The sequence below is a fragment of the Rhineura floridana genome, chromosome 4 (assembly GCF_030035675.1).
Source record: "Rhineura floridana isolate rRhiFlo1 chromosome 4, rRhiFlo1.hap2, whole genome shotgun sequence".
Taxonomy (NCBI): domain Eukaryota; kingdom Metazoa; phylum Chordata; class Lepidosauria; order Squamata; family Rhineuridae; genus Rhineura; species Rhineura floridana.
In genome coordinates this window covers 180884781-181095317 of record NC_084483.1, presented here as the reverse complement: position 1 = coordinate 181095317, position 210537 = coordinate 180884781, and the positions used below count along the sequence as shown (strand labels likewise).

Here is a 210537-nt window from a genome sequence, read left to right as displayed (position 1 = left end):
TCAGTTTCTCCTTAGCAAAGCAAACAGCAGGCTGATCAGTTTCACATTACCAAAGCAAAGAGCATGTTAGTTTCACGTTAGCAAAGCAGGCTAACTTTAGCAAAGCAAAGAGCAGGTTCATCAGTTTCATGATAGCAAAGCAAGAGCAGGCTAGTCCGTTTTACCTTAACAAAGCAAAGACCATGTTGGTCAGTTTCATGTTAGCAAAGCAAAGAGCAGGCTAAACTTAGTAAAGCAAAGAGCAGGATAGTCAGTTTCACATTAACAAAACAAAGGTGCAAAAATCCGGTGTGAGGAAAAGCTGCAGTAGGTTGCAGCATTCAGGATTGGTCCACAAAGACAGGAAACATGTGAACTGTAAGGCAGCCTGGTGCCAACTTCAATTTTAGCAAAATTCTCGCCCACCCCTAGAGATTACTTCAGGAGATCAACAACAAATGTCCCTAAACAAGTATCAGCGCCTTAGTTGCCATTTTGATAACCTGTCTTTCCTCTTTTTCCATTAGCTACTGGGCTAAGTTCAAGGTTCTGGTTTTGGTGTACAAAGCTCTATATAGCTTGGGACCAGAATACCTGAAAGATCATTTTACCCCTTATTTACCTAGTAGGATCATTCAGAACATGGTATTTCCGATCTCTATGTATGGATGTGAAAGTTGGACAGTGAGAAAAGTGGATAAGAGAAAAATAAACTCATTTGAAATGTGATGTTGGAGGAGAGCTTTGTGGATACCATGGACTGCAAAAAAGACAAATAATTGGGTGTTAGAACAAATTAAACCAGAACTATCACTAGAAGCTAAAATGATGAAACTGAGGTTATCATACTTTGGACACATAATGAGAAGACATGATTCATTAGAAAAGATAGTAATACTGGGGAAAACAGAAGGGAGTAGAAAAAGAGGAAGGCCAAACAAGAGATGGATTGATTCCATAAAGGAAGCCACAGACCTGAACTTACAAGATCTGAACAGGGTGGTTCATGACAGATGCTCTTGGAGGTCGCTGATTCATAGGATCGCCATAAGTCATGGTCGACTTGGAGGCACGTAACAACAAAATGCTCTGCAGGTGAGGGCCTCCTGCAGATGCCATCTTATCAGGAGGTCCGTTCCGCACAACAATTGAAACAGATCTGGAGTGTAGTGGCACCTACCCTTTGGAATTCCATCTCCTTAAATATTAGACAAGTGCCACCTGTTATCTTTTCAGAGCCTACTGAAGACCTTCCTTTTTCAACAAGCCTTTCAATTAAAGACCTTATCTCAGTCTGCGACTGTTGGATAATTGCTTTTAAATATGTTTTTAAAGATTTTTTAAAAAGATGTTTTTAAAAAAATTTTAAAGATGTTTTTAAAGATGTCTTGTTTTAATATATTTTAATGTCTGTTTTTATGTTTTATAGTGTTTTTGTTAGCCGCCCTGGGCTCCTACTGGGAAGAAGGGTGGGATATAAATTTAAATAATAATAATAATAATTAATAAATTGTGCTACTTTCTGAGGCAAGTATCTTTCTTTAAATAAACCTTCTTTATTCCATCTTTATTTTTTGGGGAAAAAATATTGCTACATTTACAGCCCACCTTTCTTCCAAAGAGCTGAAGGCAGCACAGATGGTTTTCCCATCTTAGTTATCTTCACAGCATTCCTGTGAGGTAGGTTAGGCTGAAAGAGATGGCCCAGGGTCATCTAGTGAGCTTCATGGCTGTATGGATTCCAGGTCCTGGTTGAACATTCTAACCACTACGCTACACTGTAGTACGCAGTTCTCTAGACAGGAGGGGGTCTAAATTTTAATAAGCAATTGGAAGCTAATCGTTTACATGTCAACTCAGAAGTAAGTCCCATTCAGTTAAGTTCAGTTCTTACTTTCAGGTAAGTGGGTATAGGCATGTAGTGTCAATGAATGACAATGTGTTGTGAAACTGAAAAGCTAGCTTAGCTGCAGGTAGGATTGATCATTGTTTGACAGTGGCACCTACACTGGCTGTACACCATGTGTTCCATTCCAGGTCACACGTGCAGAAAAAAATCTATAGGCCACAAATGACTATCTATGAGAAAGACTAACGAACATTTCAAAATGAATAAAGAGGAAGCTGAAAGACTTTGTTTGCAATGGAAGAACTGAGCAATGGGAGTGAAAGTTATTTTTGAAATTACCAAGTTCTTCATTTGTTACCTTATGTTAGCTGTAGTTATTGGTATGGGAATCAAGTCCAAAAGTGAAGTTCCACCACCTAGTTCCCAAAAATTAGCAATGTCTTTGGGCTGAAAAAAAGTTTCTTCGCATTAGTAATTTGCACAAGATTTTGATGCACAACCAATAGACATTGCAGTACACATATTACTAACAACATGCCTTATATAGTTTATCTGGTGTTAGAAATCCACCAGAGAAGCTGGGGAGTTTTATCAGTAGATTACAAGAATACTAGCAGTAGATTAGAGTAATACAGGATTTTCACATGAAACTTGAGGAGGTCTTCTCAGAGTCACTTCATGCTTTATGTCAGGGATAGGGAAATCTTTTTATCGCAGGAGTTGCATTCTCTTCTGGGCAATCTTCCAGCGGCCCCATGCTAGGTGTGGACAGGGCTAGAGACAAAAGTATGCAGAGCAACGAATATAAAATTTACCTCTGCAGAGTAGGCTAGTTTCTAAACACACTCACATACCCCTCTCTATCCTCTGTTTGGGAAAGCAGAGGGTATTATCAGAGGTCAAGGATGCATTCAACAATGGCAAGAACACTGAAGGAGGATGGGAGGCAAGATCAGTGAGAGGCTTGGCCTGAGGAAAGAGGGTATGGCTGAGTAAAGGATGTGGCCTGGGGAGAGTCCACAGGGCCAGATAGAGAGGTCAGGAGGACCACATTTGTACCTCAGACCTGAAGTTCTCTATCTCTGCTTTAAGTGGTACTCTGGGTATACTACTGTTCATGGCAAGAAAAAAAATCATGTAAAATATTAATGGGACACATAAGCCCCTAAACACCCGTTAGATAAGTTGTAGGGACATACCAGAAAGCCAAAATTAGCCACAACTCTCTGGTGCATGTTTTGTCTGCAACTCCGCTTGCTGGAACCTACATGTTGCTTCTGCACTTATAGCCAGTGCCAGGATCAGAAGAGGAGAGCTAATTCATCAGTCAGTTGGCCAACCCCTAGGGATAAGTAAGAACAACTGGCTGTGGTATTGTCAGGGTCACAACTGCTTCTTGAGGGAGATTTTTTTTAAATCATAGGTGGTGATGGTGACCTTGAAGGGGGCACAAATCCCAGATAACTCTGAAATGAATGTAGAATTATCATCTAAGCTTAGGCCTTCACAGACAAGTAATAATAATAATAATAAACTTTATTTCTACCCCGCCCTTTTTCCAATAGGACTCAGAGCGGCTTACAACTAAAAACAACACCATTAAAACATACAGAGTATATTATTAAAAAAGAATTAAACTATGAGAAAAATTAAAACCATAAAATATAGGTTAAAAACAGCAGACAATTTAAAATAATAAAATCATATAATGTAATCACCAAACCTATGACACTTAATCCTGGTCGTTCTCTATCCCAAATGCCCGTTGAAATAAAACAGTCTTTACTTGTCGCCGGAAAGACGGCAAGGAGGGAGCTGATCGCACCTCACTCGGAAGGGAGTTCCACAGCCTAGGGGCAGCCACCGAAAAGGCCCTATCTCGTGTCTGCGTCATATGTGCTTGCGAAGGTGTGGGGAACACAAGAAGGGCCTCACCTGAAGATCTCAAATCCCGGACAGGTTCATGTAGGGAGATACGATCTGTCAAATAGTCTGGACCTGAGCCGTATAGGGCTTTGTAGGTCAAAACCAGCACTTTGAATTGTGACCGGAAACAAATTGGCAGCCAGTGGAGCTGTTGTAACAGGGGAGTTGTATGGTCCCTGTAACCAGCCCTGGTTAGCACTCTGGCTGCAGCTCTTTGTACCAATTTAAGTTTCTGAACAGTCTTCAAAGGCAGCACCACATAGAGCGCGTTACAGTAGTCTAAGCGGGATGTAACCAAGGCATGCATCACCCTAGTCAGATCAGGTAGCTCCAGGAACGGGCGCAGCTGGCGCACCAGTTTTAACCGGGCAAATGCGCTCCTGGATACAGCAGCAATCTGGGCCTCCAAATTCAAAGCTGAGTCCAGGAGTACACCCAAACTGCGAACCTGAGACTTCAGGGGGAGTGCGACCCCATCCAGCACCGGTTGAATCCCTATTCCCTGATCTGCCCTCCGACTGACCAGGAGTACCTCTGTTTTGTCAGGATTTAATCTCAACTTGTTTGCCCTCATCCAGTCCATCACTGATGCCAGACACTGGTTTATCATCTTCTTTTACAGCAAATGCATAGTATCAGTTCTCAGTACTCAAACTACAATGCAGATTTGTGTTTTAAGATGATTTGTTATTTTTATCTGCTGTTGATTTTTGTATTTGTAAACAAAACTTGTATCCTGGTCTGAGATCATTTGATATAGGACAGGTTCTAAATATTTCAATCAATAAATAAAAATGTTTGGAATATGCAAGTGTTTCCCCTGCTATCAAGGTCATTGCACACTGGAGTGCTCTCTGCAACGTGGTTGCGAGTGTCAAGGGCACCTATGACATGTCTGATAACCAAAAGGAGAAGACTATATAATATAGCTTGTTAACATACTTACTGTGTTATGCCCTTTTGCTCTTCTTCCAAATGTATACTCCAAAGCTAACGTTGGTTTTGGAATTTCATCCCTAAAAAAAATTAAGATCCCCCCCCAATAATTTGTCAAGTTGAATAAAAGTAATTTTGCCCAATTATCAAAACAATTTATTTACACACACCAAAAATCATAAACAACAAGGAAAAATAAGACAGTGAAAATGGTTCTTAAATCTCTTTGGCTGACTTTGCATGGGATGGCAAAATTGAAAAGGACTCAGCTTCCTCAATTTAGTGGATTACTTCTGAGAATCAAGGTGTAAAAACTAGAATCGTGCAAGACAGAATAGGAACCCAAAATAAAAGAGTGAGTCACCTATATTTAAGTGCAACTACCCATTTTATCTGGGTATTCAAAGAATGAGACATTTTGCACAATGAGAGTAGAGACAGCGAAAAGTATTTGCTTGCAAATAATAGAGAGACTGGAAATTACTACTTACTGGATATAACCCTGCATATTTACTATTATTTATTTATTTATTTATTTATTTATTTATTTATTTATTTATTTATTTATTTATTTATTTATTTTCATTTCTAAACCGCCCATAGCTAGTAGCTCTCTGGGCGGTGTACAAAACAAGATTAAAATACAATATTAGAATAAAATCAGTAATAAAGAGCAACAAAATTAAACTAAAACATTAAACATAAAAACATTGAACATTAAAATGCCTGGGAGTATAACCAGGTCTTAACCTGGCGCCTAAAAGAAAGAACCGTAGGTGCCAGGCGTATCTCCTCCGGTAAGCTGTTCCACAGTTCGGGGGCCACCACAGAAAAGGCCCTAGATCTAGTAACAATCCTCCGGGCATCCTGGTGAGTTGGTACCCGGAGGAGGGCCTTAGATACTGAACGAAGTGAGCGGGTAGGTTCATAGCGGGAGAGGCGTTCCACAAGGTATTGCGGTCCCACACCGTGTAAGGCTTTATAGGTCAAAACCAGCACCTTGAATCTGGCTCGGAAACAATAGGTAGCCAGTGCAAGCGAGCCAGGACAGGTGTTATATGCGCGGACCGATTGGTCCTCGTCAGCAACCTGGCTGCCGCATTTTGCACTAGCTGAAGTTTCCGAACATCCCAGTAGGATCCCAGGGTGGCAAACGTTTTACTAAGAAATGTTGGTGGGTTTTTAATACTTAAGTATTTTATCTTTATTTTTAGCTGGCACCTTAAGGGTGCAATCCTATACTCACTTACCTGGCTGAAGGAACGCAGCAATCCTTATCCCACCCCAATCCGTGATGCTGGAGGGGATTAGAATGTGGCAGAGGTTTCCTTTGTGCTGAGTTCTGCCAGCAGGGGGTTCTGCTGCCATGGAGGCCTTCAATGTGCCTGCCAAAAACATGGCACAATGCATGCTTCTGGTGGCAGTGTTCCTGCCAGTGGTAGCCATTGCAAGGCTCCAAAATGGGGTGTTATGGGACAAAGCAAGGTTGGTGATGAATCCACTGGATCTAAAGCCAGCCTGTTTCCTGATGAGGAACCCAATATGGGCCCCTCTGCTGTGCCAGTCTGGAGATGCTTCAGGAAAAAGAGGGAAAATTACTACCCTTCTGCCCTGGCTGGCAGAAAGATGGCAGAGCTGCAGATGCACCCAGATAGGATTGTACTCTAAGTCTCATCTGTGGAGCTTACTTCTGAGAAGACTTGTACAGGATTGCATTGTAAGGATATAGGTCACATGTCAATACTTTAAATACTATATATATATAAAGTGTCATGCTAAACCATACCTCATCAGTTTACCTCCACTCACTGGAATCTTGTACAAATAACAAGGGCTATTCCATATCACAAGATGTTGGGGAAAGAAATTTCATAATTTAGGCACCATAAACTCCACACTTTCTATGTGGACAGTGTTTTTGGTTATAATACAAATTATTACAAACATGGAGAAAAGAAAATCTGTGAACCATGGAAGATCATAGCCACCCTGATCACATCATGTAATGATGTGAATGGGAGGAAAATCTACTTCGCATGGCAGATTCCGGAGGGTGCAATTTTCCCATCTCCCTCTCTTGTGTATCATTAGAAAATATGAGGTGAAGAGCAGCTAGGGAAGGAGAACATTCTGGGTAATATCCAACTAAGCCACATTCAGAGTAGGCCCCTGAGATCAATGGACTTAAGTAACTTAAATGCATTCATTTCCATGGGACTGCTCTGCATATAATCACCCTCCGAAATTTTGCTTCAGGTGTGAAAATGTGAGGACTAGAGGCCCAAACCAGCACGTTATTATGCTCTGCAAGGACTCTGGGTCACAGGTCCGACGCATCATTCCAGTCAGGATGTACTGGAAGCCGCAGTAGTGGCCCATGTGATGGGGCACAGTCATGGAACCATCCTACCAACACTGGTGTCAGTGCTGCTTATCTCAATGAAGCTGGACATGGCAGCAGTGAGGTCATGGCTCTGTGTGCACTAGCAGAAGTGCTGAATTGGATCTGCTGTGCATCCACACAATCCTGACCCCACCACTTCTCTGTCCTAACTAGGTAAGCTGAAGTGATGTCGAGGTCAGGAGGATTTCTCTGCCCTACCACATGGGTTACTACTGGGTATTCTTCGTAATTCAGAAGAAATCATGTAGCAGGTATATAATTGCCTAAAATAGCCCAAGACATTTCGTTATCTTAGGCGGAGCAGCAAATTGTGCCCCTTACCTCCAGTCAAGGTGAATAGTATCCAAAGTCTGCCAGGTTATTTTGCTACCAGAAGCATAAAATCCCACAGGTACCTCTCCTCCTTCTGAGCAGTAACAATATAACAATAAACAAAATGGCAAGCAATTTGCTATCCTTTCATGCCTCAGGTTCTACCTAATGGTAGGGCTGGTCCTGTGACCTCTATCATAGTGTTGCCAATAACATATCATACGTGTTTTTACACAAGTGTTTTGAGGACCATATTTCCACTGTTTGAAGGCACTCTGTTAAGTTAGATTTCAACAATGATAATGTTGATGATATTTAGAATTTTGAGTACTCGGAAAATATGAAATACTTCTCAAAACTTAAACACATACCTGTCAAGGCATCTCAATATAATAGTAGTCTTTCCCTAGAAATTAAAAACAACAAAGAATGCTATTGTAATGTCATTAAAGCATAAATATTATATCATTCTATGTACTGTAATGCATTCTTCTAATCATTTCTAATAAAATATCAGAAAATTATAAATGTAGGCAATTATATGTCATCTTTTTACTGGAAAGTTAGCTGCCAACTTCTATCAGAGTGTATCTACACTGCTATTATTACCATTATCAGATATGATTGGAAATGACAAATTCAGTAATTGGCAACTGGAAACTTAAACATACAGACATCACAGTAGCAATCAGTTTAGCCATTTGTATCCACCACTGGTAGTTGTAAATAACAGGTTAATCATATTATTTCCTTCTACTGGAATTGCTTAAGTAATGAGATGGAAATAAAATGCATGAAATATACATAAACACAATATATAATTTAATACCTTCATGGTATTAAGGTGTTGGGCAAAGCAGCTTACTGTGAAAACTGTCCTTAATGATTACAATTTCTACAAATAAATTAAGCAATTGCTTAAGTCTTTTAGCACCTACTTTTATAAAGCTGGTTACCAACATTTCTAGCACTCTCATCCTGGATAAACTTACTTATCTACCAAGTTCCTTTGAATCAGTGGCACTTATACAAGTAGGTGTGCCCAGAATTGCTCTGTCAATCAGAGTTTTGCAAATTGACAATATCTGCCCACATTTAGGTACAGCTGAATAAGTCAATTCCTGTCACCAGTCATAAGAATGCAGTCCTTTTGGCCTCCCCATCTGGCTAGCAGTGCCCCCTCCTCAGCCTACCCCTCCCAGGCTGCAGTTAGGCTTTCTGGGAGGAAGGGTGGGATATATATTTAACACATACATACATGCATGCATGCATATTAAAGTTAACACTCCTCTCCCCAACTGTGACCCCTTCGCTGAAAACATCTTGCCCTACACTCCGGTTAGGCTTAAAAAAGGCCTTCTATTTTCTAGTGACATGTCAATTTCTGAAGCTAGAGCATGCAAGATTTAAGATTAGACTAGTTTTAACAATACTATGAATATTAGGCATATAAATGTCATGCTACCCTTTCAAGGCACGAAAAGGTCTTGCTGTAACAGAATTTCAATTACAAACTTTAACAAAATTTATTTGAGTCCATAATAATAGTATAAAATGAAACACTGATTATTACCCCATTTTTATTTCCTATAAAGAATAATGATCTTTCCCAGCATTCCAGTCCATCTCTGTCGCCTTCATTATTTTCTCTTTTCTCAACTTCCGCTTTAGCAATATCCCACAAGGTGTCACTAGCAGAGAAAACAAAATAAAAATGTCCTCATGCAAAATAATATCCCAGTATTTCCAGTAAAGACATTCCTCCACCACACACCCTCTTTCATTCTTCCCTCATTGAAACTAATTGTGCTTTGAGATTATAAATCAGGGAAGACGCATCGGGTATAGTGGGCAAGCTAGTGAATTCTAGATGCTTGCAAGGACTTCTTCACCAAGATTTTCCCGCCACCAACTATAAGAATAATACTTGTCTGGATGCTTTACTCCTGCTTGATTACAAATATGTTCATTATGTAAAATGATAACAGCAGTGCAGCTAGAGAATGAGAACAGAAAGATGCTTACATCTGGAAACCTTGAATGTTAAAGTCTGTCTAGGCTAGCACTTCCTTTTGTTTCTTTCTCATGTTAACAGTTTTTTCAGCACTCTTAACCGCATGAAGCTTGATCCTGTTTTTCTTTTATGCTCACAACAACCCTGTGAGGTTAATTAAATTGACAGATGTGACTTGTTTACCCTGTCGGCGTCATGCTAAGCAGGGACTTAAGACTCAAGATCCTTCAGTGCCCCACACAGTCTATGTCCGGCACACCACATTGGTTCTGTTTGCACCTCTTTCACATACGCAACCTCCTCCTGGGACTTGCGTTTTCCCTCTTAAGAAAGTGTGGAACTCGCACAGTTCACCTTACAGGATGTATTTGCATACTTCATCTTATAAAATGCACTGTCACAGCGCATATTATTTCTTCCTCCTCCCCAAAATTAGATGCATGGTGTCAAAAAGTATTCCAAAGGAGAGGCTTGAGACAGGCTTGTGAAATATCCAGTTTAGCTCCTATTAAATAAATTAGAAAGGTTGGGAGGTAGGCATAGGAATGTTTATGGTGAATGGATGCAACTTCGCAAATTTGCAAGGGGGGAGGGAGGGGAGTGGCAAAGTTCTCAGTAATGGAAGAGGAGGGGCAGGAAAAAAGGCTTCTGCCAGGACCAGTTGTGGAGTAGTTTGCATCTCTTTACTGAAGTACGATTTGTGCAAACTGCCCCAAATTGTAGCTATCCTAGCTCCTGTACATTTGAAGTATTTCACACATGCTAAATTTCTGTTTGTCAAGCTGCTCTTAAGGACACAGGATCAGCACTGGTAAAATGGTGGTAGCCATATTTACTGCACTAAACAGGAGCAATGCACGGCAAATTAGGGGATGTAGTGCAAGTTGCATCATTTCCTCACACATTTGTCAGTGGATTGAGAGGAGGATGAGGAATGCCAGCTTGGTTTCATCCCAGTTGTCATCTCTTGCTGTGGACTCACTGGCTCAGTTGAGATATAATGCCAAACCATAGTCAATTCCAACAAGGAAAAAAGGGGGGAAACAGCAGAAGAAGCCTATGTGGCTTCACAAAAAGCTTAGAGATGATGACCTGAAAACAAAAAAGGACACATACAGGAAGTGGAAAGAAGGCCAGGCCACAAAGGAAGAGTACAGACAGGTTTCACAGAATTGCAGGGATGGTGTCAGGAAGGCTAAAGCTGAGAATGAGCTGAGGTTAGCGAGGGATGCTAAAAGCAACAAAAAAGCTTTCTTTAGGTACGTCCATAGTAAAAGACAAGAGAAAGGAAATGGTGGCACAGCTACTCAGTGAGGATGGCAAAATGATAACAGACAACAAAGAAAAAACAGAAGTGCTTAATTCCTACTTTGGCTCAGTCTTCTCCCAAAAAAGGGTCTATGATCCTCCCGGGAAACATGAAGTAGAAGGGACAGGATTGGAGTGTGAGCTTGACAGACAAACGGTCAAGGAATACCTAGTCACTTTGAATGAGTTCAAATCGGCGGGGCCCAATAAACTGCATCCTAGAGTATTGAAGGAACTGGCTGAGAACTCTCAGAACAGCTGTCTATTATCTTTGTGAAATCGTGGAGGACTGGTGAAGTGCCGGATGACTGGAGGAGAGCTAATGTCCCTATCTTCAAAAAGGGCAAAAAGGTGGAACCGGGGAACTACAGACCTGTCAGCCTAACATCAATCCCTGGAAAAACTCTGGAGCAGATTATAAAGCAGTCAATCCGTAAGCACCTTGAAAACAATGCAATGATTACTAGGAGCCAATACGGATTTATGAAGAATAAATCCTGCCAAACCAATCTTATCTCATTTTTTGATTGGGTAACCTCCCTTGCAGACTGTGGGAATGCTGTGGATATAGTATATCTCGACTTCAGCAAAGCTTTTGACAAAGTGCCCCATGATATTCTGATTAGCAAGCTAGCTAAATCTGGGCTGGATGGAACAACTATCAGGTGGATCCACAGTTGGCTCCAGAATCGTACTCAAAGAGTGCTTATCAATGGTTCCTTCTCAAACTGGGCGGAAGTAATGAGTGGGGTACCACAGGGTTCGGTCCTGGGCCCAGTGCTCTTCAACATTTTTATTAACGACTTGGATGAGGAGGTACAGAGCATGCTTATCAAATTTGCAGATGACACAAATTTGGGGGACATAGCTAATACCGTGGAAGACAGAAACAAAATTCAAAGGGGCCTTGATAGGCTGGAGCATTGGGCTGAAAACAACAGAATGAAATTCAACAGGCATAAATGCAAAGTTCTACACTTAGGAAAAAGAAACCAAATGCACAGTTATAAGATGGGGGATACTTGGCTCAGAAATAAGACATGCAAAAAGGATCTTGGGATTGTCGTTGATCACAAGCTGAATATGAGCCAACAGTGCGATGTGGCTGCAAAAAAGGCAAATGCTATATTAGGCTGCATTAACTGAAACAGTTTCCAAATCACGTGAAGTATTCCCCTCTATTCAGCACTGGTTAGGCCTCATCCTGAATACTGTGTCCAGTTCTGGTCTCCGCACTTCAAGAAGGATGCAGACAAACTGGAACAGGTTCAGAGGAAGGCAACCAGGATGATCAGGGGACTGGAAACCAAGCCCTATGAGGAGACACTGAAAGAACTGGGCATGTTTAGTCTGGAGAAGAGAAAACTGAGGGGAGATATGATAGCACTCTTCAAGTACATGAAAAGTAGCCACACAGAGGAGGGCCAGGATATCTTCTCGATCGTCCCAGAGTGCAGGACATGGAATAATGGGCTGAAGTTGCAGGAAGCAAGATTTCGATAGGACATCAGGAAAAACTTCCTGTTAGAGCAGCCTTTCCCAACCAGTGTGCCTCCAGATGTTGTTGAACCACAACTCCCATCAGCCTCAGCCAGCATTTCCAATGGCTGAGGCTGATGGGAGTTGTGGTCCAACAACATCTGGAGGCACACCAGTTGGGAAAGGCTGTGTTAGAGCCATACAACAATGGAGCCATTACCTAGAGAGGTAGTGGGCTCTCTGACACTGGAGACATTCAAGAGACAGTTGGACAGCCATCTGTCAGGAATGCTTTGATTTGGATTCCAGCATTGAGCAGGGGACTGGACTTGATGGCCTTATAGGCCCCTTCCAACTCTACTATTCTTTGATTCTATGAAGCTTAACTGTGGCAACTTGGCAATTTGGCAACTATAGTTTGTGATAAGCAGGCAAACCATAATCTGAAGTAATGGCTTGAGACTAGTTTGTAAACCACAAACTGTGGTTTGCCCTTATGTTTAACATGACAAACTATGTTGCCTAAGGCAAGTCCCTGTATTTGGCTCAGTTTCCTATCTGTAGATTTGGAATAATAGTAATCAATCTCACAGGGCTGTTGTAAATCCAATATCCTTAAATATTAAATATTGAAAAATATTTTGCAAATCAAAAGTACAAGAGAACATTATTAAGTAGCAATAATAATTTCCTCTATTAGAGATTTCAGTGATGAGTGCCGAATCTTATGTTGTCAAAACAACACTGTCTACACACAAGAAGGGAATATCATAAGTCTTAGGGGAATCCCAAGATCTGAAGAAGTACAAAAATTCCTTGCAGCCAGTGGGGGAAGAGAAGCTTCAGGGGCAAAACAAAAACAAACAAAACCTCCAAACTGCCCAGTGAGGACTGAGTTTGCCCAGTGGCCATGAAAAGCTGATTAGCTGTTGCAGCAGGGAGTGGGGGTACTAAAAACTGAGAGGGTGAGGGAGTAAAAGAGAGCACTGCTGGCTGAAACACTGAACTGGAGTATTCTACACAGCAACATTTTCTTGCAGAGCTCATTTTTTAGTAATAATAGCAGCAGTTTCAAAAACTCTTATGCATTCTGGATAGCAGACAATCCTGAAAATTGAAACTAAGCTTTGTTCAAGTTTTCTAATTGCACCTATCTGAAAAAGGTTAAATGTTGGGACATGCCAGTTTTGCCTCCTTGTGGAGTCTTCCTTCAGAATGTTACTGCACATTGTGATTATATTTTCAGCTCTTTCACAGCACTTACTGCTTTCAAAGGTGAACAGTCTTAAAGGGATCCAAAACTCAAATTGTTTCATAAAATCAAGCAAATCAATTTGGATGACAAGAGATTTATTGCACGCTGTTTTTTCTTTTCTTTCTTTCTTTTAGCACACAGGTGAACAAAGTCAATGTATCTCTTTCAAATCATAGAAACACAGAAAGGTTGAAGGCATAAAATGTATATAACACCAATACACAACTCTATAGCACCAAGAATACTGTGTACAGCTCTGGTTGCTGGCCTCAAAAATAGCTTGAAAAGGCTCAGAAACAGAACCAAAATGATCAAGGAGGTAGAGCAACTCCCCTATGAGGAAAGGCTGCAACGTCTGGAGCTTTTTAGCTTAGAAAAAAGGTAAGGGGAGGCATGACAGAGGTGTATAAAATTATGTGCGGGGTGAAGAAAGAGAGGTGTTCTCCCTGTCATACTAGAACACAGGTCCATCCAAAGAAGCTGAATGTTGTAAGGTTCAGGATAGACAAACAGAGCTATTTCTTCACATTGTTGTTATGTGCCTTCAAGTCGATTTCGACTTATGGCGTCCCTATGAATCGGTGACCTCCAATAGCATCTGTTATAAACTACCCTGTTCAGATCTTGCAAGTTCAGGTCTGTGGCTTTCCTTATGGAATCAATCCATCTCTTGTTTGGTCTTCCTCTTTTTCTACTCCCTTCTGCTTTTCCTGTCTTTTCTACTGAATCATGTCTTCTCATTATGTGTCCAAAGTACAATAACCTCAGTTTCATCATTTTAGCTTCTAGTGATAGTTTATTTATTTATTTATTATTTTATTTATACCCCGCCCTTCCTTCCAGCAGGAGCCCAGGGCGGGAAACAGAAACACTAAACACACTTTAAAACATCATAAAGAGACCTTAAAATACATTAAAACAAAACAATGTTAAAAACATTAAAAAAAACTTTAAAAACATCTTTAAAAAAGGGTTAAAGATATTAAAAGACATATTAAAAGCAATTCTAACGCAAATGCAGACTGGGATAGGTCTTACCTTAAAAGGCTTGTTGGAAGACGAAAGTCTTCGAAAGGCGCTGAAAAGATAGCAGAGATGGCGCCTGCCTAATATTTAAGGGAGGGAATTCCACAGGGTAGGTGCCGCCACACTAAAGGTCCGTTTCCTATATTGTACAGAACAAACCTCCTGATAAGATGGTATCTGCAGGAGGCCCTCACCTGCAGAGTGCAGTGATCGACTGGGTATATAAGGGGTAAGACGGTCTTTCAGGTATCCTGGTCCCGAGCTGTATAGGGCTTTGTACACCAAAACTAGAACCTTGAACTTGCCCCAGTAGCAAATGGGCAGCCAATGCAGTTCTTTCAGCAGTGGGGTGACATGTTGGCGATACCGTGCCCCAGTGAGCAGTCTCGCCGCTGCATTTTGCACTAGCTGCAGCTTCCGGACCAACCTCAAGGGCAGCCCCACAGAGAGTGCATTACAGTAATCCAGCCTAGAGGTTACCAGTGCGTGGACAACAGTGATCAGGCTATCTCGGTCCAGAAACGGCCGCAGCTGTCTTACCAACCGAAGCTGGTAAAAGGCACTCCTAGCCACAGAGGTCACCTGGGCCTCTAGCGACAAAGATGGATCCGGGAGCACCCCCAGACTACAGACTTGCTCTTTCAGAGGGAGTACAACCCCATCCAAACCAGGCAACTGACAAATTATCCGAACTCGGGAACCACCAACCCACAGCGCCTCCGTCTTGCTAGGATTCAAACACAGTTTATTGGCCCTCATCCAGCCCACCACCGAGTCCAAGCATTGGTCCAGGGCTTGCACGGCCTCTCCCGATTCAGATGTTACAGAGAAATAGAGCTGTGTGTCATCAGCATACTGCTGACACCTCGCCCCAAATCTCCTGATGACTGCTCCCAAGGGCTTCATATAGATGTTAAACAGCATGGAGGACAAGATAGTGCCCTGCGGCACCACACAGCACAGCTGCCAGGGGGTGGAAAGACAGTTACCTAATGCTATTCTCTGAGAGCGAACTTGGAGATAGGATCGGAACCACTGTAAAACAGTTCCTCCAATACCCAGCTCACCAAGTCGGCCCAGAAGGATACCATGGTCAATGGTATCAAAAGCCACTGAGAGATAAGTAAGAATAACAGGGTCGCACTCCCCCTGTCTTTCTCCCAATAAAAGTCATCCATCAGGGCAACCAAAACCAATTCAGTCCCATAACCAGGCCTGAACCCAGACTGGGAGGGGTCAAGATAATCTGTTTCATCCAAGAGTACTTGCAATTGCTGCACCACAACCCTCTCAATCACCTTCCCTAAGAAGGGAGTATTTGCAACCGGTCGGTAGTTGTCATAAACCAATGGGTGCAGGGTGGGCTTTTTCAGGAGTGGTCGGATCACCGCCTCCTTCAAGGCGCCCGGAACCACTCCCTCCCACAATGATGCGTTGACCACACTCTGGATCCACTCGGTCAACCCCCCTCAGCAAGCTTTAATAAGCCAAGAAGGGCAAGGGTTGAGAGGACACATTGCTGGACGCATCATCGCAAGCACCTGGTTTAATTTCTTCACATAACACGTAGTTAAACTATGCAATTCACTTCCATAACATACTGTGATGGCCACTGACTTTATGGCTTTAAAAAGGGATTAGACAAATTCATAAAGGATAGGATTATCAATTGTATATTTGTTTTAATGTTTTTGGTTGCTGTAAACCGCCCAAAGAGCTTCGGCTATGGGGCGGTATACAAGTGCAATAAATAGTTAGTTAGCTAGTTAGTCATGGTGGCTATGCACTTTCTCCTGTGTCAGAGGAAGTATTCCTCTGAACACCAGTCGCTGGGAATCACCACAGGGAAGAATGCTGTTACGTTCAGGTCCTGCTTGTGGGTTAGACACAGGTCTCTGGTTAGACATTGTGAGAAGAGAATATTGGACTAGATGGGTCTTTAGCTTGATCCAGAAAGGATCTTCTTGTGTTCTTATAGTCGGAAGGTATTTATCACCACTGTTTATTTTTAAAAATATACTACTTTTCTGCATTAAAAGCATTCCAGATGGATTACAACAATATGAAAATGGAAATGGACTGACTTCAAGTTGGTCCCGACTTATGTTGACCCTCTGAATAGGGTTTTCATGGTAAGCAGTATTCAGAGGGGGTTTACCATTGCCTCCCTCTGAGGCTAGTCCTCCCAAGCTGGCTAGGGCCTGCTCAGCTTGCCACTGCTGCACAAGCCAGCCCCTTCCTTGTCCGCAACTGCCAGCTGGGGGGCAACTGGGCTCCTTGGGACTACGCAGCTTGCCCATGGCTGCACAGGTGGCAAGGCATGTAGCCCCTGAGCCACTCACTGTGGGGGTGATCTTTAGCTGGCCGTTGACACCCAGGAGATACGAGTGGGACTCTGGACTCCCAGCCAGGCTCACCTCCCCACTGTGCTAGACCAGGTGCTACAACAATATAATGACAATTAAATAAAAAACATCAGAAGCAACAAGGAACAAAAAACAGATCATCTGTTAAAAGCTTGAGAGAATAAGACACAATCTTCTCTTAGAAGAAAACACAATCTTTTCTGATAAGAAAATAAATATCATGTGAACATATCAAGGGAAGGAATTCCAAAGATGGGATGCCACCACCGTGCACGCACACACACAAAAGCACCAGCACTGGTCACCCCACTCCATCCCCGCCACAATCTCAGAAAGCAAGGCCTTTAAAGATGCCAAAGATCTGGTATATTTATACAGCAGCTAGAGTAGTTATAGAAAAATATAGAACTCTGCTAGAAAAATAGACATTCCGATGTGGCTTTCCAAAGCCCGACAAGCATATGTAAGATGGTGCACATACCATCTTTGGATTTTTTTTTTTCATTGGCTATTGGCATTTTCAATTTCAAGGAGCAGTGCCTTCCGGAAGGCTATCCCATGGAAATTTAGTTGGGACTAAAACCCATTGCACAGCTGCAATCTTTTGCATAAGCAGAAGAAAGCCTCACTAAATTCCAAGCAATGTACACAGACTTCAGTTGCATGCTTCTTTGTTATGCCCTGTCCTCATGACATAACCAAGGCACCAGAGCTAGCGGTTTACACATTTGAATGTCTGCATGCAGTCTAGTGCCATGCAACTGTACATTCAAAGGGCTGCCTTTGCATGACTGGGAACCCTCCATGCAGACATTCAACTGAATACACATAGGTTGGGTGCCAGGTGCTGCCACTGTGATTCTGCTCCACTCCCTACATACATTTACTCACCACAGTTATGTCCTAAGAATATATTTAGCACAGTCCTAAGTTCAATTTTGTACGTTTTTGGTCTGCAAAAATAAACATACATTAAAAGATGTTTTGATTTAAAGTCTTTTGTTTTTAAGATGTTTTAGAGTGTTTTTAGTGTTTTTGTTTGCCACCCTGGGCTCCTCCTGCGAGAAAGAGAGTGTTATAAATTTAATAAATAATAAATAAACAAACAGAAGTTTGTCTGTAAATTATTGTTTTCTCTGAAGTTCCTTTATATTTAACTCCTGCATAGAAGATTAAAACAAGAGTCTTCTTGGGACAAACACTTTAGGATGGTCAATCTGGGCTCAATCTCCACCAATAAGGGAGAGTGAAGGTGGACAGAGTTGGTTGCCTGCAAGGAACAGCTACCATATTCTGTCTTTTGATCAGCTGTGCACACTTTCTCTGGATAGGTCAGCAGCAGGGATGTGTTCCGGTGAGCCCAAGCTTCCCTAATGCTCCATCCAGACAAAGAGGAAGGAAGAGCCACCCCCTCCGTGGCTTATCACTCACCTGCTCACTCTGGGCAGCTCCACTGAACCCAATTATTCCACTGTACTGCCCAAAGCAGGTAAGTGGAGCCTCAGAGACACACAGGGAAAATTTGTGGATTGTAAGCAGCAGCAGCAGCAGCAGCACCAGCCACTACACTGCCTCCTCCTCTAACTTGTCTGTGTTGCTCTCCTTCTTTTCAGCACAGCAGAGAGAATTGGGCCCAGTCCCCAATGCTGTGCCACTTACAGGAAGAGCACAGGACAGCAGCTCTGCCCTCCTCTTGTTTTAATTTTTTTAATTATTTATTTTTATATTTATTTTATTATTTCAATTTATATACCGCCCTTAGCGAAATAGCTCTCAGGGCAGTGAACAAACAAAATAAAATACAATATATCATAATAAAAATACAAAAACATATACAAACAAACGAAAAGCACAGCAAAAACAAAATAAATACTACAAAAATTAAAATACAGATTAAAAGATTAAAAAAGTTAAGAAGATTAAAATGCCTGGGAGCATAAAAAGGTCTTTACCTGGCGCCGAAAAGATGGAAGTGTAGGCGCCAGGCGTACCTCTTCGGGGAGGCTGTTCCACAACTCAGGGGCCACCACAGAAAAGGCCCTAGATCTCGTAACCACCCTCCGGGCTTCCCGATGGGTTGGTACCCGGAGGAGGGCCTTAGATTCTGAACGAAGTGAACGGGTAGGTTCATAGCGAGAGAGGCGTTCCACAAGGTATTGAGGTCCCACGCCGTGTAAGGCTTTATAGGTCAAAACCAGCACCTTGAATCTCGCCCGGAAGCAAATAGAAAGCCAGTGCAGACGCGCCAGGACAGGTGTTATATGCGAAGACCGACTGGTCCTCGTCAATAATCTGGCAGCTGCGTTCTGCACCAGCTGAAGCTTCCGAACTGTCTTCAAGGGCAGCCCTACGTAGAGCGCATTACAGTAATCCAATCTTGAAGTTACCAGAGCATGGACAATGGAGGCGAGGTCATCCCTGTCCAGATAGGGGCATAGTTGGGCTACCAGAAGAAGATGGTAAAACGCATTCCATGCCACCGAGGCCACTTGGGCCTCGAGAGACAAGGAAGAGTTGAGAAGAACCCCCAAACTACATACCTGTTCTTTCAGGGGGAGTGTAACCCCATCCAGAACAGGGTAAGCATCCACCATCTGAGCAGGGAAGGCGTTCACCAACAATGTCTCGGTCTTGTCTGGATTGAGTCTCAGTTTATTAGCTCTCATCCAGTCCATTATCGCGGTCAGGCAACGATTCAGCACATCAACAGACTCACCTGAGGAAGATGAAAAGGAGATATAGAGCTGCATGTCATCAGCGTACTGATGGCAACGCACTCCAAAGCTCCTGATGACCGCACCCAGCGGCTGCATGTAGATGTTGAAAAGCATGGGGGACAAGACCGATCCCTGGGGGACTCCACAATGGAGAGTCCATGGTGTCGAGTTAATGTTCTGCCTTCAAGTCGATTCCAACTTATGGAGACCCTATGAATAGGGTTTTCATGAGGCTGAGAGGCAGTGACTGGCCCAAGATCACCTAGTGAACTTCATGGTTATGTGGGGATTCAAACCCTGGTCTCCCAGGTTGTAGTCCAGCACCTTAACGGCTCAACCACTACACCACGTCTTTATTTCTGGGTAGTGCAGCTCGCTTGCCCTCTTTGGGAGGCACGTCAAAGAAGACTGGGCCTCTGCTTGCTCGCCAGGCATCTTTCTCCGGGAAGGGCAAGTAGGGTTGGTGAGTTTTGCTGGATCCTATGGCCAGCAGTGCACCAGCCAGAGGAGCAAGAGGATGTGGGGGGATGCTCCTTGCATTTATTTATTTATTGAATTTTTATACCGCCCCACTAGCATAGCTCTCTGGGCGGTGTACAACAAATACAAAAAAATCACACAGAACAACTGTAAATTCATTTCCAGATTTACAGTATTCAAAGCCAGCAAGAGAAGTCAGGAAAACACCAACTGCCCACTTGCACTCTCCTCCCTGAGCGCTGCAGAGGTAAAATGAAATCTGAACTACAGTACACAGCTAACAAAATCTTTTACTACCCAGTTGCAAAAAAATGGACCCAATCCTCCACTGCCGACACGGAAAAGGAAATGGCAGATTTGGCAGGCAACATGTGTGGTCTTGGTCTCTCTCTCTTTGGGCGCTTCCATATGACCTGTTTATTGAGGATTCATCCCGATTCGTTTGCGGGGAAAACACTGAGTATGTTTCCCCCTGAAGAAAGCATTATCTCATACTTCCCAGTGCATTTCCCCATCCATTCTTTTGGGTTAGTGGGTTTATTGCACAGTCCTTCCCAATTAACTCTAATTGTGCAACCTGAATTTAATCCCGTAATCTGAATTTGCTGGCAAGAGTTTGAATCCCACCTGAAAAGCCGGAGCCGGAGCCCATTAGCGACTAAAGGGTCAGAAGAATGTCCTCGTCCTCAAGGAAAATTGCTAAGGGATCCCTATAATTTGGAACCGACCCTTCCAATCACAAACTGGGAAGCTGACTGAATCAAAGCTAAGAACTTGGTGGGGGAAGCAAGTTTGGCCGAGCGAATATTCCTGCAGGAATATTCTCCTTCCTTCCTGATGGAAATCGCTCCCATTCAACACCAAGCAGCCGAGCGTACCAGCAAAGGCGGGAACAATCGTGGATGAATCCCACCGCATCAACACCCCCACCCCCGCTCTTTACCTGGCACCAGGCATTGCTTCCCACGGTCTGCAAAACGACGCCGTGGTGCTTAGGCCTTGGTCGACTCCCGGTCTCCATAGAAACGCCTTGGAGCATCATGGGACTTGTAGTTCTTTGGCAACTGCTGCGACGTTCGGGGCGGAATGGCATTTTCAAGATCGATATGCGCAAACTTGTCCGTGTGTAGGTGTGTGCGAAGTGAAAAGTGCTTTGTTACTTGTAGCCCAGATCAGAAATCCAGACTTTATGTACGGAAAAGTTCTCAATTTTAAGACTTCTTAAATTTTGCACATACTGTATTCGGATATTTACCTCTGCTTTATTGTGGCTGAACTTTTTTTTCCTATTCGAGTTGAAAACATTTAACTAGGGTAACTGGTCATCTGAGAAGTGACACCCGCTCACCCTCGCAGGCTTGTCGGACCTGGTTTTTTTTCTGGTTGCCCTTTTATTTTGTGTTTTTCCAGGGTTTTAGTGATTTTATTGTACACTGTCATGATTTTTAAAATAAGTTGCGTTTTATAAGCATCAGGTAAAATTCTGCACCAAACTATATGGAGAATTTAACCCCTATTGAACACAATGAGCCTTTCTTCCGAGAAGATATGGATAGGATCATGCAGTTAGAGTTGACTCAGTTGCATGATGCTTCTATGCTGCTGTTTTGGTGTCTGACTAAAGAGTAGCTGACTTTATAAGCAGGAGGAAAGGTGGAGTTTAAGAACAATCCACCCATGTGTATTGGGTACAAAATACTGAGACTAAAGTCTGAGGTATCTTCAAATTAACTGAATTTTATATGATAAAACATTACAGACTTCTTTGATAATGCCTTTATTTGTTAGGTGGTTTACAGTCATATACAAATACCTTATACAAAAAAGCAACTAAATATAACAAATAAATACAAATATTACACATAAATTAATGTCCTATAATTATTTTTTTAGTACCAGTTCTATTAAAGTATTTCTTTACTAAACGTAAATCAACAAACTGCAGTTATTTTTCAGCAATTCATTATTATTATTTATTAGGTTTATATCCCGCCATTTCTCCCAGTAGGAGCCCACCATTTGTGGATTACAAACGTGGACCCATACAATTTAATATCTTTACATAAATGGTTTTCCTGTAACATTGCTGTTAAAGATCCCTCAAACCAACTCTAGTTACTTGTGAAAAATGTTGTGTATGTGAGACTAATTCCATGAGAATGTAGATGGGGATGTGTGCATATCCCACTGAAATCAATGCAGTAGGGATAGGCACATCGTGTAGATGATTGACTGTACTGTGCACCCAGCTGACATTAGTGATTCCTAATTCAGTAAGTGATACACACACAGAAGCCTGCTTATGCATTTAGATCCCCTTTGCTGGATCAGAGTGATTGATCTCAGCTTACTCTTAATTTAAAACTACTGTAAATGAAATCTTACATCCTGTTTTGCAGTCTAAAAGTTGTACTAAGGAATCACTATGAACATACATTGAGACAAGCAGCAAACACGATGACTAATGCAGATTTTTTTATGTATGCTGCAAACCTTGAATACATACAGATATTTTAAAATTAAATATTTCTCTATATTTTCATTTTCCAGCATTAAAAGAATTATACACAGGCCTGCCAGCAATGAGCAGCTACGCCTGAAGATGCTGATCTAACCTTTCTACTGCTTTAGCAACTTAGGTTGTACCTCGTTGTTTGCAGTTACTAAACAGTTAAATTAAAAACATTTCTCAAACTTTCCCTGGCATCTACATACTTATTTCAGAGGTGGAAAAGCCTGCATATGGAGAGATCTACCTCATTTTAACTTCAAACAGTCCTTGCATGCAAAACTACAAAAAGTGTTAGTTGTAAAGTTATGTATTGTTTCTTCTAATATGGTAACTGAAGTTTTTAACAGTGGGGGTTATTTTGCACAAGTGGCTCAACATGTGCTGGTAAAATCTCCACATGCAGGTTATCACCATCTCAGAAGTACCTCCTTCACTGTACATCTGAGAATCTCCTTTAGCTTATTATTTACAACACTAGCAAACAAATGATTTAAGTGGGTTAACACTGCAAACCTATGCATATCTACTCAATTGTTGTGTGTATAGGATAACAGCCTGGATCTGCAATTACAGGATGGTAGTAGACTACCTACAGAGGTACAGTTGCTAGGTCTGGCTCTGGTGTTTTTTTTTTTTTACAGTTAATTAACCTACATTATTTGCTCCTATCCATATGTGTAAACTTCTCCTCTGGCTCATTAAAAGGCAGAGGCCTCATATTAAATTTAATAAAAACATCATGTTTATAAGTGGAGGGGAGTGAGAGACTTTGATAACTAGTATTAGCGGAAAATTGATAGATCTGTAGATTACACCTGACAATATAAATTAGTGATTTAAACCACTGGTGATTATAACTTTTCTATTTTAACCTAAATACTCCAACCTGGCCAGAGAGATTTGTCTTTTGTTTAAATGAAAGGTTGAATTCACATACACATACCATCACTTAATGACTGCAGCATCAAGTTATAATTTGCATGTGTATAATAATCTTAACACCTTCCATCAGCTTGAACACAATATTTGTATTTTACAGTGACTACGGGAACTGTACATAAATCAGAAGCTGAACCCTTGCTTCCAATCTAAGAGACTAGATGCACAAAGTAAAGAGAGTTAATGGAAAAGTTAGAGGGAGATCTATTTGGGGATAAAGTTAAATTTTATCAGGACTTTAAACACTCAGTAAGTTTTCAATAAGGCAGTTAAGACAAGTTATATGTCACCTAGTCCTGATTCATGCATGAAAGAACATCACCAGCAGTAGTGTAGCTGCAAATTCAGAAATGCAGGGTCCCTTCATTATAGTCACAGGCACACCCCTCCCCCCTTTTTGCTGCTGGGTTGAGAATGGGATCCATGGAGACATCCCTAGGAGTCAATCAGTATAAAAGGGTAAAGTGTTAGCTACTACGAAGAGTCTTCTCAGTGGCTGACTCACCTCCTTGCACTCCAATCAGCATGAAAGGATAAGGAAGCATGTTAGAAGGCTCCTCTCACTGGCTAATATACTCCCTGTTCATGCTGATTGGCTTGTAGGATGCTGGAGACATTGGGACGGTGCTCCCAAAAAAGTAAGCGGTCTAAGACCCCCCCTGAAACCCTGGACAACTACACTCCTGATCACCAGATATGACAGTTGATTACTTATTATTCAATGACTTTCAGCTGATGTGGGGAGTGTAGAATCTGCTTTTAGTCACATGTACTGGAGTTAACTATGCATTTTTGAAACAATATCAAAGAATCAGCCTTGCACCAAGCAGAGTCTATGAATTCTCCTTTGTCCACTTTGTACTTGGTTACATCCTGGTCCTAAAGCACATTGTTTAGATTCAACATGCTACCTTCATTGGTAACTAGCAAATTGGAAATCCTGCTCCCTCTGAAACTCACAATTGGGTAGCATTGGGAAGACGAAAGTCTTCGAAAGGCGCCGAAAAGATAGCAGAGATGGCGCCTGCCTAATATTTAAGGGAGGGAATTCCACAGGGTAGGTGCCGCCACACTAAAGGTCCGTTTCCTATATTGTACAGAACAAACCTCCTGATAAGATGGTATCTGCAGGAGGCCCTCACCTGCAGAGTGCAGTGATCGACTGGGTATATAAGGGGTAAGACGGTCTTTCAGGTATCCTGGTCCCGAGCTGTATAGGGCTTTGTACACCAAAACTAGAACCTTGAACTTGCCCTGGTAGCAAATGGGCAGCCAATGCAGTTCTTTCAGCAGTGGGGTGACATGTTGGCGATACCGTGCCCCAGTGAGCAGTCTCGCCGCTGCATTTTGCACTAGCTGCAGCTTCCGGACCAACCTCAAGGGCAGCCCCACAGAGAGTGCATTACAGTAATCCAGCCTAGAGGTTACCAGTGCGTGGACAACAGTGATCAGGCTATCTCGGTCCAGAAACGGCCGCAGCTGTCTTACCAGCCGAAGCTGGTAAAAGGCACTCCTAGCCACAGAGGTCACCTGGGCCTCTAGCGACAAAGATGGATCCTGGAGCACCCCCAGACTACAGACTTGCTCTTTCAGAGGGAGTACAACCCCATCCAAACCAGGCAACTGACAAATTATCCGAACTCGGGAACCACCAACCCACAGCGCCTCCGTCTTGCTAGGATTCAAACACAGTTTATTGGCCCTCATCCAGCCCACCACCGAGTCCAAGCATTGGTCCAGGGCTTGCACGGCCTCTCCCGATTCAGATGTTACAGAGAAATAGAGCTGTGTGTCATCAGCATACTGCTGACACCTCGCCCCAAATCTCCTGATGACTGCTCCCAAGGGCTTCATATAGATGTTAAACAGTATGGAGGACAAGATGGTGCCCTGCAGCACCACACAGCACAGCTGCCAGGGGGCGGAAAGACAGTTACCTAATGCTATTCTCTGAGAGCTAACTTGGAGATAGGATCGGAACCACTGTAAAACAGTTCCTCCAATACCCAGCTCACCAAGTCGGCCCAGAAGGATACCATGGTCAATGGTATCAAAAGCCACTGAGAGATAAGTAAGAATAACAGGGTCGCACTCCCCCTGTCTTTCTCCCAATAAAAGTCATCCATCAGGGCAACCAAAACCAATTCAGTCCCATAACCAGGCCTGAACCCAGACTGGGAGGGGTCAAGATAATCTGTTTCATCCAAGAGTACTTGCAATTGCTGCACCACAACCCTCTCAATCACCTTCCCTATGAAGGGAGTATTTGCAACCGGTCGGTAGTTGTCATAAACCAATGGGTGCAGGGTGGGCTTTTTCAGGAGTGGTCGGATCACCGCCTCCTTCAAGGCGCCCGGAACCACTCCCTCCCACAATGATGCGTTGACCACACTCTGGATCCACTCGGTCAACCCCCCTCAGCAAGCTTTAATAAGCCAAGAAGGGCAAGGGTTGAGAGGACACATTGCTGGACGCATCATCGCAAGCACCTGGTTTAATTTCTTCACATAACACGTAGTTAAACTATGCAATTCACTTCCATAACATACTGTGATGGCCACTGACTTTATGGCTTTAAAAAGGGATTAGACAAATTCATAAAGGATAGGATTATCAATTGTATATTTGTTTTAATGTTTTTGGTTGCTGTAAACCGCCCAAAGAGCTTCGGCTATGGGGCGGTATACAAGTGCAATAAATAGTTAGTTAGCTAGTTAGTCATGGTGGCTATGCACTTTCTCCTGTGTCAGAGGAAGTATTCCTCTGAACACCAGTCGCTGGGAATCACCACAGGGAAGAATGCTGTTACGTTCAGGTCCTGCTTGTGGGTTAGACACAGGTCTCTGGTTAGACATTGTGAGAAGAGAATATTGGACTAGATGGGTCTTTAGCTTGATCCAGAAAGGATCTTCTTGTGTTCTTATAGTCGGAAGGTATTTATCACCACTGTTTATTTTTAAAAATATACTACTTTTCTGCATTAAAAGCATTCCAGATGGATTACAACAATATGAAAATGGAAATGGACTGACTTCAAGTTGGTCCCGACTTATGTTGACCCTCTGAATAGGGTTTTCATGGTAAGCAGTATTCAGAGGGGGTTTACCATTGCCTCCCTCTGAGGCTAGTCCTCCCAAGCTGGCTAGGGCCTGCTCAGCTTGCCACTGCTGCACAAGCCAGCCCCTTCCTTGTCCGCAACTGCCAGCTGGGGGGCAACTGGGCTCCTTGGGACTACGCAGCTTGCCCATGGCTGCACAGGTGGCAAGGCATGTAGCCCCTGAGCCACTCACTGTGGGGGTGATCTTTAGCTGGCCGTTGACACCCAGGAGATACGAGTGGGACTCTGGACTCCCAGCCAGGCTCACCTCCCCACTGTGCTAGACCAGGTGCTACAACAATATAATGACAATTAAATAAAAAACATCAGAAGCAACAAGGAACAAAAAACAGATCATCTGTTAAAAGCTTGAGAGAATAAGACACAATCTTCTCTTAGAAGAAAACACAATCTTTTCTGATAAGAAAATAAATATCATGTGAACATATCAAGGGAAGGAATTCCAAAGATGGGATGCCACCACCGTGCACGCACACACACAAAAGCACCAGCACTGGTCACCCCACTCCATCCCCGCCACAATCTCAGAAAGCAAGGCCTTTAAAGATGCCAAAGATCTGGTATATTTATACAGCAGCTAGAGTAGTTATAGAAAAATATAGAACTCTGCTAGAAAAATAGACATTCCGATGTGGCTTTCCAAAGCCCGACAAGCATATGTAAGATGGTGCACATACCATCTTTGGATTTTTTTTTTCATTGGCTATTGGCATTTTCAATTTCAAGGAGCAGTGCCTTCCGGAAGGCTATCCCATGGAAATTTAGTTGGGACTAAAACCCATTGCACAGCTGCAATCTTTTGCATAAGCAGAAGAAAGCCTCACTAAATTCCAAGCAATGTACACAGACTTCAGTTGCATGCTTCTTTGTTATGCCCTGTCCTCATGACATAACCAAGGCACCAGAGCTAGCGGTTTACACATTTGAATGTCTGCATGCAGTCTAGTGCCATGCAACTGTACATTCAAAGGGCTGCCTTTGCATGACTGGGAACCCTCCATGCAGACATTCAACTGAATACACATAGGTTGGGTGCCAGGTGCTGCCACTGTGATTCTGCTCCACTCCCTACATACATTTACTCACCACAGTTATGTCCTAAGAATATATTTAGCACAGTCCTAAGTTCAATTTTGTACGTTTTTGGTCTGCAAAAATAAACATACATTAAAAGATGTTTTGATTTAAAGTCTTTTGTTTTTAAGATGTTTTAGAGTGTTTTTAGTGTTTTTGTTTGCCACCCTGGGCTCCTCCTGCGAGAAAGAGAGTGTTATAAATTTAATAAATAATAAATAAACAAACAGAAGTTTGTCTGTAAATTATTGTTTTCTCTGAAGTTCCTTTATATTTAACTCCTGCATAGAAGATTAAAACAAGAGTCTTCTTGGGACAAACACTTTAGGATGGTCAATCTGGGCTCAATCTCCACCAATAAGGGAGAGTGAAGGTGGACAGAGTTGGTTGCCTGCAAGGAACAGCTACCATATTCTGTCTTTTGATCAGCTGTGCACACTTTCTCTGGATAGGTCAGCAGCAGGGATGTGTTCCGGTGAGCCCAAGCTTCCCTAATGCTCCATCCAGACAAAGAGGAAGGAAGAGCCACCCCCTCCGTGGCTTATCACTCACCTGCTCACTCTGGGCAGCTCCACTGAACCCAATTATTCCACTGTACTGCCCAAAGCAGGTAAGTGGAGCCTCAGAGACACACAGGGAAAATTTGTGGATTGTAAGCAGCAGCAGCAGCAGCAGCAGCAGCCACTACACTGCCTCCTCCTCTAACTTGTCTGTGTTGCTCTCCTTCTTTTCAGCACAGTAGAGAGAATTGGGCCCAGTCCCCAATGCTGTGCCACTTACAGGAAGAGCACAGGACAGCAGCTCTGCCCTCCTCTTGTTTTAATTTTTTTAATGTTCTGCCTTCAAGTCGATTCCGACTTATGGAGACCCTGTGAATAGGGTTTTCATGAGGCCGAGAGGCAGTGACTGGCCCAAGATCACCTAGTGAACTTCAAGGTTATGTGGGGATTCAAACCCTGGTCTCCCAGGTTGTAGTCCAGCACCTTAACGGCTCAACCACTACACCACGTCTTTATTTCTGGGTAGTGCAGCTCGCTTGCCCTCTTTGGGAGGCACGTCAAAGAAGACTGGGCCTCTGCTTGCTCGCCAGGCATCTTTCTCCGGGAAGGGCAAGTAGGGTTGGTGAGTTTTGCTGGATCCTATGGCCAGCACTGCACCAGCCAGAGGAGCAAGAGGATGTGGGGGGATGCTCCTTGCATTTATTTATTTATTGAATTTTTATACCGCCCCACTAGCATAGCTCTCTGGGCGGTGTACAACAAATACAATAAAATCACACAGAACAACTGTAAATTCATTTCCAGATTTACAGTATCCAAAGCCAGCAAGAGAAGTCAGGAAAACACCAACTGCCCACTTATTTATTATTTATTTATTTTGTTAAATTTTTATACCGCCCCACTAGCATTAGCTCTCTGGGCGGTGAACAAGAAGAATACAATAAGAACTGTCAGTAAACCAAGACATGGACAGTTTGGTAGTTGGGTTTGTTGACTTTTAGGGTTTTCCCCTGTCCTTCATTCTCCCTTTGTGGCTGTATGTAGTGTGGTGGTTATGGTTTCAGACTGTTGAGGTGCTTTGCCCCAAAAATAGGCTGTCTGAACTCCACACTTCTGACTCCGTGTGTACCTCCAGTGGGGAATCTCGTGCCCCTGAAAAGGGCGTTTCCTGTTGAGAGTTCTGCTGCTGCTCCCCTAAACTGTGCCTGTTCTCTGATTGTTGCTGCTGCTGCCTTCGCAATAAGGAATGATCCTCCAGCGAGCTCTCGGTGTCAGACTTCAGCTCCTCCAGAAAGATGGGTGGAAACTGGTTCTGGGTCATGTAGTTATACCATTGCGTTTTTCCGGAGTGCCCACCCACCGTTGAGCTGGTGTCCAAGTGCAGAGAGGAGAGAAATTTGCTGTGCAATAGGTCGGAACCCACCGAGGAGCCTTCGGACGAAACGGAGCTGTGGAAGTATCGTGGTGCGCCAGGTCTCCCTAAATCCCAGGAGGAGCGCGCTGGCTCTACTCGGGCCGGGGACACACAGCTAAAGCCGGTAGCGGTGGACGCCAAGGTGCAGGCCAGGAAGGCCAGGAAAAGGCTCTGCCCGGGGCTTGTAGATAAGTCGCTCAGTTCCGGATCCGCCCGGATCCGTCCACGGACCAGTGCTAAGAGGCAAGAGCCAAGCGCCGCGGTACAGGCGATCAGCACAGCGGTGAGGCCGTGCATCAGCGGGGTCAGTGATCGGTACCGCCGCCGTCCGAAGAAATCCAGCGTCAAAGCCAGCGAGCCAGCCGGCACGCTGAAGAGACAGCAGAACGCGATGGCCAGCATGAGCTGGCCCCCCGTCGGGCCCAGCAGTGGCGTGCCGGGAGCTGGGTCATTTTGGATTATTGCCCAAGCCGCCCCCAACACAATCTGTGTCTCTGCGTTTTGTACCAGCACCCAGCTGGGGTAGGCACCCGCCGTGCCGATGATCGCCAGGGCCATGCTTTGGGCCAGCGCTGCTGCCAAACTTCCCTCACGCCGGTGTCTGCTTCTCCTCAGTTGACTAAGCCGGAATATCTTTGCGAGATTGTCTGCCTTCTTCATGATTGACTAGGTACCACACGGGCGGCGGCGGCTACATTGGCAGTTTCTCTCCTCCCTGAGCGCTGCAGAGGTAAAATGAAATCTGAACTACAGTACACAGCTAACAAAATCTTTTACTACCCAGTTGCAAAAAAATGGACCCAATCCTCCACTGCCGACACGGAAAAGGAAATGGCAGATTTGGCAGGCAACATGTGTGGTCTTGGTCTCTCTCTCTTTGGGCGCTTCCATATGACCTGCTTATTGAGGATTCATCCCGATTCGTTTGCGGGGAAAACACTGAGTATGTTTCCCTCTGAAGAAAGCATTATCTCACACTTCCCAGTGCATTTCCCCATCCATTCTTTTGGGTTAGTGGGTTTATTGCACAGTCCTTCCCAATTAACTCTAATTGTGCAACCTGAATTTAATCCCGTAATCTGAATTTGCTGGCAAGAGTTTGAATCCCACCTGAAAAGCCGGAGCCGGAGCCCATTAGCGACTAAAGGGTCAGAAGAATGTCCTCGTCCTCAAGGAAAATTGCTAAGGGACCCCTATAATTTGGAACCGACCCTTCCAATCACAAACTGGGAAGCTGACTGAATCAAAGCTAAGAACTTGGTGGGGGAAGCAAGTTTGGCCGAGCGAATATTCCTGCAGGAATATTCTCCTTCCTTCCTGATGGAAATCGCTCCCATTCAACACCAAGCAGCCGAGCGTACCAGCAAAGGCGGGAACAATCGTGGGTGAATCCCACCGCATCAACACCCCCACCCCCGCTCTTTACCGGGCCCCAGACATTGCTTCCCACGGCCTGCAAAACGACGCCGTGGTGCTTAGGCCTTGGTCGACTCCCGGTCTCCATAGAAACGCCTTGGAGCATCATGGGACTTGTAGTTCTTTGGCAACTGCTGCGACGTTCGGGGCGGAATGGCATTTTCAAGATCGATATGCGCAAACTTGTCCGTGTGTAGGTGTGTGCGAAGTGAAAAGTGCTTTGTTACTTGTAGCCCAGATCAGAAATCCAGACTTTATGTACGGAAAAGTTCTCAATTTTAAGACTTCTTAAATTTTGCACATACTGTATTCGGATATTTACCTCTGCTTTATTGTGGCTGAACTTTTTTTTCCTATTCGAGTTGAAAACATTTAACTAGGGTAAGTGGTCATCTGAGAAGTGACACCCGCTCACCCTCGCAGGCTTGTCGGACCTGGTTTTTTTTCTGGTTGCCCTTTTATTTTGTGTTTTTCCAGGGTTTTAGTGATTTCATTGTACACTGTCATGATTTTTAAAATAAGTTGCGTTTTATAAGCATCAGGTAAAATTCTGCACCAAACTATATGGAGAATTTAACCCCTATTGAACACAATGAGCCTTTCTTCCGAGAAGATATGGATAGGATCATGCAGTTAGAGTTGACTCAGTTGCATGATGCTTCTATGCTGCTGTTTTGGTGTCTGACTAAAGATTAGCTGACTTTATAGCAGGAGGAAAGGTAGAGTTTAAGAACAATCCACCCATGTGTATTGGGTACAAAATACTGAGACTAAAGTCTGAGGTATCTTCAAATTAACTGAATTTTATATGATAAAACATTACAGACTTCTTTGATAATGCCTTTATTTGTTAGGTGGTTTACAGTCATATACAAATACCTTATACAAAAAAGCAACTAAATATAAAAAATAAATACAAATATTACACATAAATTAATGTCCTATAATTATTTTTTTAGTACCAGTTCTATTAAAGTATTTCTTTACTAAACGTAATTCAACAAACGCAGTTATTTTTCAGCAATTCATTATTATTATTTATTAGGTTTATATCCCGCCATTTCTCCCAGTAGGAGCCCACCATTTGTGGATTACAAACGTGGACCCATACAATTTAATATCTTTACATAAATGGTTTTCCTGTAACATTGCTGTTAAAGATCCCTCAAACCAACTCTAGTTACTTGTGAAAAATGTTGTGTATGTGAGACTAATTCCATGAGAATGTAGATGGGGATGTGTGCATATCCCACTGAAATCAATGCAGTAGGGATAGGCACATCGTGTAGATGATTGACTGTACTGTGCACCCAGCTGACATTAGTGATTCCTAATTCAGTAAGTGATACACACACAGAAGCCTGCTTATGCATTTAGATCCCCTTTGCTGGATCAGAGTGATTGATCTCAGCTTACTCTTAATTTAAAACTACTGTAAATGAAATCTTACATCCTGTTTTGCAGTCTAAAAGTTGTACTAAGGAATCACTATGAACATACATTGAGACAAGCAGCAAACACGATGACTAATGCAGATTTTTTTATGTATGCTGCAAACCTTGAATACATACAGATATTTTAAAATTAAATATTTCTCTATATTTTCATTTTCCAGCATTAAAAGAATTATACACAGGCCTGCCAGCAATGAGCAGCTACGCCTGAAGATGCTGATCTAACCTTTCTACTGCTTTAGCAACTTAGGTTGTACCTCGTTGTTTGCAGTTACTAAACAGTTAAATTAAAAACATTTCTCAAACTTTCCCTGGCATCTACATACTTATTTCAGAGGTGGAAAAGCCTGCATATGGAGAGATCTACCTCATTTTAACTTCAAACAGTCCTTGCATGCAAAACTACAAAAAGTGTTAGTTGTAAAGTTATGTATTGTTTCTTCTAATATGGTAACTGAAGTTTTTAACAGTGGGGGTTATTTTGCACAAGTGGCTCAACATGTGCTGGTAAAATCTCCACATGCAGGTTATCACCATCTCAGAAGTACCTCCTTCACTGTACATCTGAGAATCTCCTTTAGCTTATTATTTACAACACTAGCAAACAAATGATTTAAGTGGGTTAACACTGCAAACCTATGCATATCTACTCAATTGTTGTGTGTATAGGATAACAGCCTGGATCTGCAATTACAGGATGGTAGTAGACTACCTACAGAGGTACAGTTGCTAGGTCTGGCTCTGGTGTTTTTTTTTTTTACAGTTAATTAACCTACATTATTTGCTCCTATCCATATGTGTAAACTTCTCCTCTGGCTCATTAAAAGGCAGAGGCCTCATATTAAATTTAATAAAAACATCATGTTTATAAGTGGAGGGGAGTGAGAGACTTTGATAACTAGTATTAGCGGAAAATTGATAGATCTGTAGATTACACCTGACAATATAAATTAGTGATTTAAACCACTGGTGATTATAACTTTTCTATTTTAACCTAAATACTCCAACCTGGCCAGAGAGATTTGTCTTTTGTTTAAATGAAAGGTTGAATTCACATACACATACCATCACTTAATGACTGCAGCATCAAGTTATAATTTGCATGTGTATAATAATCTTAACACCTTCCATCAGCTTGAACACAATATTTGTATTTTACAGTGACTACGGGAACTGTACATAAATCAGAAGCTGAACCCTTGCTTCCAATCTAAGAGACTAGATGCACAAAGTAAAGAGAGTTAATGGAAAAGTTAGAGGGAGATCTATTTGGGGATAAAGTTAAATTTTATCAGGACTTTAAACACTCAGTAAGTTTTCAATAAGGCAGTTAAGACAAGTTATATGTCACCTAGTCCTGATTCATGCATGAAAGAACATCACCAGCAGTAGTGTAGCTACAAATTCAGAAATGCAGGGTCCCTTCATTATAGTCACAGGCACACCCCTCCCCCCGTTTTGCTGCTGGGTTGAGAATGGGATCCATGGAGACATCCCTAGGAGTCAATCAGCATAAAAGGGTAAAGTGTTAGCTACTACGAAGAGTCTTCTCAGTGGCTGACTCACCTCCTTGCACTCCAATCAGCATGAAAGGATAAGGAAGCATGTTAGAAGGCTCCTCTCACTGGCTAATATACTCCCTGTTAATGCTGATTGGCTTGTAGGATGCTGGAGACATTGGGACGGTGCTCCCAAAAAAGTAAGCGGTCTAAGACCCCCCCTGAAACCCTGGACAACTACACTCCTGATCACCAGATATGACAGTTGATTACTTATTATTCAATGACTTTCAGCTGATGTGGGGAGTGTAGAATCTGCTTTTAGTCACATGTACTGGAGTTAACTATGCATTTTTGAAACAATATCAAAGAATCAGCCTTGCACCAAGCAGAGTCTATGAATTCTCCTTTGTCCACTTTGTACTTGGTTACATCCTGGTCCTAAAGCACATTGTTTAGATTCAACATGCTACCTTCATTGGTAACTAGCAAATTGGAAATCCTGCTCCCTCTGAAACTCACAATTGGGTAGCATTGGGAAGACGAAAGTCTTCGAAAGGCGCCGAAAAGATAGCAGAGATGGCGCCTGCCTAATATTTAAGGGAGGGAATTCCACAGGGTAGGTGCCGCCACACTAAAGGTCTGTTTCCGATATTGTACAGAACAAACCTCCTGATAAGATGGTATCTGCAGGAGGCCCTCACCTGCAGAGTGCAGTGATCGACTGGGTATATAAGGGGTAAGACGGTCTTTCAGGTATCCTGGTCCCGAGCTGTATAGGGCTTTGTACACCAAAACTAGAACCTTGAACTTGCCCTGGTAGCAAATGGGCAGCCAATGCAGTTCTTTCAGCAGTGGGGTGACATGTTGGCGATACCGTGCCCCAGTGAGCAGTCTCGCCGCTGCATTTTGCACTAGCTGCAGCTTCCGGACCAACCTCAAGGGCAGCCCCACAGAGAGTGCATTACAGTAATCCAGCCTAGAGGTTACCAGTGCGTGGACAACAGTGATCAGGCTATCCCGGTCCAGAAACGGCCGCAGCTGTCTTACCAGCCGAAGCTGGTAAAAGGCACTCCTAGCCACAGAGGTCACCTGGGCCTCTAGCGACAAAGATGGATCCGGGAGCACCCCCAGACTACAGACTTGCTCTTTCAGAGTACAACCCCATCCAAACCAGGCAACTGACAAATTATCCGAACTCGGGAACCACCAACCCACAGCGCCTCCGTCTTGCTAGGATTCAAACACAGTTTATTGGCCCTCATCCAGCCCACCACCGAGTCCAAGCATTGGTCCAGGGCTTGCACGGCCTCTCCCGATTCAGATGTTACAGAGAAATAGAGCTGTGTGTCATCAGCATACTGCTGACACCTCGCCCCAAATCTCCTGATGACTGCTCCCAAGGGCTTCATATAGATGTTAAACAGCATGGAGGACAAGATGGTGCCCTGCGGCACCACACAGCACAGCTGCCAGGGGGCGGAAAGACAGTTACCTAATGCTATTCTCTGAGAGCGAACTTGGAGATAGGATCGGAACCACTGTAAAACAGTTCCTCCAATACCCAGCTCACCAAGTCGGCCCAGAAGGATACCATGGTCAATGGTATCAAAAGCCACTGAGAGATAAGTAAGAATAACAGGGTCGCACTCCCCCTGTCTTTCTCCCAATAAAAGTCATCCATCAGGGCAACCAAAACCAATTCAGTCCCATAACCAGGCCTGAACCCAGACTGGGAGGGGTCAAGATAATCTGTTTCATCCAAGAGTACTTGCAATTGCTGCACCACAACCCTCTCAATCACCTTCCCTAAGAAGGGAGTATTTGCAACCGGTCGGTAGTTGTCATAAACCAATGGGTGCAGGGCAGGCTTTTTCAGGAGTGGTCGGATCACCGCCTCCTTCAAGGCGCCCGGAACCACTCCCTCCCACAATGATGCGTTGACCACACTCTGGATCCACTCGGTCAACCCCCCTCAGCAAGCTTTAATAAGCCAAGAAGGGCAAGGGTTGAGAGGACACATTGCTGGACGCATCATCGCAAGCACCTGGTTTAATTTCTTCACATAACACGTAGTTAAACTATGCAATTCACTTCCATAACATACTGTGATGGCCACTGACTTTATGGCTTTAAAAAGGGATTAGACAAATTCATAAAGGATAGGATTATCAATTGTATATTTGTTTTAATGTTTTTGGTTGCTGTAAACCGCCCAGAGAGCTTCGGCTATGGGGCGGTATACAAGTGCAATAAATAGTTAGTTAGCTAGTTAGTCATGGTGGCTATGCACTTTCTCCTGTGTCAGAGGAAGTATTCCAGCAATATGCTGATGATACGCAGCTCTACTTCTCCTTTTCATCTTCTTCAGGTGAGGCTGTTAACGTACTAAACCGCTGCCTGGCCGCGATAATGGACTGGATGAGAGCTAATAAACTGAGACTCAATCCTGACAAGACTGAGATGCTGTTGGTGGAGGGGCTCTCTGCCCGGATGGTTGATGTCCGACCTGCCCTAGATGGGGTTACACTCCCCCTAAAGGAGCAGGTCCGTAGTTTGGGGGTCTTATTAGATCCGCTCCTGTCACTGGAGGCGCAAGTAGCCTCGGTGGCACGGAATGCGTTCTACCAGCTTCGGCTGGTAGCCCAACTACGACCCTATCTGGACCGGGAGAACCTCGCCACAGTTATTCATGCTCTGGTAACCTCTAGATTGGACTACTGTAATGCACTCTACGTAGGGCTACCTTTGAAGACGGTTCGGAAACTTCAGCTGGTGCAGAATGCTGCGGCCAGAGTTCTTACTTGGTCTAAAAAATCTGACCATATAACACCTGTCCTGGCCCAGCTGCACTGGCAACCAATATGTTTCTGGGCCAGATTCAAAGTGTTGGTTCTTACCTATAAAGCCCTTAACGGCATCGGACCGCAATACCTGACGGAACGCCTCTCCCGCTATGTACCTACCCGGTCGCTGCACTCGACGTTGAAGGCCCTTCTCCAGGTTCCAACGCATAGGGAGGCCCGGAGAGCAATAACTAGAGCTAGGGCCTTCTCAGTGGTGGCCCCCGAATTATGGAACGCCCTCCCTGACGAGATACGCCTGGCGCCTTCCTTATTATCTTTTCGGCGCCAGGTAAAGACCTACCTCTTTGCCCAGGCATTTTAAATGTTAAATTTTAAATTTAATCTATTTTAATTTTAATTTTTTGACTTAATTTTGTTTTTAAATATGTTTTCATATTGTATTGTACGCACACCTGTATTTTAATCTGTTTTTATCTTGTTGTACACTGCCCTGAGAGCTTGTCGCTAAAGGGCGGTCTAAAAGTGCAATAAATAAATAAATAATAAATAAATAAATAAACACCAGTCGCTGGGAATCACCACAGGGAAGAATGCTGTTACGTTCAGGTCCTGCTTGTGGGTTAGACACAGGTCTCTGGTTAGACATTGTGAGAAGAGAATATTGGACTAGATGGGTCTTTAGCTTGATCCAGAAAGGATCTTCTTGTGTTCTTATAGTCGGAAGGTATTTATCACCACTGTTTATTTTTAAAAATATACTACTTTTCTGCATTAAAAGCATTCCAGATGGATTACAACAATATGAAAATGGAAATGGACTGACTTCAAGTTGGTCCCGACTTATGTTGACCCTCTGAATAGGGTTTTCATGGTAAGCAGTATTCAGAGGGGGTTTACCATTGCCTCCCTCTGAGGCTAGTCCTCCCAAGCTGGCTAGGGCCTGCTCAGCTTGCCACTGCTGCACAAGCCAGCCCCTTCCTTGTCCGCAACTGCCAGCTGGGGGGCAACTGGGCTCCTTGGGACTACGCAGCTTGCCCATGGCTGCACAGGTGGCAAGGCATGTAGCCCCTGAGCCACTCACTGTGGGGGTGATCTTTAGCTGGCCGTTGACACCCAGGAGATACGAGTGGGACTCTGGACTCCCAGCCAGGCTCACCTCCCCACTGTGCTAGACCAGGTGCTACAACAATATAATGACAATTAAATAAAAAACATCAGAAGCAACAAGGAACAAAAAACAGATCATCTGTTAAAAGCTTGAGAGAATAAGACACAATCTTCTCTTAGAAGAAAACACAATCTTTTCTGATAAGAAAATAAATATCATGTGAACATATCAAGGGAAGGAATTCCAAAGATGGGATGCCACCACCGTGCACGCACACACACAAAAGCACCAGCACTGGTCACCCCACTCCATCCCCGCCACAATCTCCCGCCACAATCTCAGAAAGCAAGGCCTTTAAAGATGCCAAAGATCTGGTATATTTATACAGCAGCTAGAGTAGTTATAGAAAAATATAGAACTCTGCTAGAAAAATAGACATTCCGATGTGGCTTTCCAAAGCCCGACAAGCATATGTAAGATGGTGCACATACCATCTTTGGATTTTTTTTTTTCATTGGCTATTGGCATTTTCAATTTCAAGGAGCAGTGCCTTCCGGAAGGCTATCCCATGGAAATTTAGTTGGGACTAAAACCCATTGCACAGCTGCAATCTTTTGCATAAGCAGAAGAAAGCCTCACTAAATTCCAAGCAATGTACACAGACTTCAGTTGCATGCTTCTTTGTTATGCCCTGTCCTCATGACATAACCAAGGCACCAGAGCTAGCGGTTTACACATTTGAATGTCTGCATGCAGTCTAGTGCCATGCAACTGTACATTCAAAGGGCTGCCTTTGCATGACTGGGAACCCTCCATGCAGACATTCAACTGAATACACATAGGTTGGGTGCCAGGTGCTGCCACTGTGATTCTGCTCCACTCCCTACATACATTTACTCACCACAGTTATGTCCTAAGAATATATTTAGCACAGTCCTAAGTTCAATTTTGTACGTTTTTGGTCTGCAAAAATAAACATACATTAAAAGATGTTTTGATTTAAAGTCTTTTGTTTTTAAGATGTTTTAGAGTGTTTTTAGTGTTTTTGTTTGCCACCCTGGGCTCCTCCTGCGAGAAAGAGAGTGATATAAATTTAATAAATAATAAATAAACAAACAGAAGTTTGTCTGTAAATTATTGTTTTCTCTGAAGTTCCTTTATATTTAACTCCTGCATAGAAGATTAAAACAAGAGACTTCTTGGGACAAACACTTTAGGATGGTCAATCTGGGCTCAATCTCCACCAATAAGGGAGAGTGAAGGTGGACAGAGTTGGTTGCCTGCAAGGAACAGCTACCATATTCTGTCTTTTGATCAGCTGTGCACACTTTCTCTGGATAGGTCAGCAGCAGGGATGTGTTCCGGTGAGCCCAAGCTTCCCTAATGCTCCATCCAGACAAAGAGGAAGGAAGAGCCACCCCCTCCGTGGCTTATCACTCACCTGCTCACTCTGGGCAGCTCCACTGAACCCAATTATTCCACTGTACTGCCCAAAGCAGGTAAGTGGAGCCTCAGAGACACACAGGGAAAATTTGTGGATTGTAAGCAGCAGCAGCAGCAGCAGCCACTACACTGCCTCCTCCTCTAACTTGTCTGTGTTGCTCTCCTTCTTTTCAGCACAGTAGAGGGAATTGGGCCCAGTCCCCAATGCTGTGCCACTTACAGGAAGAGCACAGGACAGCAGCTCTGCCCTCCTCTTGTTTTAATTTTTTTAATGTTCTGCCTTCAAGTCGATTCCGACTTATGGAGACCCTATGAATAGGGTTTTCATGAGGCTGAGAGGCAGTGACTGGCCCAAGATCACCTAGTGAACTTCAAGGTTATGTGGGGATTCAAACCCTGGTCTCCCAGGTTGTAGTCCAGCACCTTAACGGCTCAACCACTACACCACGTCTTTATTTCTGGGTAGTGCAGCTCGCTTGCCCTCTTTGGGAGGCACGTCAAAGAAGACTGGGCCTCTGCTTGCTCGCCAGGCATCTTTCTCCGGGAAGGGCAAGTAGGGTTGGTGAGTTTTGCTGGATCCTATGGCCAGCACTGCACCAGCCAGAGGAGCAAGAGGATGTGGGGGGATGCTCCTTGCATTTATTTATTTATTGAATTTTTATACCGCCCCACTAGCATAGCTCTCTGGGCGGTGTACAACAAATACAATAAAATCACACAGAACAACTGTAAATTCATTTCCAGATTTACAGTATCCAAAGCCAGCAAGAGAAGTCAGGAAAACACCAACTGCCCACTTATTTATTATTTATTTATTTTGTTAAATTTTTATACCGCCCCACTAGCATTAGCTCTCTGGGCGGTGAACAAGAAGAATACAATAAGAACTGTCAGTAAACCAAGACATGGACAGTTTGGTAGTTGGGTTTGTTGACTTTTAGGGTTTTCCCCTGTCCTTCATTCTCCCTTTGTGGCTGTATGTAGTGTGGTGGTTATGGTTTCAGACTGTTGAGGTGCTTTGCCCCAAAAATAGGCTGTCTGAACTCCACACTTCTGACTCCGTGTGTACCTCCAGTGGGGAATCTCGTGCCCCTGAAAAGGGCGTTTCCTGTTGAGAGTTCTGCTGCTGCTCCCCTAAACTGTGCCTGTTCTCTGATTGTTGCTGCTGCTGCCTTCGCAATAAGGAATGATCCTCCAGCGAGCTCTCGGTGTCAGACTTCAGCTCCTCCAGAAAGATGGGTGGAAACTGGTTCTGGGTCATGTAGTTATACCATTGCGTTTTTCCGGAGTGCCCACCCACCGTTGAGCTGGTGTCCAAGTGCAGAGAGGAGAGAAATTTGCTGTGCAATAGGTCGGAACCCACCGAGGAGCCTTCGGACGAAACGGAGCTGTGGAAGTATCGTGGTGCGCCAGGTCTCCCTAAATCCCAGGAGGAGCGCGCTGGCTCTACTCGGGCCGGGGACACACAGCTAAAGCCGGTAGCGGTGGACGCCAAGGTGCAGGCCAGGAAGGCCAGGAAAAGGCTCTGCCCGGGGCTTGTAGATAAGTCGCTCAGTTCCGGATCCGCCCGGATCCGTCCACGGACCAGTGCTAAGAGGCAAGAGCCAAGCGCCGCGGTACAGGCGATCAGCACAGCGGTGAGGCCGTGCATCAGCGGGGTCAGTGATCGGTACCGCCGCCGTCCGAAGAAATCCAGCGTCAAAGCCAGCGAGCCAGCCGGCACGCTGAAGAGACAGCAGAACGCGATGGCCAGCATGAGCTGGCCCCCCGTCGGGCCCAGCAGTGGCGTGCCGGGAGCTGGGTCATTTTGGATTATTGCCCAAGCCGCCCCCAACACAATCTGTGTCTCTGCGTTTTGTACCAGCACCCAGCTGGGGTAGGCACCCGCCGTGCCGATGATCGCCAGGGCCATGCTTTGGGCCAGCGCTGCTGCCAAACTTCCCTCACGCCGGTGTCTGCTTCTCCTCAGTTGACTAAGCCGGAATATCTTTGCGAGATTGTCTGCCTTCTTCATGATTGACTAGGTACCACACGGGCGGCGGCGGCTACATTGGCAGTTTCTCTCCTCCCTGAGCGCTGCAGAGGTAAAATGAAATCTGAACTACAGTACACAGCTAACAAAATCTTTTACTACCCAGTTGCAAAAAAATGGACCCAATCCTCCACTGCCGACACGGAAAAGGAAATGGCAGATTTGGCAGGCAACATGTGTGGTCTTGGTCTCTCTCTCTTTGGGCGCTTCCATATGACCTGCTTATTGAGGATTCATCCCGATTCGTTTGCGGGGAAAACACTGAGTATGTTTCCCTCTGAAGAAAGCATTATCTCACACTTCCCAGTGCATTTCCCCATCCATTCTTTTGGGTTAGTGGGTTTATTGCACAGTCCTTCCCAATTAACTCTAATTGTGCAACCTGAATTTAATCCCGTAATCTGAATTTGCTGGCAAGAGTTTGAATCCCACCTGAAAAGCCGGAGCCGGAGCCCATTAGCGACTAAAGGGTCAGAAGAATGTCCTCGTCCTCAAGGAAAATTGCTAAGGGACCCCTATAATTTGGAACCGACCCTTCCAATCACAAACTGGGAAGCTGACTGAATCAAAGCTAAGAACTTGGTGGGGGAAGCAAGTTTGGCCGAGCGAATATTCCTGCAGGAATATTCTCCTTCCTTCCTGATGGAAATCGCTCCCATTCAACACCAAGCAGCCGAGCGTACCAGCAAAGGCGGGAACAATCGTGGGTGAATCCCACCGCATCAACACCCCCACCCCCGCTCTTTACCGGGCCCCAGACATTGCTTCCCACGGCCTGCAAAACGACGCCGTGGTGCTTAGGCCTTGGTCGACTCCCGGTCTCCATAGAAACGCCTTGGAGCATCATGGGACTTGTAGTTCTTTGGCAACTGCTGCGACGTTCGGGGCGGAATGGCATTTTCAAGATCGATATGCGCAAACTTGTCCGTGTGTAGGTGTGTGCGAAGTGAAAAGTGCTTTGTTACTTGTAGCCCAGATCAGAAATCCAGACTTTATGTACGGAAAAGTTCTCAATTTTAAGACTTCTTAAATTTTGCACATACTGTATTCGGATATTTACCTCTGCTTTATTGTGGCTGAACTTTTTTTTCCTATTCGAGTTGAAAACATTTAACTAGGGTAAGTGGTCATCTGAGAAGTGACACCCGCTCACCCTCGCAGGCTTGTCGGACCTGGTTTTTTTTCTGGTTGCCCTTTTATTTTGTGTTTTTCCAGGGTTTTAGTGATTTCATTGTACACTGTCATGATTTTTAAAATAAGTTGCGTTTTATAAGCATCAGGTAAAATTCTGCACCAAACTATATGGAGAATTTAACCCCTATTGAACACAATGAGCCTTTCTTCCGAGAAGATATGGATAGGATCATGCAGTTAGAGTTGACTCAGTTGCATGATGCTTCTATGCTGCTGTTTTGGTGTCTGACTAAAGATTAGCTGACTTTATAGCAGGAGGAAAGGTAGAGTTTAAGAACAATCCACCCATGTGTATTGGGTACAAAATACTGAGACTAAAGTCTGAGGTATCTTCAAATTAACTGAATTTTATATGATAAAACATTACAGACTTCTTTGATAATGCCTTTATTTGTTAGGTGGTTTACAGTCATATACAAATACCTTATACAAAAAAGCAACTAAATATAAAAAATAAATACAAATATTACACATAAATTAATGTCCTATAATTATTTTTTTAGTACCAGTTCTATTAAAGTATTTCTTTACTAAACGTAATTCAACAAACGCAGTTATTTTTCAGCAATTCATTATTATTATTTATTAGGTTTATATCCCGCCATTTCTCCCAGTAGGAGCCCACCATTTGTGGATTACAAACGTGGACCCATACAATTTAATATCTTTACATAAATGGTTTTCCTGTAACATTGCTGTTAAAGATCCCTCAAACCAACTCTAGTTACTTGTGAAAAATGTTGTGTATGTGAGACTAATTCCATGAGAATGTAGATGGGGATGTGTGCATATCCCACTGAAATCAATGCAGTAGGGATAGGCACATCGTGTAGATGATTGACTGTACTGTGCACCCAGCTGACATTAGTGATTCCTAATTCAGTAAGTGATACACACACAGAAGCCTGCTTATGCATTTAGATCCCCTTTGCTGGATCAGAGTGATTGATCTCAGCTTACTCTTAATTTAAAACTACTGTAAATGAAATCTTACATCCTGTTTTGCAGTCTAAAAGTTGTACTAAGGAATCACTATGAACATACATTGAGACAAGCAGCAAACACGATGACTAATGCAGATTTTTTTATGTATGCTGCAAACCTTGAATACATACAGATATTTTAAAATTAAATATTTCTCTATATTTTCATTTTCCAGCATTAAAAGAATTATACACAGGCCTGCCAGCAATGAGCAGCTACGCCTGAAGATGCTGATCTAACCTTTCTACTGCTTTAGCAACTTAGGTTGTACCTCGTTGTTTGCAGTTACTAAACAGTTAAATTAAAAACATTTCTCAAACTTTCCCTGGCATCTACATACTTATTTCAGAGGTGGAAAAGCCTGCATATGGAGAGATCTACCTCATTTTAACTTCAAACAGTCCTTGCATGCAAAACTACAAAAAGTGTTAGTTGTAAAGTTATGTATTGTTTCTTCTAATATGGTAACTGAAGTTTTTAACAGTGGGGGTTATTTTGCACAAGTGGCTCAACATGTGCTGGTAAAATCTCCACATGCAGGTTATCACCATCTCAGAAGTACCTCCTTCACTGTACATCTGAGAATCTCCTTTAGCTTATTATTTACAACACTAGCAAACAAATGATTTAAGTGGGTTAACACTGCAAACCTATGCATATCTACTCAATTGTTGTGTGTATAGGATAACAGCCTGGATCTGCAATTACAGGATGGTAGTAGACTACCTACAGAGGTACAGTTGCTAGGTCTGGCTCTGGTGTTTTTTTTTTTTACAGTTAATTAACCTACATTATTTGCTCCTATCCATATGTGTAAACTTCTCCTCTGGCTCATTAAAAGGCAGAGGCCTCATATTAAATTTAATAAAAACATCATGTTTATAAGTGGAGGGGAGTGAGAGACTTTGATAACTAGTATTAGCGGAAAATTGATAGATCTGTAGATTACACCTGACAATATAAATTAGTGATTTAAACCACTGGTGATTATAACTTTTCTATTTTAACCTAAATACTCCAACCTGGCCAGAGAGATTTGTCTTTTGTTTAAATGAAAGGTTGAATTCACATACACATACCATCACTTAATGACTGCAGCATCAAGTTATAATTTGCATGTGTATAATAATCTTAACACCTTCCATCAGCTTGAACACAATATTTGTATTTTACAGTGACTACGGGAACTGTACATAAATCAGAAGCTGAACCCTTGCTTCCAATCTAAGAGACTAGATGCACAAAGTAAAGAGAGTTAATGGAAAAGTTAGAGGGAGATCTATTTGGGGATAAAGTTAAATTTTATCAGGACTTTAAACACTCAGTAAGTTTTCAATAAGGCAGTTAAGACAAGTTATATGTCACCTAGTCCTGATTCATGCATGAAAGAACATCACCAGCAGTAGTGTAGCTACAAATTCAGAAATGCAGGGTCCCTTCATTATAGTCACAGGCACACCCCTCCCCCCGTTTTGCTGCTGGGTTGAGAATGGGATCCATGGAGACATCCCTAGGAGTCAATCAGCATAAAAGGGTAAAGTGTTAGCTACTACGAAGAGTCTTCTCAGTGGCTGACTCACCTCCTTGCACTCCAATCAGCATGAAAGGATAAGGAAGCATGTTAGAAGGCTCCTCTCACTGGCTAATATACTCCCTGTTCATGCTGATTGGCTTGTAGGATGCTGGAGACATTGGGACGGTGCTCCCAAAAAAGTAAGCGGTCTAAGACCCCCCCTGAAACCCTGGACAACTACACTCCTGATCACCAGATATGACAGTTGATTACTTATTATTCAATGACTTTCAGCTGATGTGGGGAGTGTAGAATCTGCTTTTAGTCACATGTACTGGAGTTAACTATGCATTTTTGAAACAATATCAAAGAATCAGCCTTGCACCAAGCAGAGTCTATGAATTCTCCTTTGTCCACTTTGTACTTGGTTACATCCTGGTCCTAAAGCACATTGTTTAGATTCAACATGCTACCTTCATTGGTAACTAGCAAATTGGAAATCCTGCTCCCTCTGAAACTCACAATTGGGTAGCAGAGATCCAACAACGTTATTATTATTATTATTCTGATTTTTTTACCTGCCCTTCACTATAAGATCCCAGGCAAGTAAAGAGCGTAAAAATAGCTACCTCAAGAGCAAATGTCATATACATACATGCCTTGCACAAATTTAATGGGATATTGAATGTCTTCCTGGAATGCTTTGATTGCGGCAATTTTGCCCCCAAACAGAGCTGTTGTCATCTTGCAGGGTTTTATATTTTTTCCAGTTTGCTACTAGATAGGTATATATTTTTTGCCATTAGATAGATATGGGACATAAGGCTTAGCATGTTAGCGTATGTAGTAGGAGCCCTAGGGATCCTAGAATGGTTAATAGCTTAATACAAGTTAGCCTGATCAGCAGAACACAAGGCCTCATGTAAGATTTCTAAAGAGCCAGGGGACACCTAGTACACATTATTGCCAATCCTACACCTGCATGGAGACAGTGCTGGGTAGCGGTGTTTAGCGTACTTCCTCCAGGGTTCCTGAGGACCACCAAAATTCAGTGTTGTGAAATTCTCCAACAATCTGATTTGCTATCTGACTCATTGCAAAACTGACACAGCTTAATTAAAAGTTTTCTTTAGATGTTCTCATTCCAGGAACAAGTTAGGAAAGCTAAAAAGGATAACAAAGGAAGTGGAGAATGGGGAGGGTATGTTTGAAACTATTGGCATCCAATGCATTATATCTTTTACTACTAATTACTTATTTACCAGATTCACAGTGTTTCTTCTGCCTAGCCAGACAGGTGCATACAGAGAACATATCCATATGTTTGGTTTTCCTGGTACTTTGGGTGCCCCAGGAGTCATTCAGAAAAAGGAGGTCACTTGACAGCAGAAATGGCTCATTGGAGGTACCGCTAGTATTTCATTTAAGTGAAATTAGACTATTTCTTTTTCTAATGTAGCCACCCAACATACACAAACATGCAGCTAGTATGCCTTTTCACAGGTATATGATATTTTCATAACAAAGTAGGTCCTTTGGTTGGTCTGTTTTTCAACAAAAATGGATGACATCCTACGTCTTTAGTTTTTTGTCTTTCAGCCTGTGAAGACAGCGTTGCTGCAGCAGAAAGGTGGTGAGCAGCTCCCTTTTGCTGATGGAAATTGTTAATATAACTGGCAATCAGCAGAGTAATCTCAAGAATCTGAAACAAATAAACATGCTGTTAATAGGAATTAGAGATGTAGACCATCTGCACATCTTAAATGCTTACGTCTCAGCAAACAGGGCTATGACCTACAGCATATTGAGAGGCTGAACTTACACATATTTAATTGGAAGTCCCACCAAATTCAGTGGTACTGATTTATTTAAAGCACTTGTAACTCTGCTCTTTAGGCACAACAGGCTCCCAGTGCATCTTACAAAAATCAGTAAATGCAGTTCCTATTGTGCTAGCAAGCACAATCCCAAGCACAAAAGTTTCAACATTTTTTGTTCTTCCTGTTAATTTATTATTTGCACACCAGGCTCAATTCAAGGTGTGTTTTAAATATAAAGCCCTTAATAGCTTGTGACCTGTATATCTTGGAAGGCTTGTCTCCTCCTTCCTGAACCTGTCTGTCAATCATATCCATCATCGGAGGCCCAGCTCTGTGTTCCACCACCAAGGGAGGCATGGCTAATGGCTACACAATTTAACAGCTTTCCGATGAAAGCATCTAACATGAAAATTAGACTGGGATCCAAACTCTGTTCAAGTATTGCTGTTTGTATTTGTCTTTATTTCTATCACATCTTTATATGAACAGGAACTAAAAGAAGCTTACAAATCAAGAAATATACACAATATCAATAATAAAACCAAGAAGAGCAGAGCTTTAAAAAACAGTTGGAAAATCTTTCTCTCTCTTTCTCACACACACAAACTCACCACCCACTAAAAATAGGGAAACGGAAGGCAGCTTTCCCCCCCCTTCATAGAAAAGGTTAGTAGGTGGGTCTTCTTCCTGGCCAAAGTAGGCCCTTACGAAGAAGAAGATCCTTCCACCTACAAACCTCTTCTAAGGGTGAAAAGTAACAAAACTATTGCATATTGTGCTTTTATGCGTGCTGCAAAATCTTATATGCTATACGATGTTTGAAACTGAAGCTGATGCATATGCAAGATGACAAAAATCATTTAAGTTAACATACTAACCTTTGGTTTGTCCATAGCAAACAACAACTTTTCAGTTGGCTTTTCTTGTGTGTACACATTGTTAACCACCAGCATAAAGTCATCTTGAAAGCCTCCAAAGGTCATTAGATTTTTGTATAAATATGTCACTATTAACCTCTTGAAAAACAGAAGACAAAAAATTCAAGCAGAAAAAAGGGCAAAATGTAATTTAAACATGATTTCTTCAACACATTTGTCAGATTTTGTAGTTACCTAAGAACTATTTCTAAAAAAAGTTCTAATATATGACACCATATTTAGGCAAGTCAGGAATTAAAGTGCAATCCTATGCATTTCTACTCAGAAGCAAGTCCTGCCATGTTCAATGAGCTTACTGTTAGCTAAGTGTGCACAGGATTGCAGCCTAAATCTTTTTATTATGTGACCAATATCATATATGTTTCAATGAATAATTTTGTGGTAGACATACTGCATACTATGTCTACAGCAAAGGCTGCCAATGTGCCCATCAAGCCCATTCTTGGTGCTCCCTTCTACATTGCGATTTGGCCTGAAAGACGCTAAGACCCAATAGTAGACTTCTTTCAAGGCTAACTGCGGTGTGGGAGCAATTTTGGGGTGGGGGGTGGGAAGAGGGTCACAGCTAGAAGGGTAGTCTCCTCAACTATGACCACCACCACCCACCCAAAACAAGCCTCTCCCCGTGCAGCAATCAGGCTTGAAAGATGCCTTCTATTTTTTCAACCCTAACTGCAATGGGGGACAGGGTCAGTTAGGGAAAGGAAAGCTAACCCATAATCAAAATTGCTCCACTGCAGTTAAGGCTTCAGAAAAACCTTCTGTTAGTTCAGATATAAGGCTTTTTCAAGCCTAATTGTTGCAGGAGTAGGAGGGTGGTATGATATTCCTGGTGACTGCAGCTAATTTAACATTTCCTCCCCAGCTAAAACCTTTTTAAAAGGCTAATTTGGGGGGGAGGATATGTACATGAATTTGTAATAAGTGCATGGTTGTGAGGGTGAGTGGTGCCAATAAGAGTTTCTGTGGTCTCCAAATGAGCCCCTAAAGACTGATGACTCTGGCCTACATCTTGTTTGTTTGTTTAAATTTGCTACCTACCCTTCACTGCTGTGTCCCAGGTGGGGTGCATTATGTTCAAGAAAACATTAAATAAAGTTAAAACATCACTTAAAACCGCAATTAAAACACAAAGATTGCTACAGTGAACAAGTGTGTCCGCTCACACAACCTGATCTAAAATAACTCATCTGCTCTGAAAAGCTTGGGTGAAGAAGTATATCTTGGTTAACCAACAAAAAAGTACAACAACAACAACAACAATAATAATAATAGGTAATAATAATAATAATAATCAAGGTGCCAGACACACCTCCTAAGGGAATGGAAAATGGAAATGGACTGCCTTCAAGTCAATCCTGACTTATGGCGGCCCTACGAATAGGGTTTTCATGGTAAGCGGTATTCAGTGGTGGTTTACCATTGCCTTCCTCTGAGACTGAGAGGCAGTGACTGGCCCAAGGTCACACAGTGAGCTTCAGGAGGACATTCCATATCTGAGAGGCACCATAGACATAAAGGTGCTTCTACCTTTGGATGTTCAAGGGGTGGTGGTACATGGAAGGGCTTTCTCTATACAGTAGGGCCCCACTTACCGGTGCTTCGCATTCCGGCGTTCCGCTAATGCAGCGGCGGGAAATTCCCCATTTTAAAGCCGTTTTTGCAATTTTGCGGCATTTTTGTGCGAAGTGCCCGATTATAATCAATGGGGTTCTGCTTTACGGTGATTTCTGCTTTACGGCGGGGGCCTGGTCCCTAACCCGCCGTATAAGTGGGGCCCTACTGTAGTGCTGTTTAGGCAGGCCTTTGCAATTTGAATGTTCTCTTTTTAACCAGTCTGTATTTATTGATGTTTTTAATGTTTATATGGCTGTTTTTACTGATTTTATTATTTTATGTTGTAGCGTGCCTTAATAAATCCTTATGCAAGTGTGGATTATAAATAAGCAAGTAAAATTAATGAACTACAACTCCAATCAGCCTCAACAAGCATAACCAATTGTCAGGATGATGGGAGTTGTAGTTCAGCAACATCTGGAGGTTCTCCACACCTGATCTGAACCAATAGACTAAGCAGCTAAGTGTACAAGACACATGAAATCAATTGCTCAAGTTTGTTAAAGGTTACTGGAGAGAGACTGTATAGATTAACATAGCTAATTGATTTTGTATTATCCCTTTCTTTACACAACATTTAAACTATTTTTTCCTTACCATAGAGCTGTATTCAAGAATGTTTATGCCATCTTCATAAACAGCAAGCCATACCAAAGTACTCTCCAGTGCTGATATTATCACAGGCTAGAAAGAAGATATACTAAAGTTAGCAGCAATTATTAAACTGAATAAAATTTGAAATGTTTTTAATATGTAAGGTAGCAGACAATCGGAAACAAGAAAGAGAGAACTGATTAAAGCAAGCAATATAGGTATTTTGGAAGTTCCTGAGACAACTGAGAAAAATAACATCATTATTTATTTATTTATTTGATTGATTTATATCCTGCCCTTCCTACCAGTAGGAGCCCAGGGAGGCAACAGTTTACATGTTTGCATTATACAATTCTGTTTGCATGTAGTATTTCATTATGTTCAGATGTAAAACACTTTCAAGGCATTATCTGATTTTCAGAGGGTTCCTGACTTTCTAAGTTCCAGCTCAAATTTCCTTTCCAATGGTTTAGTGATGTAACTAAAATATGTTTAATAGACATAATGGCAGTTGTGCGATGCAGTCAATCAGGGATCTGCACCTATTTTTTATTTTTGTTGCTATCAACAGGTGTTTTCCTGTTCATTCAATGGTACACTGGTAAAGCTGAAAAGATACTTTATTTAGTGGGAGTATAGAAAATGGTAATCTTCCTTTGTGGTGAAGTGACCCCTGTCACTCCTGGCTTTTTAAATCTAGCAGAGGGGGCTTGACTAGTTGGGTCCAGAGTGTGGTTAATGCTTCATCATGTGAAGGGGTGATCCCTGCTACCTTGAAAGAGAAAGTCCTAGAGAAACTGGCTTGGACTCCTTGGATTGTAATAACTATCGACCAATTGTAAATATCCCTTCTTGGGGAAGGTGGTGGAGAGAGTAGTGGTGAGGCAGCTGCAATCATTCTTGAATGACATGGATTACTTAGATCCATTCCAATCTGGATTCAGGCCTGGCCATGGGACTGAGTTGTCCTCGGTTGCCCTGATGGATTATCTTTGCAGACAGCAGGACTAGGGAAGTGTGACCTTGCTCCTGCTTCTTGATCTCTTTGTGGCTTTCGATATCATTGAACACAGTATCCTCTTAGACTGTCTCTGTGGAATGGGAATTAGGAGCACCATGTTACTGTGGTTCCAGTCCTACCTATGGGACTGAGTCGACAGTAGTATTGGCAGAGTGCTTTTCAGCCCCTGGCAATTATGCTATAGAGCGCCACAGAGTACTGTTTTATCCCCAGTGCTATTTAATATCTGTATGAAGCCACTGGGAGTAATCATTAAGCACCTCCTTTCCACTTCACCCACCACTCTTCAGCTCCTGATCACACCCTTTGGATGCAGCTTTTCCTCTTCAAAAAGCTGTTGGCTACACTTGTGCGCCTGTCCTAAGGCTCTTATTAAGAAATAGGTTCTAAAATGGGCCACCATGGGAATTTATTTGAACGGCGGATATAAATTCCAAAAATAAATAATAAAGTCAAAGTGTTTCTTGCTTTCCTCAGCATTCTTCAGTCCACAGTACTAGTGTAGTTAAGCTACACCTGTCGTGAGCCCTACTGGAGGGGGGTGGACTGACGAGAATGAAGCGGAGGAGGACTTAGAATGAGATGTTCAAGCTGGTGAAGGGCCGACTGGGGAGTGGGACTCAGAAGGCGCCCCCAACTCTGGACTTTGACAGTTCAACCCCAGCAGCTCCAGATAACCCTGTGGAGAGTCAACCTGACTAGCCCGTTGTTTCCCAGCCTAAAGCTTCCCCTCTCCCTGTGCCCATGTTGCCAGCAGGCAGTCCTCCTCCCTCAGAGGGGGAAGTCAGGACAGTAACGGAGGCTCCTCCTTCGCCTTGTGCCAGGAGGTGAATGCAGCAGGAGATTCAACAGACACAGTTGGGGTGTAGTCTTTGCCTGCGCATGCGCTCCCAACAGTGACAGTTGGCACACGCAAGTAGGTTTCCCACCCAGCCTTAAGCCAAGGGGGGGGGAGTAGTTGCTGAGTCAACGTCTTAGTGCCATCAGATTGTGCCTAGTTGGTCTTAGAGAAATGCTGAGTTCTAAGTAAGCTGTATGTAGATTCATGAAGCGCGCTGAATTAAAACTGTCTCTTACTACAATGCAAGAAGAAACCACAGCTGTGTCTGAGTTCTTCAAGTTCAGGCAGGACAACACCAACCTTACATTTTTGTGAGGAAGTGATATGTTCAATCTAATTTCTTTCATTTCCCTAATTCAGAGATGTTACCCACTTTCCACAGAAAGAAGACATTAAGGTTAAGAACTAAGGATACATCAGTTGCGCAGCAATCATGCTGTGAGCATGATTGATCAAAATAAAATGAAGAAAAAGAAAAGTGAGAAAGTCTTACTTTTGCTGCAAATAATTTGGCACCAAAGAAAGGCCACTTTCGAGCAACAGCAAGGTAAATGCGCATGCAATCTGTAGCACTGTGACCACGGAGAGCCATCCATTTTGTCGAAAATCGCTGGTAAAGCTGTCTATTGACATTAAACATAAGGATATTTAACAGCAGAAAGTCATGGCAGGGGCGTGTGTGTAAAGAATCCAGAGAGCATATCAAAACAAAATGTAACATTTTATAACTATTTATCATCTCTCTTTCATAAGCAGTTCAAGTTTGTATCTCATCCTATGAAGTATAACTTGTCTCTTATGAAATGGAATAAGAAAACAGACCACCTGAGAACAATGCTTACTGTAAGTCTGCTGATGTAGTTTTAAGTTTCAGTGAAATTTATTATTTAGATCCGTTCCAGTTTGGGTTCAGACTAGCAATGAGCTCCGTTTCTGCAATAATCAGATTTGCCATCAGATTAATTATTATTTCTGATATTATCTTTGTGGAACTCCCTGTGCCTAGTTTCCAATTCATTCTTCTTCTTCTTCCCCCCCCGATTCTTTTTTTTTTAATTGCTTTGAAATCACTGATAGTGTGAGTGATACTTTTATTGATCTACTTTCTCTGTGACCTTTTCAAATGTGTATTCTCTTTCACTGATGTCAATGAAGTGTTCATTATAAGTGACAGACAGAAAACAGCAGGGGGGAATGAGGCGTTGATTGTAAGCAGCAGGGGGGAAGACATCTGCCTTAATCTGTCTGCTCTGCGGTGCACTTGAAAAGGAATGTAAACAGGCAATCATTAGAGTTCAGAACAAAGATCGATACCAGTGGAGATTTGTGAATAAATAGCGATTATAATATCAATTCTCTGCAAAGCAAAACAAAAACAAAAAAACCCCAGAAATTGGAAAAATGAAAAGATATCAGACGAAAAAGGAATTGGATTGTTAACAACCACCAGGGTTTGTGGACCAGGACAGCCTGACCGCAGTAGTTCAGGCATTGTTGAGTTCAAGACTGGATTACTGCAATGAACTCTATATGGGGCTTCCCTTGTGCTTGACCTGGGAACTGCAGTTAGTGCAACATTACTGATGGGAATGAGATCCTGTCAGCATATAACACCTTCACTCAGAGATCTGCACTGATTGCCAATTTGTTACCAGGTCGTGTTCAAGGTATTACTATTGGTATAGAAAACCCTTAATAGCTTAGGATCAGTTTACTTGCGTGACTGCCTTACAGCGTAAAAAAATCAATTACTTGTTTTTAACTGGTTTATCATTAATTTTAATGTTTTTTGTAAACCACTTAGAGACTTTTACAATCAAGCAGTATTTTATTTATTTTGTTAAATAAATAAAATTTCCACTTTTGTTTTGGCAAGGAGTGCTGTAGTGTAGGGGTGGGGAACCTCTGGCACATGGGCCAATCTTGGTCTGCCAGGCTTCCCCATTTGGCCCACCAGGCCATTTTGGGCAAACCACACCTACCCTCCTGATGTCATATACATAAGGGCAAGGCTTTCCCAAAGCCTGCTTTGTGCAATTCCCAAAGTGCTTGTCTACCAACTGGTTGTTGGGAGCCTTTGGAGTGCTGATTGCAGAGCTTAAAAGGAGGGGCCCGGAGCAGGTTTTGCAAGCACAAGGGATTTTGAAACCTGTCAATCATATCATAGTGATATTGTGATTGACAGGTGTATTGCCCCACCCACCTGTCAATGTTGGCCTGCAGGGTGGGTCCAGAAAAATATCTTGCTACCGCAGCCAAGAAAGGGTAACCCCCTCTGTTGTTGTGGTAGGATACAATTTCTATATAATCAGGCCATGGGTATGTGGCTGGGAAAAGTGCTTGGAGATCATGAGGCTAGGGCAGATCATCCTCTGCGGTATGTTTTGAACACATAACAGCATCATTTATTTTGAATGTTTTTATACTGCCCTTCATCCAGAGATCTCACGCTGGTTTACGATTAAGACAATAAAGTAAATCAAATAATTGCACTAAACATGAAAAATGCTAAGAACTACACTTTGTCCATTCAGTTTCTTTGTATGTGTATGTATGAAAAATCCTCCTGTTACAAAAAGACATTAAACGCTTCTAGTGAAGCATCAGATTGTTGTAATAATACATTTGGGTTAATAGCTGCATCCAGAATCTAATTGTTACCATATCAGTATTTGTGCCTTGTTTAAAAGGAAAAAAAAGGGGGGGAGTAAAGCATGTAGCAGCATACCTCAATTGTTCTTCTGAATAGCCTTCCCTATATCTTTTGGGGTAAAATTTTTCCACAGCTTGTTTTAATGTTTGATTAGATTTTGAATGGGAAGTGACTTGCCCTGTTGGAGTGGAGAAAGGTCGTTCAAAGTCCCCAATCTCCACCTAGTGGATAGGAAAGGAAATAGAAAGATAGCTGTTACAGAACTATTTCCTTACTTCAATATATTTCAGTACTTACAGTCTAACATGAAGTAATTCTCAAATATTTCTCAATCAAATCATATATTTATTCAGTAAATATAATCACAATAAGCTATCACTTCAAGAATCTGTGAACTATTCCATTTTTAGTAGCTGAAGTATAAGGATTAATTCAGCACATGCAAAAAGTATTGTATCAAAAAGTTTAACACGGCCTTTGCTAATCTGGTAACCATCTCCACATTTCTGAGACTATAGCTTCCATCATCCTCTGCCAGCACAGACTCCAGGTTTTCCACAGTCAAAAATCAATAGTGTATTTATGAACCATGGCTATTGCCAGTCTTTTTGGCTACAATGGGCTATAGTAAAATAAAATGGACCATTGGTCTCACCTGAAGGGTGATTTTCACAGGTAGACTGCCATAAAGCGGGATATCATAGCTCCACCTATTGTCTGAAGGCAAGAATGTTCTGAAGTCAAGACTAGGGGCCTCAGGCCCTTCCCACTCTCCAGTTCATTCTTGCCTTCATCTGAGGCGGTTGGACAGAATAGCGATAGCATGTAGCTAAGTTTTCTGTGTTTGTATTTTGTGTAAAGGAGTGTGTGGAGTTCAGTGTGGTTGTTTCCTCCCATTCCCTTCACTCTGTCATTGTTTGGAAGTGTGTGGGACTGATTGTTCATTCCATTCCTTTACTGCTTTTTAATTTTGTTTGGTATTTTTGGGGGGGTTGTTTCCTGTTTTTGTCTCTACCCCCCTGGTTCCCTTTGTTGGGGACTGCGCCAGCTGCTGCTCTTCCCTTAGCCGGGAGACCGCAGCTGCGGCTCTGCCTTCAGGCGGCGGCGGCTGGCTTTTTTCCATCAGGGGCCTGCAGCTGCGGCTTCCTATTCAGCGCCAATGCTGCTCTGCTCCGTTTCTCTTGTTCCCTGTTTTGGCGGCGGCCCGCCTTAGTTTCCCGGCTAGGTGCCTGGAGCTGTGGCTCCTTTTTTATCTAGCCTCAGTGGCAGCATTTGGTTTTTCCATTGGCTGCTGCCCCCCCTCGCTCCAGCTCGCTCTGCGGCCATTTTAAGAAGCCGCGACTGCGCTACTCGACTCACCTGCGGCTATAAGGAGCACGTGGAGGCCGTTCTGCTTCCAGACGGCAGCAGTTTTCCTGGTGGGCTCTTTTTTGGGTCCCGGTACCTTTCTGCGACCGCCATTGCTGCTTCTTTGTCCCAACTGCCATTTTGGTTTTGCTAATTTTCCTGCACCTTTTTTGTTTGCCCTCTCTTTCTCTTTCAGTTCATCCCTTAGAGATATTTAGACCTAGTCTTCATGTTTTTGTTTTAAACAAGAATTTCTGCAAAAGGCCCTTCAGTATAGTTGCTGTGCGTGTGCTGCAGGGTAAAGAGAATCCTGCACAAGGATTTCCACTATAGTGGCTTGGACGTTACTGACGCTGCTTGGTACTGTGCATTCTTCCCCATCCGTGGGCTTGCACTAAGGCTGTTTGGAACTATGCATTCTCCCCCATCCGTGGGCGTGCACTGAGGTTGCTTGGAACTGTGCATTCTCCCCCATCCGTGGGCGTGCAGAGGTTGTTTGGAACTGTGCATTCTCCCCCATCCGTGGGTGTGCACTGAGGTTGTTTGGAATTGTGCATTCTCCCCCATCCGTGGGCATGCACTAAGGCTGTTTGGAACTGTGCATTCTCCCCCATCCGTGGGCGTGCACTAAAGCTGTTTGGAACTGTGCATTCTCCCCCATCCGTGGGTGTGCACTGAGGTTGTTTGGAATTGTGCATTCTCCCCCATCCGTGGGTGTGCACTGAGGTTGTTTGGCATTGTGCATTCTCCCCCATCCGTGGGCGTGCACTGAGGCTGCTTGGAACTGTGCATTCTCCCCCATCCGTGGGCGTGCACTGAGGTTGTTTGGCATTGTGCATTCTCCCCCATCCGTGGGTGTGCACTGAGGTTGTTTGGCATTGTGCATTCTCCCCCATCCGTGGGTGTGCACTAAGGCTGTTTGGAACTGTGCATTCTCCCCCATCCGTGGGCGTGCACTAAAGCTGTTTGGAACTGTGCATTCTCCCCCATCCGTGGGTGTGCACTCAGGTTGTTTGGCATTGTGCATTCTCCCCCATCCGTGGGTGTGCACTAAGGCTGTTTGGAACTGTGCATTCTCCCCCATCCGTGGGCGTGCACTAAAGCTGTTTGGAACTGTGCATTCTCCCCCATCCGTGGGTGTGCACTGAGGCTGTTTGGAACTGTGCATTCTCCCCCATCCGTGGGTGTGCACTGAGGTTGTTTGGAATTGTGCATTCTCCCCCATCCGTGGGCGTGCACTAAAGCTGTTTGGAACTGTGCATTCTCCCCCATCCATGGGCATGCACTACAGCTTTGGGTCTGTACATTCTCCCCCATCCGTGGGTGTGTACTGAAACCACCTATCGGAGATATCTGATGGCGGATCAACAGCAACAGCCAGTAGCAGCTCAGACGTCAAAGGCAACACATTCATGTAAAGCTACTTCGCACCACAAGTCGGCTAAACACAAGCAACCTAGACCACACGCTAAGTCTGTTGCCAAAACTAAACATCTGTCCAGTCACAGCGCTTCCAAGCGAGCACGCTATGTATCTGTTCCAGTTCCCGAGGAGGGGGCCCAAGAACAATTGGCAGCCCTTTTTCATTCTCCTGCAGGGTTCTCTGAGGAGGAATTTGAAGGGTTCCCTGCCCAGCCAGCAGCCACCTGCCCACCTCCTCCCATATTTAATAAAAGGACTCGTAATTTAATAAAAGATTGCTAGATGACAATCAGTGGAATAGTAGAATTTTGAGGTTTGATTGGGTAGATTTGGATTCAAACACAATTAAATCAGGAAGTCATTGCGTAACCTTGGGCCAGTCATACAATTTTGGCCTAGCTTACCTGATAGGGTCATTGTGAAGAAAAAACAGAATAATCCCATGTATGCTTTCCGAAGTCCCAGGATAAAATGTGATAGATTTATCTACTACTTCACAACAGATGGTGTTTTGAGGTTATTTTTAAACATACAAATCTGGTCAATCATAAACACTATTTACCTGTGCCAGGAGTGCTGCCAGTTCTAGGGCCAGCTCTTTGTTTACAGGGAAAAGCCCATTTACAATCTGATCATTTGTCTGATACATTAACAGCAGCTTTTCCCGTTCTGTCTCTCCACGAATTTGAAGTGAAAAATAGAGTCTGCAAAAGGAAAGTGTGACAAAGTGAAATTTACAGATTGAAAATTGCAGTGAATATGCCCAAATTGTAAATGTACTGCCTTCAAGTTGATTCCAACTTATGGTGACCCTATGAATAGGGTTTTCATGAGGCTGAGAGGCAGTGACTGGCCCAAGGTCACCCAGTGAGCTTCATGGCTATGTGGGGATTCGAACCCTGGTCTCCCAGATCATAGTCCAACACCTTAACCACTACACCACACAGTAATAAGTAAAAAAGATACTAGTACAAAAGCAGTTTCAGTAAGGGCTTGAAACTGTGTTACTCAAGTACCAGTAACAGAAGTCTGATTTTTTAAAAAAACTGATGATGTGATAGCCAGTGATGGTATGTAGAAATACCTGAAGGAACAGCTAACCTTTAAACAGACTATCCATTTCTGTAGGCTAATGAAAGTAACATTCTATACTGACAATAACCCAGGTCAAGCATCAGTATCTTGATACTAGGGATGGGATCTGTATTTCAGTGCCAGTTCAATTTGCTCCGTTGAACCTTCTGGTACAGCTTTGTCAGGGATCAATGTTTGCTATTTGCTATAAATACCGATTCATCCCCCCCCCTGCAAAAATATTTTAATAGATTTTTTTAAAATTGATATTTTAAATGAAAATATCAATATTGATATTTGAATTAATATACTAATTATGAGCTTAATCTCCAAGTGTTGACTGTTACATAGCCACAATGGTACCATCTATGCACAAAAGGGAAGTATCAGAAGATTGGAGGAACCCCAAGGTTTGCAGAAATACAAAAAAAAATTAAGAAAGAAAAAACGCAACACACACACACAGCCAAATGAGCACTGCACATACTCAGTGGGCATGGAATGCTGACTGTCTATTAGGGAGAAAAACTGAAAACCAGGGAAGTTAGGGGAATGGAACTGAGTATCTTGGAAGAGGGAATGGCTGGCTGACATCCTGATCAAGAGTACTCCACACTGCAACATTTTGTTGCAGGTCCCACTTGTTTTCTAGATATTTCATCATGATTTCTTCATTTCTTTCTTTTTCAAATATTATTAGGGATTTAAAATGTCATACATTAAAGTGGCTGATGGAAAAGTGGTTAGGGCTCCTACACCTTTAATAGTTTTGTAGAACAGGGAATTTTACCAGGTGCAGGTTGCACTGTCATCTTTTGCATCTGGCCACCCTAACTGTATGCCTGAAAGTCAAATTAAAAGGCATGCAAGTCATACAAATCTCAGTGAATGGAATATCTGAAAAACATCCTCCACTGGGTAATAGGTGACCTGGGAAAAATAGGTAGTAAAGACAAAGCCACACAGACATTTAAATAGCTGAGAGAGAGAGAATAAATATAAACTAGACTAGGGACTCATGTACCTTCCTCCATATATCATAACATACAGTTTACGATGAGAGTGAGAGGCCCTTCTTGCAGTACCACTGCCATGGATGTCAAGGATGGTGCAAACATGACAGGCCATTCTCCATGGCAGCACCGTGCATCTAGAATGCCCTCTTAGGGAAGATCAGACAGTCCCCTTCCCTGGTCTTGTTCAAGCAGAATTTAAATACATTTTTATTTGTCCAGGCCTTTGGAAGGGGATAGGAACATTCAGGCATTATATATTTTAAATCTGGAATTTTAATTGTAATTTTTGTATATGGTCTTACTGGATTTTTGTTCTTAGCTGATTTTTGTTGTTTGCTGTTAGCTTTGGGAAGAATGGGATACAATTTTTTTTAAAAAAGTTAGAAAAGTGCCAGATTCATGCCTGCTTAGCTCCCTAACCTCAGATGTATAGTGGTTACTCAGTGGTGAGGAAAAGGCACTGGCACATGCTTAGATCCACTCTCTTCTTAACTATTAATTTACACGTTGGCTGCCTGAGCTCTGGCACTGAATACAATCATGAGAGCTGATCTCTGGCTGTAAATAGGCTATAAATTTATCCAAAAGAATGATCATTCCTAGGAATACATTAGTACTATATACCTGTTTTTGTAAGTAAGTCTCACTGTTCTTGTGCCTTCACATTTTCCAGGTTGCTGCTCTTTGGATGCCTGTTCCCATCTGGAAATAATGTCACAGATCTACAAGGAAGATCATGAAGCAGAACACATTTATGGCAAAACATATGCCACAACAGAATTGGTAAAAGTCTTAAGATGTAATCCTATGCAAACCTATTTGGGAGTGAACTCCACTGAACTTAGTAGGACATTAGTAAACATGGATAGGGTTGGATTGTTTAGCTAGCCTAGGAACATCTGCCTGGAGGTGTCACTGAAATCAATGCGACTTATGAACATTTTGTTATCAGAGTGGTTTGGCTGTAACTGAAAAATATTTTCATGGCAATTATACCACTCAGCTATTGCAGAGCTTACCCCAAGAATTTGCGCTGTTGCATGGAAAGTATTGACGACAGCACAGTATCCTCCTGTGGAGGTGTGGACAGTGGTGTGGAACTTCCCTACTTCCTGTTTAGCAACAGAGTGGAGAATCATATGGGAAGCTGTCCTAACACCATCACCATGAACCACAAGGCCACCAAAATATTCACATAAATACTTTTCAGGTTTCCACAGTCTTCCCATAGTTATCTTTAATGAGCTTTATTAAACTACCTTATATGCTAAAACATCCAGCATTTGTTTGGGTTTTCCCTTCAATGTGAGTCAAGAAAAATGAAACAAATTTAAATAAGGAAAGTTTTATTTCATAACTCAAATATGCTTTTAATAGTGAGCTTATTAAAGGTATTGTTTACCTTGATGTTCCCTTGAAGACAGTGTTCTACATCTTTGCCAGAAGGGTCATCAGTAAACAAAGCAAAACCTGACTGGGCTGGTTTCCTCATTCCTGTGTCTTGATTGAGCGTGTTTAGAAATTCTTCCACTGTGGTGGAAGCATCAAACCCAACTACCTAGAAAAAACAAGTGAAACAAAGTGAAATAAGTTCTCACAAAGCTTAGATTCTGAAAAAGCAATCATCATGCTAAAAATATTGGCGCATACAGAGGGTTGGATCCAAAAATGCTCTTCCATTCATAAAAGGTGTCCTCTGGAAGAGCAGTTTTTGATCAAAATCAGACTTGTTTAAATGCACAAATTATATGCAATGCCACCAATCATTTAAAAACAGGCATACAACACATAAGTCTAAGGAAAATAATGTGAGCATTTAAGAACAAAAGCATCATAGTGAAAGATTCATGCAGATTTAAAAACAAACAAACAAAAAACACGACACAATCAAAACCAGCAGGCATTATGCTCTGGAAGTGTATTCACCGTCTCACATACTTACTCTGTTCTACAGTATCCACTTTGAGGGAAACTGTACTTGGTACTGTTTGGGTAGTGACTGTGACATGATTTCTCCTCTGCCTCTCCAAAAATTTTACAACATAAAAAAGAGAGCCAATGTAGTGTAATGGTTAGACTGTTGAACTCTGCAGTAATGAAGCTCACTGAATGTCCTTGGCCCAGTCACTCTCTCTCAGCCTAACCTACCTCACTAGGTTGTTGTGAGGATAAAATGGAGAGGAGAGAACCATGTATACCACATTAAGCTCCTTGTTGGAAAGGTGGTATATAAATGTAAGAAATTGTTTTTTAAAAAATGGATTTGCCTTGTTAGTAATGACGGTTGTAAGTGCTTTACGCTAAAAGCATGGTGGGGTAGAAGCAAGAAAGTAAAGTAAAAATTACTTGGTATGTCTTTATTTAATAAAGTGAAGGTGGGAAGAAGCTGAGCATGCCCCATTAGCAAAAAAATAATAGTGTAGTTGCTATTTTTAACGAAGTTTGGATGCGCATATTAGGAGTGAGTGCTGCTGAGATATCAGTCTAGGAGAGAAAAATGACAAGTCTTGTTGCCACTACAAAGAAAGAACAGATGATCTTATTTTCAAAAACATCCACATGAAAACCCATGCTAAGCTTTCACTACACTGTTATTCATTGCATGCATTGCAAGTTGGAATGTACATTTGGTCTATATAGTGCAAACTTTTCTTCAGAGTGCCACCCATTCCAACTTACTTAGCTGATAAAAAGGGCAAATAACCATTTCTTTTTCTCTCATCTACTCTATTAAAACAATAGCCCAGTCATAAAAAATGAATTGCATGGAATTTTTGATGTTAAATGTATTTTAAGTAGTTTGGATCAAATTGTTTATTTGTTCTGAAAAACTGATCAAATCTGACAGTCTGTTTATTAGCAAGGAGAGAATTTGAGCCACAGTATCTTTAAATAGAGAGCCAGTGTGGTGTAGTGGTTAAGGTGCTGGACTACGACCTGGGAGACCAGGGTTTGAATCCCCACACAGCCATGAAGCTCACTGGGTGACCTTGGGCCAGTTACTGCCTCTCAGCCTCAGAGGAAGGTAATGGTAAACCCCCTCTGAATGTCGCTTACCATGAAAACCCTATTCATAGGGTCACCATAAGTCGGAATTGACTTGAAGACAGTCTATCTTTAATTACCTGGTATATGCCATTCATGAAATGCACTGGAATACTAAAGGGTAAGGAATGATGGTAGGGATTTCTTAGAAGCGTTGAAAGAATTTCCATTCTTGATGGTCTGGCTTCCCTGTCACCATTCTGTTGTGTCCTTTCTACACACCGTTGACAATAAATTGCATACTTGCCAAATTCAGTCCTATGAACACAAAACAAGACTTCGTAACATAAATTCTAAGAAAGTAGGGATTTCAACAAGTTATTTTAACATATAGTGGTCAAACATAATGTTCAAGAACATTTTTGACACATCACATTGCAATCTATCCTGCATTTTTCTTCCCAACCTGCCCTAAGATGGGTATGTAAGTCAAACTGGGATTCAAACTTGAAACTCAAAACAGTGTTGTGAATGAGACCTTTGGTCTTACTGTAAAACAGTCTTCTATGTGCATGTTAAGATGATCTCAGGTAGGACTTGAGCTTCGCCTTGTGGTTGAAGGCAGAATCGCACTGTTTTTAATTTTTCAGAAACTTCTCGTTTCCCCTTAGCCTCAGAGAACAGTTCTTTTACAACAAGCCAAAAAGCAAAACATAGACAGCACATATAGGAACAGTGAACATATATATAATGTGTAACAAAGCACAACACTGCATTATCTCCTGCTAAAAAGGAAAATGTGTGAAAGGTAAGAGTAGCCCCCACTCCCAGTAGCTGAACATAAGAAATAGAACAACAGACAGATCATAGTACATAGGGAGAAGTCTTGAGATCATCTTTACATGTACAGAGAAAACTGTTTTATGGTAAGACCAAAGGTCTCTTCTCTGTACATGTAAGATGATCTCAGGTGAGACATACCCGAGCTGACCCCTATAGGGTGGGGAAAACAACAGAAAATTGCAGGCTGCCTACTTACTTGGGAGAACATGTTGTAAGACCCTTCTCCCAAAGGCTGCCTTGGCCGGAATAAACATCTATTTTATAATGTTTAATGAATGTACTAGGGATAGCCCACGTGGCCACTCTATGTACTTCCTGAAGAGGTGCACTGAGAGAAAAGACAGCTGAGGTAGCCTCTGCCCTAGTGGAATGCACCATGCTCTTAGCAGGGGACTACAGATTCAGGCAGGTATAAGCTAGGGAAATGCAGGCCTTAAACCATCTGGACAGTGTGGAGCTGCTTACCTTTTTACCCAAAGAAGAGGGGTGAAAGGAAACAAACAGAGCATCCGTTTGATGGTTTTATTCTGGAATTGTGAACCTTTAAAGCTCTACACACATCTAAGGAATACTAGGCTTGTTTGGCCAGATGAACAGGAGATGGACAGAAGGTGGGTAACATAAGGTTTTGCTGATGGTGAAAAGATGAAAGAACCTTAGGGACAGGGTGCAGGATAACTCTGTCCTCATGGAAGGTACAAGAGCGCTTATCCACTGTGAAGATGTTGAGTTCTGACACTCTCCTGTGATGTGATGGCCATGAGAAAAAGCACCTTGAAGGAGAAGAGGTGAATAGAGACTGAGCTCGAATGGAGGCTTCTTAAGAGCAGTCAATACTTTGTGTCCCATGTAGGGAAATGGAGTTGAGTTGGTGGCGGACACAGTTGCACCCTGAAGAAAACCTTAAAGGGTGAGAACTAAGGGTTTACCCAGAGACTTTGACAGAATAGAAGAACTGAAGCTTGCCACCTTAGGGTGTTAGGCCTGAGACCCACAGAAAGACCATCCTGTAAAAACGACCACTGGGTTTTACTTTGAACTTTCAAGGAGCTGTCCAAGGTGCGAACGTTTCAGTTGTCCAAGGTGCACCTTGGGCAGCTCTTTGAAAATTCAGACTAAAACCTGGAGCAGATTCCACTGTTCACGCTGATAGTTAAAGTTGTATGTGAGACAGTTCTACATTTCATGTATAACAAATTTCATTACAATATTTCAATATTCAATGTCTTGTCTTATAAACATATAAATGGGAAAACCAAAAGCTTTGCATTGCTTGGGCGGTGAATTAACATGAAATATATAAATGAACAGCAATGCCAATGGAGGAATGTCAAGAGGCATTATGAATAAGAACATTTATATAAGCAACACTATGGCATGGAAGATGTCCAAAACTCTCAAACCTTTTGACCTCTACATTTCTAAAGCCATTAAATTCTACATAATAGAAGGCCTTAGTCTTAGATAGCCTGATATTCTTACAAGGTATACCTAGAATCTGCATTCTTCTTCAAGTGAAGTCTGATGAGCCAAAGGAATGGATGCTGTGGAAGGAATAGTCCAACGCAGAGTGCTAAAAGCTGCCAGGCCTGGTCGATGAAAAAGATCAGCATCATTATCTGAAGTTTCAGAAGCAAATTGTCTCCAAGCACAAGCAGGCTTATGAACACAGTCAACACTGAACAGCTAAGAATCCAGGACAAAGGAAATGAGAAGCGGCAAATCTTGTGTGTATGCCTGTGAGGTTGATAGTAAGGGCAAGAGAGGCCAGATCTAAGGTAAAACAGGACCCCTTGACCCAGAGTGAAGGACAAGAGAAGAATGGAGATGTAAACATCAAGGAATATAAACTTGGTCCTGAGCCCAAGGCCAGGGCTTTGCTCTGTATTTGCGTGTCATTTGAACGGGAAAGCCAGATCTGATTATATTATATACTAGGGAGGCTCTGCCCTCCTGCTCATTTTGCTCGCCAAGTCACCACCACTTTTGCCATGGTAACCCCTTAGACCTTTCCTTTTTCACTCCATGCAACTACTAAGCCTTCCCAACTCCATTTCTGAAGCCACTTCTATTCTGCAGCTCTGCTTTGCACCCCCATTATCACTTTCACCCCCTTTTCCACACCCCTTTCTCTCTCTGTTCTTTTCTGTCCTCCCACACACAGATCACCCCCATAATAACCTACTGGATCTTTTCCCTCCCACACACTGCATCTATGAAGCTGCTTTTTCACCTTCCCCTCAATTCTGAAATCACCCTTCCTATTCTGAAGCTCCTTTTGTACCTGTTTTTGCCTATCCCCATGCCAATGCCTCCTCCCTCCTTTTTTGCAATCCCCCCTTGCACACAACCCCCCATGAAACCCATTAGATCTTCCCACCCGATACGATTACTAACCCCCTTTTCACCCCATTTCTAAAGTTGCTTCTATTCTGCAGCCCCGCTTTGACCCCATTTTTACCTTCACTCCCTTTTCATACCTCCTCCAGCCTTTCTCTCTAGACTGTTGTTACGCTGTGGTTCGCAGGCAACATCCATAGGCGGCCATGCGAACAAAAGCATGACGACAGTTCAATGCACATATTATAGTGAGAGATATAAACATTATATTTCAGTTTAAAACATTCCAGTTTAGAACATTCTTCAAAAGAATTAGTATGTGTATGGTATGATTTCAGCCTCTACAAACAATTACTTATATCATGTGCCATAGTTCTTCATTTAAAATGGGGTTTGCAGAATGCTGTGATCTTAAATCAGAACATGCTCTGATTAACACTTACATGCAATTTTATTTAGGTATTTTAATGCTGGTTTTTAAATTTTACTATTATAAAGAGTTTCACCTACTGTCCTTCATGTGGGGGAGGGGGTGCTTCTTGAAAATCAGTATGAACCAAGTAACTGACTTCCTTTGCATTGCAATTAATGGCTATCCACGTTATTCTATGGACAACACAGTGTCTGCATTCTGTTCTTCCAATTTTTCATAATATATATTACTATGGTGTAAACGTAACCCTCAGTATAGGTGTAAAAATATTTAGTACCTGAACTGGTCCTATATGATTTGGGGGCTGCCTTCTTCTTGTCTGCTTAACCAACTGGCAACAGATTTCATTTTGAAGCTCTGGATGTGTGAGACAGACTTGTAAAGCACTTTGGGCCAAAGATACATGGTAATCAATGGCAGGGGAGTCCACTGCAGCATTTATAAACAACCGGCAAGTCTACAAAAAAGAAGAGTAAAACAAATTCAGTTTTGCATTTTTAATTTTAATAAATTTAATTTGGGGGGCCTGCACATCAACTTAAAAATAAATTACAAACATATTAAGAAACCAATCTTCACTTGCAATAACACAACTTTGTCATAATTGACATTGGGTGTCTGATGCACACATATAGTACTTTGGAAAAGTGCAGTCCGTTCTTTGGAACCAACTACCAGTTAGCTCCTCTCCTCCCAGAATTATCAGAACGTAGAAAGCTGCCAAGTACCAGATCAAACTATTTGTTCACTTAGCCCAGTAGTGTCTACTCTGACTGGCAGTGGTCCGCTAGGGTCTCAGATAAAGGTCTTTAATATGACTTGCTGTCTGATCTTTTAACAGGAGGTACTAGGGACCGTGCTTGGACCCTTCTACATGCAAAGCATATGCCCATGTTCCCTCCCATAAAGGATTCCTGCATAAACTGTCTCTGCAGTTCCATTATGTAATTTTATTATATAACATCATGAAAGAGCTCTATGATGTATTTGCATATCTTCCTCTTCCCTCCTCACTCTTAGCCATTATTTTAAATTGTAAAGTATCTTAGGCACTTTGATAGAAAGGTGGTATATAGGTGTAGAAAGAAAGTAAAATAAATAAATAAAACTGCTAAGCGAGAAAGCTTCCAGCATAGCTTTGGAGCACCTTCCCTTTGGAAAACTGTGAAAGCCAATGCCTGGCCATGTTTAGGAATTTCTGCAAGGCTGGTTTTTGAAAGGCAAGATTCAAATTCACAACACAATCCTATGTATCTTTATTCAGAAGTAAGTTCCACTGTGTCTAATCAGGCTTATTCCCTGATAAGTGTGCTTAGAATTGCAGTTTCAAGGAGATGTGATTTTATAATGACTCACTTATTAGATGTAAGTCCCAATGAACTAACAGGCCTTACTTTTTGAGTAGTCATACATAGGATTGCACTGCAATATTTTTTACCTTAAATAATTTTATAGCTTCTGTTTGCAATGCCTCAGATGGGAGGGTTGTAAGGGGAGACGTAATCCCATCTTTGCTGTGACAAACAGCAGGGTGCCTCCAGATCTGAGAAGCTGGAACATAAAAAAGAGTTACCTATTTCAAGTAATGTCATTATTTAGCACTAGTCTGGCACAGTTTATTAAGGAAGACCTTACTTGAAGTCCTAGATATGAAATACGAAATTGTTTCATATAAAATTATCATATGAAATTATCTTTGTCACGCCTGAGTATTAGTGTCATATGTTCCCTGGAAGGTTTGTATTGGCATGGAGATATCTCATGTGTAAAGTGTTCAAAGTGTGTTGCTGCAACAATGAAATTTATTTTGTAGAGGCACTTCTTCACAACAGGTATCATTAATGGGAACACTAAAATGGTGTCCTCAGTCTATCTAAGATGCTTTGATGGAATATTTTATTTATTTATTATTTGATTTATATCCCACCCTTCCTCCCAGCAGGAGCCTAGGGCGGCAACCAATATGAGGTTGGGGCTCTTTGTCTGTACTTTTAGAACATGATTTTTGCCCTGTGTCTTAACAGTATTATGGTGCTACTATATACTGTTAATATAGTTGTGCTGTTTTTTAAAATATTATTAATTCTTATATACAATTGGTGTACTTGTTATATGTTATTCATCATTCTAGGCTCTGCTGAGAGGAACAGAGGTACATAAATAAAATTAATCATCATCATCTTGGAAAACGAAATATTTCACATGAGGCAAGACATGTGTTTACAAAAATATTTGTACAAATAATAGATCATGATATCAGATATGTTCTTACTAAATCCACAATTATAGATCTCACATTTTCCCTTGTACTCTTTCCTCAAAGCACTGTGTAACAATTTTAAAAATGCTGTTTGAAGAAAGTAACAACAATGACTCCTAAATGTTATTTTATTTCTTGGAAGAGGCAAAAACCTAAACAAAGTACATGATGATTATTTGGAATCCTAAGTAGGAGGCTACCATATGTACTGCGTCAAACTTTTAAGGGCAGAAATATTGCTGTATTTTTGTAAAATGTTAATAGGCCCCTGCCATACCACCCGTCTAGTAAAACCAGAATACTACTGACAGTGTCAAGAGTTTAAAGCTTTGATGGATTAATTGAGACACAAATTTTCCATCAAGTCTAACTATGACAGGTAAGTTGAAGACATATTTTTAATAAGACCAAGTAGGTATATGTGCAAATCAAATTAAGGAACTAACAACATCCTGCATGTATCTGGTTTTCAGTTAGAAAAGCTAGTCCAATGCCCCTGATCTTCCCTTAACTGAGGATAGGGAAACTTTTTCTTTCAAGAGCAATGTTCCTCCAGGGGTAATCTGTTTGGGAGATCCATGCTGGTAGCGGTCAGGGCCACCCCTTTTCCCCCTTCCTTCTCTGTCTAGCATGCTGCTGGGTGAAAGACAGATTGCTTGCAGAGAGCTTTTAACCTTCATTTTCAACTCTCCTACTGTCCCTCTGGGTTCTCCCATCTGTATGAAATTATGCTGAGAGCCACAGAATGCCCACCTTACAGCTAAGATTTTCTCATGCAATAGGTAAAGACTGCTCAGTCAGCCTCTTATACGTAGGAGGGAAAGTCCTGTGTGAACATGTTAGTTTTTAAAACTATATTGAGCAGTTATAAATAAACAAAGTGATGCTGTATTTGTGCTTTTTTAAAAGGTATGTCCGGAATAATAGCTGATTTTCTTGTTTGCCAAGTTTAAGCACAATTATACATTCATATACACAGGAACTAATTTGCAATAAAAGAGATGGACTTACTAGGTTCCCCTTCAATATTTAACAATTTGCAGACGAGTTGTTCAAACTCTGTTCCCACATTTATATTTGTGCTTCCAGCAGCTACTGTCAGGTGATAGAGCCAAGTGCCCTAAGAAATAAAACATTTTATAAATTTATTTAAACTTTAGTTAATTAAACAATTATTAGAACAGTCTGGCTTAAGCAAAAAATACACAGTTGTAGATCAATGTACTTCTAATCAAAAGTTTTTTTTTTAAATCATTTATATAAAGAATAAAGACCCATTCTACAACCCTACTTAATTAAAATGTTTCTAAAATTCTTCCCTCTGCTTTACTTCCAGCAGGAACACCCACATGATGAATACCATTTGGCTGTATAGCAATTTATAGACCGTAGAATAAACACTTAAACTGAAGGATATTACTACATACGCAGGGATGGGGAACCTGTATGACTCCAGATGTTATCACAATGTGACTCATTAGCCTCAACCAGCATGGCCAATTGTCAGGGATGATTGGACTTGTAGTTTTATTTATTTATTTAGTTTTTTATTTATATTCTGCCCTTCCTCCTAGTAGGAGCCCAGGGCGGCAACAACTTTCAGCAACAATTTAGCAATAACTTTATCTGCAGGGCTGAAGGTTAGCCACCCCTGGTATGGAACAGAACGCCGTGTTAATTCCAAACTTTGGCTACTGTTCAACACACTTTCCGCACCCTATCCTTTCATTCAATGACTTTGCTCATTCCCCTTGTATACAAAAGATTGTCTGTATATTAAGATGACTTTCAGGCTGCAATCCTATACTCACTAACCTGAGTTTAGTATTAGGAGAACTAGCTTAGCCCCCACCTACCCCGGCTCCGCATTCCCCACTTCCCCTTTCCAGCCTAGCTGCTTTATAGATTAACCACAATTTTGCATGTCATCCAAACCTTCAATTGTGGTAACTATGGGTGAAATTTGGCTTGTTTGAACTAACCATAGTTAAAATTAACCACACTTTCTCTGAGGTCAAATGACACACTAAACAGGTTAATCTAAAATAGTATTATTATTAATTTTATTTATTACCCATCCTTCACCCCAAGATCTAGTTGGTGTGTGATGCGTGTATGTGCATGGCATACAGTAGCGAGTGTATGAGTGCCAAAGTGATTCAAAGACAACGTCCTGTCTTTTAGTTAAGATGAGTCTTTTTACTGGCAAAGCTCAACAAGATTCAAACAGACAGTAACAAACACCTTCCTTCCACGAACTTAACAACCCCCACACTGTGCAGTTTTATTTTCAAGGTTTTATGGCTTCTGTGCCAGCTGCTGTGTCCTTGAGCAGCTCTGCCTTTTAACCCCTTTTTGTCTTTCTGGAAAACCAGACTCTTTCCACCATTAGCTGTCTACAGCCCCCACCTTTTCCATAAAGACGTTTATTCTTTGTACAGACATTTTACAGACAGTTACTTGTTTATACTACACAGTTTTAACGTTTCGATTTGATACATTCAAGGTATAACGTTTCTTCATCAGTCCTTCTTTCTGCATATTGTGTGATTTCATTTGCTTCTTGTGCTTTTATAGTGCTAACCTGAAAGCGCTCAGGTGGTTTCCCTATATTAGCCCTTTCAGACCTTCTGGGTATTACCTGAGATTCAATCTCATCTGGTGTCACAAGAACTGACTCTATTTCCTCCTGTTTTATGCTGTGTTCCATCGTTTCATTATCCCTCTGTGTATTTTCCAAGTTTACTAAAACAGTTTTCTTCCAATCTTGTTCTTGGGCTTTTACGCTCCTACTAAGAATAACTGTTTCTGATGTGGCAGCCATACTCGATAGTATGCATTTTGAAAACCTAGCATATAACCTTTCTGTGCCCTGGGCGCTAGTTTGCCTTGCCTCCTCCCTTTTGGAATATGCACCCAGCACTTTGCACCGAATCGTATTATGTGCTGCAGTCGAGGCTTCTTTCCATGAAGCTTCTCGCATGGTGACATATTCAGCGCTCTGTGGAAGAGCCTGTTTTGGATGTATGTGGCATATAGCAAACTCTCTCCCCAAAAAACATGTGATAGATCAGAGTCCTTCAACATGGCTCTGGTTGCATCCTGAAGCGTCCTATTTTTCCTTTCCGCCAATCCATTCTGGAATGGTGAAAATGGGGCTGTTTTCGCATGTTCTATTCCCTTGTCCACCAAATACGGCTCTAAAGTGTGACTAGTGAATTCCCCACCCTGGTCCGAGCGTATTTGCTTCACATGTATGTCATGTTGCACCTCAACCTTTTTCAGGAATAGTTTCAGTTTCCCCTCTGCTTCATTCTTAGATTTCAACAGGTACACAGTGCAATATCTGGTATAATCATCTACGATTACAAGAAAATATCTAGCACCACCTTGCGACCTTTGGAATGGTCCTGCTAGGTCCACATGTATTGTTTGATACGGTTGACTAGTATTGCTCTTAGCTTCTTTGTTTATTGGAGCTACTGTTGCTTTGGTTTGATTACAAACCTCGCATTCCACATGCCTTGTGCAGTCTTGGTATGTCACATCCTCACAATGTTTGGGTGTTTCTCAATTGTTTCGAAGTTGGCATGCCCTAGTTTTCTATGCCATATGTGGACACAGTTATTATGCGGTTTTTCATTCGTTATCTTTGATGCCCTTCCTGTTAGACTGAGCCTTACATAGAATAATGAATTCTTGAGACTCCCTTTTACACATGCATCATTTCCCTGCTTAATTTCACATTTCCCTTTTTCAAATATGACTACATATCCCATGCTGTTTAGTTTCGTTACAGATAGGATGTTGCTATCTAAGTCAGGAACACACAATACATCCGTCATTATAGTATTGAGTACACTCAATTGCACAGTACCCCTCCCCACGACTTGCCTGAATGTACCATCAGCCAGTACTACAGTTTCCTTCGTGGGACGCATGGTTTTGAACAAGTCTTTATTCTTTATCATGCTGTGGGTGGCACCCGAGTCTACAACCCAGTCAGTGATTTCTTCATCCATCTTCTTGGAACTTCCCATTTTTATTATTTGCACATGTGACTGTTTATGTCCATACCTTTTGTTCATACAGTCCTTCCGTAAATGCTGTCTTGATCCACAACTATAACATGCCTTAAGTCCAAATGTCCTGGTTTCTGTTTCACTCCTTTCAGTTCTCCTTTCTTGTTTTCCGTTTGTTTCTGCACGCCTCTCCCACTCCTGGATCAGTTTACCTGACACGTACTGTACCGTCAAACCCTCGTCTGGCATTGCCTCTAGTGATGGTAATATTATATACACTTGTTGTAATTGAGAGTGCACAACCTCTCTCTCTTGTAACTCCACAAACAACTTTTTCATCTCCAACAAATGAGCAGACATTGACACACCTTCCGCCAGACTCATTTGATGTAGTTTAAGTCCTAAATAAATCTTGCTACTCGCTGTTTTTCTGACATGCACGTCTCTCAGAGTATTCCAAATATCTTTCGTGGTGGGTTTGTATTGAATGTGCAGCAGTTGAGAGTCATCCACTGCCAGGATTAAATACGATCTCGCCTTCTCTTCCATACGTTTCCATGGAGCCGGTGGTGTGTCAGCCGGTGGATCGTTCTCAATTACCTGCCATAAATCTTCTTTTGTTAAGAAAGCCTCCATTCATAACCTCCAACAGGTTCTGTTCAGTGAGGCGTTCCAAAGGCATTCCTGCTGATAAGGACACAGCCATTTCTGCAGACACTTCTCTCTTGTTTTGCCAGTCACTGTTCCTCGTCCGTCAGCTCTCCACAGCTGCCCTTTCCCAACGGTGAACAAGTCGTTCCTTACTTGTTTTCTAATATGCACTCTGTACGCGCTCCGTGCCACACTCTGGGCCCATAACCCTTGTTGCTGTGTGATGCATGTATGTGCGTGGCATACAGTGTTGGGCTGTCACTGATAGGCATTACTACCTTGTGTTGTTTTCCATGAAGCCTGCAAGTTTTGGAGAAGTGTGAGAAGCAGCCTTATCTAGTATGGTCTGGGAAGCAAGGCCAGACAGTGGTTGTCATGGTAACGTGATAACAGCTTGGGAAAAAGTGCTTTTACTATTGCTGCTGTCTGCTGAGCTGTCTCTAGTAGTTTTGTACTTTGAACGTAGTAGAACTTCTCTCCTGCGGGGGGGGATCTTAAAGCCGCTGGCCTTAATGTCTGAATAAAGACTCTTACATGATTTAATGCCTCTGGAACGGTTTCTTGAGCAACTTAACTACAACGTAATGTATGCTGTTTCACACAACAACGCAGACACAATCCAACAGTGGTAGCAGAGGATGGTTACGCTCCACAGCGCATTACACTGGAGTAAGTTGCTGGTCTGAAAGGCAGACGGAGTTCCAGAGAGGGCAGCTTGATTGAATGAACCAGACGGAGGTGAGCAACATGGCTGTAAACCTGTCTGGGGGAGGCTTGCTGATGGAACGACTTAATGAGAAGAATTTTGCCAGCTGGAAGCAGAGGATGAGAGCTTTGCTGATAACAGAGGATTTATAGGACGTGATTGAAGAAAACCCCCCCGGCGGTATTGACCGCGGCCTGGAAGCGTCGAGACCAGAGGGCGCAGGCGTTTATAATCTTGGCTCTATCGGATTCTCAACTGATGTGTGTGAGAGATGAGCCGTCGGCTAAACAGATCTGGGACGCGTTACAGGAAATGTCCCAGGAATGGCAGCGGAGGCAGGAGGCGCTGAGAGCCCAGCCGGTGGGAGCTGTCAGAAGCAAGGAGGAGAAATGTGCCAAACCGGAGCAGGCTGCCGAAAGCAGACAGGAAAACAAGCAGGAGCAGCAGCTGAAGTCTTGTTTTGCCTGTGGGGCCCGTAGGCATCTCCGTAAAGATTGTCCAGTCAAGCGAAACTCCAAGGACGGAGGCTTGAAGCAAGGCAGTGTGAACTTTGTTTGTAAACAGAACTCTCAAGATTTACGACCTGTGAACTGGTTGCTCGACAGCGGAGCAAGCCATATTCTAATTAAGGACAGGAGTCTGTTTTACACGTCTACTGATGAGCAGGATTTTGTTTTACTTGCTGATGGATCACGGAATTCCGTAAAAGCACGTGGTCTGATTAAATTTGACAAGCTTGGCATTATGACAGACTGTTTGTTCGTCCCGGACTTGGCTCATAATATTTTATCAGTTAGCAAACTGGTAAGTTGTAATTATTCAGTTTTGTTCCACAAAGACCAATGTTTTATAATGAGGGGGGCTGAAATGTGCATGCAGGGAAGCCTTAATGATGATTCACAGTTTGTAATAAAGAGCAGTCAAGCAGGGTGTGCTGTGTTAAACGCTGAGGCACAGGTACATCAGGGCTGCGTCCATGAATGGCATCAAAGGCTGGGGCATGCAAACCTTGACAAGATTAAGAAAACCCCTTTGCACAGTGAAGGCATGCGTTTGAAAGACTGTGGTCAGTTAATGGATTGTGATTCTTGTAATCAAGCTAAAATGACTATTGCACCAATAAACCGGGAGGCTGAGAGAACCACAACAGCTCCCTACCAGCTAGTTCATGTTGATTTAGCAGGGCCAATAAATGCTTCACGAGGAGGTGTGAAATTCTACATGGTATTGGTAGATGATTTTTCGAGATTTTGTCATGTTTTTCTGTTAAAGCATAAAAGTGAAGCTGAGCAGAAGCTGAAACTGTTCATTAAGAGAATCGAAACTCAACACGGTGTTACGGTGGGGGCTATACGCTCAGACCAAGGTGGGGAATTTACGAGTAAAGCATTGAGTGACTTTCTGGAGAGTAAGGGAATAAACCAGAATTTCACTGCTCCACACAGCCCGTTTTCCAATGGAACTGCTGAGAGAAAAAATAGGGTGCTTGGGGAAGCAATGAGAGCCATGCTGCTGGATTGCAGTTTAGGGAATTCTTTCTGGGGAGAGGCAATTCTTTATGCGAATTACATTCACAACAGGCTGTTACATAGTGCACTTGGAATGTCTCCTTATGAGAAACTGACTGGCAGAAAGCCTAAAATACAACACATTCAAAAATTCGGGGCAAGGTGCTGGATCCACATTCCACAGGGAAAAAGGAGGGGCAAGCTTGCGCCCAGAGCACAGCAAGGTTTTGTTTTGGGATTTCAGAATGCATATTTCAGAGTTTGGTGTCCAGAAACACAGCAGTTAATTCTGAGCAGAAGCATTAAAGTCTCAGAAAAGCCTTGGGATCAAAGAGAGACAGTGATTCTTACAGGGTCAAATGACACACAAACACGAACACAATCACAACAGACATTTAAGCCAGATTTTGACATTAAAGTGGAAGGTACACAAATTCCTCTCAGAGATGCTTTGAATGAGCTCATTTCTGGAAAACGCAGATCAAAGAAAGCTGAGGAAATGGATGATCCTGGGCAAGCGGTGCCAAGTACAAGCACAGGCTTAAGCACAAATGGGGGGGCAGAGAGAGCAGAAGCTCTGGTTCCTTTACGACGCTCCACGAGAGAGAATATAGGCAGACCGCCTGACAGATTTACAGTGGGATTGATTACAAGCCCAGGAATGCATAAACAGGTTGAAATGGATCCTGAGACACTTTATGTTACATGTGTTGAACCAAAGTTTGATTGAATAAAGTTCTAGCTGAATGTACAGAGATGTCCTGACATGTACTGTAATGTACTGAGATGTAATTCTGAACTGTACTGAACTGAAAAGGTATGATACAATGTATTGTAGAAATGTATTACTGTTTGACTATGTATTATGAAAATGTGTTTTATGTGTATATTGCAGTCTTAATGGAAAAGGGGGGACTGTTGGGCTGTCACTGATAGGCATTACTATCAGTTGTTTTCCATGAAGCCTGCAAGTTTTGGAGAAGTGTGAGAAGCAGCCTTATCTAGTATGGTCTGGGAAGCAAGGCCAGACAGTGGTTGTCATGGTAACGAGATAACAGCTTGGGAAAAAGTGCTTTTACTATTGCTGCTGTCTGCTGAGCTGTCTCTAGTAGTTTTGTACTTTGAACGTAGTAGAACTTCTCTCCTGCGGGGGGATCTTAAAGCCGCTGGCCTTAATGTCTGAATAAAGACTCTTACATGATTTAATGCCTCTGGAACGGTTTCTTGAGCAACTTAACTACAACGTAATGTATGCTGTTTCACACAACAACGCAGACACAATCCAACAGTGGCATACAGTAGCGAGTGTATGAGCGCCGAAGTGATTCAAAGACAACGTCCAGTCTTTTAGTTAAGATGAGTCTTTTTACTGGCAAAGCTCAACAAGATTCAAACAGACAGTAACAAACACCTTCCTTCCACGAACTTAACAACCCCCACACTGTGCAGTTTCATTTTCAAGGTTTTATGGCTTCTGTGCCAGCTGCTGCGTCCTTGAGCAGCTCTGCCTTTTAACCCCTTTTTGTCTTTCTGGAAAACCAGACTCTTTCCACCATTAGCTGTCTACAGATCTCAGGGTGGGTCACAACAATTTAAAATACAACATTAAAAACTGTTTAAAACAAATTACAATCACAAGAATACATCTCAAGTGTCATAGGCCAGGATAAAGTGGTGCATTTTCAGCATACACACACAAAAAGTACAGTGAAGGTGCCAGATGAACCTTGCAGTGAGGGAATTCTACAACTTAGGGCCTGCCACAGAGAATGCCCTCTCCTGGGCCACCACCCCCCAAGCCTCTGAGGACAGTGGAACAATCAAGAGGGCCGCCTCTGCTGATCTTAACACCAGAGAGGGTCTGTAGGGAAAGAGTCATTTTTCATATATTTGTTATCTAGTTTGTTAAGGGTTTTAAACACCAGAATGAGCACCTTGAACTGGGCCTAGAAACAAACTGGCAGCCAATGCAGCTGTTTTAAAACAGGGGTTACATGAATTCTAAATGGAACTCCAGCCATAATTTGGCCGCTCCAGGTTGGGCAGCCACACACACAGTGTGTTGCAATAATCCAGTCTGGGTTAGCAGAGGATGGAGTGCATTGGTCAAGTCATTTCTGTCCAAAAGCAGCCCTAGGTGGTGAACCAGGTGGAGCTGGAAAAAGGCACTTCAAGCCACCAAGGCCACCTGAGCCTCCAGTGACAGTGTTGAATCCAGGAACACCTGCAAGCCACGGAATTGTTGAACTGCTGACATGATAACTAGAAACCTGGAGAAAACTCTAGAAATATACATAAACAAGCACTAGAAAAATATCACCTTCCATATTAACCCATATATCTCCAGACTTGTCATATGCGCACAAAAATTCTATGGATAAGATAGATCAGCTCACGGTATTTATACAGAACAGTCCAATTATTTACCTCTGATGATAACACTGAGATTTGTACATTTATTGATCACTGAGGAGACCTGTTGTGGGTTGAAACGCACTTGGTTCTCACTATTATTGTTGTTCAGACATCACTTTACATTGTTGTGTTCCAAATGACTACGTTTTAGAAACTTCATTTCTATGTCTTATGTATGTTCGTATTATTTTAAAAATTAAGCTGAATTCTTTTTTTCTATATATATTTAGCAGCAATTTGCTTTTAAAATGTGCATACCCAATTTTGAGCCTTAGTCTACCAAAGAGTGGTCTCCCATATCTACTTTCTGGAAACCCACATCTTCCTGAGACGCTCCCGAAGGATACCATGGTCAATAGTATTGAAAGCCACAGAGAGATCAAGTAGAATGAGCAGGGTCACACTCTCCCCATTTCTCTCCCAACAAATGTCATCAACTAGGGTGACCAAGGCAGTTTCAGTGCCATGGCTGGGCCTGAAGTCAGACTGGAATGGATCCAAGTAATCAATTTCCTCCAAGCATTCCTGAAGCTGGACTGCCACCACCCTCTTGAGCACCTTGCCCAAAAAGGAGATATTTGCTACTGGGTCCAGGGAGGTTCTCTTATGGAGGGGACACACCACCGCTTCCTTCAAGGTGGATAGTACTTCCATTTCCAGTAAAGTATTAATCACTCCCCAGACTGACCCAGTCAACCCCCTACGGCTAGTTCTAAGAAGTCAAGATAGGCAGGGTTCAAGTGAGCAGGTGGTCAGCCACACTGCAGGCATCCTCAGGCTGCAATAATTGAACTGATCCAATACAGATTAAGTAGACAGTGCTCTGGACTTGCTCTAACTGTGGCATCCAACTCTCTCTGAATCTGAGTGATTTTGTCCCTAACGTGCCTTGCAAAATTGTTAGAGCAGGCCTCTGAGGGTATCAGAGCAACACTCTCTTGACCAGATGACAAAAGCCCATTCGCCACTCAGAAAAGCTCTGCTGGACAGCTACTTGGGGGCCCAATGATAGCAGAGAAGTAAACTTTCTTTGTTGACACCACCAACACATGTTAAGTGTAGTGGTGTAAAGTCACCTGCATTCATTGAGGTTCAGACTCAGATTTATGCTAGTTGTGCTTTAACCATCAACCCCCATGTCATCACATGTAGGACACCACTAGAGTATCAAGGTGACTTACATGCTCCATTCCTGAGCATTCAGGAATCCATCAGATTCCATAAGTCTCAAGAGTGGACCATCTCAATGGGCCCCCCACCCTGCAGAATGGAGTAGCTGTGTTCAGCCCAAATCTCACCTCCATGACAACGGATTCACAACAAGCTCCCCAATCAATGGAATATTACCAATCCGCTCTGTGGCAAAAAACAAGTTCAAAGTCTTGTCAGGCCATATGAGAAAGTAAAAGCTTCCAAAAACTTCCACATGGCCATACTAGAGCAGAAAAGGGAAAGAAGCCTGAAGCTCACTTCAGCTCCTTCTTGCAACACTAAACTATGGTTTAGCATTACACTTGAACCAACACAATGCCGTTTAGTTTTCTCTTCGATATGCATTCTTCTCTGTTTACTGTAAATAAGTGACTGCAGCCATATTCTAAAATAATGAAGACATGGTACATTTACTACCTTCTCATGTTTGGATCCTATAAGAAGGTAAGTGGGACCTTGTTCTTTAGGATGGATGACAATTGTATAATGTGTTGATAATAGGCTACGGCCACTGGCCTCATAATCTTCATCGGAATCACAGGACCGGTCAACTTCTTCAACTTTAGCCTCCCAAAGCTGTATCTGGCCCAAAGGAAACTAGAAGCAAAGACATTAGCTACGGTCAATAAAAAAAGATACATAATGATAGGCATGAAGAAAAACTGACAAATAAAAACATATTAGGTTTTGTTTGTGTATGTATGCACACATACACACACACACTAATTAGCACTCTTGTTGCCACTGTCCTAGCAATAGCATACACACATTTCCAACCTATGAACCAGAATTACAGGTTCAGGTTTTGTTTTCCCATAATAAATGCTGGATTTATAAAACAGACTGTTGGTCTCACCTGAAAGGTGGTTTTCCCAGGTATCATACCATCAGGTGGGTTGTAGCACCGCCTGGTATCCAAAGGCAGGAATGCATGAGAGTCAAGACTTCAGCTGCTCCTTCTGGCTTGACCCCAGTCCATTCCGGATGAACTGTACACCGGGTCCGTGCATCTCTCTTCAGAGAGAAAACTCTCAGACATAAAATAAGGAGTACTAATCATCATAATACACATCTTGACTCCAAACAGGAAATATGCACAAACAGTAAAAAAACCCATAATGAACAGTAAAGAACAGCCTTAGCAGTAACATGTCTCATGCAGATAATGTAATACAAGTAATGCAATTCAAACTGGATTGAGCAGAAACACAATAGAAAAAAAATATCTTCAGAAAAAGCTAGGCAGCTCCCCTCAACAGGAAGGGTCCTGATGGTATGATACCTGGGGAAACCAGGTCCGTTTTCCTCAGGTAGCATACCATCAGGTGGGATGTACCAAAGCAGTCCCAGTAGGGTGGGCCCAGGCTGCCTAAGAGGAAGACAGTACCTATAATAGAACTTGCCTACCAAATGAGGTGTGCACCAAAGCATAACAATCTACTTTATAGTGTCTAATAAAGGAATTCAGTGTGGACCACACAGCAGCCTTACAAATATCTGCAAGGGGTTCATTGGTTGTGAAGGCAGCCATGGTGACCACCGACCTTGTAGAATGGACTGTGACATTTGGAGGCACTGATATCTGAAAAAATTCATAGGCCAGAGTAATGCAAGCCCACAGCCAATGAGAGAGTGTTGAGCTGATGACCTTCTCCAAGCTCCTTGGATGAAATGAGACGAAAAGAGACTCAGACGAATGTCCCAGGTCCTAGCCAGGTAAACCTTTAGAGCTTGATGTACATCCAGGGAATGCCAGGCCTTCTCAAGGGGATGAGTTGGCTGAGGACAAAAGAATGGTAAGACAATATCCTGACTACAATGGAAAACAGAAAACACTTTAGGTTGAAAAGTAGGATTTGGACGTAACAGCACAGAGTCCTTGTGGAACACACAGAGGTGACGGGCAATGGACAAAACTGCCAGATCCAATACCCTCCGGGCTGAAGTAACCACTACGAGAAACAGGACTTTGTACGAGAGCAAACATAATGATGTCGTCTTGAGAGGCTCAAAAGGAGAACATTGCAGTGCCTTTGAACGTTGAAGGACTTTTGTAAGGCTCCAAGAGGAAAACCAATCGACTACAGGTGGTGAAAGGAGAAGAGCCCCTCTCAGGAATCGCTTGACCAAGGGGTGTGTTCCAAGGGAAGACTGGTACGATTGCACAGACAATATGGATGAAATGGCTGAGGGCTGCCTGAGAGTATTAGGCTTCAGACCCATCGAGAGACCCACATAGAGGAAATCGAGTAGGTGATTAACTGTAGCACTGGACGGACCGACCGACCTGCTGTTTAAAACACCATGCAGTAAAGGCTGACCACATGGCTTGATAAATACGGACTGTGGAAGGCCTTCTAGAGGCCAAAATGGTAGCTATAACGTCCTTAGAGAGCCCTGAATGCCTCAAGTAGCTCCTATCAACACCTAGGCGGTCAGACTCAGCCAGTTGGGATCTGGATGACAAACTGGACCCTGAGACAGCAGATCTGGCCAAAATGGTAGGTGTCATGGTTTCTGGATTGAGAGAGCAAGTAGATCCGAGAACCATGGCCTGCATGGCCAGTAAGGTGCCAGGAGAAAAATTTGAGCCCGTTCTTGACACATCTTCCTGATGATCTGCCCCAGCAGAAGAACTAGAGGGAAGGCATAGAGTAGCCGTCTTGGCCATGGAGTTGACAGCACATCGATTGCTTTAGCGCCCTGTTGATGATATTGTGCGAAGAACAGTGGAAGCTGAGTGTTCTAAGTGGAGGCAAAGAGATCTATTGTAAAGGGACCGAACCGACATTGCAATTGAGGAAACACCCTGGGATGCAGTTTCTACTCCCAAGGAAGAGCCTGTTGTCTGCTGAGCCAGTCTGCTGAAGTGTTCCGCCCTCAGGGAGTGTAGGTGATGTTCGGCCCAATTAAAGATGAGAGTCAATTCCGCTTGGAGGGCCCTCGACCGTGTGCCCCCGATGGTTCAAGTGCACTTTCACACTGACTTTGTCGGTTCGAATGAGAATGTCGGTCAGATGGAACTTCTGATAAAATGGATTAGAGCCAGATGGGCTGTGTGCAACTCCAGCAAGTTTATGCTGAGTTGTTGCTTAGCAGCCATCCACTGGCCTTGAACAAAGAGGGAATTGCAATGGGCACCCCACCCCAGGAGATTGGCATCGGTTGTAATCAGAGTCTTCTTGGGTTCTCTGAAGGGAGTTCCTTTCTGCTGATTCTCACGTCACCATCCACCAGCAAAATGAGGACCACGGGCAAGGTGGAAGGTGTACTCTCCTGTGACTGGAGTTGGTGATGTCCAGCTGAAAGGGCAGCAGAACCCACTGGAGTGGTAGGGTATGGTGATGAGCCCAGGGGACAATGTGAGTGGAAGATATTAACAGTCTCAGGGCCTTGGCTAGAAACATCACATGTTCCATCCTTCTGGCCATCAGGTGGTGAGCTATGTGGATGGTGGCTGCTATCTTCTCTGGGGACAGAAACATCATTACGCGAGCTGTGTCTAATATGGCCCCAAGGTGCTGAAGACACTGTGTCAGAACCAGGTGACTCTTCTCTAGGTTGAAGAGGAAGCCATAGGTCCTCAAAACTTCAAGGGTGAGATGCGTGTGGGTGGATGCCTGAGACATGGTTGTGCCTGAACAAGGAGACTGTCCAGGTAGAGACAGATGTGGATCCCCTGGAGCCAGAGGTGCACCACCAGAGCAACCATCAGCTTTGTGAACACCCTTGGAACTGATGAGAGACCAAACGGTAGTGCCCAGTACTGGAAGTGAGCCTTGTTGTAAGCAATTCTCAGGAACTTTCAATGGGTTGGCAGGATAGGAACATGCCGATAGGCTTCCTTCAGATCAATAGAAGCCAAAAAGTCCCCTTCCTGGAGTGCTTCCACAATTGACACCAGAGACTCCATCTTGAAGCGCCAATGCCTGACAAAGGAGTTGAAGAATTTGAGATCTAGGATTGCCCTCCACGAATGATCTTTTTTGGGTACTGTGAACAAAATGGAGTAGACATCTAAGTAAAATTTGGCTGGATTCACTGGCTCTATAGTGCCTATAGAAAGCAAGTGATCTATGGCCTCTGTCATCACTGCCCGCCTCTCAAAAGAGGCAGGCAGGGAGGACGGTAGAAACCTGTGTGGAGGGACCTCCCAGAATTCTATAGAATAAGCATGAATCACAGTATCTCGCACCCAAGCATCCATTGTTACATGCCTCCAAGCGCTGGCAAAGTGAAGAAGACTGCCACTTATTGGGATGGCGTCAGTACTAGTGCTGCTGATGTACCCCCACAACCAGAGGGTGGAGTATGCCTCTGATGTCCTGAGGACTGATTCTGGTTGTGGCCAAAGAAGCACTGTCTGTTCCAGCAGCCTCTTGAAGAGCAAATATCACGGCCCCTGTCGGCAGGTTGTGAGGGCCGAAAGGACTGTTTGTATGGATAAGATGAAGATCTGCGGGCAGCTCTGCGATTGTCTTGTTTAACTGTAGCTAGCACAGGTTTCCTCTTATCCTTGGGATTGACCAGCACTGCCTTGAGGGCCTCATCCCCAAACAACAGGGAGCCCAAATAGGAGGCTGTGGAAAGGTTGATACGAGCAGTGTGTCAGCATCCCAGTGGCATAGCCAAAGGGTCCAGCGAGCTACCACACCTGTGAACATAGTCCTAGCAGCAAACTGTTGAATCGAGCATTGCATCTGCCACAAATGCTGTGGCCTTGTGTAGCTTGACCAAGGTCTTGCGAAGTCTAGCCGGGTCCAGCTGAGGATTATCAAGTAACTCATCAAGCCACATCATGGAGACTCTGGTGATCAAGGAAGCAGCACAGGAAGCTCAAATGGCATATGCTGAGGTGTCATGGGTTCAAAGAGTGAAGTCCAGTCTCCACTCAGATGATTCTTTGAATTGAGAGTCACCTTCTTTAGGAAGGAGAGACCTGGAAACCAGACTCAAAATGGGCACGTCCACTGCAGGGACCTTTAGGAAATTCATGAATTCAGGATCTAGTGAATAAAACTTGTCATACGGCAAAGCTGTCATATGGCGTGCATGAAAAGGATGACCCCATTCCTCCTTCACCATTTTGTCAAGAGGGTTGGGAACTGGGAAGGAATGAACTGAAGACTTGGGAGCTTTCAGCACTTTAGCCCCCTTGACTGGGGCAGATGAGGGTTCAGGCAGCGGCCCGTCAAAACCCAATGTGGTTAAGGACTTGCGGAATAAGGCAAGATAGTCTGAAGACTGAAACAGACGGTGTGAGCAATACTCCTTCCGACTCCCTGCTCCACTCCAACTCGTCCCCCTCAGGAGTGATGAAAGGATTGAATGGATCAGCCTCAGCCTCTAATGCATGTTGAGCCCGTCTCCTAGAGATATCAAAGGGGTTGGGGGACGAGATCCATTGCTGCTCCTGACATTCTTCAGCTGAGGGTGAAGGTCAGGCCTGATGCATAGAGACAAGGGCGGGCCTTCAAAGCTCAAAGGAGATGGAACCCAACAGAACATCTCTGAATTGAGGGAGGAAGGTCTGGTTCAGAAGAAGGCCCTGCAAGGTGGTGAGACAGTTGTAAGAGGATCCAAAGGCAACTGAGGCTAGGGTGAAGCTGCAGACAGCCCGGGTTGCTCAGCTGAATGTAAAGGTGTAGGGGTCGGTGGTTGTGTGAGGGGAACCCCTGGTGAGGAGGTATCACTGCAGGCTGGTTTGGAAAACCTTGAAATTCCTCCTCAGAAGATTCAGCAGGCAAATGGAAAAGAGCTTCCAGCCTCTGCTGACCCTCAGCGGAAACGCCATGTGAAGAAGGGGACTGACATAGTAAGCTCACCTGTAAGCATTCTGCTTAGCCGAGAGGAGTGATTTCTTAGCACATTTGGAAGGGGAGGGGAGCAGTTTGACCTCAATGCAGCCAAGTCCTTTTTCCTTTTCCTACTTTAAAAAAAAATAAACTCATTACTTCTTCGCTTTCTTCTGTTTCCTCCTTTTCCATGCTTGTCCCTTTGTGTAAGGTAGAGAATAAGCAAGAGGAGACTAGAGACAGAGAGGCACTTGTGACAGAGAAGAAAAAGGGAGACAAGAAAGACAGGAAATCAGCAACACAAAATGGCGGCCAAAGAAGAAGGGCCTAGCAAATGAGGTGGAAAAATGGCGGTCAGAGTGCAGAGTCACTGACACTGCAGCCGCAACCTTCAGGGCAAGCCTCCAGGAACAATAATGGGAGAAGCTTAGAGAACCTAGCTGCACCACTGACTACCAGGGCCTCTCCTGAGTTGGAGGAAAAGGAACAGAGTGGGGCAGCAGCCACAAGCTCCGACAGGCAGGCAGGGTAAGAGACAGGGAAGTTGCCGCCATGAGCTCTGAAAGGTAAGCGGAACAGGAGGAGAGAGAGCCATTGCTGCCACCACGAGCTCCAAGGGATGATCAGAGCTGCAGCTTGAAGTTCCGAGAGATGGGCAGCGGGGACAGGCAGATGAGGCAAGGGCAGAGGAACGGAACTGTATCGGCGAGCTCCGAGAGCCAGGTGATGGGTAAGGCAGAGGAGGAGAGGGAAGAGGAACAGAGTCGCAGGCATGATCTCTGCAAGACAGATCTGAGAAGCTCCGAAGCAGAGCCAGAGCTAGGACTGGCTAAGGTCTGAACTGAAGATAGTCTGCAAAAGAAGCCGTGTGGCCAGGAGGCCTGGTGGGACTTCGTCCGCAGAAAAAAGCCACAGCCACCAAAGGAAGCAAGGCCAGGGAAAAAACAAAGAAGAAACCTCGGCACAAAAAGGTTTTTTAAAAAATATACAAACAAGAGAAGGAAAGGCAAACACTGAACAAAAGAGGGAAAAAATGATACAAGAAACAACAAGGAACAGACTCACTGAAAGAGAGCTAAGGCTGAAAGGATCCCCCTAGGACAAAGGCATGAATGGACAGGGGTCAAGCTGGAAGAAGCAGCTGAAGTTTTGACTCTCGTGCATTCCTGCCTTTGGACACCAGGCGGCGCTACAAGCCACCTAATGGTATGCTACTGGGGAAAATTACCCCTGTGCTCCCACTCACACTGAAATAAATTAGAGTACTGAAAAGTGTGTGTGGGGGAGGAGGAAGAGACAGTACTGTAAAGGATACAGGCTAACGCTAGTTAGTAGGTAGGCAGGTGGGCAGACAAAGGGAACTCAGGTAAAAATGGTGAAAGGGCATAGAGGAGCAAAAACAAACACCTAAACAAATAAACAAACCATGATTTGAAAAACAAAATACAGAAAAAAGTTCCAAAAATGAAAAGAGATGGAAGATGATCAGTATCAGTGTTCTGTCACGAATAACTATGGTCTATAATATACAAACAAAAAAGCCACAAGTGCAGTATTCAAGAGCAACATATCATGAAATAAGACATGGACTTGTTGATGTTCTGCAGCAGTCAGCTCCAGTCTTGGAAGTGTTCTTTTCTCTGGGTGAGGTGAACCTCCTTGCAAAGGATGGAGGTGTTGGTCTATTACCTGCCGACAGTTCCAACCCAAAACAGTTTGCTGCCTGAAGCACAGCCCAATTGGCATCCCACCCTCTGCTAGGGTCAACACTTTCAAAAGTCTTGCTAACCAAATCAGACAGCAATACCTACCTTCAATTCTTCCCCCATCCCATAATGGTGCTTCCTGGTACTTCACTCTGCTGCATAGCAAAGCCTGCCTAGCCACAGAGGATATGCCTGTCTGAACTAACAGAAGTAGTTAAGAGCTTTATGAGACACAGCTTGCAAGAAATTCTTGTGAGGTTACTAAAAGAGACCTGGGGCAAGTGTCCAGTGTATGTTTGCATCTGGAAGAATGTTCTTCATTAAATAGTTTACCAGAAATTTCCCATAGAGGAATACACATTCTGTATATTCTTAAATAGTTACAACATTATAGATGACTCCACGTCCTCTGTCTCAGAAGAACTGAGAAATGGCCTCAGAATTTCCCACCATGAAGTCGCAAGTAACTAGAAATAAATTCTAATTCCTTAATAGGTTAAAAAGACATACCTTATCTTCTTGGCTACGGAAATAGTACAAAGTTTTCCCAACCAACATACACCACACTCTCTTAGAATATCCATGTTTCACCTGCAAGTGAAGAAATTGAAGGATGCCTAGTATGTACTAAGCATGAATCAAGAGACTCCTTTAATTTATTGTATTTTAAAAACACAGGGGACCATTTTTGAAAATAGAAACGTTGGAATGGTGCCATTGAGAGATTTCCTCACAAAGCAAATACTGCAGTGGGGACTGCACTGGGGAGGAAATGATTAAATTCCCCTTCCACGCCTGCTCTGACCCCATTTGATCACTCTGGTCCCTTAGCTACTGCAATTTGCATTTTTTAAAACCTACAAGTTGAATCAAAGATGCATTTAATGTCACATCTAGTTTGGCCCTTAAAATTCTCAGATAAAACTAAGGACCATGCTAAGCTTTTCCAAGAAAGAATGCAAAAGTAACCTTGGGGAGTATGCTCTCAGCTGTCCCTAAGTACACTTAGCCTGGGTAACAGGTTTTGCATAAAAGTTGTCATTTCCTTTGGCTTCCAATTCATTGAATTGGGCCAGGAGACTTGTGAAATTAGAAGTCCCATGTATCTTGACAGGAAATGACACTTTCAAGCATGCTCAGGAGGTTCCAGGTATAAGGATAAATCTATGAGGCCTTTGCTGTCCACAGGAAACCCTTCCCCCACACCAGACCTCCTCCTCTTGCAAAAGTAAGGTTGTTTGGAGGGAACTGACTCGCAGACCTAAAGCCAGCCTAAAAGTGGCACAGGGGGAGGAAAGAAAAAATTGGTAATAATTTTTTTTTAAAAAAAAATAGGGGGCAGAAAAAATTAGGGGGAAGGACCCCCTAGGCACTCCACAACTATGAGCCTGTTGATTGGCAATGGTCAATCCATATGAAACATGCTCAAATTTAGAAAAGTTTTGGGCTCTGAATTGGGTAGTTCATATGTTTCAAAACTCCTGTTTCTGAAATTCACCAAAATCTCTAATTCTATCCACTAAGACAGAATGGCTAATTTACAAAAACAGTGCACATGATGGGAGAACAATACAGTACTGGAGAATAACGATTTCTACCTTGGTAAGTAAGCCTTTCATGACAGGTTTGACTTCTGGTTGAATGAAAAGTGGACTTGCAGCCTGTACTTTAAGAACATTCTGAAGTACTTTGATCCATTCTTCTAATATATTTGGGGAATCTGCAGTCAAGTAATAGGTTCGCTTTTCAGTAGTCAGCTGCAAAGTGATAGAAGAAATGTTGATTTGGGGTAATACAAATCCTCCTCCTACTGATACCTACATTTAAACATTTAGCATGTAATAAATAAGAGTCTGAACTTGCTAATTCTACTGGGGGAGAGGCTATTAAATATTTAATTGAACAAATACTTATTTACAAAAGCAAGCCATCAACAGATGTTTAAAATTCTCATAGTAAATTCCTAAAGGATCATTCAGTTTCCATTAGAAATGTATTAAAGTCTCCTGAAAAATGTTGTAAATCTTATCAGGAGTCATTTCAACTTCCTTCAAATTTTCAACTGACGCTTTACCCAAACAGGAGCCTCCTAATTCACATTTGGAGACAGTTGGAGCTGAGCATGCCTGCAAGTTTTCAGTGTCCACACAACTTTATCCTCATTAAGATGCCATCCCATATTATTTTCCCACTGGATTTACTCTTCCATTGGAAAATCTGATAATTAGAAAACTTGTAGAAATGGTAAATTTGGATTAAATAGGGAAGAGGGTATGGCATTTTGATCATGGAGATGTTGCTAAAAAATCTTGTATGTATGAGCAGCACCTAGTTTTTAATAAACTGCTGTGTGGAAGCACTCTGAGCTCTACTGAAAATCACTGAGTAAGACTAATAAAAAGTCATTATTCATGACAAGTACTTTTAAAATACAATTAAATAAGAAGGGGTTGTCTGTCCATGTGGACAGAGGACACTTTCTTTCAAATACATAAAGGAAGCACCTGAACTGTTTGCTTTCCATCACCCCTTACGATACGGCTGGATGCACTTAGTTCAATTTGACCTTGGGGTTTCCGTATTACATCACTCTGTAAAAGAAAAAAGTTACACAAAGTATTATTAAAATACGGTAACAAGTCATTAGTAGTTTTATACATCTAGGTTCTCATTGTTCAAGAACTGACAGCCACCTTGGAGTTTTTGATTAGCCTGTAGATAAGAGGTGTTGAAACTGATGAAACACCTTGGATGGCTCAGCATTTAGATATAGCTATATGTCTGATTGGTTATATTTATTTTTAAAAATGTTCTAGGTTTTTATTTTATTGCATTAATATACTATCCTTCCTACAAGATGTTCAGTGTGGTGTACATGGTCTTTCTCTCCCCACCCATTTTATCCAAACAGTTGTCATGTGAGATAGCTTAGGCTGAGAGACAGTGGTTGCATTTGGTTGATTATATCTTGGGTTAATAAGCTGAGATATCCATGAACCTTTAGCCTGTGCACACAGTTGGTTAAACCAATTTTAAATGATGATTTAGGATTCTAGCTCATTCCAAAACCGGTAACCATGATTTATCAGTTTGGGCAAAATAGGAAAGAGACTGTTAGTCTTACCTGAAAGGTATTTCTACATGTGTAAATATGTCTCCAGGTGGGATGTGAGCTCCTCCTAGTATTCAAAGGTAGGAATGCTGTTGCTTCAAAGGAAGTTGTACTCTCCGCCCCCTCTAAAGTCTCAGTTCACTTACAACCAAGCTAAGGACTAGAAGGCAAAAGGTACATAGAACAGAACAGTAACTTAATACATCTGAACCAACAGAAAACTAACTTTGGAGCTGTAGCCTTTGTTCTCAGGTGGAATGTCAAAAGGTGTCCAATTACAAGATGGGTACAAGGCTGCCCTAGTACCTCAGGAGAATGTGTTGGAGCATTCTTTCTTAAAAACCATCTTAGCTGAGGCATAGAAATCAATTTTATAATATTTAGTAAAGTATTGGGGCTCAACCAAATGGCAGCTTGACATACATCTTGAAGAGGAGCATTCAGTGAAAATGCTGCAGAAGTAACTGCCACCCAAATAGAATGAGCTGTGATTTTTGTTGGTGCCTGCAAGCATATGAATGTATAAGCTAGAGGTATGCAGGCCTTAAGCCAAGTGGCAAGACTGCTGCTGGAAATCTTTTTTTTCAACATACTGAGATGGAAGGAAATAAATTTTGATAGGGTGGAAAGGAAAGGGACAGAAAGTTGGAAGGATAGAATGAATTGGGATAAAAGATGGATCAGTCCATAGAACCACCACGTCCTGATAAAATATGCACATGTTTTTGGCCATGGACAAGGTATTCAATTCCGACACTTGTCTCACTGAGGTGATTTGATGACCAGCAGGAATGAAATTCAAGAGACAGCAGGTGCAAGGAGATTGACTTTAAAGGTTCAAATGGTAGTGTTTGCAAGATAGCTAGCACTGTATGTAGATTTCAAATAAGCAAGCAATGTTGCACTGGCTGATTAGTAAAGGCACTCAATGGAGGAATCTCTTCAGGAATGGATACACAGTGTGTCTGGATGATTAGATAGAACTGAAGACAGAGCCAAAGCTTGCTGTAGACTGCAGACTGATCTGCAAGAAGGATGGCAGTTCTTTGACCTTGGATCTCTGTGGGCTGAACATGATTATCCGCACACCATTGTAAGAAGATGGACCATGTAGATTGGTAAACTCTAATGGTGGATGGGTGTCAGGTGGAGAGAATAGTTTTCACTACTTCAGCTGGTTTCACCTTCAGCAGATGTTTCCATTCAGTTTCCAGGCAGATATGTTCAAACACACCGGGTTGTGATGCAGAAGAGGACCCTGCAATAAACATGGCAGGATGCACTGGAAGATGCCATAAAGGAGTCACTGCTAGCTGACCTATCTTGGAGAAACATGGACTTTACAGCCATAAAGGGGCAATCAGCACCACCATGGCTTTCTCTTCCTAAATCGTCTGGGAAAGCAGCAGCATGGGTGGGAAAGTGTACAGTTGACTCAGCGGCCATGGGGAATGCAGAGTATCCATCGCTCCACTGTCGGCATGTGTTGTGAGACAGTCAACTCAGAAGGAACAGGAAAGGGGGAGGCATGAGTTTCAAGCACCTCCGCAGTCAGAAGGAGCAGAGTTGGAGATTGTTGTGTCTGAGCAGGATAGAGGAGGGGAACAGCCTGCTTTTCAGCCAGTTCCCATGAGTAACGTTCTTGCAGAGGAGCAGAGCGCGCGGCCCCCAGTCGATGCACAGGATCAGTGGGAGGAAGCTTCAGAGTTAGAACCAGCTCCTCCTTTCCCAAGCAGTTCCCATGAGGAATCCAGTGTGGCGCCACCCGCTGACCTTGAGCCTGTTGCTCGAGAGCAATTGTCTTCCGATGAGCAGTTGGAGGCGCGCCCCCTCTCCCCCCGTTCCCGTGAGAAACGGACAGGGCAGAGACAGGAATTACGAAGGAGTCAGAGATTACGTTCAAAGACATTTCCTTTATAAGCCAGCCGTCGGCAGTGGGGGGTCGTTGCGTCAACTTCCTTCACACGTTGCAGAGCATGTCTAAAGTATAGTTAGGGACTTTAGTGAGTTAGTGTAGGTTTTCCTATGAAGCGCAATGCTTTTGATGTATCTATTACTCTAATAAAACGAGATTTACTCGCACACACGCACCCGCCTCATTCTTTCGGCTCTGGACGGGACAGCATGAAGAAGCAGAAGAAACACCTGATCTGGTGATTCTGCCAAGATGCAAAGAGTTTCACCTTCATCCAACCAAAATAATCCTGTGGTTGTTGAAACAGATCCTCTACCAGCTTCCACTCTCCCAATAGTAGTTGTTGATGACTGAACCAATCCACTTGTGCCTTTTCCTCCCTTCTGAGATGTTTTGCTCCTAAACTGCTTCTTGCTTCTCCCCAGTCAGCAGCAGCAATGCCTCCTTTTGAAGAACTAAGGACTGCCTTTCCCTCCCCCAGTGATTTATGTGTGCCTTCACAGTTGGATTGTCTGTTCTTAGTAGGAAGTGGTGAAGATCCATTAGAGTGGTATAGTGTTAAATGACAAGCTGCACTGCGTGTAGTTCCAAGCAGATGATCAACTGGTGGGCCTCTTTGGGGGACCAAGTACTCTGTACCATTTTTTTTTGCTGCAGTGAGCACTCCATCTGGACATACTTACACACAATGTTACAACTGTTTTCAGCAGATCCACCAGCAGAACTCACTTTTGTAAGTGACACTTCTGTAGCCACCAATGGAGAGTTGTCCTGACCTGAAGGGACAGTGCAATTTGAATGTAGCACCTGGACATGATGGAGACTTGGTGGGGTAGAAGTGCCCACTGTAAGGGAGAACGATAGTGAGCCCAAGGTGTGACCTGAATCACCAAGATAATCATGCCCAGCATGATTGAGCCACTTCATTACATCCCCTTATGTCTTGCCAATAGATCTTACTGCCTCCTAAATTTTCATTACACAAGCTGGAGCTAGGGCATGGTCCCCTGTAAAGTGCTGATCAGTGTTCCCAGATACTGGAAGCACCTCACTGGGGATAAATGGCTTTGGGGAATATTTTCTAAGAAACCATGACCATATATGTAGGCAAGGTTTATCTGGACATCCTCCTGAGCCTGAATCAGCAATGGAGACTGGTTCAACAAGTCATCCAGGTATGGATAAATATGTATTCCTTGCAGAGAGAGGCCACCAAGTTCACCACTATTCTTGTGAAGACCATGGGGGAGATGTTACTCTGAGGGCATTGCCCTGTACTGGTAATGTTTGTCTGCATGAGAGAATTGGGGATAGCAACGATAATCCCAGTGGATGGGAGCATGTAAATATGCCTCAATTAAGTTGATGGAGGCTAGACGGTGTATTTGCTGCAAGGCCTCCGTAATGGATGCCAGGGTCTCCATGTGGAGTTTCCAAGACACTATGAACCGAGTTAAATGTTTCAATTCCAGTACCACATTGATATTTGCAAGGCCAGCCCCCTTGCCACTGAATGCACAGGGTTGAGTGTTATTGCTTTCTCCCTTCCTCCGTGTCTACATAAAGTCCTTGTATGTTGAACATTAGTTCACTTAAGCTCACAGGTTATCAACAGCAATCATCTAGTGTAGGTGGAGAATAGAGGAGACCCCACTCAAGAATTCTTGAGTCTTGAGAGGTACCAGAAATTTTCTAGCTGGGAGTCAGACTTCAGACAGCAGAACAGTCTTTATAATATATGCTATTTATTCATATCTTGCAGACTACAACTAATAAAATGCATTCTAGGTGACCTTAGCAATTACTGCACAAACAGAAAAATAGAAATATATATCAGCATGAAATAAGTTGCTGGATATCCATTTAACATCAAAGTAAAAGACTCTGAAGACACATCTTAGTTAAAACAAGTTACAATAGATGAAGGACTGAGTTAAACTCTAAGTCATATTACAGAGCCAAAGTTACAAAGTACCTGGAAATACATGTCATAATACATCACCCTTCAGATGTCAAAGATGAAATAGATGCATGATTCTCCTGCATTCTTTGACCCCACTCCAGCAGAGCTGAGGGATCCTGAGTGCGATACAACCTGGCTTTTTATACACATTTTTATCTAAGGAAAGGTGTGTTCCTGTGGCCTTATCTTGCTACTGCCTGGTCATGCAGCTCTTTACTGTGCCTCTTTGCTGCATATCTTTATGCAACCTCATCAGGCTCTCCATCAGGTCGTTAGCCAGATGCTCCCAGTGAGTCTTTTATTTTCAACTCCCTGGAAAGTCTGCTTTGCTCTGTCTGCAAGTATCAGCCACACCATATAATAAGCTTCCTCTTACTTCATGTTGACAGTTAACATAACACATTGGCTGTCTGCCCACACATCTTATCTTACACTGTACTCCACTTTTGTAAGAAAACATTGCTTTGTTCAGAAGGGAGGGTTGAAAAAACCCATTTTCAAAAGAAAACATTTTTCCTCTATGCTACTTATGCAATACTAAGCTACTAGCTAAGCCATTATAATCTTATGTAAATGATTTCAGCACATTATATGCATATTTTAAGCCATTATCTGGGCTGGCCCATTACAACAGGACAAGTCTTGCTGTCCTTCAGCACCACAATGAAGTCTGAATAGATGCCAAATAAGACTTCTAACAGCCTCAGTGTGATGGTCTGCTATGTCCACGAGATGTTGAATCCCTATCTGCACAGTCCCTCCTTGTCCAGTTGGTTGACACTGGGGAGGGAAGAAAATGATGGGATGATTGACACACTGCAGTTCCAAATGAAGGCCCTAGCTAATTGTGCTGAGGATCCACTGGTCTATTGTGATGGACTGCCTTCTGCCTAAGAATTGGAGAAGACTCTCACTGGTGATGTTATGGTGTCAGAATTTTCACTTTCCTCCCCTGGGCTGCCAAAATGTACCAAATGCTGCTGCTGCCCCCTATGCTTGGAGTTTAGGCCTGGCCTATTCAAGAAAGGTCGGAAACACTGAATATGTCTCCCTCTTGCTGTTGATCTATTGGGATGAAAGGGCTGCTAGGGATGAAAGAAACATTGAAAGGACTGTCTTTCCTCTTTGTTTCCCAAAGCCATCATCTTCTTATCCCAGGACCCAACCAAATCATCATTCAATGCCTCTTCATCAAAATGTTTGCCTACAACAAACAGCTCAGAAGACAGATTAAGCCACGAAGTTGGGCCCGTCTCCCAATAGTGCAGCCACAGGGCACTTCTCATTATCACTCTTGGGCTAAGAATTGAGTTGTGTTCATGGTAGCATCAGCTATGAGTGCTGTTGCCCTGGAAATTTTCAGAAGTGTTTTGCATAGTCTGTCAGCATCTTGTTGGATATCATCTAGAAGATCCTCTAGTCACAACAAAGAAGCTCTAGTGAAAATAGCACACGGCGCTCTAATGGACAGTCGTCTCATGAACATGCTTTAGCCCTAGATCCAATTAGCATTGTGTGGGTGTCTCAAAATTGGGCATCCCTATCCTTGGGATGCAGACAGCTGAATACCAGTGCAGCCACAGGGCCATCTATAACTAGCAGCTTCAGTTGTTCCATAAAAGTTTGGTCTAAAACTCAAGAATGATTAGAATATGCCACTAAATGCTTTTTCTGCAATGGAATGTTCCACTCTGATTTGAAACTACTCTTAAGATGTTGGATGAAGAAGAACAGACACACCTCTATATGTGGATGGGGCACTAAAATTCAGTGCTGCCATAGCCTTACAAAGCGAAGGCAAGGTTGTATTATTACAAGAAGCAGCCACATTCTGAGTAGGCCATGCTCCTGGATTGGAGCTATTCTGTGCCAACTCTCTAGATAGGTCTGACAGGAGTGCAAATTTAATTTAAGCACATCAACATTCAAAAGGAATGAGCCCTTGGCCATTTCTCTGATCATTTGAGGCTGTGGGTCAGGAGTGTGTGTCTTGAAATTCCTCAGAATACCACAACAGAAGATGTTCCTGAAACACCAAACTGCTCTCTAAGCATTTGTAAGGTTACTTCCTTCTCCTCAAACATTTCGTCAGCCCTTTGATCTCTTAGTAAAGAGCAGGAAGCCTGCTGCAACCTCCAGATGTCTGCAATTTTTGAGGTGCCCCAAAGTCACTGCCACCTCCGTAGAAATCTTCTCACAAGTAGGGCCTTCCAGCACAGATCAGGGCTTCTCCTCTCCTGAACTGCAGCTGCTGCTGACCTGGAAGGACTCCCAAAATCTGGCTACTGCCAATATGACAGGGCCTGACATTTCTTCTATCAGCAGAAATCATCCCCATGCTGGCTGCTGCTATAGCTAGGCTCCTAATGAACTCCAGGGCTATCAGAAGCAAATAGACTTCTGTGTCCTTCCCATCACTTCTACAGCAGGCTTACTCACAGCACAAGGGGAAACAAAGAAGAAAAGCAGAGGAGGGAGATAACGACAAAATGGTGGGTTTTAAAAAAAATCTTTAGATGGGAACAAGAACCGACAAGAAGAACTGGACAAGAACTGAAAAAAATCCAGGAAGAGAATGAAATAGTCTCATGCTGAGGGGAGTAGTGACACTGAGGGAAATAAGATCACATAAAACAGCAGAGGCATATGATGGTGACATAGACAGTTAACCTCCGAGGGAAAGAAAAATTGACACCATAAGAAACAAATATATTTGAAAAATGAAATGGACTGCCTTCAAGTCAATTCTGAGTTATGGCGACACTATGAATAGGGTTTTCATGGTAAGTGGTATTCAGAGGTGGTTTACCACGGCCTTCCTCTGAGGCTGAGAGGCAGTGACTGGCCCAAGGTCACCCAATGAGCTTCATGACTGTGTGGGAATCTGAACCACAAGAAAACAAATAACCCAGCGAATAGCCAAGTAACAATCACAACAAGCCTGAGTAAGACTGGGTATTGCACTGCTCCAAAGGCATTGCACATCTGCTCCAAGCAACAGCAGGAATGAACTGACACTTCAGATGCAGAGAGAGAGAAAGAGAGACAATATACAACTTCCTTTGAGGCAACAGCACTCCTTCCTTTGAGCACCAGGGAAACCTTACATCCTGTCTAAGGACATCTTCCACTCAGGGAAGAACTATGGTTCACTGCATTTCATTAAGGCATGCCGTAAAAGAAGAAGGGGCTGCTTGAGTGAATGGCTTGTGCATAAGTAACCAAGGTATTTTAATCCCAGCACAGCCAGAAACATTCTAAGACAGCCTTTCCCAACTAGTGGGCCACCAGATGTTGTTGGACCACAACTCCCATCAGCCTCAGCCAGCATTACCAATGGTCAGGAAAGATGGGAATTGTGGTCCAACAACATCTGGTGGCCCACTAGTTGGGAAAGGTTGTTCTAAGGTCAGTTACTGAGAAGTCTTGGTTTAGTGGAGATTTGAAACTTGGTCTCCATAGTCCTAGTCCAGCATTCTAACCACTACCCCACACTGGTTCTCTTTAAGGTAAGGAGAAAAAAAATACACACAGAATATATATACATCAAAAATAGTTAGAAAAGTACAATAATGATCTGCTCCCTACTTCTTCAAAGGGCAAGAAGTCCAGGGACAACTATATAAGGACTGGCTCCCTTTGGATGAGACAGCACACAAGACAGGCATCACAAGAAGTGTTTTATTTAGAAATATTCTATCAGAGCTTGTTGGGAGCTAGCAGACGTCTAAAATTACAGCAAAATTGCTAATCCTGCATTAGATACCTTAATTCAGTTGCTTGGATATTTATAACTCTATCTATAGGCTACTTCTAGACCCCCTAAGCACTCTTGTTTCTCTCTGTGTTGATGTGTGTCCAAAATAAAACTTGATACATCCTGTTCCTCTGTCTTTTCCCTAGCTGAAGCGTGCCATCTTTTAAAGGAAGAGAGATTTGCAGTCATCAAAGGACATTGTTATACTTTGGGTAAGGTCCCAACCAACCGATTTTTGTCCAATGACAGGCTCATTTGCAACAATCAAGTTAGCCAAACTCATAATACCATACAGCATTTGCTTACCGGAGATTTGTAGTACAGTAATTCACCTCCTTTCAGTACAAACCACCGTCGTTTCCAAGTCTTTACTTTACCACCCATTTTTAACAAATATCCAGATTTTTCCAATGGCTCCTATAATTTAAAATGGATTTTTAATATGTTACAAAGTAATTATTTATTTTATTTCCTTAGTTATACAGCTAACTGCAATACAGAAGTGTAAAGCTAGATTGATCCACAAATCATACTGATCAGGAGGTGTGAATTAATAAGCCAAATCCATGGAAAAGCTCCATTGTCACGGAACGGAGCCTGTCATCATCTCAGTAATACAGTAGGGCTCCGCTTTTCGGCGGCTCATTTTTCGGTGTTCCGCTAACATGGCGGCTTTCAATTAGAGTAAGGCCCCACTCATATGGTGCTTGTTCCGCTTTTACGGCATTTTTCAGGCGTTGGGCACCATTTTATTGACGGAGTTCCACTTTTTGGTGGGTTTCGCGTTTAGGTGGGGGTCTGGAACGTAACCCACGGTATGAGTGGGGCCCTACTGTATAGCCTGCTAGCATAAACACAGCTGCATCTCCTTTCTGCTTTTTCACTGCTCCTCCTGTACTCCTCCTGATCAATCAGCTTCTTTTCATCTTGCTAAGAACTAACTTGTAAGAGCTTATTTTTTTGCTGGGGGGGCAGAATTTGAATTAAACATATATAACTCACATATAGCTCGCTTGTAGCTCTGCAGTGGAAAGTGAAAAGGTACCACTCTGGTTAATGTTTCAGATAATGCAAAAACTAGAAGAGATGTTAGAAGGCCATAGGGCATTTGCAAGGGTGTGTTTAATTATACAGTTGGGCTTGATTTACATTCACTGGACTACAAGGTATGTTTGTGTGAGAAAGTTGTTCCCTCCATCTTAGGCAATATGAACAACTTCACACCCACAGCCTTGTCATGACTGGGTCAGGTTTGTGGATGGCTGTACCTGCATATACAGTACATCTGACTCTATATTTTAGCCAACTGTTGTTATATGCCTTCAAGTTGATTACAACTTATGGCGACCCTATGAATCAGCAACCTCCAATAGCATCTGTTATAAACCATCCTCTGTTCAGATCCTGTAAGCTCAGGTCTGTGGCTTCCTTTATGGCATCAATCTATCTCTTGTTTGGCCTTCCTCATTTTCTACTCCCTTCTGGTTTTGCCAGCATTATTGTATTTTCTAGTGAATCATGTCTTCTCGTTATGTGTCCAAAGTATGATAACCTCAGTTTCATCATTTTAGGTTCTAGTGATAGTTCTGGTATAAATTGTTCTAACACCCAATTATTTGCCTTTTTCGCAGTCCGTGGTATGCACAAAGCTCTCCTCCAACACCACATTTCAAATGAGCTTATTTTTCTTTTATCCCCTTTTTTCACTGTCCAACTTTTGCATCCATACACAGAGATCAGGAACACCATGGTCTGAATGATCCTGACTTTGATGTTCAGTGATACATCTTTGCATTTGAGGACCTTTTCTAGTTCTCTCATAGCTGCCCTCCCCAGTTCTAGCCTTCTGATTTCTTGACTGTTGTCTCCATTTTGGCTGTGCCAAGGTACTGATAATCCTTGACAAGTTCAATGTCCTTGTTGTCAACTAAAGTTACATAAATCTTCTGTTGTCATTACTTTAGTCTTTTTGACATTCAACTGTAGTCCTGCTTTTCTGCTTTCTTCTTTAAATTTCATCTGCACTCATTTCAAATCATTGCTGGTTTCTGCTAAGAGTATGGTATTGTCTGCATATCTTAAATTATTGATATTTCTCGTTTCAATTTTCACATCTCCTTCATCTTGGTCCAATCCTGCTTTCCATATATGTTCTGCATATAGATTAAACAAGTAGGGTTATAAAATACACCCTTCTCTCACACCCTTTCTGATTGGGAATCAATTGGTTTCTCCATATTCTGTCCTTACAGTAGCCTCTTGTGCAGAGTATAGGTTGCGCATCAGGACAATCAGATGCTGTGGCACCCCCATTTCTTTTAAAGCATTCCATAGTTTTTCATGATCTACACAGTCAAAGACTTTGCTGTAATCTATAAACACAGGGTGATTTCCTTCTGAAATTCCTTGGTCCGATCCGCTATCCAACGTATGTTTGCAATATGATCTCTGGTGCCTCTTCCCTTTCTAAATCCAGCTTGGTCTGGCATTTCTCGCTCCATATATGGCAAGAGCCTTTGTTGTAGAATCTCGAGCATTATTTTACTTGCATGGGATATTAAGGCAATAGTTCGATAATTACTGCATTCCCTGGGATCCCCTTTCTTGGAATTGGGATGTATATTGAACGCTTCCAGTCTGTGGGCCATTGTTTAGTTTTCCATATTTCTTGACAATTTTTTGTCAAAGTTTGGACAGATTCAGTCTCAGTAGCTTGTAGCAACTCTATTGGTATGCCATCTGTTCCTGGTGATTTGTTTCTTCCAAGTATTTTAAGAGCAGCTTTCAGCTCACATTCTAAAATTTCTGGTTCTTCATCATAAGATTCCTCCGTGAATGAATCTGTCATCCTGGCATCTCTTTTATAGAGTTCTTCAGTGTATTGCTTCCATCTTCCTTTTATTTCTTCTCGGTCAGTCAGTGTGTTCCCCTGTTGATTATTCAGCATTCCTGTCCTTGGTTTAAATTTCCCTTTCAGTTCTCTAATCTTTTGCAATAGGGCTCTTGTTCTGCCCTTTTGTTGTCCTCTTCTATTTCTATACAATAATTATTATAATAGTTATCTTTCTCCCTACTGTAGTCAGACCATGTAGTCGCTGTATTGTTGCATTTAGGGTTCTAACCATGTTTATGTCTCCTTTTGCTTTTGCTTTCCTTCTCTCTTTAACCATTTTAAGAATTTGATCAGTCATCCATTGAGGTCTTTCTCTTTTTAATTAGAGGTATTGTCTTTTTGCATTCTTTCCTGATAATGTCTCTGACTTCACTCCATAGTTCTTCTGGGTCTCTGTCAACTAAGTTTAAAGCCTCAAATCTGTTCTTTATTTGATCTTTATATTATTCTGGGATGTTATTTAAATTGCATTTTGGTATTATGATCACTTTGTTGTTATTTAGCTTTACTCTGATTTTTTATATTACCAGTTCATGATCTGTACCGCAGTCTGCTCCTGGTCTTGTTTTTGCAGAAGGTATGGAACTTCATCTTCTCTTGCCAAACATTTAATCAATTTGATTCCTATATTGACCGTTTGGTGATGTCCAAGGTGGACTTTTTCAGGAGTGGTTCCAGCCACTCCCTTCCGCAATGATGCATTGACCACACCCTGGATCTGCTCGGTCAAACAAGGGTTGAGAGGACATGTTGCTGGCCACATTGTCGCAAGCACCTTGTCCATGTCATCAGGCCACATCAACTGAAACCATTCCCAAGATGTTGTAGCAGATATTGCACTGCATAGCTCATTGGGGACTACATTTAAATAGTGATTTATCAGGGGACTACTAATTTAACAGGGATAAGTGCAAAGTTTTATATCTAGGAAAAAGAAACCAAATTCACAGTTATAAGATGGGGGATAACCCTGGACTCATTGGTTTGCAACAACTATCGCCCAGTCACAAATACCCAGTTCTTATGGAAGGTGATTGAGAGGGTTGTGGCACAGCAATTGCAAGTATTCTTGGATGAAACAGATTATCTTGACCCATTCCAGTCTGGGTTCAGGCCTGGTTATGGGACTGAATGGTTGCCCTGATGGATGACCTTTATCGGGAGAAGGACAGGGGGAGTTCAACCGTTATTCTTACTTGATCTCTTGGCGGCTTTTGATACCATTCACCATGGTATCCTGGGTTGACTTGGTGAGATGGATATTGGAGGCACTGTTTTACACTGGCTCCGATCCTAACTCCAGGGTCGTTTTCAGAGAATAGCATTGGGCAATTGTCTTTTGGCCTCCTGGCAGTTGTGCTGTAGGGTGCCGCAGAATACTATCTTGTCCCCCATGCTGTTTAACATCTATATGAAGCCCTTGGAAGCAGTCATCAGGAGATCTGGGGTGAGATGTCAGCAGTATGCTGATGATACCCAGCTCTGTTTCATCTGAATCGGGAGAGGCCATGCAAGCACTGGACCACTGCCTGGACTTGGCAGTGGGCTAATAAACTGACTCTAAATCCTAGCAAGACAGAGACACTGTGGGTTGGTGGTTCCTGACTTTGGGTAATTGGTCAGCTGCCTGCCTTGGATGGGGTTGTACTCCCTTTGAAAGAGCAGGTCTGTAGTCTGGGGGTGCTCCTGGATCCATCTTTATTGCTAGAGGCATCCTCCATGATTTTGCAAAGAGAATAGACAGTGGTTTTGAGAGTTCTTCAGCCAGTTCCTTCAATACTCAGGATGCAATTCATCAGGCCTTGCAGATTTGAACTTGTTCAAAGTGAATAGGTATTCCTTTACCATTTGTCTATCAATTTCAAGCTGCAGTCCTGCCCCTTCAACTTCATTTTTGCCATTAGCGTCACAGACCCTCTTTTGGGAGAAGACGGAGACAAAGTAAGAATAGAACACTTCTGCCTTTTCTTTGTCATCTGTTATCATTTTTCCATCCTCACTGAGCACTTTTTCTTTTCTCTGTCTTTTACTATGGACGTTCCCGAAGAAAGCTTTTTTGTTGCTTTTAGCATCTCTCGCTAACCTCAGTTCATTCTCAGCTTTAGCCTTCCTGACACCATCCCTGCAATTCCGTGCTTCATGTCCGTACTCTTCCTTTATGGCCTGGCTTTCCTTCCACTTCATTTATGTGTCCTCCCCCCCTTTTTGTAGGTCATCTCTAAGTTTTTTGTGAAACCACATTGGCTTCTTCTGCTGTCTTCCACCTTTTTTTCTTGTTGGAATTAGTTGCAATTGTGCCTTTAGAATTTCCTTTTTTTAGAAACTCCCACCCATCTTGGACTCCTTTTCTCATTAGGGTTGTTTGCCATGGAACTTTACTTACCATTGTTCTGAGTTTTTTTAAAATTGGCTTTCCTGAAGTCCAGGGTATTCATAAGGCTACTCTCAGCTTTTGCTTCCTTTAAAATCAAGAAGCCAAGTATAACGCGGTCACTTTCCCCCAGAGTTCATAGAATCATAGAACCATAGAGTTGGAAGGGGCCTTGTAGGCTATCGAGTCCAACCCCCTGCTCACAGCAGGAAATCCACAGCTAGAGCATCTCCCACAGATAGCTGTCCAGCCTCCGCTTGAAGACATCCAGCGAAGGGGATCCCACCACCTCCCTAGGCAGTTGGTTCCATTGCCGAACCGCCCTTACTGTCAAGAAGTTCCTTCTAATGTCCAATCTGAATCTACGCTCCTGCAACTTAAAACCATTAGACCTAGTCCTACCCTCTGGGGCAGCAGAGAACAAATCTGTACCCTCCTCTATGTGACAGCCCTTCAGGTAATGCAATCATGTCACCCCTCAGCCTTCTCTTCACCAGACTGAACATGCCAAGTTCCTTCAACCTTTCCTCATAAGACTTGTTCTCCATACCGGCTATCATCCTCGTCGCCCTCTTCTGAACCTGCTCTAACTTCTCTATAACTTTCTTAAAATGAGGTGCCCAGAACTGAACGCAGTATTCCAGATGAGGCCTGACTAATGTAGAATATAGCGGGACTATTACTTCCCTCGACCTGGAAACTATAGCTCTGTTTATGCAGCTGAAAACCGTGTTTGCCTTTTTTGCCGCAGCATCACACTGCTGGGTCATGTTCAACTTGTGATCCACTACAATTCCAAGGTCCTTCTCACACGCACTACTGCTAAGCTGGGTATTTCCCATCCTGTACCCGTGCATTTTGTTTTTGTGCCCTAAATGCAGAACCTTGCATTTGTCTTTATTGAATTTCATTTTATTAATTTCAGCCCAATTTTCTAGTCTATCCAGGTCCCTTTGGATTTTATTCCTGTCTTCCATTGTGTTAGCTATCCCTCCCAGTTTCGTATCATCCGCAAACTTCATAAGGCTTCCCTCCACACCATCATCTAAGTAATTGATAAAAATGTTGAAGAGTATCGGCCCCAGGACAGAACCCTGTGGCATTCCACTCGAAACCTTCCAGTCCGAAGCAGAGCCACCGACGACCACTCTTTGAGTACGGTTTTCCAACCAGTTGTGAATCCACCTGACAGTATTTCCATCTAGTCCGCATTTGACCAGTTTGCTAATCAAAAGGTCGTGGGGGACTTTGTCAAATGCTTTGCTGAAATCTAGATAGATGACATCTACAGCATTTCCACCATCTACTAAGCTAGTGACCCGATCAAAAAGAGATGAGATTATTTTGACAGGATTTTTTCCTGACAAACCCATGCTGGCTCCTACTAATCACAGCATTGTCATCTAGATAGTTGCCAATGGACTCTTTTATTATCTGTTCTAATATCTTTCCCGGTATTGAAGTCAGACTGACCGGCCTGTAATTCCCCGGATATTCTTTTTTACCCTTTTAAAAGAGCAGGACGACGTTTGCCCGTCTCCAATCCTCCGGCACCTCTCCCGTTCTCCAGGATTTCTCAAAGATGATGGCAAGAGGTTCTGAGAGTACATCAGCAAGTTCCTTCAATACTCTGGGATGCAGTTCATCAGGTCCTGGAGATTTGAACTCATTTAGGTTAACTAGGTATTTCCTGACTATCTCCTTATCAATCTTGAACTGCAATCCCGACCTCTTACTGAGATTGCTACCGATGCAAGGTTGCACACTGTTCCCTTTTTGGGAGAAAACGGAGGCAAAATAGGCGTTGAGCAGTTCTGCCTTTTCCTTGTTATCTGTCAACATTTTGCCATGCTCATTGAGCAGCAGTCCCACCATTTCCTTGGTCTTTCTCTTGCTTTGAACATATCTGAAAAAACCCTTTTTGTTGTTCCTCGCTTCCCTCGCCAGCCTCAGCTCATTCTGGGTTTTAGCTTTCCTTACGCTATTCCTGCAAGCCCGAGCCGCTCATCGGTAATCTTCCTTGGTGATGCGTCCTTCCTTCCATTCTTTATATGCTCTTTTTTATTTTTACCTCCTCCACCAGTCTTCCGTGTAGCCACATTGGCTTTTTCCGATGTCTTCCGTTTTTCTTCCTCTTTGGAATTGTTTGCGATTGTCACCTCTAACACATCAGGAATTTCTTGGAGGGGCAATTTTTGGCAGAATTTGTCTCCCAATGGGGTAATTGAAATCCCCCATTACTACTACATCATGCCCATATATCTCCAGATCCTCCTATCTAATTTGCATTTTGTTTCCATTGTTGTTGTTTTCTCTGACCTTGTATAAATCTCCCACCTAATTTGTAATCCTACTGATCTATTCCTGTCTCACATACGTTTGGAAAAAATCTGGAAAGTGCAGCAAATTTTAAATAAGCATAAATTATCAGTGTAGTGCCACGTTTAATTTTATTTGGATCCCTCCTGTCCCCTTACCTTTCAAAACTCTTGAAATGTCTAAGCAACCCATTACACACAAGAAAAGCATGTATAAAAAAAATTATGCAAAGCATTTCACAGAGAAAATATGGGAAAGTACAAAGGAAGTACTAAAAATTGTGAACATCGCTGATGCAGATACAGGCTAAGGACCTAAAGTTTTTCTATGCTATTAAGAGCACTGGAATAAATAAGGCTGTATATTACTCACATTTTTTCCATTATCACTAGATGAAGAGCAGGTTTTAAGCAATTTCTGTTCTGGTTCCAAGTAATCTGTATCAGTTGAGTAGGCATCAGGAGGAATGGCATAGTCACCTTCTGAGGTCACTGAAGATAGAGAGACACCTGAATGTAGAGCAAATAATACACAATAACCTATTTCTTCCTTCTCAGGCATTGAACCACCAACAAGCAATTGTGGTTAGCATGGAAGAAATTAGAGTTTAATAAGTGTCAAATGTGAGTAGTATGAATATCATGCTATTACTCTTAACAGTTTTCTCTTTAGAAAGGTTAGAGATGTTCCAGAAACGGGAAAGAAACCTCCTCTTCAGTTCCCATCTCTCCAGAAAACAGGCACTGTAGCAGTTGTACTGAAGAATGCTTCGCTGGATTACTGCATCCTAGCTCTTGTTTTTCTTTTACATAAACACACTGTATTTTTACATCAATTTTTCTGTGTGAATAAGCAGAGACACAACTCTTTCATTTACTGTGGAATTGCCTCAGTAGATTTCCATAGGATGCCTCATGGGACAGATTTAACTCACACTGGACATACTTGCCTCAGGACAGGTAAGGTAATTAGAGCAGACTAGGTAATTAGTGATGTAACTGATGAGGAACATGTTTATGCTTTCCTCTTCAGTGTCACATCATAGACTTAATGGGGCCAGTCAGCAAACCATGACTTGTTCGAGCATTCACTGAGGATTAAGAAATCAAAAGTGTCTTCTGCAGCTAGATGTATGAGAGAAGGGGAAGGAGCTTGTCACTCAGGCACACCGAAACAATTTGCAGGGTTTTTTTTAGTTATAGTTATAACCAACCCTTCACCAGCAAGTGACTGGGCTGGTTATAGCAGTTTAAAATTCAATATTAAAAAGAATTCAAACAAATTACAATCACAGCAATAGAATGGGCCCTGAAAGCATATATCTAAAGTATAAAAGGCCAGGGCAGTGTCCCAGTTACATCTGAAGTGGGTGTGGCTTGATCCAGTTTGCCTTTAATGGATTGCCTTCAAGTCAATCCTGACTTATGGCAACCCTATGAATAGGGTTTTCTTGGTAAGCAGTATTTCGAGGTGGTTTACCATTGCCTTCCTCCGAGGCTGAGAGGCAGTGACTGGCCCAAGGTCACTCAGTGAGCTTCATGGCTATATAGGGATCCGAACCCTGGTCTCCCAGGTCATAGTCCAACACTCTAACCACTATAAGGACTGGTTTATTTTCTGTAATACACTGCCCTATGCCTTTCAACTCGATCCCATGCAATTCTTTTCCTAACCCTGAAAAGTGTGTTTTTGTTCACTAGGACATGCTCATCAACTTCTGTTTATTCTGTCTTGGTTCTCAAAATCAAGAAAATTATCTCCTTCTAAAAACCATTAGTACTGACAAATTATATCCTCATTTTTGTCTGACAAGAGCCTACTCTGTTTACAAACAAGACCTTCATGGACATTTGCAAAGTGTTCTACTTTCCAAGTTTTCTTGTATAGGAATTGTACAATATTCCACAGTCAGATCTAATCACATTTTTTCTTTGCATAATAGCTTTAGCTAAATCAGTTCTGTGCATGATACATTGTCAGACTTGCAGAATTTTCAGTTATCTGAAATATAGACCATCACAATTTTTTTTTTGCTGTACAGCGATTACTTTTTCTGTACAGTAATTACTGGAAGAACACCATGGACTTTCAGATGATTTAATCACTCAAAATTTTAATTTCTGCCTGTGTCTTGTTTTTCAATGCTCAAGGTTCTAAAAAGATATGCTTTTCCCTGTAACAGAGACCATATCTGCATGTACTTCGTTGCTGTGAAGGAAGGCTACTGAACATGACATGACAAGACAATTAGCAGAAAACAGATATTGTAAGAAATGTCTTTGAAATTCATATTGTAAAATATTGTTTTAAAGAAAAGGCTCAATTTGTCAGTTTGCTTTATTTTGTGAAATTTAACAAGTCCAGATATGTGCTCAATCCATTTATTCTATTAAAAAATGAGAAATATTCTAACCTTCCCTCCACCCTAATACAAGATTAAACAGACTGCCAATTCTTCAAAACACTTGTAATGATTAAAAATGATTACATTCTTATGCCTTGGATTGAACTCAGGACTTTTAGACTGCCTACCTCGTTTCATAGCCCGTGGACTACCTGGACCACTTCTGCTTCGAGTATCTGATTCAGATGTCCGTGAACTGGATCGGGAACTGTCTTCTTCTTCAGACCCAGAAGAGTCATCTAAGAATGGGTTGTTGCTGATTTGTGTTGCTTTCTAAAGAAAGTAACAAGCCATTTTTTTAAATGATGCATAAATAATGCCTGTGAAAAGTTATACTTATTTTTACATTTTCTAAAATATGACAGAAAATATGTCTAGAAAATTCACCACAATAGTGGCTTATAGAAAACTGATATTTAAAAGAGTTGAAGAGAAGAGCTGCACACTACGCAATTGTTGATTTGCATTTTGGCTACTTATGTTTAAATATGTTTTATTAGTCAGTGGATAGAAATGCTGCCCAGTTAAAAATGCTGGTCCAGTTAATGATCTAAATTCAATTTACCTGATTGTATTCAGAAAGATAACTTATTATGAATTATAAATGTGTTATCCATGAATTTATACAGAAAGATCCTAATTTATAATTTTCATTCAGTATGCTATTTGATAAACCTTTTGGTTGAATCAGACGGAACCGTTTTACTCACCAGAAAGGTGTTTCTCAGTGGGCGCCAGGACACCGCCAAGTGAGTATTGTGTTCCTTGCTAGTGCTTGAGGCAGGAAAGAGTTAACACTCCAAACCGACCGTTAATGTGGCCCCTCCCACGGAGTGCTAGTTCGCCGTCTGGCCAAGCTTAAAATATAAACTTATACATATCGAAAAAACTGTGACAACATTAACTGTAATTATGAAAACATAGATTTTACACTTAAGTTGTAAAAATAACTATACAGTCTCTACTCAGAGCGACTGCCAACTCCACTGAATGATACATGGTATAGGAGTGATCATTGACTCTTCAGTGTCCACCCTTTTTATTATAATGTTTCCTGTCGTTTGTATCCCAGGGTGGGCCTTGGCGGTGTCCTGGCGCCCACTGAGAAACACCTTTCTGGTGAGTAAAACGGTTCCTTCTCCAGTGGGCACCAGGACACCCCCAAGTGGGATGTTCCAGAGCTGACGTATTGATTGGGTGGGTACATAAATGTTCAATGATCACTCAGGACCTGCTGAATAACTCGCCTCCCAAAGGCTGCTTCAGCTGAAGCATAATTATCTATTTTATAATGTTTAGTAAAAGTATTAGGGTTTGCCCAAGTGGCCGCCCTACATATTTCTTGAAGAGATGCATTTGTTGAATAAGCTGCAGTGGCAGCTGCTGCTCTAGTGGAATGAGCAATGATGCCTGAAGGTAATGGTATGTTTAGAGAACTGTATGCTAAGGCAATGCAGCCCTTAATCCATCTCGCCAAAGTAGAGGAGGACACCGTTTTACCGAGAGTAGTTGGGTGGTAAGAAACAAACAAAGAATCAGTTTGCCTTATTGGCCTAGTCCTATTTATATATACTTTAAGTGCTCTCCTCACATCCAATGAATGCCAAGCATGCTCTAGAGGATGCTTTGGCGAAGGACAAAATGTTGGCAATACTATTTCCTGCTGACAGTGAAAGGCTGAATTAACTTTTGGAACGAAAGTAGAATCTGTTCTCAAAATGACTCTGTCAGTATGGAAGATACATAGATGTTTTGCCACCGAGAGAGCTCCAAGTTCAGATACTCGTCTAGCTGATGTTATTGCTATGAGAAATAATACTTTGAAGGAAAGTATTCGTAACGTAGACGTTTTCAATGGTTCTAATGGCGGTTTTTGAAGAGCTGCCAAGACCTTGTGAAGATTCCATGTTGGAAAACGATGATGAACAGGTGCTGACAATAGTGAAGCCCCTCTTAGAAATTGTTTCATATAGGGATGAGCTCCCAGTGATGCATAAGAAGACTTAGACAGGACTGTTGACAACGCAGATGCTTGTCGTCTCAAAGTATTGGGTCTCAACCCATACTTCAAACCAGCATTTAAAAAGGATAACACCTCTGTAATTCCCGACTTCCTAGGTGTAACATGATTCCTATTACACCATTTCAAAAAGGCCGCCCAGGTATACTGGTAGCTTCTTATTGTGGACTGTCTTCTAGATGCCAATATTGTGGTTACCACTTCTGTTGGTAATCCAGCCCTCAGCAGTTTGACCCGCTCAATTTCCCTGCGGTTAAGCTCAACCATTGGAGATCGGGGTGGCGAAGCGGTCCTTGTAGCAGCAAATCTGGTCGAAGAGGCAGACGCCATGGGGGCTCAACAGATAGGTTGACTAGCTCTGAGAACCATGGCCTCCTTGGCCAATCTGGTGCTAGTAGAACAACATTGGCCCTCTCCATCCTTACCTTTTTCATTACCCAAGATAGCAATGGAAAAGGAGGGAAAAGATACAGTGTTACCTTCGGCCAAGGAGAATTTAGGGCATCTACACCCTCTGCTCTGAGAGATGGATAGCGAGTATAATACCTCTTCAGTTGATGATTGACATCTGAAGCGAAAAGGTCCACATCCATCCTTCCGAACCTGCTGTGTATCTGTTTGAACACATCTTTGTACAACTGCCACTCTCCCGGCAACATCTGCTGTCTGCTTAACCAGTCCACTTGTACATTCTCTACTCCCTTTATATATTCCGCTGTCAATGATTGGAGTGTGTGCTCTGCCCAGGAAATTAGTAGAGATGCCTCCTGATGAAGAACCAGTGACTTCGTCCCTCCTTGACGATTTATGAACGCTTTCACACAGTTGTTGTCTGTTCTCAGCAGCACGTTTGAGATAGAATAAAGGCACAAAATGTTGCAGTGGCAACCGTGCTGCCCGAAGTTCTAGTAAGTTGATGCTTTGGTTTGATTCGTGAGGGGACCAAGATCCCTGCAGGATTTGACCTCTGCAGTGAGCTCCCCACCCCTGGAGACTCGCATCTGATGTGACAGTCTCCCGTGGTGGGTCCTTTAAGGAAAGTCCTCTGCGTAGATTGCAATCCTTTGTCCACCAATGAAGAGCGGTTCTCAATCGTAACGTCAGAGGAACCTGGAGATGCATGGAATGTGCTATCTGCCGCTGGTATGGTAACAGTGTCCATTGTAGAGGACGAACATGAAATCTGGCCCATGGCATAACTTGGATAGAGGAAACAAGCATGCCTAAAACCTGTGCTAAGACCATTAAGTCCTCTGCAGGCTTCGCTAACAATGGTTGAACAGCCAACTTTATCTTTTGTACTCTGTCTTCCGAAAGATAAATTGTCTCCAGTTCCGTATCTATCATTGCTCCCAAATGCTGTAAACGTTGTTGAGGGAACAAATGACTCTTGGGTATGTTGACTAAGAATCCGTGATTGTGGAGAACTGCTAGTATGGTGTGAATGTCCTGATAAGCTGACTGTGCTGTGTGTGAATGAATCAGAATGCCGTCTAAATATGGGTAAAGATTCAACCCATGTTGACGGAGATGCGCGACAAGGGCCACCATAATTTTTGTGAAGACCCTCGGCGCTGACGCCAAGCCAAAGGGCATTGCCCTGTACTGATAGTGTTGATTGTTGTAAACGAAGCAGAGGAACTTGCGGTGCTGCGGATGGATTGGCACATGTAAATATGCTTCGGTTAGATCTATAGAAGCTAGGAAGTCTTGAGGCTGAATAGCTTCTTTTATGGACACCAATGTTTCCATGCGAAATTTCCGGTATCTGACAAATCTGTTTAGAAATTTTAGATCGAGCACCGCTCTCCAATTGTTTCCTTTTTTGGGCATAAGAAAGAGAACAGAATAAACCCCTTGAAATTTCTGGTGCTGCTGAACCGGTTCTATGGCTGCTATCTGCAACAGATGTTGTATTGCCTGTTGTAGTAGCCTGCGCTTCTCGGAATGTGCCGAAACAGGTGACGGGAGAAATCTGTTTGGAGGCGTAGCCTGAAACTCTATCTGATACCCATACTGTAGAGCATTCTTTACCCAGCGGTCTGATGTTTTCATCTGCCAAATGTGTGCAAATTTCAGCAGGCGGCCTCCCACTGGTATCTGCAATAAGTCAGAATTGTCTTTGCTGCCTTCCACCTCTGTGGGTAGCTGAGAATGTATTTCGCGCTGCTGATTGTTGTTGGTTGCGCAACTGGAATCTTGGACAACTCCAAACTTGTCTGTTAACACGGAAATCTCGCCCCCTTCCTCCAAACCTAGATGGACGAAAGGACTGGTATGGCTGAAAACGGCAAAAAGGTCGCCTGTCATCTCGTCTTTTACTTGTTACTGGCATTGCCTTCTTCTTGTCTCTTGTTTCAACTAGTACTTCACTGAGCACATTTTCACCAAATAATTTCTTATTATTATTTATTTAGTTGCATTTCTAAACCGCCCTATAGCTAGCAGCTCCCAGGGCGGTGTACAACATGATAAAACCACAATATTTAAAATACAGCAAGTGTGTATTGCACAGACAATATAAACATTATATAAACAAAGTGAAAGAAAACTAAAAAAAATAAGATTAAAAGCTTAAATACTTTAAAATGCCTGGGTGAAGAGGTGGGTTTTTACCTGGCGCCGAAAAGATGACAGAGAAGGCGCCAGGCGTATCTCATCTGGGAGGGCATTCCATATTTCGGGGGCCACCACCGAAAAGGCCCTAGATCTTGTTACTGTTCTCCGGGCCTCTGTATGGGTTGGGACCCGGAGAAGGGCCTTAGACGTCGAGCGGAGTGAACGGGTAGGAACATAGCGGGAGAGGCGTTCCATCAGATATTGCGGTCCAGTGCCGTTAAGGGCTTTATAGGTAAGGACCAACACTTTGAATCTGGCCCGGAAACATACTGGAAGCCAGTGCAGTTGGGCCAGAATAGGTGTTATGTGGTCGAATTTCTTCGTCCCAGTAAGAACTCTGGCCGCAGCATTCTGCACCAGCTGAAGTTTCCGAACCGTCTTCAAAGGTAACCCTACGTAGAGAGCATTACAGTAATCCAACCTAGAGGTTACCAGAGCGTGAATAACTGAGGCTAGGTTCTCCCTGTCCAGATAGGGTCGTAGTTGGGCTACCAGCCGAAGCTGGTAGAACGCATTTCGTGCCACCGAGGCTACCTGGGCCTCAAGTGACAGAAGCGGATCTAATAAGATCCCCAAACTACGGACCTGTTCCTTTAGGGGGAGTGTAACCCCATCTAGGACAGGTCTGACATCAACCATCTGAGCAGAGGGCCCCCCAACTAGCAGCATCTCAGTCTTGTCAGAATTGAGCTTCAGTTTGTTTGCTCTCATCCAGTCCATTATCGTGGCCAGGCAGCGGTTCAGTACAGCAACAGCCTCACCTGAAGATGAAAAGGAGAAATAGAGCTGCGTATCATCAGCATATTGCTGGAAACGCACTCCATAACTCCTGATGACCTCACCCAGCAGCTTCATGCTTCTTGCCTGCATATGGTTCTGTCGCCAACACCATGCGAGAAGAAATGTCCATCTCCCAATGACGAAGCCACAAAATACGCCTAGCTACAACTTCAGCAGCCATGGCTCTAGCTGCGAATTGAGTAGCATCCATTGTTGCATCTGCAATGAAAGCCTGTGTCCTTGATACCTTCAAAATTGTTTTCCTAAGTCTGTCTTGGTCTTGATCTGTATTTTCCAAAACTTCATCTAACCACAATAATGCAGCCCTTGAAAACACAGATGCTGCTATAGATGCACGTACCGACAAGGCTGACGCTTCATGGACCTTTTTAAGTGCCATATCTAACTTTCGTTCTGTAAGATCTTTCAGTTGAGCATCCCCTTCTCTTAAAAGGAAGTTTCTAGAAACTAAGGCAGAAATTGGAGAGTTTTCAGCTGCTCCATAAACTCTGGCTCCAATAAGTATAGTTTCTTAGCATACGTCATTGACTTGGTAGACTGAACTGGTGAGTCCCATTCAGATTTCACTATTTGTCTGACCAGTGATGGTACCTTAATGACCTTATCGGTAGACTTTGTTTCCGGAAGGACAGATGCTCCTCTGGAGGTAGAAGGTGCCTGTTCTGTAACAACATCATTCAAATCTAAAGCCGCCATAGTCTTGCATAGCAGAGGCATATAGTAAGTGCTATGAAACAACCTATTGGAGTGGTGCTCTTCTGGTTGTGAAGTATCACTCCATTCATCTGATTGTCTTCGAAATCAAGCACTGAATCATCGTGCATAAACTGTTGCCTAGCAAATTTTGATCTGTCTGGTCTGTCAGCTAATAAGCCCTGTGCTCTACCCCTGGCCACATCATGTGGATCTGGTGATCCATTTGCAAGTTCAGTGTGGAGATCATGTTGCTCAACTTCAGGGAAACTTGCCTGATTCATCTGATCACTGCACTGTCGTATATTGTGTTGCCAGTGACTTTGTCCTGGTGCATGACTGCGCTGTTGTGCCTGTACAGGAACCACTTGAAAAGATTGGTGAAAAGCAGCTAGTTCTGCTGATATATCACCCATGAGAGCCTTTCTAATATAATTTAATTCTGCAGCTCCTAAATGAAAATACTTCACCTGTTGAAGTTCCTGATCTGAACACAAGGTGGCAAGAGAGGCCATCTGTGTGGAGTTGAATTGATGCTGGTTATCATTAGTTCTCTCACACAAAACTCTGTGCTGCTGTTTATGACTGTGTCCATTAGCCACAATATCACTTACAGGCTCTAAAGCCCCAGTGCTCTGTGGAACCTCAGGGTGATGAATATTAAAACCTGTAAATTCCTCATCATTTTCCTCAGAATCTGAGTAAAAAAGGGCTGAAGGATCTGGAATCTCCTCCTGCTGTGAGGGAAATTCAGCATTTACTGTACTCAACTGCTGTGATTGCTGTCCTAGATACAGCGCCCTTCTGCTTTGTAAGGAAGCATTTTTCTTATATTCTGTGGCTCCCTCAGCAGCAACCCTTCCTGATTGCTCTGCTGTATGGCTAACTGTATGTTTTGTTTTAGTCATATGCTTGCGTCCTGATTGCTCTGCTACCGCAGTGCTGACAGGCTTTTCTGCACCTTTAACTGCTTCCATACTTTTACATCCTGATTGCAGTGCTACCGCACCAGCTACAGGGGATGCAGTATCGTTAAATGCTTTTAAATTTTTCCACTCTGATTGCTCTGATACCTCATCGCTTACAGGGGAAACAGGTGCATGTTGATTAACGGCCGTTCTCTGTGCTACCACAAGAGTGATTGGCCGCGCGGTGCCTGTGAGGCTGTTTGATTAAAATGGTGACCGTCTTCGAGAGCGCTGCAACGGCTCGTCTTTTTAACTGCTGGTTCATGCAAGCGAGCTGTAGGTGCTACCACACCAAGCGCTGCAACCGTTCGTTTGGAAAGCCTTGAAGAGACACTTTTTTGCTCCTTAGGCATTTTGCTTTCAGCAGGAAAGACCAATTTATAATGGGAAGAAAGCTACTGTTCAAATCATTAAACGAGGGAAAATCACCCCGGAATTCATTAACATAGGGAAGTATCATTAACAGAAAAATCCACAGAGAAATTTATTACTGAGGAAAACCTCCCCGGAAATTCATTAAATGAGGAAAATATTAACGGAATGCATAAATTGAAAATCACAGAGAAATTCATTAGTGGGGAAAATCTACCCGGAAAACCATTAAGTGAGGGAAATATCACTAAGGGAATGCATTAATTGGAAAAATCACAGAGAAATTCATTTCTGAGGAGAAAACATTGTACTAATTAATCTTAGGACTAACACCTATATATGTTGTGATTGCGTGTGTAGGTCAGACGTGGTTTGAATCCAAAAGCCGTTTAGAACAGGAATAAGACAGGCCAGGCAAGTTTCATGTAAGAGTCTTTACTAGGCAAAGACATTAGAGACATCTTCCTCCATTGACATTGCTTCCCTCACACCTTGAGTTCCTGCCAGTTCCAACCTTATCACACTCTCAGCCAGCCACACTGACCTTGATTGTCTGGAACTCTGTTCTCACAGCTTAACCCTTCTGCTTCAGGTTTCTCTCTCTCTGCTAAAAACCTTGTCTGTGAGTCTCACAACCTGCGTCACTGACCAACAGCCCCCACCTGAGACTTACAGACTACAAACCTTCATGTTACAATTATTACATTTCTACAACATTAACTTTTCATTACAAATACATTTCAGTACATGGTTTGTTTTCTTACAGTTTCTATTTACAGTTTCAGTTCAGTTCAGTTTCTCTTTATTCTTTATTTACACAAGTTTCACAGATTCATGTTTGCTTTTATTTGCATTTACATTTCATTCTTCAACACAAAACTTCCACATTAGATCCATTGTTTCTTTATCTATTGGTCCCTCTTTTTCCCATTCTACTGGAATTTCATCTGTTTCATTATTCTGTTGTGTGACATTAAATGCAAATCTCTGAGGAGGTTGACCTTTCGTTTTTCTCTCTGATTTCCTGACATTATCTATTTCCATTTCTTCTTCACTCTCAATTTTACTCGGACCAGCACCACTAGTACTAGGTATTTCTGTATCATGTGTTGTTATGTCTTCACCTCTCAGTCTTTTAACAGTACGTTTGCCACTATGAATTAAATCTTTTAATGCAGTTTTTAATGGAATTTGTTGTCCAAAAGGAACATCAGCAGCTTCCTGTTTGCTTTCACTTTCTAAGATCACTGTTTGACTGTCTCTCCAAGGTTTATCTATCACCTTTATGTTTCTGCTTAACACTACTTGTTGTTTCTCAGGTAACCAAACTCTATAATATGAATTCTGAAATCCCAAAATGCGTCCTGCCTGCGCTCTTGAGTGTTTTGCAACATGTACCCAGCATTTTGCCCCCCAAAACGTTCTATGTGTTTCACCCTGGGTTTTCTTCCAGTCAGTTTCTCATAGGGAGACATGCCTATTGTTCTGTGCATTAGGCGGTTCTGAATATAAACAGTGTACAGAATACATTCACCCCAATAAGTGTTATTCATATCTGCATCTGCTAGCATTGCTCTCAATGAATCCTGCAATGACCGGTTCCTCCTCTCTGCCGTTCCGTTGGAGGATGGGCTGAAGGGAGCAGTTAGACTTTGAATTATCCCCTTCTTTTCCAAATATGTTTGAAATGAATTACTGGTAAATTCACCACCTCTATCTGATCTGATATTCTTGATAACAACCCCATGTTGTGTTTCTGTTCTCTGTATGAATGCCTTTAATTTCTCTTCTGCATCACTTTTCTTTTTCAATAAGAACACATGTGTAAATCTGGAAAAATCATCCACAATCACTAAATAAAACCTTGCTCCACCTTTTGAGCACTGAAAAGGTCCCGCTAAATCCACATGTATGAGCTGATAGGGTTGTGTAGTCGTGCTTTCACAGCTCTTATTTACTGGATTCACAGTCATTTTTGTTTTATAACACACTCATCCACATGCTCACAGTGTTTTAACTTCAAATCTTGACTATATTTTGGGGTGTTTTGTATCTTTTGGAAATGGGTGTGTGCTAGTTTTCTGTGCCATTCATGGACACAATTATCATGTTTCTCTTTATTTACTGCTATCCAAGCACACATGTCTTTATCAAGCTTGCACTCAACCATAAACATATTGTTCTGTAATTTCCCTTGCATGCATATTTCACCATCTTTTCTCACAAAACATCTATCCCCTTCAAATGTAACTTTACAACCTATTTGAGCCAATTTTCTCACTGATAGAATGTTATATTTTAAACCAGAAATCAATAATACATCTGTTAAAATTCCCAAATTACCCATCTTCAGTGTTCCTCTCGCAGCCGCGTCCTGAGTTGATCCGTCGGCCAGATAAAGCTTCTCCTGCGTCGGCTTTGAAGTGAAAAATAAACTAGAGTCTGTGATTAGGCAATTAGACGCTCCACTGTCAAGAAGCCATTTAGAGTTAATCAGTTTATTGCTCTCCTTAGAAACAAAGTTCACGCTTGCCCTCTGACTTTCAAAGTTTCTGTAATTCCTCTTCTTTAAACAATGTCTCTGTATATGCCCACGTGATCCACAAAAATAACATGTTTTAGTCTCTTCCCTGCTTCTTTGATGTTGTTGTTGTACAGACACAGTCTCAGCCTCTTTTAATTCTATTTTCTTATTTTCTTGCCTCCTATTCCACTCTTGTTGAAGTTTCTGTTCCACAAAGTCCAAAGTTAGATTCCCGTCAGGTTGACTTTCCAGACCAGCGACCAGCACGTCCCATTTTTGATCAAATGAAGATAACAGGAGATAAACCATCTGCAAGTCATTATGATGAATGCCTCGATCTTGCAGCTCTGCATTTAATCTACGAAATTCAGCCAAATGCTCTTCCATAGTAACATCATCTGTAAAACGCATCTGATATAGCTTCCGTGCTAAACACAGCCTGCTTCCCGCAGTTTGCTGTACATGCGCGGCTCTTAACTTCTCCCACATCTGATTAGCAGTCGGCTCATTACTCACCAGCAACAGTTGTGAATCTGATAGCCCCAGAGTAATAAAAGCCTTCGCTTTCTCGTCTTTCTTCAGCCACGCTGCTGAAGGAGCTGCCGGAGGGGGGTTTTCCACGACATCATTCAAATCCTCTTTAATCTCATCCTCCACTTCCAGCTGGAGTAATTTACAGCATTCAGCCTCTCCATCGGCATCCCGGAAGACAGATTTACAGCCATGTTGCCCACTCTTACTTGCCTCTTACTTGCGCTTTGTTTCTCTCTGCAACAACGCCACTTCACCGGCTCTCGAACCCGCTACCACGCCTCATAATCTGGGCCCATAACCCCTGTTGCGATTGCGTGTGTAGGTCAGACGTGGTTTGAATCCAAAAGCCGTTTAGAACAGGAATAAGACAAGCCAGGCAAGTTTCATGTAAGAGTCTTTACTAGGCAAAGACATTAGAGACATCTTCCTCCATTGACATTGCTTCCCCCACACCTTGAGTTCCTGCCAGTTCCAACCTTATCACACTCTCAGCCAGCCACACTGACCTTGATTGTCTGGAACTCTGTTCTCACAGCTTAACCCTTCTGCTTCAGGTTTCTCTCTCTCTGCTAAAAACCTTGTCTGTGAGTCTCCAAACCTGCGTCACTGACCAACAATATACAACACTGAGAGAAGAGTTAAGTGAACATTGACTGCTAATAAATAACATAAATAGAGAAAAAGATAAAGATATAACTCGGCCAGATTGAAGAGCAAGGTGAAAATCAGTACTGCTCGAGGCAGGAAAACGAACTAGAACTCCATGGGAGGGGCCGCGTTAACGGTCGGTTTGGAGTGTTAACTCTTTCCTGCCTCAAGCACTAGCAAGGAACACAATACCCACTTGGGGGTGTCCTGGTGCCCACTGGAGAAATAATCTGTAACAAGATTAGTAAAATACATAATATGTAGGTTGATGAATATAACATTAATAAAAATAGAATAAAATTCAATTTATATTCATATAATATTTTTGTAACCGTCACACTGTCATGTAGCATGATAGCAGCATTCCATGGGGGTGGGAGGGAGGCACAGAGGATGAGTGGGCAAGTGAGCTGGCAAGGTGGGACAGCAAGGCAGCCTGGACAAGCCACAGAGGAACAGGACAGCCTAGGATAGCTCCTCATGAACTGTTCTGGTCTGCTGTTGCTGCCTCCCCACCTTACTGACAGCGTCTGCAGCAGAAGGCAAGGAGGAGGGAAGCAGCAGGAGAGCAGGATGGTTGCTGAGGCGCTGCACCGACCACTCCCCACTCTTCTTGTGTTGCATGTCTTGGCTGGTCTCCCCTCTCCTCACAGAAGAAGGTATAAAGGGGAGGCAAGGAGGAAGCTTGGTGACCCATGTAGGGGGAGGGTGACCTGTTTGAGAGTCCCTGGGTGTTCTGGGGGGTTGCGAGTCTGTGTGTGTTTGGGAGTCCCTCTGTGTGTGTGTGTGTGTGTGTGCAAGCATGTGTGAGTCCCTGGGTGTGTGTGAGTGGGGGTGGTGGCACATAAAGCATGCAGGGGTGAAGCCCCTAGTACAATATATTTTCTACTAATCACATAGGGTTCTGCAGCCAGTATGAAGAAACTGGACTCCAACTCCAATTTATTAAGGCATGCCATAGCTGCTACCACTCACCCACTGACGGTATGGGAATGATTAGCTGCTGGCCCCTCTTTGTATCTAGCAAACCAGCCGCATCATTCTATTTGGATGGAATAATAATTAGCTCCTCTTCGTGCTTTCTACCTTCATGGACCAGAAGACAAAGCTCTGCTGCATTTAAGTGGAATATTGGATTGATACCCAATATTTGGCACTTTGCATTCACATTCTTTCCATCAATATTTCTGGCTCTATTGGATTTTGAAAGTTGCTGACATATTCAGATTTTACATCTGGCACATAAAGTAGTAATATATAACTGGAAAGCTCCACTTCTTAAGTATTTTACCATTCTCATATAACAATTTAAGACTCTTCCTATTCTAAAAGATTACTGGAAAAGAATTAGTATTGTGATTGATACTGCAAACTACTAGAAAATAAAAACAAAAACAAAGCTTGGGCAGTAATAAAATTTAGATGTAGAAAAATTTGTAATTGTGATATTGCAGCCCAAGTTTACACAATCATCACACCCCAACATTCAAACAGTAGAATAGCGACTTATAATTCCAAAGCAGCAACAATAACTTTTACACCACCTTTTTTTCTCTGAAAATAGTTTTGTATGAAATGCCATGTTTTTGAAAGTAGATCATAAGTGTACGTTCCCTAAGCACAACATTTAAACCAAACACTTACCCCTTTAAGAGTTGTATAGACTGGTGTAGTCACGTTCTTGTATATTAGTGATGTGTAGAGTCCTGATGGGGAATATGAAGTTGAAGAAGTGGAACCTGAAATAAATAATATATATATATTAAAATGACTTCTGAAAATGCTGGATTTAGTCTTATTTACAGGAGCTGCTCAGCAAATAAAGACTTTGTCAAAGAATTAGTCTGGCAGATATAAATGTACAAGTACTAAGAATGTAAAAGTACATATGGACAAAATTTATACTCTTTTAAGACATCTGATTTTCACAAATGGGCAATTAGAGCATTTTATCCTGTTTACATGTTTACACTGAGGTAGGTGTCACTGAATTTTTTTTAAGTCTTTTGGGGTAACTATAACAAACATTAACAATCAACTCATCTGGTTTAAACAAAACTGAGGTACAATCAAGAATAAAAAGAACACTTACAGATCACATTGATCAAAACTTGTGCATGTAACCCAGCCAGAGTTGTGAGTAGCTGGAGGACATTCCCCTGACCCCTGATATAACTAAAGAAGAGAAACCATAATTCATAAAAAGATCATGCTTAGAAGTCCCTGTGACTACTCTCCTGTGTTGTGTTAATTTTTCTGGAAGGGCTACATTTCACACTTTGTCAAGCCATCCTGCCTGAGTAGGGTGTGTGTGTTGCCTTCCAATGGTTCACTATCTCCATGCAGGCTGCCGCTAGGAGCAAAGCAATAAGGTCCTTATGTGTCACTTTTGGATTTTTATTGCTTTCAAGGGACAGCAATGCCAATACTGGGTCAAGAGTTAAAGCTTGGGCACTTGTCATAAGTGCCAGAAGTTCGAACACCTTCTGCCAGAGATCCTGTATAACTCCACATTCCTACCACATACAGTAGAACTTCCCTTTGTTACCACACCCCCTTCAAAACCATGGTGAGAAATCCTTCAGCACTTGTGATAATTCTGTTGGGGTCCAGTGCCACTGTAACTGGAGTTTTATCGTAGCCTCCTGGATCCTTGAGGAGATGGTTTTAAAAGGAGGTTTTGTCCAAGTCTTTTCCCATTCACTCTCCTCATATTTTATCCTGAGATCACACACTCATGCATTTCATAAGCCTTTTGTATTCCCCATTTCTTTCCCAACTAGCAATTTATATATTTCTGATCCTGCCCCCTGTAAAGTCTCATTCAATCTCACACATATATGCAGAGCTTGTAAAAGTTACTTTTTTTGAACTACAGTTCCCATCAGCCCAATCCAGTGGCCATGCTGGCTGGGGCTGATGGGAGTTGTAGTTTTAAAAAAGTAACTTTTCCAAGCTCTGCCCATATGTTCATATATTGGGAGAGAGCGACAGCATTCTCCATTTCTCACAAGGGATTTTGCAAATATCACTAACTCAGCCCTTTGAAACCAATTGCTTTTGATGCCCTTTAATTTTTCCCTTAATAAAGATTCTGTTAAAGGTTGCCCTTTAACCAATAGCTCTCTAATTCTAGAGATCCCTTTTGAGTCCCAGTCCTGGAATTGTTTATATTTATCTTGGTGACAGAACTCCAGATGATCAAGAATGGGTACGAGGCCAGATTTGAGGGGAGGCAAACTTTACTCCATTACTTCCATATAATGAATGTTGTCTTCAGAAATGGATTTTGCAATATATGAATTTTTGGTCATGAGGGAGATAATAATGGAAGTGCTTGCAGTCTAGGTATTGTTTCATCTAGTTCTAGCTGCATCCAGGGTATAATTTTAATAAGTTGTTTCATTTGAAATGCATAAAAGTATAGTTTAAGATTTGGCACCCCCAACCTTCCCCAGTCTTTGGTTCTGTATAATACATTGTTTGCTCCGTTTCCCTTTGATTGTGAAGTTGTTCAACAGTTGCTGCCACCCTTTGAATGAGGCTTCTGATATCATAACAGGAAGAGTTTGAAAAAGAAGCAGAAATTTAGGAAGACTAGTCATCTTGATTGCTGCTATACGGCCGAGCCAAGACAATCATAGATGTTGCCAGCTTAATAGTTCCCTATGCACTTTTCTATGCAATGTCCCAAAGTTCCGCTTCCACAACTGATTCAAGTATCTGGGGATTATTACTCCTAGACAGTGAAAAACCCCATAACAAGGAGTAAATCCCAAGGAATTGAGCGAGTCCTTTTGTTCAGCATGAGTCATATTTATCTGCATAATCACTGATTTAGAATAATTAATCAGTCCTGCTGATGTGTGAAAATGACTCTTCCTTTAGAGGGGCAAATGCTGACGCTGAATTACTTAGCATGAGCAGTATGTCGTCTGAAAATAGATTAATTTTGTGCTCGACTCCCTTGACCATCCCAGAAATATCTAAGTGACATCTCATTGGAGTGCCTAGTGTTTCTATGACTATGGCAAACAAAACAGGGGACCATGGGCAGTTTTGCTTGGTGCCATGATTGAGGCAAATGTTGGGGGAGTCGAGCCCATTTACTGTGATAGCTGCAGTAGATGTGGAATAAGGCCCATTTATCAGATCTAAGAACTTGCTTCCAAATTTCATTTTAGCAAGCACGTGTGTAAGAAAGGACCATTTAATACAACTGAAGGCCTTCAACGTATCTACAGACACAAGAGCCACTTTGTCTCTAGTAGTGTTAACTCGGTGAATGATATTTAAAACCCTCCTGATGGAGTCAGTGATATTTCTTTGGGGAATAAACCCCATTTGGTCAGTAGAGATATAATTCCCTATGAACTTGTTCAGTCTCCTAGGTAACAGCGGAGAGCACTTTTGCATCAACATTGATTAATGCTATAGGCTGATATAGGAGTCTACCATAGTGGGGTCTCTACTTAGTTTAGGGATTACCACCAGCCTAGAGTGTTTCCATGAATCAGGAATTCCAGCCCCATTCAATATACTATTAAACAATATAGTTAATGAGCTCCATCTGGAACATCTAATAGAAGATGCTTGTGAAACTGTCTGGACCTGGAGACTTCCCATTTTAACCCTTTAATGACCTCACCTGTTTCCTCTTCTGAGATAGGACTGTTTAAATAGTCCCTGAGCTCCTCCAACAGCCCAGTCACATTTACACTCTCAAGATAAATGTCAATGGAGCATATTGATGGGCATCAGAGGAGTAAAAGGAAGCCCCATCGTCTGGGCATCGTGACAAATAGAATCCGATTTGGATTTGATCCTACATATCATGTTTTTATCTCTTTTACACTTCAGTGCATAAGCAAGAAGTCTGGAAGATTTGTCTCCAAATTCATAGTATTTACTACGAAGATGAGAGCCATAGCCCTGTGTATTTTTTCAGTGTCTAGTAATTGTAACTCTGACTTTTTCTATTGCAGTTTATGATATATTTTCTGTGAGCCTGTTTTCTTGAAGTCTCTATCCAATTTATTAATACTGTCTTAAGATTTTGGTGGAGACTCGCTCTCATTCTTTTTTTAATGCACTAGCTGCACTTATGCAATGCCCTCTGGTGACCACTTTCATAGCGTCCCAGAGTGTGCATGGTTCTATATTTGGGGTAGAGCTTTCCTTAAAATAAAGCTCAATTACCTGCTTCAGACAATTCTTAACTATCTTGCTGTTGAGCAGCCCAGAGTTGAACGACCAAGTAAAGTTCCTTTATTGTACATTGGCCATAGACCTTTACAATATTATTAAACTAATTTAAAATACTAATAGACCATGTAATCCTTACAGCCTGGATGTCTTTCTCTCTATGTTCTCCCAAAAGTGCACTTATCTGTTTACTCTGTGATGACTATGCTGCTCTTTTTCCACTCCTCTCAAGCAGCTCAATTCCAACATACATTAATGTCACCCCCCCACACATTACAGCGCTACTGCTATGCTCTGCCATGTTGTCCTGAAGAATTCATATTAGCTTGTGTTCGGTGCATAAACAGACGCAATAATGATCCGATGCAGGCCCAAACCACCTACTACAAATAAGTATCATCCTGCAGGATCTGCAATCCTGCTGTCTAACACTACAAGACACTTCTTCGCAAGTAGTATAGCTACACCCCTTTGCTTTGGAGAAGCCCACTGCCTAATATTGGTCGCCCAACCACGAGCTTTTGAGATTTTTTTGGGGGGTGGGGTTCCTTTGATGTGTCTCTTGAAGTAGTATAAAATCTGGACACTCTCTTTTCAACAAAGTCTCAATTTGAGACCTTTTATTAGTGCTACGCAGACCTTTGACATTCAGCAAAACAACACAAAGGTAATGTCCTAGGTTTGGTCATCAGAAATTGTGGGAGTTGTAACATTTGAGGGAGGAGATGGAACTTCTCCCAAGTGCTGCCTAGTCTGCTGTGTTCTTACTCTTGAACCAGACATGTAACATGAAAGAAAAATCAAACTAAAAACAAATACGTTAACCTTGGATCCTAGTAGTGAGAATGGACCATTGGTCTCACCTGAAGGGTGATTTTCATATGAGGACTGCCATCATGCGGGTTATAGCTCCACCTATCGTCCGAAGGCAAGAATGTTTCTGAAGTCCAGACTAGGGGTGTCAGGCCCCTCCCACTCTCCAGTTCATTCGCAGTGAGTCCAAAGAGAGATATCTAAAAATGCAGATGAAAAGGCCAATGGGCCTACCAGCAGGAAAATAACACAATAGCGATATCCATAATAATATGACTCTAACATAGCAATATAACAGTAATATCAGTTTTGACTTCACTAGTAAAGCAAAATATAATAGCGTAACAGTAATACATCCTCCAACTGGGAGGGTCGTGATGGCAGTCCTCATATGAAAATCACCCTTCAGGTGAGGCCAATGGTCCATTTTCCATATGAGGACTCCCATCATGCGGGATGTACCAAAGCAGCCCATAACAGGGAGGGATCGCCCACATCCTAATCATCATTAAGAACCTGTTGCAACACTCGTCTGCCAAAAGAGGCATCGGCAGAGGCATCACGGTCTATTTTATAATGCCTTATAAACGAGTGTGGGGTAGACCAAACAGCAGCTCTGCAAATATCAGCAACAGGAGCATTGGTAGCAAAAGCAGCCGTGGTGGCCGCTGACCTAGTGGAATGAGCTGTTATACTACCTGGAACTGGAAGCTTAAGGGACTCATAAGCTAAGGTAATACATGCACGCAACCAGCGGGATAAGGTGGAATTAGCTACTTTATGCCCCATAGAATGTGGATGAAAGGATACAAACAAAGACTCAGTCTGTCGTATATCCTGGGTCCTGGACAGGTAGGTCTTGAGAGCCCTCCGAACATCCAACGAATGCCAAGCTTTGTCTAGATACAAGGTATCTAGGTAGGATTTGGACAAAATGAAGGAAGAACAATGTCCTGGTTGCAATGGAAAACTGAATTGACCTTGGGGCGGAAGGAAGGATCAATTTTCAACACAACAGAATCCTTGTGAAAGACACAGAGATGGCGGGCAGAAGACAATGCTCGTCTCGCAGATGTGATCGCAATCAGGAACAGGACCTTGAATGACAACAGACGTAAAGGCACAGTCCTGAGGGGCTCAAACGGAGGGTGTTGTAAAGCCTGCAGAACCTTTGACAAACTCCATGAGGGAAAACGGTGGACTACAGCCAGTGAGCGTAGAGCAGTGCCTCTCAGGAAGCATTTGATGAACAGATGTGAGGCAATAGTGGCACCAGCGGAGGACACTGAAAGAATGGACGACAGAGTGGACGCATGTCGACGTAAGGTGTTGGGTCTGAGTCCCATCATGAGGCCCCTATGAAGGTATTGCAGCACCTGTTGTATGGTGGCATGGGAAGGATCGAGGTGCTGGGTCTGGGACCACCTGGAAAATGCCACCCAAGTATGTTGATATATATGGGTGGTAGATGGCCGTCTTGAGGCTAAGATAACGTCAATAACAGTGTCAGACAGTCCAGCAGACCTCAAATGTCTCCGTTCAAAAGCCACACTGTTAGGTTGAGCCAAGTGGGGTCCTGGTGCCATACTGGGCCCTGGGATAGAAGGTCTGGCCTGACTGGGAGCATCCAGGGATCCGTCACTGACATTGCAAGGAGATCCGAGAACCACTGTCAACGGGGCCAATATGGTGCTATCAGAACCAGGTGTGCCTTCTCGCGCCGCACCTTCCTCAAGGTTCTGGCTAACAGTGATATTGGAGGGAAGGCGTACAATAGGCCATCTGGCCACAGTATTGACAAAGCATCCACCGCTTCCGCTGTCGTGTCCAGGTATCGTGCGAAGTACCTGGGGAGCTGGCAATTGCGACTGGAGGCAAACAGGTCAACTGAGAAGAGGCCGAACCGCCGCTGGAGAAGATGGAAAATGGTCGGATGAAGTTTCCATTCTCCCGGAAAGACCTGTTGTCTGCTGAGCCAGTCTGCTGTCACATTCCAAATCCCTCTGAGATGTTCTGCTTTCAGGGATTGTAGATGTTGTTCTGCCCAGTCGAAGATGAGGTAAGCTAAGCTCTGCAGAGCATGGGACCTGGTGCCCCCCTGTCTGTTCAAATGTGATTTTGCACACGTGTTGTCCGTTCGAATGAGAACATGATCCAAGGGGAACAGAGATTGAAAATGAAGCAGAGCTAAGTGGACAGCCTTTAGCTCCAGCCAACTGATGCTCTGAGTCCGCTCTACTATGGTCCAAACCCCTTGCACGAACTGGGAATTGCAATGGGCTCCCCAGCTGATTAGAATGGCATCTGTGGTGATAACAGTCCTGCGGGGTTCTCTGAATGGAGTGCCCTTGGTAAGATGTTGGACCTTCGTCCACCAGTGGAATGAAAGGCGCAGTGCGGGGCTCAAGGGAATTGTGCGATGATTTCAGCTGGCAATGTCCTGCTGAAACGGCAACAAGGCCCACTGAAGGTGGCGAGTATGAGCTCGAGCCCATGGCACAACATGGATGGTGGAGACCAACATTCCGAGTGCCCTGGCTAGAAGCATGATGTCTGCGGTTGTTTGGTGCATCAGAGACCGTGCGATGTCTGTCATAGCAGATATGCGGTCTGGAGACAAGGACACTGTCGCCTGCAGGGTGTCCAACATCGCCCCTAGATGTTGTAGGCATTGGGTTGGTTGAAGGTGGCTTTTGTCGAAGTTGACTAGCCAGCCGTAGTCCTGCAAGACATGGAGCGTGAGCGTTAGATGGCGATGAGCCAGCTCCTTAGAACTCACCCGTATTAAAAGGTCATCCAAATAGGGGTAGATATGGACCCCTTGAAGCCGGAGGTAAGCCACTAGTATGAGTAGCACCTTAGTAAAGACTCTCGGGGCAGATGAGAGTCCAAACGGCATCGCTCGATATTGAAAATGCTGGGGGCCGAAAGCAAACCTAAGGAATTTTCTGTGAGCTATGCAAATGGGCACATGGAGATACGCTTCCTTTAGGTCAATAGAGGCCAGGAAGTCTCCTTCTTGTAGACTTTCTGTAATTGAGTGGAGGGATTCCATTTTGAACCTGCGATACTTTACAAAACGGTTAATGAACTTGAGGTCCAGTACCGCCTGTACCATGACAGATCTCGTTTGGGCACAGCAAATAGGAGGGAGTACACCCCTTCCGACCTCTCTGTTGTAGGGATCGGCTCTATTGCCGCTATGTCTAAGAGGTGATGTATGGCAGTCTGCATGATGCATTGCCTGGCTGGTGCCCTAGGACAAAGGGAGGGATGAAACTTGTCTGAACGTGTTGCCCAAAACTCAATTGCATAGCCATAACGAAAAAGCTCTCTGATCCAGGCGACCTGAGTCAGGCGCAGCCAATGATCTCCAAACAAGAGCAGTCTACCCCCAACCGGTATCGCTTCAGTATTGTTTGTGCTGGCGAGACCCTCCCCTATATGAGGACGTTGAGGTACCTCTGCGCCCTCGGTACTGACCTCTGCCCAGCAAACGTCTGTTCCAGGATCCCCTGAAGGGGCAGGAATCATAGTTTTGGAATTCACTGCCTCGTCCTCCGGGCTGCGTTCCTCGAAAGGGCTGGGAGGCGCGGTATGGGGTGAAACGTTGGAAAGGCCTGCGATCGACGTTCCTGACAGTAGCCAAGACAGGCTTTCGAGTGTCCTTAGGATCAACAAGCACAGCCTTTAGGGCTTCCTCGCTGAACAGTAAGGAGCCGGAATAAGGTGCCCTTGATAAATTAACTCTGGCTGTAGAATCCGCTTGCCAATGACGAAGCCAGAGGGTCCGTCGAGCGACTACCTGAGCTGCCATAGCTCGTGCTCCCAGCTGATTCGTGTCCAAGGTGGCGTCAGCCACAAATGCTGCTGTCTTGTGCAGTTTAATCAGTGATCTCCTGAGAGCTACAGGATCGGGGTTGGGATCATCTAGCAGGTCATCCAACCACATCATCGCTGCCCTGGTAAAGATGGACGCTGATGTAGAAGCTCTCATGGCAAAGGAGGTGGCCTCGTGGTTTTTGTGCAATGCAAAGTCCAGCCTCCGCTCGGTGGCATCCTTTAAGTGGGACTCTCCTTCCCTCGGCAAAAGGGATCTAGAAGCAAGACTGGAGATGGAATCGTCAATGCCAGGGACGGCTAGTTTGCTAGTGAATTCCGGAGCCAATGAGTAGAGCTTGTCTGCAAGGGCATTAAAACGGCGAGTCTGCAATGGGTGAGACCATTCCTCATAGGTCAGCTTAGCCTTAGGGTCTGGTACCGGAAGGTAGTGCTCCGCTGGTGTGGGGGATTTTAGGACTCTGGCCCCCTTAATTGTGGGGGTGGCAGCTGTAGGTTGTGCAGATTGCAGCCCAAGAGTGTTTAGGACTCTCCGGGCAAGGGGCTGATAATCAGAGATATCGAACAGACTTTAGGAGGTATCCTCTGCGTGCTCCAACTGGTCACACCATTCATCACCTTCGGCTTGCATAGCATATGGAGAGTCCTCCGCACAAAGGACGTCATCGACAAACCTGCCTCTGGCAATATCGAAAGGATTTGGAGACAATGAAGGACCTGCCTCATTATGGACGTAGCGGTCCACATTGCGCTGAGGAATGGCGGGGACTTGTGACGGCGACTGTGTTTGGGTGAAGAACGCCAGCATGTCTTGAAGTTGTGTTAGAAACTCATGAGACAGCTGCGGCCCCGCTGAAGTAGATGGTTGCGCTTGTAGAGGCGATGTTAGGGACGGCTCAGGAGGCTGTGACGATGAGCAAGCCCTAGGTGGTACTAAGGGAGAAGGGTGGCTGGCAGCTTGATGGTCAGGAAAACCAGCAAAGTCCTCTTCGTCAGAGGAAGCAGTCGGGGAATGGAATAAATTTGTTAACTGTTCCCGGCCCACCCCTCGGAGACCGGGACAGAGACGTAGCGTGGCCGCTTAATTGTGCTGTGGCTGGACAGGTTTTTAGTTTTGGCAACCGCTTTAGTGTGCTTATGCTTGGCCACCTTGGATTGTTTTGGCTTGACGGCCTGAGTTGTCGCTGGCTGTTCTGCCATCGTATATAATATAGGGGGTTCAGTACACGGCCACGGATGGGGCAGAATGTACAGACCCGAACAGGCTCAGTACACGGCACACGAATGGGGCAGAATGCACTGGCAGATGGCTAAGTACACGGCCACGGATGGGGCAGAATGTACAATGTCAACAGCGTTGGTACACGGCCACGGATGGGGCAGAATGTACAGTTCAAACAGCGTTTATATAGTATCGACAGCCTTTTGCAGTTCAAACAGGTGTTGTATGGTATCAACCGCCTTTGTACACGGCCACGGATGGGGCAGAATATACAGTCCAAACAGCTTTGTATGGTATCACCAGCCTTTGTACACGGCCATGGATGGGGCAGGATGTACAGCCCAGACAGCTTTGTATGATATCACCAGCCTTTGTACATGGCCACGGATGGGGCAGAATGTACAGTCCAAAAAGGTTTTGTATGGTATCAACAGCCTTTGTACACGCACGGATGTTGTATAGTAGCAACAGCCTCTGCACACTAAGATCGATCAGCCTGGTGCACAGTCAGTGCAGTATTAATGGTCTTGATGAAAAAGTCACAGGTGCACAGTAAGTGGAGAAATGAGATTGTACTGGTTCAGATAGTAGCAGTAATCGAATAGTTGCCAGGGCCAGCAGCAGTAGCAGATTTAATGGAGGAACCTGTGAAGACTATAGGATCCTATCTGCAACACACACACAGAGGCCAGGTCACACAGTGGGAGCTGACAGAAGGCCTGGGCTCTGCTATCCACAGCCCGTGGAATAGAGACCCCCCATTTGCAATACTAATGGGCTAGCAGAAAGAGCGGGAAAAATGGACAGACAAAATGGCGCCCGCGAAAAGGAGCGGGAAAATTGGCCAATCAGAAAAGGCTTGTGGAGATGAAGAAGCAATGGCGGTCCCCTGGGAGCACCAGCGAACAAAAAAACGGCCTCCAATTTAAAAAGGAGACGCTCTGGAGTCACGGGGCTGAAAGGCTCGATCGCGGCTGTAAAAGCCAGGAAAAAGAGTCTGCCACAGAGGCAAGACAGTCAGCAGAATCCCCTAGTGATTGTAGGCTTAGGGAGAATGAGTAAGCCATAGCTGCAGCCTGCGGGCGACCGGCACGGCGATATTTAAAGCTGCCGGAGAGCGAGCCAGGGGAGGCGGGGCAGTGATAGTATGAGGAGCCGCAGCTGCAGGCTCTAGGGATAAACCGCCGCGACGAAAAAGGCCACGGTCATACCGGGAAGGCGGCGACCCAAACGGCCAGGAACTAAAGATAAAAGGAAGCCGCAGGAGCAGGCTCCTGTGGGGGACGTGACTTCGAACGGGCATGAAACAAGCGGCTTGGAGAAGCCAGGAGCTGCAGCCGCAAGCTCCCGCCTGAGAGAAGAGAAAACCGCAGCCACGGTCTCTCTGAGAGCCGTTAGGCTAAAACCTGGGAAAAAACAGGAAAAACGGCCCGGGCAAGGGAGAACCCCCCCCCAAGGATTCCCCAGGAAAACGAAACAAACGATGTTAAAAACAAGACAGAGGGAAGGGAAGTGTGAAACACACAGACGACAAAACTTCCACACGCTGTCAGACAAATACACAAATAACACAAAAGACTTAGCTAGAAGCTATCAATATCAAACTTGTTTGGTACGAAGGCAAGAATGAACTGGAGAGTGGGAGGGGCCTGACACCCCTAGTCTTGACTTCAGAAACATTCTTGCCTTCGGACGATAGGTGGAGCTATAACCCACATGATGGCAGTCCTCATATGGAAAAGGTATGCCTACTGGCAGTATCCCCCAGGACAACCTGGCGTGCTGGCCCTAGTCGCTTGGGGAAGTAGGGGTTAACAGAGGCCACATAAATTTTTCAGGCCCTCTCCAGTTACAGGGCTAACATCGAATTTAATCTTTCTGTCATAATTAAAGCATTGAGGAGCAATATCAATAAAAAGGCACACAGATGTGAGTTCATCAAATCTATTTTCATCCTTTGTAGTTTCATTTCACATTCCATTGCAGGTCGTTGGTGTCTTGCTGTCCAACACCCTTCCTGCCTCTGGAGCTGAGATTTTCAATTCTTTCAATAGGAGTTCTGCTTGTCTATCAGCTCCTGCAGAAATAAACCTCCCTTTGTGCTGAATCACCAACTTGAAAGGAAACCCCCATCAACAGGGGAATGCAGCTCCCTGAGGGCCGAGGTATAAAGCTTAAACACATGACTCTTCAGAGTTTCAGGGCATGTGTCCTGAAACATTTCAAGTACAGCATCACCATATTTCCACTCTGTGATTGTGCAAAGCTCTGTATATCACCTCTTTAATGTAGTAGTGCTCAAATCGAATGATTATATCTCAAGGCAGCTCATCAGTATGGGACCTTTGCCTAGCAACCCTGGGTGCCCCTTTAGTATCATCAACGGAGAGATTTATCCCAATCTTCAAATTATTAAAACAGTCAGCAATGAATTTTGGCGTGTCCGCTCCCTCCTTTTTCTCTGGAACCCCGTGGATCTGAAAATTATTCCTCCTCTCTCAGACTGCTCCTCCGCCTTCAGCTCCAGGTTTTCCGTTGCCATTTTAAGAGCCTCTAACTCAATCTGGCTGTCAATGCCTAGCTTCATGGCCTCATTTGCAGTCTTAGCAATGTCAGTTAGTTTTGATGCTACAGTTTCTAATTTAGCTTCAATTGGTTGAAGTACAGAAGCCTAGTCTGCAGCCAGTGCCTTTTTGTTTTTTGAGCATATGCTCATTAGTCTCCTTTCTCCTCCAACAAATTAATCAATTTTGTGCCCTTCCCTGTTTTAACGTTGCCCTGTGCCATGTCAGTGTCAGATTCTTCACTTGACAGCTCAGAATTGTTTTAGTTAATATCGTAAAAACCACTGAGCTTAGCAATTTTTGCTCTGTTTCCACGAGTACTCTGCTGTATAACCTACAGAATTCTTGAATTTAAATCTACTTTTGACTTACTTTTGACTTGACGCTTACAGATGCTTTCCAGTCCAAGTGGAAAAAGACGTTAATAGCGATTTTCTTGTCGGACTTCCGGGAAGGGTGACTTCACTTGTGCCTGCTTTTTGAGACGACCTCTCGTCTCAGAAGAAGCTTTTTCAGTTTTAAAATCAGTCAGAACGTTCTTTTTGACTGGTAAAGATTTTCTCCCGGGCAGGGAGAAACATAGAGATTAACCACAAAAGCCTGTTTTTGTTGGGAGGAATGGATTTCATTAATTTATGAGAGAAGGTTCAGCCAGCAATACTGGACGGACTTCCAACAAGCTCTAACTGATTAAGCGACACGTTTATCTTTTCTTCAAAGAAAAACGGACTTTAACAGGCAAGCATCCTTCTTTCTATTTTTTTTTCACTTGGTTTAAATCGTTGCAGCAAAGAGAGATTTGTCAATGAATCAGCTATAAAGAATTTCTGGGTGAGTTATAACTCTTCTCTTTTATTCACGAAATTAAGGAGGAAAGAAATTGAAAAAGCTTATCCTTGTTTTTATTGCAAAAAGCTGGCCTGGAAGTGCATTCTAAAGATACAAACGGAAGAGGGATTTCTATTTCGAGGAGGGAAAAAAATAAATAAATTTGATTTATGAACTTTGGAGTATTATATGTCCCGGACTATTTTCTTTTTGGTCTATTTCATTTTGACGAATCTACTTGTTCACGACGCCACTAACTGTTTTGAAGCTGGGAACTAAATTTGTTTTGTATTCCTGAACAAATAAGAGATAAGGCAGGCTGTACTGTCTACACTGTGATGTCATCAAGCCTGGAATATTAACCCAATTGTGGCTGAAATAATTTTTGTTTTTGTGGTTTTAAGAATGGCAATCAGGAAAGTGGCTGAGACCATGGAAGAAATTATGTTTCAGAAAATAATGGATGAGATTGAGATAACGAAACAAACCCTGAGACAGGGTAGACAGGAGATGAAAATTGAATTTGGCAAAATGACGCAGGAGCTTAAAGAAATAGGGGATCTTGTGAGAGAGGAGATTGATGAGATTAGAGATGAGAAAAGAAAAATTAAAGGGAAGATACAAGCCCTGGAGATTGGAACAAATGTGGAATTGGAAAAAGATCTGGAGTTTATGGATATTAGAAACAAAGTTTACTGTTTGGAATTCAACGTCTCTGAAGAAATTAATGAAGATATTAGAGATAAAGTTGTCAATGTCTTGGATAATTTTCTGGACTGGAATGATGTGATGGAGCTTGACACAGAAAAAATTTATGGAATTAACTACAGATATTTGACATTGGAAAAATTCTCAAGAGATGAGCCAGTGCATTTTGTAAAAAAGAAGAACAGAGATATGACTTTACAACAATATTTCAGCAACATGTTCAGAATTGATGGCAAGGAAATATTTGTGATAAAGGAAATTCCCATCAGACTCTTATTATATGACTATGGCTATGGCAGCAAGATTAATATGGGATACTGATAATGGAAGAATGGATACTGAAATTACTGGACTGAACAGGACTATTGAAGATGGAAGATGGAATTAATATTGATAATGGAAGAATGGCTATTGAAATTATTGGATCTAACAAGTTTGATGAGATGGATTAATCTATATGTTTATTTGGACTATGGCTATGACAACAAGATTATTATGGGATACTGATAATGGAAGAATGGCTACTGAAATTACTGGATTTAACAGGATTATTGATAATGGAAGAATGGCTACTGAAATTACTGGACTTAACAGGATTATTGAAGATGGAAGATGGAATTAACATTGATAATGGAAGAATGGCTATTGAAATTATTGGACCTAACAGATTTGAACGAGATGGATTAATCGACATGTTTATTTGGAGAAAAATTGAAAGATATATCTCTCAAGGAATTGAAACCTCTCTTTGACTTTTTGTGGAAAGAATAAAGTAATGTTTATGAGATTTGATGATTAATTAAGATAACTACTGGAGGAAAGTGATTTTATAATATAATTTAAGAGACAGGATTGTTATATATTGTAGACCTATAACTGATCTGCGACAAATCGGAAGTCAACATTTTATTTTATTGTTTAATTATTTTTGTTTTGTTTTTTGTCTTTGAAAATTTGAATAAAAATTAATGATAATAAAAAAAGAAAAAGACGTTAATAGCAAAATTACAGAGGCTGGGCTTTGCCCCCGACGCATTATTGGCCCTAGGATATCCTAAGGCCAAAGCAGCTATTAAGCAACGTATCTGGGACACTGACCTTCAAGAACATGTAGGCTTGGCCGCAGCTTATTCAGATTTCATGGACAAGTTGGTGACATTTGCACCAGCAAATTACTTAATTAATTTATCAGTCCCATAATATAAGAAGGCTTTTACATTAGCCAAGCTTAATGTCCTGCCTTCTGCCCTCCTTGAAGGCAGATTTAAGAGCATGCCCTTCTGGGAGCGTCTGTGCCCTTGTGGGTTGGGGGAGGTGGAGACAATTCCTCACATGTTGTTTTATTGTTTCTTTTACCATGATTTTAGTTATTTTTATTACTCCGATTTTAATAAAAATCCCAGGTAGATCAAATTTATTTTATTTAAGAGTATTTGTTGTCTGACCGGAATCCCCAGGTCACAATAAAAATAGCCAGCTTTTTTGTAGCAGCTATTGCTTGTCGAAAAGTAATGATTAAACATCTCCTTTTAATTTTAATATTTTAATTTTATTGTTTTAATATGCAGTAAGAGGGTATCTCACAAGACTATGTTTAATGCTTCTTTTCAGTATAGTGCATTTGTGTATGTTCAATCTGGTCTATGACTGTAAATAAAAAAATCATCTTCATCAACTTTTGACTTAAGAAACTCATCACCTTTGGTTATTTCTGCCCTGTAACTCACGGAGACATAGAATTAAGCCGCCATTCTGCTTGCAGGCAAGCTATGCCCCCCGGTGTCAGTAAATGGAAAGATATTTACCTGTTAAACAAATTAAAGATTTCAGTCCTAATAACAGCTTTGACAAACTTACTTTTATTGAAGGAGTCCACGTTGAAGGCCTCAGAAAACCGTAAGCCCGACTTGGCTACAGCATAAATTCTGCTTTCCTGTCATATAAACAAAGATGTTTATAATACATTTTATTATGCATTCCCATAACGTTAAGGCTGTCTTCACATTGCACCTACACCCACTCCCACTATGCTCAAAAGGGAGCAGAATGAACAGATTCTCTTCAACGTAAGGAAACTTTATCACAGGTGAAGCCTAAAATTAATAATCTGTTTGCATACTGATTTTTTTGCTGTTGCTGTTTTTGTAGCTATTCCACACAATGTAATTCATTCAGACACTGCTGTATTTCTTTATTAGCAACATAGCTTGATTTGTTCTTTACTGAAATATTATTTGACACCAATTTTATCACACTAATATTTTACATTTAATAATAATTGTTAAAGTCATAATCTTTCTTGAATAATCACATCTGTGCTTTTCATTATATATTGTTATCAAAATTCAATTAACCTTTCATTTCTTGAGCATTTATTATAGTTTTTAAAATCAATGGGAATTTTGTTTCTTTGTTTTAAGAAAATGTATTTAAGACAGAAGCTTAAATGTGTTTAGGACAGTTTAGATTTTCTTAGACAAGTACACACTTTAAAGATAATTTTCCACCGAAACGCATAGTTTAGTAACAACTACAATGCCATATTTTTGTTACTTAGCAGGCTGCTAAAATATAATGCACTTGGACTTAAATGTGCTAGAAATCTTTTGGTCGCTACTTTTAGGTTTTCCTCTGTGCAAAGAAATTATACTGAAGTGGTTATCTGAGCTTACTACTACAATGGGATTTTATATTTTTAAAGGAATATTTATAATGGAACAGATTACTTTGTCACACATAAAGGTGTGCATTTACTCCTTTGACTAATAAAGTTACAGCTGCTTTTCTGGAAACAAATGCTACCTCTTGTTAACATGACAAAATTTTATGATAGCTGATTTATTTAAATGAGGAAGTCATGGGCTGCTTGGCTCTCCTACACCAACTATTGCACTCAATGAAGTTACATGTAATGAATTCTCAATATTTTATTTCTACAGCTAAGGGGAACCAGTAACCTGACAACAGAATTGACTGATTAATAAATGTTGTTTGCATTTAACTTCAAAAATGTATGTAATTTACATGAATCAAGACATTAGTTCTGATAAACGAGTCTTGTTGCATATATGAAATCTCCAGTGTTCACACTGAGCCCCTGTAAAAGTTAAGCCTTAAATCTTAAGGGCTTCCTGTTCATTTTAAGGTGGGCACATCTCTATGTGCTCAGTTAGGTTATAAAGCTTCAGAATGAGTAGGAACAATCTCCATGCCAGTGAGGTTACATCAAATTATGTCACATATTAAATTGGAGGAAGCTGTTAACCGAGTTTGACAAAGGTAGGGAACGGACACTGGCTGAAATGCGATAAAAAACTCACCTGTGCTTCTTCAGTACAATCATTTAATACATCATTACATGGAGCCAGTACATACATTTTCTTGCATTGCCTACACTCTCTCCTTTTTATAAGCACTCAGCGCCAAACTAGACAGAAAGCAATAATCTCCCATTCCCAGCACCACTGCCTGGATCCAATCTCCCATCTCCCAGCCCTTGATTAATTTTAACTTTTATTCTCAAGTGGAAGATCCAATTAAGGTTCTCCCACCATCTCCACTCTCTGCTGTCCTTGTTAAATTCTATCACTTGCTATAAAAAAGAAGGGAAATTATAAAGAATTTAAAAATACATGATAGTCCCAGAAGCCAATGGCAAATTTCATGAATCTTATCCAGAGGTTTAAATCCTAGCTGAGTTTATAATCTGTTCTCACATATTCTGAAGGAATTTATATTCTGCACAATAAAATTAACACTTGTGGCTACTTTTATACGTGGTCAGTTCTGACTGGAGATATGACAGATGCGTTCAAAACAGGCCCAATGTGTGAATAATTATCTTTGCGAAAGGGATATGTGCCTACCTTTAAGGTGGACAGACACATTTGGTGGACAAATTTTAAAAAGTGCTAGTGTGAACCATCCCTGGTTAAATTGAAAAGCTAGAATATTATATGATTTCATTTACCCAAGAAGGGAATCGATGCAGTGGAGGAGTAGGAGGCTTGTTGCTTGTAGTTTTCCTTGCATCATTAGAGTCCAAGGCTTCTGCACAATGAGTCTCACTGGAGTCATAGGTAAAAAATTCCTTATTACAACTAATCTCCATCTTCTCCAAAACATCTGTACTTTCCCCATCCACTTGATCAATGTCTGTTTCCTGAGGCTTAAAAGGACGTATCATGCTTATAGCATTTCTGTTTCTGCCAAACATTTTATCTGAACAAAATGGAGGCTGACTAAAATGTTTTTTTGCCAAGGCTGTACTTAAAGTAAAGACGCTAGGAGTCCTCAGCTTTGGAGGTGGCAGATTAGATGGAAACTCAAGTTGTCTGCCAGACAGACAGCCTGCTGCCAGCATCAGTGTTGGATGCTTAGGAACTAGAGCTGGTGTTAGAATTGGACTTGGAGTATTTGCCTCACTAGAGGAGGAGGAATAATCTAGCCTGTGGGACTGAAATCTCTTATTCAATTCATCTGAAAAGTTATCATGATCTTTCTTTTCACTGAAGGATTCCAACTTGCTCTTTCCAATTAGATGATTCTGGCTTTTCCATGGAGACTCTTGTTGCCAGGAATATAGTTTTTTGTGTATGTTTCCCTGAGCTTGGAAGCTCTCTTCTTCCAAAAAAGAACTGCTGTCATCTGATGCTGTTAAATACATTTCACTTCCAATTCTGCTATAGCCTGTGCCTTCTTCAGATGTGTGACTTGAAACAGTAGATACATGCCTGGATTTAGATCTTCCTTGCTCTCCTTCCTCCTCATCAGAACTCCAGTCACTTACTTTAATGCAAGAGTTCTTTGATACGTTACTATCTAGATCTTTTGATTTCACTGCCTGTCTTTGTTCTGGCATACAAGAACTTTGCTGTAGAGACTTCAAACCTCTATTACTCCCATACATTTGGCCAACAAGAGATGTTTCCTGGATTTCTTTCTCTGGAAAAACAGCAACAACAACATGTTTGGAAAAATTGTTTTCAGTGAAGTCAGCAATTGCAATTTATAATCAACATGTACAAAAATTTAAATGCACCTTTGTTTTCAATCAAGCTAACAGCCATATTATGAAAGCAGCATACAAGATTATGTGAAATACTGGCTGCTTCATTCTAAGAGGATATGGCCTGATCTACACATAGGTGGACTGTACCACTTGAGACTGTGGACAAGTTTTAATGCTCCACTAGAGGGTTTTTTTAAAAAGACAACTTCCTGCAAATAGACAACTGGTACAGTAGTGACAGGGCAAGGTTAGAACCTTCTACCCAGATGAACTAGTTATACTCAGTTACTTTTGTACATGGAGGACCACTCAAAAATGACTCGCCTGCAGGCTGAGGTTGTACAGTACAGTGAGCAATTCAAAAGTGAGCCCTAGACAATCTCTATATAGTGTTTTGTAACAAACTTCACTAATTTTCTTTTTCAAAGCAGTTCCTTTAGGCAATTTGAAGGAGGGCAAAACAATAGTCAAAAGGAGAGAAGTGTGTCTCCTCTAAATATTTCACTAGTTTGTTTAGTTGTCTCGCGATTCTTCTGTGCTCCAGTGCCTCTTGCCTGCACTGGGGCCTTACCTTCCAAGCCTTGAACTATTTTTCTGTATATAAGCCTAAGTGCATTTTCCTCAAGCAAGTTCTGCTAAAAACAACAGCTTCCACTTCTAAGTAAAGAGGATCAGAAGGAAAGTGTAATAGAAACTATTCTTAACTTACAACCTAAGCTACAAACCAGTCAGCCCAGAGTACGTCTATATAAACAAAGTGAAATGTCCAACCTAAACATTTTCAGCAGCATAACTGCATTCACTAAATCCAGAGTAGCATCTCTGTAATGTCAGTGCAAGGTCAATTTATCGCACCCTAAGCTTTTATTTGCTGGTATTAGAACGTTTTGTGATCAAGGACTCTAAATTAGATAGATATTCCAAGCTACACAGCAAGTGGACTGGACTGGGAAAGACCAACCCAAATTGTGTTTGCATGTTGACAAATTTGTAGGGCAATACAATATCTCAGAGAGGAGGTCAGGTCTCCTGCTCCCCTGGTGCATTCACTATAGCTGCCCATTTTCCCTGCTTTTTAAAGTTTGATAGAAATAACTGTGGGCTATCGGTATGTTCTGAAACCGCAAGGTTTTTTGCCTATTAGTGAATTTCCCTGTTTTTTAATCCAGGAGGTAAGAAATGGGATCCTGTGCAAGTTTGCTGAGCATGGATTGATCATTTACATGCTTATTGAGTTCAGTGGGATTTAGTCCCCTGCAATCATGCTTAGGATAGGTGAAACTGACCTCAGGGGATGGGAGGAGGAGGAGGAGGGAGGAGAGGAAAGGCAGAGGGAAGGACTGGGATGGGAGCAGGCAGAAGGGGGAGGGGAGGACGACAGGTTTGATCATTTGCATATTTATTGAATTCAGTGTGATTTACTCCCATGCAATCATGCTTAGGATAGGTAAAACTGACCAGGGAGGGAGGGAGGGAGGGAGGACTGGAGTGGGCAGGGGAGGAGGAAGAAGAAAGAGGGGAGGGGAGGAGGGAGAGGAGAGGGGAAGGAGGGAAAAAGCAGCTTTGATCATTGGCATGCTTATTGAGTTCAATGGGATTTACTCCTATGCAATCATGGTTAGGATAGGAAAAACTGACCATGGGGGAGAAGGAAGGGGAGGGGGAAGGAGAAGGAGTGTATTGGAGGGGGGCAAAGCAAGGGGGAGGGGAGGACAGGTTTGATCATTTGCATGCTTATAGAGTTCAGTGGTATTTACTTCCGTGCAATTATGCTTAAGATAGGTAAAATTGACCATGGGGAGGAGAAAGGGGAGGGGGAGGAGGGGGAAATAGGGATTGGAAGGGGATGGGGATGGGCAAAGGAAGGGGGAGGGAAGGGGCAAGAGGGAGGGGACAGGAGGGAGAATGGAGGGTGGGTTTGATCATTTGCATACTTTTTGAGTTCAATGGGATTTATTTCTGTGCAATCATGTTTGAAAATGGAAATGGACTGCCTTCAAGTCAATCCCAACTTATGTTGACCCTATGAATAGGGTTTTCATGGTAAACGGTATTCAGAGGTGATTTTACCACTGCCTTCCTCTGAGGCTGAAAGGTAGTGACTGGGCCAAAGTCACCCAGTGAGTTTCATGGCTGTGTGGGGATTCGAACCCTGGTCTCCCAGGTCGTAGTCCAACATTAACCTGGGGGAGGGGCAGGGAGGGGGAGGGGAGGAGATTGGGTGGGTGGGCACTGGGCAGAAGGGAAGCCCCTTTCCAAAAGGAAAACATTGTGAACAGTATCATTGCTTTTCAGGGTTTCCCCCACATGTAGACTCCCACCCAAATTTAAACCAAAGCTGTCCCTGGCCACATCCACACCAGACCTTTATTTCACTTTGGACAGTCATGGCTTCTCTCAAAGAATCCTGGGAAGTGTAGTTAGTGAAGAGTGCTGAGAGTTGCTAGGAGACACCCTGTTCCCCTCACAGGCCTCTAATCAGAGCAGCAGACGGTTAAACCACTCTGGCAACTGGAGCTCTCTCAGTGGGAGTCTCCTATCAGCCCCCTTCACAAACTACACTTCCCAGGATTTTCTGAGGGAAGCCATGACTGTCTCAAGTGAAATCAAAGTCTGCTGTGGGTGTAGCCCCCTGATTAGGAAAGCCAAGCAGCTGTGAGTCTGGCTTTTAGAACTCTGACAGTTGGTTCTTACTGAGCATGAGCAATCATAGGGTTCCAGCCAAAATTTCTTAAATTAATTAAAAATCAGCCAGGCATTTTTTAAACTGCAGAAGATGAAGGTCAGAGTATGGGGCAAGGTCACTATTAGGATTACAGGTACTCTGTGAACATGGCTGATTTTAATGAATTTCAACAGATTATGAGAACTCTCAGACAAAAAAGTCCAAAAAGGCTCTGGGTTTTTCCCCTCTCTTTTTACACGTTGAACTCTCTATTCTCTCTGACTGTTTTGTGTATCGCCATGAAAATTGAGAGGGTTGTTAAGCAAGCTTTTCTGAGTTCAGGACTATAAGTTTTGTAAGGTTTTGTTTTGAAATGAGCTTATGGGAAGCATCAGAATGGCATGGGGGTATTTTCAATTTAACACTGCAGAATGTGAAAATTCCACGCTGGCTATAGTATACAGCCACTCTTGTGGCTGTATAATTTGAATTAAAATAAAAATTGTGTGTCAAGATGGGAAATTAGAATGTGCAGCCCTTATAAAAGATTATATGACATTTTATGATGAATCGGACATGATTACTAAGCTTTAAATTATGAAGTTCATTAAAAATAATTTTCTGTGATACTTTTTGTTCTTCAAAATGTTTAATGTCCTCAAGATCAGTTGTAAAAGGTCATTAAGTGCCAATGCAGATTTGATAGAGGATCCTTTCTTTAACCTGAGATCTGAAGAGCCTTCACGTTTACCCACATCCCTCCCCCAGCCTCTACCCTCTCTGGTGCAAATTCTACTACAGTTAGTTATAGAAGTATAATTGACATCAGCTTCAATTATGAGTAAAGAGGTTTTCTGCTTTAACTATAAGACAAAATCAAGGAAAATGGGAAGAAAATGGGGGGGAGAATTGTTTCTTCAAATCAATATAATTTTATGGGCACTGTATGCTCTTCTTGCTTTCTTTTCTAAATAGTACAGGTGAGATCCAGTTGTGGCCGTCCGCTTGCACAACAGCCATTCTGCTAAAGGGAGCCTTGTTCTTGCGTTAACAGTTGAAACCAATGGGTATCTTGCACCCATCAGCCCCAGCCAACATGACCAATGGCCAGGGATGATGTGAGTTGTAGTTCAGGAGCATCTGCCCAAAGGTTCTCCCACACCTATCTTAGTGCACCCCAGACCTGCCTAATTGTGCCCTATGTTAAGAGTTGGTTGACATGCATTTTGCCAGTATAATGAGAAATGAGGGTGGGGAGTAGATTTTGTGGCTTATAGTTAGAAAACAGTTCAGTAGAGCTATTTGAAACTTGGCAGCATAGGAGAGGTAAGTCTGAGGACAGTCTATGCAGAATTTGCTGTAGGAAGGATAAGAAACAGCTTATACTGAATGAGTCAAACATTTGATAAGAGACTCTGGCATGTTGACAGTGCCACGCATTTTTCTTCCACAGACTTTGCTGGAGTATTTTTTCCCAATAAAGTTTTGTCTGTTTGTACTGTGTGTTTTGGGAAATGGATTACTGGTTTAGGTGAGGGGCAGGGAACATTTTTCAGCCTGTGGGCTGTATTCTCTTCAGGCCAACCTTTCAAGGGGCACATGCCAGTGGTGGGCCAGAGGCAAAGGTGAATGGAGCAACAAATGTAAACTTGACCTTTCTACAGGATGTTTACACACCCTTGCATCCAGTCAAGCAAGAGGCACCGGTCACATCTACAACATACATTTAAAGCACATGGCTCCCCCAAAGAATCCTGGGATCTGTAGCTTAACCCCCACTGAGCTACAATTTCCAGCACATTTATCAAACTACAGTTCCCAGGATTGTTTTGGGGAAGCCATATGCTTTAAATGTATGGCATTCATGTGACTGTTATTAGAGCTCAAGGACGCATTCCAGTCAGGCAAAAACACTTGGGGTGTGAAGCAGGGCCAGTGATGGGTGTGGTCTAGGGACAGCAGGTACAACCTGGGGAGAGTTCTGAGAGCCAGCTAAAGATGACTGAAGGGCCACATTGTCACCCAAGCCTGAAGCTTCCCATTCTCGTTTCAGGTCAAGGGGAAAACTAGATTGTGCCTTTACCCATGAGTTGCAGAACATGTTCGTGGTTTTTATAAAAAACACAGTTTTCTGGCCAATGGCAGTCAATGGACTTACTTATTCTGCTGTTACAATGCAATTTAATAATCTGTGAAGCTTGAATTCTCCCTCTGTTATAAGCTCAACAAGTACTTAAAAGTAAGCCACTCTTTTTCTGTTTCTCAGCTTTTTTGCTGATTTTGTGCCATGGAAAATTATTAATCTACAATACAGGATTTTTGTTTCAGGATTATAAAACTTTAGAAGCTATGGATACTCAGGGAGGGCCTCTGATGATGATTGTAGAGTTAGGGCAGGCTGATCTGGGAGAAAGGGAAGCTTTAGATTCTATTTAGCATGGTTGGAGGACTGTAACTTTGTTAGGAACATCTTTGAAAGCAAATTTCACTGAAATCAATGGAAATTACTTGGAAGTAATTCTGTTTAGGATTGAATTACTGGTCATTTTGATAATTATACCCCAAATACCTAGACTGCCGTTGCTTTCACTTAGTTCAGCTTGCTTCAATGAGGAACTTCTTTTATCTTCAGGCTTAGGAACTTGCTGAGGACTTCTTGCTCTATTTAGGAAGCATCCAAAAGTCAAACTGCTCAGTCGCTGGCCTTCTCCAGGTTTTTGTGCTGAAGGAACAGATTTCTTTCCCTGAAGGTCTGTGCAGTAATCATTTCAAACATCAAGATTTAATCTATTCTGCTTGCTATACCAGCAGATTACTTATTTTAAATAAGACCCAAGAATTTTGATATTAGACACCCAAGCTGATTGAAATTCTTTCCAAAATAAAGTTGATATTTCTATTTAGTAAAGAAATATGCTTCTGTGTGAGAAGAAAGACATCCATAATACGTATTTATTAATTACAAAAAGAGAATAATGGTTGGGGAAACAGACTTATATGTATACAATTCAGCTCTCACTGAAGCTTATCAGTGAGCAACATTTATGGAGGAAGTAAGCAGCGGTGAATAGAGGTGAATAACTATCATCTATGAGGAATATTTATTTTGTCCCTGCTAACAGAGGACAGGAATCAGATCCTCCACATGTACAATTTCTTTACCAAGACAACAACACTGGACCCATATTAGTACTTCTTTGTTAAAGGGCCCTCTCCAATTTAGCAGCAAATAAGCAGGGACCAAAGCTTAGTGGAAGAGATTTGCGTGTAGATGGTTCCAGGTTCAATCCATGGCATCACTACCTGAAAGGATCAGGTATTAGGTGATCTGAGACATAGACACCTGCTGCCAGTAAAGGTAGAAAGAATAGGCTAACTGGACAAATTGGTCTTACCTGATATAAGGCAGCTTCTTGTTCCTAGACTTGTTTTTGAAAATATACGTTACAGAATGTGATTACACCTGATAATATATGTATCACCTGACAACTCAGGTCTCCCAAGCTATGAATATTTTGGTAACAGGACACTACACAAGTCTCACAAGTTAAAAACATAATGAAAAGGAAAAAACGGCAAAAAATGAAAACAAAATGGCAGCCGCGATATCGGAGCACCTAACTAGGGCTTGAAAAAACGGCCGGGAGGCAGCTGAAATGATATGCCGCCTGGTAGGACCACAAAGCAGGTGGTTGAAAAAGAACAGGAAGCCTAGAATCAGGATGAGAGGGGCAATATAGGGTAGCCTAAATAAGCCCAAGCCGGGCTAAAGGAGCAGCCGGGCTGATAGGGAAACGTAGGAGCCTTTAAGGAGAGTAGATTAAATAAAAATGGCGGCCTCGAAAAACGGAGGTGGCGGGAAAAGAGACTGCTATAGCAGGCTTCAGGGAGCCGGGACTAAAAAACCCCACAAACAGAGCTGCAGCCGCCAAAGCCCCCACAAACGAGAGCTACGAGGGAGCCGTAGCCACGAGCTACCCAACGTAGAGGTTAAATTGAAAACTGAAAAAAGGGGGGGGAGACCGCAGCCGCGGAGCCCCCGCTAAACGAAAAAGCAGCAGCCGCTGCTGGACACACTCTGAACGCAAACGTGAGGGGGGGAAGCGATAAGGAGGAGAGTAACAACAAAAGTGGAAATAATGACTATAAACTGAAAAAAGGAGGGGGGGGAGACCGCAGCCGCGGAGCCCCCGCTAAAACGAGAAAGCAGCAGCCGCTGCTGGACACACTCCGACGCAAACGTGAAGAGGGGAAGCGATAAGGAGGAGAGTAAGGGAAAAACGATAAGGAGAGTAACAATAGAATTAGAAGTAAGGACTTAGCTACGCTCTGTCTAAATTTCGATCTGCCTCGGACGAGGGCAAGAATGAAGACTGGGGTGGGAGGGGCTTGAGCCCCAGGTTTGACTCTAGTGCATTCTTGCCTTCGGACGCTAGATGGCAGTAGTACCCGATCTGATGGCAGGCTACCTGTGGAAAAGAGACCATGTATACACAAGTTGAGGAACTGATACAGCTATTATTACTTCTAAAAGCCCTTTTGAACATTCCTCTCTTAGAAAATGCCTCAAGGAAATTTAAGCATCATGTCCACCACATGAAATGACTGAAAAGTTATCCCTTTTGGTGTTGCACGAAGGGTATGCGGCACCTACACATCAACAATATATAGTTCCACAGGGGTATTAGCATGCAGACATTGTATGTGACTGGGGAACACATAGCATAGCAGATTTTCATGTTACATTTGCTGCATGGAACATCACCATGTAAAAGTAAAGGTGTCCCCACACTTGTAGTGCGAGTCGTTTCCGACTCTTAGGGTGACGTCTTGCGACGTTTACTAGGCAGACCATATATATGGGGTGGGATTGCCAGTTCCTCCCCCGGCCTTTCTTTATCCCCCAGCATATGCCGGGTACTCATTTTACCGACCACGGATGGATGGAAAGCTGAGTGGACCTTGATCCCTTTTACTGGAGATTTGACTTCCTCCTTCCGTTGGAATCGAACTCCGGCCATGAGCAGAGCTTCGGCTGCGTTACCGCTGCTTACTACTCTGCGCCACAGAGGAACATATAAATAACTTGATGACAAAACTTGGGAATGTCCAGATGTAAATTTGTGTCTCTATCTGACAGTATGAGGTTATCATACTTTGGACACATCATGAGAAGACATGATTCACTAGAAAAGACAATAATGCTGGGAAAAACAGAAGGGAATAGAAAAAGACGAAGGCGAAACAAGAGATGGATTGATTCCATAAAGGAAGCCACAGACTTGACCTTAGAAGATCTGAACAGGGAGGTTCATGACAAATGTTGTTGGAGGTCACTGATTCATAGGGTCGGCATAAGTCGTAATCGACTTGAAGGCACATAACAACAACAATCTGACAGAGGCCCCTTCTATGATAAGCTTCTGCCGGGCCTTGAAGACCTGGCTCTTCAGGCAGGCTTTTGGGGTGGGTTAGGTTTCTTACTGTTATGGTTTTAAATTTTAATGTTTTAATGTATTGTTTTATCTTGTACGTCGCCCAGACTGGCTGGACAACCAGCCAGATGGGCGACTAATAAATTAAATAAATAATAATAATAATAATAATAATAATAAAAAATATTCATGGCCATCCATTCAACTCAGACATATCTGAAAATTCCCACATTACAAAGATGTACGCATATGGCCATTTCCTGGATGCTTCCTTTACAGATGTTCAGAATACAAGCAGAGAATACATCTGAAGGAACCAAGTCTTGGCTTTAGAAAGCAGCTCAAACAACTGACTTAATTCCACTATAGCACATACCCAAAATTGAAAGCTTAAATGGAAGAACTAAATGATATTCAGGAAACTAGGGGTCCCAACCTCATGTTTGTGAAGTTGAGAGACATTTGCACCAGGTAATTTTTCATTTTAAATCTTCCCCTGCCCTGCACTATATTGATAAATGCAGGCCTAAAAACAGCATGTTTGCAGAAACTAACACCTACCTATGCCCAAAATTTCAGAATCTTTTGTTAAGATGTTATGGCTGTAATATAATACATGTCTTCTCAGAGGTAAGCTCTGTTGGGTTCAGTGGGACTTACTCCCAAGTAAGCGTGTATTGGATTGCAGCCTAAAACACTAATAAAAAAAAATATTTCTATTGATTTTATTATTTAATTTGAATTTGCTTTTCAATATTTTTGTAACCGTATCTTCTGTTACTTTTATGTTTATTTATATATTATTACATTTATAATATAATAAAGTAGGAACCCATGTTAGATTGTTATGTTATGCTATGTTAGATTGTTGAATCATTTTATGGTATATTTATGTTGTTGCTCTTTACTGATTACATTTTTTTAATATTGATTTTAGTATTTTTAGTGACGTCAGATTGCATTTCTAATATTGCATGTTGCCTCAGGTGCTTTTGGGCAGAGAGGCAATGCCTAGATACTGTGTTGTACCTAATGAATACCAGTTGTTGGGGAACCCAGGTGGGGAGAGTGCTGTTGCACTCGTGTTCTGTTTGCAGGCTTCCCATAGCCATCTATCTGGTCAGCCACTGTGAGAACAGGACACTGGACTAGATGGGACTTTGGTCTGATTCAGCAGGGCTCTTTTGTCTTATGTTATTGTTAGGATGAATGGGATGTACCTCTGCCTGAATTTTAGCTGTTTTTCTCTCTTCCAGTAGCCTCCCTGTCCCATATCCCAAGCCTTTACTGGCATCTTCCAACCCTCAGGAGACGCTTCTTTGGGGTTGCAGGGGACTGTAGTAGGGAGGAGTGGATTGGAAATTTCCTTGCACAAATGTCCCTTCTGTTTGCCCAGAATTGGATATAACCTGTTACAACTACATACATACTCACTCTAAAGGCATTTCTGGTAATGTAAATGAAATGAGGATTTCCTAATAATGGAACATAGTACATAACACTTAAAACTGTTTTCAGACAATTTGCACCATTTACCTTGCAATTTAGTCTGTAATATTCTCATCTCTTCAGTTTGGTTTTGATTGATCATGCGAAGGTTCTGATTTTCCAGTTCTAGCTGAAAGCATACAGACATTAAGTTCCCTTTCATGAGTAGAAACAATTAAAAAGACTACATAAAAAGCCATATTTTTCTGACATCTTATACCAGCCTTTCCCAACCAGTGTGGACCACAATTCCCATCTTTCCTGACCATTGGCAATGCTGGCTGAGGCTGATGGGAGTTGTGGTCCAACAACATCTGGAGGCACACTGGTTGGGAAAGGCTGTCTTATACATTAGTTTGAAATACTGCCCCAAAGCAGTTAATACTTGCTGCAGTATTTCAAACTATACTTGTGCATCTTTGCCACATCTGAGAACACCACAATTTCAATATTTCTTAGAATCACAGTTGCTGAACTAAATCTTAGATGCTAATTTCAGTTTCAATGTTCATACTTATTTTTTAAATTTCTACTCATTATGGCTTCTATAAAAGTTTAAAATAGATTTGTTTTAATGCACAGAAATTGGAATTTTTGCTTACCTCTAACTTCCCATTCTCTGAGACTTCAGAAAGAAGTAGTTACTGAATCAGGGACAGCAGCTGCTCTTGGCTACAAAACTCTTTCCTCTCCCCCTTCACACTGTCTATATCCCACAAATGGCTAACATACTGTATATGTGAATGAACAGATGGACTAGTAAAAATATTTGCAGATTAGTTAAACTGGCAAACTTATTTGGAATGCTAATGACTGCATGTTAAAATTCTACCTTTTGGGAAGAAAAAGTCTAAAAGCACAAATACTGAGCCCCATTATGGACGGCTCTATGTGTTACAAAACAAGGTACTTTCAAGGACATATTTAACATACAAGTTTAACAAAGCAAGTCTTATGTTTTCAAGTATCTCCTTGTTTGCCTACTTACATAGGAAGACTTTAATTGATTTCAAGTAGCTGTGACTCATCTTCTGTACATTATTCTCACCAGAGACTCACCTCATGGAGCTTGACAGTCACCCATTCCTTTATCTTAGCTGCTTTTTCTTCTATAATTTTTGCTTCTTGTATTCGTATTTGCCTCTGAAATAGCAAGACAGATTCAGCCTTTTTGCAACTTGCCTTCTTGACCCAAAAAACCTTTTCATCCACCTGAGAACCATGCATTCTGCCTTGATAGTTAAAGCAGCATAGGATGCTTGGCAAACAGACTACAACAGACAGGTCTGATCCCCTTACAAAAAGCACCCTTAAAGAAAAAGCAAAAAAACAAAATAAAACCCAACTTCACTACAGAGCCAGCTCCTGAACCACAGAAATGTCCCCCGTCTTCCCTCCTCCTACTGAAAAAGCCCCAGTTACTCTTGTACAGCACTTATAGGGCAGGGGCAAGACATCAATACACCAACACTATGGCGGCTACTGTGCCAGTAAAAGGTTGTATCACTACAATATTATAGCAACACATAAATTCATGTTGGGAGCGCTAAGTCTTATCTTCTGAGCAGTTGCTCTCTTTATGAAGTTCTTTTTTTTCTCAAAAAAGGGCCATCTCCAGAAATCAATGAAATGCAGTATTTCTAGGAAATTGAAAGTTTGCTGTTTACTACAACTTTAAAAAACACAATTTCAGGGCCTAAACAACTAGAAAACACCTCATCCAAAACCTCCCCCTCAGATGCATGCCATGCAAGACAGTAATAATTTACATTTCTGATCAAGATTTCATATTATATGAATAGACATATTTGCAGAATTTGTTTTCCCCCCAACAAGGCTTTTAATGGAAAAAAATCTAGAAGGTATGTCCTCTTTTTTCTTCTTTGGTTCTTATCTGCTGTAAACAAATTATAAATGTTGGTAACCGACTGACAGTCATATCATTTCCAACCTGCTCTACAAGCTGTTGTTCCAAATTATGTATAATGTTATCTTTCTCCTGCACCAGAGTCTCCAGATCTTGACACCTCTTATACAGTCTTGTCTCTGACTCACTGGTTTGGACATTAGCAGCTTTTAATTTCTCCTCCATGATCTGCACCTAGAAGTTAAAACAGAGCACTGTATATAAAATCTGTTGAAACTAGGGCTGCCAGGTCAGAAGCATTCCAAACCCTGAGATTTCAGGGATGGGACCTAGGTGGGCCCAGGTGATGTCACATGGGCAGGCCCGAGTGATGTCATTAAGCATCAACCACAGTTGCTTGGAGCATACAATTCAAACAAAAACATTTATCTGATTGGAAATTAAGAAATCTTAGCTAAAAGATGGAGCCTGGGTAGGGAACATTTAATCTAGCCTACTTGCTTCTGGAAAGAAGGGTTTAAGTGCCCTCAGGCCAGGCCAGTCACCAGAAGGCCACTGTAGGAAGAAAGGAGCCTAGTGTTGTAGAGGTGTTAGATGGGAGCACTCAAAGAATAAAGATGGATGCCCCTGAAAGGGCAATTCTAAACACACTTACTAAGCCCCACAGAACTCAATATGACTTGCTTCTGAGTAGGTATAGTTTGGATTGTGCTGTTGGTAAAGCTTGACTAGGGATCCCCTGCAAAGATATCCATATCCAAGCACGGTTGGCAACTCCCTGCCTGGAATGCCGTGCCCCTATCTTTTAACATGGCTGTGTGATGCCCCTGTATTTTGATAACTGTAAATATGGTAAGTGCGGGTTTATTAAAGTATACATGGTAAGTGGATTGAGTGAGGGGGGGAGTACATGGGCTAGAATGCTGTATGATGATTGGTTGAGCATTTGAGTGGCTGAAGGTCAGGGCTGTGGAGTCGGTACGCCAAACCTTCGACTCCGACTCCTCTATTTTTCTACTGTCCGACTCCGACTCCACCCAAAATTGGTTTTTTGCCTATTATTGAATTAACTTATGGAATTTGCTGCCATTGCATGTAGTGATGGCTACTGGATTATATGGTTTTAAAAGGGGATTAGAAAAATTCATGGAGAATAAATATCTGAAATGGCTATTAACTAATCTTTAAAATGATTAGTTTTATGTGGTTTGCATCTGTTCTTTTTTCCCTTTTAACCTCTGCTGCTACTGTTTTTATATAGTTTTTATGAATGTATGCAGCTTTTTATTCTTAATTGTTAGCAGCTGAGAGGCGCAACCTGAAAAGCAGCATAGTAATAAATAAACTAAGATAACTAAGTGGAATGTCCCTGTTTAGAGGCAGTATGTAAACAATTGTGGAACAGGACCATAGCCTCTGTGCCCTGCTTGCGGTATTTCCACTGGTTGGACACTGCTGGAAATGGGATGGTAGATTAGACTGATCCTTGGGTCTGATCCAGCAGACCTTTTCTTATATTTTAGAGTGACAGTGGATATACTGTATGCAGTAGTATAGTGGCAACTCCTTCTAACATACAACCTAATATTGTAGAAAAACCTAGGCAGGTTTGAATACTGCTTTCTGCCTCTCTATCCTTGTTAATGGCTTATCTCACAACAACAGACATCCCTAGGAGCCAATCAGCATGAAAGAGAAGTGTGTCAACTATTGAGAAGAGTGACTTCTCAGTGGCTGATTTACCTCCTTTCACTCTGATTGGCTCCAATCAGCAGGAAAAGACAAGGAAGCATATTAGAAGACTCTTCTCAGTGGCTAACACACTCTCCTTTCTTGCTAGTTGGCTCATAGGATGCTGGAGACATAGGGACCCTGCTGGGACCCTGCTCCTAAAAAAGTAAAGGGTCTAAGACCCCCCCAAAACTCTGGACGACTACACTCCCTGACTGTATGTATAGAGTGACTTGTTAGATTAAAATGTATGCTTGTGTGTATGATGATCAGTTAAACATACAATGAAAAAACCCTGATAAATTTAACCAAATTCAGGTTCAACTTGCTGTTGCACACTCCTGTGAGTCCCTTTAAAATTTTGTGATCAGCACTGTTGTGTATCAGAAAAGCAGTGATTGGTCACTATGAGAACAGAGTGCCGGACTAGATGGGCTTTTGGCATTATCCAGCAGGCTCTTCTTACATTCTTATAATCTAGTTGTTTGGGATATTTGAGATTTTCTCCACTTAAACCTTGGCACTAGTTCTTATAGGAACTTAATTCAGAATTCTGGAATTTATGTTTGAAAAGAACCCTGGTTCCCTTACTGCTAGGCTGAGTATATTAAACAGTACAAAATTAAATAAAATTACAGAAAGCGACTCTCAACGGTACAGTAGCATTGTAAGCAGGGTCAGTTTAGGTTCTTTCTAATATAATGCATTTTGTAAACATTGCTTGGTTGGAGAACTGCATTGCAAAATTCAGATAAGTGTGAATTTCAAAGGATGGCTGTGCTTCGGTTCTCATATTGCTTCGGAAAGTGTGCATTTTGGAAGGTTCAAACTGAATTTAATTTGTCCCCTATCTCTAATTGTGAGGAATTTGTATGAAAACCAGTGTCAAGATGCCATTTTCTGTAAATAGTAGAAATGCTTTTTATTCCATTCCATAGTCCTGGAAAGGAAGATTAATTCAGGTGGGAAGAGTGTGTTGAGATTGTCAGCAAGCACAATGGATCTCTGTTTCCCAGCTAGGGAATCTCAGCAAGGGACTGTTCATGCTTGTGTATACACATGCTATATCTCTTGAAGCACTCTTGGATTTCCTAGTTGGTTAAGCACCTGCCAGTCTCAGCTCAAAAATGGTTCAACCAAGTAGGCAGCAGCGTTGGTGAACCTAGACAATTTCACTCAGAAAACATTTTAACAAATTGCCGTCTTAAAAATAACCTGCGCTTTACATTATTGCAGTAATGGTTATAATTCTGAGTTCAAAAATAAATTGCATTCTTAGAATAATCCATGTTAAACTTTTTAATAGTAATTATTAAACACTGATGTATATCTTCACTATTGGATATACTGGAGATCCAGACTATCCTTGGATGGAACTTCACCCACAGGACTCTCCTGCTGCTAGAAGGGTAGGGAAAATACTTCTGTTGATTCCCCCTTCCCCCTGCAGCCCCTTGTGTCCCCCTCAAAAATTGTTCCAGAAGGTGGTCAGGGTATCGTGAAGAACAGTGTGAGAAGTGGCTCTGGCGGCTGCAAGGGAAAGGGAGAATTGGCAAAAATAACCCCCTCTGCTCCCTTCCTCATGGCTTCTACAGCAGCTCAAGGTGACATGCGTGGTTCTGTTGTTCTTATTTCCATAGTTTCAACTAGGGTTGCCAGGTGTCCAGTTTTTGCCCAGAGACTCCGGGGTTTTGGGGTCCTCTCCGGGTCTTTTGGTGATTCACTTTAATCTCTGGACTCTCATTTTAAAAAAATAAGTTTCTAGGTGGTCTGGTTCACAATATATACACCAAAATGTCAGCTCCCCCCCCCTGCAACTTCTGTGAAATGGTCTCTTAGCTGGCTACTCTAACTCTGCCCTTTCAGGTTTGTAGCCAATAAGTGAAGTCAGGGTTGTGATTGACAAAGGATTTCTTGGCCTCCAGGCAGTAGCTAGACCCCATTGCAAAGGTAGATTTTTTTCCCCCCCTGTTTATCTGAAAATCTCATAAACTGAGTAAGTATATAGCTTTCAGCAATACCAAAAGTTGTTTTTTCTCTTGTGTGCAGGAGTCAAACAAGTTTAAATTTTGAAGAGGGTAGTGTTTTGAAAACCTTCCCAATATGAAACTTTAATCCAGTACTTGCTTTTCTGGGAGTAAAGCTGTAATGCTAATCCCACATATCCAGAGTAAACCACATTGAATTCAGTAGGACTTACTTTTGAGTAGACATGGTTAGGATGCTGTAAATTAATGGGACTTTTGAGTGAACATAGCAAAGAATTGTGTTTGTGTTATAAATCTTTCCCCCTCCAATCCTATTTTTAAAGCAATTAGGCAGGGCGTACATAGGTATCACTGATTTTATTATGTAGGAAACTAATACTGATTTTATTTTTAAAAAAATGTTCTGCAATGACCAACTGGTTTTGACAACAGAAAAGGTACCGCCAGGGCCAAGAAGATGCCAGCATGGTTAACGAGCAAAGTCAAGGAAGCTCTTAGAGGCAAAAAGTCTTCCTTCAGAAAATGGAAGTCTTGTCCGAATGAAGAAAATAAAAAAGAACACAAACTCTGGCAAAAGAAATGCAAGAAGACAATAAGGGATGCTAAAAAAGAATTTGAGGAGCACATTGCTAAGAACATAAAAACCAACAACAAAAAATTCTATAAATACATTCAAAGCAGGAGACCATCTAGGGAGACAATTGGACCCTTGGATGATAAGGGAGTCAAAGGTGTACTAAAGAACGATAAGGAGATTGCAGAGAAGCTAAATGAATTCTTTGCATCTGTCTTCACAGTGGAAGATATAGGGCAGATCCCTGAACCTGAACTAACATTTGCAGGAAGGGATTCTGAGGAACTAAGACAAATAGTGGTAACGAGAGAGGAAGTTCTAAGCTTAATGGACGATATAAAAACTGACAAATCACCGGGCCCGGATGGCATCCACCCGAGAGTTCTCAAAGAACTCAAAGGTGAAATTGCTGATCTGCTAACTAAAATATGTAACTTGTCCCTTGGGTCCTCCTCCGTGCCTGAGGACTGGAAAGTGGCAAATGTAACACCAATCTTCAAAAAGGGATCCAGAGGGGATCCCGGAAATTACAGGCCAGTTAGCTTAACTTCTGTCCCTGGAAAACTGGTAGAAAGTATTATTAAAGCTAGATTAACTAAGCACATAGAAGAACAAGCCTTGCTGAAGCAGAGCCAGCATGGCTTCTGCAAGGGAAAGTCCTGTCTCAGTAACCTATTAGAATTCTTTGAGAGTGTCAACAAGCATATAGATAGAGGTGATCCAGTGGACATAGTGTACTTAGACGTTCAAAAAGCGTTTGACAAGGTACCTCACCAAAGGCTTCTGAGGAAGCTTAGCAGTCATGGAATAAGAGGAGAGGTCCTCTTGTGGATAAGGAATTGGTTAAGAAGCAGAAAGCAGAGAGTAGGAATAAACGGACAGTTCTCCCAATGGAGGGCTGTAGAAAGTGGAGTCCTTCAAGGATCGGTATTGGGACCTGTACTTTTCAACTTGTTCATTAATGACCTAGAATTAGGAGTGAGCAGTGAAGTGGCCAAGTTTGCTGACGACACTAAATTGTTCAGGGTTGTTAAAACAAAAAGGGATTGCGAAGAGCTCCAAAAAGACCTCTCCAAACTGAGTGAATGGGTGGAAAAATGGCAAATGCAATTCAATATAAACAAGTGTAAAATTATGCATATTGGAGCAAAAAATCTTAATTTCACATATACGCTCATGGGGTCTGAACTGGCGGTGACCGACCAGGAGAGAGACCTCAGGGTTGTAGTGCAGCACGATGAAAATGTCGACCCAGTGTGCGGCAGCTGTGAAAAAGGCAAATTCCATGCTAGCGATAATTAGGAAAGGTATTGAAAATAAAACAGCCGATATCATAATGCCGTTGTATAAATCTATGGTGCGGCCACATTTGGAATACTGTGTACAGTTCTGGTCGCCTCATCTCAAAAAGGATATTATAGAGTTGGGAAAGGTTCAGAAGAGGGCAACCAGAATGATCAAGGGGATGGAGCGACTCCCTTACGAGGAAAGGTTGCAGCATTTGGGGCTTTTTAGTTTAGAGAAAAGGCGGGTCAGAGGAGACATGATAGAAGTGTATAAAATTATGCATGGCATTGAGAAAGTGGATAGAGAAAAGTTCTTCTCCCTCTCTCATAATACTAGAACTCGTGGACATTCAAAGAAGCTGAATGTTGGAAGATTCAGGACAGACAAAAGGAAGTACTTCTTTACTCAGCGCATAGTTAAACTATGGAATTTGCTCCCACAAGATGCAGTAATGGCCACCAGCTTGGACGGCTTTAAAAGAAGATTAGACAAATTCATGGAGGACAGGGCTATCAATGGCTACTAGCCGTGATGGCTGTGCTCTGCCACCCTAGTCAGAGGCAGCATGCTTCTGAAAACCAGTTGCCGGAAGCCTCAGGAGGGGAGAGTGTTCTTGCACTCGGGTCCTGCTTGCGGGCTTCCCCCAGGCACCTGGTTGGCCACTGTGAGAACAGGATGCTGGACCAGATGGGCCACTGGCCTGATCCAGCAGGCTCTTCTTATGTTCTTATGAGTCTTCCCAACAACCCTGTGAGGTCAGGTTGGCGAATGGAAACCAAAGCAGCTCACAACAAGAAATAAATCCCTTAAAAATCCAATAACCATAAAAACAAGTATAAATAGTTGCAAAACAGCTTAAAGTGGCATGATTCTGAATTTTGGGTTGGGTGAGTGAAGTTCCTTATCACTTGAGGCTGTTCTATGCACATTTCCCTGTTTGAGTAAGCCCCATTGAATACATTGGGACTTGCTTCTGAGTAAATTTAGGATTGCACTAATAAACATCTTTGACAGTCATGCTTATATAAATATTTCTTCATACTATGTCTCAATAAGTATCTGATTTCACACCATGTTTCTACAGTATTACTACCTCTACATGTTAAGTGTGCCCTTCTTCCTTTGGGTGTCCATGGTTTCCCTTTGTTGTTTTCATCCTGAGGGGCAGATTAGGCTCAGAGATGGCGAATAGCCCATGATCACCCAGTAAACTTTATAGCTCATTTCTTTTTAAAAAATTAATTAAAACGATTTACGTGCAGGCAAAGTTTATTAAGTAGATCCACACAATACATTTAAAGCACATCCACTTTGCATTTAAAGTGCATGACATCCCCTAAAATTCCTGGGAAATGTAGTTTCCCCCTCAAAGTTATTGTTCCCAGCACTCTTAATAAACTATGGTTCCCATGATTCTGTGGTTGGATTCATGTGTTTCCAATGTGTGTTTAATGTGCTTTAAATGAATGGTGCGGATTTGCCCTAGGTAGGATGTGCATTCATTAGTGAATTGAAAAGAACAATTGTAAAATATACTTTTTTAAAATGGGAAAAGCTGTAGCTCAGTGGCAGGGCATATGCTTTGCATGCAAAGGTCCAAAATTTAATTTCTGGAAAGGACTATTGCCTGGAATCCTGGACAGCCAATGCTAGTCCATGTGATTAGTACTGAGGTAGATGGTATAAAATGGTCTGAGTTGGTATAAGGTAGATTCCTTTGTGACTAAAAGTGGAAAGAAACCAAAGGGCCACAGTTATTCCAAAATTTATTTTTGTATTTTATTTACAACATTTATATTCCACTTTGTTGTAAAAAATCTCAAAGCAGTTTACAGAAGGAATTAAAACAATGCAATTATTGGCAAAAATAGTTAAAGACAGATATTTTAAAACATTCAAAATAATAAAACCAACGTTTAGTTAAAAACAGATAAAAAACACAATAGCTTCTATCTGCCTGGATAGGCTTGCCTAAACAAAAATGTTTTTAGCAGGTGCTGAAAAGAGTACAATGAAGGTGTCTGCCTAATGTCAATAGGCAGGGAGTTCCAAAGCGTAGGTGCTGCCACACTAAAGGACTGGTTTCTTACAAGAGCAGAACAAGTACTATGTGGCACCCGTAACACGGAAAGCACACCTTGAACTTGGCCTTGTAGGAAATTGGCAACCAGTGCAGATTTCAGAGCAGAAGTATTATGTGCTGATAGGGTGTCACTCATGTCAGCAATCATGCTACAGCATTCTGCACTAACTACAGCCCCCAAGCCAGGTTGTGCTGCATGGGGATTTCTTTGACCTTGGCTGACTGGCTGCCAGGATTTTTTTAGTTTTGGTTTTTGGTTAAGAATTCTGACTGGTTGTAGGATGCTGAGTTTTCCCCATCATGTGGGTTATAACACCATCTAGCGTCCAAAGGCAAGATTATACTGAAGTCAAGACCTGGGCTGTTCCAGCCTTCCCCCCACTCCAGTTCATTCTTGCCTTCGTCCAAGGCTGTTTCTTCTTCCTATAGTGTGTATGTAGTTTGTAGTTTGTGTGTGTTGTTGGGGGGTTAGTGTTTGAGTTTTTTAATCTGTTTTTGTTTTTTAGGTGTCTTGTTTGACTAGAGGGTTTTAATAATTAAGGAATTTTTTTCACCTTCCCTTTTAGTTTGCCGACTTGCAGCTGCAACTGGCAAGCCTGTCCCGTTGTTTAAAGTTAACTGATTATTTCACCTCCCCCTTTAGGTTGCCGGCTCACAGCTGTGACCAGCAAGCCTCTCTCTCTTTTTGTGTTTTACAGACACTCTGCACGGGGCTCACAGTTGCGGCCCTGCAGATCCCACCTTCCCCATCTTAAACGGGGTCTTTTTTCACTTTTATTTTAGACCTTGGGCTCGCAGCTGTGGGCCCGATTTTCTCCCCACCTGTTGGGAGCTTGCAGCTGCGGCTTCATCAGGCAGCTTTTGACTGCTGCATGGGCTTCTTGGACTCGCAGCGGTGGGCCTGACCTCTCCCCTTGCCAGTGTGTAGCTCATGGCTGCAACTCCAACTGGTGGTCACACATTTTAAGATCTTTCGTGCTTGCGGCTGCAGGTTCAATTCATCCCTTGACTGTTTGGATTTCGTAGCTACAGCTGCAACCGGCAGCTTTTGACCACACCTTGCGGTCTCGGCAGCACTCCCTGCTGGCTCCGTCTGATGGGGCCTCGTGGCTGTGGCCCCTTTAGCAACTCTTGCTCGCTGCTTTACTTTGGGGAAGCGCGGCTGCTGCCTGACTCCTGAGACCTCTCCATTAGTTGTACGGTGCTTGGGGCTTCTCTCCTCCTGTTGGGCCGCCATTTTTCCTGCCCTTTGGTGGCCACCATTTTGCCCATCCTTTTTCTTTCACCACCTGCCCATCCTCCATTTTAAGTGATTTTTCCAGCCCTTCTTGTTGTTTAGCCTGCTATTTTTCCTGCCTTTTTTTTGGTTTAGCCTGCTATCTGCTCCTTTCTTCATTTGTTCTCTACTTTGTTCTCTACCGTCTTCCTACTTCGGCCAAAGGCATGGAGGGTATAGCTTGCCTCATTCTAGATATTTATTTTAGAAAAGAGAGAGTGAGAGACAACAATAATTTGAAAGTGCATTGGAGCTGTACTGCACTCTCCTACTGTGTGCGTGTACCTGAACTCCTACTTCATCGTACTCAGCACTAGAAGTGCACTCGGGGCTATACAGCTCCCCTCGTCCATGGCCATGTATGCATGCTGCCTTTTCACACCACACCCCTCTTCCAGTGCGTGTGTTTGACTAAAGATACCACACACCTTGCTCATGTGTGTGTATAACATGTCAGATCAAGCACCAGCAGCAGGCATCAGCGGCAGAACAGTAGTGCACAGTCATTGCCATGCCTCAGCATAAGTCTACTAGGCACAAGGCTTCTAAGCATCACTCCAAGGCTGTGGCCAAAACTGAACATGCTTCTACCCAGCTGACCGCTGGACAAGCACGATATGTGTCTTTTCTGACCTCACCGGAAGTGCTCTCTCCCTTGGCCACTGTTATAGGACAGGAGACTGGTCAGGAGAGATTAACAGCCCTCTTTCATTCACCTGCAGGGTCATTGGAGGAGGACTTTGAAGACTTTCCTACTCAGACATCATTGGACCATCAGCCCTCCTCAAGGTTCTCACCAGTCTGATGTGACCGTCTCATCTCTGCCTCAGCAGGTGCAGCCAGTGACTCTGGACCCTCAGATAGGCACACATGTTCCTCTGCTGGGGTTGCAGCTGACTCCAGTATTTGTCTCTCAGCTGAAGGATGCCCTGTTGGGTTATTTTTCACAAGCAATCTCGCTGCCACTGGTGAGCTCTTTGGCCCTCTCAGGGATCAGCTCATACGCAACCTCGTGCCATCTCTAGTATGCATCACTGCCATCCAGATGAAGCTTGAGCAGGCTCACCAAATCCCTTCAGTGTTACCAGAGGCAGAATTGAAGATGAGGTGATGAGTCAGGGGACCCCTCATTTCCACTTGAGGCTGAGGGAGATGAGTGGAGAGGTGAATCAGAGGTGGAGGAGGATACCTCTTACCACCTGTTTAACTTGACAGATAACTTCCACTATTTTGCAGAACGCTAGAAACTCTGGATCTCTAATTCCTGCGGGTTGAACCAACTCCTCCCCCAGTGAAGGGGGCCAGGGTTCTGAGAACCTCCAGATCTTCAGATGATTTTTCCCTGTTCCGGACTCCACTGATAAGATGGCTAAGGAGGAATGGGCTCGACCCCTACATGCTTGACAATTTTCAGCCCCGACTAAGAAACACTATGTCTTGGCTTCAGACTTATGAATTGCCTGAACGTTCTGCTTGTGGATGAGCCAATTTCAAGTTTGGTGTCCAGGTCTCTCCTTCCAAAAAGAAGGGGACTCCCATCTCAAGCTGTCTGAACAGAGCCTTGACTTTGAACTTCGTGAAAATCACAAGGCAACTGCCTATTCCATCCGGGCTTCATGCATAGCTTCGATTTTTACCAGAGCCTCCATGATGTGGCTGGATGAACTTCTCGACAAACCCAATCCTGACCCTGCCAAACTCAGAAGGGTTCTTGTGAAACTTCACAAGTCAGCTGCGTTTGTGGGCAACACCACCCTGGACGTGACTCAGTTTGCAGCACAGGCTCTGGTGGCTGAAGTAGTTGCACAGAGGACACTCTGGCTCTGGCATTGGGATGCAGATACCATGGCCAGAGTCAGTCTCTCTATGGCTCCATATACAGGGACAATGCGTTTTGGGGAAGAGACCCTGAAAGCAGTTTTGGTAGACCCCAAGGAAAAGCGGAAGCTGGCCTTAGCCACAAACAAAAAGGAGGAACGAAGGTCATTCAGGAGATTTGCCTCGTACTGTTCTTTTCAGCCATTTCAAGGAATGCAGCCTGTGTCATGGCCCCGTCAGAGGACTCCTCCAATGAGAACGACTCAGGAGTAACAGCAGCAGACCCAGGAGCAGCAGACCCAGAAGGAGCCACGGAGGAAACTCCTGAGAATCCAGCTCCTTCTCCCCTGCATCTGCAGAGCACCTCAGATACAGCAGAGGCCCTGCAGCCAGATGCAAACAGTGAACAGGAGACGCCCCCCTCACCTGCAGAACGTAGACAGCAGAAGGTCAGGCAGAAGAGAGGCCGGCCTGTCCCCTTAAGGCCCAAACGCTGAGGGCTCACACCTGCTGTCAAACCTGCTCCTTATAAGGCACCCCTTGGCTTCAGCTGGTTGCTGACTGCAACGTCAGGCGTGGCTTCGTGTATTCCTGGTTTCTTTGCAACGTCTCTTGGACTGACCCCTTGGCAACTGATCCCGGACCTCTACTGACCTCGCTTCTGGACTTCTGACTCGGCAAGTAAGCTTCGGACAGGCCTGGCCCTTATCAGGTTCCCTCCTCATCGGCCTGGCAGATTTACAACCGGACTGCCGGCTAAGGACTTTCTTTCCCTGCCAACGACCCAGGCATTTCCAGCCCCCACCGGCACTGCTGACTCAGTGCGGAGCTGACAGCCTGGTGGGAGAGACCATGATTTTTTATTCGACGATTCTTGATCTTCCAAAGGAACTTGGCCCAAACAATTATTCCAGGGCCAATTTCAGAATCAGGGGAGACAAGGTGCCTCGTCCTCATCATCTGGAAGGGGAGCTTATTAGCAAGGCAATACTGATGCCATTCCCATCGGAGGGAGATTACTCCACTATGCAGAACAATGGCTACATTTGACGATGGACTCTTGGGTTAGAGATCTCATACAGCACAGTTACAAAAGAGAGTTTTGGTTAACCCCCCCGAACAGGTTTCTTGCCTACCCACTGCCCCATTCTCAAGAGAGGCGAAGGATAATGGAGGAAGCCATATGACAACTTTTTGTGGTAGTGGCCATAGAACCAGTACCAAGCATTCTGTGGGGGTCTACTCCATCCTGTTTGTGATTCCCAAGAGAGATTTTTCATGGAGGGTGGTGCTAGACCTTAGGTTTCTCAACAGGTTTGTGAAATACCGGAGCTTCAAAATGGAGTCCCTAGCCTTCATCATAGAAGCTCTGCAGGCGGGGGACTTCCTGGCCACCATTTGTTTTTTAAAAAAAATTAATTAAATTTTCACAAAGGACAACATATAGCAGGTTGTATTAACTTGTACAAACTTTTCTCAGGTAAACAACTAAATGTAAAATACAAACTTATGCAGTGTGGTTCTTTGAAGATGTAAAGTTATCAAATAAATTCATTGGAGAACATTATTCATATTGTAAGCATCTTGCTGACATTGACCTTTTTCTCATAATACATGTACATAACCTCTCCACATAGTCCCATGCGTACATGGAGGACAAATGGTCCCTTCTTTCTTGTTAACAAAATTGATGAAAGGAGACCATATTTTCTCAAACCTGTCATATTGTGTTAGACCACAAGCCACCCTTCTACACTGAGTCAAGTGTTCTGATAAGGCGATCTCTTTCTAACCAGCCCGAGTGTGAGGGACCTGTAGAATCCCTCTAGTGTCTCGCTATTTCCATGCAGGCTGCAGTAAACAGTAAAGCTACTAGCTCCCTGTGATTTACCTTAGGTTTCAAATCACTTCCCAGTGACACCAGTGCCAAGGATGGGTCTTTAACCACATTTTGAAGTGCCATATGGGATACTTAAGTGAATATACATGTTCAAAACTTGGACACCACCCCACAATTCCACCATAAATGCATTAATGTTCCTTGTTCACTGCAACCAATCCAACATAATGTTGACACATGACCTGTAATACGAGAAAGTCTAACTGGGGTCCAGTGCCATCTTAATAAGGTTTTGATTACTGCCTCTTGTATATGAGCTGATGTAGTTTTCAAGGGGTGAGATGACCACAGATTATTCCATTTACTTTCTTCTATTCGGATGTTTAAGTCATCTTCCGAAGCCTGGCAAAATGTATCTGTGTTACCCATTTTATCACCGACTAGTATCTTATATATAAAAGAGGCTGATCTTTCAATGCAATGTTTGAGGAAGTACAGTGGTGCTCAAATGAAGTGAGGAAGTGCCCCACCCCTTGATAACTTTTTGGTAAAAGTCATGACCTGTAAAATGCTAAACCAATTGATTCGGAGACCTCATAGTTTATCTCTCAAATAGGCTTCAGTTATTGGGCGACCCCTCTCCACTAGGTCTCTAATCCTGAACAAATCTCTCTCTTTCCAGTCTCAAAACTGTTGGTATTTTTCAGGAGAAGAGAATTCTGGGTGGTCAAGAAAGGGGATTAGAGGAGAGTCCCTTGGAGCTAATAATTTCTCCCATCTCTTCCAAACCACCAGGGTGGCATGAGTAAAAGGATTTGCTATTTTATGGATGGTCGCCCAAGACAAATGTAGAAAGGGGACTGCTTGGAGAGAGGGGTGCCCTGGGGTAAATTCGATTTGGACCCATGGAATATTTCCATTTCCATTAATATGTATCATTTGCTTTAACTGAAACGTAGTATAGCTATAGATTAGGCATAGCTAAGCCACCTTTATGCTTCAGTCTATATAATGAAAGGGAAGAATACAAAAAACAATACCTCTAGTTAAAAAGAGAGAAAGACCTCAATGGATGACTGAAGAAACTCTTAAAATTGTTAAAGAGAGAAGGAAAGCAAAAGCAAAAGGAGACAGAAACACAGTCTGAACCCTAAATGCAACAATACAGTGACTAGTATGTAGGGACAAAGAGAACTATTACAATAGTTACTGTATAGAAATAGAAGAGGACAGCAAAAAGGGTAGTACAAGAGCCCTGTTCCAAAAGATTAGAGAAATGAAAGGGAAATTTAAACCAAGAGTAGGGATGTTGAATAATCAACAGGGGAACACACTGACTGACCGAGATGAAATAAAAGGAAGATGGAAGCAATACACTCAAGAACTCTATAAAAGAGATGCCAGGATGACAGATTCATTCACGGAAGAACCGTATGATGAAGAACCAGAAATTTTAGAATGTGAGGTGAAAGCTGCTCTTAAAATACTTGGAAGAAACAAATCACCAGGAATAGATGGCATACCAATAGAGCTGCTACAAGCTACTGAGACTGAATCAGTCCAAAGTTTGACTAAAGTCTGTCAAGAAATATGGAAAACTAAACAATGGCCCACAGACTGGAAGCATTCCGTATACATCCCAATTCCAAAGAAAGGGGATCCCAGGGAATGCAGTAATTAGCGAACTATTGCCTTAATATCCCATGCAAGTAAAGTAATGCTCAAGATTCTACAACAAAGGCTCTTGCCGTATATGGAGCGAGAAATGCCAGATGTCCAAGATGGATTTAGAAAAGGAAGAGGTACCAGAGATCATATCGCAAACATACATTGGATAACGGAACGGACCAAGGAATTTCAGAAGAAAATCACCCTGTGCTTTATAGATTACAGCAAAGCCTTTGACTGTGTAGATCATGAAAAACTATGGAATGCTTTAAAAGTAATGGGGGTGTCATAGCATCTGACTGTCCTGATGCGCAACCTATACACTGCACAAGAGGCTACTGTAAGGACAGAATATGGAGAAACTGATTGGTTCCCCATCGGAAAGGGTGTGAGACAGGGGTGTATTTTATCACCCTGTTTATTTAATCTATATCCAGAACATATCATACGGAAAGCAGAATTGGACCAAGATGAAGGAGGTGTGAAAATTGGAGGGAGAAATATCAATAATTTAAGATATGCAGGCGATACCATACTAGCAGAAACCAGTAATGATTTGAAACAAATGCTGATGAAAGTTAAAGAGGAAAGCACAAAGCAGGACTACATCTGCACGTCAAAAAGACTAAAATAATGACAACAGAAGATTTATGCAACTTTACAGTTGACAATGAGGACATTGAACTTGTCAAGGATTATCAATGCCTTGGCACGGTCATTAACCAAAATGGAGACAATAAAGAAATCAGAAGAAGGCTAGGACTGGGGAGAACTAGAAAAGGTCCTCAAATGTAAAGATGTATCACTGAACACTAAAGTCAGGATCATTCAGACCATGGTATTTCCAATCTCTATGTATGGATGTGAAAGTTGGACAGTGAAAAAAGCTGATAAGAGAAAAATCAACTCGTTTGAAATGTGGTGTTGGAGAAGAGCTTTGCGTATACCATGGACTGCAAAAAAGACAAATAATTGGGTGTTAGAACAAATTAAACCAGAACTGTCTCTAGAAGCTAAAATGATGAAACTGAGGTTATCATACTTTGGACACATCATGAAAAGACATGATTCATTAGAAAAGATAATAATGCTTGGAAAAACAGAAGGAAGTAGAAAAAGGGGAAGGCAAAACAAGAAATGGATTGATTCCATAAAGGAAGCCACAGACCTGAATTTACAAGATCTGAACAGGGTGGTTCATGACAGATGCTCTTGGAGGTCACTGATTCATAGGGTCGCCATAAGTCGTAGTCGACTTGGAGGCACATAACAACAACAACAACAAATAGTCCTTCTTTTTGTATAAACACAGCTTATATTATAACATGTGCTCAAGTGATGGAAAATCTGAATACACTGCTAAAGATAAAAGCCAAGGTTTGTTATCTACAAATTGCTAGCATATTTGAGCAGGCACGCTAGCTAAGCCGTGAAGGCAATACAAGCCAGGCATACCGAGAGGGGTTTATTAAATGTTAATAGTTAATATTATCTTTCTTTCTAAACTCAGCTTCACAAGTGAAATAAATCTGGAAGGATCCTACCAGTTACTAAGACATTAAATATGAAGTTCCAAAACTTGGGTCCATAGCAAATTTGTTATCTCACAAGATTATGGAACTGTCTCAGCTTCTAACTAAGATTTCTTTACATAAGATCCTTTTTCTACACGGATATCACATTCATTTAAGGAACAGTGTCCACTACCACAGATGATAAGTATAAAGCGGCATGTTCTGGCAGGCATTTTAAGGTAGTGTTTGGTTTTATGATGATTTTGTTTTATTCTTTATGTTATGTATGGCTTGTTTTTATGTACACCACTTAGACATTCAAATGATTAAACAGCATATAAATGTTTTAAATGAGAGCCAGTGTCGCGTAGTTGTTATAGTGTTGGACTACAACCTGGGAAACCAGGGTTCAAATCCCCACACAGCCATGAAGCTCACTGGGTGACCTTGGGCCAGTCACTGCCTCTCAGCCTCAGAGGAAGGCAATGGTAAACCACCTCTGAATACTGCTTACCATGAAAACCCTATTCATAGGGTTGCCGTAAGTCAGAATCGACTTGAAGGCAGTCCATTTCCATTTCAAATGTTTTAAATAAATAAATAAAAATATATATTGTTTTGCCATTTGTACACACTCAGGATCCCATTTCCAATCAGGGCTTTCTGATGTGTTTATGAGGTAAAACACAAATGTGTGTTCACTGCAATGGCATGGAGAAAAAATTCTGGCAACCAACTTCATAAAAATGGCTTGTGATAGGAAGCAGACTCACTTTTTCCTTTGGCCTCTACAAACTGGGTTTCATACACCTGCTATTGGAAATTTTAAAACAGACACGAGTGCTTTAGCCCCAAGAGAAACTATCAACCAGGCTTCATTGTGCAAAATCTCTGGCATTTGTCTGTAAAGAGCCTGACTTAGGGGAAGGGCCATAGCTCAGTGGAAGATCATGCATAAAATCCCAGGTTCAGGATAGAGCTGGGAGTGTCCCATCTGAAATGCTGGAGAGCTGTTGCCAGTCAGTGTAAACATTACTGAGCTAGATGGACCAATGGTCTGACTCTGCATAAGACAGATATAAACTGTTTATAACTTGCTTTTTTCCTGGCATTGTCAAAATGATCTTCCTTCTCCAACTTTCCCCCTCCATTCCCCTTCTTTTTAGTTTGTAATTCTGAAGAGTGGGACTCTCTCTTTTGGACTAATGTGAGCCAGTTTAGAAAACGGCAGAGCTATCCAGACCCCCAATCTGCCATGCTGGATGGTTTGATGAGGTGGAGATGTTCTTCTGTTCAATCCTGCTAGGATCCACTGCCCTGTGCTGGTGGTGGAACTACATTACTAGCAGGGGAGCCCCACTGGCAATGTGCCCTTCCAAATGGTGGTAGTCTGCAGAATCCCCAGAAATTAGTTATTTCGGGGGCAGGGCACGGCTGGCACATGATCCACTGGATTCTCAGATGCCCCTGCTGTGCCCACCTGGGAGCTGGCATACTGAAGAGGACTTTTTTCCCCTGTTCCCACTCTTTCCGCCCTGGTAGGCTTGTGGATGTGGCTATATGCTGCTCTATTAAGCTCTGCTGCTGCCAGGTGCAGATCTGGATAGCCCCCTAATACTTGGCTGAAAAATGGGTTAAAATATCATTTAAAAATAAAAATAAAAAAAATGTAAGTTAGGTTAACTTCGGAACATTGTTGTAAATAACTCTGCATTATGAACATACCTGCTGAAAAGCTTTTTCTGCTTGTCGATCTGCATCAATAACTTGCTTTTCAAGTTGCTGCATCTGTATAGAGACACATTTTTTTAAAAAAAATGAGATGCAAGCTCTCTTGGTTACTACCAACAAAAGTATTCTTTTTCATCATAAATGTATAGCACTTTTCCTAAGGGATCAAAGAGATTCATATTCATTATCTTGAGGATCCTTTTATTATCCCTATATTGCAAGTGGGTGGAACGAAGAGTTAATCACTCACATTAGACCACCCAGAGAGATCATGGCCAAGGAAGGAATCTGTCACTTGGAAACTTGTCAGGGTTTAAAAAAATTAATAGCAGCTGCGGGGAATGTGATTTTCATCAAGAATAGCATGTGGGGGGGGCGAGGAGGTTTAACCTTGTGTAGTTGAGATTCCGATGAAAATCACCCTCTACTCCACACCACCACCACTATTAAACTTAGGGAGGAGAACTCCCATTAGGGTCAATGTGAGCTTTCCCCACCTAAGGCTAATAGCAGCGTGGGTTAAACTTCTCCTCCCAATACACTGTAGTAAATTTGGGGGAGGGGGGGATGCATTTACTTTTAAAAAACCCAATGTGCTTCTGAATGGTATGTTTAGTATCATGTGTAGTTTGGCCTTAACCTCACCCAGTATTTGAACCAGGTATTTCTTGGTTCATAGCTTGTATCTCATGATCCACTAAAAAAATGACTAGAGATAACTCCAAAAAGAAATAAAGGACAAAATTGTTTGTTTCATGTTATACCAAGCAGGACAATGTCTTTGATGTTTATGTTATCTTAAGCTTAGGAGAAAGTCCCACTGAACTCAAGAGGGACTTGTTACTGAGTAGACATAAAGAGGATTGTGATGTTAATGACCTTCAAGCTAATACATCACCTGATATTCAAAAGGTATACAAGAAACTCAGTTTTGGTTAATTGTATTTGAACCCTTCTTAAGGGAAACTATTAAGGCCATTCCAGTAGTCATTCCAGTTTATCCAACAACATTCAGGTATTATAGTCCCCCAATACTAGCCATAGTTTGGCGATCCATAGTGGACCACAGGATCTTGTGTCCTCTTTCCCCCTTACACTACATTTTTCATCAGCATTCCTACCATGGTTCAACATTACATTTGATCATTTTTACACATTTTAAGTGTGGCCCTAAATTTCAGTTCAGAAACCAGCAAAATAATAATAATTAAAAAATAGCCATCCAGTGTAGTGCATTACCCAGCTAAATATATGTCTGGGGCTTAAGGTGCAGAAAACAATAATGCTGAAATAATGCTCCAAGCTAAATGGTTAATAGTGCATGCACTTAGAAAATAGTTCTCAACCAGTTAATAAACTAATGCCAAGTTTAAATTGTAGCTCCTTGTAAAGTTGACTGTGTCAAGAAACTATGTTAAGTAGTTTTGCATGAGTTCACAGTACTCCATAAGTTAAGCAGCTTTCTGGCAGCATCTAAACTTTGATCTTGTAGTTTGGAAATTTACTTGAATACTCTCAAATTCAAGGCGCTCAAACTGTGTGCTCAGAAACAGATGTTTTAGCTGTCTTAACAGAGAAAGTGGCTAATGTTTCAAGTTGGGGATCTTTTTACTGACAACCAGGATGCATGAGGGTTTGCTGAAGACTCCACGGGGATGTTCAGGTATATTACTGTTACTATAGACTCCTTAACCAGTGCCACGCCACCCAATAGAATGGCAACCGTTTGAAGTGGGGGTGTAGAACCACTGCCCCCCCCCGGTCAAATCTGTCTCATAACACAGTCTTGTCCAGCCCCATAGCCTCTCCTCCTCAGCCTCGTCTCGGCACAGAGGAAGGGAAGCTTCTTTCTCTCCACCATGCACAGAAGCCAAATGAGGTACCTGTGCCTCCGCTAGCACCCCACTATGCTTCAGAACTGGTCAAGGAGGAAGAAAATGTTCTCTCGTTTTACCCAGCATGTGTGAGAGGAGAGAAAGTGGTGGTGGTGGGTCCGTCTACTTTGGGTTTTGGCCTCACTCTCTTTGGGCTTCAGCCCTGCCCGATGCCAGTATTTGCCCTTGAGAGATTACTCCTGAGGGAATGTCCTTGACATTAAAAAAGATTGATCTTCTTCCTCTTGGTCCCATTATTGTTAATTCGATATCACTCTCCCTTGAACCACACATTTACAATGAGAACTGCATATGCCAGCATTGCATAGTTGGTGCATGTCACTTACTAGAAAACACGTGTATTATGTGCCAAGTGTGTGGTGCCAAGTGAAATGTGTTTTAATTCTTTTTCATATTGTAGTTTGGATTCTGTAACACACCTAGGACCTATTGCTGTAGGGTGGGCAATAAATATAAATAAAATAAAAAGTGTAGCTTATTACAGTATTGCAACAAACTGCTTCTACAGAATTTTGTGGACAGTAAAGGCCTGTTTTAGACATCATAGGAAACCATGGTTTTCTGTTACATAAGTGAGCCGGACCAGTATGAGCTTCTTTTGCATCCCAGAGGAGGAGATTAAATGGTTCCATTTTAAGATTTGAAACAAACCCCAGTTCTGCATCATGTGCAAACTAAGGGAGCTGTGGATGGATATATGTCATATTCAGTAAATCCATTATTAAAAATAAACAAAAATGAGTAAGATTTTTAAACATGTACTAAGTACCTAAACTCGAAATCATTACTTTGCATCTGACACTAATCAAACTATTCTCTATGAGCTATTTTTGTTCCAAAAATTGACAGAGAAAAGCCACATGTGAATAAGTATCTAATGCCTTAAGGAGAAACAGCAATCTGCTTCGCTGCAAGTCTCTTCAGTAGAGTACTAAATGGAAAATGAAAATGGACTGCCTTCAAGTCGATCCCATCTTATGGCGACCCTATGAATAGCGTTTTCATGGTAAGAGGTATTCAGAGGGGGTTTACCATTGCCTTCCTCCGAGGCTGAGAGGCAGTGACTGGATCAAGGTCACCCAGTGAGCTTCATGGCTGTGTGGGGATTCAAACCCTGGTCTCCCAGGTCATAGTCCAGCACCTTTAGTACTAAAAGGTCTTAATAGAAAAATGAGTTTTATGCTTAAAACTATTTTGCAGCATTCAACTGAAATTTTTTGACTATATTTGGAAGCATTTTTGTTTCTACTTAGCTCACAAACTATAACATATTTTATTGTGTGGTTATGATTTACATTCAATCATACCTTCAAATACTTACTATCAAACTTCTCCAAGTAAAAGGCAGTTTGGATTAAGCTAAAAAGAGATAGAAGCCCAGTAGTATCAGTAAGTATTGTTGAGAACTTGGGTGATTCTACTTCTTGGCTAGGGTTACAATGGTCTATCTAGGGTCTCTTGAATAACCTTTCCCCTTCTCAATATTTACATGGCATAAAGGTCATGGCAAAGAACTATGCTTGCCAATTTATTATGCCCTGAAAACACTAGAAAACAATCCTTTTCAGGGCCAGTCAGCAGGCAGGCAATAGTGAGCTAGACAGACCAATGCTTCTCATACTTCCTTATGTTCCATCTTTCCCCCCCCGTTTTTCAGAAAATACTATATTATTGTTATGCAATTTGTTCATTGCAATGAGTCATATATTAAAAGTGGGATATACGTTCTTAAAATAAATAAATATTCATATACAATAGCATTTATTGGATGTATTTTGCCTAGTCCTTCTGACAACTTGTTAAGTCGGCTTACTTTTGTAAGGGGGGTAATCTCTCTCATTTAGCTTTCTCATGTCCCTTAATAATTTTTATATCAGTTATATTTACAAGATAAAATACCCCCCCCCAAAAAAAACAGTGAGCCTTTAGTTGGCATGTTCCCCCTCACCTCTCCTGGCACAGATGTGAGGAGGAGCTTGGAAGCAATTCCCAACATTTTGGTTTTAAAGTAACCATAGTTTCTTGTTTTGTCTGAACCAGAGAACTCTGGTTAGTTTAAACTATGTTTTGTTAACGTATCAGAATAAAAAAACACAGTTTGATCCTGGCTTCTTTGAGCAAACCAGAGTTTAAGCTAACCAAAGTTTCCTGTTTTTTTTAAAACAGGAACCAAAACCTTTAGTCTCTTCCTTGTGGTCATGTGGGAGTGGAGGGGTATGTGCACAAACTGAGGCTTACTGGTGCCAGTGCACAGTGCTAGTGCTAAACTGTAGTTTCACATTATGTCAAAAAAAGGGTAACTTGAGTTCAAAGGTTGTTACTACCAACTCAGTAAGTGTGAATAGGACTTGCAGTCTAAGCTTCACTAAGTTAAAACACAAAAGAATTGAAAATTTCTTGGAAAACATCCAAACAGAATACTTTTAAAGATTTCTCAAGAGTATGGCTCTAACTATCAAAACTCTTTAATCAATAATACTGGATAGAAGGATTTAGATTTCATCTGACATGCTATGTTCTCACAGTCTGAATCCTATTGCCTAGTAAGGTTTCACTGCTATATTATACTAAAGCAAATTATTGGATTTTCCATTTAGATGTACATTAAGATAGGGGAGATAATGTCAGACTTGCCTCCTGCCACATTACTAAGGATTGAAGTGTAAGGACTGACTGAGAAACAGCAAGCCTGGGTAGAGTTGTAAGAGATGAGGCAATTGTAGCTAGTTCCTACAAATATATCAGTTCAACTACAGGACAGATCCCCCTCTAGGATGCATACCTTAACGTGGTGAGGGGGTTTGAGAGTGTTGAAGAAGCTGAGAGCAAAGCCATCAGGAGTCTAGACCAAGAGGCTAGACTCCTAGCAGGAGCACCCAAGGCGGAATGGTCAAAGCTGAAACACCAGACTAAGATGCATCCAAACTCAGAGGAAGGCAATGGTAAACCACCTCTGAATATCTCTTACCATGAAAACCCTATGAACAGAGTATCCAAAATGCAACACGAGATAGTGCTGGAAGATGAGACCCCCAGGTCAGAAGGCACTCACTGAGCTACTGGGGAAGAACAAAGAACAAGTTTGAAATCAAATCAAATCAAATTCAAATCAAATTTTATTATGCGGTCATAGACCCACAATACAAGTGATTAAGCAGTCCGTTAAACAAACAAGATTAAAACCAAATACAGTATTAACTATAATAATTTAGCAAGAGGCCAGGGTAGCACAGACTGGCCTTTTCCGTAAAGTCTGAGCTACATAGAGAAACTTCGAAACTAATTCAGTAGTGTCTTTATCCTTGTCAGACAGAAGATATTGCACGAGCCACTCAATAGATCTACTGGGAAAGGCTTTGGTGATTGGAAAAATAAGTCTAGATCGAGCATCCCTGTATAGTTCACAGGAAAGTAGGACGCGTCCAATTGTTTCAACCTCCCCCAATTTACAGAAGCATAGACGCCTTTCCAGGTGGGTTCCTTGAAAACGGCCCTCTAATACTGCAGAGGTAAGACAATTAAATCTGGCTCTGGTAAACAGGGATCGGTAGTGCAGAAAAGTCAAAGTTTCAAAATAAGCTGCATATTTTGGAAACAAAAAGCTCAAGCCAAAATGGATGGGTGAGCAAGATGTATGTGCTCCAGCCACTGAGAATTGAAGGTCTATGTCCTTAATACGTTGACCAACAATATAATTCGTTACCTCAAGGTCCCAGGTTGACAACAGCTCCAGTGAAAGGCCAAGACACTTTATCTTTCCATTAAAGATCTTGGACCAAGAGCTTATAAAGGAATCCCTCCATAACAAGTTTAAGTACCCTAAGGAAGGTCCAGCGTAGGCCACTTTGGCTGAAAATCTAAAAGCCTGGAGCCAGGCTGAACACTCAATTGATGTAAAGCCCGCTTCAAGGCGAAGTCCAGCCGCAGAGGCGCAGCGTGGCAACCCCAATATAGCTCGCAAAAAGCACAAAAACACCGCCTCAACTTTGGCGCTAAAGCTCGTAACCTACATAGAAATTCCATATAAAAGTTGGGGAAGAATTTTTACTTTGAAGATTTGGAGAGCAGCCGGGATATACTGGCCACCTCTAGTATAAAAGCATCAGGTGGTGGCCTTGGAGGTATTATAGGCAGGTAAAACTGCGGCCCGGTCATGAGCGGACCAAGAGAGTGAAGAGCAGAAAATAATCCCAAGGTATCTGAATTGCCTAACCTGCTCAATCTTTTGCCCATTTATAGTCCATGATTGTTTCGAGAACCTACATGTAAAAACCATTACTTTTGATTTTATAAAACTGATGGTGAGAAAGTTTTTGTCACAGTAGGCCATAAAAGCACGTAAGAGGCGTTTAAGGCCAAACTTCGAAAAGGATAATAATACTGCATCATCCGCGTAAAGCAGAAGGGGGCATCTTGTTTCAGCCAATTTAGGAGAATGGAAATTATCAGCAAGGCAATAACTGCTCAGATCATTGAGGAAAGGGTTAAAGAGGGTAGGGGCCAGGACACAGCCTTGGCGCACCCCTATGTTAGCAAAGATGGCATTGGTTAGATTACCATTCACACCACAGCATACACGAAGCGAAGTGCACTGGTAGAGACGACTAATCAGAAACAGGAGGCGCTTATCTATCGAAGTCTGTGATAATTTGGCCCATAATAGTTCCCTAGGAACAGAGTCAAAAGCAGTCTTAAGGTCCATAAAGGCGACAAAAAGGCCCTTTCTGGAGATACACATATACTTCTCCGCCAGGTGCCGTAATACTAGGCAGTGATCGATGGCAGATCTGCTCTTTTGGAAACCTATCTGCTCCCGGCTCAGAATGTCCTCCTCCTCTATTCAGGTTTGCAGTCTTACATTTAGGAGGCTAGCATAAATCTTGCCCACGACCGAAAGGAAGCTAATAGGCCTATAATTGGAAGGGTCGCCTCTATCACCTTTCTTGAATACTGGGATAACCACCGCCTCAAGCCAGGCTAGGGGAAGCTTGCCAGTAAGATTGATTTTGGTGAAAAGATTTGCAAGCAGTGGGGCCCACCATTCAATACGGGTCTTTACAGTTCTGGTGGTATTGCGTCTATCCCCGGTGCCTTACCAGATTTTAAGTTGTTAATCAGCATGGCTACTTCCGTTTGCTCTATAGGAGGCCAGGCTGGAAGAGAGCTGGGCTCTGCCGAAGTATATATCTGGAATGGCAGGTCCCTGAGGTTAGCGAACAATGCAGTAAAATGGTGTTCCCAAGTAGCAGATGGGATGGTGCACTGGGAGAAGGAGGAAGATCCCAAGGCATCAGTAACTAAAGACCAGAAGAGTTTTGAATCGTTATTTAAAGAGGCGTTTATTAAAACCTTCCATCTCTCCTAAATAGCTTGTCTCTTTTTATAGGCAATTAGCTGTTTATATTTCCTTTTGATCAGATAGTATTCGGGTGGAAGAGTGTATGCTTTGGTATTCCTATAGCTGTTATATACTCTTCTTAAATTATACCTTGTCACCCTGCATTCCTTATCAAACCAACCTGAAGAGATCAGAAGGCACTCACCGAGCTACTGGGGAAGAACAAAGGGCAAGTTCGAGTAGCGCTGTGACTAATGACGCAGCTGAGTCAAAGCCGAAAGGAAGCTCAGAGGCTGATGCGCACATATGCGAAAGGAGAGTCCAGAGTTGTATGACGCACACAATAGGAACATGAAATGTGAGAAGCATGAACCAAGGAAAGTTAGAAATTATCAAGCAAGAAATGGAATTTTTACTTTGAAGATTTGGAGAGCAGCCGGGATATACTGGCCACCTCTAGTATAAAAGCATCAGATATGCAGACGATACCATACTACTAGTAGAAACCAGTAATGATTTGAAACAAATGCTGATGAAAATTAAAGAGGAAAGCACAAAAGCAGGACTACAGCTCAACATCAAAAAGACGAAAGTAATGACAACAGAAGATTTATGTAACTTTAAAGTTGACAATGAGGACATTGAACTTGTCAAGAATTATCAATACCTTGGCACGGTCATTAACCAAAATGGAGATGATAGTCAAGAAATCAGAAGACTAGGACTGGGGAGGGCTGCTATGAGAGAACTAGAAAAGGTCCTCAAATGTAAAGATGTATCACTGAATACTAAAGTCAAGATCATTCAGACCATGGTATTCCCAATCTCTATGTATGGATGTGGAAGTTGGACAGTGAAAAAAGCAGATAAGAGAAAAATCAACTCATTTGAAATGTGGTGTTGGAGGAGAGCTTTGCGAATACCATAGACTGCAAAAAAGACAAATAATTGTGTGTTAGAACAAATTAAACCAGAACTATCACTAGAAGCTAGAATGATGAAACTGAGGTTATCATACTTTGAATACATCATGAGAAGATGTGATTCACTAGAAAAGACACTAATGCTGGGAAAAACAGAAGGGAGTAGAAAATGAGGAAGACCAAACAAGAGATGGATTCATTCCATAAAGGAAGCCACAGACCTGAACTTACTGATCTGAACAGGGTGGTTCACAACAGATGCTCTTGGAGGTCACTGATTCATAGTGTCGCCATAAGTCATAGTCGACTTGAAGACGCATAACAGCAACACAACAGGTCATATGAGATATTCATCATGACCATGTAGTTTCATGGCAGACAGTAGAGACACCTTATAAAGAACAATTTCATAGGAAGACATGAAACTCCAGATGTACACTAAGAGTCTATGGGAGCTTCAGTTCAGAGTTAATGTTACACTGAATTGGTAAGTAATGATGTATGGGCCTGAGTACTGGCCACTAGCCTAACACAATGGCCAGTAGATAACCTCAGGGCAGTTGTCAGTGTTACTGCGCAACATTTAATATCTCCTCTGCTGCACTGTGATGTGCCATAGCTTCTGCAAGCAAATTCTCCAGCAAATTCCATTCATACCTCTAAAGGGAACAGCAAAGCAAAGATGACTCTGAATCCATCTCTTTGCCTGACCCCATGGATGAGTAGGGGCAAAGTGAATGAAAAGCCTCATTCCCCCTTTGCTCTTCACCATGTCTCCCTTGACAAGTCTCTGTGCACATAGGCATTTGGCAGGGGAGGCACAATTAAGGAGTATATGCCTCAGGGGTTTGAGCTGAAACTTCAGGGTTTTAGCATTTTTCCCAGGTTGTTCAGAGGAAGTACTAAAATCCCAGGGTGATGGATAGGCTTTTGCTACTAGCTCTACCTCCATGGTTTATCCAGCTCTATTCTGGGCCACCAGGCATAGCCAAGATCTGCCCTCTGACCCACCAGGTCACATTCCTTGAGGTTTAAATAGTATGAGATGAGCCATGAGATCATTGTAAGCCGCCCAAAGAACATTGTTTAATAACAGGGGTTGTGAACCTGTTGCCCATGGGTGACATGACACCCACGAAGGCCTTCAGTGGTCTCTCCAGCAGGTAGCACAAAATCGGAGATTCCATTTAAAAAAAAATTAAGTCTATAGCCCTCCTAGAAATAACATTATGGAGCAAAATGTGCAGGTACTCTTCTACGCCATTTCTGTGAAATGAGCCAGCCTGGCTATTCCTGTCTGTCAATGTTATTAGCCAATGAGTGAAGTCAAAGCTGTGATTGATAAGTGAGTTGTTTGGACAATAGGAATCCCTGGATCCTAAAGAGCTGTTTTTCTCCCTTTTAGTGCACATTTCTCAGATTCCGACGGATGGTTTAAATGAAACAATCTCCAGAAGACCTCCTGTGTTGTGTTGTGAAACATAATATTTACTTCTTTCTTAAAAGTGAAATTGGCACAAATTTCCTCCAGCAGCTAGTGGTGTCACTCTACAATATACAGCTGCTCTATCAGGATTGCAGACTGTGATCTGCACCAGTACTTACTGTACATATTTATGTATTGCTTTCATTTTGCCGTTAAACCCAGAAAAAAGCATTGCAGATTCTTTGGAATAATTCTATTTGTCAGGCTGAACCTTATTAATTACCACTGTACGCCAAATGCAAACTGTTTTGATCCAGCTGAAAACAGCCAGAAACTCTACTGAATGTCACAAAACAGTGTTTCTTCTCTTCGCCAATATCCTTTAAAAAAAATTTCACTCCAAAATTGATTTTACAAACATGCCACTGCAGGGTTCTGTGTTTATTCTGTAACAATGATTTTTAGATCAAGTTTACTTTAAAAGAATTTTTGTACTTCCTAACAGCTGGACTTAAAACTGTGCAGCCCTGAAAAGTCAAGACATGCTCTTTCTCCCACTGCCATTAGCAGGATCAACAAAAATTCTGCAGGCTGTCTAGTTCCAAAAACAACAACGATGCCCACCCCCTACTGTGTATTCAAATTCTTCCTTTATATATTCCATGCCAGTGAATGAAGAGTCAACCATTTACCAAAGGGCAAGATTTTCTACCATATCATCTGCATTAATGAAAATGTGGTGCTATTTTCTTTCCTGTCATGCAGGTAGTGTGATTAAAGGTAGGGACCTTATCAAGGAATAGCACTCTCCCACCCCAATATTACTGAATTAAAATAGATATTTAGCATTTATTATGATATACAACAGTTAGAATTACAAATATAATTCTAAATAAAATATAACATTTGTCATTTTTGCTATTAGTTATTTTACAAAACTCAATTTCTGTAAAGCTTCTTTGCTCCTCACAGGCAGGCAGCCAGATGAATGGCCATGTACCAAAGCACCTGCTAAATGATGCAAGGGACTTCTGAGAGAATCAAAAGTCAATAAAGGCCCAGTGGCCTCTTACATCAAATTGTAAAGACTATCAGAATACCTCAAGTCTTTAAATAGCCAAATGAGGTAGACTTAGACAGCTTTGCTCCACTTGCTAGGCACAAGATGCCACTTCAGCTTTTGTTGAAGCAGAGGCTTGATACTGCAGCCGTTAAAGCAGAATAGAAGTGGTCTCAAAGTTATTCAAGTTTGTGAACAACGTATATTAAAGATGCAAAACAGTTTGCCAAAAAGCAGAGGCAAATATGCTGAAGTTCAACTCCTCTAGCACATCAGCTAATTATTGAACATTTTTCTCCAAATTTAGTCATAAGACTTTCCTATAGCTAGCAATAATTTAGTACAAACATTTCCAGCCTCTCCTGCACCCCCGCTTCTCCACTCATCAGACACTTTTCCCCTACCAATTCAGTTTTTGTTGTTTGTTATAAAGTATAAGGATAGAAATGCCAAATTAAGCCCTCACCATTTCCTGTTTTTATATCCATCCTTCAGTACACAACTATTATTGAACAGATACTAAAACCACAAAAAGAGCTAAAGATATATTCTAAAAACATGCAGAAACACACTCTCCCCAAATGTCATGGTGTCCTCAGTGAAATATGATCATATGAATGCTAGGTAACAGAAGTTGGAAAAGAATGTACGAAGAGTTCTTTTGAAAGTGGATGAAAGGTGAAGAGGTCTTTTTATGATGGCACTCATATCCATTGTTTAGCCTGTAATGTCCTTGGGAGCAGGGACTTCTCTTTTCTGTTTGTGTATTTATTTAAGATATTTTCCATTGCTTTTTTGGCCTGTACTGTTCCACAACACTGTATGTTGATAAAGCACCCTGCTCCTCCCTGAGCTTGAGCTGGCTTAAAAACATTGAAAGCCATTAACTAAGATCTAAAACAATTAAACAGTTAAAATACCAAACACTGTTAATGCAGAAAGGAATTCAGGGGAAAAAAAACATGCCCAACCAATGTATGTTCACGTTACAAGTGGATTTAAAACAAAGCCTTTAAGAATCACATGTGAAAATTACCTTCATATCCGATTAGTCCTAGAAATAACTGTTTCTAAAGGACATTCCCAGAACAACTATAGAATAAATCTGTACTTCCTTCCAGCTATCTTCTCTTATCAACTGCCCTGTCATAATCAAGACCCCCAGAGGAAGAAAGTCTGTCTATGTAAGACATTACAAGATCACTTGTTCTGATATTCTACAAACACAAACTATCACTCCTGCTCAGAACAGGTTTGTTGTCACATACATTTAGAGTGTGCACAGTGCCACACAAGGAGCAGGCTGCAGGGGGTACAAACAGATTTTTAACCTTTTCTGATCTTTCCTGCTTAAAAAAGGAAACACTGCTATAGTTACCCTCTTCCTAGTGTAATCCCTTACAGGTTCTTACGGGCCAAAAATGAAACGAATTTGCAAAGATTCCATGAATAACTTGTGAACTTTTTTCCCCCAGAAAGAAAACATAATATTAAATATATGTTTTATATGGTTCTAAGCTTCCAAATACTTAAAAGATCCTTGTCCATGTGTCCTCTCTTTTCTTTTTTGGCAAAATATCTTTGCTTCTGCCTTTTGTTCCTCCAAAGTGGGTTTATGACCTCTCTCCAAATACTGTATTATGCAAGCTATAGACTTGTCCCTCCTCTGCAACCTTTTCCAGTCTGGAGGACTTGCATCTGGTCCAGTGTTGGGATTTTCAAACTCAGATGGGATACTCTGCTCAGAAGATGGTAGTGTCTCTATTAGGCCACAACCTTGATCTAATCGCTCTATCTTCTTGCTGCTTCGAACCACTGCAGCTTCAGCTAGGCCCGGAAAGTCCACAGATTCAACAAGGCCCTTAATCAAGGGGTTAAAGACCAACTAAATAATATCTTCCGTAACAGCCATACCCAAGACCAGCTTTTCTGCTCCACACTTGCTTTCTTCTTCAAACAGGGTTTTTCAGCTATGAAACCCCACCCACCAGACTGAACCAACTCAAACAGGATTGTGGGGGTTACACTAGCACATCTGAGCAGAACTAAATTGCAGACGCATGCATGGGGGGAGGCCAGCAGATGCAAGCCTCTGTCTTCGATTCTCATCAGCCCCATAGATGGGGAGGGGCTAGAGGGCCTCACGCCCCTAAAATCCCCCTATTTTCTTTTACAATTACATTTATTTGTAAAAATCCCCCCCCACATTTTTGGTATTCCCCCCCCCAAACTTTTAGGCTGGCTCAGGCCTGATTCTCTGGTAGGAAAAGGGACCAAATGCATGTTTCATGAGGGTATTTCCCACCTTTCCTCTGTACTGCCATGCTATGAGGATAAATTTTGTATTCTATTTGGTAAGAAATGGAAAGAGAATGAGATGCTAATTCCCCAGCTCTTGGCTTGAGGGAAATCAAAAAAGCATTTATTTCTAAAAAAAAATGAAATAAAATATACCCCTTCCCCTAGACACACCCAAGAATGATCAAATCATTTAAGTAATTATATTTTTTATTGACTATATCAAAATATATTGCAGATAACCAGAAATGTTTTAGAGCACTCAAGAAAACAAAATGTTAATTTTGTATAACTATATTTCTATCCCAGTTTCATGACCCACATTTATGGAATGGAACCGTTTTACTCATCAGAAAGGTGTTTCTCTGGGGGCATCAGGACACCACCAAGTGGGTATTATATTCACCTGTTGCTTGAGGCAGGAAAGAGCTAACACTCCAAAGGACTCTCACCTTAGCCCCTCCCACGGAGTGACAGTTCATTTTCCTGCCTGGCTTGAGCACTACTGTTTTTGCCTTGCTCTTCAGTCTGGCTGGCTTATATCCTTATTTAGAATCCCAAAACTTTACCTACTGTTGTTGATTTGTTGTGTTTGAATTCCTTTCCGAGTTGTTTGTGTTTGAGTGTCATTTACAGTTTTTCCAAATGAATTGTGTGTGTGTCTGAGTGACTGTTAAGTGTCCGTTATGTCTGTTGGTCAATTTATTATATTGTTAAATTGATTGCCCTAAGCATTTGATACCCTGAATTAATTACCTAGATAATTAGCTGAGGTGTTCAAATTAATTTTGTTTTATCTAATGAATTCTGTGTATTGATTCAACTGTGACAAAGAAGACTTTTCTGAAAGGAGGGGGAGAACCTTCTAGTAGTGAAATGACTAAGGACCACTCAAAAAAATAAAATCAGTTCAGAAAGCGGCAAGAGTAGTTGGTGTGGTAGCGCCTTCAGCCCACTCAGAGAAAAAGATGTTGGTTAAAAACACAAGGATCATAACAAAGTCTCTACAGAGTACTCTAAAAGATTGAAGTCATGGCACTAAGTGGCAGGAGCAGTTGGTGCAGTAGTGCCTTCAGCCTGCTTAGGGAAGATGACGGTTAAAAAGACCTGCAGCAGTGCGCACAGAGGCAGCCACCATTTTGACCAACAGCAGCCTCACAGTCAGCATGTGGCTCATTCACTCTTGCAGCAGCAAAAGAAGAAAACAGACCTGCTGAGACAGGAAAATGAACAGTCACCCCGTGGGGGGGGGGCTAAGGTGAGAGTCCTTTGAAGTGTTAACTTTTTCCCGCCTCAAGCAACAGGAGAGGAGGACAATACCCACTTGGTGGTGTCCTGGTGCCCATTGGAGAAATTATTATGGGAAATCCAAAAATAAGTTAAGACTAAACCTCTAACGTTTTACAGAACTTCTACTTTCCACTAAGATGCTCAATCTAACATTGTCAATGATTTAAAACTGGCATGTGGTAAAACTCAGTTCTTTGCTCAGTTCATTGCTTACACGGGGAAACTGACCCCGTGTAATGATCCAGTTGCTCAGGACTTTTGGGTCAACATCTAAAAATTATGAATCCACATTGGTTAACAACAATGGCATGTTTATGCAACAAAATGGTAACTTTTTATTGTTTTATAGATATTGTTTTTCCTTTCTCCTGCCTTACCATATTTCTTTGAACTTCTTGAAACAAGGTGATGGGGAGAAGGGTGGTTGTAGGGTATGGATGTGTGTATGAAGGATATGTCTGAGTATATGAGTAAATGGGAGAAAGGCTGGGTGTGTATGCATGAGAGTGAATAGAGGGATCCTGTGAGTGGAAGGAAAGATCTTTCCAAACTGGATGGATGGATTACTGTAATGTGCTGTATGTAGGGCTGCCCCTGAGGGTGGTCTAGAAGCTACAGATGATGCAAAATGCAGCTGTGTGACTGCTCACTGGGGCAGGATATCGCCATCATGTTACTCCGTTGCTGAAAGAATTGTACTGGTTGCCCATTAGCTACCAGGCATGTTCAAGGTTCTGGTTTTGGTGTAGAAAGCCCTACGGAGCTTCGGACCAGGATACCTGAAATATCATCTTGCCCCATATATACTCAGTTGATCACTATGCTCTGCAGGTGAGGGCCTCATGCTGATACCATCTTAAAAGGAGGTCTATTCTGCACAAAATGGGAATCAGACCTTTAGTGCTGTGACACCAACCCTTTGGAATTCCGTCCCCTTATATATTAGACAGGCACTATCTCTGTTATCTTTTCAGCGCCTATGGAAGCGCCTCTTTCAACAAGCCTTTTAAGACTGAGCCTTATCTCAGTCCGCGTCTTTGTTGGAATTGCTTTTTAAGGTGTTTTTAAAGATGATTTTTTAAAAGATGTTTTTAAAGATGTTTTGTTTTTAATATGTTTTTTTAAAAAAATTGTTTTAATATGTTTTAAAGTATTTTGTTTTTTAAATGTTTTAGATTGTTTTTAGTGTTTTTGTTTGCTGCCCTGGGCTCCTACTAGGAGGAGGGGCAGGACATACATTTAATAAATAAAATAAAAATAAATGAATGGGCATCAAAAGGAGGTTAAAAATAAATGAGTTTAAAGCTGCAATCCAATACATGTATATTCAGAAGTAAGCTCCATTGGATACAATGGAACTTATTCCCAGGAAGCGATCTAGCAGCCAGTAGATACTTTGGAAAACTCAGAGTTAGCAACAGGATGATGGGCTTATCTTATCATGCCCCAACCCTGAGTTTGCCTTCACCCCTTAGCACTTGATCACCTGTCTACACTGAACAGCTGGGATGGATTTCACCAAGGCCATATATGCCCTAGTTCCTGATAGAAATAACAACACTGTCACTTCGGCACTTTATGCTTTAGGTGAATTGTGACAAAGACATTCGTTATAGAAAACACATAGGCAATGTCTTTTCTATTGTAAAATGCCAGCAGTACTCAGCTTACAGAAAAATACTCCTGACATTTCTTTAAGAAGGGTATTTTCTTTTTTTTATTTTGTAATACTTTGCAGACCCAGAAAACTCAACAGTAATAAAATTAATTCCACTTGAGAGCCATGGACAGCATAAGTGCATTACAGTAGAGGCACTTTCTACACCATTCCTTGAATTCCTATTAAGACCTCTCCCACTTGCAGCAACTCCTGCTTAGATCTTCAGCAAACTCTCTTTCTCTGCATGTAACTTTTTATAGTGCTCACTCTGACTTGGAATAATGGAAGAAAAAAGATCCAGTTTCCACTACTGAATATCTGTATTCCCTTGTCTGCTTCCTGCTCCCGTATTCTGTCCCATAAATGCTGCAAGGTCATGCTGTTAAATGTCCAGTGTGTGTTGAATTCAGAAAGAATCACAAGAGTGACTCTGCCAAGTGAGAATATCTTTAACGATAATTTTAGAAAGCAACGCTGTACAGAAATCACATTTATCTCGTATTAAACAGCTATGGTTGTTTTTGAGGAAATTTTAACAATTTCTCATGGTTGCTTGTCCTAGATAAACATTAAACCAGGGGTGGTGAGGCTAATCTGTGTCCCTCTAGATACTGCTGGACTGTAACTGCCATCATCTTCTACCACTGGCCATGCTGGCTGAGGCTGATAGGAGGTGGAGTCCAACAACATCCAGAGGGCCTCAGGTTAGGCATAAATTAAACTCTCTCAGTGATAATTTTGCTTTCAGACAATATTCTAAAACAAATACTGCAGCTGACTTTGCTTTGATTAATAGTCAGGAGAGTGGATTCATTCAGGCACATCTTTTACACCTTGGAGACCTTGTTAGTTTGCATCATTTTGCCCACAAAATGGATGGGAAAAATTCTCCCAACAGCTTTGTTAATCCAATATGTTTTGTTTGTATGAGAAAATGAAGAAGGCATTCATGAGTCTTCTCTGCCTCTGGTATAAAGAGACCTTTCTTGTTTCAAATATTATTTCGGTTCTTATGTAAGTTTAATGATTACATTGTCAGCATTTTGCTGATTGGCTATTGCTCATTGTTACAGCACCAATTCTGCCCTGTATTCCCAGCTGGCTGGAACAGCAGCAGGCCACCGTTTCAGTCCAAATGGCTATACAAAAACCTATCTGAAACAGGAAATACTATACAAATAATTACTCATTAATAGCTCAGCTATTTCAAACATTTTTTGACTTCAAAAGAAACACATTTACAATGAAATATTCTTGTCCATGACAACAGACAATGCTCAGCACAACTCACACAAGAAAGAAAGATACAACTGTGAGAAATGTCAATTAAGTTTCCGTTCCAGCTTAGTCAGTAGTCACATATCTGTCAGGATATATTAATATTTATGTTTTGGAAAGTTTGGGTATAACAAAAAAGTTATTGTTTATCAATGATATTAACTTCTTTTAGTTAATAAGCTTAAATTCAAATTATGTGAACATAAAATCTAGAAAATTCTGATGCAATATGGAGGCCCAAAGAGAAGGAGAAGGAAAGAGAGATGCAGAAAGCATGAGCTTGTTACTGGAACTTATTTCTCCCAGTAACGTAAGGTGGAAAAACAGCATCCACATTCAGATACATACACAGTTCCAATCTAGCAAGTGAAATGCATGTAGGAGCCTATTTATGCATGTGAATCTCCTTAGTTTGACAGGGACTGTAGGCCGCTATAATACTGCTCCCTATATAGAATAGTATAATTGCTTCAAAAATTTACTTACTTACAGTTTATTACGGTCATAGACCCGAAATACAAAATATCACAATACAACAACACAGTACACCTTATAAATCATTAAAAAGTTTTTCAAACATTTAGATTAAATTACTGTTACTGCAACAACCAGAAACCAAAAATATGTATATTCCCCAGGACTAAATAATGAAGAGGAAACTTGAACACAGGTCTAATGATTACTATAGTCAGATCAACCTGATTATACAATAGACATTTATTAAGTTAATTGGATATATAATTAAGGTAATTATAGATGGTTTACAAAATAATTATTATTATCTTGGACAGTTTAAGACCTACCTTCTCTGCCAACAACTCTCTAATTTTGCTTGCTTGGAGGCGGAATTTTATCAGCTGGGACTCCAGAGCTATACATCTTTCTTTCCAGTTTATTGTTCCCTCAAGTTCTAGAAACTCTGCCATATTTACGCTGTGGAGAGAAACGAACACACATTGAATATTCAATATAATTGTGTCTCCTTTTTAATATACATACACAAGATGTTCCTGTAAGAGCAATATCTAAACATGTTACTCAGAAGTATGTTCCACTTAATTCAATGGCATTTGCTCTCTAGTAAATGTGTGTAGGATTGTGGCCTTAATTTAACATGTTTAGTAAGACCTGAAGGGGGGGGGAAGAGAGAGAGAGAGAGAGAGTAAGTATACACACACACACAATTCTAGTGTTGGACCTCAACTTATTATTTGTTATTATATATAAAGTAAGCCGTCATGAATATTATAATATGCCACGGGATAAAATCTTTCCAGTAAAATCCACAGGGGCATTATATTGTGCAAAATGGTAAATCATCTAGATTATGAACTATCACCTGTTTATTATTCTAGTTTCCTAATCCTAACTGGGATTTTTAAAGACCAGTTTAATTAATTATTTTTATTTATTAAAATTGTGTCACTTAGTACACGAAGATCAAGTAACTTGAAACAACAGCATAAATAAAATACATATCTACACATTCACACAAAAACACATGAAATTCATTTAAAAATACATAAAACAACTCCCATAGCAACCACAGAAAGCTTTGGCAGCACCCTAACAGCAAAAACAACGTAATCATAGTCCATTAAAAGTCAGGGAAAAGGGAAGTTTTTACCAGCGAAGTCACCAGGCGGACCTCACTGGGGAGAGTATTCCACAAATGGGCAGCCACACCAGGAAAGCCCTCTCCCTTGTTATCATCTTCTGAGCCTCCTTCAAAGAAGGGACCTGGAGAAGGGCCTCAGATGAAGATGTAAAGGTCCAAGTAAGTTCACATCAAGAGAGCCATTCAAGCAGATACTGGGATCCTGAGGTGTAAAGAGCTTTATAGGTCAAAACCAGCACTTTGAAATGGGCTCAGAAGTGTACAGGCAGCCAGCGTAGCTGTAACTTTATTGCTGTTATATGATCTGTTCACCTCAACTCTGTAGGGTAGTTGCATTCTGCAGTAACTGAAGCTTCCAAACTGTTTTCAGAGGCAGTCCCACATGACGTGCACTACAGCAGTCCAATCTTGAGGTTACCACAGCAGAGATGACTGTAGCAAAATTACCTCTCTCAAGAAAGGGTCTTAGTTGAGCCACCAGCCTAAGTTGGTAGAAGGCACCCTATGCCACCTGTGCCTCAAATTACAATAATGGAACCATGAGAACCCACAAACAACAAAGACGCTGCTATTTAATGGATTTAAGCCACTTTTCAACACCTCAAAAAGTGGTTTACAAACTATATATTAATGGACATAATAAAAATACAATATTAAAACAATGGAGAATACCTTGGTTATAGTTAGCCACTGAACACCATTGTGAAAAGACAGGTCTTTAAGGTACTGAAGGGTGAGACTTGCCCAATTTCACCTGGTTATATCATGAACCCCCTTAAAAATGACATCCAAGATAAGCAACTCCTAGCTGAAATAATATTTAATTATCCACCACACTATTTACATGTACAACACAGTTTCCAATTTTTTAAAAAATAAACGCTATGCTATAGGGGTCACTCCTAGATAGATGACTAGAACCTGTCAGTGATTCACAGGAGCTTTGTAAGATCCAAAGATGAGTACTAAATCCTATATACATTTACCTGGGAGGAAACCAATTTAAGTCCATGGTTATTTATTTATTTAAAGCATTTTGGCTCTTCAGGCAAAAGGGCTAGTTAATTAGTCTTACTTCTAAGGACATAAAGATATTTTGCACTGTAAAGCAACTAGTCAATGTTATGATTTCTGGCCATGTGGATGAAAATAATATTCAATTAATGCAGGGGTTCCCATACTGTGGTCCATACACCATCAGTGGTCCACAGGTTTCATTAATGTGGCCCACATCGTGTCAATGAAGAACACACACAATTTGAATTCTACAGACTTCTATGCAATTCAAACAGTAACACTAAAAAGCACAAGATATGAAATAAAAGAAGCAATAAAATATAACTAAAATACAGCATTTAGTACAGTGCATTATAATTGCTACATCGGGCCTGATACAAAATTTAGTATCTAAGAGTTCTACCTTTCATGTGGCTATAACCAGGGTCATTGCTAGAACTTAAAAGATTCCAGGCACATAACACAAGTTTGCATATGCTAATTTATATGTTCAGATGCAAATAGGTTTTTGTCATGTGCCTTCAAGTTGATTATGACTTATGGTGACCCTATGAACCAGTGACCTCCAATAACATCTGTTATAAACCACCAGATCTTGTAAGTTCAGGTCTGTGGCTTCCTTCATGGAATCAATCCATCTCTTGTTTGGCCTTCCTCGTTTTCTACTCCCTTCTGTTTTTCCCAGCATTATTGTCTTTTCTAGTGAATCAAGTCTTCCCATTATATGTCAAACTATGATAACCTCAGTTTCATCATTTTAGCTTCTAGTGATAGTTCTGGTTTAATTTGTTCTAACACCCAATTACTTGTCTTTTTCACAGTCCATGGTATCCACAAAGCTCTCCTCCAACACCACATTTCAAGAGTTGAGCAAATTTAAATAATTGAGCAAATTAAGATGTTGAAGGCTGAGGGTCTCACTTGCACAGCACTTTACAACATGCTTAGAAGCCTTGGAGGCAAAGTAAAAATAATATTAAAAAAAACAAACTGGCATGAGGCCCAGCACAAAAGACCCTCTTCTAACAACACCCTTTGCTGTAACAGCAATTCAGTCTAACTTTTGCTGATGCAATTTGGATTATCCATCTCCACCTTTCCTATTTTAACTTTCCCCTTTTAATTTTGTTTGAAAGTTATTTTATTTGTATTGTTTAAAAATGCAGTTTAAAAAAATCTTAAGAATAATTACTTAAAACAATGGGTACTGTTTATAACAAATAGTATCGGAGTTTTTATTTTTGGGAGGTGTATACATAGGTGAAAACTGAAGTTTTGTGAGAACAAACTTTCTGCATGATAAACACAGTAACATTTTTAATGTTCAAGCATTTAATTGAGATACAAATATGATGCCACTCATATAATGATGAAATTTAGCCCTATTATTGTTAGTTTTGTTAGTTATAATTGCAGCAAATTATTTTGCTTTGCATTTTCCAGAAAGCAAAGGATTATGGAAATATTTGCTGGCATACTACATGCTGTTTACAATTGCAGTGAATGATCTTACTTATGAGTCAATGACTTCCCGTCTCTTGTTCAATTTCTCAAGGGAAAAATAAATGAGTTCATCACTTTGGCTTGCGTAAGTGCTCTGATTCAGCATTGTGAACCTACGCATATTTTCCCTCCTGAGCTGCTTTTTCTTTTTTAAAAACTAACAGTGCGATCCTATGCAGGTTAACTCAGAAGTAAGTCTTACTATGTTCTGTGGGGTTTACTGCCTTGTAAGTATGTTCAGGACTCTCTGTTTTAAGTTTGGTAAAAAATTATGTGATAATTATGGCATGAAACACTAATTCTGACAAGTCTGATTAAGCCAAGTTCTTTTTATATACTAAAGGGATATGTATAAGAATCAATTGTGATGGTTTAGCTGTCTTGATCTCTTTCATAGAAAAGGATTGGATTCATTTTCATATTTTAACCATGTAACATCATGTAATGGGCAAATATGTTGCATTAATCTGCGTTAAGTGGCTGGATAAGACAGGTGTGGGGAACCTTTAGTCCTCCAGAGGTTGCTACACTACAGTTCCCACCATCCCTGGCCATAGGCCATGCTTGCTGGGGCTGATAAAAGTTGCAGTTTAGCAACACCTGGAGGGCTAAAGGTTCCCCAAATCTGGGATAAGGCGTCTGTCGGAATGATACAGAATGGAAAGTAAGCAGATCCAGACAAAAAGATCTACCAACTTGAAACAGGAACGGAGCCATCAGTAACTCTATAAATGAAAGTTTATACACAGAAAAGAGAGAAAATTTGTTCCTATGTAAATTGCAGGGAAAACATTCAATGACTTCAGTGAGGTCAGGATTTTGCCCAAAATACTTTCCCAACATACAATGTAAACAAACATAAAATAGAAGAACTTTGTTACTTTTCATTATAGTAGGTCATTTCCCCTCCATTTAGCAACAGATGTCCTTTTAGCATGAGGGAATATAAAAATGTGATTTAAAACAAACACACTTCTTAAAAAATGAAGTGTTGTATTTCTAATCTTCAGCAGAGAAAGTAAAAGTTTCAGTTTGCCATCTGCAAGCCAGCTGAGGACATAAGATAGTGAAGTGTAACACATTAGTTCAGTAGGTGATTGTTCAGGGATGTAACAAAATGCCACTGAAGTTCATGGCAAGGATATTATGGATTTGTACACACACACACTTCAGATACCAAAGACAGAGAGGTGGCGATTACCTACCACTACAGCAAGCACTAAAGTCAACTGTTTTGTTTTGTTTTAATATACTGGACAATACCAGTCATCTGTAGATGTACATTGTAATTAATGTAATTTCCTTTTTCATCAACATGACATCTACTATCTTGTACTAGAATGTAAGAATATTATCTTCCTTCCCTCTAATCATGATTTTATAGTAGCAAAACTGTGAACACCTCTAGATGTTTGTAAAATAGCTTGTGATATTTTATAAACTTTTATACACTACCCACGAGAGACTGGGGGCAATCAGTTTTGCTAATGAAAAATAGTATGCCACTCCATTCCTTGCACTGGGCTCCTTTAAATGTCCTTGCAATTTGAGGCTTTTCACTTATCACAAAGCAAAAGATCATTGACCATGGTTCCCAGCTCAAGAACAGTTCAGAGTTCTGGGCGCCTGGCCAGCATGAGGAGCAGAAGAATCTTGGGGGTTGGCTTTCAGAGTGAAAACTCTGTACAGTGTAGAGGATGATGTTAACAGCTTTCTGTCTACAGCAGCACAGCAGACAGATACATCTGTGACACATCTCCTGCGGGAGATGAATAAACAAGGTTTGGAGTTCAAAGATATGAAGTCTGCAGAACAGCATCCTTATTAGGGACAAATCTGAGGCAGGACTTGAAAGCTGTTTTATATACCAGGATTCAGCTCTGGGGTATGTGAATACTAGAAGAAACCACGAGCATGTGCAGAGTGCCTTTCCCTCAGCACAACTAGTTCTCATGCTTCTGTAATATGGAGGCAGCATTTCCAAGGCAAAGTGTGTGTCTCTGAGGCAGATCAGAGCCCCAGTACCTCTTATTTTCCAACTTTAGCTCTGCCATCCTTTAATCCACCTGTGGGAGGCTTGCACAAGCCCAGACTGTTAAGCAGCTTGGCATGCAGACAACCTTGGCATGCACACACATCCACTTACCTGTGCAGCAGTACTGAACATCTGAACGGGACACTATGCTTGCAAGCCCCAAATCCCAGATGTCTCAGAACTGGTTGTACTGAAAGGAATGAAAGAGAAAGGCACTCTTTGCAGGCTCAGAAGTGCTGCCCTCTTTAATTAGCCCCCTTCACACATTCTGCGGCTGTGTCCTGGAGTGGGGATTCGAATTAGAGCCCTGCTGACCCCATGGCATGACATTACTTAGGGCATCTCAGAGATGCCTGCCTGATCCTTCCCCTACCGCCCCTTCATAGACGAAAGAAAGCTGAGGCAGAGCGAGAGAGCGGGGGAGAAGCGTTGATTGACCCAGTTGCAGCATTTCTGACAGACTTTTAAAGTCTGGGTCTCCCAGCCCAGCCCCAAGGTCCCCAAAGCAACTGCTGGGCCAAGTAACGGGAGAAAGAAGGGAAAAGAAGGGAAAAGTTGGAGGGAGGGAAACTAGTCGGGCTGTTGCTGCTACTACTGCTTTCGCTTCTCCCAGCAGGCGGCGGCTGCCTGTCCCGCCGTCTCAACTCTCACCACGTCCCTCTCTCCTCAGAGGGACAAGGGGGGGGAGTTAAGTCAAACCTGAGGGGAAGCGGTGGACTCCGTCACCTCAATGAACCCCACTGACGGGGCCCGCGCCTCTCCTTTCGCGGTGGGTCTCCGGCTTTCTCACAAGGACAGCCTTCTCCCCCGTCTTCCTCGGTTCGGAAGGCTTCCGCAGCGCCTGTCCCAACAACACCATCCCCGCGGTCCGTGAGGCAGGCAGCGAGGGGCCTGGACTGAACGGCAGCCGCGCCGGCCATTCAGCAAGCATTTAGGCGGGACTTGGAACCCTCTCCAGCCTCTCTGCAACGGGAGTGGCGGTTTCTTTGGGCCGAGGGCTCCGAGGGGGAGAGTTGATGAGGGGAGGAAAGGAGAAAAGGAGAAAAAAACCCAACAACCCTCAGCATCCCCCAGAGGCTGGGAAGCTATGAGAGTGGAGCTGAGGAAGGTATCCTGTATCTCTGCGGGACTCCAACGGCCTCCCATTATTGTTTGAAAGGACTTTTCGACACTTAACTCTACCTGAAAGCACGACACGTGCAGCCTAAGCCTGTGGAGAATTAGCCCACCTAAGCCCATTGATATAAATAGGTGTAGGCATGCCTAGCTCAGCATTAAGGTCTAGCTATCATTGTGTTTCAGGATTTTCTTTTTAAAAAACAGAACACCGAGAAGCGCTAAGGCTCAAGACCTCTCTAGAAGTCACCCCTTAAACACGGGAGGTAGATCAGGGTGGGTAGGTGGTTTAATAAACTTTGTTAGCTAAAGAAGACTGTTCCTGGCAACCTGAAGACCACTGATGAAAGACGTGTTTTTAAACTGTGTTTTAGAACATTTTTGTGTTTTAAAATGTTTTTAATTGTAATTGCATTTTTCCATTTTTCTTCTTTTTCTTCAACAGTTTTATGTTTGCCACCCTGTGCTCCTTTGGGAGGAAGGGTGGGATATAAATTCAGTAAATACATTTCAGCAGAAGCTGCTGCCTAGGCAGCTTGCAATAAAAAGGAGCAAACAATACAATCAAAATGCAACCATCAAAATTGCTGTTGTTAATAATACAACAGAGAACTGGCAACATCAAATCAATAAAAGCTGGCTAAAGTGTAAAATAACAAAACCAGCTACAGGAGATGAAGAAACAGCTGGGATAACAACAACAGTCTTCACCTATGCCCAGAAAGATATCAAAGCTGACTGAAGTATTCCAAATACAGATGTCACCACCCCAAATGCCTCATCTCTGGTTATCACCGGCTTAATCACAGATGGTAGCTAGTGTGACTCAGTAGAGGACCTCAAATTACAATAATAAGGTTTGAATATGCATTAAAGTACAGAATCCAAAGTGCCCCATCTAATGTATATTACTGTAAATCTATCTGTTTACAAAATTAACAAATTATAGAGTGATAGGATTACATATTCCACATAGCAGCTTATCATGGAGTCGGTGCTCATCATGTATGTGTTTTTCGCAGCATCCACATCTTCATCAAAATACCACTCCATATCCCACATGCCCCCTCTTTAATCAGGATTTACCATTTCTGCAGGGGGTTTGGCTTACCGGATTTTTTGTGGGAAATGGTCAGTCTAGATTAAATGGGAAAATAATATGGGGTGGCATTTTGATGAGGAGGATGCTGTGTGGTCACTGCACAAACCTTGTATGCATGAGCAGCACAGAGTCCACAATAAACGGCCATGTGGAACTGCCCAACAATGGAAACGGAAATAAAAAATCATGGGTTATGTGACTATAGTGAAAGCTTTGCCCATTTGTGTGTAGGCATTTCATGCAACACTTTCATTTTTATCTTGCTTATAATAAGTTAAACAGACTATGGTGCTTGCTTTTTTGCTTGCCTGTTCCCTGGAACGTTGAACACTTAAGGCCAAAAGCATAAAGAGATTTATCAACCAAAGTATAGAACAGAGAACTTCCCAATAAAGTTGTTTCTTGTTTGAGGGCATTTTTATGTGACTTGTGACTCTCTTCTTTTTTTCTCAGGACTCTTTATGGTTTCACTCTGGTCCCTGGCCAATACTGTATCTTCCCAGTGATGGTGGTTTACCTCCGGCCAATCCAAGCATTGTGCTACTGTCTGCCCAGTCACAGCTACAAGAGGACATTTTTAAATAAAGTGTTCCAGGGTCTGATTTTTAAGCATGCCTGTTACTATCGGGGTTTGCTGGCACAATACCCTACCACTGATCTGACTGTGGTCTAATAGCAAGGGCTTGGAGGTATGTTGTATACCTGATAGAGGCACCAACATATATCCCATAAACAATATTTTGTCCTTAAAATACTTAAGTGGGTATATAGAAATTTTTAACATAGGGGGACAGTGATATTTTCAGTCCTGTCTTTTCTGCTGTGGGCTTAGTGGCATATCTCTACCACCTGATTCTACAATAACTTTTAACGACTTTTAAAAAAAGGCAATTGATGTTTCTTTGCCCACTCTGTTTCTACCTTTCATTGTTTTACATAACTGTAAACAGGTAAAAGATACTCTGGCCCCAAGGCCGTCCTGGTTCTGAAAGTCCAACTCACTCACTCCCATGCCCCAGGTTGTATTTACCCATTTCAGCACCTCAGCTAATCATGATGAACATTGTCCAATGCTCCTGGCTGGCCCAGCAGTGAAGCCTGGATTGGGCCAATTGCCAATAGCTGAAGTGATCTAGGGTCTAGCAGATCAATTAATGGTCCAGCTCTGCCCCTTTCCTGCCCCAGAAACACCCAGCAGCAGGTTCTGCCTGTCCACATTATTGGCAGCCACTATAGAGACATTCATGAAAGGTGAGGCCTCTTGCCAGCAGATCTAGGCAGGGTGACACTTCTGCTGCATTGAAACCCTGTGCAGCAAACTGAGGGATTGGATTGCTCTGTAATTTTGCCTCTTTCCCACTATTTGTGTCACATGTGGCTATTGTTAATGCAGGACAGAATGTGGAAGAAGACCTGAGGCTACAATACTTTACCCACTTACAGCAGCTGTATGCGCTGGGCTTTCATTCTGTTTCCTGACTCCTAACTGAGCAGAGCAGAGGGAGCTGTCTCAGCTGGTCCACAGGAAAGGAGATACAAGCAAGCCAGCTTTCAGAGAGCAAGCAAACAGGGAGAGCAAACAGGAGTTTGACAAACGAGTTCAATAGGGGAGGTCAAGGGGGAGGTCCCTAAAAGAAATTAAAAAATTAAAGTTACTAATTCTCCTTGTACAGCTCACTGCATACCAGTGGGACTCTCACGTTTTCCCTGAAGTAGGACAGGACAAAGCACAGGCCACTCCAAAGCAAGTGTTAGAAAGAAACAAAAGGCAGAAGAGAATATGAACGAGAAGGATACTCCCGTGGTTGTGACCTGCAAGGTGTGTGCCATGTTTGTTTTCTTGCCTGAGAACAACATGGCATACACGTGCAACAAGTGCAAGTTCGTGGCACTGTTGGAAGAAAAAGTGAGAGGCCTGGAACGGTGGGTGGCAGAACGCTGGAACAACAGCAGCAAAGAGAAGTGGAGGTGGAAGAACAACAGCATGTGGTAGCAGAAGAGGAGACTGCTTTGGAGAGGAACAACAAAGTGGAGGAAACCCCGTGGGAAAGGGTGACAGGAGCAAAAGAGCTAGAAGACACCCTTCACCAGTGGAACTATCAGTGGCGTCACTAGGGTTGGTGTCACCCGGTGCGGCCCTCAGCGCCTTGTCTCCCGAGAGTGCGAGCAATCACGCACGCATAGCGTGCGGCCAAACAACAGGGCCTGGGAGCGCGCCACCACCTCGCTGCCGCCGCTGCCACCACCTTCTAACAGCCGAGGAAGGCAGCCGGTGCGGCACGCGAAGGCTCTCGTTGGAGTCTAGGCGGTGCCTGGGGGGGCGGCTCTGGGTGTCACCCCCGTCTGGTGGTGTCACCCAGTGCGGCCTGCACCTGCCACACCGCCCCAGTGACGCCCCTGGGAACTATGGAACCGCTTTCAACCACTCGAGGATGAGACTGGAGGACAGCCTGTGATGGAAGAATTACAGGAGACCCTGTGCGACAATGAACAAGAGGCTGAAACTCAATCAAGCAGGGGCAACAAAACCATGCCCCACAACAAGAAGAGAAGAGTACTAGTAGTGGGAGACTCCCTACCGGGAGGTATCAAAACCCAAGTATGCCAAGAAGATCCGTGGACGCGCCATGTATGCTGTCTACCAGGAGAATGGATTAGAGATGTGACAGAAGGGTTGCCATCACTCATCAAGCCCACCGACAGATCCCTTTCTCCTCATCCATGTGGAAACAAATGATACTGCCAAATGGAGCTATGAAGAAACTACATCAGACTTTGAAGCTCTGGGAAGGAAACTCAAGGACTTTGGGGCTCAGATAGTTTTTTCATTCATCCTTCCAGTACTTAGAAGAGGAGTAGAAAGGGAAAGAAAAATATTCCGTATGAATTAATGGCTACGAAGGTGGTGCCGACACAAGAGATTTGGATTCTGGCACCATGGACTATGGTTCCTGGAAGATGGACTGCTGGCAAGTGATGGGTTGCATCTCACAAGGACTGGGAAGAATGTGTTTGGCCACAGCATGGAGAAGTTCATCAGGAGGGCTTTAAACTGAATCTTAAGTGGGAGGGAGACGTAAACTTGGTGGCAATGACTGATGAAGGCTTGTGCACAGTAATGGCAACAAAGAGATCGGTTCTAATAGGGCCTAGTAGCAGAAAAGTATAGTAAGGAAGCCACGCCATAAATCACATGGTCTTCGATGTCCGTATACTAATGCGCAGAGCATGGGAAACAAGCAGGACAAACTTGAACTCTTAATACAGGAGGGTAATTACTACTTGATAGGTATAATTGAAACTTGGTGGGATGACTCCCATGACTGGAATACAGCAATTGAAGGATATAACTTGTTCAAAAAGAACAGAAGAAATAAAAAGGGAGATGGAGTCATGCTATATGTTAAAAATATATATCCCTGCACAGAAATACAGGAAGATGAGCTTGGTAGCTCCACTGAGAGTATCTGGATTAAAATTAGTCGGGCAAGTAATAAAAGGAATGTGGTGCTTGGAGTCTACTACCGACCACCCAATCAAGGAGAAGACGAGAATATAACTTTTGAAAAGCAAATAGCCAATGTTTTGAGGAGGCATGATGTAGTAGTAATGGGGGACTTCAATTATCCTGATATCGGTTGGGAGACAAATTCTGCCAAACACGGCCCCTCCAAGAAATTTCTGACTTGTGTTGGCAATAACTTTCTCCTACAGAAACTGGAGGAAGCAACCAGAGGATCAGCTATCCTGGACTTGATTCTAACCAATAGAGATGATTTGGTGGATGACGTGGCAGTTATGGGAACTCTGGGGGAAAGTGACCACACCATACTTGAATTCTTGCTTTTAACAGAAGCAAAAGCTGAGAGTAGCCATACGTGCACCCCGGACTTCAGGAAAGCTGATTTTAATAAACTCAGAACAATTGTAAGTACGGTTCCATGGCAAGCGACCCTAATGAGAAAAGGAGTCCAAGATGGGTGGCAGTTTCTAAAAAATGAAATTCTAAAAGTGCAATGGCAAGCAATTCCAACAAGGAAAAAAGGGGGGAAACAGCAGAAGTCAATGTGGCTTCACAAAAAGCTTCGAGATGACCTGAAAACAAAAAAGGACACATACAGGAAGTGGAAAGAAGGCCAGGCCACAAAGGAAGAGTACAGGCAGGTATCACGGAATTGCAGGGATGGCGTCAGGAAGGCTAAAACAGAATGAGCTGAGGTTAGCGAGAGATGCTAAAAGCAACAAAAAAGTTCAAGTACATCCATAGTAAAAGAAAGAGAAAAGAAATGGTGGCACAGCTACTCAATGAGTGTCAGGCCCAGGATGTGACTCAGGAACCAGACCAACGGCTGTAGTTAATTCGTGTTTTATTAGGGTAATGTCCAAACAAAGACTGCGTTTTCTCATGAAGCAATACAGGGATACAGGTCCTGCGGCATTGGGAGAAAGTTGACAGAGCAAGGGACTTCTTCCCGCCTGTTCTTTAAGAAGGGGCCAAACGGGCGCGCAATCTTTCGCTCCTCCTTAACTGCCCCTCAGGTACTGCCCGCCTTCCCCCCCTTCTCTCCTGTCTTTTCAGCTGTCTGCGTGTGCGCGGTGAGGGGGGAAGCATCACCCCCTCCTCTTCTGAAGTTTCCGATTCCAGGATGGGGGATAGGGGAGGGGCTGATGGTAAACTGCCTCCCCGCTTTTCGGCTGTGAGCAGCCCTCCCTCTTTCCCCTCTTGCTCTGAGCCTGAAAGAGGGGGAGGCGTGAGAATGTCCAGGGAGGGCTCAGGCTCCCCGTTGCTAAGCGACCTTATCACTGGCAGTTCCTCTGTTTCGTCTTCGCTCCAAAGGGGGGAAGTTCCTCCCCGTTCCCTCTGCCATCCATCCGAATACTCTTTTCCCAACTCTCTGGGATCCAGCTCCCCGGGATTGGGACCCCAGCTCTGCCTTCCGACACCATCCCCCCTCCCAGGCTGTGCCCCCCTCCCCTTGTCTGGCTTGGGACGGTGGGGAAAACGTTGATGGAAAAGTTTTACCAATTCTGGAGCATGCACATCAGCTGCATCTTCCCATGATCTGTCAGCCACCCCATAGCCTTTCCAGTGAATCAAGTACTGCAGCTTGTGGCGTCTGATCCTGGAATCTAAGATCTCCTCAACTTCAAACTCAAGCTGCTCATTTACCAGGAGTGGAGCTCCGGGAGGTTCCTCCGGCTGTAACTCACTGGGAGGGGCGGCTTTCGTTAAGAGGGATCGATGGAACACAGGATGTATTTTAAACGTGTCAGGCAGCTTCAGTCGGTACGCCACGGGATTGATTTGAGTTTCTATTTCGAAAGGACCAACCCTCTTGTCTTGTAATTTTCTACATTTGCCCGGCATCTGGAGGAAGCGGGTGGACAGCCATACCTGGTCTCCCGGTTGAAGGGGGGGGCCCTCCTTCCTGTGCAGGTCAGCAACTTGCTTGTACTCCGTTTTGGCTTCGTTTAACTGCTGTTTCAGTGTCTGTTGCGCCGCTTGCAATTCCTTAAGGAAGTTCTCAGCTGCCGGTACCAGCATTCCTTCTGAGCTGCTTGGAAAGACTTTAGGATGGAATCCATAATTAGCGAAGAACGGGGTTTGTTGAGTGCTGGAGTGCAGAGAATTGTTGTAGGCGAACTCTGCAAAATGCAAATATGATACCCAGTCAGTCTGTTGATAGGACACATAACTTCGTAAATATCTTTCCAAAACGGCGTTCAAGCGTTCCGTCTGCCCATCTGTCTGGGGGTGATGGGCGGAGGAGAGTTTTAATTCCGTCTGCAACTGTTTCCACATTGCTCTCCAAAATTTGGCTGTGAACTGAGTTCCTCGGTCTGAGACTACGCTGTTTGGCAATCCATGCAGCCGGTAGACTTCTTTTATGAATAACTTGGCCGTTTCTTTAGCCTCTAAGGCCCCTGCACAAGGAAGAAAGTGTGCCATTTTGGTAAGTAGATCCACCACTACTAAGATGGCTGTCATTCCTTGGGACTTGGGTAGATCAGTTATAAAATCCATGGAGAGGTCCTTCCAGGGTTCGTGTGGGACAGGCAACGGTTGTAACAGTCCTGCTGGTGTCCCTGTTTGTGTTTTTGTCCGCAGACAGACAGAGCAGGACTTTACATAACTCTCAATATCCCGACGCATTTTAGGCCACCAGAAGTCCTTGGCCATGTTCTGAATGGTCTTGTAAATCCCAAAGTGTCCCGCTGTGATGGAATCATGACACTGGCGTAGGATTCTGAGCCTTAATTCCCCTTCTGGCACAAATCTGGCGGTTTTGAACCATAACAGTCCATTTCTCCAGTGAAAGGTTACTTCTGAGTCTTGACCTTGTCCCGTCTCCTGCTGATATTTTAGCATGTCTGCATCTTCTTGTTGTGCCTTTTTGAGTTCCTCTTCCCATGAAGGCTGGCATACTCCCAACGTTAATTTCTCTGGCGGGATTACGTACTGAGGCTGGTCCTCGGATTCACTTTCTTTGTATTGTGGCTGTCTGGATAAGGCATCCGCTCTCTGGTTTTTGGCTTGGGCATGGTAAGTAATCTGGAAGTTAAACCTAGTGAAGAACTGGGACCATCTTATCTGTCTCTGGTTCAGCTTTCTGGCGGTTTGGAGGCTTTCAAGATTCTTGTGGTCGGAGCGCACTTCAATTCGATGAGAGGTCCCCTCTAGGTATTGTCTCCAGTTTTCAAAAGAGTCCTTGATGGCCAGCAGCTCCTTCTCCCAAACTGTGTAGTTCTTCTCTGCAGGCTTTAACTTCCGAGAGAAGTACGCACAGGGGTGCAGCTCCTTCCCTTCTTGGTCTAATTGTAGCAGGAACCCCCGATGGCAAAATCTGAAGCATCTGCTTCCACTATGAAAGGGCGGTTCGGATCAGCAAAGCGCAGAATGGGCTCAGTAGCAAACCTCTTCAGCTCCTCAAAGGCCTCGGTGGCGTTCTCTGTCCATTGAAACTTCTTCTTCCCCCTTAAACAGTCAGTCAGAGGAGCTGTTAATTTGGAAAACCCTGGAATGAACTTTCTGTAATAATTGGCAAACCCCAAAAACCGTTGTACATCCTTTTTGGTGACAGGTTGGCCCCAGTCCAATATGCAGCTTACTTTCCCTGGGTCCATCTCCACGCCTTCCGCTGAGATTCGATATCCAAGAAAGTCTAGAGACTTGAGGTCAAATCCACATTTCTCTAATTTAGCATACAGGTGATTTTCTCTCAGTCTCTTCAACACCGTCTTCACATGCTGGTCGTGGTCTTCCTGGTTCTTTGAGAACACCAGGATATCATCTAAGTAACAGATTACATACGTGTCCAACAAGTCTCTAAACACGTCGTTCATGAATTTTTGAAAAATTCCTGCACTTCCACAAAGCCCGAACGGCATGACCAGGTATTCATACTGTCCGTAAGTGGTCAAGAATCCTGTTTTCCATTCATCTCCCTCCTTCATTCTGATCAGATTGTACGCTCCTCTCAAATCCAACTTCGTGAAGATTTTTGCAGAGCGCAGTCGGTCCAGCAACTCTGAGATCAGGGGCAGCGGGTAGCTGTTGGGGGGGTGATCTGGTTCAATGCGCGATAGTCGTTACAGGGTCTGAGTTCCCCCCCCTTCTTTTTCACAAACAATAGTGGCGCTCCAGCAGGGGATTGTGAGGGGCGTATGAATCCTCGCCTCAGGTTTTTATCCAGGAATTCCTTCAGGGCCTCCCTCTCATTCTCTGTGAGAGAGTAGATTCTCCCTGATGGGATGCTGGCTCCTGGCACTAGGTTAATCGCACAGTCGTAAGGGTGGTGGGGGGGTAAAGTCTCTGCCTCTTTTTCATCAAACACATCTTTGAATTCTTCATACTTTGGCGGCAGGGTCACTTGCTCGATCTTCTGCACTGCCCCCGCTAGGGTGTTCTTGATTCCTTCAGGTTGACAGTTCTCCTGGCAATACTGTGAGGTGAACCACACCACCGCCTCCTTCCAACTTATTTTGGGTTCATGCTTTGCTAGCCAGGGCATTGCCAGAATCACCTCAAAGTTCGAGAGATCTGACACGTATAGCGAAATGAACTCTTCGTGCCCAGGGATTTGAAGTTTCACTTCCTCCGTGGCTTGTGTCACCCCTCCTGACTTCAGGGGTCTCCCATCGATAGTCTCCACAGCTAGGGGAGCGTCCAGTTTCCACCGAGAAATTCCATGACGCTTGACTAACTTTGCATCAATAAAATTTGTGGAGGCTCCACTGTCAATTAAGGCAGTGGAATTAAACACCACTCCTCTGGAAGTTGTAATCCGAATAGGCAAGACCAACACCCCCTTTGAGGGAGGTTGGATCGTTGGGGGCCTTTATACAACGCTGCCCCCAGTCCACCGGCCTGCACGTGGACTGGGTGTTCTAGTTTCCCGACGGCTCGGCTTTCCCCCCTTTCAGTCCACAGTCTCTGGCCACATGGCCCGGCTTTGAACAATAAAAGCATAAACGTTCCCGGCGTCGTCTTTCCTTTTCTTCTTCCGACAGTCTTGGCCTAGCCCCTCCCTGTCCCTCAGTTGCATTACCTGCCATCCCTGCAGTGGGAAGGGTCTTGTTGCGGGATGCCGAGGCTGAGTATCTCGGGACCTCCTGCTTCCTTTCCAGGCGCCTTCCTTCCATCCGGTGATCTATCTGTAGGCATAGCCGGATGAGCCCTGGTAGGTCAGTGGGGGGGGGGAGGTCCTGGCCAACTCATCCAGGATTTCAGCATTTAATCCACTCTGGTACATAAACATCAGGGCGGCGTCATTGTAACCAGTTTCCTGGGACAGAATTTTAAAAGCGTTAGTGTACTCGGAAACAGTCCCTTTAGCTTGCTTCAGAGCGCCTAGTTGCCGCGCTACTGTTTCAGCCCTTTGCGGGTCTTGAAACATCTCGGTCATCTCCTGTATAAATCCTCTGTACCTTCCTAAGACAGTATCCTTTCTCACGAGATACGGAGTCACCCATTTTGCAGCTTCTCCCTCCAGGAGGCTAATCACGAAAGCTACTTTAGCCCCATCGTCTGGAAATTCCGTGTGCCTGACATCCAGATATAACTCACATTGAGCCACGAAGGTTGCCAACTGATCACTTTGTCCCGCGTATTTTGGGGGCAATCCAATGGGAACCTTTACTACGGCAGCTGGAGGGGCTGTTCGCATCTGGTCTATCGTGGCCTTCAAGGTTTGATTATCCGTCTTCAGCGCCTTGACTGCTGCTAGCAGGGCTTGAACATCCGTCTGCAAATCAGCTACCTTAGTCCTCAAGAGTTCCACTTCTTCCATCTCAGAAGTGGGGTTCGTCCCCCCCGCTGCTCCCTTTGACATCTTGTCCCAGTCAAGTGAAGAGAGCGTTGAGGGTGATTTAGGTGGCTCTGTCAAGCTGTCAGGCCCAGGATGTGACTCAGGAACCAGACCAACGGCTGTAGTTAATTCGTGTTTTATTAGGGTAATGTCCAAACAAAGACTGCGTTTTCTCATGAAGCAATACAGGGATACAGGTCCTGCGGCATTGGGAGAAAGTTGACAGAGCAAGGGACTTCTTCCCGCCTGTTCTTTAAGAAGGGGCCAAGCGGGCGCGCAATCTTTCGCTCCTCCTTAACTGCCCCTCAGGTACTGCCCGTCTTCCCCCCCTTCTCTCCTGTCTTTTCAGCTGTCTGCGTGTGCGCGGTGAGGGGGGAAGCATCACCCCCTCCTCTTCTGAAGTTTCCGATTCCAGGATGGGGGATAGGGGAGGGGCTGATGGTAAACTGCCTCCCCGCTTTTCGGCTGTGAGCAGCCCTCCCTCTTTCCCCTCTTGCTCTGAGCCTGAAAGAGGGGGAGGCGTGAGAATGTCCAGGGAGGGCTCAGGCTCCCCGTTGCTAAGCGACCTTATCACTGGCAGTTCCTCTGTTTCATCTTCGCTCCAAAGGGGGAAAGTTCCTCCCCCTTCCCTCTGCCATCCATCCGAATACTCTTCTCCCAACTCTCCGGGATCCAGCTCCCCGGGATTGGGACCCCAGCTCTGCCTTCCGACAATGAGGATGGCAAAATGATAACAGATGACAAAGAGATGGCAGAAGTGCTCAGTTCGTACTTTGGCTGAGTCTTCTCCCAAAAAGGGGTCTATGACCCTTCCGGGAAACATGAAGCAGGCAGGATTGAAGCTTGAGACTGATAGACAAATAGTCAAGGAATACCTAATCACTTTGAACGAGTTCAAATCGGCAGGGCCCGATAAACTGCATCCTAGAGTTTTGAAGGAACTGGCTGAAGTGAGTGGCTCAGGGGTTACATACCCTGCCACCTGTGCAGCCATGGGCAAGCTGCATAATCCCAAGGAGCCCAGTTGCCCCCAGCTGGCAGTTGCGGACAGGGAAGGGGCTGGCTTGTGCAGCTGTGGCAAGATGAGCAGGCCCTAGCCAGCTGGGGAGGACCAGCCTCAGAGGGAGGCAATGGTAAACCCCCTCTGAATACTGCTTACCATGAAAACCTTATTCATAGGGTAGCCACAAGTTGGGATCGACTTGAAGGCAGTCCATTTCCATTTTCAACTTCCCTTGTAGACTGTGGGAATGCTGTGGACATAATATATCTCGACTTCAGCAAAGCTTTTGACAAAATGCCCCATGATATTCTGATTATTCTGCCTGCCTGCTTGCCTGGGCTTCCTGCTCGTGCGTTGTGGCTGCCATCGCGGGTTGGCCACTACTGGGGCATCGGGGCGTTGCTGTGTTGCTGTCGCCGTGCCGCTTGCCGTTTGCCTGTTGCCTGGCGCCATCGTTGCAGCTGTGGGCCGTCCTGATCCTGGGGTGCGCTGTTGGTGGGACGCTGTTTATATCGCCATCGTGCTGTCGTCGTTGCCATTACTTGCCCGCCCAGGTTGGCTAGGACCTTATCGCCGTGACTCGGACCAAGTATTCCACAGTTAATACAGCTTCAATGCTTCTGCTCTGATTTATCATTGCGGCCGGCTGCGACTACCATTCTGGCCGGCTATCACAACCCGGTTCTTGTTTTATATTGGTGTATGTATGGATGTATAGTTGTATGAATGTGTGTGTGTGTATGAATGTGAATTGGATTGAAATGTATTGATTTAGTTGAATTGTATTGATTTAGTTAATTAACTTAATTTGATGTAAATTGATTGGTTTAATTGATTAATTAACTTAATTTGATGTAATTTAATTGGTTTAATCAATTAATTGGTTTAATTAATTTGTTTTAAATTGGTAAATACTGCTGCTATAGGGTACGGAGGCGGGTCTCCGGACGAATTTTATTAGGGTGGGTGGCCTGCTGATAAGCAGATAAAGATAGAGGCATGTGCAAGCCGGAGAGGGAGGTGGGGGGCCAAGTTATAGGAAGTTTGGGCGGCAGGCGCCGGAAGGGTGCTGCTAGCAGACCACGCCGGAATAGGGGAACACGGGACAGATGCATTATATCCATCCCATGTTCCGGGTCTGCTCAGAACCAGACGAAAACTGGGGGACGCAAGGTTCCTACCGACCTTCGACTGCTGTTATGTAATGCCAGGTCTGTGGCTCAGAAAACCTCGCTCATCCATGATATGATCTTGGATGGGCGCGCAGACCTGGCATGTATTACGGAAACTTGGCTGGACGAAGCCTCTGCTCCAATTCTTGAGGCCATGTGTCCGCCAGGTTTCCGTTACGCACAGCAGCCGAGGGTGGGAAGGCGGGGAGGGGGTGTGGCAGTCATCTATCAAGAGTCCTTGGTTTTTGCCAGACCTCCCCTCCATACGACTCAATTTGTTGATTGTATGTACTGGAGGTTGGGCCCGAAGGGCAGTTTAGGGATCTTGTTGGTGTACCGCCCACCCCGCTGCACGGCAGATTCCCTGGCCGAGGTGCTGGAGGTGGTCTCGGCTGTACGGGCATTGTCCCCAGAGCTGTTGGTTCTGGGTGACTTTAACGTGCATGCCGAGGCCGCTCTCATAGGAGCCCCTCGGGATTTCCTGGAAACCATGGCTTCCTGGGAACTGTACCTAAGTAATACTGGGCCCACCCATGTAGCCGGTCATGCTCTCGACCTAGTATTTGTCCTGGGAGAGGAGAGAAGTGGTCTGAAGTTGGGAGTGATTCTTGCCACTCCTGTGTCATGGTCAGACCACTACCTGGTAAATATGGACTTCTCGTTGCCATGCCCCCTCCACAGGGGTGAAGGACCTATTAAAATGGTCCGCCCCAGACGCCTGATGGATCCAGATGGATTCCTGACTGCGCTTGGGGAATTGGAACCTGCTGAAGGTCGCCCGGTCGAAACCCTGGTGAAGGAGTGGAACGTGGGGATCACCAGGGCATTAGACCGGGTGGCTCCGAAACGTCCTCTCCCCCTGAATAGAACTCAGCTAGCACCATGGTATACACCACGGTTGCGTAGTCTGAGACAGGAGGTGAGACGACTAGAGCGCCGGTGGCGGAAATCCCGCTCCGAAGATGTCCGAACACAGGTTAGAGCAGCAGTAGCTGCCTACCAAGTGGCAATAAAGGTAGGAAAGAAGGCTTTCTTTGCTGCCTCTATTGCGTCTGCGGAGTGCTGTCCCAGGAGGCTGTTCCAGGTGGTCCGAAGCCTGGTCGGTCCAGTTGCTCAGGGACCCTTGGAACAGTCAAAGGCCTCCTGTGACTTATTAGCAAAACACTTCGCCGATAAAATCGAACACTTACGGAGCTCGATCCCGTGCGCCGTGGACACAGTGGATGAACCAGAGTTGGCCAGTTGCATGCCAGTAAATTGGGATCGGTTTCAGCTTCTCCCTTCTGAGGAAGTGGACAAGGTGCTTTCATCTGTGAAGCCAACCACTTGTCTTACTGATCCTTGCCCTTCGTGGCTCCTTGTGAGCTGCAGAGAGAAATTGGGCGAGGGGATCAAAGCAGTGGTAAATGCATCCTTGAAAGAGGGTGTGATGCCATCAGCCTTCAAGGAGGCAATTGTAAAGCCCATCTTAAAGAAGCCCTCCTTGGATCCCCAAGTATTCGATAACTTCCGCCCAATTTCGAATCTGCCATTTCTGGGCAAGGTCATTGAGCGAGTGGTGGTCAACCAGTTGTCAGCACACTTGGATGAAACGGATTATTTGGATCCATACCAATCGGGTTTCAGGACTGGTCACGGAACTGAAACAGCCTTGGTCGCTCTGGTAGATGATTTGAGGAGGGCATTAGATAGGGGAGAATCCACCTTTCTTGTCCTCTTCGATCTCTCAGCGGCTTTTGATACTGTGGACCACAGTATCCTTCTGCTTCGCCTGGAGGGATTGGGAATTGGAGGCACTGTATTACAGTGGTTCCATCCCTTTCTCTCTGATAGGTACCAACAGGTAGCGTTGGGGGAGGAGGTATCAGACCCTTGGCCTCTCAATTGTGGTGTGCCACAGGGCTCTATCCTCTCTCCCATGCTATTTAACATCTATATGAAGCCGCTGGGGGCAATCATCAGGAGATTTGGGCTGCAGTGTCATCAATATGCGGATGACACTCAGCTCTATCTCTCGTTTAAATCTTCACCAGAGTTGGCTGTGGAGACCTTGTCCAAGTGCCTGGAATCCGTGAGTGGATGGATGGGAAGGAATAAGCTGAAGTTGAACCCTGATAAGACCGAGGTACTACTTGTGGGGGACAAGAGAAGATTGGGCGACATTGACCTGAAGTTCAACGGGGTGAGTCTACCCCTAAAGGACCAGGTCCGCAGCCTTGGGGTTGTGCTTGATTCCAGGCTGTCCATGGAGGCTCAGATTTCGGCAGTGAACCTGGCAGCCTGGTACCAACTACACCTCATACGAAGGCTGCAACCCTACCTTCCTGTTCACCAGCTCCCACTAGTGGTACACGCCCTGGTCACCTCTCATTTGGACTACTGTAATGCGCTCTACGTGGGGATACCCTTGAAAACGGTCCGGAAATTACAACTGATACAAAATGCGGCGGCTCGACTACTTACGAATAGTCGCCGCCGAGATCACATCACACCAGTGTTGTTCGACCTACACTGGCTACCATGTTTTCCGAGCCCAATTCAAGGTGTTGGTATTGACCTTTAAATCCCTACACGGTTCCGGCCCAGTTTATCTCACGGAGCGCCTTCAACGCCACCAATTATGCCGCCCGACAAGATCGGCCACACAGGGCCTTCTCTCAATCCCGCCAACAAAAACAGCCAGATTGGCGGGTACAAGAGAGAGGGCATTGTCAGTGGCGGCCCCCACTCTTTGGAACTCCCTCCCACAAGATCTCTGGCACGCCTCTTCTTTAAATGTGTTTCGGAAAGCCTTAAAGACCTGGCTCTTTCAGCAGGCCTTCGGGGTATCTGGGGAGGGTTAATTGTTATAATTGAAATGCCTCCTGCCCAGTTTTAATATTGTTGCTGCAGATGTGTTGTTTTTATATTGTATTACTGTATTTTATCAAATGTATTTTAACAATTTTGTAAGTCGCCTAGAGTGGCCATTGGCCAGATAGGCAACGAAGAAATTAAATTTATTATTATTATTATTATTATTATTATTATTATTATTATTATTATTAGCAAGCTAGCTAAATGGAACAACTATCAGGTGGATCCACTGTTGGCTCCAGAATCGTACTCAAAGAGTGCTTATCAATGGTTCCTTCTCAATCTGGGCGGAAGTAACAAGTGGGGTATCGCAGGACTCGGTCCTGGGCCAGTGCTCTTCAACATTTTTATTAATGACTTGGATGAGGAGGTACAGAGCATGCTTATCAAATTTGCAGATGATACAAAATTGGGGGGACAGCTAATACTGTGGAAGACAGAAACAAAATTCAAAGGGACCTTGATAGGCTGGAGCATTGGGCTGAAAAGAACAGAATGAAATTCAGCAGGGATAAATGCAAAGTTCTACACTTAGGAAAAAGAAACCAAATACACAGTTATAAGATGAGGGATACTTGGCTCAGCCATACGACATGTGAGAAGGATCTTGGAATTGTCATTGATCACAAGCTGAATATGAGCCAACAGTGTGATGTGGCTGCAAAAAAGGCAAATGCTATATTAGGCTGCATTAACAGAAGTATAGTTTCCAAATTGTGTGAAGTATTAGTTCCCCTCTATTCAGCACTGGTTAGGCCTCATCTTGAGTACCTCCAGTTCTGGCCTCCGCACTTCAAGAAGGATGCAGACAAACTGGAACAGGTTCAGATGGCAGCAACAAGGATGATCAGGGGACTGGGAACAAAGCCCTATGAGGAGAGACTGAAAGAACTGGGCATGTTTAGCCTGGAGAAGAGAAGACTGAGGGGAGATATGATAGCACTCTTCAAGTGCATGAAAGGTTGTCACACAGAGGAGGGCCGGGATCTCGATCATCCCAGAGTGCAGGACATGGAATAATGGATTCTAGTTGCAGGAAGCCAGATTTTGACTGGACATCAGGAAAAACTTCCTAACTGTTAGAGCCATACGAAAATAGAACCAATTACCTAGAGAGGTAGTGGGCTCTCCGACACTGGAGACATTCAAGAGGTAGCTGGACAGCCATCTGTCGGAAATGTTTTGATTTGGATTCCTGCATTGAGCAGGGGGTTGGATGTAGAGTTACCAGGTCTCCAGTTTTTGGCCAGAGTCTCCTTTTTTGGGGGGGCTCTCCGGCTAGCACCCCTTAATCTCCGGACTCTCAGCTTCAATTAAAAAAAGATTAAGTTTCTAGGTGGTCTGGTTCCTGAGATATACACCAAAACATCAGCCACCCCCCGCGACTGTTTAATCTATTTAACTGATACGACACTGAAGTTGGTTCCTAGTTCCCAGTTCCTGATTTGCTTGAAACTTCAAAACACAAAAAAAGAAGAGTTGACAACTACAGCAACTTCAAACCAAACTTAACATGTCTCTGAACCCTGAAATATACGTTGGGGTACCCTGTATGATATATCACTGTGATCGGGGGACTCTCTCCATCAAGAATAACAATACATTTATGCAATCAAAATCATCAGGCTTCTGATATTATCATAAATACATAATGATGTCATAAAATCATAAAAAATAAGTAACTGGGGGTGCCCACCCCAAACTCTGCTGTGGGACAGGACAAATCATATACCCCAGGAAAGGGGAGGGTGTCCTCTATGAGATGCCACTGCATCCCGCCTGGCCCAGAGCTTCTGCTGGGCGCAGGGCACGGAGAAGGGCATCTATGCAAAATCAAAGCAGACCAAAACATACAGGAAAAAATAAGTAACTGGGGGTGCCCACCCCAAAATCTGCTCTGGGCCAGGACAAATCATATCAGGGTCCGATATTGATAGCTCCAGACTTTGAACAACCGTTTATGGTGGCAACAGACGCATCTGATTTGGCTCTTGGAGTTGTGCTGATGCAAGAGAGGGAAGGCATTAACCACCCCATTGCCTCCCTAAGTCGCAAACTGTCAGCGAGAGAACGAAACTACTCTTTGGTGCAGAAAGAGTGTTTGGCAGTCGTGTGAGGCCTGGGAAAGCTGCGTCCCTACGTGTGGGGATGGAAGTGGTCATCATGGATGTGGCTGGACACTATGAAAAACAGCAACACCATGCTGCAAAGGTGGTCCTGGGCACTGCAGGAATATCAAATAGACTTTGTTTTCATCAAGTGAAAGGACAACGTGCTGGCAGACGGACTTTCAAGGCAGATTGCTGATACTACAATCAAGTGATCAAGATGTGAGACATAAAGGACACTTTACCCCTGAGTGATGGACACTTATATAATGTGTCGTATTATTCCCGGGAGCAGGAGTAATACTTTGCTTTTACGGTAGGGCCCCACTTTACGGTGCTTCGTTCATGCGGCGGTTTTCAATTAGGGAAAGGCCCCGCTCTTAAAGCGCTTGTTCCTGTCATGGCCCCGTCAGAGGACTCATCAGACGAGGATGACTCGGGAGTAACAGCAGCAGACCCAGAAGCAGCAGACCCAGAAGCAGCAGACCCAGAAGCAGCAGACCCAGAAGCAGCAGACCCAGAAGCAGCAGACCCAGAAGCAGCAGACCCAGAAGCAGCAGACCCAGAAGCAGCAGACCCAGAAGGAGAAACGGAGGAAACTCCTGAGAACCCAGCTCCTTCTCCCCCTCAGCTGCAGAGCACCCCAGACACAGCTGAAGCCCTTCAGCCAGACGCAGCCAGTGAACAGGATACTCCCCCCTCACCTGCAGAACGTAGACAACAGAAGGTCAGGCAGAAGAGGGGCAGGCCTGTCCACTTAAGGCCAAAACGCTGAGGGCTCACACCTGCTGACAAACCTGCTCCTTAAAAGTCAAACCTTGGCTTCAGCTTGTTGCTGACTACAACGTCAGGCGTGGCTTTGTGTGTTTCTAGTTTCCCTGAATCTTATCTTGGACTGACCCCTTGGCAATTGAACCCGGACCTCTACTGACCTCGCTTCTGGACTTCTGGCTTGGCACGTAAGCTTAGGAAGGGCCTTGCCCTTATCATGCTTCATCCTCATTAGCCTGGCAGATTTACAACCAGACTGCCAGCTAAGGACTTTCCCGCCCTGATAACTACCCAGGAATTTCCAGCCCCCACCAGCACTGCTGTCTCAGTGCAGAGCTGACAGTCCGCTAATACGGCGGGTTTTCCCCATCATGCACCATTTTGATGTTATTTTCGCGTGATGCACCCCATTAT

At 42.9% G+C, this 210537-nt stretch overlaps 4 protein-coding genes and 1 long non-coding RNA gene across 19 annotated transcripts in view; 1 reads left to right on the top strand and 4 right to left on the bottom strand.

Moving 5' to 3' along the window:
• The window catches only part of DYNC2LI1 (dynein cytoplasmic 2 light intermediate chain 1), a 49556-nt gene extending 28465 nt beyond the window's left edge, over positions 1–21091 (bottom strand). For 2 of the 4 annotated variants that reach the window (XM_061625406.1, XM_061625405.1), the window contains exons 1-6: positions 20679–20985; positions 14501–14540; positions 8980–9097; positions 7778–7812; positions 4701–4770; positions 2187–2275 (exon numbers count right to left, since the gene is read on the bottom strand). In XM_061625406.1, coding sequence (XP_061481390.1) covers positions 2187–2275; positions 4701–4770; positions 7778–7812; positions 8980–9097; positions 14501–14540; positions 20679–20703 — 377 coding nt within the window. In that variant the 5' untranslated portion in view covers positions 20704–20985. The other 2 variants (XM_061625403.1, XM_061625404.1) reach the window with 2 other exon arrangements.
• Positions 21092–29053: 7962 nt separating this feature from the next.
• LOC133383868 (uncharacterized) lies at positions 29054–31126 on the bottom strand. 2 transcript variants are annotated; one of them, XM_061625399.1, is made up of 2 exons: positions 30719–31126; positions 29054–30330 (listed from the first exon to the last, which is right to left on the bottom strand). In XM_061625399.1, the coding sequence occupies exon 2, from the start codon at positions 30266–30268 to the stop codon at positions 29255–29257; it is 1014 nt and encodes a 337-aa protein (XP_061481383.1). In that variant the 5' UTR covers positions 30269–30330; positions 30719–31126; the 3' UTR covers positions 29054–29254. The 2 variants fall into 2 exon arrangements, with proteins under 2 accessions (XP_061481383.1, XP_061481384.1); XM_061625400.1 differs by having other exon boundaries at positions 30970–31126.
• Positions 31127–40134: 9008 nt separating this feature from the next.
• Positions 40135–42207, bottom strand: LOC133383866 (uncharacterized). Of its 2 annotated transcripts, none has more exons than XM_061625397.1 (2): positions 41800–42207; positions 40135–41411 (listed from the first exon to the last, which is right to left on the bottom strand). In XM_061625397.1, exon 2 carries the CDS (start codon positions 41347–41349, stop codon positions 40336–40338), a length of 1014 nt encoding a protein of 337 aa, XP_061481381.1. In that variant the 5' UTR covers positions 41350–41411; positions 41800–42207; the 3' UTR covers positions 40135–40335. The 2 variants fall into 2 exon arrangements, with proteins under 2 accessions (XP_061481381.1, XP_061481382.1); XM_061625398.1 differs by having other exon boundaries at positions 42051–42207.
• LOC133383867 (uncharacterized) lies at positions 41326–60661 on the top strand. The gene is made up of 3 exons (XR_009762422.1): positions 41326–42486; positions 52272–52436; positions 60075–60661. It is a non-coding gene; the product is annotated as an uncharacterized LOC133383867 (long non-coding RNA).
• Positions 42949–210166, bottom strand: PLEKHH2 (pleckstrin homology, MyTH4 and FERM domain containing H2). Of its 10 annotated transcripts, none has more exons than XM_061625394.1 (31): positions 191414–191501; positions 190799–190877; positions 185318–185447; positions 167341–167403; positions 149921–150070; positions 149029–149112; positions 148018–148099; positions 143616–143798; positions 137341–138314; positions 135228–135303; positions 119835–119929; positions 107140–107284; positions 104980–105116; positions 97331–97441; positions 88782–88868; positions 87876–88034; positions 86788–86868; positions 79194–79373; positions 69274–69382; positions 67441–67553; positions 66280–66459; positions 64721–64818; positions 62527–62704; positions 60804–60959; positions 60026–60123; positions 57874–58015; positions 54618–54763; positions 52383–52512; positions 50031–50117; positions 47757–47894; positions 42949–46760 (listed from the first exon to the last, which is right to left on the bottom strand). In XM_061625394.1, exons 3-31 carry the CDS (start codon positions 185438–185440, stop codon positions 46575–46577), a joined length of 4491 nt encoding a protein of 1496 aa, XP_061481378.1. In that variant the 5' UTR covers positions 185441–185447; positions 190799–190877; positions 191414–191501; the 3' UTR covers positions 42949–46574. The 10 variants fall into 10 exon arrangements, with proteins under 10 accessions (XP_061481378.1, XP_061481375.1, XP_061481379.1 ...); XM_061625391.1 differs by having other exon boundaries at positions 191387–191498; XM_061625395.1 differs by lacking the exons at positions 190799–190877; positions 191414–191501 and adding an exon at positions 210057–210166.
• Between the last annotated feature and the right edge of the window lie 371 nt (positions 210167–210537).

Coding starts and splice junctions, on each gene's coding strand:
- LOC133383868 (XM_061625399.1), bottom strand. CDS start 30,268: ATGAAGAAGGCAGACAATCTCGCAAAGATATTCCGGCTTAGTCAACTG.
- LOC133383866 (XM_061625397.1), bottom strand. CDS start 41,349: ATGAAGAAGGCAGACAATCTCGCAAAGATATTCCGGCTTAGTCAACTG.
- PLEKHH2 (XM_061625389.1), bottom strand. CDS start 194,372: ATGAAAGCCCAGCGCATACAGCTGCT. Junction 119,930..135,227: donor CGTGGACTCCTTCAATAAAA/GTAAGTTTGTCA, acceptor TATTTATTTCAG/GTTCCACTTCTTCAACTTCA. Junction 107,285..119,834: donor TCTATACAACTCTTAAAGGG/GTAAGTGTTTGG, acceptor TACTTTCTTTAG/AAAGCAACACAAATCAGCAA.